The sequence below is a fragment of the Lemur catta genome, chromosome 1 (assembly GCF_020740605.2).
Source record: "Lemur catta isolate mLemCat1 chromosome 1, mLemCat1.pri, whole genome shotgun sequence".
NCBI lineage: Eukaryota > Metazoa > Chordata > Mammalia > Primates > Lemuridae > Lemur > Lemur catta.
In genome coordinates this window covers 223617880-223837118 of record NC_059128.1, presented here as the reverse complement: position 1 = coordinate 223837118, position 219239 = coordinate 223617880, and the positions used below count along the sequence as shown (strand labels likewise).

Sequence of the window (219239 nt, the reverse complement as noted above, 5' to 3'; positions counted from 1 at the left end):
TTTACATGTGAAACAATAAGACTTCAGAAGGTTAAATAATTTACACAAGGTCACATGATGAGGGGCAGAGCCAGGATTTGAAGTAGCTATCCAGTGTCAAAACTGTAGCACTTCTATAATACATTATATTTTCATTTCTCTTGTTGTACCCACCCAGCCAAAGCCCTAAGCCTGGATCAGTCCAACCACTGGTCTTCTCTCCTCCTAACTTTGGAGTGCAAAATGTTGCTGGAGACATCAGGACTGTGAGTGTCATCAGTGTCGTGACTACTATACATTCAGTTCCAGCTGCACTACATCCTCAGCACACTCCCAAATCCTTGGTGTCTTCAGCTTCCTCTCCCATTTCCCACAATTACTCAAATGTTTAACACCTTTGTCAAGTCCCAACCCCATACCTACTCCTTACATTCACAGCCGATGAACTTGCTTTTCTACCTTAGATAAAACAGAAACCATCACCTGAGAGCCCTATTGAGTACTCCTTACACAAACTTTACCCTTCTACGTACTTACCTGTTTCCACATTCAGCCTTAGAATTTATTTTTCAGTTTAAGAGAATAAAACTTTCTCATAGGGGGGAGAAGATATTAGAAGTTGCCTGTCTAGTAGGTCTTCTTATGGACCTACTTTCTATTCTTGTGTGAGCACAGACTGGTCATTCAGTGAGAATTACAGTGAACACTAAGGGAATGAAAGAAGAAAATAGAGTGGAGAGGTTAAAGGGCTAAACTGATCTTTTTTTCAAAGGGCACTGAAGGACTTGAAATAATTTAAAATGCAACTTAATAGAAGCAATTTAGGCTCTGAGAGGGTGATCAAGATGATAAAGATAATTAGGAGTTGACCCAGCAAATAAGAAGGTAAAGAGTAGTAGAGGTAGATGGAGCAGCATGTGGATAGGACTGTTTGGGAAACTTGAGTGATGTGACTGAACAGATAGGCAAAGAGTAGGTCATAAAATGGTGCATGCCATTTTATGCTAAGGGGTTTGGATATTCTGAGCTCCAGAGCAGTTAGAGACTACGGGAATCACAGAAGTCTGCAGTCACTCAGGTGTCCCTTAGAGAGTGACCTTTCCCCTAATTAAAAGTACAGTGAGGAAAGGTTGGGGGATAAGAAATGTCACATCCTCTCTTATTACTATTGCCCAATTCCTTCTCCCCTTTTTCAGTTCTTTCCTCATCATCCTCTCTTACCTTCCCCTTTACCAAATGTAAACTTATCCCAAAAGTTTCATGCAGCCTCATTTGTTAATACATTCTTCATACCTAATGTGATATCTTCCACAGTGTATGCCCAATAAATGTTTGTTAAACTTTAAAAAATTATAAGTGCATTATATAAACTCTCTACAAATAAAAAATAGAGAAGAAAATTTTTTAAAAATATAACTTCAGAATATATAAATTATACGTAAAAATATAAAATCACGTCAATCACTGATCATTGCAGAAAAAAATTTCACAAAATTCAACACCCATTCACGATTTAAAAAAAAAACTCAGAGAACTAGGAATAGAAGGAAACTTACTCAATGAAGGACATCTAGCAAAAAAACTATAGCTAACATTCTTAATGGTGAGAAACTAGATTCTTTTCCCCTAAGATCAGGAACAAGGCAAAGGTGTCCTCTCTTACCAATCCTAGTCAATATTGTACCAAAATTCCTTCCTAATGTAAGACAAGAAAGAGAAATAAAATATATACATATTGGGAAGGAATAAATAAAACTGTCATAATGACATGATTGTTTATGTAGAAAAATACTTAAGAATAAACAAAAATCAAAACCTAGAACTAATAAGCAATTTTAGCAAGGTTGCAGGATAAAAGGTTAATATATGAAAGTTAATTACTGTCCTACATACCAGCAATGAAAAATTGGAATTTGAAATTTAAAACACAATACCATTTACATTAGCACCAAAAAATAAAGAAAAAAGTGCTTAGGCATAAATATAACAGAATATGTGCAGGATCTATATGGAGGAATCTAGCAAATATCTGATGAAAGAAATTAAAAATCTAAATAAATGGAGACATATTCTGTACTCATGGATAGAAAGATTCAATATTGGCCGGGCGTGGTGGCTCACGCCTGTAATCCTAGCACTCTGGGAGGCCGAGGCGGGCGGATGTCTCGAGGTCAGGAGTTCGAGACCAGCCTGAGCAAGAGTGAGACCCCTGTCTCTACTAAAAATAGAAAGAAATTATCTGGCCAACTAAAATATATACATAGAAAAAACTAGCCGGGCATGGTGGCTCATGCCTGTAGTCCCAGCTACTCAGGAGGCTGAGGCAGTAGGATCTCTTGAGCCCAGGAGTTTGGCTGATGCCACGGCACTCACTCTAGCCTGGGCAACACAGTGAGACTCTGTCAAGAAAGAAAGAAAGAAAGAAAGAAAGAAAAAGAAAGAAAGAAAGAAAGAAAGAAAGAAAGAAAGAAAGAAAGAAGAAAGAAAGAAAGAAAGAAAGAAAGAAAGAAAGAAAGAAAGAAAGAAAGAAAGAAAGAAAGAAAGAAAGAGAGAGAGAGAGAGAGAGAGAGAGGGAGAGGGAGAGAGGGAGAGAGAGAGAAAGAGGGAGGGAGGGAGGGGGGAGAGAGAGAGAAAGAAGAAGAAAGAAAGGAAGAAAGAAAGAAAGAAAGAAAGAAAGAAAAGAAAGAGAGAAAGAAAGAGAGAAAGAAAGAGAGAAAGAAAGAGAAAGAAGAAATTTAAAAAAAAGAAAAGAAAAAAAGAAAGATTCAATATTATTAAGATGTCAGTTTTTCCCAACTTGATCTGTATATTCAAAATGACCCCAATCAAAATCCCAGTAAGTTATTTTGTGGATATGGACAAACTAATCCTGAATTTTATATGAAAATAACCCAGAATAACCAAAAGAAGACTGAAGAAAAACAAAATTGAAGGACTGACATCACCCAATTTCAAGACTTACTCTAAAGCTTCAGTAATCAAGACAGCATGGTATTGGCAAAAGTATAGACAAATAGATAAATGGAACAGAATAGAAAGCCCAAAAATAGACTCAGGTAAGTATAGCCAACTAATCTTTGACAAAGGAGCAAAGGCAATTTGATGAAGAAAAGATAGTCTTTTCAAGAAATGGTGCTGGAACAACTGAACATTCATGTGCAAAAATGACACACACCTTACACCTTTTACAAAAATTACCTTAAAATGGATCTTAAGACCAAAATGTAAAATGCAAAACTATAAAATGTCTAGAAGATCATATGTGAGAAAATCTAGATAACCTTGGTTTGACAATGACTTTTCAGATATAACACCAAAAGCATGATCCATGGGGAGTGGGGGGAAACCTGATAAGTTAGACTTAATTAAAATGAAAAGCTTCTTCTCTGCAACAGGCACTGTTAAGAGGACAAACAGCAAGGCACAGACTGGGAGAAATTGCAAAACATCTACTTGATAAAGGACTGATATCCAAAATATACAAAGAACTCGTAGAACTCAAAAATTTAAATTAAAAATATTCATAAGTGGGCAAAAGATCTGAACTAAAGATACAAAGATGGCAAATAAACATGTAAAAAGATGCTCAACATATGTTACTAGGGAATTGCAAATTAAAGGAACCATGACATATCACTACATATTTATTAGAATGGCAAAAATCAACTGACATCAACTTCTGGCAAGGATATGGAGCAACGGGAACTCATATTTATTGCTAGTAGGAATGCAAAATGGTAAAACCACTTTGGAAGAAAGTTTGGCAATTTCTAACAAAGCTAAACACAAATTTACCATATGATTCAGCAATCATGCTCCTAGATATTTACCCAAATCAGTGAAAACTTATGCCTACACAAAAATTTGCACATGAATGTTTATAGCAGCATTCATAATTAGCAAAACTTGGAAGCACGAAAATGTCTTTCAATAAGTGAATGGCTAAAGTATGGTACATTTCATACAATGGGACATCATTCAGTGATAAAAAGAATGGAGCTATCAAGTCATGAAAAGACCAAGGGGAACCTTAAATGCATATTGCTAAGTGAAAGAAACCAATCTGAAAAGGCTACATACTATATGATCCAACAATATGACATTCTGAAAGAGGCAAAACTATGGAAACAGTAAAAAGATCAGTGGTTGACATGGTGAGGTTGAGAGATGTAGTTTAATTATGATTACTTTTGTCATTACTATTAATACTTTTCTTTCTCCATGTTTACTCTAGCCAAAACTCTTCCTTACAAAAGTAAAAGTATTGCATGACAGATTATTTTCCAGGGAGCTTGATGGGGTCTGTGAAGAGAAGGAGGGCAAAGCCACGGTGAGCAATCAAGTGGTGATGCCATGTTAGGGCAACTGAAACTAATAGCCCAGTTAGAGCCACAGAGCCAGGGCAGCCCTTCTAGAGCTGGGCATGAGCCAGAGTTTGGAACATCTTCAGCAGACTCTCCAAGACTTCTGGTTGAAGTCAAATAACAACAGAATGTTGCTGCATATCAACTGCAGCTGTTCAGAACTGAGGCACCCAGCAGACTGCATTAATAGCTGACACTGCTCCCTAATGATGTGCAGATCTCCCGAGTAGCTGGTCTCCATGAATTACTTTTTAATACAGTCATTAAGTAAAAATCCTCATTAATCAGGATTCTTTAGGGGTGAAGAAGAGCCTTAATTATGAGATGTGGATTTTGTATAAAAATATCTCTGTAAACTTGCCCTGCTCTGAATCCTTATCTGTTGTATTCCCCTACATCAGCAAAAAATCTCAGAAGATCCAGAGTATACCAAATACCACATAATCAAAACATTAAAAAATGATTATTCTTTTGAAATCCCTGGCCTTCATAAGCAGGACAACCAAAAAGCTGGCAGGCTACTAGCATTTAAGCCCCACTCCCATGCTTGTGCTATAAACTATCCACTAGAGTTGGGGCTGGTACTGAACAGGAAGCAATAGTAAAGGCCAGAGATGATCGCTATCTGCAATACAGAAGAAATGCACACTCAGCAAGGGGACAGGGAGGGGATGACTGGAAGAGCAAATAACTGGATCTCCTCTGATCTGGACTTCTGATGTGCTGGGGCACAGATGTAGCAGTCTTCAGCTGCATTTTTCCTTCCTGGCTGGCTTCCATCCTGGCTGGCTTTCCTTCCTACTGAGCCCTGCCAATAAGGCTGAATCTGACATCTCTCTAAAGTGCCAGAGCAGTAGGGACAAAAAAACAGGGCTGGGTTGCTGGTCACAGCAGGTCCCATGATCTATAAAAGATAGCAGAGACATCACAGGGTATAGGAAAGGAAAACTAGTAGCAAGGAGAAGAAATTTTGGGGAGGAAATTTGAACCATGATAGAGCATAATTACAAGGTAATTAAGGAAGAAAAGGAAGGGGGTCATGGATCTTACCTAGAGGGCTCTGGAGCCCAGGGCTAAAGCAAGGGGAATTCAAAGTGGAAGGAAAGGACCTTTGGTGAGAAAATCAACCATAATCTCTTGAGAACAGAACCTGAATTGTCATACATACTTAGACCACCTCCATGCCCCCTTATGTTATCTCTGCATCTCCCTAACCTTCCATGTATCCTTAAACTCATCTCTATTTTTTTTCAATTTCCTGCAGTAGAATTCAGTAGTTTTGTTCTTGTGATGGTCAAATAGTTGTCATCAAATAGTGGGTTCATCATGACTGCCTTGGAACAGAAAATTCCACTGCCTTACTAGGGACAACACAGTTCTATCAGTGAGGGCCACAGAGAGATTTACTTATCAAGCTGCACCTCGCTTATGTTAGCTACCTCCAGCCAGAGCAGCATGTCTCTATTCCTGCCCCCACGGAAGCACCTGAAAAATGGATCATGGATGACCACCACTCCCATACTACTTCCTCTGATTCAACTCAAATGCTCAGACTCATATCAGACATCATATTAGATATTGCCATTTGGCTGCTTTCCCAGAAACATTATGAGAGTTATAGACATTTTAGGAATGTTAAGCTCATGCTGCTAGGCACTGTGTCATTCACGTATATGTAGATTATGCACTTTGCCCTTATTAGCAAGAGGTGGAGCCAGGATTCACATTTAGACATTCTGACATGTAAACACTACACTGCACTGCCTCATGTTCTGCTCACTGCCCATCCGGCTCACTCTCCAGCCTCTGTGATCTCTTCCTTTTCTCTTTCTCATGTGCAGTGAAACTCTCCAGAAAGAGGTTACTATTGTACAGGGCAGCAAGCTCAGCATTTTGGGAGTTAGATAGTCCTGAGGACACTTGGTAGCAGCCTTAGGACTGTAGCTACAGGATGCAGTGGTATAACTAGCTCCACAATAAATTATCTCTGAAAACTGGGGGAAAGGAGTTGTCAGCCATTGTTGGAGGACCTTCTGGGTACCTGACATATAACTAGCACTCTATTGGACATAGTAAAGTAAAAAATTTTTTCTTTATCTTTATGATGTTTGCAATACAATTATAGATATACTACTTATATAGAGAAAATATCTTAAAATGATTACTATGTAGCATGTGGGTAAGTTCAAAGGAATAACATACATTGTACATAGGCTCAAAGTTGAACACTGAAGGATTGATCAGTGTGTTATGTGCCTAAAAGAAATGCCTCTTAGAAATTACTTTAAAGTTTTAGAAGAGGGGGAATGTATGAGTGGGAAAATCAGGCTGGAAGGGTGCCAAATGTAGTAGAATGTCTTATGCAAAGGAACTGGGATGTTTGCCCCTCTTTCCATAACTTTCAGGTCCATTTTGATGGTTTAGCCATGTCTGAAGGCAACATATTTCCAGATTAGATACTTCCTCACCTACCTTTAATTGGAACTGGTTAGAGGTGACTTAGCTTCAGTGTCATGGTTCTAAGCTGGCTCAGACCTGGGAGGTTTACTGAATGCTGACACAGCCCCAGCTCAGAAGTCCCCATGGAGCTCATGGAACCAGGCATGAAATGCTGAAAGCGTTGGCAGGCAAAGTGCTGGGGAAGGCTCAGACAGGTGGCCTGGGTCTCTATGCTCGGATCCCTATACTATCTTCATTTTTCAAAAGGGATGGAACCATTACTGATGTAACTGATAAATTTGGAGATTTGCATGTAAAGCAGATATTGTGAGAAAGTCTATAGAATCCCTAATGTTGCTTGTCCTAGCTGTGTCCTGCTCAATAAACTTTTCTTGATCTTTATCAGATCATTTCTTTAACAATTAAGAGATTTTTCTCCATTTACTATTTTAGAGTGCTAAGCATGTTGTTTAGGAAGGTGTATTCAACTTAGAGTCAAAACAAAGTTGTTAATCAGTTTTGTATAACTAGCACTTTACAGCCTCCCTTCTGATCCCAGAGGCAAATGCAGCCTGAATCTCTGTCTCCTGCCTTATTCCTTTTTCTGTCCAGTTACTAACCTTCTCATTCCCCTTCTTCACACAGATTTTAGTTGAGCTGACAGGCACAAGAAATACGGGCTGATTAGATACCTTATAAGAGTTCTGTAGGAAACAGGTATTGAATCTCCCAACCCTGGGAAACTCTTTCCCATTAAGATATGTGATTTCGTTTTTATGCCTGTGTAGTACTGAGAGGTGTATACTCTAGACATGGCCATCTAGGCCATCAACTCTCTTGTCTACTGTATGTCACATAAGAGCATTTTATGAAGCCAATTTATTCCTTCCATATTTAGTAATTGAATTTATTTTATTAGTCTTTTATTCTTCTTATTGTTCATTCTTATGAGTCTATTATATGACAATTCAGAGCTCTTAAAATTGTTTGGATCTCTTAATGGCATGGCAAGTACACTTTTGCATATGTGCTAGCCAAATCCACACTCAACAAATAGTTACTGAATGTCTCTTCATGATAAACTGGGTGAACAGAGACAGTATTTTTTCTTTCTCTCTGCCTGGAGCACTCCCCTTCTACTCCTTCAACTGGTCAGATCGTCCTTCAGTTCACTTCTTGGAGGGGCTTCCGCTGACCATCTCCAGGGCTAAGTTAGTGACTCTCATGTACATATCACTCCCTGCAAAATAACAGTCAGCACACTTTACATCATTTATTTGTTTAATGTTTATCTCTTCCACTGGAATGAAAGCTCCATTAGCAGAGACTCTTATCTGTTTCCTGCATCTGGCACAGTGTCTTTTACAGTATAAATGTTTACTGGTATTCACTGAATGAATAGATTTATCTCAGAGTTTAACATCTCTGACACAATAGGCACTTGGTCAAATACTGAGAACTCAGTCATTTAGCAATTATTAACTGAGCATCTCAGAGTGCATAATGAGAGGATTTTAAAAAGTTATAGGACACCATTCCAGCCCTCAGGAGGGCTTCCATAAAGTGGATGACCCATTTGCGTACAAACAAATACTGACACAAATCCCAAGTACCAAAAGAGTGAGTGGGTAAATAAATGAATGATCAAATGAAATGAATAGGTGGTTTATTTTAGACTTATATAGACTGGGGTTTAACCTTGGACAAGTTAATGTCCCTCAGCTTTAATTTTTACATCTGTTCTATTTTGAAATTCCCTAAATGATTCTTTCATTTCTCTAAGTTCTGTTATATACTTTCTTATGTTGTCTATCTCCTTAGCGACTTTTTCATTTTTTTCAGTCATGCCTTAAAACATTTTTTGGTTTGTTTGTGTTGGTTTTCAAATTTCTCTTCAATCTCTTTCATCTTATTTGCCATCCATATTCCGAATTCCATTTCTGACATTTTGACAATTTTCTTTTGGTTGGGGTTCCTTACTGTGGATCTATTGTGATCCTTTGGGGGTCAAACTAGCTTGTGTTTTCATGTTGCCAGAGTTGTTTTGCTAGTTTTTTCCCATCTGAAATCTATTCTCTCAGCTCAGGGCAGACAGGTTTGTGGGACACCTGTTCTTTGCTGGGAACTCTCCTAGTTAGTGAAAAGAAGGAGGGGTCCCTACATGGCACTTTTGTGTCCTACTGTGGAGGATTGAGCTGGCAAGAGAAGGACAGATGCACTGCGAGCCTGTAATGCAGCTGTTCTGTGCTGTCCTGTTCTCCTGTGATTGTCACAGCCAAGTCGGTGCTGGATAACCTTCGTGCATAGTGGTGGGTTGTTCCCCAGGCTGCTGTTGGAATCTCTGGCCGGTGGGAGGCTGACTGGCATTGTGAGGAGATTGCTCTGCCCTGGTGTCCCTGCGGGGGAGGCAACTGGGCAAGGCTATCCAGGTGGTGGTTGGGTGTCAGGGCTGTGGGCATTAGCTCCACCAGGGTGCTGGTGCAATGGCAGCACGTGGCTAGCGGTCTGTGGTAGAGCATTAGACTGCATGGGTGGGTCCTGGTAGGTGGTGTGGATGGGAGCCTCCAGGTGGGGCTGCTGGACCAGGCAACAGCACTGGAGCCCCAGTGAGCCTCAAGGAAGTGGCTGCAGGGCTTAATGGCTGGGGCTCTCTCCCAGCATAGGTCCCACTGAGGCAGTTGCCATGGGGTTTCTCAGGTGGCCTCAGCAGCAGTAGCGCCTGTTCGCCTGTTCCGTTTGAATCCCCTGTGGGAAGGAGGGGCCCTGGGCTCCCAGGCACTGGGGTGCAGGGGAGCATCTGCTCTCCCTGCTCCCTCCCTGGCCTGGCAGAGGTGGTTGCAGTGAAGCCGAGCCCTGTGTAGGCCAGGTGCTCTGGACCCCGGAGCTCAGAATGGCATCCGTTGCAGCGACCTGAACAGAAGCCACTGGGTCCCTGCTGTGCCTGCTGTCTGGTGCAATGTCACTGCAGTCTCCAACCAGGTGGCAGTGTCTGCAGGGGGAGCTCTGGGGTTCTCGCCTCCTATCCTTTTCCACTGTGGCTGCCTCCCCCAGGTACTTTCCATCTTGCTGAGTGGATCACCCCATTTCCCTCTCCTTTACTCTGAATGTCTCTGATGATTTACAATGCTCTCTCCAAGAAGATCTATCCGTAGCTGGGTATATACTTGCATCTTTTGATCCTCTCCTTGAGAGCAGGCTGTTTCTAGTCTGCCATCTTGGCCTGATCCTACATCTGTAAAATGGAAATTATAAATGTTCCCATCTAATAGGATTACTGTTAGGGTTAAAGGAGATGACCATACAATTCTTAGCACAGAATATGGCACATATCTCATAATAAATGTTAACTATTATCTATTAGGATAGTAGTATTATTATTATCATTAGGTTCCTGGGAAGGGTCAAGGTGGGATGATTTGGCGAACTTTCTATGAATAGCATACCCTTCTCAATAGGCTAGGCAGGGGACCAGTAAAAGACTAATGCTGAAATGATTATCTTTGATGGGCAGTTCTCAAACGTGTGGTTTTCAGGATGCTCTTATGCACTTAAATATTAATGGAGAACCCCATAGAATTTTTGTTTAAGTGAGTTATACCCAGTGATATGATAAAAACTGTTTAACAACTAGGAGAAATATTTCTCCAGGGGAAAATTTTGGATTTGTAGCATTTACTGATTTCTGTGATATAACCATTCCCACCATGCCTGATTTCAACTTATCAATATGCTGTCATTGAATGCGGAGAGATGTATGGGAACACACACACACACACACACACACACACACACACACACAATTTCCCTACAGATACAATAGACATATTACTTTTGTTTTAAATATGATTTATTTAATTATAAGCTTATATTTTTTAATTAACCAAAGTCCATCCTTTATTCAAATTTCCTTAGTTTTTACCTAATGTCCTTTTTTTCTGTCCCAGGATTCCAACCATGATATCATATTACATTTAGTCATCATGTCTCCTGTTACATAAAATCTCTGGGAGATCACCGATTTGGACTAGGCTCCTGCACTAAGCCTAACAGGCCAAACCAATATAAAGTAGAGTAGTTGAGCTTTAGTTAATTGCAGGAGGCTCTGTAACCAATTAACCAATTAACCAATTAAGCTGTAACCAATTAAGTTGTCTCTGCACCACACTTCTGTTTCATATAAACGTTGTCAGATCATGTTATTGGTGGGAGTTCTTTGAACCTGCTCTGGTTTAGAAGGCTGATTAATTCATGAATCACTTTTTTATTTTGCTTTGCTTTGTTTTGTTTTTCTTTGCTCAAAGAATAAACTCAGTTAAAATTTAAACTTGTCTAAGGTTTTTTCCATTTAATACTCCTTAGGTTCCTCTTAGCTGTGACAGTTTCTCTGACTTTCTTTGTTTTGGATGACCTTGACAGTTTTGAGGAGTACTACTAGTCAGGCATGTGTAGAATGACCCTTAATTAGGTACATTAATTATCTGATATTTTCCTCGTGATTAGACTAAGGTTATAGGTTTTTGGGAGGAAGACTATAAATGTAAAGAGACATTGCTTTCATATCCTGTCAAGTGTACCCTCTTTTTGCTGATGAGGAAACAGGCTCAGAGAGGGGCAGTGACCTGCCCAAGTCTCTAGAAGGAGCTGGTGCACATTTTATTCTGGCTCTGCCTAGTCCCCAAGTCCCTGTTCGTTTATATATAATTTATTTTTAATGAACAACTAGCTTGTAATAGTTCTGAAAATTTTAACAATCAGTTTTAGTAAAAACCAGTATAAAAAGACTCCAGCATGCCACTATTTATATCTCTTGGTATTTATCATAGTAGAATTAAAACAAAAATATTAGAAATATTTATTGCTTGATAAGAAAGTAATTACATATTAACATAGAGAAACATTTTTAATGAAAAACAATTATATTTTCCAAAACAAGTTTTAAAGGAAAGAGTGTCACTGTTTTACATCTTTGCAAAGCTTTTTAGTAGCTGGCTTAGGGGAAGATAGCTAGATTCTCATGTCTGCATCTGCATTCATTCTGTTGTGCGAGGTTGTTTTGTTTAAGGCATATGAAGAAAATACAGCTTCACACAAGTAATTGGAAAAGAGAGGAACATTAGCCTTTTCAGATAATTGTGGATATTCTTTCCAACCCAAAATTCAACAAGTAGTAGTTTCTCAACCCTAACTGCAAATTAAAATCACCTGAGGGGCTTTAAAAATGCATTGATCCTGGTACCCACCCTAAAATAATTAAATTAGATGTCATAGCAATCATAATTTTAAAAGTACCCTAGGTCAGTTCTTCTTAAAATTTAATGTAAATATGAATCACTTAAGGATCTTATTCAAGTGCAGATTCTGATTTAGTATACCTGGAGTAGCACCTGAGATTTTTGCCTTTCTAACAGCTTCCAGGTGATGCCAGTATTGCTGGCCCAAGGCCCATACTTAGACTAGCAAGACTCTGGTGATTCTTAGAGGCAAAGACTGAGAACCCAAGCGAAGAAGAGCTTGCTAAGGGTTAATTATTGTTGGGTTCAGGTTTGCAGTAGGAAAGTGCAAAACAGTCAAGAAGAGAAAACTAGAGACTTAAGACACTTTGGAGCTGTCAGTAGGTGGGTGGAGTCTATTTTATAATTAACAGTGAGTTAATAACCGGAGGAGGTTCTTTCCAAAATTTTTTACATAATAACTTTGAATCTCTGTCTACATCACTGTGTTGGATGATTATCTATGACATATGAGGTCAGATCCAGACTTTTGAAGTCAGTGGACCACGCTGAATATAAGGCAGTTTTAGAGGGTATAAAAAAGATAGTGGGTGTGTTAACTAGAATTTGACATTCCAAATGAGAAGATAGCTTTTTGTCATATTCAGAATTAGTTAAACACTATTAAGTATTCCAAAATTTTTTCACCCATTGAATTTTCAACTCTGAGTAACTTCTCCTCATCATACTCTTGCTAGTTCTGCAAACTTTAACCCAGTCCAAACTTGCTCTTTCTACACCAAACCACTATTCACTTTCTTAGGCCCAGCCCCCAATTTTCTGGCCTCTATACTTACAGAAAGTTAATCATCCCATCTCTCGGTTTTCCCTGAATCCTGTCACACCCCTTTTATACTAGCAGGCTGTGTCATCATCATCTCCTCTTATATCTCGCTCTGCCTCTAGACAAATTGCTTACTGAGAGACCTTTGTTACTTTCTTTGAATTTCCAGCACCTGGCACAGTCACTGGGACAAGATAGGTACTCAAAAATATTTGACGAATGATAGTGAGATTAACAAATATTGGAGAATCTAACGAGAACAGCCAATAAAAATTAAAACAGTGTTCACAAGGAAATAAAAAGAAGAGTGGGCATTGTTTAGCCTGAAGAAAATAATGAGGCATTTACCAGTCTTCAAATAGAGTTTGTAATGAATTATAAGCAAAAAGATGCTGATCCTGAAGGAGTCACTTTTACGTATGTAAAAATTCACCAAACTGTACACTATAAGAGCATTTTATGCATGATATCCCTTAATCTGAAAGAACAAGAAAGAAAGAGAGAAAGAAAGAAAGAAGAAAGGAAGGAAAGGAGAAAGAAAGGAAGGAAAGGAGAAAGAAAGGAAGGAAAGAAGAATGGAAGGAAGGAAGGAGAAAGAGAAAGGAAAAAAGAAAGAGAAAAACTAAACTACTCTAGTTTACATACAGACTTTTCCATAGCATCATTCAACGATAGAAAATAGTGGTGTGATGTCTACACAATTCTGAGGAAAAGAATGACCCTAAAGTGTGAGTCTAAACTGTTTAGTTGTCCTTTAACCATAAAAGCCAGATAGCCATTTTTAAATATATAAAAATTCAAGAAATACAATATTCATGAACCTTCTTGATAAAATCTTGACCACAAAATCCAGCCAACTAAGAGGTGAATCAAAATACTTAGAAATTGAGAAGAAATGATAAAAGACTGGTAGTGAGCACTGAATTCTATTTCAATATAAAATGGAGACTGAATAACTGTAGAGGTTAATAGAACAGAATATAAATGTTTTTACAATTTTGAAAATAAATAAAACAAAAGTCTAAAGGTAGGAGAAGGAAGGTTAGAAACCATGAGTGTGCTAATTTCCTTAATCTTACAGCAGTCAATAGATACTATTTAAAGTTGAAACATTTAATTAAAAAATGCTTCCAGGGGGAAAAAGTTGCTGTCCAGTTCTTTCCCTGTCTCCACAGAGAATTAAACCAGAGGATGGACTTTGAATACCTTTGAGTTCCATTAGATATTAAGAACTATCTTCTTGAAGTCAAAGTTGATTGAGGATTATTCTTTCTCTAGAATTAAGATAGGCAACAATATCTGCATTAGACGTTCCAAAGGTTAGGTAAGCATCTGTCTGCAGTTTAGAAATGAGACCAGAGGAATATTAAGGCCCCTATAAACTGTATATTCCTGATGTGTGTCAGAAAGGAGAAGAGGAGTAACAAATCCTCTCAGTGCCTCTGCAGCCCACCCAGTAGCCCTGGGCTCTGGTGTTTACCCCACCATCATCAAATCACCGCTGAGAGCAAACTAAAATGGAAGAAAATGGAACCAGCCAGCTGGCATAGCCCCAATGCTTAGGCAAGGGAATGCAGGAGAGAGCAAGACAATGAGCCCAAACCCATCTCCAGACCCTCAGGGTTAAGATTGAGGTGGGGGAGGTGAGAAGGAGAAAGAAAAGCAAGAAAGAAAAAGAAAGACAAGAAAGAAAGAAAAGCAAGAAAGCAAGAAAAAGAAAGAAAGGAAGGAACGAGAGAAAGAAAGAAAAGAGAAAGAGAGAGAAAGAGAGAGAGAAAGAAAAGAAAGAAAGAAAGAAAGAAGAAAAAGAAAGACAGAAAGAAAGACAGAAAGAAAGAAAGAAAGAAAGAAAGAAAGAAAGAAAGAAAGAAAGAAAGAAAGAAAGAAGAAAGAAAGAAGAAAAGAAAAGAGAGAAGAAAGAGGGAGAGCATGTGCAAGGGAGAGAGACTTTGGGTAAAGGAGATAATAGTCTTTATAGATAGTAGCCATACTGGTCAGAGAAAAAAGGCACAAGGATCTGAACATAAATTCATAAATTCCTGGGCCTAGTTCCAAGTCTGGCAGCAATACGGCACAGTGAATGAGACTTAGAGGAAGAAAATGATAGCACACTCTTATCACATTTACACATGCAGTCTCTTTGTGCACTTGAAGCCTCTCACACAGATGCCTTGAGTATCCCATGCCCTCTGCCCACACAATCAGAGACCACCCCTTACCTCCCTACCATCTCTTGTCCTTCTTCCCTGTTTCTGGTTCTATTACTCCAGTGTCTCTCCCCTGAACAACAGCAAAATCCCTCCATCTCTGTCTCTTGGTGTCAACAGGCAATCCCTAGCTTTGCCATTACCATGGAAGCTTTGGGGCCTCAGGAATAAGGAAGAGGAGGAGGGGTGGAGCAGGCTGTGGCTGTCAAACCTTGGTGCTAAAAAGGCCTCAGTTGGGAAAAGAGGAGGCAGAAAGGACACAAAACAGGAAACAAAATGGAAACTTTCTGGGCATGTTGCTTTGGCTGGAGAACGCATCAGAAAGAGAGGGGAAATCTCAATTTGTCATTGTCAGCACCCTGCTGCTAGAATGTTGAGTCCTAGGCCAAGTCTCTGAACACTTCACTCAGCGTCTTCCCATTCAAACATTAAAGTGACTTTAATGACAAGCAAAATCACTATGTCTCAGTGTCCCAGTTTCTTCATCAGTACAAAGGGGATAATTATAGCTGGAAGGAGGATATATGAAATGATAGATGAGAAAGCTTTTAAAAACATTCTGGAGAGATGCAGGGGATCACAGTTTTATATGTGAAGCCCCTTGCTTCTCTGAACAGATAAAATTTTTCTGTGCTAAGAATATGAAATAAATATGAGGTGGAGGATACCTATAGAGTGACTGTAGAAAATGAGGGGGAAAGCAGAAGTTGGGAAAGATGCACCATGACCTAGATATTTTCTCATGGTGTTAAGCTGTGACAATCATTGGGTTCACCTCATTTATTTCCTGTAGAGATGTTTCTTCATTGTTTTATGTTCACTCTCTTTAAAGCTGCTGTTTCCTGTATTATTTTTGTGTTTTCCAGCTGGAAGGATAAATATGGTCCCTGTTACTCTATCTTGGATGAAATGGTTGTTGTCTTAAACTACTAAGTTTTAGGGTGGTTTGTGACACAGCAATAACTAACTGATAGTGAAATTGATAGCTAGATATGGGATGTTTCTATGAAAAAAAGTCTACAATTGTGCCACTAGCTTTGTGATCAGGTAGCAGGCATAGGCTGCAAGAATTTTCAAGGAAATTAGAAAACTGACAACTCATATTATACACCTATCCCCTGCAGAAACTTGGCACAGTGAAAATTTATCTAGTGAACTTTAAAATATAAGCAATGAGACTTTCAGGAAAAAGTATCTTACTAAATGAGTAATAAGGAACCATAAGCAAATGATGAGCTAATGAGAGAAAAGGCCAGTTTGCAAGCAAAATTTAAAGAGAGTATAGAGGAGCCAGGACAAGTTTAGAAAACATAACATTGCTTGTCTCCCATCCAACTTGGTAAAAGATTCTCAAGGTCAAAATCAAGATTATTTACATTTAATGTATTATTGATATAATTGGATTTAAATCTATCTTTTTTCTAGTTGTTTTATGATTCCATTTTATCTTCATTATCTCTTTTATTTTTTATTTTTATTTTTTTAGAGACAGGGTCTTGCTCTGCTGCCCAGGCTGGAGTGCAGTATGTGATCATAGCTCACTGCAGCCTCGAACTCCTGGGCTCAAGTGATCCTCACCTCAGCCTCCCAAGTAGCTGGGACTACAGGCATGTGCTACCATGCCCAGTTAATTTTTAATTCTTTGTAGAGACACTATCTCACTATGTTGCTCAGGCTGGTCTTGAACTTCTGGCCTCAAGTGATCCCTCTGCCTTGGCCTCTCAAAATGCTGGAATTATAGACATGAGCCACTGTGCTCCACCTTCACAATCATCTTATACCTCTTTTATTTTTATTGTTTTAGTGGTTGCTCTATGGTTTGCAATACACATACACAACTCATCATAGTCTACCCCAAAGTATTATACTTCTTCACTTATAGTTTAAAAATCGTAACAACTCCATTTCCTTTCTTCCATTTTTTTGGCCTGGTGCTATCATACAATTTTCTTCTACATATAGTATATCATTACTAATTTGTCAACTATTAATAACTTTTAAATTTATTAAAAATAAGAAAAAACTTTTATATTTACTTTCATTTTTTATCACTTCTTCACTCTGTCTTTGTAAAGATCTAATTTCCATCATGTATCCTATTCCTTTCGTCTGAGGAGATTCCTTTAGCATTTCTTATAGTGCAGATCTGCTGCCAATGAATATGATCAGCTTTGTTTTTCTGGAAAAATATTTTGCCTTCATTTTCTGAAAGACATTCTTGCTGTAAATGAAATTCTGGGTTGATAATTTTTTTTCTCCAGCATTCATTCTAAAGATATCTTCCATTATCTTCTGGCTTGTATAGTTTCTGATGAAAAGCCTACCAAAATTCTTATCTTTGTTCTTGCATATGTAATTTTTATTTTTTCTCTGCTTTCATGATTTTTTGATTCAAACCAGTATGAACATTATGTATTTGGGTGTTCTTAAAATTTTTATATTTTTTTCTGTTATTCATCCTGCTCAGGGTTCTGTGAGATTCTTGGATCTGTGGTTTAATTTTCAAAAATCATTGGCCATTTTTACTATACTTATTTCTGCTTCATTTCTCTTTCTTCTGTTTCTGGGACTCCAGTTAAATACATGTTATACCATTTGATATTGTCTCATGGCTCTTGGAGACTCTATTCTTCTCCCCTCAAGCCTTTTAATTCTTTTTTGCTTACCTCTTGGTATTTCTGTTTGGAAAATTTCTATTGATCTTTTGTCAAGTTTACCTATTCTTTACTCAATTATGTCTTGTTTGCTAATTAACTCATCAAAGGAATCCTTAACCTCCAATATTATGGCTTTTATTTCTAGCATTTCCAGTTATCTTTTTAAAAAATAGTTTCTATGTCTGTAAAATTCCTCATCCATTCATGCATGTTATTAACTTTCACATATCTCTACATTATATCAGTATCAGATTAACATATTAAATAAGTTAATGTCCTTTCTGTGAGTTCCAATATCTGAGTCTTCTCTGAATCTTGTTGTTTTTCTCTTGACAAAAGGTTCCTTTTCTTCTCCGGCATTTTTATGTCTCAATTTTTTTACTAAATATCAGACATCATGTATAGAAGAACATAAAAAGACTGAGGTAGATACTACTTATGCCATATGGGCATGTCTTTTTTAATATCTGGCAGTGTGGGGGTGTTATATGATAATTTGGGTTTTGTCCCAGTTTCCTGGTACAGAGCTTCTAAACTTTTGAAATAGGATTCTTAATAGGAGTGTCTTTGTTCTTCATAATGGGTCCTTGGACCATACCTGAGTTTATGCCAAGGAGATGACTTAGGAGGGGGGCTGAGTCATGCCAGAAAGGCCAATCATGTAATTAGAGAGTTGGAATTTTGAGCCACATGGTATCAGTCTGATCTCCAGGCAGGGGAGTGCAGCTGGAGATGTAAGTTCAATTACATGATCAATGATTCAATCAATCATACCTATGAAATGAAACTCCACTAAAACCCTGAATACCAATGCTCACTTGAGCTTCCTGGTTGGCGAGCACACTGAGGTACTAGGAGCATGATGTGTGCTGATTCCACAGGGAATGGGCACAGAACTCCACATTGAGGATCTTCCCAGATCTTGCCCTAAATGTTCTTTATATGGCTGGTGCTGATTTGTATCCTTCACAATAAAACAGTAATCATAGGGGTAGTGCTTTCCTGAGTTTTGTCAGTCTTTTAGTGAATTATCAAACCTGATGGGGTTGTGGGAACTCCCAAATTTGTAGCCAGTTGGTCAGAAGTGTATGGTCCTGAACTTGTGGCTAGCATGTGAAGTGAGGGCATTTTTGTTGGAGACTGTGCTCTTTCTTAATTTGTGGAGTCTGCATGAACTCTAGGTCGATATTATCATAATTGCATTGTAGTATCACAGGGGAGTCAAACTTGTCCACTTAGCTAGGTTGGATTTTCTTTTCATCTTTAGCGCACCATGGGCTTCAAATTCCTTTACTTTTTAGCTATTACCTTGTGCTTAGAGTGGGATCTGGAAGCTTGGTTTTCTGTGTTCTTGCCCCTCACTTTCAGCTATTTTCTGCATGCTTTTGTCACAGAGGTCTCTCTCCATCCACTTTTCCCTAACCCAGAGGTAAACGGCTATTATTCATTACTTGGTGCTAGGATCATTGTTGGGACGGTGGTGTTCTGTTGTCCTGATCCACCCTAAGTCTTAGGACAAGTCTTTTCTGCTTCTGGTTGGGGTTGGTGGTTTCTCAGGCTCCCTATTCCTGTACCCCATGGCAGCCAAACTGCCTTGTATCTGTGTTTGGTCATGGGTAGGAATTTCCTCTCCAGCATTAGCAGACCTCTGCTTTGTATTGGCACAGGATTTTTGGGCCCAACATCATTTCTTGTCCTTCACCCAGAGGTGAAGGTATTTTGTTTCTATCCCTCCCTCAGCAACATTGGATTTCTGTTTGTATCTAGGGCTAGTGTTTCCTATCCTTCCCTCATTCCTTCCTTACATGCAGTGGAAGTTTACTCAAGGCTTGCTGGTAAGAGAGCTTGCTGCCCTTGCTGTAGCAGCTTAACACCTTTAAAAGGCTTGGGGAAGCAGTTGGGGCACTGGGCGTGACACCCTGTACCAACCTATCACTTCATGTTTGTCTGTGCCACTAAGTGGGTCTCTTCAGGACTCCTGTCTTGTTCTCAGCCTTTTTTGTGAGCATTTGGTAGAGGTCCAAATTCTTCTTCTGTCTAGGGCTCCTAGATATTCTTAATGGACATGCTAACCCACACTTGGCCTTTAAGAATTTGTTAAAATTTTAGTTGATTCTTCTTACCTACCCATCTCTTTCCCCTGTGCTCTACTAGAGATGAAATACTTCTTTTCACAGAGACTGAGTTCCATCTCCGTTTATGTGGTTGGCTTGAGGCCTCAGCTACTTGATGGGCTCAAGAAAAATTATTGTTGTAGATTATCTGGCATTTTTGTTAATGTGGCAGAAAACTCTCATGTAGCTTTCTTACATTCTAAGTGAGACCAGAATTCTCATCTGCTTATCCTTACAAGTAAATTTTCTACATTTTTTTTCCAATTGTGAATGAAAGTTATATTTGGACTTTGACTAGGATTTTACTAATATTAACCTTGGGAGACTGGACATTACACTACTTGGTCTTTCCATACAGAAACATGGGTGTTTCCATTCATTTATACAAAGAGCACTCTCTAGGTTCCTTATAATATGGAGTCATGATCTGTTAATGATTTCAACTTAAAATCCATATTGTTAGAAACACAAATTGAGATGGCTTCTGGTATTAAAACATAATTAAATATAGGGAAATCAGAAACTATTAGGCCAGAAGCAAATAATCATATAGGTACCTAGGATCATAACAAAAATTAAACATTATATTTAGCTCTAAGATTCCTAGGAGCAAAGACAAAAAGGGGAGCAGTGAGTTATATAGTCCTCATAGTTTAATAGAAAGAATGTAATTTTATCTGGAGAAATTTTTGTTGCATTGAATCCTAGTTGGATTTTTTTGTGTGTAGTTCCTTTTAGAAATAACAAAATAGAAAATGAGTTCAACCATTGTTTTATAGAAAATAGTAAAATGTCCTTCAACTGACTATTTCTTTCCTCACCTTATTAAAGGCCAAGAAAACACCTCCTATATTAATAGGAAAATAGAAATTCTAGAACAAATGTAAAAAGTTGAATAATCCTGACAAGTTTTTCAAATCAATCTGTTGAAAATATTTATTTACATAAAACCTTTAGTTGGAAAACAAAAATGAAAGAAATATCACACCTCATATAAATAACAGAATACCATGCTGAGTTTAGTTACACAATAAAAGCCACACAAATCTGTGTGTATGGCCAGGGACTGGGGTATGGAGAAAAGAAAAAGAGAATTGAGAAGGAGGTAGAAGATAATTCTTTGCTTACTGCAAATCTTGTTTGGAGAGGAACCTCTGGAAAATCATGAATTTGGATAGCACTATGAGCATGCCAGAGGCTGAACCAATGTAAGCTCCTAAAATATAAGATTTGAATCATTTCTTAGGGTAACTTGCTAAGGTGGTTTGGTTCCACCAATGAATAAAGTTCCTAATTCTAAATTAAGCTCATCCTTTGGAACATTAATCTCATCTCCTGGTTCTTCCCCAAGCTTCTTCCACCAGGGTGCCTGCATGTGTTTCAGGGTGGTGAGATGGGCCTCCTTGGCCTTGGCTGCCACAGGCCTGGATCTACTCAAGAAGAGCTCAGGATCTTTCCCTTCTGCCTCTTTCAGACTTGGTGCCTCTGTAGTAAACAGAAAATAAATAGGTGAGTGGTAGAATCCTGTGCCAAGCAAGTAGGAACTTGGAAGCTAAAGTGCTGGAACTCTGCTACAATAGGCAGGGACAGGATTCCAACTCTGGATTTATTATCATTCCTAACTGTGGATGGTATGGGACTATTCAAAAGTTGCAGCTGTGGCTGGTAGCAACATTCTCACCCTCTGGCCACTCTATGTTTAAAAGAACGAAAAAAGATGTAGATTTTTGTTAGATGGTTTATTTAAAGAACAGGAACTTTAAAAATACCAGTAGAACCTCATCCTATAAGTGAGAGGCTCAGTTTCAGTCACTTATCCAATTCAAAAATACAAAATTCACAAGTACTGACCATTAAATAGAGAACTCTGGCCCTTTCTGACCACACATACTAATGGAAATCCCAGAGCCTGACTAAAACATTGTTTGTGGCTTCATGGATGAGATCTCTCATTAAATGAATCAGTGGTTGTGAGGCACCAATGAATTAATTTTACTTTAGCACTTTAGCTATTATCATCATCTACTTCTAAAATATTACCAAAAGCTTTAGAATCTGGCTAGAAGGGCTCAGCATCTTTGAAATTGATAACTTTGTTTGTGCTGATACATATGAATCATGGCAAGGCTGGAGGAAGCACGCAAGAAGGAAATTATAAAATCTGCATCATTTGAAAACACTGTGTCTGGTATGCTTTGGATTAAGAAATTTCCTGAGGATAGGGGACGGGCTAAAAGACCCTTAATAGTGCTTTCTTTCTGAAGATTTTAGATGTCATAGACCTTGGATAGGTTGTTCCCTTTAGGGAACTAAAATGGAATGAGCACATACTCATTAGCTGTTCAATATTGGTGCTGATTTGAGCCATCAGAGCCTCTCTGTGCTGCTGGGCTCTCTCTTCTAAGGCCCTGCTCATAAAGTAGTGTTGCAGTCGTTCTTGAGCATGGGCATGGAGCTCCCTGCTGGCCACATCTGACATCTGAGAGCCCTGGGAACACAGGACAGAAAAACTTGTTACAGGAATGACATATATATCAAAGTCTTGTTTTACCCAACCACTTAGCAGAGGTTCTAGAATGCTTAGCTGTCTCTCATTTTATCAATTGAATCTTATAACTGATGTCTCTACCTTGTACTTTTGTGCAAATATTAGTCTTTTAAAAACAGCTTTAGATAAAAACACAGGTAGGTAAGTTTCTTTTTGGTATGCTCCCATACCTCATTTTCTCAGACAACACGGTATTAAGGGAGAAGAGAGAAGATTGAGAGATCACAGTGAAAATTACAAATGGTTTGGTAATGACACTGGCCTGGAAGAGGTGTAACATGGCCAGCCCCTTTGTTCTGGATCCCATCTGAAAGACTACCTTCTTATCCCATCCCCACTCTCAAACTTATCTAAGCCATAATGTTAGAACTGCTTCTGGTTTCATAAAACAAAGGACAAAATCAGCCAAAGGACCATGTTCTTTTGCCTAGTCAGCTAATTTAAGGGGAACTTAAATGAATAGTTTGGACAAGGATAAAATAATCTTAACTTTGGAGCTGATAAAGATTCTGACACCACAGCCTTCTCAAATATTCCAGTTCCTGGACCTTGGATGTGATCCTGTTCCACTTGTTCCAGCTAATACCTTACTTTTCAGCCATAGAATCTTTTTTTTTCTTTTTGGCCTAAGTGTTCAAGTGAAACAGCCATAGAATCTTAAAGAGTTGTACCAGAGTGTGGATAAAGCAACAGTTTAAAAAAAAAAACAGGAGTATACATCAGAATTTTATATAGTGTATTAAAAAAAAAGAGAGATCAAAGACCTAAACATAAGAGCTAAAGCTATAAAATCTCTTAAGCGAAAACACAGGGGAAGCATCATGACATTGGTTTTGGAAATGATTTCTTGGATATGACACCAAAGGCATAAGAATCAAAAGAAAAAATAGATAAAATGGACTTCATTGAAATTAGAAATTTTTGTGCATGAAAAGACACTATCAACAAAGTAAAAACGCAGCCCACGGGATGGCATAAAATATTTTCAAATCATATATCTGATAAGAGATTCATATTTAGAACACAAGAACTACTAAAACTCAACAACAAAACAACCAGATTAAAAAATGGACAAAAGACTAGATTAGACATTTCTGCAAAAAATGGCATGCAAACGGCCATTAAACACATGAAAGGACACTCAAAATCTCTAATTAGAGAAATGAAAGTCCAATCCACAAAGAGATACCACTTCACATCCATTAGCTACTATCAAAAAAAACCCCGGAAAATAACAAGTGTTGATGAATATGTGGATAAACTGGAACCCTGTGCCCTATTGGTAAAAATGTCAAATGGTGCAGCTACTATGGAAAACAGTATGGCAGTTCCTCAAAAAATTTAAAATAAGAATTACCATATGATCTAGCAATTCCATTTCCAGGCACATCCCCAGAAGAATTGAAAGCAGGAACACAAACAGACATTTGTAAACCCATGTTCACAGTGGCACTATTCACAATAGCAAAAAGGTAGAAGCAACCCAAATATCCATCAAAGGATGAATGGATAAACAAAATATAGTATGTGTGTGTGCATATATATATATATATATATATAAAAATGTGCAAATATGTATATATATACACACACACACATATATATACACACACACACACACCATGGAATATTATTCAGCCTTTAAAAGAAGAAAATTCTGACACGTTAAAACATGAACTTTGAAGACATTATGACAAGTAAAATAAGTATGATTCCACTCATATGAGGTATTCAGAGTAGTCAAATTCATAGAGATAGAAAGCAGAATGGTGGTTGCCAGGAGCTGGGTGGAGGGGGAATGGGGATTTAGTGTTTAATGGATACAACTTTACAAGATGAAAAATGTTGTGAAGATGGATGGTGGTGATGGTTACACAACAATGTGAATGTACTTAATGCCACTGAACTGTATATTTAAACATGGTTAAAATGGTAATTTTTACATTTTGTATATTTTACCACATTTAAAATAAATAAATGAAAATATAGATATATGAGGTCACACAAAACTTACTGAACTAGAATTTCTTGGGGTGTGTGTTGCTTAAATTCATGCTTAAATTTGTAAATGATTAAAACTGCTAAAAGCAATATAGTCCTCTCTACAGAGCTCCAGAGAGGAGGTATGCTTCTGTCTTTCTCCATTTGATTTCTGCTCACAGGAAAGAACTTCCAGCTGTGCTTCTGCCCTCTCTCTAATTCAGTTCTGGTTCTGGGCTAAGGGGAGAGTTGCTAATATGATTGATCAGAACCTAAGAGATTCATTGGTCATTTTATTCGTGGCCAGGTTGATAAGCTCAGGACCCCTAACTTTTTTTTTGCATTTGGGTTAAAAAAAAGTTTTAAAAAATATGCAGCTTTATTGAGGCAAAAATGACATGCAATGAAGTACAAATATTGAAAAGGTACAATTTGCTACACTTTGACATATGTATACATCTATAAAACCATCAGCACAATCAGGATAATGAACATTCATCACTATCAAGTTTCCTTATGTCCTTTTGTAAATCCTTATTCTCACCCTTTTCATCCTTTCATCCCCCTCCCTCCCAACCACTGATTTACTTTCTGTTACTATAGATTAGTTTGCATTTTTAGAGTTTATATAAATGGAATCATACAGAATATATTCTACCTTGTCTAGCCTCTTTTATTTAGCATAATTATTTTGAGATTTATACACGCTGTTTAGAGTATCAACAATACAAGTGTTTGTATGCACATATATTTCCTTTTCTCTGGGGTAAATACCCAGGAGTGGCTGAATCGTATGAGAGATGTATGCTTGATTTTATAAGAAACTGCCAAACTGTTTTCCAAAGTGGCTGTACTATTTTAAATTCCCATGAACAGTGTATCAATCATAATTCTTCCATGTGCTTGTTAACCTTTTGTATGTCCACACTTCTAAATTTTAACAGGTGTGGAGTATCTTACTGTGGTTTTAATTTGCACATCCCTTAATGACTAATGATGTATCTTTTCATGTGTTTGCTATCTATCTTCTCTGGGTGAAGTGTCTGTTCAAATCTTTTGTCCATTTAAAAAAAATGGTTCATAAATTTTCTTACTGTTGACTTTCAAGAGTTCTCTCTATATGCTCAACACAAGACCTTTTTTTCAAATATATGCTTGGCAAAGATCTTCTCCCAAGTTGTGGCTTCTCTTTTTATTCTCTTAATAATATCTTCTGAAGAGCAAAAGTTTTAAATTTTGATAAATTTATCAATTTTTTCCTTTTTGGATCATGCTTCTGGTATTGTATTTAAGAACCCTTTGCCAAACTCAAGGTCATGATTTTTCTCCAATGTTTTCTTCTAGAAGTTTTATAGTTTTAGGTTTTGCATTTAGGTCTATGATCCATTTTGAGTTAAATTTTGTATATGAAGTTGTGTATGGATTCAGTTTTTTTACATATAGATATCAAACTGCTCTAGTCTCTCTACTGCATTAACTGTGCACTTCTATCAATAAGTTGGTCATATATGTAGGTTTATTTATGGATTTGATTCTGCTCCATTGATCTATTTTTGTATCTTTATATCAATATCACTGTTTTGATTATGTAGCTTTAATAATTCTTGAAACAAGGTAATGTTAACCCTCCAACTTTGTTCTTCTTTGCAGTTATTTTAGCTATTCTAGTTCCTTTGCATTTGCATATGAATTTTAGAATCAGTTAAATTTCTACAAAAAAAGCCTGATGGAACTTTGTGCTAAACAACATCTTGTTGCTGATACTAGGAGAGAAGTATTCAGTCTTTGCAATTAAATATGATATCAGTTGTATATTTCATAGATACCTTTCATCAGGTTAAGAAAGTTTCCTCCCATTCCTAGTTTCTTGAGATTTTTGCTGGGGGGTGATGTCAGGACTAGGTGTTGTATTTTGTCAAATTATGTTTCTGCATCTATTGATATAATAATATGGTTTTTCTTAGTCTGTTAATATGGTAAATTACACAGATTGATATTTGAAGGTTAAACTTGTTTATGATGTATTAACCTTTCAATATATTGTTGGATTAAATTTGATAAAATTATGTTTAGAATTTTTAAATATATGTTCATGAGGAATATTGTTCTGAAATTTTTTGCTTGTAATGTCTCTGGTTTTGGTGCCAACTTTTCTCTATTGCTATTGTTTTCTATTTTATTGATTTCCCTTTGATCTTTATTTTCTCTCTTCTGCTTACTTTGAGTTTAAATTGCTCCTTTTCTAGTTTCTTGAGAACACTGGTAAATGTTCTACACGCATTTGAGAAGATTGTTAGTAAGTTAAGGTCTTTTTTTTTTTCTTAAAGAGACAGGGGTCTCACTTTGTTGCCAGGCTGGAGTATAATGGCTGCCATGCATTTGCAGCAATAACATAAAAAGTTGCCATTTTTAGTATGTTATAAACTGTATATCACTATTATTTTTGTTTAAAACCAGGGCCAGCAAACTAAAACCAACTGCCTGTTTTTGAAAATAAAGTTTTATTGTAATACAGCCACATCCATTCATTTACATATTATCTATGGCTGCTTTAGTCTTATAACAGCAGAGATTAATAGTTGTGATACAGGCTGTATGGCCTGCAAAACTGAAAATATTTACTATGTGGTACGAGTTACAAGAATCAATTATATTTTATAAAGATTTAAATGATGATGAAAAAGTCTTATACAGCAGTCTCTCCTTATCCATGGTTTTGTTTTCCATGGTTTCAGTTACCTGTGGTACAGTACAGCAAAATATTTTGAAAGAGAGAAAGAAAACATATTCACATAACTTTTATTACAGTATATTGTTATAATTTTTTATTATTAGTTATTGTTAATCTCTTACTGAGTATAATTTATAAGTTAAACTTTATCATAGGTATATATATATATAGGAAAAACACAGTACATATAGGGTTTGGTACTACCCACAGTTTCAGGCATCCAGTAGGGGTCTTGGGATACATTCCCTGAGGTTAAGGAAGGACTACTGTATATTTACCCATGTACAGCCATGCACTGCTTAACGACAGAGATACTTTCTGAGAAATGTGTCATTATGTGACTTATTGTATTTACACAAACCTAGATGGTATAGCCTACTACATACCTATGCTATATGGTATAGCTTATTGTTCCTATGCTACAAACCTAGACAGCATATGACTACACTAAATACTGCAGGCAATTCTAATGCAATGGTATTGTTTATCTAAACATACAAAAGGTACAGTAAAAATAAGGTTTTATAATCTTATGGGACCACTGTTGAATATGTGGTCCAACATTAACTGAAAGGTCATTATGTGGCACATGGCTGTAGTTACCATTTCCAGTGCTTTTAAGCTATGTACAGCCAGATTTTCTCTTTTCATTTTTAACAGAAGTGTTAAATCCTTTACAACTTAAAAAGGATTCAACATTTTTGGTAGTGTTTGTATGCTGGTGATCAAGTCTTTCAGCTTTTGTACCTCTGAAAAAGTCTTTATTCTGCCTTTGTTTTTTTAATGACATTTTTGCCAAGTATAGAATTCTAGGTTAACAATTTTTTTTTCTCCTTTCAGTACTTTTAAAAGCAAGATGTCTTCTTGCTTGCATTGTTCCTACTGAGAAATATGTCATTTTTATCTTTGTCCTTATATGATACATTTTTATTTTTTGTTTTTAAGATTTTCACTGTATCACTGGTCTGAAAATTTTGATTATGATATTCCTTGGCATAGTTTTTCCATGTGCCTGTGTCTTCACTGGGCTTGGGTGAGGGTTATCGTTTTAAGTTTATAAAGTTTTTTTTTGTTTGTTTTCATATATATATATTTCAAAATATTATAGGGGTACAAATGTTTTTCGTTACGTGGATCACTTAAATGTTTTTGGTTACGTGGATCACTTTTGTAATGCCTGAGTCATGGCTATAAATGTTCCCATCATCAAGATAGTGTTTGTTGTACCTGTTAGGTAGGTTTTCACCCATCCCCTTTTCCTCCTCCCCTCTGCTTGATTTCCACTGAGTTTTACTTCCCTCTGTGCACATGTGTGCTCATTGGTTAATTCCAATTTAATAGTGAGTACATATGGTGTTTGTTTTTCCATTCTTTAGATACTTCACTTAGGATAATGGTCTCTAGTTCCATCCAAATTATTGCAAAAGGCATTAATTCATCCTTTTTTATGGTTGAGTAGTATTCCATGGTATATATATACCACATTTTGTTAATCCACTCATGAATTGATGGGCACTTGGGTTTATTCTACATCTTTGCAGTTTAGAGAGTTTTTGGTCATTATTTTTCTTCCACATCTCCTTCAGAGACTCCAATTATCCATTTATTGGGCTACTTAAGTCCCATGGCTCAGTAATGTTCTTTTCAATTTTTTTTTCCTTTCCCCCTGCCATCTGTGACTTATTTTGTATGGTATCTACTACTCTGACTTCAACTTTATTGACCTTTTATCCAGCAATGTCTAATCTGCTACTAATTTGATCCAGTATATTTTTCATATCACATTTTAAAGTTTTCATCCCTAGAGGTTTGATTTAGGATTTTTTATTTTCCACATTTCTACTTTTTGAAATACAGTTAAAATAACTGTTTTAATACCCTTCTCTGCTAATATTAACATCTGTATAAATTGCTGGGTTGGTTTGATTGAGTATCCTCATTACTAGTAATGTTTTCCTGCCTCTATGCATGCCTGTTAACCTTTGATTGCCTGCAAGATACTATAACTTTTATCTTGTTGGGTGCTAGATATTTTGGTATTTCTAAAAATCTTGAGCCTTTTTCTAGGATGCTGTTAAATTACATGAAAACATTTTGATCTTTTTGGCTCTTGATTTTATGATTTGTTCGGCAGAATGGAGCAGTATAGGCTAATTATATTCCACTATTAAGGAAAGATCTTCCTCAGTACTCATCCCAATACCCTATGAATTATAAGTTTCTCCAGTGTATTTGATGGGAACAAGCACTATTCCTGGACCTGTGTAAGTTCCTGGCACTCTTCCATTTTATCTTTTCAGACGACTATTTCCTTGGCCTTGGGTAGTTTCCTAACATGCACATGCTGATCAGTATTTTGAAGAATATTCAAGGGGTTCTCCCTCTTTGCAGTACTCTTCACCCTGGTACTCTTGTCCCATGAAGTCTAGCTGCCTTGGTCTCCTCAGACTCTTAATTCCAACTCTCAGTTGAGATAACTAAGGGATTCCAAAAGCTCCTCTGCTGTTCCTCTTCCTTGGGCTATAGCCTAGAAACTCTTTCAAGGCAGTAAGCTGGGGCAATTATAGGGCTCACTTTGTTCTCTCTCAGATATTATTGTTTTGTATTATTTGATGTTCAGGGTGTTGAAAACCATTGTTTCATATATTTTATCTTTTTTTGTTTGTTTGTTTTTCTGGTTGTTTTAGGTACAAAGTAAGTCCAGTTCCTGTCACTCCATCTTGGCTGGAAACAGATGTCAGAACATTTTTTACTGTCTACTTCTATGTGATAATCACAAAGGGTCTGAGACACAAGGGTTGTCTTTCCCTCCTTTCTTTCTCCACAGACTCACTTTAGTGTATGGGTTCCTAAATTCAGATTAGTAGTAGGAGAAAGTAGGAGGCCTAATTTATATCTTTTGGATTGACCCTTGCTATCTAATTCAGTTTTACCATTGCTCTGCTCTGGTGGTTACCAAATACATGCTCAGCAATTATAATATTTGTACTCTGCTTTCCATTTGCATGGGGTTTTTTTTGAACTTATACAAATGGAAAGCAACCACAATCACAACAAAACAGATGTGAAAAGTTCAAAATAGCCCAAGTTTTACTGTACTATTGCAAAAGAAGCAATAACTAAGACTTGTTGCTGTAGGTATGGGAAATAACTGATTTAAAGCAAAGTCCCCTTCAATGACTGTACCTCTATGACATGCAACTATAAAAAGACTCTGAATCCATTAAATCTATGGTAAAGCTACTCCACTACCCTGTACCAACAATAAACGTACATATATATGAGATACTGCTTTGTTGGTAAATATCATGCAGTGGAATAATGTAACACTGATATTATGGCACAGAGGCCTACATACTGGATGTCTTTTGAGATAGTCATCCACTTGGTGCTTCAGTTCAACTCGGCGTGCATCAGTGAGTTCTTGGAGTCCTTGCCAAGGAGCAAACAGTTTCTTTTTCTTACGACACTTTGCTAGGAATTTAAGAGCCTGGAGGGAAAAAACAGGAGGTCTGTGATTTTTCTCCCCTAATAGAACTATTTCCTCCCAACAACATATGGTAGTGACAACATTGCAACAGTAGTTAATTCTGAGTGTGAATGAGGAGAGGGATGCGATTGTGACAGGGTGAGGGAGGTAAGTGATTTTTTTTAACTATGTATTCTTCTGTAGAGCTTTAATTTTTTGTAGGACACATTCACAGATTATTTGTACAGTAAGCAATGAAGAGGGGAAATAAAAGGAAATAAGCATTGAGCTGTAGTCTCAATTCTAGTCCCTTATCATTGTGGGCAAGTCACTTGATCTCTATAGCACAGGTTCTATGTCTATAGAAAACAGGGACCTTAATTTTATGTAGCCTATAGGACTATAAATATCAATGAGATAGTATATAAGGAAAATCTTGATAAATGATAAAATATTACAAAATTATAAAGTATGGGGCTATGACAAAAGCACTTTCTGAATGTTCTTTCCTCATGTCCTTCAGAATGGACTCCTGGTAAAAATAAGAAATCTTTTAGCAGGCATGATTTGGGAAAAATTTGAAATTATTTCTCCCAATTTTTTCATTCTTTTTCCTCCTTTGTAGTTTTTATTTTCATCAAAGTTACATATTTACATTGTTTAAAACAGGGGTTGCCAAATCATGGCCCACAGGCCAAATTCAGGCTGCTGCCTGCTTTTGTATGGCTTGAGATCAAAAGTGGCTTTTGTTTTGTTATACATTTTATATAGTTAGAAAATTCAAAAGGAAAAGGATAGTGACAAAATTATATGAAATTCAAAATTTGGTATCTATAAATAACATTTAATTGGCACAGTCATGTTCATTTTTTACTATTGTCTTTGTGGTATAACTGAATAGTTTCAAGAGACTACATGATCCGCAAAGCCTAATATTTTACTATCTATCCCTTTCCAGAAAAAATTTGCTGATGTAATTCTACTATTTAAAGTGTCAATTTTATAAGAATTATTTCCAACACAACTATAGTGCTCTACCTACTTACCCTGCTCCCCAACCCCAAAGGCAACAACTTTTAACTCTTTCAGGTTTTTCTTTTTATATTTAGCTCCACCTACTATTTATTGTGATTTTTTTTCAGATATAGGTATTATCTATCAATCTTCTTATACGGAAGATAAGAATTTTCTTGTTCACTGTTTACACTCCCACATACCTTCTGTGGTTTTTAGTTAAATCAAAGATAAGAATTTTCTTGTTCACTGCTTATACTCCCACATACCTTCTGTGGTTCTTAGTTAAATCAATGTTCAGTGTTTACATAATTATGACTACGTAAAGGCTATTCACTTTTGAACAATATAGTATACTATGATCACTTTTCCTTCCCTGTACATTTTTTATTTTCTCTGGGATTAATACTTCTCTTTTTTTCCTACACTTAGTTTTCTAGATACTTATTACTGATTATGTTTTACAAACTCTCGCCCTAATTATCAACACATTGGGCATTCTATCGAATTCATTTTCTTGGACACACATTTTCTGGAACTTCCTGACCTGCTGCAATCTGGATTGACCACTCTCTATACCTGGGGCACAGCTTTCATGCTGTGGTCTCCATTCACCATCATCTTGGTAACTGCTTTTCATCTTTTCCTTGTGTTTCCTGGATTCCACGTTGTCTTCTTTCTTGGGTTACGCTTGTTTTAGATGCCTAAAAATGTGTTAGTCTACCCTTACCTTTAATTGATTGTTTAGTTGTGTGTAGAATTTTAGTTAGAAATCATTTTCTCTCAAACATGTGATAGTCTTACTTCAATACTTTTTAGCTTCCAATGTTCTGGTGGAGAAGTCTTTTGTTCCCAGTGTATTTCACAATATTGTGAAATAAATGTGAGTATGTTTCTGTCATTGTATTAGACATTTAAGTTGGTCCTTTTAATCTAAAATTAATAACATTCAGTTCTGGGAAATCTTGAATTATTTGATTTCATCTCCTCTGTTTTTCCTGCTCTTGATTTCAAATGTTTGGACATTTGACCTCCTGGACTGGCAATCTTTTCTTTTTGCCTTGCTTTCTATGAGATTTCCTTAACTTTTTTCCCCAACCTTTTTATTATATCTTTCAGTTTTTCTGTCAAATTTCATTCTATTTTGTCCCTTTTGTTTCATGTATTATTTTCTCTCATCTAAGGAGACAAAATTTCTTTTTCTTATACCTGCTATGTTTCTATTTCTATCAAGTAGTTTTATTCTGTTTGTTTTGGCTTTGGCTTTCCTCAGATGTTCAGTGATACTTATCTTTGAGCTGATATTTAAGGGTGGCCCTAAAAAGCTGTTTAGAAAATTACCCTAATGCCCGTTTTTAGTATGGTACTCAAGCCTTCAACTATGCTTACATCCTCCTGTTGAGAGACCCTCTCCTTTCCTTTTATTCTTTTCTTTCCTTGATTTTTCTATTTTGCTTCTTTTTTGGCAAGTTTACATAGGGTTTTCTCAATTTTTAGCTACTGGAGAAACAATGTTTCTGCTTTTACATAAAGTAAGGGAGGAAAAGAAGGTAGAGAACAGTTCTGGCCTTTCTTTTCCTGCCAAGAACACTAATAACCAGTATGGGACATGTTCATTGAAAAATATTCCTATTCCTTTCTATTACTTTCAGTGAAGCTGATGAATTATTTCCCTTTCTTTCTTACCAACATCAATTGCAGTGTTAACAGAAATATAATGCAAATTACATAGGTAATTTTAAATTTTCTAGTAGCTATGTTAAAAAAATAAAAAGTAAGTGAAATATTTTGCATGAGTTATGTAAAACACATTCTAGCTCAATATACACAAAATATTAGTGTTTTACCAGGTAATCAAGATAAAAAATATTAATGAGATACTTTACACTCCTTTTTTAATACATTTTCAAAATCTGGTGGGTACTTTATGCTTATAGCGCATTTCAATTTGGACTAGCTATATGTCAAGTACTCCATAGCCACATGTGCTTAATGACTACGGTATACTGTAATATACTGTATACTGTAATAGTGTAGGTCCACAGTGTGTGTTAGAAAAGGATGCTTTAAAAACATGGCAAAATGTGTCCTTTACTGACCACTGCCCTATTCTAATTTTCTCTACTACTTTCATTTTCTTCCCTCTGTGTACTTTCCCATTTTTCTTTCTCTTTTACCTTTTTGAAAGTAATAATTTTATTTCGTTTTCCATTTTGGCTAACTCTGCTTTGATCTCACTGTTATTTTTAGTAATGAGATGCAAAGACCATAAACATGACCTTGATTCATCTCTCTTTGCTCTTACTTAAACAGAGACTCATATTCCCTTTTTGGATATAGCAGACCTGAGGCAAATGCGACTAATCTTTTTCTTCTTGTGCCAGTGGAAAGTATAAAAGCCAAAACAACTTTGCCTTTATAGCCCTCAGACACTCTCCTATTATGATCCCTACTTCTCTCTCTAAGGAATAGTAGACAAAGTGGGGTATCTCGTTTTATTGTAGAGGACCCCTTTACAAAGTATTGAATTCATCTAAATCAGGCAAGGTAGCAAGTTAACTTAAATAAGGGCCCAGTTAATTTTATGGCAGGGAAGACTAAAAAGGAGGTAGCCATGAGGTAAAAGTATTATATTAGGAAGGAGACAAAGGTTCCTCCAAAGGAAGTATTTTCAACCACAATGTCAATGGGTTAATTCCTAGATGGCCTTGTTTAGCAGAGGATAATATCAGGAGTGTGTGTGATTCAGTGAAGGTGCAAGACTGGTTTGTTGTAGATACATCCTGAGATCCCCAGATGAGCCTGGAGAAGGAAGAGGCAGACATTCTTTCCTATTTCCCTCATATCTATTCTACTGTGTTTTTTGGATGATTAAAAAAAAAATCTTCGTAAAAAGTTAGTAACAGAGACTGTTCAAAATCTATCACCATGAAAAATTTAAATTGACCTAAAATTTCAATAATAAGGGATTAAGTTAAATGCTACAGGGCCTGAAATCCTAATATGAAAGCTAACCACATATAAGAGAATAACTGGATATTATAAAAACTAGTCATTAAATTAAAAAAAAAAAACAGCCTTGCGCTATCCTTTTCAAAGGCAATAAAATAATACCATGCTCCAGATAAATCCCAGGAAAATTATCATTTAAGAACACCATTCCACAATTCCAAAGTTATAATGATCTAATTATACCTAATACTTCATCTATACATTAAAAAAAGTCAAATATGACAAGCTGAACTTGCATAGGACTTTGTAATTTACAAAATACATTCCCATAAACTTGATCATTTGATCCACATAACAACTGAGTAAAAAAGGTAGGGTAAACATCCATTCCTATCAAGCACATGCTGAGAGCTGACAACAATAAATAAGACTTAGTTCTTTATTCTTGAGGAAGTTGCAGCCCAAGTAAAGAAAGAAAAAATAGTTAATAATAACAACATTACAGTTTGGTAAACAATGTACAAGGTTCTATGGCAGTGCCTGGCCAGAGGTAAGGTTTTATTTTATAAAGGAAGAAACTAAGGCTCAGGAAAGCTAAGTGACTTGACTAAGGCTTTATAGCAGGTAGTTAGTAAAGTCAGTTTTGAACCCATGTTTTTGCCTCTTTTTACTACATCAGACTCACTGCTCTTTGAAGTGTGACAGCTGCTTTATACTCCAAGAGAGATGGTCTCTGTTGGTGAAAATTTTTCCTTTCCCTGTACCCTCTCCAATGTTTCTGGATAATCAATGCTGATTTCTCTTCTATTTCCCGATTGTGTTTCTCCACCTGACCTAAAGAGATGACAGACACTATCACAACATACTCACCGCCATGCTTCCTCCAATTCTGGAATCAGGACAATGGTAATAATAATAATCTTGTCTTTTTATTTTCTCAATATTATTCACTAATTTTTCCAATTCTATTATTTTATAATGGTTCTAAGATTTTAGAAATAAAAGCTTTCCCAGATTATGCAGCTTCTTTAGAGAAAAGACTCATAACATTTTTGTAGCAGAGTAATGAGCAAATAGCTGAAAATATAACAGCAGGGACATTTTGGAAAAATAATAAGTATGTGATTAAGAAGCACCCAGTACCAACAGAGGGAAAGGGCAAAATGTGTGTATGTGTTATCTACTTTACTCTATGTGCTTTCAAATTTTTCTTAAGTCAGTCAGTTATACAGATGACTTTCTTTTTACCTTCTTGGAGTTTGTCAGCACATAGCCAAGGGTTCAGAATAGATAAGTGATAGACTAAGGCAGTAGAAGGTAGTTGCAGTGAAAAAAAAGGGGGGGTATACTTCAGTATTAAAAAAACTGATGGATTTAATGATTAACTGGATGTGGGGCTCAGGGGGAAAGAACTCTAGGATGTCTCAAATAGGAAACTGAGGAGACTGTTGATGTCATTACCTGAGATGGGGAATAAAGGAAGAGGAAATCTAGGGGGTAAGATAATGACTTTAGTTTTTGGGATACCTGTGGATATTTAAATAAAGCTATCCAGTAGGCAGCTGGCTACAGAGTTGTGCTGTCTAACATAGTAGGCACTAGCTATAAGTGGCTACTTAAATAAAAGTAAAATTAAAATTCAGGTCTTTGAGTACACTAACCACATTTCAAATACTCAATAGCCACCTGTAGCCATTGTCTTTCATATTGGATGGTACAGATATAAAACATTTCATTTTTGTAAAAAGTGCTATTGGGCAGTGGTGCCCTAGAGCTTAGGAGAGGAGGTGAGGATGGAGATCAGATTTGAGACTACTTAGCACTCAGCTGATAGTTGAAGCTATAGTTATGAATAGGATAGATACCTCAGGAAGAGCAACATGAGAATTATGGGGTGAGGATGGGACCCTCGGAAATATCTATATTTAAGGGAAAGGAAGAGAAACAAGGAGCTAGTAAAGGACCCTGGGAATAAATAGTAGGAGGGGAAGTAAAAGAATGAGAAAAGAATCTTGAAAATTCTCAGACCTCCCATATCATACTTTATTAACTTCAGTTTAGTCTGTCAAAGGAGGTAAGATGTCACAAGGTTAGTACTAGGGGATGAGTAAAGTTCTAATGGCAGAATACAGCAATACTCTAACTCCTTACTTTGTGTCTCTGACAGCTATCTTTATACATAAATTTTCATGTTTCATTAATTTATCTAAAAGGTAAGAAAAGAAAAACTGGAGGGGAGATTGCTCATCATCAATAGGTCTGAAACAGAAAAAAACAGTAACTTTTTTTAACTCAAGAGATTTAATAAGCTTTATTTGGAAAACAGAGAAAAAGGGCAAAGGTCCAAAAAAAAAAAAAAAAAAAGAAATCATCAGGTGGCTAAAAAAATTTGGTTTGTTAAAAGATACTCTATACATTGTCATATTTATGAAGTTGATACTGCCACCTACCTGGATGAACTATTTCAAGCATACTTAGCCGTAATTCTCGGGAAAGTCTCATGGCTCTCTGTCTTTGAAGCTGTAATTGTAATCTGAGGTCCTCTTCTTCCTTCTGCCTATTTATCTTCAGCAATATCTTTGTTCGTTTAGATCTGTGATGGAAACAGTAAGTGCCTTATACACAATTTTCATAAATCATATATCCATTCAAGAAATATGTGGAAAAAATGTTTGATCTCACTAGTAAAATAAAATAAATACAGACAGAATCTTTTTTTTCTTTTGAGACAGGGTCTCACTCTGTCACCCAGGCTGGAGTACAGTAGCATGATCATAGCTCTCTATAGCCTCGTACTCTTGGGCTGAAGCGATCCTCCTACCTCAGCCCCCAGAGTAGCTGGGACTAAGGACATACACCACCATGCCTAGCAACTTCTTTTAGTTTTTGTAGAGATGGGGTCTTGCTATGTTGCCCAGGTTGGAGAAAAAAAATTTTAAGATAATTCCTAGTGTTATTATGAAATAAATTGTCATGTGCTACTGCTCTACAACTCTTCTAGAGAAATATTTGGATGTATGCATCGGAAGTCTGGAAAAATATTTGAAATATGTACATCAAAAGTTTTAAAAATGTTGACCAATTAATTCCATTTCAAATAATTTTCTTAATGAAATAATCAGATATGTATGTAAAGATTTATGTTCAAGGATGTTCTCCACAGTATTACAACAGTAACAAGTTGAAAAAAAACTGTATGTCCCACAATAGGGAGTTGGATAAATAAATAATGGTTCACTTACCTGATGGGATTCTATGAACTATGAAAAAATAAAATGTTCAAAGAATATTTAGTGACATGAAAACATACTCACAGTCTAATGTCAGGTGAAAATAAAATCAAGATAAAGAAGAATGAGATCCAAATTGTGTTAAAAAAGTTTATATTTACTTACATACGGAAATAAATGATTAAAAAACATTAAAATTTCAACAGCAATTTTTACTGCATAGAATGATTATGGCTGATTTTTATTTTCTTCTTATGTTTACCTTTTCTCAATTATTGACTAATAAACATTATTTTTACAACTGGCTATGAAAATTTTTATGTGGCTACATTTTAATTATCATTTCTGTATTATCTGCTTTTATTCACCAACATTTCTCCCATAGCCACTCCTACCCAGTTTTTGTTGCTTCCTGTATCATTATATAAGGAGACCATAATTATTACTTTATAGTACATATACTCAAAATGCCTTCAGATACCCATAGAAAGAGAAAACAAGAAGGATAAAAAGAAAAGAGAAGCAAAATACACTATTTTACCTCTATAGACTTAATTTGCAAGTATGCTTTCTCTTAGATCCTTTTACTAGAATTAAACTGCCAAAAAATGTGGTCCCTTAGCTGTAGCTTTGTACTTTTAATAGCCAGATTTCATAATGGTATAGTTACAGAGGGTTACTATGATTTTCTACTCACTTTTCTTTGAAAAAGCAAAACCAATTAAGCGTAAGACAACTTTAAAAAGAAACTGTTCAGAGAAGGAAGACTGACAAAATTATTTTGATCAAATTTTGTACGTGTGTGATTGTTTGTTTTCCCACAATTTCTTAACTTCCATCAATCATAATTTAAGTTTTCTTTGTTCTCCTCTTCGGTCAAAGTTGAGGGTTTATTTGTTTTGAAATTCTTTTCTTATCTCTATTATCAAAGGTAGAAAAGACCTCAAAAGTGTAGATGTGTGCCAAAAGGAGATGGGGTTCTAAAGAGGATGTAGAGCTAGTTGAATAGTTTCTAAGTGTTTCTTGCTTTTCCTGAAAGTTGACAATTAAGTAGTTAAGGGCCTCTCCCTTTCCAAATAGTAGTAACTTGCCTGTCCTAAAGAACTCCCACTCCAAAAACTTCTGGGTTGTATAGCATGTAAAGAATAATGTTTTGCCCTTTACCACTTATGGAATATGAAAAAGAACAGGCTCTAAGCAGTGTCTCCTATCAAACTTATTTTAAAAACTCAATCTCTGTTTCTAACTTCTAATTGGTTATTGATTATAACATCTAATACTGCATTATCAATATTTTAGACTATTAGTATGAGAAACATGGTAATCATTAAAATTGCATTGGTAGAACACTTAATCTGTCATAAATTTGGGTGTGGGAAACAATTTAGGCATACAGGCTATGAAATATGGCAAAATGTAAAGACTATGGAGCATGAAGGTAGAAGTAAAATATGAACCAGAAAGAAAGTAGAGGCTATAGAGAGGTTCAGTGATTGAAATAATGATTGTAAGTTATAAATAATGTGTGCTTCTTGGATTTATATGCTTTAATTTCAAGTTTGAAAACATTTATTAGGGACTGATGTGATTTTGAACATTATTTCCGCAACTTAGTAATAGGTTAGTTATTTTGTTAAGAGTTTCTATAATCACTCAAAAATTAAAGATTATTCATCCAACTGGTTTCTTTGTAAGAAGTAGTAGGCATTTGACCATCTGGCATATGTATTGCACTTCTGAGAAGGAAATGACTGATTGGATATCACATTCTCAATTTATATAAGTGCTTAATAGAAAATAAAGTTTCTGATCAAGATAAATGATTAAATAAAAAAGAAAGAGCCTTAAGAAGGGTGTGACTATAAAAGAGTGCCTCTTGCTAAATCTAAAGAACATTGATCAGTCTGGACCCATAAATGTGACTTGTGGGCAGTCCCTCTCCCAAAAAGCATGGGAGGGGGAAATTACTCTGAGATAATGACCTGACCACAAAGAGACAGAAATAATCTTTGCAGAAAGCCCAGCTACAAAGGAAGCAAGATACATTTGCATAAACTGTGCAACTGACAGTAGAGGAAAGATGCTGAAGCCTGGAACAAACTTGAGGTTAAAAAATTAAATAGAACCCAAAAGTTAAAACTGTAGTTTAATGTGCTCTAGAAGCTCAAACTCAAAATATTGGAAAGGAAACAAACACATAATGTGAGATTTAAATCATTTTAGCTTCACAGCTTATCTTTTTTAATGGAAATATTTATAACTAGTCTGGTTTTGTTTCATAAAGATAATAATGGAATTTCTATTTTAAAATAGTGGAATATTAATTAGATTCCATAGGTATAATTCTAAGTGGACAAAATATATAATTTTGGGATACTTTTAAATAAATATTTTAATTCTGAAAGATAAAGTAAATGGGCAAATCCGGCAACTAAACCTTAAAGGTCTGAATCCATGGCATGGGGTATCTTTAAATGTTAAGAGGCTAGATAGCTGAGGATGACAGCAGGTAAAATCCAAAAGTAATAACTACTCTAACAGAGTTTACCACAGAGGCCAATATCAAGAACACCTCAGACTCTTTTGAACAGAAGAATGTATATTGTGACTCAAAAAGTACTCGGTATTTCCCCAATTTACCACAGAAATGCTTAAAAAAAATTTTTTTTTAAGAAACAGCTTGTAGGATAGCCAAAAAACTAAGAACAATGCTAGATGGATAATACATGCCTTGCCTCTCATGAGTACTATTTATTTAATACATCTGCTTGTCTGGCTAGATCTATAAATTTCTAAGGGCAGAAAATGTTCCATTTATATTTCTTTCCTCCTACCATTTTCTAAGTGCCAGGCAATATGCTAAAAAACTTTGTCATCTCAATATTTTGTGGTATGTAAACTATTATTCCCATTTTACAGATTGGAAGTTTGAGTCTAAGAGGTGGGAAACTTGTCCAAGGTCACTTAGTTAAGTTGCTAAAGTGCGATACAAACTCAATCCATCCCCTGACATATACTAGGCACTTGATACTGTTTAAAAAATTAATACTTTACTTTGCTACCAATAATATTCATGCCCAATAATATTTATAATCTATCTTTAAGTCTTCCCTAAAGAAAAATTTCATCAATGAATAGAAAATCCATTAAGGGACACAGTTAGCCAGAGTGACTTCACTGTCTTTCTTCAACCCTGTGACAACACAGTATTAATATTTTGAACCCCAGAGCTATTTTAAAATGCTTTTATAACTGAGAAACACAGCTGCAGTTATTAAAAGAATAGTTTCAGTTTTCTTTAAAAAATTGACTTCTGTAAAATGACAGTTTCATTTTAGTGAACTAAAACTTGGCTTTAAGTTAAACTGAATGAAAAATTATCTCTGAGATGGCTCTACTTTATCAAAACAACTTAGAAGCTAAGTCATTTTTTTTTTTTTTTTTTTTTGAGGCAGAGTGTCACTTTGTTGCCCTGGCTAGAGTGAGTGCCGTGGCTCCAGCCTAGCTCATAGCAACCTCACACTCCTGGGCTTAAGCAATCCTACTGCCTCAGCCTCCCGAGTAGCTGGGACTACAGGCATGTGCCACCACGCCCGGCTAATTTTTTTTTTTTATATATATATATTTTAGTTGGCCAGATAATTTTTTTCCATTTTTTAGTAGAGATGGGGTCTCGCTCTTGCTCAGGCTGGTCTCGAACTCCTGACCTTGAGCGATCCACCTGCCTCGGCCTCCCAGAGTGCTAGGATTACAGGCGTGAGCCACTGCGCCTGGCCTGAAGCTAAGTCATTTTTTTTGTTGTTCTTTCTGTCAGTTCTAAGACTCTGGATGGGTCAGTCATATCAGAAAGTGGACCATGTCTTCAGTATTTTATTTTCCATCCACTTGAAATAGAGGTAATAAAAAACTATGTTCTCCTTTTTTTTTTTTTTTTTGAGACAGACTCTTGCTCTGTCATCCTGGGTAAAGTGCAGTGACATTATTGTAGCTCACTGCAACCTCAAACTCCTGGGCTCAAGTGATCCTCCTGCCTCAGCCTCCTGAGTAGCTGGGACTAAAGTGTGCATTATAATGCTTAGCTAAATTTCTATTTTGAGTAGAGACGGGGTCTTGCTCTTGCTCAGGCTGGTCTCAAACACTTGGGCTCAAGCAATCCTCCATCTCAGCCTCCCAGAGTTCTAGGATTACAGGCATGACCATGCCCAGATACTATGTGCTATCTCAATGATCATACCCATCCATGCCATATTTGCTCAGGAAAATCAGGTTAACATACTTTAATCTTTATATACTCATACATGCTTTCATCATAATCATATATAAACAATTATGACAGCTGTTGGTTTTGAGGGTTCAATAATATAATTATCACTGGCTCCCTCTGTAGGGTTGGTCCACATAAAATCTTAAGTAGATAAGATTATGTATTTGACACATGAGATTCCTGACTTATATGCTTTGTTTTGAAAGCACATTTCGTTACTGGAGTGTTGGTACTTAGAAACATATGGAACAAGAATGAAAACTAAAAAAAAGGAAACATGTTAGAAAATTGAAAAAAAACAATCACCTAAGTTTCAATTCAACTGTACTCTAGTAAGATTCAGACTATAATACCCCTCATAAAATTTTCTGTTTTTTTTTTACCTGAAACTCCTTTGTAAAGCAATCACAGCAGATGGAAGCTTCTTTAATCTCTTTCTAGTCTGAAAACCCTTCCAATATGCTTGAATCAAGCAAGCTGCTTGATGTAGTTTCTGAAATTAAAAGCCAGAAATAATTTAGAGACATCTCTAAGAAAGTCTTTTTTAAAAGTTTGTCTCTAAAAATATTAGGCCAGGGAAAGTATTAATCGCTGTTTCTAACAAGATGGGTAGGTGGCAACATTAAGTTCACAAGTCCAAGACAGGAAAGGCCTAAGAATACTAAACCTCACTTCCCAAAGGAGGTATGCTAGGCTCAGGTAGACAATATTTAGAACATATTCAAGTTATAGTCTAGTTGGCTCCAAATTCTCCCTGACTCATCTCACTTCCATTTCCTTTTCAAAGATTTCATAGTTTGGCCTAACTTTTCATAACCTATTTTGAGCTAATATGTTAATGTTTTTATTTAATAGGCAATCAGTCTACAGGTTCAGACTATGAGCTCTGTAGACCTTTTGTAGGTGGTTGTTCAAATCTGGTTAGTTCCGTAAACTTTTGATATGCTATTTTCTGCCTATCCAGCATATGCATAGTTTTGAGATTAGTCTGAGACTCATGAAGGTTCATACACAAAAGTAGGGAATTCCCTTTTCCTCTGCTTTCTTCCTTTCCCTCATTCTACTGCCTAACTGATTTCTTTTCATGGTTCCTGCTTGTATTTTTATTTTTATTGCCTTTTTGGTTTTGGATTTTGGATATACAATGTACTCATTGCCTTTTAAATTAAAAAATACCTTTAGTTATTTTAGATTTAAATCTGTTTTCCATATTTAAGTCTTCATCTGCAAATCAAAAAGCTATACACCTCTTTCTATTGGAATGGGCTATCTACAGTCACCATTTTGAGTATACTAGAGGAAGTATGATAATCTGTAACTTGCTACCTCAAACTTTTAAATAATTGTTATTAATAGCATTTCTTACATAGAGGAAAAAGCATTATTGTTATATCTCAAAGAATAAGAAGGCTAGCCTAGCCATAAGTGACCATAAATACAGTTTGCTACAATTAGAAATCTTTTTGGAAAAAATAAATGAAAAAAGTTTAAATAGCCTATAAATAAAAGATAAACATCAGAGATGCGAATTTCATGAGAAATTCTGAAAAAAAAGTTGATGTGGTAGTATCTATAAACAGGTCTAAATGGGAGATTGAAATTATTTTTGTGGGTGGGCTGAATGGCAGAGAGATAGAAAAATCTTTAAATATATTTCTATTTTTACGTGAAGCATTTTGCTTGAAGTTTAACAGAAAGAAAGCAAGGAACATTTAAGAATACTGAGGTTTAACACAGTTAGCAAATATCATGCAAATTATTTTTGTAATTTAATACCTGCTCTTCTACTTCCTCATAGACCTCAGGGCTTAAAAGGCCAATGAGCTGTTTAAGTTCTTGACTAAATTCTGTCTCAGTTTCCTGTTTACTTAGTAGACTTCTGAGTCCTGAAATGAATAACAAAGGGTACAACCATTAATATAAAATATGATTTTGTTACCTAAACAGTATTAATTTGATGTTAAAAAGTCCGCTTTAGAAACAAATGAACACAACAAGATTAATCACATGATTTTTCTTTGTCCTTTCCTCAAAGACTTCTAAGGTTGAAGTCTTTAAGATTTTTCTACTCCTGAGAATTCTTGCTTACTCACTTATGAGATCTGATACAAAAATTTATCTAGACATTCTCTTTATTTAAAAAACATGGGGAGTAGAATCACTGTGGTAAGTCAAAGAGCAGTGATAATTTTTTTTGTTTGAACATAAATACCTTAAATTGAAACATTTTAAAGATAAATTATTATAAGCATATACTCAGTAAATATCTACTGTGTGGAAGCACTTAAGCAGTAGTCATTAGTAGTCATTATTAATAGTAGTCATTATTAATATATTAATATAACATATTAATATATTAATATAATTAGTAGTCATTATTAATAGAGGGATATTATTATTAAATATAAACATACAGTAACGTACGTAATTTTGGGCAAATCATTATGTTCCTGAGCAAGTATTATAGGAGAAGTGCTATTACACTAGGATAGTCATTTTCATCCCCAAATAATACATAGTAGTAGTCAAAAATGCAAAATAATACTATTTCCAAGGCATGTTGGAATGATGTATTGTAATGTACACATTCAATATAAATACAAAAAGGTAAGGTAAAGTAAGGCAAAATTGCTTGTAGTGTACAATTGGGGAAGCCACTATTTGGATCTTTCCATGCCTCCTACTCTCTTCAACACCCAATTTCTCACCAGTATTAATAACTGTAAAACATTTTGAGGAACCTGAGTAAGTTCTGCTATTGAGATAGAAGTCAAAGAAAGGGAGAAGGATTAAGGTAAAATTCCTTTATAATGAATTCTGTTGGATATTCACATTTCTGTAGGAATCCTATTACAGAACTGAAAAATGTATATCTGGTACAATGTCAACTAAAGAGTTCTATTACTAGCACTTTCTCTCCCTCTCTATTCCTGCAATACATATTAATAAAGTAATTATAATGTCTGCAGTAATGACTAATGCAAGGTAAGTTTACTATAGTGTCTTCCAAATCATCATGAATGATAAAGTCCATCCTAATTGTTCAGGTATTAAATGTATCATATTACATTCTAATCTTTTAAAAATCCCAGATAGTATAACCATATATTAATAAGAAACCCATTTCTTGACCATGTTGAATAAGAAAAATAGATTAAAATTAATACATGGCTCTGATTAGCAAAGAAATAAAACAAAGTTAACATATAACTTTGCTTGGCAATTAAAAAAATATATACTACCTGTGGGATCTTGGGTAAATATACCTAATTTTTCCATGCCTCTGTTTCCATATCTATAAAATGAAGATAAGAGTATCTATCCCATAATGTTGTTATTATATAAAGATTAAATACTTTAATGAATGTAAAGTATGTAGAACAGTGTCTGACATAGGGTAATTGCTCAATTAAATGAAAGCTATTATATGAGAATGGTAATACACTGAGTAGTCCTTTCATCCTCTGACTTTTTATTCACCTATGTGTTTGATTTTGGATGTAAGGCAATTTTTTTGTTTTGTTTTGTTTTATTTTTGAGGAAAGGCAGTGAAGGAGTTGGACAGTGATTATTCATTGATATAAAGACCAAAAGAGCTACCAACCTCTCACATACAGCTCTATTTTTTCCACTAAAGCTAGTCTTGATAAAGCCACTGCTCTTTTTGGTCATTTTTTATTTATTACACTATATGGTATATTCAATGGACAACCTTTTTGTCAGAGAGAGAGAGTAAATATTTATTATAACCTCATCAAAGTACCTACACCACATGCCATCTGTTAAGATATGAAGATAGCTTGATTACATAAAGACATTGTTCTGAATTGGTATTTGTTGTGATAGGGTTTTATCTGCACAGTTCAGTTATTAACTTTTCAAAATATAATAATTTTGTTTTTCATAAACCATCAATAAAAATTTTCTATTTGAGAATCCCAAGAAAAGAAAGAATGCACACACTACCTTTGTAGCAGGCACTTAGTCTCAGTAAAATCAAAATTTCTTGATGGGATTCGATCATCAACAGTAGGAGTTTTGCAGCAGTACTTCTTATGACTGGACTAGTTGACAAAAGCTTGAAAACAACTTCATTTAAAATTGAATGCAGGGTTTTTCTTTCTATTTTGAGTAAATCACCACTAATAGAATAAAATTTCAAAAAAAAGTACCATTACTAATTGATGTATATGTATCATAACAAATTGAAAATAAAAGATTTAATACCTTCATGCCTGTGGCTTGATCCAAGAAGATAACCACTTTTAAAAAACATTTAGCTTGGTTCCAAGAATATATCATATTAAGTCACTTAATATTTATTTAATTCCTACTGTGTGCAAGGTACCATGCTAGGTACAATAGAGAATACAAAGTAGCTGAAGGCCCTTTCCTCACAGAAGCCTTCAATCAAATCAAGGAGAAAAGATAAATGTGCAATATATTAATTAACAGATGATTGAAAAGCTTCAAGGCAACAATAAAAGTAAAATCACATGACAAGTACATGATTAATTGTTAAATGATGCATGAAGACAAAAATGCTATAGAAATTCAATCATCATGTGCTTAATATAGGAAGAACTTTATCTTTCCTTTAATATCTCCTTCATTATACTAATAACTTCATCTTGCATTACTGATGTCATGAAAAACTATCTAAAACTTAGAAATAGTCAAAAGGCATTACCTAGTGTCCTTTTACTCATCCCCTTAGGGAGTATATGATTTTCTAGGGTGTGTACCTCTGTTTGACTTTCTACTTACTATTATTTTACAATTCTGTAAAAATAGAGGTTGGCTGGTAGAAAACTGGTAATACCAATTGATACTTATCCGAGAGCAATGCAAATACTCTTATTCAGCAGCAATGCAAATGATTCCTATTTGGTAGAAAAGGTCATTTTAAGGGCTATTACATACTGCTTTATAATAAAGTCTTTTTTTCTATTAACAATTTTTTAATCTATTAGCAAATTCATTTCTGTATTCTTTGAGAAACCAGCTCTATAAATCCACGTTCCCTGAATTCTCCTTTGAACCTATATAAACATCTTAACTGGTTCCCTCATTAATTAATGAGTTGAATAAAATTTTTGACCAGTTAAATTTCATATTCACACAAGACTCATGTTTTAGTTTTTGAAAACTACACGTTAGCAGTGACCAAAATACTTTGCTAAGATAAAAAGATATCAGCACCCTATTCTACATTTTAAAATCTCAGGGTTAAGACTCTAAAGGTCATCCAATCAAAATAGGAGGGAATCTTTGTGACACCAATTTCTGTGCCACCTTGGCTCTTACGCTATTCCCTATGCCTAGGATGCTCACTCCTTTCCTCTGCATCATTCAATGTTACCACACCATTCAAAATCAGGTCAAAACTATGCTCATTTCAGAAAGCCTTCCATAGATATCCCTATCCCAATCTAATTACTTCTTTACTCTGTATCCTACCAAGAGTTTATGCTATACTGTAATACACTAATTCAAATACTTTTAAATGCTCTGTATTTTCCTAATTCTAAAAACATCCTCTACATACCACTAACTACCATCTTACTTTTCTGCCTCTCTTCTAATCCAAACTTCCCTGTCTCTACTTACCACCCATCCATTTCTCAAACCATTGCATCTGGTTTTTTTTCTCACTACTTCAATATATAGCCCTTAATAAGCTCATTTCATCAATATAACTTCCCAAACGTCAAGTCACATATGTATCACTAAATGCTTACTTTCCTATACCTATTTGTACCTGATACTCTTTACCTACCCTGCTTCTGTGATAAAAAGTTCTTCTGGTCTCCGCTTCACCCATACTTTTCTGCCCATTCTTTCTCAGTCTTCTTCATAGGCTCCCTTCCCCAGTATATCCCTAAAACTTTATTCCCCAGGACTCCATTTTCAAGGCCTTTCTTTTCTCTTTCTATTCATATTTCCTACTGATCTCATCTTCACTCATGTTTTCCACTACCACTTATAAGCTGATCTGTAAATCTCTAACTGTAGTCCATAGTCTCTTCCAGAAGTCAGTTTATTCATTTGATGGACATTTGAGTCATTTCTGGTCCTTGGTTATTACAAATAAAACTTCTATGAACATTTCTGTATAAGTCTTTGTAAGGACACATTTTACTGCCTGTTGAACTACCTATGCTCAACATGACATTTAATTCATTATGTCTTACAAAACCAAATCTTTATATATTCCACATACCACCAATATAGAAAACTTACTGTCGCTATAAACATTCAGGTACAGGTGTCCTTGTCATAGAACGACTTTTGTTCCTTTGGGTAGATGCCCAATAATGGGATTGCTGGATCAAATGGTAGTTCTACTTGAATCTGTTTAAGGTATCTCCATAATGCTTTCCACAGGGGTTGCACTAGTTTGCAGTCCCACCAGCAGTATATGAGTGTTCCTGTCTCTCCGCATCCACGCCAACATGTGTTGTTTTGGGACTTTTTGATAAAGGCCATTCTCACTGGAGTTAAGTGATATCTCATTGTGGTTTTGATTTGCATTTCCCTGATGATTAGGGATGTTGAGCATTTTTTCATATGTTTGTTAGCCATTCTTATATTTTCTTTGGAAAAATTTCTATTCGTGTCGTTTGCCCACTTTTTGATAGGGTTGTTTGATTTTTTCTTGCTGATTTTCTTGAGTTCTAAATAGATTCTTGTTATCAGTCCTTTATCTGATGTGTAGTATGCAAAAATTTTTTCCCATTCTGTAGGTTGTCTGTTTATTCTTGTGACTGTTTCTTTGGCTGTGCAGAAGCTTTTTAATTTAATCAGGTCCCATTCATTTATTTTTGTTGTTGCTGTGATTGCCTTAGGGGTCTTCTTCATAAATTCTTTGCCTAGGCCAATGTCTGTAAGAGTCTTTCCTACATTTTCTTCTAGAATTCTAATCGTTTCCCGCCTAAGGTTTAAGTCTGTTATCCACCGTGATTTGATTTTTGTGAGAGGTGAAATCTGTGGGTCCTGTTTCAGTCTTCTACATGTGGCTATCCAATTTTCCCAGCACCATTTATTGAACAGGGATTCTTGTCCCCAGAGTATGTTTTTGTCTGCTTTGTCAAAGATTAGATGGCTATATGAGGATGGTCTTCTATTTGAATTTTCTGTTCTGTTCCACTGGTCTGTGTCCCTGCACTTGTGCCAATACCAGGCAGTTTTAAGAACCACTTGTACCTGAATGTTTATAGCAGCACAATTCACAATTGCAAAGATGTGGAAACAACCCAAATGCCCATCAATTCACGAATGGATTAGTAAGTTGTGGTACATGTATACCATGGAGTATTACTCAGCTATAAGAAATAACGGTGATATGACATCTCTTTGGTTCTCCTGGAGAGAGTTGGAACCCATTATATTAAGTGAAGTATCCCAAGAATGGAAAAACAAGCATCACATGTACTCACCAGAAAATTGGTTTCCCTGATCATCACCTAAATGCACATTTGGGAATGATACCAATTGGATATCAGACTGAGGCGGGGGGTGGGAGGAGGGGATGGGTGTATGCCTACATGATGAGTGCGTTGCGCACCCTCTGGGGAATGGTCATGCTTGAAGGTGCTGACTCACGGAGGTGTGGAGTTGGGGGAGGGGATGGAGGTATAACTACATGGTGAGTACCAGGCGCACTGTCTGGGGAATTGACACGCTTGAAGCTCTGACTCAGGGGGATGGGCGGGACATGGGCAATATATATAACCTGAACTTTTGTACCCCCATAATAAGCTGAAATAAAAAAAAAAAGAGCATCTTTCTGACCAAACAAGCCCATTTGTTCTCCTCCAGCAAGTGTTTCTCATTAAAAATGTCATCTCCCTAATAAATTGCCTTATTGCCCCTGCAAAAAAAAAAAAACTTAGTGTCATACCTGACTGTACCTTTTATCCCATTTCAAAACACTAAGTCCTGATTTTTACTTTTAATAGCTTTTTAAAAGTATAATTGGTATATAAGTGTACATATTTAAAGCATACAATTTGATTAGTTTGACATATTTCACCAACACAAAACAAGAAAATGAATATATCCATCATCCCCCAAAGTTTCTTTGTACTTCACTGTAGTTCCTCCCTCCTTTCCCTTCCTGTCTCTCTACTCCCAGGCCACCAGTGATCTTTCTGCCACTATAAATTAGTTTGTATTTTCTAGAATTTTATATAAATAGAATCATATAGTATGTACTCTTTTTTTGCCTGGCTTCTTTCACTCTGCACAATTATGTTTATATTCATTTGTGTTGTCATGTGTATGAACAGTTCATTACTGGTTATTGCTGAGTAGTATATTATTAATATTAATATTATATGGATTTACCAGTTTATTCACCTGTGAATGGACATTAGAGTTGTTTCTAGTTTTCAACTATTACAAATAAAGTTGCTATGAACATTAGTGGACACAGCTTTGTATGGATATTTTCATTTCCATATACAGAATAGACTGGATAGATAATATGGTAGACGTGGAGTGGAATGGATGGATAATATGGTATATATTTAGCTTGTTAAGAAATTTCCAAACTATTTTCCAGCGTGATTGTACTATTTTACATTTCACCAGCAGTGTATGAGAGATCCAGTTCCTTCATATCCTTGTCAATACTTGAGTCAGTGTTTTAAATTTTAGCCATTTATCAGGTGTGTAGTGGTATCTTCCTACTGATTAATGTTGCTGAACATCTTTTCATGTGCTTATTTCCCATCCATTTATCTTCTTTCATGAAATGTCCAAATCTTCTGCCTATTTTTTGAATTTTTTTATCGTTAAAATTTGACAGTTCTGGCTGGGCGTGGTGGCTCTCGCCTGTAATCCTAGCACTCTGGAAGACCGAGGCAGGTGGATTGCTCGAGGTCAGGAGTTCGAGACCAGCCTGAACAAGAGCAATACCCCATCTCTACTAAAAATGGAAAGAAATTATCTGGACAACTAAAAACATATCTAGAAAAACTTAGCCGGGCATGGTGGCACATGCCTGTAGTCCCAGCTACTCGGGAGGCTGAGGCAGAAGGATTGCTTAAGCCCAGGAGTTTGAGGTTGCTGTGAGCTAGGCTGATGCCACGGCACTCTAGCCAGGGCAACAGAGCAAGACTCTGTCTCAAAAAAAAAAAAAAAAAAAAATTCACAGTTTTTTATATATGCTAGATAGAAGTACTTACTAAGATATTAATATATGCTTTGAAAACATTTTCATCCAGCCTGTGTTTTTTCTTTTTTACTTCACTGAAAGCATCTTTTGAAGAACAGACTTTAAAAATTTTAATAAAGTCTATTTTTTTTATTCTTTTTTGATGAAGTCTAATTTAAGTCTAAACAATTTCTTACTTTAATAGATTTTCTTTGGTTGTCCTATGTAAGAATCTAAGGAATTTTTGCTCTACTCAAGATCACAGAGTTTTCTACTGTTTTCCTTTTCTTCTTTTTTTTCTTTTCTAAGGAACAGGATCTCGCTCTGTCACCCAGGCTGGAATGCAGTGGTGCGATCTCGAACTCCTGGGCTCAGGTGATCCTCCCGCCTCAGTCTCCTGAGTAGCTGGGACTACAGGTGCACCACCACACCTGGTTAATTCTTTTTATTTTTTGTAGAGTCAAGGTCTCATTATGTTGCCCAAGCTAGTCTTGAACTCCTGGCCTCAAGTGATCCTCCCGCCTTGGCCTCACAAAATGCTGGGATTGCAGGCATGAGCCATGACACCCAGCCTATTTTTCTTCAAAAAGTTTTATACTCTAAGTTTTACATTTAGATCTATTATTTATTTTCAGTTAATTTTTGTATATGTTGAGAGGTACAGATAAAAAATTCTTTTATTTGCATATTGATATAGCCAATTGTCCCATTATCATTTAAAAAGATTATCCTTTTTCCACTGAATGACCTTTATACCTCTGCTGAAAATTAATTATCCATATATATGTGAATATATTTCTGAATGAATTCTGTTACACTGATATATTTGTATATCTTTTTATTGATACCATACTGTTTTAATTACTGTAGCTTTATAAATAAGTCTTCACATTAGGTATACTTCTCCAACTTTGTTCTTCATTTTCAAAGTTGGCTAGGTTATTTTAATCCTTTGATTTTCATATGAATTATAGAATCAGCTTATCAATTTCTACGAAAACAGGATTTTGACTGGGATTGTGTTTAAGGTATATGACAGGGTATATCTTTCCATTTATTTATATATTCTTTAATTATCAGCAATGTCTTATAGTTTTCAGTGAACAGGCCTTTTTTATCTTTTGTCAGATTTAATCCTATACATTTTATATTGCTTATGCTATTGGTAATTGCAATTTTTAAAAATTTCAATTTCTGAATGTTAATTGATAGATATAAAAATTTAATTTATATTTTTATACTGATTTTGTGTCCTACTACCCTTGCTAAAGTCACTTATTAGTTTTTGAAGCTGCTTTGTACATTCCATTGGGTTTTCCACATAGATTACATTGTCATCTCTGAATACAGAAAGTTTTATTTCTTCCTTTCTTTTATGAATAATTTTTCTTTCTCATGTTTCTTTCTCTAGCACTGGCTAGAACCTCTAGTACAATGTTGAAGAGAAGTGGTCAGAATGGACATCCTTGTCTTCTTCATGATCTTATAAGGAAACACACAGTATTTTACCATTTACTATGATAATTAGCTGCAGTTTTTTTCTAGATGCCCTTTACCAGGCTAGGGAGGTTCCCTTCTATTACTCCTTTACTAAGAGGTTTTTTATTATTATTAAAATCAGTAGTGAATGGTGGATTTTGTCAAAAGCTTTTTCTGTATCTATTGATATGGTAATATGGTTTTTCATTTTCAGTTTGTTAAAACAATGAGTTACATTAATTGACTTTAGCATATTAAACAATCTCTGAATCCTGGGATAAACCAGACTTAATTCAAGATGTATTAACTTTTTAATATATTGTTGGATTTGACTTGCTAAACTTTTGCTTAGAATGTCGGCATCTATGTTAATAAGCATATTGATGAGTAGTTTCTTTTCTCAAAATTTCTTTGGTTTGGCTACCAAGGTAATGCTGACCTCATAAATTGAGTTGGGAAAAGTATTTCCTCCTCTCAATTTTCCAGAAGAATTTGCTTAGGAGTATTATTTCTTCCTTAAATGTTTAGTAGAATTTACCAGTGAAGAATCCATCCAGACCTAGACTTTTCTTTGTGGGAAGGTTTTTAGCTACAAATTCATGGTTTATAGCTATGTAGGATACACTAGGGTTATCTATTGCTTCTTGAACGAATTTTGGTAGTTTGTGTCTTTCATAGAACTTGTCCATTTCATTTAAGCTGTTAAATTTATAAGCAAGTTGTTCATATTATTCCCTTGTGATATCTTTAATATCTGTAGACTGTGTTGTGATGTTACCTCTCTAATTCCTGATATTGGTCACTTGTATTCTTTCTTTTCCTTTCCTGATCATTCTTGCTTCATGTTTCTTCTTCTCAAAGAATCAGTTTATTTTTAATTTATGTTCTCTCTTGTTTTTGCTTATTATTTTACTGATTTATGTTTTGATCTTTATCATTTTCTTTCTTCTGCTTAGAGTTTATTTCCCCTTCTTTTCCTAGTTTCTTAAAGTGGAAGCTGAGGTCAAAGATTAGAGATTTTTCTTCTTTTCTAAAATAGGTGTTAGTAATATAAATTTTCCCCTAAGTACTGCCTTAATTAAGATCCATCCCAGAAATTCTCTTACGTTATGTTTTTGTTTCCATTCATTTAAAAATAATTTCTGATTTCACTTTTGATTTCTTATTTGTCTTGTGAGTTATTTAAAAATGTGTTATTATTTACCACATACTTAGGGACTTTTGAGAGGTCTTGGTATCGATTTCTAACTTAATTCCATTGAGGCCAGAGAATATACTTTGTAGGACTGAAATCCTTTTAAGTTTCTTGAGATTTTTTTTATGGCCCAGAATATGGTCCATCTTTATAAATGTTCCATTTGCATTTGAAAACAATGTACATTTTGTTGTTTCTTGGTAGAACGTTCTAAAAATGTAAATCAGGTCAAGTTAGTTGATGTTGTTCACCGTAATTGAGGATTTATTTCTCCTCATAGTTCTTGTCAACTTTTGCTTACATATTTTGTTATTAGGTCAATAAGCGTGTCCCCTTGATGAACTGACTTCTCTATGACTTTGAAATAACTTTTTTTATCACTGGTAATATTCTCAGCTTTGAAATTTTCTTTATCTCATATTAATATAGGTACTCCAACTTTGTTTTGACTAGTATTAGCATAGTATATCTTTTTTTCTTCCTTTTACTTTTAATTATTTGTGTTTTTATATTTGAGGTGCATTTCTGGTAGGTAGCATATTGTTGGCTCTCACCTTTTTTAAATCCAATCTGTCAATCTGTCTTTTAATTTGGGTTTTTCAATCATTTAATCTAACAGATAGGTTTAAGTGTACCACTTGGTTTTATTTGTCCTTTATTCAGTTTCTCCTTTTTTTAACTGCCTTCTTTTTTTATGATTCGTTTTTATTGCCTTTATTGGTTTATTAACTATAATTTTTTGTTATTTTATTGGTTGCTTAAAGGTTCACAGTATGTATTTCAAGTTATTACAGTCTTATTCACTTGTCACAGTGATATTATACCACTTCATGTATAGTGTATGAGTCTTATAACAGTATATTTCCATTTCTCTTCCTCCAGCCTTTATGCTATTGTTGGAATATATTCTACTTATACATATGTTATATCCCCAAATACATTATTGTTTTCATATAGGCAAATATATTATAGATAATATTATAACAAAATAGGAAATATAATCTGATATATTTACCTATGTAATCACCACTTCTGATATTCTTCATTCCTTTATGCAGATTCACTTTCCTTCTGGCTGAAGGACTTCCTAAAACTATTATTGTAGTGTAGGTCTGCTGATTTCTGAACAAGCAGTTCACCTTTGTTTTCAAAAATATACATCTGCTGGGTATAAAATTCTAGTTTGACAGTATTTTTTCTTTTAGTACTTTAAATATGTTGCTCAATTGTCTTTTTACTTGTGTTGTTTCTGATAAAGTTGCTGTCATCCTTAGTATCATTTCTCTATATACTGTTTTTTCCCCTCTGGTTGGGTTTTCTCTTTAAGATTTTCTCTTTATTCACTGTGTTGAGCACTTTCATTATGAGGTGGCTTGATGTGGAATTTTCTTCATATTTATTGTCTTTGGGGTTTGAGCTTTTTGAATCTGCAAGTTTATAGTTTTCATCAAATTTGGAAAATTTCAGCCATTATTTCTTCAAATTTTTTTTATGACCCTACTACCTCCTTTAGGTATGCTGATTACAACTTATATAAGGCTGCTTGAAGTTGTCCCAGAGTTCACTGATATGCTTTTCTTTCCTCTTTTTTTTTTTGATTTGTTTTTCTATTTCACGTAGGATAGTTTCTGATATGCCTTAAAGTTCACTAATCTTCTGCAATGTTAATCTGTCATTAATCCCATCCAGTGTATTTTTCATCTCAGATATTATAGTTTTCATCTCTAGAAGCTCAGTTTGGTTCTTATATCATACATGTCTCTATTCAGCTTTTTGAATATATGGAATATAGTCATAATAACTGTCCTAATGTCCTTGTCTGTTAATTCTAATTTGTATATGTATATGTATGTGTGTGTATGTGTGTGTATATATATGTATATAAATGATATATATATACACATATATCAGTCTTGATCAACTAATTCTTCTCATTTTGGGTTCTGTTTTCTTGGTTATTTGCATGCAAGATGCTGTGAATTTTGTCTTATTGGGGCTGATCCAAAATTAAAAAATCAGTACCATTTTGTAAAACCAAATCATCTGATGAGCAGTAGTATATTCTATAACATAGTCATGACTGTAGATTCTATCTGAACATCATCAGTTTGAAGTAAATGCAAGAAGTGATCACTTTGTAGTACTAAAGGAACAGAAAAGAAAAAGAGTGATCAAAGCAAATATTCTATGATGGCATAAGTGGGATTTTTCTTATCCTTTTAAAAGACAAATCAAAGCATGATCATTTCTGCAAAACTTCCTGCCTTTGTATATCCTACAATAAAAACAGATTTTAAGATGTAGGCAAGTTCAATAACCATATGCAGTTAAATTACTTGGAAACAGTTTGACCCTTTTAGGTTTTGCCTTTATGATTTGTTTGGAATGTCCAGAATAAAATTCTAGTGCTAATTATTACCCACTGCTGAGGTAAAACCTTCCTGAATACTCTACCCAATGACACATTGTTTATAAGGTTTTCCAGTTTGGCTCTTGGAAACAGGCACTACTCTGGCCCTGTGTGAGCTTCTGGCACTATTCCTTTTGGATTATTGTTTTCCCTGACATTGGGTAGTTTCCTCACACATATATGCTGATCAGTACTCTACTGAATACTCAGGAAATCCTCTATAGATCTCTGAGGTTCTCTGTGTGTGTAACTCTCTCTTCTCTGGTATTCTGTCTTGTGTGCTCTATAGCCTTTTTTTCTCCCCAGACTCTGAGCTCTATCTTTTCAACTCAACCTGGCTGGGATACCTCTCCCAATATCACAACCTGGGAACTCTTTAAATACTATAAATCAGGGCAATTGTAAGGTTCATCTTGCTTATTCCTTTTTCTCTGGCTCACTTTCTTTCACTGACTGATATCTAGTTTCTCAAAAACTGATGTTTCATGGTTTTGTCCTTTTTCTTCAGGTGGGTGAGTAAATCCATCCCTATTACTCAATCTTGATCAGAAATAGAAGTAATGTCCTGATGATTTTAATTCATTATTTTAAAAAATCCATTCCCCAGGTAATGCCCAAAGCCAAGATTTCATTATTTCACTTGGTTTACTACAGTTGTTTCTAATTGCCTTTTTTGTCCAGACTTTTGTCCGCTTTAAGTCTTTCCTCTACATAGTCACCAGAGTGATAAAACTGAAATGTAATCTGACCATTTTCATCTACCTTAAAAATTTTCAATGGTGGCTGTTGCCCACAAGACTTAGTTCCTTAACATAGCATGTAAGTTCTCTGCAGAACTTGCTAGCCACCTCCCTATACCAAATTTTAAATCCCAGCAACAATGAATTATATCTACTTTTCACGCTCAGCAAGTTGTTTTGTATCTCTGTGATTTTGCTTATGTTATTATGTCTATTTGGAAATAACTGCTTTCTCCTCCTCCCTGGCCAATTTATCATCCTTAAAGTTTCACCTAAGGTATTACCTTCTCTAGGAAGTATCACCCCTCAGTTTGGGTTAGAAGTTCCTCTAACATTTGTATATACCTTTAATATTGTAACTTAATATAATAATGTGTGTCTGTTCTACTCTACTGTAAACTCTTGGAAGACAAGTTTTGTATCATAATCAACTTTGTAAATGCAATGACAGACATGGTATCTGCTTAATAAATCCATACTGAACTGAAAGAATGAACTATTTCAATTGTGTATACTCTGCCTTTCTATTTTAACCAGAGAAATTGTCTGTTGCTTATTTCATATCCTTCTTTAAGCACCTATCACAATACTGAGTTTGAAGTTTATTTAAAAAAATATGTGATTAAGCATTTTTCATTGTGACCCCAATATTTTTCTTCAGCTATACCATTAATTCTCTTCTCTAAGCCTGAGATATGGGATAAACTCTTCTTAAGCTCTGAGATAAGATACCAATTTGATAATAAATTTCTAGTCTTTTACAGTATTTTATATTAATTTCTTCTGAAAGACAATGGTAATAGAGCTTAAGTGTTATATAAAAGTCATATGCAATCAATTTTTAGCAAAACTAGAATAAAATAGGTAATGCTTCTGATCAAAAATAAAAAAAAATCAGTAACATTCTGTAAAACCAAGTCACCTGTTGATCTGCAGTATATTCTGAAGCATAGTCATGACTGTAGATCCTATCTGGACACTGTCAGCTTGAAGTAAATGTAATAAATGATCACTTTGTAGTACTAAAGGAAGAAGAACAAAAGAAAGATTAAAGCAAAGATTCTATGATATCACAAGTGGGATTTTGTCCTTTTAAAACCAAATCAAAGCATAACCATTTCTGTTAAACTTTCTGACTTTATTTATCCTACAAAAAGAAGATCTTAATGTAGCCATAAATAATAGTCATTCCATTTTTATGAATAGTTATAGTCAGAGAGCATTCATAAATACCAAGCTAAGAATCTGTTGTTCTTTCTTTAGATTAAAAATAAAATTACATATCATAAATCTGAATCCCTTTTTCTAGCAATGAATTTCAGTGAATAAAAACAAATTTTCTGCAAAGAAGACAGAGTATAAGGGAATGAAAATGGCATAGATGACTATAATCTGTTGCTTATGTCCTTAAAAAATTTAATTTTGTTATATAATGCCTTAAATAATAATGAAAACATTAACTACAAAAAATTGTTTTCATTGGTTTATAATTTTTGGGCACTGAGCAGCCAGTTATAAAGACTTAGCATTGGCTGACGCCACGACACTCACTCTAGCCGGGGCAACAAAGCGAGACTCTGTCTCAAAAAAAAAAAAGACTTAGCATTGGATGCTTATACAAATTGCTTAACCTCTCAGAACCTCTATTTCTTAATTGCTTCATCTGTAAAACTAGAAATAATAGTTCCAATATGGTCTAATGTATAATGTCCTAGACCAGAAAACATTTCCAATAAATGTCAGTTTCCATTCCTTTCTCCACTAACTGAATAAAATTTTATGTAAAGATTAGTAAACTGGCAAGCTGGCCCTGTGAACACTACCCTAACTTCTACAAAACAACTTTATTCTTTTTCTCTTTTTATCTCTGGAAGGAATAGACTTTATTTCTTTCCCATATTAACTTTTGTTCTTCATTTCTATTTGCATAGTCCAATGTTCCACTAGATAACATTTTTAAACATGTTTAACAACTTAGATAACAATCCTCCTACTATTAAATATTTCTATGGGTTTTCATTTTCTGTTATTTTAGTAGTAAAAAAATTCTTCTCTGTAGCTAAAATAAGTATATTTTCCATTTTTGTCTGCTTAAAAATGTTTAATAACTCTTTAACTTTGAAGTCACTGAAATCATATGACATGTAGTATATTTATAAGTTTATCTTGTTTTCTATATAGGAAAAAATATGCTAAAATATTTATTAAACAGTCATTCCGTTTTATTTTTTATATTGTTTGTCTTATAATGCATTATCATATAACTTATCTTTGAAGCCACTTTTCTGTTTTACAACTGTAGTTAGATAACTACCTGGTAGAATAAGTCTTACCTTACTGCCACTACTCCTCCAAACAAAAACTGACACTTTGCCTATCTATCTATCTACTTATTAATTAAAGTTTTTATAATGAAAATTTCAAACATCCATAAGAGCAGACAGAATAGCATAATGAACTCCCACGTGCCACCCTACCTTAACAATGATAATTTATGCCCAATTTTGTTTTACCTATCCCATCCACTCCCATTTTATTTTGGAGCAAATCTAAGACATCAAATTATTTTATCCATAAATATTTCAATATATATTCCCACAAGATATGAATTGCTAAATAATAAAACAGTCATTATCTCACCTAATAATTAATGGTGACCCTTTAATTTCATCAAATAGCCAGTTAAGTGTTCTTATTGTTTCCAATAAGTTTTGTGGATTTTTAGAAGTTTGTGAGAATCAATATCCAAATAATACCCATGCATTGTGATTGGCTGATATCTTTCAAATTTCTTTTAATTTATAGATTTTTCTTCTATCTTTTTTTTCTTTGCAGTTTATTTCTTGAAGAAACTGTTTCAATTGTCCTGTGAGCTTTTCACAGTCTAGTTTTGCTAATCTTTGTGTAATCTTTTTCTCTGACCATCTATAGGTTGGTAGTTAGAGCTACAAAATTGAAATGATTTAAGTCTGAATCTCTGGCATAGACACTTCATATGTGATGCTCTGATAAGCCATTAGGAGGCACTTAATGTCTGATTAAGAGAGCTTTTTGAGATGTTGACAGCCATAGATTATCAATTCCTAAATTTGTTAATTTACTAACTGTTGCAAAATGGGCGCTATTCAATCATACCTTTTTCACTTATTAGTTGGAATACTTTTATAAGAGAAAATTCTCATCTATATGTAAGAAAAGGCAGTACAAATGCTAGATTCTTTATTTACCAGTTTTTAAAATGAATTGGTTCCCTATATGACTCCAATGGTGATTTATTTTAGTCTCACTATACTTGGTGTATTTCAGTCCACTGCAGTTATTATCCTTATTACTATACAAATTTTCCAGATTTGGCTAGTAGAAGCCTCCTTATGTTGGCTCCTGAGTACTTTTCACATAATCCTAATAAACTCTGATTGCTTCCCTTATATCTGGTATTCAAGATACTTTAGGTTCACTTATATACTGTCTACACCAGGCCTACAGTCAGCCATTTCTCCAAGGAAGTGATTCCTTTTAGAGAGAAAAGTTGTACCTATTTATTTTTGCATATGAATTTCACAATCATTTAATTTAGTTTTAATACGTACTTTATGAATATTTTAAATCTATATATTAACTAAAGTCACCTTATCACTTTTGTTACAGCTATTACTTTCAAAAAGGGATATGGTATATTTTAAAAATTATTTTTCTCTCTCTTTTTACTAGGTCTTTTATATCCACAGTTCTAAGTACTTTATATTTTTTGTTAAATAGTTCTTTAGGAAATATAACAATATTTGTCCCATAATGGGAAATTAATAGATAATGCTTTTTACAAAATGGAAGCTTTTAGATATGTTACTTAGCTATATGGATACAACTGCCAAAAGTATTAGTTATACTAATTGCAAGTAGTTGCCTTTGGAAAATGTGAAATGGAGTGAATGTGAGGGCTAGGGATTGTGTTTTTTTTTTAAACAATTTTATAGAAGTATCTTTAAATTATGTGTATGCATGATTCTGAAGGAAAAAAATTAAAATAAAAATTCAGCTCAAGTATTACCATTAAGGATTATTTTTTCAGTTGTAAGTAACCAGAATATAAAACTAAGATATCTTTATATTTCTCAATGCAAACAGAAGTATCCTATAAAATAACTCAAGTTCACTAAAAGGTCATTAAATAAAAGCTCACTCTTACTTGGATAGTTAAATAAGTTATTCTGCAGATAGGGATTTCTCTTACAGTAGGTCTAAAACACTTACTATAATCTACTAAACAATTATTTTTCCTAGACTAAACTATTCAAATTACCATTAATCCTTATCTTGGATTTGTGAAATAGAAAAAGCTAAGGCAAAAGTTATATTTTAGCAATATTCTCCTTAATATAATATTCATATTATCAATGTTAGCTACTTAAAGCTGGAATATCCAAATAGGTTTTTTTTTTAATTGCACAGTTATTTCAGAATGGTTTCATTTCACTGTGTTTATCTGTTTGGTTAATAAGGCATTTATTTTTAGAAAAAAATATCAAACTGTTAGCAGTTGACTCTACAATGACCATCTGTTACATTAAAATCTTTTCTCTTACCATTCTGTATTAGTTGAACATGGCCTCCCAATAGCCAGAAGAGAGAATCAGTCACAATTTGGAAAAAGTGTAGTAATTCATCTTTTTCTTCAGCCTTAACATAAAAGATAAACTCAATTTACTTTTCTGTAATTTGTTTTATTAAAAAAAAAGACTTCTCTCTGAGGAGTGAGAGGACCTGGTTTCTAGATCTAACTTAGCTATTTATGAGGTAAATGATCTTGTTGGTTACAGGATAGTAATACCTACTCTACCTCCTAGAAAAGGTTATTATTCAGATAAAATAATATAAATCATACAAGAACGACAAGTTGATAAGCTAGTATTTCTCAATACTTGCCAGGTATCAGTATCAGCTGTGGAGTTTTTTAAATACACCCATGCACAGGCTTAGTTCAAACATACTGATCTGAATCTCCAAAAGTAAGGTCTAGACATCTGTATTTGCACAAAGTTAGGTGGGTGATTTGGTTATGCAGCCAGGGTTGAAAATCACGGCAATATGCAAATGTAGACGCCACCATGTAAGGCATCATTAATAGCGCATTTCATTTCTGGTGTCTACTCTATGACTTTAGGAGGGCAGTGATCATGTTATTTAGCTCATCATTATTAACTCAGTGTTTAGGACAGTTCTGACACATAGTAAATGTTCAATCACTATTCATTCAATAAAAAAAAATGATAATATTTTTCTAGTTCTTTCTTTCTGCAAAGTAGGGTAAGAAATTATTCTACAATAGGGTGCCACAATGGAAAATGAGTAATACAGGTTCCATTTACAATTTTGTTATATACCGGCTGTATAACTTTAGTGGAAAGTTGTATAAAGACCAATAATATTACCTATCCTGAATGTTTGTACTGCACCACAAAAGTAATGATGAGAACAGCAAAAATATTATGATTACCATGATTATTCTTGATAGTAATGAAAGTATTTTCTTCCTAATATTCTAGCACAAGGTTAGATAGATAGTTAGTAAACAGACATGTGCTGACTTAAATTAAATATAACCAAAATACAAAACAAAATAACCCATTAAAAAAAGTTCCATTAGATCAAGAATCCCTTTAGTCCAGTAAACTGCCTTTGCCAGTTTCACCCAAAGACACATCAGAAAGGGCATGGTAATTTTCATTGTTGTCAATCCCAAAGAATAGTGCTATACTCCTAGATTTCCCACTTTCCTTAAAATGCCTATTAGATAATTTTACCCATGAATTCATGGCCCAAACAGACTAATACAATGACTGAGTAATCTTTCTCCATAATTCACAAAAATGGTGAATCTGCTCAAGCTGTGACGGTAGGCTCAAATGTATATAAAGCCAAGAACTCTTCAAAAATAAAGCTGTTTCAGCCTTGTAGACTTATAATTTCTTATAAATTCTAAGATGAGCCTCTGCTGTCTTCAGAATTAAGACATTTGCTATCATATACAATGTAAAAATAGTTTGCACATTGTTATGACGTATTCATTAATGCCAAGTTCCACTCTCCTCAGTACTTATTTTTTGATTCATACTTGAGGTGTTTAATGAGAAAATATCATTTAAAAAATTAACTGACAAAAAGATCAGAGCAAAATAATCCTGCTAGATTTCTCCAAGTGGAGCTAAGAAACTGGCTTTAAACTGGAAACCCAAAAGAAGAGAGAAGCATGTGGGTAAACTGGACTTGGGGGAAGGCCCAGAAGCTAGGAGTCAAAGTAGGACTAAAGACATTTGAGCTTGTAGCTACTACACAACTTGAAGATAGAACCCAAAGGAGATGGTAAACAGCTTTTAGAAAGAACAAAACCAAAAAAACCAAATAAGATATTGATGATTGATAAGTGTTACAAAGAAAAGCCAAACAGATTTTTAAAGAGAGATCACAACATCTATGTACCAAATGCATGTAGATAATAAAGGTCAGAAGATGACCACTAGTAAAAACCAGACAGAAAGCTAGAATCAGTATGTAAATGAAGAAAAGGCATCAAGTTAAGAAACTAGTCAGAAGCTAGATATTCAGACAAAGGTTAAGAGGACCCAAATCTGATGACAAGTAACTAAACTGGGAATTTCTGGAGGGTGGAGGCAAACAGCAACTTTCGTTAAGAAGCATCTTCCAATGAGTAAAATCAACTTAAAGTTAGAGAATTGTGTGTAAAACTAGATAAAGAATAATGTAATAAGTACCTAAAAGTATCTAGTTATTTATATTTTTAATATCTTATGTTCAATTGTCCTTATTAAATACAGTAATTAATAATTGATAATTATGCTTTTCTATTTTATTTATTGTTCTAAGAGAAAGAGCACAACTGAAGGGAGTATCATGCTAAATTTTCAATTATCATTTACTTATGAGTAATCTAACTCTATAGTTTAGTTTATCCAAAAGAAATATAATGCCAGCCATCTAGATAATTTTAAATTTTCTAGTAGGAACATTTTTAAAAGGCAAAAAGAAACAGGTGCAACAAGTAATAATATATTTTATAATAGCATTTTAACATGAAATAAATGTACAAAATGTTTTTGATATGAAGTGTTTGAAATCTGGTGGGTATTTTACACTTACAGCAGATCTCAACGGTAAATTTTCATTAGAAATACTTGATGTGTATTTAGATTTCACAAAATTTACAGTTGAAAAAGTAGATTTACATACTCAAGTTTTCCAAACACACTTAAAAGTGTCCTAATAACTGAACTGATCAATTTTTAAAGTTAAAATAATTAAAATAAAATAAAAAATTCAGTTCTTCAGTTACAAAGGTGCATTTCAAGTGTTTACTTGCTACATAGGGTTAATGGCTACCAAATTGTACTATACAGGGATAGACCATGAGGCTATAAACTAGATGCCATTACTTAAATTATTTAAACTGCAGGTACAGTACCTAGCAAATTCATCTCTTTAAGATGACAAATATTATATGAAAAAATAAAATATGGCCTTCTCAACATCTGACCCTGCAGTTTTCTTTACCAATCTAGCATGTTGAGCCACAATTTGTCAATTTGCCCAGATACATTGCATCTATCGCATATACTTCTAAGGTTCTGGACATAGCCTTTGGATATTACCTCTATACTACATCCCTAAGAAAGCTCATACTCTATCACTTTCCTCTTCAAAGTTTTAACTAGCACTCATATTAGAGGGCTTTCCAACCTATAGCCATAGTCCTGTCCTCTCAATCAAACTTCAATTCCATATTTCTAACTTAGACATTACCATTTGAAAATTCAACCAACTTCAGAGAGATTGCATCATTTTTCCCACTCAGTTTCTACCTCTGAATTACCACTTCTATTAAACATCTATGAGGATTTGAACCTTAGAGTCAGTCAGCTTAGACTCACCCTTACACTGTTATGCATTAGCTGTACAAAAGTGGTGTCTTATACATTTTATATTCTTTCAATTTTTTCTTTATAATATTTCATTTGACTCTCTTTTTCCAAAGTTGTAGTCAAGTCAAGACCCTTATCACCTCAGTTGTAGCTTACAGCAATAATTTGAAATGGTCTCTTCTTCTGCACTATCCAGCATACTCTTATGTCTTCTCAAAAGCCTCTCCACTATTTGTAGAATCAAGTTCAAACTCCTCTCTGAAGTTCTCTACCCTTTACAGTCTTTCCCAACTTTATCTTTCAATCTTTTTCAATGAGAATACTATATCTAAGTCTGGTAAGTATCTGCACTGGAATTTAAGTATGCCATACTTATTTCTCTTTCCTGGTCTTGGGCATTTACCCTACCTATAATACCCTCATATTTCTAAATCTCACCTATTTTCTAGAGATAGACCAATTACCATTGGCTCCATAAAGGTTTACTAATCACTCTTGTTCATATTGGTTACTCCTTCCTCTTCCCCTTTATGGAACTGACTTTTTCATCAGTTATGGGCCAGATAATATTTTCGGCATTGCAGTCTCTAGCAACTCCTGAACTCTACTGCTGTAGGGTGAAAGTAGCCAGGAACAAAATAAACAAATGGATGTGGCTATGTTCCAGTACAACTTAATTTACAAAAACAGGCTGGATGTAGCCCATAGGTCATAGTTTAATTGACTCATGCTTTTGGTGAGCAAAATTATAAACTCTGAAGTGTGTTTTTGGATGAGTATAACATTTAAATCTTTAGACAAGTAAAGCAGATTGCTCTCCCTAATGTGGGTAGGCCTCATTCAATCAGTTGAAGGCTTGAATAGAACAAAAAAGCTGACCCTCAGTCAAATAAAAGGAAATTCCTTTTGCCGGGTTTCCTTTGAGCTGGAATATCATTTTTTTCCTGACTTCAGCCTCAAACTGAGACACTGGTTCTTCCTGGGTCTCAAGCCTGCTGGCCTTTAGATTGGCACTATGCCATTGGCTCTCCTGGTTCTCAGGCCTTTAAACTCAGACTACACCTTTGGCTCTTCTGGGTTTCCAGCTTGTCAAATGTAAATCTTGGGACCTGTGAGCTTCCATAATGGCTAATTCTTTATAATCAATCAATCAATGAATCTCTCTCTACATATTATTTGGTTTGTTTTTCTGGAGAACACTAATACATCTGGCTTTTCCCAGTGTGTATTTAACACAGAGAAAGTTCAAACAAAAACTTGCAGTCTAACTATGCTGAGGAGTCAGAAGTTGGGAGTTTGGGGCTGCCAGATAACAGCTTGGAAAGAAGTGAGCCACAAAGTAGGGAGCTCCAAAATCTTTGTACAAACTTCTGCTGAATTATTGACTCCTATAATGTGTACATGTGGAAAGAAGCTCTAAGGAGCCCCAGAGATCTATAGCTAGAAGGCTGAAAGAAATTAGCAGCAATTTCATCATTTGCCCAGTGTTGGGCATATAGAGTTTGGAGTTCAAGCTCTTCTAAGTCAGAAGGTCTGGGTTAGCATCTTGAGCTTCTACCTAAACCACAAAAGGATCATACCTTGACCATGAACCAGGACAAAGGGCAATACTCCACAGCAAAACAAAGATTTATAAGTAAATCTACTCTGAGAAAGGCTAAAACCAAGCCACCACAGGATCAGTTGATCTGCCAGAATATAGCTGTTCTCAACAGTCTTCAGAGGAAGATTAAGAGTGTTCCTCTGAAGGACTGTTCTTCTGTTTCTATAATGTGCCATTCACAGTGTCCACTCTAAAACAAAAAATTAATAGACATGAAGAAGTGGAAAAATTCAATCCAGTGTTAAAAAGAAAAAAGTTAATAGAAATAGACTATCAAATGATCCAGGTATTGGATTTATACATAAGAACTTCACAGTAACTATAACAAATATGGTAAAGAATCTATAGGAAAAGATGGATATGAGAGGTAAAAAAGAGACTTCCAGAAGAATTAAGAGAAGTAAATAGAAATCATAGAATTAAAATGAAGAATTAATATAATACATGAAATAAATCCACTAGATGGGATTATTAGCACATTAGACACTGCAGAAGACAGGGTCAGTAAATTTAAACACAGACCAATAGAAATTATCCAAACTAAAGTAAACAAAAAAAGGATGGACAAAGCTTCAACAACCTCGAGGCCTAGAGGGAAAGTAGATAAAATACAGCAGAAAAAAATATTAGAAGAAATACTGGTTGAAATTTTCTTACTGTGAATACATTAACTCAGATACATGACACTAAGCAAACGCCAAGCAAGATATATATAAAGAAACCCACACCAGGGCTCATTCAAGTAAAACTGCTGAAAGCAAACAAAAAAGGGAATATTGGCTGGGAGCAGTGGCTCATGCCTGTAATCCTAGCACTATGGGAGGCTGAGGTGGGAGGATCAGTTGAGGTCAGGAGTTTAAGACCAGCCTGAGCAAGAGCAAGACCCCATCTCTACAAAAAAATTTAAAAACATTAGCTGGGTGTGGTGGCATGCACCTGTAGTTCCAGCTACTCAGAAGGCTGAGGCAGGAGGATTGTTTGAGCCCAGGAGTTTCAGGTTGTAGTAAGCTATGATGATGCCACTGCACTCTACCCAGGGAGGCAGAGTGAGAACCTGTCTTAAAAAAAAAGGAATGTTTTAAAGGAAGCCAGAGATAAAGAGGAGCATTATATAGAGGAGAATGACAAGAATGAAAGCTAAATTTATATCAGAAACAATAGAGATTTTTTTGTTGTAACCTTCAAAATGTTTAAATCCACTACTCTAATGTACTTTCAGCCAAATATTGCACATTTGAAAAATAATGTGGAACATCTTCTCAAAAATTAAACTGATTTCACTAAAAAACATGAAACACTAAATAAAAACATACCTTAGCTGCATTGATGAAACATGTTTGCAATCTTCTCCCCAAAACTAAAAAATTTTCTGCAGCTGATGGAAGTAATTCATTGTAAAATTCCTCTGCATCTTCTCCTGGCTCCAAGCCCACACAGCAATGGCTGAAATAAGAACACCAGTTTATGTTAATTATAAGTTTCAGTTGAATGCTCAAGCTTCTACAGACACTATGCTTTATTGAGAATTTTTAGTATCCTTATTTTGTTTTGTTGTCAAGCCAATAAAGAATTTCTTACATTGGAAAATTAGCCTATCAACTTTCTAGAAAAGCAAATAGTGGTATGGACCTTGCTTACATTTAGGTCCAGGATGCATACATCCTAAAAACCTACATGTTAACCCTTGAAGAAATAAAAGACACTTGGCTCACAATAAAGAGCAACAAGCCAAGTTTTCAGTATAATTACTCTAAAAGCCATAGGATACCTTGAGAGTTTAATTCACAAATACCACTTGTGTTAACTGATCCATTTTAGACATCTGATAGCTGAAAAATACCCAGGTAGGATTAGTCTGCAAGGAACAGATAAGGAAATCAAACACTAATTTTACACCAATTCTACTTTCTGCAAAATATTTGCCTGCATATTCCTTATATAGAAGGGAAATTAGCAAAAACCTAACTTTAGTAGGAATACTTTACAATATACATTAAAAAAGAGAAAGTCATTTAGAGAAATGTATCCTCTTGAAACTGCACATAAAAGTCACTCCCCGGATATGAGCTGAATATATTCAGAAGTCTCAATAAAAAGTATTTTTGTAGACTAATACCAAAAAGAGCCCCAAACCCAAGAATCGTCTCTATGTGTGTACTCTAATGAATAAGTACTGCTGTTTGAGTCTTTTCAACAAAATCTGCAGACACTAATAAACAATAACAACTGCATATTATGCATGCTAAAAAACCTAAGTGGCTAATGTTCATGTTGATAAGTTTTATTTTTCTTTTGTTTGTTTGTATTTTGAGTCCTAAAATTAACGGGCTAACGCTCACATGTATCAGCTTTTCTTTTCTCCTTGGTTTCTAACATTAAGAGTATCTATTTTGATTGAGAGAGAGCATTAATAAATGGAATTATGTTTATTTGTGTGTCCACAAACATAGGAATTTCTTAAGTCTTGGATTCCACCCCTGAGAGCCTGGCTCAATCAATATTGTCATCAGGGCCGGGCACGGTGGCTCACGCCTGTAATCCTAGCACTCTGGGAGGCCAAGGCGAGAGGATCACTCGAGGTCAGGAGTTCAAGACCAGCCTGAGCAAGAGCGAGACCCCGTCTCTACTAAAAAAAAAAAATAGAAAGAAATGATCTGGACAACTAAAAATATATAGAAAAAATTAGCTGAGCATGGTGGCACATGCCTGTAGTCCCAGCTATTCGGGAGGCTGAGGCAGAAGGATTGCTTGAGCCCAGGGGTTTGAGGTTGCTGTGAGCTAGGCTGACATCACGGCACTTTAACCTGGGCAACAGAGCAAGACTCTGTCTCAAAAAAAAAAAAAAAAAATATTGTCATCAGCTAGCATATCTAATCAAATGGCTTTATTTACTTAAGGATATCATTAATATTGAAAGTTAAAGTATAAAAAAGATTATTATATACATTTGTTAACTGTTCTTTCTAACTGTATACTTTAAATTTGGCCTTTACCTAGTAACAAAGTAGGAATGATCAGTTTAGAAAGCTAGAATCAGAGGCGGAGGCGGGAAGATCGCTCGAGGTCAGGAGTTCAAGACCGGCCTGAGCAAGAGCGAGACCCCATCTCTACTGAAAAATAGAAAGAAATTAGTTGGACAACTAAAAATATATAGAAAAAATTAGCCGGGCATGGTGGCGCATGCCTGTAGTCCCAGCTACTCGGGAGGCTGAGGCAGAAGGATTGCTTAAGCCCAGGAGTTTGAGGTTGCTGTGAGTTAGGCTGATGCCATGGCACTCTAGCCAGGGCAAAAGAGCAAGACTCTGTCTCCAGAAAAAAAAAAAAAAAGAAAGCTAGAATCAAGACATGGTATAAACAGGACAAAAGCCCTTTAATCGGGATAGTTCGTTAAAATCAAGTGGCTTGTCTAAAAAACAAAAAAAAGAAAGCTGGGATCCAGTTAGTAAATGTACACTTCCAATTACTTAATCAGGAAGTGGTTTAGGTGCTGAGAACATGTGGTGGTTTATTTTACTGCCTCCTTTTAAAAAATGATTTTGATCTCTTTTCTATGAACTTCTAGCATGGCAGTCTATCAGTAAATGCTGCTTTTAAATTTGGCTGGCAGGATGTAGGCAACTGAATAAAATAGAAGGTAGCCAAACCAATACAAACTAAAATGACTAGTTTTTATATCTGTTCTCCTATAGTACTTTGGTTGCATACTTTCATTTTAGCACCTATTTCATTCTGCCTTGTATCATACATTTACATGACTATCATCCAATCTCTATTTTAAGTTTCTCAATTATAGAGCCAGTGCCTTAATGCTTTTATTTCTTCAAATATTCCTTAGGCAATAAAGAGTATATTAAGTAGGCACTTGGGATTCAGTAGTGAGCAAAAAAAATGATTACCATCTTCATGAAGGTTACGGAGGAAAATTTTAGACAATCAAATAATTGCAAATAGAGTTATAAACAATAACATACAGTATGAAGGAAAAGTACAACCAAAACCTATCACAGGCAGTTGCCAATGCTTGTTAGGCAGATGAATAGAAAAGAAGCAAATGTTGAATATTGGAATCAACTACTACATCCCTGAAGAACAAACTGACTTAGTGCTTCAGTTTACCTTAATATCTGTGTAAGCTGGGATATTGTATTCCAACCACCCTGAATTCGAGAACAGTCTTGACTGAGGACCAAGAGGCAATATTGAATGAGGTCATAGCAATATATATCTTGTTTGATTTTCTTCAACTCTGAGCTTCCTAAAGGTGTGTTGTTTATTATTTCTAAGGCAAAAGGAAATAAGATATACTTATTTTTGCTCAGTACATCCAAGGACTATTTGTATGTTTATATGTTAAATAACATTAAAAATATATTTTAAGGAAAAATCACTGCTCTATCATAGTGTTATAATTTCTCTGAACAAATTAGAAACAAATTCTAAAATTGTGCCAATGATGAAATACTGTTTTTTACTTAAACAGTGTTACCAATCACAAGAAGATTTTCTTACCTTTTAACTTCAACAGTATAACAGGGACATTCTGGTCAGGACTTTTTGCAACTTCAGCAGCTAAAGCTAAGATCCTTGGGTCTGTACCTGTTGGCTTCATTTCTCTTATCACCTATATTTTAGCAGAATCAAAGAATAAAGGTCAAATGCCCTAAAATATTCACTACCTAAATACTATTTGAAATACAATTTCAATATAAATGAAACTTAGCTTTTCTTGCCTTGTTTAAGAAATGAAGCGTAGATTTTTTTCATTTCTTCCTTATAATAAACTCTTGTTTTTCTAAAACTCTACAAAAGCTCTAGATTCCTGCACTCACATGTAACAGCTATAGTAGGTATTGTTTATTGTGCACTCACTAAGAGGAACTGTGCTAGAAGCTTCACATTCTCTCTAATCTGCACAACAATCTAGCATAGGAATTATCATACAAGAAAAACTGCAAAAATAGCTAACATGGCAGGTTTAAGACTGCTTGTTATCTTTTCTAAGGTCTGCTTACAAGGTTGGCCCTTGGCTTACATCCAGAAATTGGATTTCAGGAGGGTTTCTACCATTCTCTGACAAGAGTGGCTCACTGTGCCTAAACTATTTACAAAAACAATGTGGTTTACGCTGAACACCTGCTTTCCTTCCAGGAGTCTTGGAATTTTGGTATATACCAACAGAGGGTGCCTACATGACCATCCTCCAGTAAAAATCCTGGTCACTGAGTGTCTAGTGACCTTCCTTGGTCTTAGATAACACTTCATAGGTATTGTCACAACTGGTTGCTGGAGGAATTAAGCATGTCCTATGCAACTCAACTAGAAGACTCTTGTAACTCTGTACCTGGTTTCCTCTGGATTTCATCCTATATGCTTTTTCCCTTTGCTGATTTTGGTTTATATCCCTTTACTATAATAAATCAATACTACTGTATCTTGAGTCCTGTGAGCCCTCCTAGTGAAGCACTGAACCTGGGGGTTGTCTTGAGGATCCTTAACACACTAAGACTCAGAAATATTATGTAATTATAAGATAACCAAAGATTGTTCATAAATAGTATAGTGAATAAAATTAACTGTCCTAAAATTTTAGAAGTCCACATACCAATTTGTTGTAAAAATTTTCTATATAAAGTTTTAAAGCATTTGAAGCTCAAAGATATTATCATTTAATAAAAAGCATTTTTCATTACTTATAATTAATAAAAGCTAACATATAGTATTTACTATGAGCTAAGTAACATACTAAATGCTTTTATATGCATTATCTTAGTTAATCCTCACAACAGGACTATGAGGTAGAGCCTGTGATCATCTCCATTTCAGATATATGTGTATGTATGTGTGTGTGTATATCTGTTTTTGTCCATGGTTCCTGGCTCATAACTTCCATAGCCTTTGTTACAGTCATTTGTTATAATATTGGAGTACTTTAGGCCTCAGAAAACAGAATCCACCCTTTCACCTGCTCCTTTTTCTCCCCAAGGAAGGGCTTTAATCTTTCCTGCCTTTCTTTGATCTATCTTATCTGATTGTAGGTCATAAGACCCACATTTCAGAAAAGGTCTTGCCCTACACCCTGGGAGCAGAGGTTCCCAACCTTTTTGGCACCAGGGACCGGTTTCATGGATGACAATTTTTCCATGGACGGGGGGGGGGGCAGAGCAGAGAGTTGGGAGGGGTACAGAGCTCAGGCAGTGATATGAGCAATAGGGAGCAGCTGTAAACACAGATGAAGCTTTGCTTGCTTGCCTGCCACTCACCTCCTGCTCTATGCCACCCCCCCACATTTCCTAAGTTTCATGGAAAACAATGTTTCCATGGATGGGGGCAGGGGACAGCGGAGCTCTGCAGCCTGGTCCCTAACAGGCCATGGATGGGTACCAGTCCACAGCCCAGAGGCTGGGGACTGCAGCCTGGAAGGAATGCTGCACAGAAAGACAAAGAAGAATCTAAACAGACAGACCTTGCTGGGTTTCCCCACTCAGTCTATTAGTATTATATTGTCCAATCACATTTCCACACGGTTGTCCTTGCTTCAATCATGCCTATCCAATAAAGTCTCCATAAAAGGCCCAAGAGGATGGGGTACAAGGAGCTTCTGGATAGCTGAACACATGGAAGTTCCTAGAGGGTGGTCCATCAAAGGAGGGCATGCAAGCTCTGCACCCCTTCCCATACCTCACCCTATGCATTTCTTCTTCTGTATCCTTCATAATATCCTTTACAATAAACAACAAAAAAGTGTTTCCTAAAGTTCTGTGAGACACTCTAGCAAATTACTTGAGCCCAAGGAGGGGGTTGTGAGATTGCCAATGTGTATAGCTGGTCAGTCAGAAGGACAGGTAAAACAACCTGGTCTTGTGATTGGCGTCAGAAGTAGCGAGCAGTCTTGTGGGACTGAGCCCTCAATGTATAGGATAGTGTAGAACTGAATAGGAAGACACCCCATTGGTGTCTGCTAAGAACTGATTGCTTGCTTATTGGTGGGGAGAAATCCCCTCACATTTGGTCACGTAAGTCTTCTGTGTTGACTGTTGTGGTGTGAGAGCAAAGAAAAAACCGGTTTTTATTTTTCCACTCATACATCCCTTATATGTACAATAAATCATTAAAAGATAAGTTTGCTGAATATACTTTAAAGAAAGGCCAAGACAACTCCCGGCACATAGTAGGCAAAAACTTTCCGAGAGTGAATATAGTTATCTCATTCTTTCCAACAGCTACATTATGCTATGCTTCCTTGTAAGAATGCATCAAAATATATTTAAACCTTTCTACTGGAGGTCATTCAGGCTGTAAGCCATTATAAGCAACACTGCAATGAATATTAATGTACACATCTTTATGCATTTATTCTAGTATTTCTGTAGGATGAATTTCCTTTGATGATGAATGGCTGGGTCACAGGGTGCACATACTTCAAATTTTGATTAGATTATACCAATTTTTCTCCAAAGTGAGTGTTCCAGTTTATGCTTCCACCAACATTATATAAGGGTGCTCATTTTACTATACCTTCATTAATACATAATGTTATCTTTTATATTTTTGCCAATCTGCTAGATGAAAAATGGTATAATCTTGTTTTAATTTGTATTTCTTTGATTATTAGGGAAGTCAGGCACATTTCATCTTCCTGGCTATTTCTTCCTTTATATATTTCCATTCACATCGTTTGACCATATTTTTATTGGCTTGTCTTATTCTTTTAGAGAAGATTTTCATACATGGATATAAATCTTATTTTTTATATTGGCTGTAAAAATTTCTCCCTGACTGCCATTTATTTTTTAAGTTTGATTATGGTGTCTTTATCATAGTTTTACAATTTTTATGTAGTCAAATATAACAATCTTTTTCTCTATGGGTTCTGCTTTTTGTGTCATGTTTAGAAAGGTCCTTTCTACCCCAAGAGCCAAAAAATTCTCCTAATCTTTTTTAGTGTTTTTATAGTTTTGTTTTCCTCATATTTTTATCTTAAATTAAGGTGCTTTTTTGTGAATGGTGTGATACAGTAATCTAACTAATTTTTTTAAGTTAGATGAGGTTATAGATTGGTGAAAAAAGAACAAATGCACATAGCTGTCATAAATTCCTGAGGTAACTGGCCATAAACAGACATAACAGAAACAGTCTGAAATGTCACATTTTCATACACTAAGTATACACACACATACACACATAGGGTATATTTTTGGACCCTATTTAGTTTCGCTAATCTATTTGTTTATTCTTGAGCTAGTACAACATAGTTCATTTTAATATATGTTTGGAGAAAATTCATACCAGAAGGTAAGCCTCATGAGAGTAAATCCATACCATCCTTGGTAGCTTCCTTCTTATCTCTCTGGTTAACTACCATATCCTTAGTGGGTAGACTAGAGCCTGGCATGTGGTAGGTACTTCATGAATACATGTTGACAGAATGAATAAATGCACAAACTGTGTATTCTGAGACTCAATTTCTTGACCTTCTGTTTTTCTTCTTGTAACAATATGGAAAGCTCATATTTCTGGTTGAAAACCTTTCTAAAGTAAAATAGGCTGAAAATAATTCATGCCGTCCAAGCTACCATAATAAAACATCACTAAAACATTATCATCACCAAATGTATGTAAAACAGTATGGCAGATATAAGGTTCAGTATAGGCCACATTCCCTGCTAATGTTCTGGTATTTATGTGTACATATATACACACACACACATAAAATACTTAGGTATATAAAATATGTATGTTAAGTGCTGAATTAGATGACACAGATGATAAGAATACAGACCATAAAGTCAGAGGACTGGGCTTCTCTGAACCAGTTTTCTTATCTGTAAACAAAATAGCAATTCCTAATTCTCAGAATAATTCAAGATTCAGAAGAAAAGGCAGCCACCAATGATGGCCTTAAAATGTAGTATGACAGTAGAAACTGCACCTTTAGAGAGCTCTTATTATGTCCCATGAATTGTTTTAATTATTTTCATACATTAACTCATTTAATCACCTCAACAACTCTAAGGGATAGAGTTTTCCCCAAGTTTAACGATAAGCATACTTAACTTTGGAGAATTCAATTAGTTTCCATAATGTCACATTGTGAAGTATGAAGCTGGGGTTCAAACTAGAGCTGGATTCTGGCTCCAGAAACTGAACATTTATCTATGATATGAAACAATGTCAGTACACCTTAAAAGGGTAGAATACAAACAGGTTGAGGGAGACACATTCACCTCCCCACCTGGAACAATAAATTGACAAATCTGCCTAAGGTAGAAGGTAAGTAAGAAAGTATAGTTTGATTACATAATTACTCTGAAAAACAACCACCTGTTATGGAAACTATTCCTAAACTTTCTCCTGAGTTCTTCTCCTCCAATACAACACTTCTCCCATCTTTACATTAAATTCATGAACTCTGACAGAAAAACAATGACAGTTTGTCAATCATTAATGTTATTACCCTGTTGCCAAAGCACCAGCTCCAGCCTCAGCCTTGAGGAGAATCACGTCTCCCTGGCAGTGTCTGTTACTGCCTCCACGGATCACAGTGATAGAAATAAAAGAAGGAAATCCAATGCAATCTAGCTGGAACTGATCCTAAACCGTCTGCAGTTCCTAACTCCGAATCCTTTTTCCCTCCCTACACCTCCCCTTCTCCAGTCCTAAGACCACCGGGAACTTTCTCTGGAACAGAAAGGCCAGAAACGATTGCCTAAGTAACGGCGTCGCTTCCAGTCAGATCCAAGGACCCAGACTACGGGGCCGCGGGCTCCTTTACTCCGGATTCTGAACCCGGCTTTGACATTAACAGGCCTTGTGCCCAGACACTAACCCTCCCTGGGCCTCAGTTTCCACACCAGATCTCCGCAGAAAGGGCGTGGAGCAGGCCGAGTCTCCCGTTAAGAGCTCCTACTTGCCGGTTCGCTTGGTCCAGGAGCTTGGGATCCGGGCCTTCGGGTACCCTTGAGCCCACTCTTTCTCCAGCCGCTACCTCAGCTCCGTTACCTCATCCTCGCTTCGCGTCCCTCCACCAAAGGACGCTGCGCCCACCCGGCCCCACAGCCTTGAGGCCTTCCCAGGACAGCGTGCGTCGCAACGCGGGAAGGGGCCTGGAGGCGGGACCAGGAGCCTCAGAGCCAAGGGGCGGGACGACCTTTGCCAGGAAGCCAATCAGAACGCGAGAGGCGCCCGGCGGGTCGGCGCACGGGGTGCGGGGCGGAGTCCGAGGTGACGGCGCCGGCTGCAACTAGTGCAGCTGCTTCAGGCTGAGGTGGCAGATGGTGGTGAGCTCCAGCGGCGGAGGGGAAGTTGGAGCCGAAGGATAATGATGAGTGGCGCGGCAGGACTCTCGCACGTTGACGGTCGCGAACGGGTTCTCAAATTAGGCGAGAGTTTCGAGAAGCGGCCGCGCTGCGCCTTTCACACTGTGCGCTGTGAGTGAGGACTGCCTGGGGAATAAAGTGGGGTTGGAGGGAGGCTAACGGAATGGGGATGTGAAGGCACACTCTTCTGAGTTGTGATCCCACAGTCTCCCTTACTCTGCTGGAGATTGCACGCGGAGCGCGAGCTTCTCCCCTGCCTGGAGCCCTCGGGGGTCGGTGGAAGGAGTCCCGAGTCCAGCAGGTGTGGGTAAACCCTGGGCAGAGGGCGGAAAGTGAGATCGGCAGACAGGAAGGGAAACTTTGTGGAGATCTGCAGGAATAAGTGTGGAGACAGACGTGACAGGTGGATGAGGCAAAATGGAAAGGAAAATAATAAAGTGTCAAATGGAAGGGACAAAGGACCGAATACAGGGGGAAGGGAATGCCTTGGGGCTGGTGGGACAATATTCTCTTCATTTTTCTCACCTTTGGGTGATGAGGGTTCTTATTTAGTGTGTTCTTGGGGAGAAACTCTCAACCATTCCAATAATCTGTATCTCTTTGGACCCCAGATTTCAGTCAGTTATCAAATACTGATTATCAAAGTCTTGGAAGCTGTTAATAATTTCTTTATTTGGAAGCTAATTAACCTCCCTATGATTTCTACTCTTTGAGTTTTCCTTATGTTCTCTGGAACCAGTTTTAATAAATTATTCTCTTTTATATTAAGGTAGAAAAGGGAGCTCTTTTGCTTTAGTAATTGAATGATGTAGATTCCAGGAAGGAAAACATAGCATATATGATTTCATGTTTATATGTAAAACATTCATTCTTTGCATAATAGCCTTCATAGAATTCTAGAGCAGGAAGGAAACTCTGAGGTCATTGAATCATAACCTCTCATTTTTCTGTGGCAAAATTATAAAGTAGGTATTTTTTTACTTCCTTTTCTCAGCCTTGCCCTTCCTTAGTATCTTATCATTCTGACTTTCTCAGTCATTCTGTCCTCAGGCCATTTAGAGACCTTTATGATTTTTACTCTGAACTGTTCCATGATTCAAACAAAACACCCAATTAGACACTGCCAAAGTTTCATAGAGCAATAAACTCAGTCTTTAGCCAAAAAAACCAAAACCAAAACCAAACAAACAAAAAGCCCACCCAATTAAAACACACATTGTCCAAAAGTTTACTTAAGTTGTAGGTTCCAGTAACTCAGCATAAAAGTATGAGAAACTAATTGTTTTAACCCTCCAAGGATATATTTGCATTTTGTAAAAGGATTTTATTAAGCAAAATTAGTATCCAATTGGTAGAATAAATTGAGGAGATATTTGTGAAGAGATCTTCAACAGTGTCCCTTGTTTATTCTTCTTTACCATACTCTGTCATCCAAACCTCCCACAGAGAAGCAGCTAGTGCTGTCCTAGCTCTGCAGTTTCTCTCTCTCTTCAGTTCCATTTTCCAGAAGTATGATACCATTATTTGGGTTCTCCATGCCTTTTTTCAAATAGTATAGCTTCTCTCCTTTCCACTTCCTTCTCAGGTATGCAGTAGTCTTAGTAGTAATTTTTCAAGTTGCAAGCTTTAAGATTATAAGAATTTCCTCAAGAATATATTTTTATATAATTTGGGTATGTATATTCTCTTTTTAAGGTCGCAAACCCCAAATTAAGTGAATAAAAAATAGCCTTTGGGCCAGGCGCGGTGGCTCACGCCTGTAATCCTAGCCCTCTGGGAGGCCGAGGCGGGTGGATCGCTCGAGGTCAGGAGTTCGAGACCAGCCTGAGCGAGACCACGTCTCTACTAAAAATAGAAATAAATTATCTGGACAACTAAAAATATATATAGAAAAAATTAGCCGGGCATGGTGGTGCATGCCTGTAGTCCCAGCTACTCGGGAGGCTGAGGCAGCTAGGATTGCTTAAGCCCAGGAGTTTGAGGTTGCTGTGAGCTAGGCTGGACGCCACAGCACTCACTCTAGCCCGGGCAACACAGCGAGACTCTGTCTCAAAAAAAAAAAAAAAAAAATAGCCTTTGAAAATCACCTTGCAAGTGCTTTCAAAGCCTTTCACTTATAAAGGTTCTTAAAATGCTGGAATTGTATCTTCAAAATCAGAGAATCAAATAATCCAGCTACGAGAATGAAAATAAACAAAAATAAAACTGATAATAATAACCACAATAATGAATAAATAAATACAGATACTGGAATACACATTTAATCCTGTGGAAGACATTAGAAAGGTTTTCAGCCCTTATTATTTTCTTGTTGCAACAAGCATAGTAATGGCACAGAATCATTTTGGATTTATTTAAATAAAAACAGTCCTTATCCTTGAGTACGGGTTCATTTTCAATGTGATCCTCACTCCTGAGGACTCAGAGTGAGGGATGGAAACTATTGAATAGTGTGACTCTGTTGTTCGTACATTGCAGGTGGATCTAATTTATAACAGACACTCAAGCCAATGTAATCTGGGAGAAAGTAGTATCTTCTATCTTTATGTACAGGGGCAATTATGCCTTTCTGATATGCTGAGGCTTCAGACAAACCTGAATGTGAATCCTGGCCTCCACCATCTATATATGTAATATGACTTTGGGAACATTAGCTAAGCTCTCAGCCTCAGTTTTCTTATGTGCAAAATGATAATAATAATTTCCATATTTCATGGTTTTTGTAAGGATTAAATAAAATAGCATAAATGACTTAGCACAGTATTTGGCACAGGGTAGAGAATATATAGCAGTCACTGCTATTTTTGAAGAGTTATGTTCATATGTCTATGAGAAGTGCCAATGGTAACTTACTTAGACTTTGAAAAGGCATTTACCAGGGCTTGGCAATAAAACCTATCAAAAAGAAAGTCTGGCAAGTGGTAGGAAGGGCATAAGATGTTCTATCAATGATAAGCTAAATGGTAGCAATAGATGCTTCATTGCATAAAAGAGTTTGAATAACAGGACTCATTAGAACCAATTTTGGATTTGGGCTAGTACTAGTTTTACAATTCATCCAGATAAGGGAACAAATTGTGAAATCCTAAGTTTGTAAATGATATTACTTTTTGCTGTCATGAAATAATGAGCTGATGAGCAATGACTACAGAAAGATTGTCTGAGACTTTAAGTGGACTCACCCCGCAAATAGTAGTAGGTAGTTAAGCTTTGATGTGAGCAAATATCAGAAAGTACACTAAGGAAAAATAAAATTAAAATCATATTTACAGCTAAGGTTTTCTGAGCAGTGTGGTATAGTAGAAACAGTGTGGGTTTGGGGGTTAGTTGAATTCTCAAATCCCAGGAAATAAATAGTAATTGTGGATTCTTTTTTGAAGATACTGACTTTATGTAATGCTACAGCCAAAATGATCAGAAACGTGATAAAAATTGACAGGAAAAGTATTAAATACAAAATAGAAAATGTCTAACTCTTCATGAAGTATAATAAGCAATTATATTGTAAACCTGAAGAAAATAACATAGATGAGAGAAATCTAGAGAGAATAAACAAATGGTAAAATTGGTGGGGGGGTTTCCAAACCAAGGAGAACTGAAAAACAAACTATATATCCTGGAATTGTAACAACTTAGAAGAAAATACATTTGATATTTGGAAGCATATGGAAAGCATGAACATGAGATTGTTCAACACATTCTATATTTCTAGAACTATACTTAACCTCTTGAAATTCAAAAGTTGTATACTTTAAAAAACTTGTTTAAAAGCAAATAAAAGATGACACTACTTGATATAACAAGTACTAAAAAGTAGAATTTATTAATCCTAACAGTAGAATAATTAGAAATGTAAGTAGATTCAGAATGGTTTTGGTAGACCTATTGATTATAAATTCATGGTGATATTATCATTAAGTAAAACTGAAGATATTCTGAGTATATTTCTGTTTCTTGCAGCTAATCTCATGTACTCTAGGCATCTATATAGGATTCAGGCACTTATATAGCTTATATAGTTTTCAGCGCTTTAGGAACCCCTTGAAATTATACAGTATTTGATATGTACGTTCAGATATGCATTTTTCTGTGGAGAGGCTCTATAACTAGGCTATGATTTTCATCAGTTTCTCATAGGTACTTATGACTGTCTCTCATCTCCTAATACTGCCCCCCTGCACCATACAAAAGTTAAAAACCGTGGATATATGACAAAGAAATTGTATTATATCAGTGGTTAGATTTGTAGCTTGAGTTCCTAACTTCAGCACTTACTGACTTTATTACTTAGAGAAGTTCCCCATTGGTAAAATGTGGGTGAGATTAACCCAAAAGTTTGTTGTAAAGATTAGAAGTGGTAACATAAAGAAAAAGATCACTCTGGAAACGCTAAAACAGAGGGTATAGATTAACAGTTTATAGGCTGAGGTTGATTTTAGAGTTGCTTTGTTTTGTACATGCCATTGTTGTTTTATCTTGAATTAGGTGAAAATGCCTAAAAATCAGGACCTTTTATATAAAAATCTGGATTTCCAGCTTCTCTTTAAAAATCAGAAGGTAAGCTGGCAACACTGAGCCCATATCTCTTCTTTGCAGCAGTTGGCTGGAGCAGTTGTGAAATTGGATTTATTCATTCTCTCTCCCTTTTTTTGCTTTTTAATGTTCACAGGAGCTTTGAAAGGGTTTATTCATTCTCTAGGTTACAGTGGTTCCCACTGGTCTGTTTCACTGCCTCGACTCTAAAGCATCATTTACCTGTAGTTAAATGACAACCATATCTCACAGCATTGCCCTTTGTTTCACTATTAGAAAAATATTGGAGGTCAGAGGGCCATGATTTTACTCTAGGATGTCATTTCTAATGTTTTGCGTATTTCTCATAGAGAATTTTTTCTTGTCAAACATTAAGTAATGGGTACATTCTGTAAGAACAGAAGTGTACTTAGTTAAAAGTACAAAGGGAAAATGACAATGTTTACCCTAAAGAGATTGAGAGTCTTGAAGTAGAGGTGACTCTGATTCACAGAAAATAATTAGAAAACAAGCATTTTACATATAATTTTTAGCACCTTATATATATTAATACTTAAAATAAGTTTGCAGGTGATTCAGAGAAGGGCGAACTATATGAACCCAACTCAACTACTAATCTCTTATATATTTGTTAAAAGCACTGTGCTAGAGCCACAGTTCTGGAGGAATTAAAGTATGAGGCATTGTGCTTTAAAAAATTACAGTATGGTAGGACATGTCTATAAATAGGTAAATAACATCAGGTAGTTTATGTTAGGTTTAGATGAATGGTATAGTAAATGTTACAGGAATGGAGAAGAAATTGAGATTCTGCAGAGTAGGGAGAGGGCTACACCCAAAAATAGCCTCAGGGAAAAGGGAACTTTGACATAGGATTCAAATGCTAAGTGAGCAAAAGGACTGAGACAAGCAGAAAGGTAGGCTGTAGGTATTCTGATAGTTTAGCCTTTAGTTTATTGAAAACTAGTTTGTGTTTGGCAAGAATGGTATGGTATGGCTTTGAAAGATATTATGAAAGAAGATACAGTGACTAGATGTGAGTGATGAAGGAAATAGAGGAATATTTAGAGGAATACTTAGATTGATGAGCAGAGCCTTGAAGGATAGTTAATATTAGAAAGTCGAGGACTAAGAAAATCCACTACTGTGTGGCACCCACATAGGGCATGATGATAACCTGTTTATAGATAATGAAAGATTTTAAGTGGAAGTTACTTCATTTCTACTATATACATCCTAATAAAATGACTTTGATTCTCACTTTAGGTTAAGAAATGGTATTTGCTAGCTCAAATTGAAGTTCTATTCTTCCCCAATTGACATTGATATATCTTGGCCAACCTCCCGTCTTTTTATTCTAACTGGGTTTTGTAGTTCCTTATTCTGGATTTAGAAAATAGTAGTTACGTGATCTGGGGCGAGGGACTTGATTTCTTCCACCCTTACTTCCCTTATCTGTAAGATAGGGATATTCATTACCTTAAGGGATTACTGTGAGGCTTCAAGATAAAAGTAACTAGGAAAGACTTTTTAAATTTATTAGCATGTAAGTAATTATTATTGTTACTTTGTTTTATATTTGTGTTCATTGTTTTAGATTTTATAGCTTCTCTTTTACTTTCTACTGTCTCTTTTTTTAATTCTTTTTTAAAGTTTATTCTTTTTTAAATTCTTTTTTCTTTTTTGTCCTATGCAGGTGAGGAGAATTTCTCTTTATCTCTGTCATATGCAAGTTCAGTTCTAATTTTTTTCTTCAATATCACTATCTTTTTATCAATTGACATTAACATTTATTTCCTTTAGTCCAAACCCTCTTTCAAACATCTAAAACTTAACACCTTAATTATATATCTTTCATCTTTCTCACTTGCTGTACTAGTGACTCCCCAATTTATTTTCAGTCTAACCTTTATCCTTTGATTCTTTAGTTGTGCTTCCTAGGGATACATTGTAAATCAAAACTATTTCACACTTTTCATACTACTTATGTTATTTGTATATCTATTTCTTAAAATCTAGGAATAACTATTAAGATTTTAAGAGATGCATGTGTTCACTTTTGAATTAAAGCAGCACAAAGAACAAACTATATTATAAAGAATACTTTTTGTAAATTGTGTATATTCATTTGCATTTATGTTTCTTTAAGGAATAAGAAATGGATTGTATTTATTTTCATAGGGTTGTTATTAGAACACCTATTAAATATGAGGTGTTATGCATGATTCCTGGCACATAGTAAATATTCCATAAATGTTAGCTATTACAATTGTCGTTGTGAAGCAAGGCCAGCCTTACTGACAGAGTAATAATTTGAGGAAAATTGGGAGATTCTGCTAAGATCTGCCCATTATAATTCCTTAAGTTCCACTAATAAATATCCATTACTTTGGATTTAGACGTTTTGCCTATGAAGCTTTTTTGTTAATATGAAGATGAATCTCTTGGGGTAGGGGTAATTCCCCTCAGGGAAGGACCTCTGAGGGGGATGATAATGTTCCATTTCTTGATCTGGTTGTTAGTTATACATACATCACTTTGTGAAAGTTTTTAAACTTATGATTTATGTTCTATTTTGCATGTATGCCATATTTTAATGAAGAGTTAAGTAAATATAACATGAATTATATATCAGAATTATTAGTCATTGATGTATATTGATATGAATTATTTTAATGTCTTTCATATCTTACATGTTTTTAAGCTTATTTAACATGTGAAATATCTTAGTACCCTAAATTCCTGCTAGGTGATAGCTTTTAATGGCATCATTTGAACTATGATTTAACTTAAAATTTAATTTAGGTTCTTCCAAAGTGACAGATTTGGTTAAATTTATACATCCATTAGTGGTATTCATGAAAAACTCAAACTGTTAAACTGAAAAGATTCCTTTTTCATAATTTTCCTCATTAATATGCACTGAATTTTCACTATATTCATTTGTTTTGTTCTTCTGGGATAGCAGACAAGTGGCAGCAGGCACCATAGGTGGTTTAAGGAAACATTATGGGAGAAAAGGACTGATGTTAAAAATGGTCTACCTATATCAGTTTTTCATCAAATTGTGAAAACACTGACATTATTTAGCAGTAGAATATGTTATTCAAGTTATCTTGGTCTAAACAGGATTCTAAGGGAGCCTGAGTTTGAGGAATACTTTTTATGACTATGGCTATTTCTCTGTTCTTAGAATTATCCATACAGAAATAACCTGGATTGTATTTTGTTTATTCATTTGTAATATGAAGAACTCTTCTAAACCATTTTAATTACTGGCTTTTGAAAAATGATTTATCACTCATATTTTTTATATCCAGGTGTTCTATTTTATAAAAATCAGTATTTGTATCTACTTTTAGATGATTTCAAACCTGCTTCTATTGATACTTCTTGTGAAGGAGACCTTGAAGTCGGCAAAGGTGAACAGGTGACGATAACTCTGCCAAATATAGAAGTGAGTATTTCTATATTTAGACTAAAGTGATCTTTTTTACAGGATTCTCACTAAGTTTAGATAAAAATAATTGCACAATTCATATAGCAATGGCTAGTTAAAGTAATTAATAAGCATAGCAAAGCAAATAACCATATTTTGAACTATTTTAGGAAAAAAACTTAAAATACTTTAATCCATTTAGTAGTTCCAAAAACTATCATAGCAAATGATTTGAAAAAATTAGAGGTCTAAAAAAGTATTAATTAGATTCTTATTATGAACCAGCTTTTATACTCTGACATAGGGATTATAACATATTCTTTGCCTTCTAGTCCTAATCTGTGATAGCTGACAAACACATAAACATCTAATGTCAGAGCATATACAAAATTCTGTGCAAGTACATGAGTGAAATTAAATGCTCTGCCTGGTGGAATCTTGAAAGACTTCACAAAGCCAGCAATATTTGAGCTGGTCCTTAGAGGAAAAGTGAGACTTTATCAGGTAGACAGAGAGTAGACTATTCTATCTAGACATACAGAACAGTATGTGAAAGGCTCTGATGTTAAAGAACAAGGAGTCTGTGGAATAAATGACTTTATGTAGTAAATCACAGTATAACGAAAAAGATTGACAGGAATAGAGACTGGAAAGGTAGGTTGGGATCAGATCATGAAGGACATTTTATGTTGTAATACAGAATTTAGACTTTATCTCATAGGCATCAGAAAACCATTAGAAGTTTGTAAGCAGAGAAGTAACATGATTAGATTTGTGTTTTTGGAAGGATTTCAGCAGTAGTTTGGGGAATAGGTTGAAAAAGAATGAGACTTGGTCAGGAAGGCCCTAACCAAAAGTTTTGTCTGTTTTTTAAATTTCCAGATGTATCCAAGTAACACGACCAAATACTATTTGCATAGAAATACAAGTTCTTTTTTGTATGCTCTACTTTTCTCAGTCCTTCAGTTAGAAATTTCTTAGTATTCAGCTTGTTTCTTTTCCTTTACTTTTGTATTGACTTTGTCTATTCTCAGAGAAAACCAAGACTGCAACTTTATACTTTAATATATAAAGAAAACCTTGGAATTTTTAAAGATGTTTTTCATTTTGTTTAATTTTTATAATAGTAATTTTGTGCTGGTCCATCCACATTCTTTCTTATACATTGACGAGATGGCTCATCATGGTTAGAGATAAAGCAAGTAAGCTCTCTGTCCTCTCATCTATCTTTTTTATTATTTTTATCAGTCAACAGCATTTATTGAGACCCCACTCTTATGTGACTGTATCAGTTGCTGCCTCTGAATAGTTTTCTAAGGCTAATTAAATTTGGGGGGACTTTTTATTGAATAGTTCTCATTTGCTCCCTTAGGAACTGAAGGAAATGAAAAATCAGTTTATTACAAAGTATTATAGATAAGTTAGTTATTGTAGTACACTGTTAGAAAAATTGTTCAGATTGTCTCCAGTAACCTAAGGCTTCTTTGCTTTATGATATCTATTGAAGAAAAACTTGAACCAGCCACTTAATTTTAAAAGTTGTTGAAAAGCTTTAAGTTGATAACAGGAGCCACAAGCCTGTTGTCTCAGTCTATAGTATTATTGATAAGTGATGGTTGGTTTGTAGATTTTTAGTTGAATTCTTCTTTGCCATATCGAATATTGTTTTCTCAAATTGCCATCCTCCCATCATCATTGCTCTTCTACTCCAAACAAATAAGGATTCTTACATTTATTAGTAAACCTGTTTCCTCACTCATATGTCCTGCTTTTATCAAGAGTTATCATCTACCATGTGTTTGGTTATGGTCTCAATTGAAATACCTCTTAAAGGAATGACAACTAAAGAAGGCCTGTATTTTCAAGTCTGCAAATTGTAAATTTCTGAAATTATAAAGAAATCATTTGGGCAAAAGCAACCACCAGCAATACCATCCCACCCCTGAAGCCCCCCAGAGATGTGTACAAAAAAGAATATGCCTCAGTATATGTGTGTGTGTAAGTGTGTGCTCAAGAAAGAGTGAAAAAGAGAAAGAGACTTGTTGTGTATACATGTATCTTCTTTGTGGTAAATCCTATGCTGGGTGGCTACTGGGAATACAGAAGTAGATTAGACATGGTCAGTGTCCTAAAACATTTTGCCATTTAATGGGAAACACAGGAAATAACTAATTAAAATATAGAAATGTAAGGACTATCATAAAGATATACATAGAGTCTTATAGAAGCACAAAAGAGTGGTATCCTAGCCAGAGGAAAGGGAGGAGATATCAGAATACACCAAGTCTTGAAGATGAGTCAAAGTTATGCAGGTGAAGAAGAGAGGGAAGAAAAATTTTGGGAGGAAAATAAAAAGACATGGACTAAGATACAGGAGCAAAAGAATGTTAAATGTTTGAAGAACTACATGTATGCCCTTATGGCTAGGTCAAAAGGGTGCATGTGGGTACAGGGTAGGAGATGGAAAGATATTTAGGAATCAGATTAATAAAGTGCCTAATATATAATACAAATTAATTTTAACTTTATTCTATAATTCATTTAGACAGCTGAAATGAAAAAGAGTTGTTTAAATTATCACCTTTCAAGAGCAAATATTTTTTCTCCTAGGTATATTGTCCTTGAACAATTGTGATAAGAATGGAAATTACATTCTCAAATAAACTTTGTAGGGTTTTTTTTCCCCCTTCATTTAAAGAACTTCTTTAAACAGGTATGAGGTTTAATTTTCTTCAAGGTTCTTAATTCTGTGAGTATTTTATGGAAATGTAATGATTATTAGTTCAAGTCATTTAGATTTTCATATTTTCTTTATGAACTTGCTTTCATCATCCTGGTAAATGCCTAGGAAGCTTAGAGTCAGACCATAAAATAGAGCTTTTATGATATTAAACTTTTAAGATTACCTTCAGGTTCAGGTGGTTCTTTGATAAGGTAGACTTTCTAATTCCATTCCTTATGGGTTTCTTTGGTATTACCAAATAGAAGAAACTAATAAAAATGAATGAAGACTGTTAAGCTGATTAAAAACTGGGCATTTACACATCTTTCTTTACAAACACTTCTCTATGGTTGGCTGCTATAAAGTTTAGAGAAAGTTTTTACTTAACTTGACTGTTACAATTTGTCATTGGTGCTGTCTGAGACTGGCGTATTTTTAGTGCTGACTCTATCTTGTGGAGTACTTTTGTGGGCTTCTATGAAATAGCCCTCTGGAAACTTCCAACTACCCTTCCTGTTATACAGGCAGCGCGTTTCTACTGGTTACTTATAAATTTAACCCTCAAGCCTTGGACTTCTGAGGGCTCTATATGTGTGAGGGCTACTATGCTACTCTAGATGACCTTCTTCGTCAAAGTCCCTTCCAACAAGATCCTGTTCTGGGCCAGGCGCGGTGGCTCACACCTGTAATCCTAGCTCTCTGGGAGGCCGAGGCGGGTGGATTGCTCGAGGTCAGGAGTTCGAGACTAGCCTGAGCGAGACCCCGTCTCTACTAAAAAAAAAAAAATAGAAATAAATTATCTGGACAACTAAAAATATATATAAAGAGAAAAAATTAGCCAGGCATGGTGGCGCATGCCTGTAGTCCCAGCTACTTGGGAGGCTGAGGTAGTAGGATCGCTTGAGCCCAGGAGTTTGAGGTTGCTGTGAGCTAGGACCTGTTCTGGTTCCCCCCACTGGGTTCACTTAGCCCATATGGGAAAATAATCCACCGTATTCTTGGGACCTCAGCCTATTTTAGGACCAGAGTCCTATTTTAATATTCTGTTACAGTTATATATATTTTTTTTTCTTTTTTTTTTCTTTTGAGACAGAGTCTCACTCTGTTGCCCAGGCTAGAGTGCCATGGCGTCAGCCTAGCTCACAGCAACCTCAAACTCCTGGGCTCAAGCAATCCTACTGCCTCTGCCTCCCGAGTAGCTGGGACTATAGGCATGTGCCACCATGCCCAGCTAATTTTTTCTCTATATATTTTTAGTTGTCCATATAATTTCTTTCTCTTTGTAGTAGAGATGGGGGGTCTTACTCTTACTCAGGCCAGTCTCGAACTCCTGAGCTCAAACGATCCATCCGCCTTGGCCTCCCAGAGTGCTAGGATTACAGGTGTGAGCCACTGCGCCCGGCCTACAGTTATATTTTTAATGAATTGTATTTTTTATCATTATAAAACATTTTTATCCTGTTTTTGTGGTTTTAAGCTTAAATACCAACTTGTCTGTTATTAATATTGCCACCTGTGCTTCCTTTTTATTTGCATGTTCATAGAATCTTAGTGTCTTTTCCTTTTACTTAGCTGACATTTTAAGTATATATTTTGTGGACAGAATATACTGTGTTTTATTTTTAAACCCAGTTTAACACTTTCTATTTTTATTAGGAGAATTGTATCTATTCAGTCTATCTACATTTAGTTCAAGTTTGATATACCTGATTTTTATTTCTATCATCTTATAATATCTTTACTAGTTATTTTAATTTGTTGTTTCCTCTTTTTATTCTTTATTAGCTTCACCAAGCATCTCTTATTTCTATTTTCTTTCTTTGTTTTCTCCTTTTTTTTTTTAACTCTTGCTACTTTGGGACTACTATTGTACTTTTCCATTCCATTACTGATTCTTTTCCTTTCCTGGTTTTCATAATTCTCAGTTATTATATGAAAACTGAGTTCTTCCACTCTTACCCTACCCCTATCAAATGAGATTTTTGGAATACTTTGTCATCCCTTAATAATAAGACTTTTTTCCTCCTCCCTTCCACTTCTCTTCCTTTCCACCTCAGCCGAACAACTACATTTTTCTAAGATAGTGTATTATGTTGCAAAATATCTTTATGTCAAGAATACTTATTTAGCTCTTACATTATACATTCTCAGTCTATCCTTATCCATTTATAGTTAAATATATATAAATACCCAGGTTCCTTTGCTCACTACTGTTTTCTCTTCATTCCCCTGTATTGAGATTTTTGTTTTGATTCATTTGTTTTATGGTTGAATCCTTTCTTGACTCTTTTTTGTTCTCAAATAAGGTGTGCACTCATGTATTTTATATTTTGTTTTGTAGTGTTTCCTTTGGTTGACCATCCTAAGTTAGTCATTCATACAAACCAACTATAATCAGTTCTGTATGGTTTGTAAAGAGTGGCAGGTTGAGAATGTAGGAGTGTAGATGAGAAGATCACAGAGGTGCCCATGGACAGGTTTATGGAATATGGCTTTTATCCTGAATACACAAAACTTTTATAGTACATAAATATTTTTAAGTATGGGAACAAAATGATTAGATTTGCCTGTCAGCAGAATGGGGAACAAAATTGGAAAGAGAGTTGGGAGGAGGATAACAGTAATCCGGGTGAAATGATGTTGGGTACTGAAGTTGGGTAATAGCAGTGAACATGGAGATAATAGGAAGTATTCAGTAGTTATTTAGAGGCAAGGATAGTTCATATGCTTAATAGTTGTCTGGTACTTTAATAGTTGCCTTTCTTGGAGTATGGAATGGGGAATGGACAGAAATTAAAGTTTAAAAGTTAGGAACGGTGCTCAATTTAATAAAGGAAAAAGTTTAATTTTATGTAACTTGTTCAAAGTATAGAAGGCAGGTATAGAGATTATGAAAGGCTTATTGAATTTGTTACCTGTGATCAGAAATTGTTTATATTGTTCATATTCAACATTCATTCACTATCTGTAAAGGTCTTGGTACTTTTTGCAGTAGGAAAAATTAAAAAAAATAATGATCCAGTTATTATTCTTTAGGAGCTCAGAGAACAATAATACATTGTAATTTTAAGATGTATTCCATTCTAAGTAAGAATATAAATGTCTTCAAGAAGAATATATTATACACATTTCTTATCAACTGTAATTTGGAGTCTTTAGGTTACTATTTTGGGGTACCTTACTTGTTTTCAGCCAAGACATCTGAAAAACAAGCCAAGTAAACCCAGTATGTTTTGTCATGATCATGCTCCTGGCTCTCCAGCTTACTAGTGGTTCAACTAAGTGCTCCACATATAACCCTTCTAGAACTAGCCCAGATATGTCCTCATCTATGTGCTGTATATTATTGATTTTCTGTAGATCACTTAAATCCCTAGAGAGGTTAAAACAAACAAACAAAAAAAGCCCTGTTCCTTTCTTTCATTTTTTTCATTTTCTGTCCATACCTCTCAGAAGTCTCTAACCTACCCCAATTTTGGTGATTTCAATCACCAAATTTATCTCATACTCCTCCTAGTGGTCATTTAGTGAATAGATAATAATTTTTAACTAATATTATTAATATATACTCTTTAGTCTTTTTATTTTTTTAATTTTTTTAAATTTATTTTTTCTTTATTTTTTAAACTTATTTTTAATTGTTTATGGATATATATTATTAATAATTATACATATTTATAAGATACAGGTGATATTTTTGATACAAATATATCCTTTTCTAACCTGATCTAACAGTACTATTGTATGTGATAATAATAAATCCTTTAAAAATTTAATATACTATTATAAAGTTCAAAAACAAGCAAATACAAACAATATATTATTTAGATATATGTGCATTTGGGATAAAGCAAAAGATTGGTAAACATAAAATTCCTTCAGGTTTGAGAGTGGCAGCAACAAAGGGTAAGGGAAGAGCATGTAAATAGATGTATGTTATTAGTAATGATCTAGGTTTCTTTACCTTTTTATTATGGAAAATAGAATAGTAGAATGAACTCCATGTACCCCATTACTGAGCGTCAACAATTATCAACATTTTACTTTTCTCTTTTATGTATTTCCCTACTGTTTTTTTTCCTGACGTATTTTAAAGCAAATCCCAGACCTTATGCCATTTCATAAATGCTTATTTATGTATCTTTACCTGATAAGGACATTTCTATTTTTATCTACATACTATGGTATTATTATACCTAATAGAATTATAATAACACTTGGTCCAAGTCACATTTTCATGCTTACCTCAAAAATGTCTTTTTACAGACATTGTAAAATATCCTAACCAGAATTCAAATAAGATTCTCACATTGTATTTGAATATTATATTTCTTGTCTATTTTATTCCATAAAAGTCCCTTCCCTTTTTTATGCCATTGGTTTGTTGGAGAAACCAGGTTATGTGTCCTAGAGAATATACCAATATTCTGGATTTCAAATTACTTCCATCTGGTATTATTTAACTTGTTCATCTATTCCCCATATTTCCTAGAGACTAGTAGCTATATATGTAAAGGAAGCCTTGCTGACAGATTATATGGGGTTTGATGAGAGTTAAATTCTTTGGGGTTTTTGTGTGTTTGCTTTTTGGCAAGGCTATTTTATGGGTGATGCTGTATATTTTTATATCACATCATGAAGCACATAATGTCTGGTTGCCTTACTTTTAATGATGCTAAAACTAATCAGCAGTATAACAGGCATTTCTTGATTACATTCATTTTCCTTAATCTGAATAGGGAGGTAACACTTTAAGAAAATATCAGATTTTAAAAAGTAAGCTTACAAAGCAATAAGGAAGAAGAGAAGAGGTAGGAAATATGATTCAAGGCTTGTTTCTTTATCCATAAAATATATTGATTGTATTAGAATTGAATCCCAATTGCCCATTATAGGCCAGTGAAACAAATCTTTACTGGCTCAGGTAAGTACCTCCTTTTTTCTTTTTCCTCAGTTACAGGAGCTTTGAGATCTCAGCCTCTCGTCATCTCTGTCTTTGTTATCACATTCTTTGGATACAGGCTAGTAAATTTAGGTAGTTTATAGGTTACTTGAAGTATAATATGGAACAAGAAACACAATATCAGAAGATCTCAGAGGCCTTCCCAACTAAATTTATATGATAAATTTCAAATAATGATAATTAACTTCTTAAACAGGGTTCAACTCCACCAATAACTGTTTTCAAAGGTTCAAAGAAACCTTACTTAAGAGAATGCATTTTGATTATTAATCATGATACTGGAGAATGTCGACTAGAAAAACTCAGCAGCAACATCACTGTAAAAAAAACAAGGTATGTGGTTTAATGAAATAAATTATATTATCAACACATAAATTTTTAAGGAACTGTCAGGGGGAAAAGTTAGTGGATTAAGTCACATTATTATATAAGGATTATTTATGTCAGGTACAAAAATGTTTTAATCTTTTTCCAAGTTTAAATTTTAGTGGAGATCCTAAGCCAAAAGCTTTTACCACATCACCCTGTAACATATAAAAGCCTATTTTGCTTCTAAATGCTTTCTATAGGTATAGATATATTTTTTATTCCATTATAGATACTTCCATAGCACTGGACTAAAAGGAACCATTATACACTCCCCAAAATAATTTCATCTTCATTAGTAAAAATGTATTGAGCACCTAGAATATGTAAGGCACTAGAAAAAGGAAAGTTTACTATACAAACACTAACCTCAAAACTTCTGCATTTTAATTGGATTAACAGACCATTCCATTAAAGCCAATAGGAGAATATAGCCATCTCCAATTCTTTTTGGAAATAAGTGATACATAACTTACCATGTAATACAAAGGCACTTTCTCTAAAAGCTATACCAATAGTATAGGCAAAATTGCTCTAAGAATTAAGAGAAAGGAGAGGTCATGGTAGATTGGAACATTCAGGGAGGCCATATTGATATACCTTAAGGGGAGGTTACAAAAGGGAGGCCATATTGATATACCTTAAGGGGAGGTTACAAAAGAAGATAGACAAATGACCAATAAACATATGAAAAAATGCTCAATGTCAATAATCATCAGGGAAATGCAAATTAAAATCACAATTATATATAACCTTACTCCAGTCAGAATGGCCTTTTTAAAAAAGTATAAAGATAATAAATGCTGGCATGGATGCAGAGAGAAAGGAACACTTATACACTGTTGGTGGAACTGCAAATTAGTACAACCTCTATGGAAAACAGTATGGAGATTCCTCAAAGAACTAAAAGTCAACCTACCATTTGATCCAGCAATCCCACTACTGGGCATTTACCCAAAGGAAAAGAAGTCATTTTATCAAGAAGACACCTGCACTCAAATGTTTATTGCAGCATAATTCACAATTGCAAAGATGCGGGATCAACCCATGTGCCCATCAATTCATGAGTGGATTAATAAAATGTGGTATATGTATACCATTGGAGTACTACTAAGGCATAAAAAAGAATGAATTAATGCCTTTTGCAGCAATTTGGATGGAACTGGAGACTATTTTCCAAAGTGAAGTATCTAAAGAATGGAAAAATAAGCACCACATGCTCTCACTACTAAATTGGAACTAACTGATGGGCACACATGTGCATAGAAGGAAGTAAAACTCAGTGGAAATGAACTGGGGCGGGCGGGGGTGGGTAGGAAGGATGGGTGAAAACCTACCTAATGTGTACCATATCTGGGTGACAGGCACTCTTACAACCACAACTTAAGCATTATAAAAGTGATTCATGTAACCAAAATTATTTGTACCTGTAATACTTTGAAATTAGAAAACAAACAAACAAGAATTACCTTGGGTGCCTGTTAAAAATATGAGTTCCCAAATCCAGCCTCAGATCAGAGAAGGAGCCTGGGAACTCTATTTTTTAATATCCCTTCACCTCCGTCCTCCATGCCCTCCATGATTCTTACTAGTAGAAAAGTTTGGGAAATACTGATTTTGTTGATCAGAGAGGATATGAGGATGTAAACAGGGTTTCAAAGCAGTAATATATATGACTTATTCAGGGCTACTGAATAAGACCTTGTTTGAACAGAGCAGAAATTTGTCTCTATACCTGTCTATAAGTTTCAGAAAGTAGAGGGTAATATTGATATTGAGTTAGAGGTAAGGCTGTAAAGGGAGGTTGAGGTTAATGCCTTCAATATTAACTAAGAAATTAGGACATTATCTTGCTGGCAGTGGTTACATATTAAAGTCTTTTTAACTAGGGATTGGCATGTCTACAGTTTTATTTTGAAACATTAATCCAGCAAAGAAACTCAGTAAAATGAAAAAAATTTAGGAAACAGAAAAATGTATAAACCAGGATTTTTGAGAGTAAGAATGATGAGAAAAATGAGGTTCTAAATACTTTTTGAAGGAAGGACTGGCAGGATTCAGTGACCAGAAATGGGAAAGGCAAAAGTCAAACATAATTTTGTTATATACTCTTTTCTTAAAGATGTTGAGAGAAAAGCATATGAATTTCCTTTATGAACATGTCTGTCTTAAAGTTACGAATGCAAAGTGTTGAAGTGATTTAGTTTTAACAGAAATAATAATTTTAGAACTTAGGGAATATATTGAACCTGTTGTATACTTATGTTTTTCCTTTTACTTTAGTCATTTGTGTGTCTTATCTGTTAAACTTGAGCAGCGCTTTTGTTTTTGTTCACATTTGTATACCCCATCGTACCTGTGTGTATGCCGCTCACATAGTAGTCACTTGGTAAACATTAATATTTGTTAAATAATGAATTAAATTGATGTTTTAATCTTGAATATCATTTTAAAGATATGTAGGGAAAATAAGTGGTCAATTTTAGTAACGTTATAAGTTGAAATTGTTGTTACATGGCTGTCATACCTGTTTCAATCTTTGATATTCTTAATTGCAGAGTTGAAGGAAGCAGTAAAATTCAGTATCGTAGAGAACAGCAGCAACAAATGTGGAATTCAACTAGGACTCCGAATGTTGTAAAACATTCTCCATGTGAAGACAAGATGTTCCCAGCATCTCCAATGGATGATATTGAAAGAGGTAAAATCTAAATGTTTATGTCTCTTATTAAGAGATAATAAATGTTAAGTAAAATTTTTCATTTTAATTAACAGTAGGTACTAACTATAAACTTTTACTGAGAGCTAATATTTTTTGTAATTATACCTTTTTCTGGGGCAAAGACATGGCTTATGATTTAGAGTAGTATGTAAGTAAGACCATAGCCATACAAGACAATTTGTATTTTTTTAAATTATTATTCAGGACAAAAAAATGAATGTTTAGATGTGTGTAACTGGAGTTTTCTTCTTTTTGGCAATTGTGATGACTCAAATTCAATTTTCACAGCTTCTTCTTGTCAAAGTTATTTATGTATAGCCAGACTGTAGACGTCTAAGATGTTACCAATTCAATAGGAAAATGAGGAGTAAATAGGAGTGGGCAAGTTCTTCTGAATTACTGCTTACTTCTCAGCAGGAAGGTATTTCTAAGGAGATACAGTCCTTTTGAAAGTAAGAAAACTTAAATCTCCATTTTTTTTCAAGCCACAGTTTGGGTGTTGATGTTATAATACTTATGGCAGCAGTAAGACCCTGATCACCAAAGCATATTTGCTTCTGCTATGTGTTCATAATTTTCACATAGCTCCCCAATTCCACTTGCCCCTTTCTAGGTATAGTACAATATTAATTCCCTAATGGGTTAGTAGTCCCTATACAAAAAGTAAGGAAAATACAAGCTCAGAGCCCTTTCTTGGTACAAGGAATCTTGAATTTTATTTTTACATCATACCTGCTTCCAAAATGAATTTGAATCATGATGTCATTATATACCTAAAACAATAAAGTACTGGAGCAGAAAATCAAGATATTGGAGGGAAAGAGGAAGGAAACTTGCTGATTATTAAAACATTAAATTTAGCTCTAAGCTTCCTAGCCATCAAGACAAAAATGAAGTCACAAGTAGCATATTTTGTATTACCTGATAGACTGGTTCCAAAGAATCAGATTGTTCCCTGTTACTAAATTCTAAAAGGAATTCATCATGTGGAACCTGTTCTAGGGAACATTAAGCTATATATTATCCTCAACAATAATTTTACAGTACAAGGGGAAGTGACAGTTTTTTAGCAGAGACCTTAATAAAACCATTGTATCAAAGCATAACTCAGGGAAAAGAGAGTTGTAGATGATAAGTTAACATGATCCAAGCATAAAGCTTTCTTGTTTTAACTTTGTATAAGAATGGAACTTCATTTACCTTGATTGTATAGCATGTACCTTAAATTGTATTCTATAAAGTCTTTTCTTGGTCCTACTGTGCCACTGACTACTGACTGTTATGATGGTTGAATTATCTTTTCAAATTTATGTCAGGCAGTTGTACTAGTATTTTTGTCACTTAATTTTTACATTTACATCTTTGAGCTATCTGGAATTTGAGTTTAAGAAATAAGGTAGGGCCCAAGATTCCCCTCCCCTACCCAAAAACACACAGCTGGGAGTACCAACAAAGGGGCTCCTGCCACAATGAATGGTTGCAGTCCTGGAAGTGCTCTCCTTCTATGCCTGGCCTGAGAGTCCTCTCCCTCATCAGAGATACTGCATGCCAGAAGGCACCTACAAGTAGAATAACACAATAACAAGAGCTCAGCCTAGAAAGACAGTTCATACCCCTCTAGCTCCCAGACCCCCTCCCTGACCTGTCACCCTGAGATTCCTCTTTCTTATCTAAAGACATCTTGAGACTGAGTGGCACTGACAAGGGAGATCCTGCCACAACAAGTACTTCACTGGGAAGTACTTTACATTCTCCCTCCAAGCAGGGGAGCCAGCAATATAAAAATTGTCTGGCCCAGGAACCACTCTTCATCCTATTAGGCCAGAGACTCCCTTTCCTTACTTGTAGGCACCACACTTCCCTGCCTGGTAAAGTTCTTTCTTTCCTTCAAGAAGAACTAGCAGGGATCAGTGGGGACCCCAGCTGCTAGAGATTTACTGAGAAGAACAAGACAGTACTATAAAAGCTCTGAAAATTAGATTGCTATTTAAACCATAGCCCACAAAAGTAGGCCCTTAGCTATATATGCTAAACCTAAACAGGGTGACTGTCTACTAAAATAAAAAATTTAAATAGGATGTAGATCTCCCCCAGCATAAAAACCCAAATGTCCAGGATACAATAGAAAATTACCTACCAAGGCCTGGTGCAGTGGCTCACGCCTGTAATCCTAGCACTTTGAGAGGCTGAGGTGGGAAGATCACTTGAGGTCAGGAGTTCAAGACCAGCCTGAACAAAAACGAGACCTCTATCTCTATAAAAAATAGAAAAAATAGCTGGGTGCGGTGGTATGTGCCTGTAGTCCCAGCTACTAGGGAGGCTGAGGCAGGACGATCGCTTGAGCCCAGGAGTATGAGGTTGCAGTGAGCTATGATGATGCCACTGCACTCTAGCCTAGGCAATAAAGTGAGACCCTGTCTCAAACAAAACACCCATAACAACAAAAAAGAAAATTATCTATCATACTATAAACCAGGAAAATCACAACTTGGATGAGAAAAGGCAATCAACAGACGCTAACACTAAGATGACTTAGATGTTAAAATTATCTGGCAACGATCTTAAAACAACTATCACAAATATGATTCAGTGATAAATTGTCTTGAAACAAATGAAAAAATCACATCAAAGAAGTAGAAGTTTTAAATAAGAATCAAATGAAAATTATAGAACTAACAAATACAATAACCACAAAAAACACACTGGATGGGCTCAATGCTAGAGAATGGATAGAATCATTAAACTTTAGTATTTATAGAATTTACTCAATCTAAAAATAGAAAATAGACTGAAACATAATGAAGTAGAGCTCTAGGAATCTGTGAAAGAATGACAAGAATGACAAAAGATCCGATATTTGTATCATTGGAGTCTCAAAGATGAGGGAGAGTAGGGCTAGAAGAGTATTTAAAGAAATAATGCCTGAAAACTTCCCAAGTTTGATGAGAGACATAAACCTACAGGTGTAAGCTGAACAAATCCCAAATAGGATAAACTCAAAGAAATCTATGACAAGTACATTGTAATTCAACGTCTGAAAACTAGAAGCAAAGAAACAAGTGTTGAAAGCTAGAGAGAAACGACACATTATCTATAAAATAATACCATTCAAATAACATCAGATTTCTCATCTGAGACCATGGAGGCCAGAAGGAAGTGGCACAATATTTTTCAAGTGCTATTAATAAAAGAAAAAAATGTGAACTGCAAATTCTTTATCTGCCAATATGATTCTTCAGTAATGAGAGAGAAATAGCCTTCCTCAGAAAGGAAAAATGAAAGAATTTGTTGCTGGAATAATATGCTTAAATATTGGCTATAGAAAGTTATTTGAATAGAAAAGAAATGATAAAAGAAGGACTCTTGGAGTATCAGGAAGGGAGAAAGAACATCAGAAAGAGGAGACATATAAATAAATACAATAAATTATAGTTTTCCTCATGACTTTTCTAAGTCATATGTGATGGCTGAAACAAATACTGTAACACTTCTGATACTCAAGAAAATGATACCTTTAAGTGGAGGGGGGAAAAGACTTAAATGAGAGTGAGGTTTTCACACCTTACTTGCAATGGCAAGTCATATACATATTATGAAAAACCCAAAACAACCCCTAAGAAAAATATTTAAAAAATGACACCTTTTAAAACACTATAAATTAATTGACATGGAATTCCAAAATAGTTCAAGTAACTCACAGAAAGGCAAGAAAAGAAATTAGAGGAATGAAATACAGAGGAAACAAACAGAAAGCAATATTAATAATAAAATGATATACTTAAGCCCTAACATATATCAATAATTACCTTAAATATAAATGGTCTAAACAAACCAATTAAAAGGCAGAAATTAGCAGAATGTGTAAAAAAAACACACTCAACTATATGCTGTTTATAAGAAACTAATGAAATAGGTAGCTTAAAAGTAAAAGGATGAAAAACATATACCATGCAAACATTAATTTAAAAAAGCACATGTGAGCTGGGCATGGTGGCTCATGCCTATAATCCTAGTACTTTGGGAGGCCAACGTGGGAGGATCACTTGAGGCCCGAGTTAGAATTAAGAGCAAAATAAATTACTACAAACAGAGGTACATTAATGATGATTAAAGGATTAATTTACTAGGAAGACTTAAATGTGTACATTTCCAACAATAGAATTGCAAAATGCGTGAAGCAAAAGCTAATAGATCTGAAAGGGGATATATACCAATCCACAGTTATGCCTGGGTACTTCAACACTCTGCTCTCAGCAATTGAACTGGAAGTACTAGACAGAAAATCAACAGGAATATAGAAAATGTGAGCAACACAATCAACCAACAAGATCACTCCACACAGTAGCAGAATATACCTTTTTTTCCAAGTGCCCATAAAATATTTACCAAGATAAACCATATCCTGAGCCATTAACAAATCTCAATAAATTTATAAAAATTGAAATCATACAGACTATGTCCTCTCACCATATTGAAATCAAACTAAAAATCAGTAACAGACAACAGGAAAAATCTCTAAACACTTAGAAATTAAACAACATACTTCTAAATAATCCATGGATTAAAGAAGAATCCAAGGAAATTAAAAATACATGCAACTAAATGTATAAATACAGCATGCGAAAATATGTGGGATGTAGCTAAAGAAGTGCTGAACAGGAAATTTATGACATTAAATGCTTACATTAGAAATGAGAGGGCCAGGCGTGGTGGCTCACACCTGTAATCCTAGCACTCTGGGAGGCCAAGGCGGGAAGATCGCTTAAGATCAGGAGTTCAAGACCAGCCTAAGCAAGAGCAAGACTCTGTCTCTACTAAAAAAATAGAGAGAAATTAGCCGGACAACTAAAAATATATATAGAAAAAATTAGCCGGGCATGGTGGCACATGCCTGTAGTCCCAGCTACTTGGGAGGCTGAGGCAGAAGGATCGCTTGAGCCCAGGAGTTTGAGGTTGCTGTGAGTTAGGCTGACACCACAGCACTCTAGCCTGGGCAACAGAGTGAGACTCTGTCTCAAAAAAAAAAAAGAAAAGAAAAGAAAAGAAATGAGAAAAGGTACCATATCAACAATTTAAGTTCCTACCTCAGGAAACCAGAAAAAAGTAAAGCAGGTTAAATCTACAAGAAAAAAAAAGGAGGAAAATTATAAAAATAAGTGAAATCAATGAAATTGAAAACCTGAAAACTATAGAGAATCAATGAAACAAAAAGACGATTTGTCAAAAAATTAATAGTATTGATAAACTTCTAATAAAACTGGTAAAAAGACAGAAAACAAATCATTAACATCAGAAATGTAAAATTCCCTTCTGTAATCAGGAAAGTAATGAGCTTACTACAGATTCAGTAGCGATTGAAAGTATTATAAAGAAATTTTATAATGTTATGCTCATAAATTTGACAATTTAGAAGAAATGGAACAATTCCTTAAGAGCTCAAAACTGCTACAACTCAAGCAATTTGAAGTAGACAATCTGAATAGTTCTATAAACATTAAAGAAATTAAATTAGTAAGTAAAAAGTACCAAAAAAAGGAATATCTGTAACCAGAAGTGTATGAAAAATTTAAAAGAACATTAACACCAACATTACACATTCTTTTCTAGGAAACGGAAAAAGAAGGACCATTTCTAAGCTCATTTTATGAGGCCAATATTATCCCAATACCCAGACCAGATAAAGACAGTACAAGAAAAAGAAAACTATAGACCAATATCTCTCATAAACTTAAATTAAAAAATTCTCAGTGAAATATCAACAAATCAAATCCCAAATTGTATTAAAAGAATTACACAACATGAACAAGACAACATTTCTATTCTCACATTATATTTGGGAGTGTGGATAAGGGTGGGGAGAGATGAGCAATAAACAAGCAATAAGTATCCAAATGAATTTCAGAAGTGTCTTGAAGAAAATGAAACAGGCAGTGAGGGTTGGAAAGGAAATAACCCTTTGAAAAGGTTACATTTAAACTCGTTTAAGAAGGAGCCTTTCAGAGATCTAGAATCTCATCAAAAGACACCATTAATAAAGTGAAATGGCTAGCTGCAGACTTGGAGGAAATATTCACAATGCATATATCTAACAAAGGACTCATTACCTACAGGACTCATAGAACTAGCAAAAGTCAGTAAGAAAAAGATAATCAAATACAAAAATTGGCAAAAGATTTGGACAGGCATTTCATAAAAGAATATATTCAAATGACCCATAAGCATATGAAAAAGTGCTTTATGTCACCACTTACCAGAGAAATGAAAATTAAAACTACAGTGAGATACCATTGTACACCCATCAGACTCACTATATTAAGTGTGTATGCCAAAATCGGGAAAGTTATAAAGCATCTGTGATTCTTACACATTGCTGGTAGGGGTGTAAAACCACTTTGAAAACTGGCAGTTTTTAATGAAATTAAACCTGTACCTCTCTTATAACTCAGTGATTTAACTTTATACCCAAGAGAAATGTATGCATATATTCCCAAAAAGACTTGTAGAAGAATTTTCATAAAAACTTTATTGATAATGGCCAAGAATTAAAAACTCAAATGCTCAGAAATCCGTAACCAACTTATGGTATATTTATACAATGGGACATCATCGTATCAGTAGAGAAGAATGAGCTACAAATTCATTCAATATGTAAAGTAGTAAAACCACAGTTAAAAACAGTATGGAGATTTCTCAAGAAACTAAAATAAAACTATCATATGATCCAGCAATCTCACTACTGGGTATCTATCCAAAGAAAAAAAATCAATACATCAAAGAGATACCTGCACTCACATGTTTAGCACAGCACTATTCACAGTAGTAGCAAGGATATGGAATCAACCTAAGTGTTCATCAGCCGACAAATGGATAAAGAAAATGTGGTATGTATGTACAATGGGATACTATTCAGCCATAAAAAAGAATGAAATCATTTCATTTGCAGTAAGATGGATGAAACTGGAGGTCATTATGTTAAGTGAAATAAGCCAGGCACAGAAAGACAAATACCACATGCCTTCACTCATATATGTGGGAGCTAGAAAACTTGATCTGGTGGACATAGAGAATAGAACGATAGCAGAGACTGAAAAGGGAGGGAGGGGGAGATTAAAAGAGGTTGATTATGGGTACAAGCAGGGCTTTAGAATAAATAAGTTCTAATGTTTGATAGCAGACTAGAGTGACTATAGTTAGCAACAATATTATGTATATTTCAAAATAACTAGAAGAGAGGACTTGAAATTATATCAACACATAAAAATGATAAACACTCAAGGTGATAGATACCCAAAATACTCTGACTTGATCGTTATACATTCTATATATATAACAAACACATGTATTCCATAAATATGTAAATTATTATAAATCAATAAAGTAAAAAAGGAAAAGATTTAAAAATTAAATATAACATGAATGAATATAAAAAAACGTGTAAAAAAGGCAGACATAAAAAAGTACATGCTGAGTGAATCCATTTATATTAAGTTCAAGAACAGACAAAAATCTTTGGTAATACAAGTCAAAATGGTGTGTGCATTGACTGGAAAAGAGCACAGTAGAACATTTATGAGAATGGAAATGTTCTATATCTTGATCTCAGTGGTGGTTTTATATATTCTAAAACTTAGAGCTATGCATTTTGCTGTGTGGAAATTATGTATTAAAACAAACAAACAAAAAAGATCTGAGTGAAGAATATGCCATGCAGAAGAAACAGCTAGTGCAAAGAACTTAAGATGGAAATGGATTTAATGTGATCGAATAATAGGAAGAAAGCTAATGTGTCTTTAATAAGGAGGATGAGAAAGTGAGCTAGAAATTACCAGTTAATTTAATATAGTAATGTATTAAAATGATATCAAATGGCAGTGTGTCAACTGGATATATTATTCACTTAGAATTTTTATTTTAAAAAATTTTGTTCAATTATTTGACAAGTTTTATAATTCAGTAGAAAAATATTGACTTGAGTGTTAGTAGACTTGGCTCTACCCCTAAATAGCTGACAAATTTTGGCCTTTCTGGCCCTCCATTCTCTCATTTTTATTAATAAAATTATGAGGTCGATCTAAATAATAGCTGAAGACCTTTCCAACCATAAACTTTTTGTTTCTTAAAAGAAATTAAAAAAACACTAAACCAAGGAAGACATCAACATTGTTGCTGTGGTTGCTTTTTAGAGATGAAGTCTTGTTCTGTCACTCAGGCTCTAATGCAGTGCACAGTCATAGCTCACTACCTCCTCCAACTCCTGAGCTCAAGCAGTCCTTCTGCCTCAGTCTTCCGAGTAGCTGGGACTGTAGCAGTGCACCACCATTCCTGGCTAATTTTTATTTTTTATTTTTTTTTTAGAGACAAAGTCTCACTATGTTGCCCAGGCTGGTCTCAAACTCCTGGACTCAAGCAGTCCTCCTCCTTTAGCCTTCTGAGTTGCTGGGATTACAGGTGTGAGCCACCATGCCCAGCTATTATTATTCTTTTTATCTACAGAAATATTTACAACCAAAGTTATAATGGGAACTAGCTTTTCAAAAATACTTAGAATATTTTAAATCCCCACTAAGGGGGCAGGGGAGAATCCTAAATAATGATGCTTCATCAGAATGTTCTCTAGGACAACCAGGCTATTATATTATCACACTGTATTGTATGTATTAAGAAAATAAAAAAGAATTAAAAGACAGTTTCTGTCAAAATGAAGTTTAATTTTTATAGTTTTAGTTTTTTATATCATTTATTTTATATTTGAGTTACCTATATATTTAAGTACAGTGGTATAAATAAATGTGGAATTTAGATTTAGACATTGTCTATATCTTTTAGTGTTCATAATCCCATCATTGAAGTATGGTTTGATGGTAGAGGATTTTTTTTAAATAAAGTACTCTAAGTGCTATAAATGTATGTTTCATTTTATTTATTCCTCAACAGTTTCTTAGAAACTAATACATTCACATTTTATTATTTATTTAACATTATTTAATCTATTCATTTCTGCTTTATTTTCAGAATTGAAGGCAGAAGCTAGTCTAATGGACCAGATGAGTAGTTGTGATAGTTCATCAGATTCTACAAGTTCATCATCTTCAAGTAGTGAGGATAGTTCTAGTGATTCAGAAAATGAAGAGTGCAAATCCTCTCCTTCTGATGCAGGGAATTATATCTCAGGACATCCTACCATGTCTGCCATGCCACAATCTAGGATTCCAGACACAGATGCCAGTCATAACAGATTTCATGACAACAGTGGCCTTCTGATGAATACTTTAAGTAAGTATACATAAACACAAAAAATTGGAAAAGTGAGAATTCACAGTAGAGCCATATTGATTATGATATAACATTTGGATAAAGAAGATTCCTATTTTATGTATTTGACATTGTTAACCATTACTTTTTTATTGAATTATGCATTTTCTGTTGACTTGTATGACATAATGCCTTCTTGGTTTTTCTCCTATCACATTGTAGCCATATTGGCTTTTTCACAATTCAAATACAGTGTCACCTCTCCTGCTTTACACTTTTTAATAGCTTGTAATTTCTTTTGAGATAGAGACTAGATTCCTTAACATAATGGTCTTACTTTTTCTTTTCTAGCAACAGTTACCTTCTTTTTGCTACTACACTCAAATACTTTTACCTACCTCAGGGCTTTTATGCATAGTGTCCATTTTTCCAGAAACCTTTCTTCTTTTCATGTAGTTAACTTTTTCTCCTTTAGATTACAGTTCAAAGCTACTTTCTCAAGGAAGTCTTTCTTCACCTTTCTGATGAAATCATATCTTCCTTTTCTTTCATGTTTACTTTGGCCAGCCTAATAGCAACGTGAAATGGTGATTGCCTTTTCACATTGAGTCTCCCAGGAGTTCTGTGTGCTTCTTGTATCAGGATATCTAGGTTTCTGGCCAGGCCATGCATATTTTCCTCCAGTATTCCAAGAAATAGATTATCCGGCTCTCGTGTATCCTCTTCTCTCTCTGGGGTGCCTGTAATTCTTATATTTGGTTTCTTCACATAATCCCACATTTCTTGTATATTTTGTTCTTGTCTCTTGCTTCTGTGTTCTTTTTCTTCCTGATTTTTAGCACATAGGCATTATATTCAAGCTCTGACATTCTTTCCTCTGCATGATCCATTCTATTCTGAAGGCTTTCCACTGTATTTTGTAGTTCCTTAAATGCTTCTTTCATTTCCAGAATTTCTGTTTGGTTTTTTTCATATTTCAATTTCTTTAGAGAATTTTTCATTCATTTCCTATATTGTTCTTGTGGCTTCTTTGTGTTGAGTTTCTATTTTCTCTTCAATTCCATTAAGTTTTCTTATAATCCATGTTCAGAATTCTTCCTCCATCATTTTAATCATTTTGTGTATGCTGGTATCCATTGTTGAAGATCTAATGATTTCTTTTGGGGGTGACTTTTCTCTCTGATCTTTCATGTTTCCGGCATTCTTTTGCTGATTCTTTCTCATCAGGCTACTTTGTCAAGAACTGGGGGTGCTAGGACTGGTTTATGGCCTTATCTCCAAAGGGACATTCCTTGACAGAGCTGGGAAGAGACGTGTTGGTCCAGTATTGCCTTAGAGGTGTTTTAGCAAGTTCGGTTACCGCTGACCTATTATCTTCACCTCTTGCCAATGGAGATTAGTGAGTTTGGTCCCCCAGCTTAAGCTCCCAGGTGATGAATCACACTTGTGTGTATGACTTCACTGCCCTCTCATAGCTTGAGATGAAAGGCACTGTGTTGAGCTACGGAGTTACCCTCTCTGTTGTTGATTGAGGTTTGCGTGGAGGAGCCAGTTATCAAGATAATCTGATGCCTCTGTGTTGGATTCTGGTCCCCTAAATGGGGTATATGAATGCCCCGATCTTTGGGAAGTGTCTTGCCATTCCCGAGGGTTACTTGAACCCTGTTCCCCCTTTAGGTGAGGTAAGAGCAACTGATGCCTGTAAGCCTGAGTGTGTATACTTCTATGGTTGCTTGATCTGCCGCTAGGGGGAGCCACTAATATGTTATTCGGGGCTCTTTCACCACACTTGGGAGGCTGCTTCTGTTGGGAGAGGTGGGGAGGGGCATCAGTTGGTGCAATTGCTGAGGACTCTGGCGAGGATTTTCCTTCCCAGTCCACAGACCCCAAAGCTGGAAGCCACCCAGACACGAAAACCAAGCCCTAGAGTTATGTTCTTATCAGATGATCTAAGGCTGTCTGGCAGACCAAATCAACAGGTGCCCCCTATTGCTTAGGACCAGGGCCCCGCAGACTCACGGCAGTGGCACAGAGAAAGCGGCTTTTCTGCTTCTCCCTGCCTCTAAGGGCGGAGCCCGCCACTTGGGCCTGAAAGTCGCTGGGCTGGGGAAGGGGTGTTGCCCGAAACTGCCATCCTCCCCAGCGTCTGGGGATCCCACAGCTGGTGGCCTCCCCACCAGAGCACCAGTGCTAGGGGGATGCGCTCAAGCTTTGCCCGCTGATGCTGGCCCGACTAGCCAAAGCAACAGTTTGTGGACTACTTTTTAGTACCAAAGTCCAGTGGATTCGCGGCAGCTGCACAGAGAAAGTGTCTCTTCTGGCTTCTCCCCATCTCCTAGGATGGATGGAGCCCACCATGCCCGGTGTGAAAGATACCTGGGCTGGGGGAGGGGTGCTGCTGAAAACCGCAGCATGCCACAGCGTCTCAGGGGGCCAGCCACCCACGGAGAACCAGTGCTGGGGGCGACCACTTGGGGGTGGGCAGATGCTGGTTTGGCAGGCTGAATCAACAAGCCGCCAGCTGTCCCCAGTCTCACATCTGTCCAGTAGAGGGCCCTGCTCTCTGTCTTGCCCTGAGCCAGCCAAATCTTCAGCGGTTTCCAAGGGCAGAGTCCCCCTTTCAGCATTCACCTCCTTTATTCTGCTCCCGATGACCGCCAGAGGCGAAGTGCCTGTCTCCAAACTCCGTGGCAGGGTTGTGGGAAGTGTCCACTCAGACCAGTTCCTCCCCCGCCCAGTGCGGTCCTAGCACAGAGCACTGGGGAGTTCAAAATATTTCCCGCTATTCTCTCTTCTCTACAAAGCCTGTCAGCGTGTGCCACAACTTTGCACTGACTTCAGGCGCTTCCCTGAGTGGGTGCCAGGTCGGTGGAGGAACCAGGCATCCTCCTGTGGGTCAGATCACACTGCCTTGCCTGGCCGCGCATCCCACGCTCTATTCCGTATTGTATATCTCGCATTCTGCAGTTTTTCTGATTTTATCTCCCATTCGCTTCTTTTTTTTTTTTTTCCCCCGTGCTGCTTGTCCTGCGCTGCTTCTCTGCAGATTCACAACACTGTTCTTGGGGGGGCAGTGATCCATTCATGTGTAGCCATCCAAGTTCTTCATCTCCTACTCTGGGAGCAGAGAGCCAGGAGATCACCGCTAATCCGCCATTTTTGCTTCCCCCTCTTTCCAAAACTATTCTTAAAAAACCTTGGCTGGGCACCAGCCTGGCACATGCCTGTAGTCCCAGCTACTTAGGAGGCTGAGGCAGGAGGATCTCCTGAACCCAGGAGTTTGAGGCTGCAGTGAGCTATGCTCATACAACTGCACTCCAGCCTGGGTGACAGAGTGAGAGCCTGTCTCTTAAAACAAAAAACAAAAAACAAACAAAAAAAAAGGAAATAAAATCTTGGTAAAGTTCTCAAGAAAACAAAGTTGTCTTTTAGTTTACATGATAGTTGCATCCTTGTCAATTTCAGTTATATCTGGGCAAAAGAATACTTGGAATTATGAAAATGCAATTAGGTTCTGGCCTTAAAATTATAAACAGATTTTCCATGATTATCCCACTGGACTTGCAGAAGTTTCATAGAATGTATAAAATCGAAGACTTCTTTATTTTGCAAGTCTGGTCTGTACATTGCAAGACCTTTAGCGTTCCTGAATTCCCCTTCTGCTAATTGCTACTAGCAATCTGCAATCGTTAGGACAAGCAGCCCCTCATATAAATTTCTGTAGCATCTCCTGGTGGCAGTACCACTCTAATTGAGAACCATTGGTTTAAATGTCTGAATACATTTGCTACATATTACTCTCCTTTTTCGAAGTCATAATTACTGTTTTGATTGAAAACACATTTCCTTTATTAAGCATTTCATATTCAAAGGCTTATCTTATGTCTTCAAAACTTGACTGAACATTTCAACAAGCAGCATATCGATGCTGAGCATATAACCTTAATAGCATAAAGTCTATAAAGGCAAATGGAACTCTGAGGATATTTGAGTTTATGTCACTTGAGAAACTCATGTTACAGGCATTATGTCAAGTTGAACATTCTTATGCCATACAATAGTTGTATAATAAGTGGAAACTTAAGCCTTGAAAATGATAAAATGGTCATGGGAACCAGATGCACAAAAGAAGCTTTAGCAGATTTTTTTCATCAAATGGTGTATTCAGTTCTGGAGTTCATGTGAAGGACTGAGATATTTTACAATGACTTTTATATGGCCTAAGAAAACTACTCCTCCTAAATTAGATATTGACTTCAAAATATTTCACCTTTTGTTGATTGTGGAGTAGCTAAAAAGAAAACCTTTTTTAATCGTTGTAATTTACTACCCAAGTGATTTCATTCAATTCTATAGCTTCAATTAAACCCATATAATCAATTACTCCCAAATTCTTATTTCCAAATCCAATCTCTACCTTGAGCTCTTTGTATATCTAATTGCCTATAACATATATACTTGAATATTTACTAGATATCTCAAATGTACCACAATAAAAATTGAACATGTGATTCTTCTCCCACAACCTTGTTCCTCTGGTGTTTCTCATCTCAGTAAATGATGAAACCATTTATGTAGTTGTTCAGACCAGAAACCTTGGGGTCATTCTTCATTTCTGTCTTTCTCTTATGCCTTAAATCCAATATTTTAAATAGTCCTTTAAGCTCTATCTTCAAAGTATATTATCAATGTGACCACTTAGCACCACCTCCACTGGACCACCTGAGCGAAACCCCACATTTTTTTCTTACATGAGAGACTACAATAAACTTATAACTGTTCTCCCTGCTTCCATGTTTCTTCTACACTGTTATAGTGTATTCACTGATATGCAGCCAGGTTCAAGTCAGTTGCCTGCTTAAAATTTTCCTATGAGTTCTCATTATGACTTAAACAAAATCCAAAGTTTTTACCATGACCTTCTGGATATCTTTCTGACCACATTTACTACTGTTCTCTTCCTAGTTCATTCCACTCCAGCCACAGTGACCTTGTAAGTCAGAGAACACAATAAGCATGCTCCTGCCTTGGGGTATTTGTACTTGCTATTTCTTTAACCTGAACAGTCTGCTTTCCCTCCATTTTTTTATGACTTTCTTTATACATTTGGATCTCTATTCAAATATTACCCCCAAGAAGGCCTTCCCAACTACCATATCTAAATTAGCAACTCCCACCACTATCTCCATACCCATGTTCCTTTTTTCATAGCACTTGGCATTATGTTATACATTTTTTTGTTCACTGCCCCAGTGGAGTGTAAGTTCCATGACTATAAGCAGATGGATGAATTGCAAAGGAATCAGTGATGAGTTACTCTTGACATGTATTACTTAATGATTTCTACTGCATTTTAAGTAAAAAATACTATAACGTTTTTTCACTCTTAAAAAAAAGAAATAAAATCTTGGTAAACGTCTCAAGAAAACAAAGTTATCTTTCAGTTTACATGATAGTTGCATCATATAACTGTCTTCTAAACCATACTGTCTCTCATTTCCTGATAAAATTAAGTCAGTGATATTTAAAAAAGGGTAATGTTGGTGTTTGAAAGAAGACTAAAATAGATGCCAGGTAATATTAAAACTGTGGTATTTTTTGTTTATAGGTAGTATTAATTATTTGAGTTACTAATTATATGCCTGGATTACAGAATAAGCAATCTGATTATTAATTACAAAATGCTAGCTAAACAGTATCACTCTTGGAGTTGTATTTTGCATAAAAGTTATGTAATATAAAAATAAATATTAATTATTTAATTACTATGGTTTTGTTGTTTCTTTTTTAGGAAATGATTTGCAGCTGAGTGAATCAGGAAGTGACAGTGATGACTGAAGAAATATTCAGCTATAAATATAAAATTTATATGACATGTGATAAATCATTTTGTATTAAGAATAAAAATTTCTAAGACTGAGGAAAATGTGTCTTAACTTTTGATGATAAAAGAAATTAAATTTGGCCAGGCATGGTGGCTCACACCTGTAATCCTAGCACTTTGGGAGGCCAAGGTAGGAGGATTGCTTGAGGTCAGGAGTCCGAGACCAGCCTGAGCAAGAGCAAGACCCCATCTCTACAAAAAATAGAAAAATTAGCTGGTCGTGGTGGCATGCACCTATAGTCCCAACTACTCGAGAGGCTGAAGCAGGAGGATTGCTTGTGCCCAGGAGTTTGAGGTTGCTATGAGCTATGATGATGCCATTGCGCTCTAGCCCAGGCAACAGAGTGAGACCCTGTCTCAAAAAAAATTAAATTTGATTCAGAAATTTCAGTTGATGTTATATTTTTAACCTTTTATTGAGGCATTTTCATGTGTTCTCTTCATTTAATCTTAAAACCTTTATGAAGTTTGACAGATGAGAAAACATACTCAGAAGTTAGGTAACTTGCTTCATGTATTGTTAGTTGATAAGTGGCAGATTAAGTGTTCTGGAGTCTGTTTAGTGCTCTATTTTATCACACTATTGTCTCTGGTTGTGAAATGTCAAAACTATTGATTTATAATAAATTTCCATGGTTTTAATTATATCTCTATCTGATATCCCTTAAATTATGGCTGAAAATAATTTAATTCTTGACAAAATTAAGGTATAATTTAGGGTAAAGGTAAAGTTATATGATTATTTTAATGATTCAACTATTTATCTCTTGCAGTATTTTTCATCAATTTATTTTGCTTTTGAGAGAAAAATAAGCAAGTGTTAAGAATGTGAATAATACTTGTATTTATAATATCTTTTAATTTGGGGGAAATGATAAATATTAGATTATAGTTGAAAGCCACTGACCAGCAGTTTCATTCTTTTTTTTTAATAAACTATATTTTAGAGCAGTTTGGGGTTCACAGCAAAATTGAGCAGGAAGTACAGACAGTTGCTACTTCTTCTGTCCTCACTATCGATATCCACATCAGAGTGGTGTATTTGCTAAATAGATGAACCTACATTGATAGATCATTATTATCCAAAGTCCATAGTTTACATTAGGGTTCAGTCTTAATGTTGTATATTCTATGGATTTTTGACAAATACATAACAACATATCTCTCATTGTAGTAACATTCAAAATAGTTTCACTGCCCTAAAAATCCTCTGTGCTTTGCCTGTTCATTTAACCCCTCTAACCCCTGACAACCACTAATCTTCTTACTGTCCCCATAGTTTTGCCTTTTCCAGAATGCCATACAGTTGGAATCATGCAGTATGTAGCTTTTCATATTAGTTTATTTCACTTAATAATATGCATTTAAGTTTCCTCCATGTCTTTCATGGCTTGATAGCTCACTTTTTTTAAAGACTGAATAATATTATATTGTCTGGATGTACCAGTTTATTTATCCACTTCACTGCTAAAGGACATCTTGGTTGCTTCCAAGTTTTGCCAATTATGAATTTTTTTTTATTCAACTTCACCTCTTACCATTAGAATTTCTATAGTTATGTCTTTTAAAAATCCATAAGTTTTGGTTTTAATCTCTCCTGCCTTCTCTTTTCTTTTCTCTCTCTAGCTTACCTTCAGTTAATCTGTCTTCATTTTTATTTTTCCTTTATTTATCCATACTTAGCTGAGAACTACAACTATGTCATTTATTACTTATCTGAAGCAAGCTCATAATTCAAAGTAGCTAGTAAAACATGTTTATCATTTTAATGTAGTAGTACAAACTGTGATGGTTTTTACTGACAGTTGTTATGCTTATATTTCTTTTATTAGTTGTTAACTCTACCAGAAATGAATACGTGGTGATCTGAGCTGGTAATACTGGCTACATAATGTGCATTATGTTCTCAGACTTTACTTCCTGCAATCCAAACAGCTCACATTTCCCCCTCTTTATTATTTCCCCCATAAATGAAACATTCTTAATAATCTTTTTTTATTGATTGAATACCTAGTATATCATTCTTTATACCACTCAAGGGTATATATAAGTAGCTTAGAGAGGAATGAAATAATTTCTCCTATGTTTCTGTATCTCCTTATTTGATGTATTTTCAGTCACTGAAATGTAGGGAGCCTGTAGATTAGACAAGTTCTCAGATGTAAAGATCTCTGCCAGAAACATCTGATGATCCTGCCATGATTCTAAGCACATACCCTTTTGGTTTGATCTGTTCTGAATGGTTTGATTAAACTGATGATAATATAAGCATGCAAGCGGGAAAAGTTGGCTACAAAGGAACAAAAATCAAAGGGCTTTCAACTATTCCACAACACTGCACTCTAAAGGTAATAAAGCTGTATCTGCACAAGGGGATGAATGTGACGTGTGAATTGTGCATTCATCAAATGCCATCCATAGTTTGGTAAGAAGGTATTCTTAGACATATCAGAATTCAGGAATTATATCATTCACAAACCATTCCTATAATAATTATTTTAGTAATTTCCAATTAAGAGATGAATCAAAATTAAGAACTGAAGAATGGAAAAATTAAAAATGCAATTAAAAAGATTGATAACTTTCCAATATTTTGAGGACTTGGCACCTTTTTTGTCCCCTGAAGGAGACTCACTGTTTGAAGGAGTAGGTGACACTCATGCCCAGAAGAAACATTTTAAGTGGAAGTAACTTCTCAGATGCTAGCCAGAGAGGGAAGGCCAAGAGTTTATTGGCCCTCCTAGCCTGAACTTACAATCCTAGTTGGGGCAACCATATTTCAGGTTAAGGCTGTGTGCACATGCAGCAGAAACCAGAGTTGCTCCAAGCTATTCACACACTTGTGACCAACCCTGAAGCATGTGCCTAGTATACTCAAAAATGCCTGATGAAAAATGAAACCTGGGAAGACTTGAAAATAGCCTGAACTTTGAATTCCCTTACACATACAGATCCATCAGTAAAGGACAAAGCCTTAACTGGCTCAAGGTGTTTGAGCACAATCTCTGTCCAGTCTTTGGCTGACCACTCAGAGTAACACCTGCTACTTTACAGAATAGTGCTTATCTTGGGAAGTGGGTCAAGTTCAACAAGGAGGCAGTAGGAAAGCAGAGTATTATTGCTAAAGGACATTCAACACTGAGGTGCTAGAAATTTTTTTTTTTAAATTTTAGCTGGGTTGTGGTTTATGTGAGTTACACATGTATAAAAATTAATGGGGTTGTACACTTAAGATTTGTGCACATTACTGCAAGTTAAATTTAATTTTAAAAGTCCAATAAACAAAATTAATAGGAAAAATATTTGGAATGTAGAGGGTGGCAGAGCATCACTATTAATAGTATACAGATAGAGCCTACAAATTTACAGAAAGAAGAAAAACAACTCAATCGAAAAATGGGCAAAGAAAGTGAATAGGCAGTTCTAAAAATTATGGGATTTTTTTATATACTTAATTTATATGCAATGTGCAGTATTATTTATAATATCAAAAGACTAAACCTGAATGTGCATTAATTGAGGACTAGTTAAATCAACTATATTTACATCTATACAGTTGATGACCTATTCACAGATTTATTGACTATTTCGGTATCCTTTTTGTGAAATATCTGTTCAAATCTTTTAAACATTTTTCCATTTACTTATCTATCTTTTTGTTACTAATTTTTGGAGTTATTTATATAGTCTGGACACAAATCCTTTGACAGATTTATGTAATACAGATATTTTCTCCCACTCTGAGAGTTGTCTTTTTGTTTTTAATGGTGTCTTTGGTGAACAAAAGTTCTTAATTTTGATATTGTCCAACATATCAAATTTTTTCTTTAATGGTTATCATATTTTATGTCTTATTTAAGAAAATTTAGCTTACTTCACAGTCATAAAGATGTTCTTATAAAGCTTTAGTTTTTGTGGGGTTTTTTACTTTAACATTTAAATCTGTAATCTCTATGGAATTGACTTTTGTATGTAGTATAAAATAAGGGTCAAAATAATTTTTGTTGGTATGGTTATCCAAATGGTGTTTGTTTATTGAAAATACCATCATTTTTCCCACTACACTGCAATATCACCTTTGTCCTAAACATTATATATGGGAATCTTTTTCTGAACTTTGTTCTAGCCCACTGGTTGACTTATCTATCCTTGTATCAATTCCACTCTGTTATAATTACTGTAGCTTTAAAATAAGTCTAAGATTGGATAGCATAAGTCCTCCACCATTATTCTTATTTAATATTGACTTTGCTCTCGGTTTTTTCACTTCCATAGGAATTTTAAAAGTCAATTTGTCATTTTCTACACTCACAAAACCTGCTGGGATTTTGTACTGAAACTATAGATTGATAAGGAATATTGATATCTTAACACTATGAGTCTTCCAAATCGTGAGTGTGGTATGACTTCATTTATTTTCATCTTCTTCAATTTCTTTGAGTAACATTTTTCATTGTTAGTATTGCAGTTTAGAAGATATTTTATTAGATTTATTCCTAGGTGTTTTATGCTCTTATAGCTGGTATCATTTTTAAATTCCCTTTTCTAATTTTTTATTGCTGATATTTGAATTCAGTTTATTTTTGTGTGCTGATTTTATATTCAGGGGCCTTGTTAAATATGTGTTCTCTTTTAATTTCATATTTGCCTCTTCTATATTAGATTCTCTCACTTTAGAGCTTCTGTCTCCTTTGTATAACTGTAAAACATTATCATAAGTCATATTAAACATTATCTGATGTCATAATCAGTAAGAGCACAAATATTCTTTATTCTTATCACTGATACTTAAATTTTTTCACTTTTATTGTCTTTTTGTGATTTTTTTTATTTCAGAATATTATGGTGGCACAAATGTTTTGGTTACATAGATTGCTTTCATACTGCTTGAATCAAAGTTATAAGTGTGCCCCTCACCAAGATAGTATACATTGTACCTATTAGGTATGATTTCACCCATCCTGTCCTCCCCCCTCCCACCTGCAGGATTTCCATTGAGTTTTACTTCCATCCGTGCACGAGTGCTGTTCGGTTAGTTTAATAGGCAGTACATGCGGTGTTTGTTTTTCCATTCTTGCAATACTTCACTTAGGAGAATGGTCTCCAGTTCCATTCAGATTGTTGTAAAAGGTATTAATTCATTTCTTGTATGGCTGAGTAGTACTCCATGGTATACATGTACCACATTTGATTAATCTACTCATGAGTTGATGGGCACTTGGGTTGATTCCACATGTTTGCGATTGTGAATTGTGCTTCAGTAGACATTTGAATGCAAGTGTCTTTTTGATAAAATGACATTTTTTCCTTTGGGTAAATACCCAGTAGTGGGGTTGCTGGATCAAATGGTAGGTCTACTTTTAGTTCCTTGAAAAATCTCCGTACTATTTTCCATAGTGGTTGTACTAATTTGCAATGCCACCAAGAGTGTATGTGTTCCTTTCTCTCCACATCCACACCAGCATCTATTGTTTTGGGACTTTTTGATAAAAGCCACTCTCACTGCGGTTAGGTGATATCTCACTGTGGTTTTGATTTGCATTTCCCTGATGATTAGTGACAAGCATTTTTATTGACTATTAGTCTATTTTCTTTTGAAAAGCTTCTGTTCATGTCTTTCGCCCATTTTTTAATAGGGTTGTTTGATTTTTTTTTCTTCTGATTTGCTTGAGTTCTTTGTAGATTCTGGTTATTAGCCCTTCATTGGATGTACAGCATGCAAATATTCTCTCTCATTCTGTAGGTTGTCTATTTGTTCTGTTGATTGTTTCCTTGGATATGCAGAAGCATCTTAATTTAATCAAGTACCATTTCTTTATTTTTGTTATTTCTGTGATTGCCCTTGGGACCCTTTTCATAAATTCTTTGCCTAGGCTGATATTTAGAAGAGCTTTCCAACATTTTTTTTCTAGAATTCTTATGGTTTCATGTCTTAGATTTAATCCATCTTGGATTACTTTTAGTGAGTGGTGAGAGATATGGATCCTGTTTCAATCTTCTACATGTGGCTATCCAATTTTTCCAGCACCATCTTTTGTGTCTCTGAAGAGTTTGTGCACATTTCTTAGAGGTGCTTTCTCTGATCTTTTCCCTTTTGTCCTATCTGATGTCAACTTAGGAAAAATAATAGGGTATAGAAGGCACCTTGATATTATGTAAAGGGCTCTAGAGTATGACTAGGGTTCTAGTCCTTGCTTTATGCCTTCTGAACTCCTCTGAAATATCTTTCAGGCTAGAATAGGAGAAGGATTTAAAACCAGTGTTTCCCAAATTTCTGGCATAAGAATCACTAGAGGTGCTTATTAAAAACGCAGGTTCTTAGGTCCCTAGTGAGATCTACTGAATCAAAATTTTCAAAGGAAAATGATTCTTATCATCAGGGAAGTTTAGTTTACATAGGAAATAATTAAGATTCCTTCCATCTCTGATATTATTTGATTCTATGAATACTGTCATTATTTTATCTAAACAAAAAGAATTTTATCTAAACAAAGGAGTGTCAGAAAACCAGTGCCAATGTTCTAAAGTTTGGTATGTGGGGTACCTATGAGCACAAGTGAATTGGTGCATGGAATACAGGTGCTATTTCATCTGCTCTGCCAGATCAAATGCCATTCTAGAGGTACAAGGCCAGAGCAGGCAAAGTCACTGACATAATTAGATCTTCCAGGCATCTGTGCCTCTACTAGTTAACTTGACTAGTAACTTATAACTGTTTATTTGTTTTGCATCCAGAGTCATTAACCAAACTAGGTCAGAAAAGGCAATACTTCCTGAAAGAGTAACTACAGCTTAATCATTAATGCCACACTCAGACAGGTAGCTGGACTCTTCTTTGGGTAAACGTTGGTGGGAGAGAATGAAAATGAAAAGTATAATAGAAGCTATGGTCAAAGTCTGAGTTAAAGTTTAGAGAAGAAAAAGTAGAGTTTATCTTGGCCTTGTTTGTCAATAAATTATTCAAAGAGTTAATGTAAGAATTTTGTGGGGGATGAGTCATTGGTTTTCTCTCTTGTATTCTCAAATCAAATAATTCATTCTGTTGTTGCCTGACCTCATTGGTTTAGTCCTCATTTTTTCTTATTTTAGAGCTCTCTGGCCATTCTTTTTCCTTTTCTTTTGACTGACAGCTAGCAGGGTATCATTTTCTTTTGTTCTTCTTTTACCTCTTTGACTTAGCAAAAATAATACAGCATAAAATGCATCTATCATCATCCCATTTGTTCTTGTTCATCCTCTGATAAAGACTAAATATAATATTCTGGAGTCAAGGAGTTCAATACTGGAAATTAAGGAAAATAATGTTTGCAGCAATACCTAGAAATTAACTAGTTCACAATTTTTGCTCAAATTAAATTTTTTTAAATGAAAGGATGTATTCATCTTGAAGTGAGAAAATGAAAATGCAAGGAATGACTTTAGCAAAGGAGAAGAATGATTCCCACATGTACATCACCAACCCTTTTCTCTCATATCTTTAGCCCCACCTCTTTAATTGCTTATAGGATATTTCTAGCTGAACTTTACAACACTGAAAACCAAAATCATCATCATTCTTGTCTCTCAAATTCAGTTTTATGGTGACTTTCCCTCTTCAACACATTTCAATTCCCCTACATTCCATTTACATAACCTCCATACCTGGATAATGACCTGAGTCATTACTGATACTAATCTCTACCTTTCCCAGCTATCATGGCATAGTGAAAATTCCAGATCTGCACTTACTGGCCATGTAACTTTGAACAAATTATTTAACCTCTTGGAACATTAGTTTCTGTAAAAGGAGGACAGTAATAAGAATTAGAATAAATATAAATGTTATATACACATACATATGTAATTCATATATATATCAACCTTATACATCATAGATGTTCAATAAATGACAGCTATTGTTACCTTGAAATCAGTCTTTTAATCTATGCTCGAGGCATGGTATTCTTAACTATCTTGTGCTTGTTATTTTCAAAGATAATCTTTCCTAAATAGATTTTCTTATCAATTCTCTAGCATTGTCTCATTCTATCTTTGATATGTTCGCATTTCCCTATGCTCTCCCTTTTGCACATTCTTTCGAACTATAGCTTCCTGCTTTGCTCTGGATCAGGCAGCTATTGAAGCTGACATGCACAGGGTTAAACCCAGTTGCTGAATTCACCCCCCTCCCCCTCCCAGTCCCCCTTTTCACAGTAGCCTGGCAGCTGTCCTAACTGCCTACTGAAGCCAAATGCTTGAGGAGAGAGAGAGTAAGAAGCCAGCCATGAATCCCTTCCAGAAAAATGAGTCCAAGGAAACTCTTTTTTCACCTGTCTCCACTGAAGAGGTACCACCTCGACCTCCCAGTCCTCCAAAGAAGCCACCTCCGGTGAGTCCTCAGATTCAGTTCTGCCTCTGACAAGAATAGTTTTGCTCTTTTGGCTTTCTTCCTTGGCCCCTAGAGCTTCAGGCTGAGCTGTTTTAGGATATAAAAACTATTCTCTTTTGGAGTTAGAATTCACCTGAAACCCAAATGTAAACAAAAGCTTCCTTTACTTAAGAGAAAAAGCAGTAGGAAGAGGTAGTCAAAGTTTTTTTAGCTGAGATCCAGGGCTTTGCTGTATTTCATTGCATATTCTGAGTTTCCCTGGGGGGGGGAAAAGCAATTTGAATGTCCAGGGAAACTTGGCAAGCATTTCTGTCTGGAGAACTGTGTGTGATTGTTCTTTCTTTACCAATATAAAAACTCAACCCTTAGTTCCCCCTGTGTGCAGAGCCTTCAGCTGGACACAAGCGGAGGTTTCAGAATAGATTCAATCTTTTACTATGTGCTCCCAACTTACAGTGGGACGTAGGACAAAGAAACTAGAAGTAATAATGTTTTGCATTATATACTTGTTAAAGTACTTCTTCTATATTTATTATCTCATTCAGTCCTCATATTGAAATCCTGTAAGTGGAGAGGATATAGTAATAATAGCCAATATTTACTGAGTTCTTACTATGGACCAAAAGGTAGTATTAGTCTCATTTCTTTGGAATAACAGAACTGTGGCATAGAGACAAGAGTAGTGACATGGCCAGTGTCAGTATGTTAACACAGCCAGTGACAGTGTTGCATAGCTAGTGACAGTGTGTTAACTAAACTCCAGATTGCGTAATTCCCAAGCTGTGAACTGAGAAGGTAAGAAGCCCAGTTTATTGTGTCTTCGAAGCAAGTTATTGTCATATATTAGCATATATTAATATTTATGAGGGTTTATATATATCCATATGAGTAAAAGAATATGTTAATTTATTATTTTATCTATTTAGTTAGTTATATCTCTTCTGATCCCAAAAAATTTAAGGCTGCTTACTTATCAAATAAGAGACAATATAAATCTCATGGTAAGATTTGACCATACCAAGGACAGATATCTCCATCCCCACTCATGTTAGTTAAGCTATTGTAATGTGTAGGGATTTGAAATAACCCATAACATTCCTTATATTTTGACTGATGCAGTGCATGAAATAGCATAGTCCTTTTAATGTCCAGTAGTATTATCATGAAAATGTTATAGAATCTCTTTACTAGGAAGAATGGACATTTAATTTTACAAGATTTAAGAACTCTCTGCCCAGAGTCAAGGTGATCAGTTAGTTCACCTTTAAGAGTCTCTACCCTACATACTAGGCTGTGTACTTGGCTCCAGTTGCCTCTGAAGGGAAAGCCATTATATTTCCTGGATTCTTCCTAGCATGGCAAATAGGGAAGGTAGGGACAAAAGGGGCCAGTCCCCATGGTGGAGCTAAGCAGATATTGACATCTGAATCTAAACTGCTTGGATATCAGGTACTCCATAGGGTACCTCTTCATTCTGTTCCTAGAAAGTATGATTATCCTTTCATCCAGAGCCCCAGGCTTTTCATTTAGTAGTTGTGGGAAGATGAGCAAGTCCTGGTATCTAGGATCAAGGAATGTCCGAACAGTCTCATGATAAATAAATGAGAAACAAAGCAACATTCAGATTAGCTTCTATTAATCCTAAATGAGCAATGTAAGCACTTTTAGTGTGATAATAGCTGTTTCATGAACAGTAGAGACTATTGCTCCATATTACCTACCATGGCATTTTAAAATAAATGAATTTTTCAATTGTGAAGCAATCTAGTGGTTGAAATAGGGAAAAACAGCTCATGCTTAAATTATTGCCTTTTTGTTGCATAGAAAATCTGTGGCTCCAACTATCCACTGAGCATTGCCTTCATTGTGGTGAATGAATTCTGCGAGCGCTTTTCCTATTATGGCATGAAAGGTAATTTTGTGTCCCAGAGTCCTACTTTTCTTCGCTCATGCTGACCCCATATTTGTAACAGCCTGTTCTCTTCACAGGTACTTATTTCCCTTATCCATTCTTTCTGCCCTTGTCCAAATTGACCTTTCATTTGGCCAGGACTTCCAAAAAATGTTTCATAGGATTTCACCTAATAGCTCATATAGGCCAAGACCAGAAAGGCCTGACAGAAACCAGAACACAGCCTGTGAGAATATAAGAGCAAGAGTGGTGGTACACACCTGTAGTCCCAGCTACTTGGGAGGCTGAGGTGGGAGGATCCCTTGAGCCCAGGAGTTTGAAGGTGTAATGTGCTTATGATCGCACTGGTAAATAGCCACTGCACTCCAGCCTGGTCAACATGGTGATATCCTATCTCTAAGAAAAAAAAAAGAATGGAAGTGGGAAATCTCTCATTATCTGAGTCCCATTTTTGTACCTGTTCCTTAGGTCTATGAACTATATTGTCACTGGGAAGGAGAGGAGAGGGAAGGGATATTGGAAGCACCATGCTATCTTCATGGTTGCCCCAAGTGATGCTATGGTTGCACATATACCAATGAGAAGAGTATTATATTTGTACATTCAACATAGCCCATTTACTCCCATAACTCCCATGGACCCTGCTTCTACTGCCTGGCAGTCACCTCTCAGTCACTTTACTGATGGTAGTGCTGAAGGCCAGATCACCTTCAAATACAAGAGATTAAATATATTTTTCCATAAGTCACTTTAATGTATCTACCTTGTTTTGTCTCCCCCCTTCCTTTTTTTTTTTTTTTTTTTTCAACTTCAGCTGTGCTGACCCTGTATTTCCTGTATTTCCTGCACTGGAATGAAGATACCTCCACATCTATATACCACGCCTTCAGCAGCCTCTGTTATTTCACTCCCATTCTGGGAGCAGCCATTGCTGACTCATGGTTGGGAAAATTCAAGTAAGGAAGATGAGAGGTCATATCTCCACAAATTTCACAGATTAATTATACAGAAGGTTATTACTTCTAGCTTCTTGCCTTCAAGCAAAAACATACTTATGTCATCCATGGCAAATGAGGATCTAAGACTGAAAACAAAGAAAGTCTACTTCTTTTCATTATTAGTTTTTCCAATGTTTTTACATCTTTTTCAGTCAAAAGGTATTTTCTGCTTAAATCTAATTTTAATCTTCCATTGTATAGTTTAAGATCAAATCTTGTTCTGATCTCAGAGTGCTACCCACCAGCAAGTTTATAATTTTAGAGACATTTATGTAGCTTTTTGACACTTTCTCCATCTCTTTTCTAAATGAATCATCCCAACTCTTTCCGTATCTTCTTATGAGTCCCTCTTTTCAGCTCTTTTACCATCTATTTCTGTTCTCTAACCGCTTTTTGCTTTCATTCCTAAGAATATAATATATATTATCATGGGTTAGACTAATGGTCCATTCAATTCAGTATCTTTTAAGTCCCTAAAAATAGCACCAAGAGACATATTATAGTATAACGTTATAGTTGTCTCCTATAACATTATCCTTATAGGCTAGAGATGGATCTTGGATATCCATTGCCCAGTTATTTTTCTATGGACTTTTCATCCATGGATTTGTCTAAATTAGAATTTCCTTAATGTTTTCTTACTGCATGACTTCTTATAGCCTTTAACATGCTAATATGTAAAATCTTCAAGAGAAGATTCTATTATGTAGTGTTTCCCAAACTGGTTTGACCATTTTGTGGACCTACTGTTTTAAGGAGGCTTCTTTAATAAACTCTGGTTTATATCTTACTTTGTCCTATAAATATGTTCATTGTCCTAAAAGTGTTTAATAAGCACCTATATCTATAGACACAACACAGTACTGAACAGTGTCTTGACTTGGGACAGGAATAGTGGATGGGTGGCTGAGATCTGCATTCACCACATATACGGTAATACTCACCAATTCATCCAGATGTGGTTGGCAGTATGTGCAGAATAGAAAGTATAAGCCATGATCTATTTATTCATTTATAGAATAAAGACTCACATACATGGAATAACATCTTTATTTATTTTTAAAATAACTTCCTTTAAGATTGAAGAAATATAGATTCAGAATTTGATGAGCAATAGCTTCCTGCCTAATTCAGAGGAAATATAACAACCACCTCCACTTGTGCCCTTGACTTAATCCTTGAGGTATTTTTGTTTTATAACATTTATTTTTATTGAGGTATAACTTACCTAAAGTACACAAGACCAAAAGTCTTAACTGTTGAGCATGGTGAATTTTTATATATGGTCACCATCACCTAGATAGCTCTCCCTAGGGTTTTTGTGCCCTCGATATTCCCTTCTTGCCTTCAAAGTCTCCCTCAGAGCCGGAGTCTTTCCTGCACCTAGAAGCAGATGCAAATCTCTAATAGCTTTAAACAAACAAGCGAAACTCTTCTTGATCCTCTTTTTCTGTCTTCTTTCTCATATTACCATTACCACAAAATTTTAAAAAGAATCACCTATGTGTTTTGCCTTTCTTTGTCTTCATTATCACTTCTTATGGTACAGTAATCTAATGCAATGCAATAGAGTCCAATTTAATTAATTATATCCAATTTAATTCAATAATGTTTGTTTAGTACCTTCATCTATCTAAAGAAGCATGGAGGATAAAGAGGTGAATTACACAAAATACCTGCTTTACATGATTTATATTCAAATAGCTTTAACACAGAACATAGTATAGTAAGTTCAAGAAGATATAGTATAAATCATCTTTTTTTCCTACTGAAATTACTCCCTAAGACTATTGATAATGATTTCTTTGCTAACAAATTCCAATGGTCTTTTATAAATTCTTATTCCTTTTGAACTTGTTTTTAACATTTCAGTCTGTTTATTACTCTTGTGTTCTTAAAACTTCCTGGCCTTCTCTAACACTATTTTCTCACTCTCTTCATCTTACATTTTTGTGTTTTTATCTGGCTCTTCTTCTGTCTCTTGTTTACTTCACTCTTTCCTGAGTGTAAACATTTCCTCCAGGTTATAACTTTCACCCTCTTCTCTTTCTCCAAATTCTCCCTTAGCAAGTTCTGTGGTTTCGATATTAACTATATGCAGATAGCTCCTCGAACTCTGTCATAACCTCTCACTCAAACTTCAGTGTCCTGCGTATTGGCGGTCACCTTCTAGATGTTCCACCATGTCCTTACTCCCCAAACCTGTTCTTTTCCTGGATTTTCTACATTCCCACATCCATTCAGATATCAAATTCTACCAATTCTGTTTCTACATCTCACATTTATCTTTTTTCAACACTAAATCCACTGCCATTAATTGCCACCACCCTAGTTTTAGTGTTCATTGCCTCTAAATTGAGATATTGAAATGGACACCTAAAATGTTTTTTGCCGCTTCTCACATCTTTTTCCTACAAATGAGCATATACAGTACTGCCAGATTAATCTTCCTAAAAGAAATTTCTATTCACATTACTATTCTGCCCCAAAATTTCTAGTGACTAAATCACTGTCTACTAATCTTACTACAACTTCCCTTTCTGTGCTATTGTCATAGTCACTCTCTTTCAAGAATAGCCACTGGAGAATATTAATATTTCCCTAACAATGTCCAGTGACATCTCTTTTCCATGTCTGCTTGCACTGTTGCTACTTCCTGGAATCCCCTACCTCCCCATCCCTTGCCCAAACCCTTAAAAGTGCAGCTCAAATACCACCTATGCTATAAAATATTCTGTGCTCCCTCACCTTTTACTACTGGCCAGGAGTAATCTAGGGTTCTCTGAACTCTTTATTTTCTTCTCTCATATGACATTTACCAAACTCTATCTTATTACAATTATTTGTATGTGAATCTGATATCTTCTTCCAAACACTTAGAAGACAAAGTCATTTATATTTTTATCCATAGTACCTAGAACATTGCCTGGTACATAGCAGGCCTACAATAAATGTTTGAATTAATGCATTTATTCACTCTCAGACACTCAAATGGAGGCACAAGACTAAAGATGGATATAGACAGGCATGAAGATGACTTTTACTTTTTTGTAGGTATTTTAGTTGCTTTTTAAATAACGAAACTCTTGTGGGAGATTGGCATCTCTTTCAGAAAGGAAATGAGTTAGAGAAAAGATGGATAACTTATTCTCCCATAGACATGTGTGTTTGTGTGTGTGTGTGCGTGTTCATATATATAAATAGAATGATAAAAGCAACCAAATGAAACAAGTACTTAAAACTACTCACCCACCATACTTTATTCCTCATTTCCTTAAACTGGAAAATCAGAAAATGAGCAGGCTCCTCCTTCACTATCTTCTCTAAGTTGAATCTACAGCCTTCTTTTCTTCATTAATTAGAAGAAAATAAGATGGATTTATGTTTCAAACTGTAAGTTCTGCCCCATCTTTCATGTGTCAATGTGTCATGTGTTCCTCTGCCTTAGTCAGTCCCTCTATCTGTGTGTGTGTGTATGTATGTGTGTGTATGTGTGTGTGTGTGCGTGTGTGTGTGTGTGTGGTTTTCCTTCATATGTGGTCTTGGGGGTGAAAAACCTTTTATAGCATTAGAAAGATTGTTCAAACCTTGAAGGGACAATATTCTGAATTTAATAAACAGTTTCTATTAAAAATCCTTCCCAGGATTATATAATAGCTTTATTAAAAGGAAATGAGCACCAAGGTCCCTGGCTCCTGTGTAAGGAACTCCCTATTCCAGGACAGAAGTGAGGCTTCGTTCAAGGCTACACACAGGAAAGACCAACCAATAGGTGCACAGTAGAAAACAAAAATTATTAAACATGTATGTTGGCTTTTCATGCTTTGTATAAACATTTACTGAGAGGGTTAACTACATGCTAGGATGCTATTTTTAGTGCCAAGTTGCTATTAAGAGAGAAAAACATTTTTAGTCATAGTTCCTAGTTTCTATACCCTAGGACACCTGCCTATCCATTTCAAATTTTGACCTTGGCAATCACTTAGAACCACTCTCTTAAATGTGTTTATTATACTTTTGGGTATCCTCGGTACACATCTCCTTTCTCTTTCTCTGAGTGGGTAGGTATGTCCTTTCTCTCTCTTATCTTTTTTTTTTTTTTTCTGGTCAGAGCTGACCTTCTTTTCTTCATGCAAGATCTCTTTCTCTGCCATCACTGCACATTCTCTGTCTCTGTAAATCCTCCTTCTCAGTTCCTAAGCTCTTTTCCTTTTCCCTTTCCTTTTTCCACATTAACTTATTCATGATAAAACCAAAGGAATGCTGGTCTATAAGTTGGAAAGTAGAAGTTGTAAGCCTAACCCTGATATCAATTAAAATATAACTTTTTAGAAATGTCATTTGACCTTTCTGGATCTTAGTTTCTTGATTTGTAAAATTGGGAGATTGGTCAAGTCAACCTAAACCAGTTCCATGTCCTGTGGTTGAGATAACCATGATACTAATGACCCAGAGTGTTCAAGTCTCTCTTGACTTCTTTCTCCTGTTGAAGTTTCTTGCCATTAGATTTCTCTCTTACATCCTTCGTATCTGGACTGTTTCCTATGAGTCTTTCATTTAGAAATTCACCTATTTTCCTGCTAAACTACTTAAACTTCTCTCATTCATTCAGTCCAACAACTAGCTGCTGATCTATCTTACAACCTAGACTGTATCATTCCAGCTCAGAATCATTTTGTTGTTTTCTTCTTTCTAAGGATCTAACATAGATAATCTCTTTTAGGTTCATGTTAGCTAGCCTTTTTTCTGTTCCCTTTTATTACCTTTCTGTCTATTTATTCTTTTTATTATAACAAAGAGAACTTTCTGTAGAAGATACTATTATACAAGGCTTTTTGGGAAAGCTTGGCCCCTTCCCTGATGTCCATTAGTCCTGGATTAGTCACTGAACTTCTTGTCCCTTACTTGTCATTATATACCCTTTAAAGCCAACCTAGGAAGATTAGGCATTTAGAATTAGAAATCCAAGTTCTGAGATGATTTTTGGCATCTGGTCACTTTTATTCCATTCTGTTCTTTATATTCTTTAGCATTTAACACTTCAAAGTCATGGATGTAAACTATATAATTTCCAGGGTTCATTGTAGTGCTAACATTCTACTTATATTTCAAGAGAATGCTGGTATGGTAATACACATAGGAGGTATATGTCATAGTGTGCCATATTTCAATGTATCTGCTGTATATTCTTACTGGAATTCCTTGCTCTTCAACCTTCTATTTGCTGTTCAATTCCTTGGGAAAACACAACAGGAAGTTCCTACCAACTGCATGATTTTTATCACTGGACAGTCTACTATAAGTCCCTGGCTCCTTTCTTAATGCTGGTAACTTGTCTGTGAGGAAACTGTGGTGGGGATTACAATTAACCCAAGTGTCCAAGTTACACAGGCTGAACCTGAGAGGTAATTTTTTTGTCTCTATATATCCTAGTGCTTCTTCTTCTTCCTTTTTGTTTTTTTGTTTTTAGGAAACCGAACTGTATGAATCCCAGTCCTTCTTGGGTTTAGAGAAAGTCTTTTGTGTTAGCCATTCCTGTTTACTTAGAGTTTGTCCTCAACCCCTCTTGCTTTCTACAGCAAAAGACATTTTCAGAGAAAAGCACCTCAGGTCAAAGTATACTGTTCTACTGGTTCTCCTAATTTAAAACATTGTCACTTTTGCTACAAATCCACACCATTCCTATCATATCTGTACAAAAGTAGGGTTACTCTGTGTATGTGTGGAGTGGGGGGTTGGGAAAAGAAGAGGGTACACATAAGATGGGAACTTAAAGGGAATGTCTATTACCTCTAGCACTACAGGGTGAAGAATTGCACTCCCTTTTCCTAGTCTGTTTGCTTCATTCACCATTATTGTTTCTATTTGCATTTCTCAGGTAATTCTTTCCTCCTCCACCCCTTCCTCCTCCTCCTCCATTTATCCCCACACTGAGAACAGTATGAACCCTGAGTTTGTATTACTCAAGTCTCTGAATTCTGTTATCAGCCTGACTAATTTAACTCTCTCAACAGGACAATCATCTATCTCTCCCTGGTGTATGTGCTTGGCCATGTGATCAAGTCCTTGGGTGCCTTACCAATACTGGGGGGACCAGTGGTACACACGTGAGTAAAAATCATGGAATCAACTCAACTACTTTTTTCCCATTAGACAGGTACATGTTGCAGGCATTCATTACAAATGACTTTCTATTTTCTAACCAGAGATGTTCCTTTATTTTCCAGTCTACAATGTTATTATCAAACCGGTTAAGAAAAAAAGTTTTTTAAACAGTTGAACTCTTTCCTACTTTATCTGAGCTCATTTGTTTTGCAGACTTGTAGAATGCCTAGTTAGTATCCTCTTAATGTGCTTGAAAATAATTATAATCTTCACGCCCTCTGTATTCCCTTACCTATTCATTCATCCATGCATGTATACTTCACCAAGGTTAAAAAATGTCTGTAATATTTCCTTATAAAACATTGCAGAGATCAAATTCAAACATTGGAGTATTTCCATTTATGTGTAGCTCCATATACTCCAGTTGCTATTTATATTTATGGCTCTAGAGGCATTTGATAAATTCTGATATCTGCTGGTTCAGTAGATAGAGAGGATTATAGGTGTTTAGGAAGAAGGTCATATATATTTATGTTATAATGTGCCTATACCTGTGTTTATTCTATGAGTTAGGAATTTTATTTGAAAATTTAATAAATATTAGATACCTTCTTATTGATGTACCATTAAAAAACTTTGACACTGCTCCTATTAATTATGATGAATTTGAACATTTTACTTTTTGATTAGTAAGCATATGTGGGATCAGGGTCCTACATAAGGTCTTTCTATTGATGTGTCCCTTTGACTAAAACATGCTGGTTTGTGTTAGCTCTGAAGTTCCTTCAATATCTGCTTCTATCTGATGCACACAAGGGTTAAATGGAACTATCAGGAATAATATCTCCCTGTGCAATGTATACTTTCTAGCAGAGTCTCAAGGGTCATAAATATGGTAAGTGCCCGTAAATATTTCCTAGGAGTGAAGGCAAATGGAAAGTTCCTACAAGGTAGAAATGTGAAGGGGATCTTTGCCCTTGTATACATTTTTTTCCCCTCTGCAATAATATAGTTCATCTCTACAGTTGTATTTAGTATCAACATGGTTAGTATCCTCACCTCTCCATTTCAGAGTCCTATCATTGGTTGGCCTGAGTCTAATAGCTTTGGGGACAGGAGGTATCAAACCCTGCGTGGCAGCTTTTGGTGGAGACCAGTTTGAAGAAAAACATGTAAGAATCCTGTAATTTCTGTATTTCCAAGAATGCAGAGCCAGCATTAAAAGGGGTCCCTGGCAGGTACACATTGGCCAAGATTGAAGGAATCCACTGGTCAGTTGCTATCTGAGGAGTTGTGTTCAATGCTAGATACTGGTCATTAATAGAGAGAAAAACTGACATACATTCAAAGGAAAGTGACCAGCGTGGTGGTGGTGGAGGAACTAAAAGATATGTCTTATGAGGAAAGGTTGAAGAAAATTGGGATATTTAGCCTGTATGAGAATCAAGGAGAACATTATAGCTGCTTATAGATATTGAAAGGAAGTCAAAGATTAACTCTGAGACCAGTGAGTGAAAGCTACAGGAAATCAACAATTTGTTTGATGGAAGAAAAAACTGCAGAGTTGGAAGTAGTGAGTTTACTCTTACTTGAGATATTTAACAAGAAATGTGGTAAGCACTTGGGGAATGGGAGATAATGAGTAGTGTAGAGATGATTTAAGCACCTCTAGCTCTGAAATTCTAAGCAAGGGGGAAAATGACCAATTGGAATGAAACAGAATGCATTTACATAGATGAACTTGCCTGGCTGATCATTCCATATTTTCCTAAACACTTTCCATTGTCAGTGGGGGAAAAATAAAACAATATAGGTAAGGTAAAAATGGGCCTGTATGAGGAAGCAGTGACAAATGGTCAAAGGAATAGTCTATTCTTAGATCAGTCTGCATTCCTGGCTTCCTCTCTTTTGCTCTCAGTTTTCTTTCTGTATGTCTTCATGTACCTATTCCCTCTTCTATAGGTGTTTATCATTTTTCTGGTCTCTGTCTCCCCTAGCCACCACCCCACCCCGACCCTGGTCTCTCTGTCTCTCTCCCTCCACTTCCCTCCTCTACCCTCTCTGACATAGAGCCTGCTATCTCTTTCTGACTCTGTTCTCTCTCTGTCCTGTCCTGTCTTCCTGTGTTTCTCCTACCTTTCAGACCATTTGGGTTATTTTATACTTTTTACCTGTCCAAGGGTCCATAGATCCTAATTGACTTTGGAGAAATAACTGACTTTTGGCAAGTGGGATTTTGAGCATACGAATTATGCAAATTAGATGACTGGACTAAGGTTTAAATGGAAAACAGAAGAGGAAGCAAAACACACTGTAAATAGAAAATGGGGAAGGACTGATTGTTCTAATGTGTAAGGAAAAGATCCGAGGTGTCAGAATGAAGCACGGCAATACACAATAAATGTAACATCAGCAACTTTATTTAAAAGTTGCTTCTGTTGGTAACAGCACCACAAAGATATTTCAATTAATAGGAAAAAAAACACCTCCAAGTTAGTGCCAGCCACTTCTAAGCCCACTGATCTCCTTTTATACTCTCAGGCAGATACCCCTTAAGCACTAGGTGAACCATCTGCTTGATAAACAATTTACTCCGCTGTCCTATGTTCTTGTCCTATTCCTACCACACACTCCTACCACAAAATCTATTATCTAACTCAATCATTCACTTAAATAATACAGTCAATAAACATTTATTGAGTCCCTAATATATGTCAGGTGCTGTGCTAGGTACTGGGGATAACAGAAATGAGTAAGGTACAATTTCTACCCTAAAGAAACAACCTGCTGAAAGAAACACACATTTAATGCAAAGACATTAATATTAATAGTAAAATAGATATGTATAGGACACAGTAGTGGCACTGAGGACAGGATGATCATTTTTGCCCAGGTAAAGGGGGTAAAAAAATGTAAAAGCTGCTTGTACTGGAGTTTGAAAGCTGAGTAAATGTTTGTCTGGGGTCATCCATCCATGTTTTTAAATATTTAATATGATGTTCAGATACCATGGAGGCAGTATCTGAATCCCTTTGTATGCACCTCCAGCTCTGAATCTAAACATGACGGGGGCGGGGGCGGGTAGTTGGAGCTAGGAGGCACATTGCACTCATGATTTATCCTGTTTGTTACAGGCAGACGAACGGACTAGATACTTCTCAGTCTTCTACCTCTCCATCAATGCAGGGAGCTTGATTTCTACATTTGTCACACCCATGCTGAGAGGTTAGGATCATTTCTGAGGGGTGCTGTATAAGGCTTTACTCTGGCCAGCCAAAAAGCCGTTCAAGGCTTCCTGCTGTCCACCTTCTCCTTTGACAAGAGCTTGAAAATCTGTGAGAATTTCTTTTAGTTTTTATTTGTCTGGTTCAAAAGAAGGATTATGGATTTGGTGATGGGAGGAAAGAAGATGACTATGTCTATGATCTCAAGAACCTGGGCTTGTAAAATAAAGCATCAAAGATTCAAGATTCAGAGCTACTCTTTCTCCCCTCCCCCCCTGCCATTTTCCTTAGGAGACGTGCAGTGTTTTGGAGAAGACTGTTATGCATTGGCTTTTGGAGTTCCAGGATTGCTCATGGTGATAGCACTTGGTAAGTGTAGTGGAGCAAAGAAAACTGATAATCACTGATGCCTGCCACATGTAAAGTACAATGTAGGCACTTTGCACAAACTATTTCATTCAATCCTCATGCCAACCCAATTAGATAAGTGTTATTATAGGGGATTTCCCTTGACTCTGGAGATATTTTTAGAGACAGGGTCTTGCTCTGTCACCCAGGCTGGAGTACAGTGGAGCGATCATAGCTCACTGTAGCCTCAAACTCCTGGGCTTAAGCAATCCTCCTGCCTCAGCTAGGACCAAGGAGTGCATGCCTGACTAATTGTTTTAGTTTTTTGTAGAGATGGGTCTCATTATGTTATAGCTCAGGCTGGTCTCAAACTCCTCTCCTCAAGCGATCCTCCTGCCTCAGCTTTCCAAAGTTCTGGGATTATAGGTGTGAGCTACCACACCCAGCCGACTTTGCAGATAGATTCTAAATGAAGTCCAGAAAGTTTTTTAAAAAGTGTCCAGGGTTACATAACTAAGATATCGCCTGTGGAGCCTTTAAAAAGACCAAATTCTGGGCCCCATGGAGGACCAATTAGGGGCCTGGGTATCTATAATTGTTTTAGTATCTCAGGTGATTCTAATGTGTAGTCAAGGTTGTGATCCACTGCTCTACTCTACAATATGTAAGGAAGCAAGGAAGATAATTAATTCTCTCTCAAATTAGTTTACTCCATCTGTTTTTATTTCTCTAGGCATTTTAAAGCAGCTTCTAGGTTTAGCTATTTTGGCCCTGCTCGGCAATGCTCCCAAAGAATTTGCCCTGGAGCAAAGAGAGTAAGAAGAGGTGGATAAGTAGATGGAAACTAAGGCAACTTAGATCAAGTGACATTCTCTTTACCACTGAGAACCCAGTTCTGGAGAAGAAGAATGTGGCGTTCCTTAGTTTATTCAGCCTAAGGGGAAACTTGGGCATGATTGTCTCTAATCACTGACCTGGAAACCTGTTCTCACTCTGAGCCTCAGGGTGACGCCCCCCTGGAAGATATCCAGTCCAAACACATAGAGAGCTCACTAGAGGAAAAAGAGCACAGAGCCTCAATGTTCAGTCTGATTATTTTCTACCAGGGAGGCTGATAGTAATACTCAGAGTTCCCAATGCCAAGGAAATTTATTCCAGGAGAGCTGTGATAATATATTTTCTGCTTCCTTCTCCATTCAAACCAAAGTATTTTCCAAAATATTTTTATGGTTTTCCACTGATTAGTACTGTCTTCTCCTTTGGATCATTGCATGACAATAATATTTACATATCACAGTAATTATGAAGATCAACAAAGATTCTGTAAGTGAAATGTATTATAAATTATAAGATGTTAAACAAGTGCTAGGTGTCATTATTAGTCAATGGCTTCAGGTTTCTGGGTGTTAATAAAGAACTTAATTCTCTGACCCTTCACTGTAATTTAGTTAATTAATTTCATTTATTCAACATTTAGTTAATGAACCTATTGTGTGCCAGATTCTGTGCTAGGTATTGGGGTCGCATTGGTGAATTAGACAGCTACAGAGTTCATGCTCTCAAAGAATTTATACAGTTTAGTATGGAGAGGAAGACAGACAAGTATATAGGAATGTACATATAGTGTGATTGATATAACAATGGGGAAAGTACAGAGAGAGCTTTAGGAACACATAGAAGGAATGTCTGATTAAGGGCCATAAAAAGTTTGCCAAAAGATATGACAGCTAAGGTGAGACCTAAGGGATGAAAAGCAATTAATCAAAGAAGAAATTGTAAGTTGTACAGAAAGAGGATATGGTATCTGTAAGATCAGGAGGTGAGAGATAGCATGACATGTTTAAAGATCTTGAAGTAATTCAGATTACCTACAGCATAAATGAGAAAGATAAAGAGGAGAAATAGGCAGAAACCAGGACCTTTTAAATCATTAATTAGAACTTTATCATGAGAGACAGTGGGGGGGGCCCAAAAAGGTTTTGAATAGAGGCATGATTGTTAGATATTTATTTGTCAATGATGATTCTATAACGTGGAGAAAGGATTGTGTTAAGGGTGAAGCAAGGATAATATTTATCTTGACTACTGATTTTTTGGCACTCCCTTAAATTTTGTGTTTGAGATGAGTACCTCACTTAGCTCACCCTAGTCCTGGCCCTGGTATAATTAGCAAACCTTTGTATGATTAGATATGTGAAGAGAGAAGATAAGTCAAAATTAAGTATAGGGTTCTGACTTGAGTCACTGGGTAGATAGTGGAGTCATTAACTGAGATAGATAATGAGGGAGAGGAGGTTTGGGGCAATGTTGATGAATTTAGTTTTCAGCATGTATTTTAGATGTTCTTGGAACGTCTAATTGGAGTTACCAAACAGTCATTGGGAAATACAGGTTTTAGAGCTCAGAAGAAATATTTGGCCTGTAGATATATATCTAGAGTCATTCATTATGGGGAGTAATAAACTGTGAAGATAGATAACTAAGTGCTAATAAGAGTAAGGTAGAAAGAGGGCCAAACCCCAAGGAACACCAGGATTTAAAAGATAGGGAAAGAAGAAAAGCTTGCAAATGCTACTAAGAAGGAATGGCCAAAGTGGTAACAGTGCTATCTTGGCTACTAAGAGGATTTCTAGAAGGGACTCATTCAGAGTGACAGATGTTACTGAGTGGGAAATTGAGATAAGGGTAAAAAAAAGTCTATTAAATCTAGCAACAAGGAGTTCATTGATATGGTGATATCAGTTATGGTATATTGATGGAAGCTAAAGAGTGATTGGAGTAGTTTGGGAAGTAAATAAAAGGTAAGAAAGTGAAAACAGTAAGTATTTATAGCTGGAAGGTGACATGGATTCAAGAGAGAATATGAAGCATGCTTAAATATTATTAGGAAGAATCCAACAGAGAAAGAGGTTGAACATCTAGATAAAGACAGTATAATGAGTATGAAAACACACATGAAAGAATTAGCTTTGGACAGGAGGAGAAGCATCATCCTCACCTAAATGGAGTGAGTAGAAAATGAATGTGGATACAGGTATTATTAGATTTAGTGGCAGGAAGTTGAGGAAGTTTCATTTGAAGGCTTCTATTTTCTTTGTCAAGTAAGAGGCAACATCATGTATTAGAGGCAGTAGATAGTAGAGAATTTCAAACTTCCTACTCATCTTCTTTAGTTAAGTGGCCTTGAAATTTAAGTGTGACCTTAGTGGATTATATAGTCTTCCTTTTATCACTCTGCTGTCACTATTGCAGCCAGCATTCCGGAGGTGTCTAGTCTCTTGCTAGGATCATTCTTAGTTTCAGGATTAGTTTATTTCCCATCCAAAATTTTCCTCTTGTCTAGGTACCTCTTTATCCGCCCACTTGACTCGCAGGATTAGCATTCTTCCCCTGAACTATTATTTTGGTCATCGATGAGAAGGCTATTGTAAGTAAAGTGTGCTATCTGGAGAACTTTGGAGAAACTGGGAGGATGCGTAAAGAAAAGTGGTAGAGTGAATGTGACTGAGAGGAATGGAGAGATATTAGAAAGTTAAGGGAGAGAAAATTAAGGTGATTCATGCCCTCTGATGTGTGAGGATACTGGAAAATGCTACTGGTCACTGAGAAAGGCATCTTTAGCAGAAGATTTATTAGAGAAACATCTCGCAGGAGCTAGGAAATCTGTTAAGGAGGAAAGTACTTCTGGGAGGGTACCAATGTAGAGTCTTCTCATTGATTTTTCTTTAATAATACTTAAAAAACACAACACTTACTATTTTATAGTTATAAAAGTAATACCAGCTCATTGTTAATCTGGAGAATAAAAGGAAAAATAACAAAATAAAATTCACCTAAAATTAGCAGTGGAGATGTGATTAAAGGATAAAGATGCAGGTTAAAGGAAATGGAATGAACTCAAGAACAGAAATCGTATAGGATAGAATTTTTTGTAGGAATTATGAATAGTGGTTAGAGCATGGGGTACCTAAAGAAGAATAATAAAACATAAAGTGGGAAATGATAGGTCGAAGTGTGCTCCTTTGAGAATAGGGGCCTTGTATTTTTTACTTGTATTCCCTTGTACAGTGTATCATGCAAAAATTAGTGAATGAGATGTTTTATAGTGACTAAAAGCATAGATTTTTGAGTAAGGTTTCAGGTCAAAAATGCAGTTTCTGGCAACTTCCAACTGTGTAACCTTGTATAAGTTGCTTAATTTCTTTAGTTTTCAGTTTCTTCATGTGTAAAATGGGGGTAGGAGTACATATTTTGTCAGGTTAAATCAGTTAACATATTAATATGTAAAATGATTAAGAACTTATAATAATAAACCTTCAATAGATGGTAGTGATAGCAATAACCATCAGGATAACAATGACTTTGGGAAGGCCTTTCATGCCAGGAGTTTGAGTTTATTAAGTAGATCCTGGAAAGAAACATTTGATATCAGATTAGCGAAGGAAGAGATTAGGGAATGAGAAACTAGTTGGTGTCCATTTTAATAATCTAGGATAGAAGCTGTGAAGTCCTGATCAAGAGTGCTAGCAGTGGTATGTAAAGGAGGGGCAAAGGGGCAATGCATTGAAGAAAGAGGATCAGTGACAGATGGTAACATTTCAGATATGGAGATGGAGAAAGAAGAGTGAGAAGTCAAAGATGACTACCATTTCTGTGATTACATGAAAGTCTTAACACATATGTCTCTTAACAATTGACTGTTTTATCTTCTCTTGGCACCTGTAATTTTTATAACCCCGAAGTCAGGAAATGTAAGTCAGTTATCTCTTTATGAGATTTGCCAGTCACTCCCACAGTTTAGCAGTCTGCCCTTTGCACTGACATGCTGAATGAGAAGCTAAGAACCTTGTTTGTGTATCAACTGCAGTTGTGTTTGCAATGGGAAGCAAAATGTACAAAAAACCACCTCCTGAAGGAAACATAGTGGCTCAAGTTTTCAAATGTGTCTGGGTAAGTCCATGAATTGTTTACCTGCCTTTTTGAATCAAAAGAAAAAGATGCTAGGCTGAGAATATGGGTCTTCAAACATCGGTATACATTTTTCCCAGTGACCTCTGTTCTATTTCCATGCCTTTTGAAAGCTGAGATTAATTTGCCTTCCTCTGTGCCTCTACCTAACCATTAAGTAAAAAAAAAAAGGTAATCATTTTTAAAAATTGGCAATAAGATTCTGAAGTATAGCTATATGTGATACTGACAGGAAATAAGGATAGATAAGGTTATATCTGAAATATTTTGAAATTCAATTCCTAATGATGTCAAAGAGTTGGAGTAGGTCACTAAAAGTATATGTGTTTGAGGAAAGGGATAATAAATTGGAAAAGGTAGGGGATGGTTTCTCTATGTATCCCCCCTGATGTCTGTGCTCTGCCCTAGTTTGCTCTTTCCAACCGTTTCAAGAACCGTTCTGAAGACATTCCAAAGCGGCAGCACTGGCTAGACTGGGCAGCTGAGAAATATCCAGTAAGTTGGAACTGCAGAAACATCTTATGGCTCAGTGGAGTCTTTCTTGATGTTCAAACTGATTCTCTCCTACTGCATTCAACCTCTTCTCTTACTTTCTTGGGGGAACTTCTACTTTATGCAAGAAAACCATGTGTAGAACTTCTGGCAATTCTGCCTGTTCTTCTTCCTTCTTGTAGAAGCAGCTCATTGCGGATGTGAAAGCACTGACCAGGGTACTATTCCTTTATATCCCATTGCCCATGTTCTGGGCTCTTTTGGATCAGCAGGTAAGAATAGTTCTTTTGAAAGCTACTTCTTACAGCCACTTCTCTTTCATAGGAAAGGAATTTCTCATAATACTATCTGTTTTCCCTAGGGTTCACGATGGACTTTGCAAGCCACCAAGATGAATGGGAATTTGGTGAGTAGAAGAGATTTTACAGAGAAATCTACTATTTCTGTCATCATTCATATTGAGGAAAAATTAATTTCTTTGTGTTTTTGCCTGAAAACTGACTTAATGTCATTAGAAAGGTGTATTTAGCCTGAACGCACAGTGTAGGCAAAGATAAAGAAAGCTAGTCTAGGCACAAAAACCAGAATCTTGTCTTCAGAAATCAGGAACAAACTGATGGGAAAGGTTTTAATGTATATGAAGAAGTATTGAGAAGATAACAAATGAAGTGATACAGATCTAGGATAGTGATTTTCTTCTATCTAAGCAGAGCAGAGACAGGTTTGATTGGTGCCACTACACAATTGTTCCATCTCTCAGTAGGGGTCACAGCAGGGGACCTGTAGGAAATGGAATATTTTGTACATGGATATGAAAGGAATGAGAAGGTCGTAAATATTATTTTTTCTTTGTCTAATCTCCATTCTTTGACCTACTCAAATAAGATCCCATCTCTGCTCCCAACTGTTCACTTCCTAGATTATTGTATTATTTTTCTACCTTCTCAGTTCTGAAGAAGACAGGGTGGAATGATACCAGAGTCATATTAACCAGTGTATTTGCAGCCTGCAAAATATAATTTTACCTTTTCCCTCCTTCTGGTTGTCCAGAATTTACTATGGTGGTCCTCTTGTTGACCCACTGGAGAACAACTTTGGAAGCACTATGTGTCAGAGGGAGTCTTCGCCCTAACCATGATGTCTTGCCCTTCACGTTATTTCCACCTACAACTGCAGTTGCTGAGATTAGTAAAAACACACCAACTCTATTCTCTCTCAAGTTAAGGAAAGCATAGGTCATAGAAAAGAACATTCTTCCTTAGGCCCATCTACCTTCAGCAAAAAACAGACAAAAGCCATCCCAAGTCTGTTCCCATCTCCAAATACTCTTACAAGCAAGATAGTGGTCCTGAACCAAACACCTGGTGAATTTTCTCTAATATGCTTCTCACCTGCTAATTAGCAAAATTGTTGATCTAGGTTTTTCTTATCTTTGGCCACCATCTAAATATAATTTATTATAATGTTTCAGGGGTTTTTTGTGCTTCAGCCGGACCAGATGCAGGTAGGAGACTTCTCTATAGCCATGGGGACTTAGTTCTTTCCTCATCTATGCCTTTTCTCCTTATATGCTGAGAAGGGCCAAGCTTAGAGATGAAAACATTCTCTTTAAGCTCTGTACTTCCCCTTCACATTCCCTGTTAAGTGAGTAGCTCCTGCCCAACTCCAGGGAGAGTGAGTTTTGAGCCACAGGTTAAGAATAAGCCTTGGATTTTTTTTTTCCATGTCAAGGTAGTATAATGGAAATATTGTCAAAGAAAGTGTAAGGATTTGTTGTGTGAGTAATGAAGTCAGAATCTCTGTTTACTGGTAATTCCCAGTTCTTTTTTTAACCTGTTGTTCTACAATCCCAGTTCTTCCTTCTTTCCTTCCTTCCCTCTGGCCCTGACATTTTCCCCTTAGGCTGTGGAACTGGAGACTATGGGTGAAAATGGGAAGGAAGAGCTCCTAATGTGATTGGCAGGAAAACAGGCTCAGAGTGAAACTGGTCCCTTGGGATGTTTGTAAGCTAAGCTGCTGTGCAAGGGAAATAAAGTCTTGGGTGTAAAGGTATTGGGAAATGTGGAATCATTTTGTACTTATAATGATAAAAGTGTGTGTGGATGTGAGAGAGAGTGTACACAAGCAAATGAGACCAGTGCTCACACTCACAGTGGGAGAATTCTTGTAGCTAATCCTCTTTACCATGGTGTTACAGGTACTAAATCCCTTTCTGGTTCTTGTCTTCATCCCGTTGTTTGACCTTGTCATTTATCGTCTGATCTCCAAGTGTGGAATTAACTTCTCGTAAGTGCTCACTGTGCCTGTATTACTCCAAACTGACTCAATCTTTGCCCAGTTTGATAATGATTCAATGTCAATATTTTTCTCCTTAGTGATAATTTGTTTTGGCTTATCATTTATCTGCTTCTATTTTTCCATGTTAGATTAAGTGCCTATTAACACTGAAAAATGGGAATTAGATCTAATTAATGAGAGTCAAAGTCATTACTATGGACTTAATTGTGTGATGTTGATGTTCATGGAAAGTCAAAAATATGTGAGATTAGGCTCTTAAACCAAATTGCTCCTTGTTCTTGAACGTTGTCTCTTCAAAGAAGCCCAAAACCTTTGATGACTACTAATCCCTTTAAATCTCCTGTTGTCCTTGTAAAACAAATGGGAGACTGGGTAGGACTGGGGATACAGTTGTTCCTAATTACTGTTTTTTCCTTATTCTAAATAGAAGTGTTATTCTCTGTAAAGTTTGGCAGAAGAGGGTTTCAAGCCTCCTTTCATTCCTGATTTAATAGTGATTTCATTTTGATGACCATTTTACCAAATTCAAATGGCCTTTGGTCATTTACTCATTCATTGAGCAGATATATCAGGGAGTTTAGGACCAAGTGTCATACAAATGTAAATCAAGCAAAAATCTTTCCCTCAAGGAGTATTATATAGTAAGGGAGCTAGAGCAGATGCAAGTTATATATGTAATATGACTATTACACAGGTAAAATATGTTAAGTGCCCTACGAAGGGAAAATCAAAATGCCAGGGGAGTATAGAGAAGGAAGAGAGCCCTTCTTGCTGCCAGGGTCAGCAGACTTCTGAGGAGGAAAATGAAGTAAAGCATGTACAGCACCTGACATTTGGCAAATGTTCAATAAATCTGGTTATATTGCTATTATTTTTGGTATTATAACATAATGAATAAAAAAACATCATAAGCAAAAGTAGAGGTGAGAAAAGGTGGTGTATTACAGAGAAGAGCAGTTCAAAGTGACTCAAGTAAAAGGAGAAAGAGGGATGTGTGAAGGGTAGTTCTAGGAAGTACTTTGAAAAGTAATTGGGACCAAATCAGGAAAAGTCTTTAAGAATAGGCTATGGAGGGTGGATTTTATACTCAAGAGTCTAAAGTTTAGATGTAATTGTCTCTCCCTTTCCTCTGCAGATCACTTAGGAAAATGGCTGTTGGTATGATCCTAGCATGCCTGGCATTTGCAGTTGCAGCAGCTGTAGAGATAAAAATAAATGTGAGTTCAATAAATCTTAAGCTCCATGAGGGCAGGACAATACCTGTATTATTCACTCTTCTGACTTGTTCAATCTTGATACCCTGGGATCTAGCACAGTACTTGTTTTATAGGAGGTGCATAGTAAGTATTTGTGATAAATGAGCAGATACGGGGGTAGAGCAGCCATGCAAAATGAGGCCCACCTCGGCCTGAGTGATTCAGAGTGTATTTTCAGGGAATTCCTAAAAACTAATATCCAGGATATCTAGCCATCACTTTAGGGAACATATGATGCCTTTCTAGGTACTCAAGCAAATACCTTTCGGCAGATTGAGTAGCCACTATTGGGGAATGAAGGATACGGCCACGGCCAAGTCAAGAATCATGGATTTTGTTACCTGGCATTTGTGCTTGCTGCACTGACCTCGTGTTTCCCCCTCCAAACTGCCTTCAGAGTTTTCTAAACCAAATACTCTTCAGAAGGAAAAAACCATGTTCTCTTGGTTAGATGGGCTAGGCTATCAGAAACAGGAATGAGATATGTGTTCCCATTGTATCTGAAGGATTATTTGTTGGTGATTCTGACATGTGTTCTCTGTCTCAAGGGAATGGCTCCACCCCAGCCAGGTCCCCAAGAGATTTTCCTACAAGTCCTGAATCTGGCAAATGATGAAGTGAAGGTGACAGTATTGGGAAATGAAAACAATTCTCTGTTGGTAGAGTCCATCAGATCCTTTCAGGTGAGGTATGGGCCTGAATTAATTAGAAACTCTATATGCTGTCTTGACCTTGATTTTTTTTTCTTTATATTAATTATATCATAAGCACCTTCCGAGGTCTTTAGATAATCTTTGAGAACATGTTTTTAATGGGCACATAATATTCCATCCTATAGATATATCATAGTTTATTCAGATATTTCCTTAGAGGTATTCAAATTTTTTATTATTATGCATAATCCCATAATGAATATTCTTATTCATAAGTCTTTACACATGCCTCTAATTATTTGGTAGATTACTAGAAATAAAATTACTAAATTAAAGAAAGGAATTACTAGGGTCTGAAAGTATCTGATGAGGTCACCCACCCTGAGAGATTATGAGATTGTGATGTCCAAGATGAGGTAGAATGTAAGTGTGACAGATACTTCATTCCACAGAAAACACCACATTATTCCAAACTGCACCTGAAAACAAAAAGTCAGGATTTCCACTTCCACCTGAAATATTACAATTTGTCTGTCTATGCTGAGCATTCTGTGGAGGAGAAGAACTGGTATAGTCTGATCATTCGTGAGGATGGGAAAAGCATCTCCAGCATGATGGTAAGTTGAAGAATTGCCCAGGTTCAAAGTTGTCATCTCAAAGTAAGCTGACTGGCTCATCAATGTCTTACCAAGATCTGCCTGATGATCAAATTTTCTGATTATAGTTTCTTTTTTGTCAGCTGTTACTGATTTTTACTTTTCTCCATTGTAGGTAAAGGATGTAGAAGGCAAAACAACCAATGGGATGACAGCTGTGAGGTTTGAATGTCAAGGAGATACCAAGCCACCCTGTTCTCTTGAATGTTGGATCACTCCTGATCCTTGGGTTTCAGATTAAGAGGCCTCTCATTCTACTTGTTTCAAACAGGAATTCTCTCTCTCCTAGAATATCAGGGGCACTGGTGTCAGAAGGCATTTTCCAGGCAGTGAGAGGCAGATAGGCTTGTTTTCTCATGTGGGATCATAGATGACCCTGCATCTGTGTATGCTCTCTGTGCTCTGCTGTGTGAATTCTTTCTGCTGAATTTTATCCATCATCTTGCTCTCAGGAAAATAACTGAGTACTTCCCTCTCTGTGATCACCAGAGAGAAATTTAGAAGTGAGCAAATAATCTTCCCTTCATTGTTGGTAGTTGAATATCTATCTTTTAAAGTATAGTATAGAAGTATCATGGTATATTACACATTTGAAGTCAAAAGATTTGGTTTTGAATCCAGATAAGGCTGATGTCAGACAGACAAGAGATAGAGATGGAGCACAAACGAGGTAACCTGCTCTCTGTGGCAGGTATCAGACTTGAAACAGACAGATACACATGCCTATGGCCACCAAGATCATGAGGCTGCTGTTGAGAATAGCATTTTAGAAGAGAATTTTTACTGAAAAGTCTGAATTTCACTAACGGGTAGGACAGTCATAATAACTTGCTTTTGAATATGCTTTAGAAAAAGAAAACAGCTCAAAATAAGACAACACTGGGGCCAGAAAGCCAGAGAGCCATAGGCCTCAAGAAAGGGTGTTTTCTAGGTCACTGCAGGATGATCTGAAGTGCAGGAATTAGCATTCAGGACTCTAGAGGGAATTCCATTCTTATCCCTTAGGCCAGAGACCAGTCAAAAGTTATCAAAACAGAAATGTACCAAAAACCCATCCTGAGGGGAAAATCTAGGTACTCAGGTTCAGAAAACTGAAAAGATGGTTCTGGAAGAGTCAAAAGTTTCTGCATACACCAGAACACTGATAACAACCTACTATGGGCTGATAGTCTGAATTTTGAATAAGTCAAATTGGATTTCATTTATAAAAGGATAAGATATCAGCTTATTTTATTTTATTTTTTTATTTCAGCATATATTATAGGGGTACAAAAGTTTAGGTTATGTATATTGCCCTTGCCCCCACCCCCACTCCGAGTCAGAGCTTCAAGCATGTCCATCCCCTAGACATGCGTATCGCACTCATTATGTATGTATACACCCATCCCCTCCCCACTCACATCTGCAAAAATGCTCAACATCTCTAATCATCAGGGAAATGCAAATCAAAACCACTATGAGATATCACTTATCTCCAGTGAGAATGGCCTTTATCAAAAGTTTTATATAAATATCATTATACATAATTATATGTATAATTATATATACATAATTATTTTTCTTAGTAAAGTCTCAGTTGATGAATTCCACCATTATAAGGGAAAGAAATTTGATGCACCTAAACTGGATTAGTAAGGAAACTCAGATTGACATGAGTGATCATAATAGTGTCCATCTAGCTAGAGATCTGGTGAAGATGTGACAGATGAAATTTTCATACTTCAAGAAGTTAGGGATAGCTAAGACTTCATATTACTTCTTACATGTGAGTTTACTCATTTGTCCAGTTAACAATATACATCATGTACCTTTTATGTACCATCCACTATTCTAGGCACTGGGAATATAGTGATAAACAAAACAGAACAGGCCCCTACCCTTTGTTATCAGATGTCCTGTTTGGGTGTGTTTGTCCGATGTGTAAATAATGTCTCTACCCTCAGGTTTATTAACACTTTGCATAAAGATGTCAACATCTCCGTGGGTACAGATATCTCCCTCAATGTTGCTGAAGACTATGGTGTGTCTGCTTACAGAACTGTGCAAAGAGGAGAGTAAGAGCATTGCCCCTGTGGACATTTTACTTTTATCAACAATTGTATTTTACATGCTATCTTTGTATAAAGGTGGGGGACATCTTTTGAGTATAGAGAGACTCCTGCTCTTTTTCAACTCTTGCCTCCTTCCTTCAGTCTCACTTTTTTCTACATAGATATATTGAGATCATGATTACTGTGAAGGCCATACTGTATAGTTAACCCAGCCCATCTCTGTGAATTTTGCAAAGCTTATTATTGGTTCCCTCCTACCCAAGGAAGTATCCTTAGGTTCCTCCCAATGGCACCTCATTACTTAGAGTTTATCCTCTCCAGTTCACTGTTTTATGCTGTTTCACTAAGTCATAAGATTTGTATGAGAATAGTTCAACTGGACCTGAAGTCCACAAAAGAAGATGATTTGTACCTTCTTTATTCAGGTTTAAGATTTAAAAAAAATATCTAACAAGCAAGCAATCAAGAACTCAAACTAGGATCAGAAACCTGGAATGGTAACTCACTCCTAGAAACATCTCTCTTCAAAGACAAATGGTGACTTCACTGCTTTCTTCACCATCAGTAGAGAGATGAGATCACTTTCCCTAGAGATGAGAATGCTTTTCTAACTTGTGATGTTTATTCTAACCCGAATTCATCCTGTTACAGATACCCTGCAGTGCATTGTAAAACAGAAGATAAGGACTTTTCTCTGAATTTGGGTCTACTAGACTTTGGTGCAGCATATCTGTTTGTTATCACTAATGTAAGTAGCTCACAGCACCCCCTCCCCACCACCTCCATCTTCTGTCCTCTTAGCAGGGACAAAGGATAAAGAAGACTCTGTGGCCAGACACGAACACATACTTATTTCTAGTGTAAGGTGAAAAGTTCTATAATGACTTTAGAAAGCCCATTGTCTCCATAGGGGATGTTAAAAGTGATAACATCAGCATTTAATTCATTTTGAATTAATTTTTGTATATGGTATAAGGTAAGAAGTCCAACTTTATTCTTTTGTATGTGTATATCCAGTTGTCCCAGCACAATTTGTTCAAAACACTATTCTTCCCCCATTAAATGGTCTTGGCACTCATGTCGAAAGCCAATTGAGCATATAAATAAGGGCTTATATCTGCATTCTCAAATCTATTTCATTAATCTGTGTGTCTATCATTGTTCCAGTACCACACTGTCTTGATTACTGTTGCATTGTAGTAAATTTTGAATTCAGAAAGTGTGAGTCTCCAACCTTGTTCTTTTTCAGGATTGGTTTGTCTATTCTGGGTCCCAAGAATTTCCATATGAATTTTAGGATCAGTTTAGGATCAGAAGCCAACTGGGATTTTGATAGGGATTACATTAAATCTGAAGATCATTTGGGGGAGTAGTATTATCATCTTAATAATATTAAGTCTTCTGACCAGTGAACATGAGATGTCTTTTCATTTATTCAGGTCTTCTTTAATTTTTTCAACCATATTTTGTAGTTTTCAGAGTAGAAATTTTATATTTGTTTTGTTAAATTTATTCCTAAGTATTTTATTCTTTTTAAAGCTCTTGTTAATGGAATCATTTTCTTAATTCCATTTTCAGGTTTTTCATTGCAAGTTATAGAAATATAATTTCTTTTTATATATTGATCTTGTATCCTGCGACCTTACTAAACTCATTTATTAGTTCTAATAGTTTTTTAGAGAATCCCTTAGACTTTCTACATACAAGATTATATCATCTGAAAATGGAGATAGCTTTACTTCTTTTCAATTTGGATGCCTTTTATTTATTTTCCTTGCCTAATTGCTCTGGCTTGAACCTCTAGAAGTTATGATAGCAGATATCCTCTTAGGGGGTAAGCATTCAGTCTTTTATTATTAAGTAGGTTACCTGTGGGTTTTTCATAGGTACCCTTTATCATATTGAGGAAGTTGCTTTCTATTCCTAGTTTGTTGAGGGTATTTTTGTTTGTTCGTTTTACCACAAATAGGTGTTAAATTTTATCGAATACTTTTTCTGCATTTATTGAGATGATAATATGTTTTTGCCCTTTATTTTATTTGATATGATATATTACATTAATTGATTTTCAGATATTAAACCAACCTAACCCTATTAATTTTCTAGGGCTGCTGTAACAAAGCACTACAACCTGAATGGTTTACAGAACATAAATTTGTTGTTTCACAATTATGGAGGCTAGAAGTCTGAGATCAAGGTGCTGGTAGGGTTGGTTCCTTCCAAGGGCCGTGAGGAAGAATCTGTTCCATGCCTCTCACATAGCTTCTGGTGGTTTGCTGGAAATATTTGGTATTGCTTGGTGTGTAGCAGAATCACTCTTAATATCTGCCTTCACATCATGTTTTTCCTGTGTGCCTGTCCAAATTCCCCCCTCCCTTTTAATAAAGATACCTATCATATTGGATTAGGCCCACCCTAATGACCTCATTTTAACTTGACTAATTATATACACAACAACCCTGTTTCCAAATAAGTTCACATTCTGAGAGTACTGAGTATTAGGACTTCAGCATATGAGTTTTGGGGGATACAATTTAGCCCGTAACGCTTGTATTTCTGGTGTTATTCTGTTTTGTTGTTGTTGTTCTGTCTCTCATCTGCTGCTCAAGATAAAAGCCATACATGATGTTTCTGAATACTAGGATCAAATAAACATCTAGAGTAGAGGTCATAAATTGGGAGTCTGGGGGCCCTACCTTCCATTGTCCTGTCTTGTATGGCCTGCACAATGTTGACAAAAATAACAAAAGATTTAATTGTCAATATTTAAAATTCAAGAGCTTTCACCTGAGAAGTTGGATTTTTGACATTTCGTGGGGAAAAAATCAGACTATTTCATGACAGGTAGTCCTGTGTCAATTGGTTGGTGCCATAGGGGCTGTGCACTTTCAATGGAGCCTGTGATGCCCAGTTCACCATAGTCTCCATCTGACCTATGGCCATTTAAGTATCTGACTTTCATTTAGAAGCTCTGGTCATGGTCTTCTCTTATGCCAAGAAAACACAAACAGATGCCTAGGTATTGTTTGCACTTTCAGCTAAAGTAAAACAGAACTCCTTCATCTTCCTCTTTTGAACCTAATGGCCTTTTGACTCAGAGAATCAAAGGCATTTAGATGCCAAAGAGTTTTAATCTCAAAGACTTTGACCTTAATGTTTTAACTCTGCTATTTTTAACTTATTGTATATCCAGATATTACACCTACTACCTAATAATGGTTTTAATTCAAGAAATATATGTAGTTTTTAAAATAAAAAGTATTAGTAGATATAATCTACATAAAACAAACCATAACTAAAAATGTGCATATAGTAAAATTACTTTTAGACAAAAAAACTGATTGTAAAATCACATATATTTGATAATATTAATAACAAAAAAGACCCTGAAAAAATTTCTTTTTGACCAAATTTTACAGAAAAATTATATCTTTTTGACAAAATTTGGATATATAAAATTTGAGTTAAAATATAACTGGCAGTAAATAGAATGCAAAATAGTAGGTGGTATTTGATATGTATTAAAAATTGATCAATAAAATCTTTAATGTAAGAATTATCAAGAAAATAATTCATTCTGATAAAAGTAATTTCAGTAAAATAAAAATGAAAATAGAAAATGTTAAAAGCAATTTAATTGTACTTACATAGAAAATGGAATAAGGAATTAAATTGTTCTCAAGAAAATGTTTCTGAAAATTTATTTTGTTTGTATAATTCAAATGCCATTTTATGTTAAAATGTTGTCCAGGATCAAAATGCCCAGTAGGTCCAAATGGTGACAATCCAAACTGCAATATCAAAATATTATGCCATTTAAGGTCTCTGTCAATAATGGTATCTGATTGACTAAAGCCAGGTGAGTGAGCATAGTGATACCAAAAGAAATTTCAAAAAGCTGGAATTGTGCAGAAATGGTCAATCTCCTGAAGGTAGCAGAAGGATGAAAATATAACACAAAGAGAGAATGAATATAAGATCATAGAATGCTACAGTTAGGAATATTTACTTGACACTACTGATAAGCTCATTTTTTCTTTCTTCCACCAAGAGTACCAGTCAGGGTCTTCAGGCCTGGAAGATGGAAGACATTCCAGCCAACAAAATGTCCATTGCATGGCAGCTACCACAATATGCCCTGGTTACAGCCGGGGAGGTCATGTTCTCTGTCACAGGACTTGAGTTTTCTTATTCACAGGTAAGTTTTTGCAAATAGAAAGTAGAAATGGAGATATTGCTTGAAGGATGGTGAGTTTTAATTCTAGCACTGCCTTAAATAGGTATACGGTCCTGGCCAAGACCTCCATTTCTTTTGGTGTTGGGTTCCTTGTATATGAATCTGAACATCTATTACCTTTATATCTTGACTCCCCAGATCATGACTGTGCAGCATAGCATAGGAGTCTGTGCTGTCTGGTCTCTAGGAAAGAGCAGTTTTAAAGATTAAAACTGAGGACTGTGGAGTCAGATTGCCCATGTTCAAATTTTGGCTGCATGACCTAGTATGTAACCTTGAGCAAGTGAATTGTCATCTCAGTAATGCTATTTTTTCTTTACATGTAAAATAAAAATCTAATAGAACTTATCTCTTAGGGTTGTAGTAAAGATTATATAATATAATTAATTAAACTATTCAATTAAGACCTCCATTTTATTACTATTAACATTACTGTTAACATTATTACCACCCCTGAATCAATGTGATAGATGAACATAGGGGGGAAGTTTGAATCTAGAAGCTTTTATAGGAGAGGTTTCCGGGATAGATACATGGGGCATGAGGGTGGTGTAAGGAGTTTATTTACTTTCAAACTATGTATTCCCTAGGCTCCCTCTAGCATGAAATCTGTACTTCAGGCAGCTTGGTTGTTGACAGTTGCAGTTGGGAATATCATCGTGCTTGTTGTGGCACAGTTCAGTGGCCTGGTACAGGTAGGTATCTGAGGGAAGTAGGAGCTCATGTCTACCCAAAGTTTTCCATCCAACTTTCTCTTCTCCCTTTCCCTCTATTTCTCTGTCTCCCATATCCCTCACTCAGTGCTGTGACATGAGATTGGTTAGATACACAGACTTTGTCAGGAAAATATAATGGATATATGAGAGTGGCAATAATGACCACCATATACCTATGTGAGGAAATTCCAGTGAACCCAGTCTTCTTCCAGCAAAAGTCTGCCTAAACTGGTGATTTTGGGTCAATCTGCTCCCTAATCCTGACTCTGTAAATATCCTTTTACGTTTAGGTTTCGGCATAATCTTTTTTTTCCCACTCAAACCCACTTTATTTCCATAATCTTGTCATATTTATTTCTCCTTGCAGTGGGCTGAATTCATTTTGTTTTCTTGCCTGCTCCTGGTTGTCTGCCTGATCTTCTCCATCATGGGCTACTACTATGTTCCTGTAAAGCCAGAGGATATACAGGGTCCAGCAGATAAGCAGATTCCTCACATCCAAGGGGACATGATCAACCTAGAGACCAAGAAGACAAAGCTTTGATGACTCCCTGGACTCTGTCCTGACCCCAATTCCCCAATTCCTTGTCCTGTTCAAGCATTTTTTTCTCCTAGTAGATTAGGCAAGAGAGGTAGCATTGTAATTGAGCTGATCTTCCACCTTTCTCCCATGATAGGATAGAGACAGTTTAAAGACTGGGTTTTTCAGTACATCTTTAAATGAGGCCCCTGAGATTCTATCTATGTCTTCTGATCTATCCATAAACTCAGTAAATCTTGTGCAGTGTTGCTAAAGCTGGCCTGGTGTCTCCTAATGGCCGTGAAAATACAACTGTATAATTAAGATCAGTCTCTGAGGATATGCAAAGTTATGTGGGAATTCCTTTACAGGTACCTGCCATTTAGAACTGATAACACTGCTTTTTGAGGTGCTTGCTGATTTAGGGGCAAAATTGCAGAATAATAGAAATGGTATTTCAACTTTCTTTAGAAGCAAGGTAATTGTGCTATTAACAAGGACCTCAAGAATTGGTATGTATGGTGTGATCTGGTCCAGCCAGGGGCTGCCTTGTTGGTTATCCAGGTTTGATAAGACATTAGTAAAGTTTTCAATACAGATGATAGGAGACAACATGCCATTTTATTAACACACAGTTAATACAGTGATTATTATAGTATTTTATCTTTTCATCCAAATACTTTTTGTTCAGTACTGATAGATCCTAGCACCCAGATTAAAGAAAATAAACACTCATAAACATGGTTCTGGAGAATAGGAATAGGTATAAATTGTAGAAATTCTGATGAGCCCATTCATCCTTTTACAGTACACATTCCTCTTAGGAACTGTGATGTTTTATCCCTGGACTATGTTGATCTGTGGATAGTTATATAGACAGTTATTATAATTTTGCAACCTTGTTTTATCAATGGTGCTGGACCAGCTTTTTCTTATTATTATATCTTGTCTTGCCTATAGCAACAAATTTTCAATAATAACGTTTTTACAAGTGCAACTTTTGTTTTGTAATTATTCCATTTAGCCTCAAAGTTGTGGTTCCATTTTGATAATTTTTCCTGACTTGCTTTTCCCATAATTTTAAAATATTATTTCTTCCTTTAGGTCTGAAAATTCCCTTCTTATTTAAAAAATGTTGTATTAATGCTCTAGGTTTGAGGTCATACAATGGCAATGCTCAATAGAGAGGCATAGACCCACATAAGGAGCCTGTTAAAATTTGTGGGTTGGGGGCTGGTAGAGCATGCAAGCTTTTTGTTTGTATGTGTACGTGTGTTAATGAAAAGAGTTGGAAAACATTACCTTGCATACAATAAATGAATCCAGGCATAGGCATGGGAATACAATGACTGTGCAATGTGTTGCTAGGAAAAAAAGTTTAGAACCACTAAACTAGAGAGCCTCATTTCCACTGGTTTTACATTATTCTCATCTGGAAGAGTGTTGGGTCTCACATTGTTAATGTAACAGGTAAGAGAATTTACTTTCCCAAGTTTTATATACTTCAGTTTTAATGACTATCATTTCACAAGTACAGAAGTGGCAGCAATGCCAACCCAGTTTTCTGATCTCTTGATGTGAACCTGACCCTACTCCTTTAGAAGACAGCCTGTTCACTTTAAAGCAGCTTTAACCTAAACTGTTCTAGAAATATTGTTTCAAGAGATGTTAATGCTTTTCTGTGAATAAAAGTGTCTATGGACAAATAAGTTTGGGAAATGAGGCATACTATGTCCTCTTGTTAACATTTGCATATTAAAGACTCTGAGATATCCTGTAGTAAAGACACAAGACAGTTTGTCTAAGCTAACATGGTATTGTATTCTGTAGAACACTGGTTTGGGAAAAACTGTTAGGCAATTCTTCCTTATGCTGAACCTTAGTTCCTCTCTGAAACCTCCTACCATTGGTTCTTTCCTTTCTAACCAACAAGAATATGCATAACCCCCTTTTTCATGTGGTAGATGTTTCACTGTTTGAGGAAAACTTTCATGGCTCTTCCCCAATCATCAAGTATTCAAGGTAAAGAGGTAAAGATTCTCACTTCCTGTAATGGTTCCTCACAAGGCATATTTCTGTCCTTTTACCATCCTGGTTTCCCTCTTCTGAAAAATATCCTTTACCTGAAAGACAACAATTAAGATTAAAATATCTTAATATGTGATACCTGTAGCCAAATACAACATTCCAGAAGTGGTCTAACTGGAAGAACTAGCATCTGCCTTTCTCCAAACAATGCACTTCTGTTAATGCAGTGTAAGGTAACATTAGATGTTTTTGGAAACTACACCACAATGTTGGCTTATATTCTGTTGTGTGTCACTTTGTGACACGGATGTGTTCTGAGAAATGCATCATTAGGTGATTTCATCATTGTGAAATATCACAGAGTGTACTTACACAGACCTAGGTGGTATAGCCTACTACACACCTAGACTATACGATATACCCTATTTCTCCTAAGCCATAAACATACATAGCATGTTACTGTACTGAATACTGTAGGCAATTGTAACATGTTTTTTTGTGTATCTAAACTTAGAAAAGATATAGTAAATTTTACACATTAGATGAATGTATCAAATTATCATATTTACCCTGAAAATATTTTTAAAAAGAGTGTGATTGCAATCCATTTGGAAAAATTTGGACACATAAATGAAAAAGAAGGTACAGTAAAAATACAGTATTATAATCTAATGGGACCACCATCATATATGTTGTTGGTTGTTGACTGAAACATCAATATACAGCCCATGACTATGTGTTTGACTAAAAACCTCAAAGTTTTTTAAGAAAGCTATTGTTTATCCACATACATTTTTGAGTTCCGCTATATACCATTCACTGAGTTAGCTGTTGGAGTATAATCTACTATACCTGTCCTCAAAGTTACCTTGCTTATCCAGACAGACTGTCAAGATCCTGGAGAGTGCAAAGGCCTGGAGGAAGTAATGGTATGATGAGGAAGAGTGAAAACAGTTTGGCAAAGAGGTAGAAGATACATTCAGAAGAAGCTAAGGATCAGATCATGAGGGCCTTGTGACCATTGTAAGACATTTTGATGTTATTCTAAGTGAGATGTGAAACCATTGGAGGTTTAGAACATGGGAATGACATAATCTGATTCTCTGAGATCACTTTGGCTGCTGAGTGAATTTTCTATAGTCAAGAAGGAATAGAAACAGAGAGCCCGGTTAGGAGGCTTTTGCAACAGTTCAGGCAAAAAATGATTGTACTTAGGCAATGTGGTAGCAGTGGAGGTGGACAGAAATAGTTTGACTTGGAATTAAACTTTAAGATGGAACTGATATGATTTGAGTGTGGTTTGGACATGTGGTTTGAAAACAAAAATCAATGCTCACTCCTAGATTTTGGCCTGAATAATGTAGATAAATCATGATGGAATTTTCTGGAAGTAGAGAAGACTAGGGTAAGAACAGGTTTGGGGTATACAGTAACTAAGTTTTATTTGCAGAATGTTGAGCTTCAGATGTTAACTGGTGTCCAGTTGGAGATATTAAGCTGGCAGGTTCATATAAGTCTAAAGTTCAGGTAAAAGATAGGGGCTAGAAATATAAACTTGACAATCATCAGCACATAAATGTCATTCAAAGCTGTGAAACTGGATGAAATTTCCTAGGAAGTGAATATAGAGAGAGAAATGGTGAAGGACTGAGTCCTCAGATCTGCCAACATTAGAGTTCTAGGAGAAGAGAAGGATGCAGCAAAGGCAATGAGATGGGTGACCTATGAAATAAAAGGAAATCCAGGAGAATGTGATTTACTATAAATGACACATTCTTTATTGTAATTAGATAAAACCAACATGAAAAAATAATCTTTGACCTAAAAGAAGCACTTGTTCCTGCTAGCAAACCTAGTTCTGTTAATTTCTTTCCTTCCTTCCTTCCTTTCTTTCCCTCCCTTTCTTCTCTCTCTTCCTTCCTTCCTTCCTCCTTCCCTCTTTCTTTCTTTCTCTCTCTCTTTCTTTCTTTCTTATTTCTTTCTCCTTCCCTTCTTCCTTCCTTCCTTCCTTCCTATGTTTGTTCGTTCTTTCTTGCTTTTTTTCTTTCCTTTCTTTTTCCTTCCTTCCTTCCTTCCTTCCTTCCTTCCTTCCTTCCTTCCTTCCTTCCTTCCTTCCTTTCTTCCTCCCTTTCTTTTTCTTTCTCTCTTTTTTCTACAAGGTCTCATTATGTCACCCAAGCTAGACTCAAACTCCTGGCCTCAGGAGATTATCTCCCCTCAGCCTCTTGAATAAGTGGGATTACAGGTGTGTCCCACTACACTGGCCAGGTTCTGGTAATTTCTGTGTAAGTTTGCCTGAATCCTTTTTCCTCCACAGTTTAATTCAAGTTGATGGACCTTTCTTCCTTCTTTTCTTCTTTCCTTCCTTCTTTCTTTCCTTCCTCTCTTTTTGTCTTTCTTTCTTTCTCTTTCTTTTTGTTCTTTATTCCTACAAGACATTGTATCAGGAACTGTGGGAGAAATAAAGAGGTATAAGTAAAGAGTCCTTGTTCTCAAGGAGTTTCTAGTCTGCATAATGAAGGTAAGACACGTATATAAATAACTATCATCTAAATAAATAGTAATATAATAATTTTCATTTGCTCAGCATCTTACTTTTCACATGCATTATTATCTCAATCCTGTGTAATGAATAGAGAATGTGACTGACATCAAGGAATTTACAAAATGTTGTGGAAGTTAATAGAAAGGAGATATTATTTCTGGCTGTGGCAATTTATGAAAGGATTCATGAAGTAGGAATGGAGTAGGTGGCATTTTAGGCTTCACCATGAAGGTGACTAGAATTTGGACATGAGGCAAGGGACAAGAGAGCATTCCAGGTAGAAAGTCCATCACAAGCAAAGATAAGGAGATAGACAGGAAAACATGACTATTATTGGGGAAATGATAAGTAGACTGATTCATGTGGAATAAATAATATATGCACAGTAATAGTGGGAGATAAGGCTGGAGAAGAAGATGAAGTATAATATATTAATGCAGTAGATCAGAGTAAACAGATCTAACCACCCTCTATGAATTCTCATCCCAATTATAATAAAATCCAAGCTACTTGATCTACAAGGCCCCAGATGATTTGGCCTTTGCTTAACCTTATCTTTATCATTTTTTGCTCCCATGATCACTAAGTTACAACTACACTAGCAATCTTTGCTTCTCAAGCATGCCAAGCTTCTTCCTGACAGGATCTTTGCACTATCTGGAATGTTCTTTCTCCCAGTCTTCTTCACTGACTCTTCTTATCACTCAGTGCTTAGGTTACCTCTTCATCACCTGATCTCTGAATTTGAAATAGCTATCTAGCATATCATGTATAAATAAGAATTTCTGAGGAGAGAAAGGCAATGGAGTCAGTTTAATCAGCAAATATTTATTGAGCACTTGCTATGTTAAAAATATGCCACATACAAAAAAGACAAAGATGAATGAAACACAGTTTTTGCCATCAATGAGCTCAAAATTTTTCAATTTTCAAAACTTTTCTTCAAAAATCTTGTGTTTTCCTAACTATATAGTACCTGACTCTCAATCTTTTTCTGTCTTATCTTCTTCAGGCACTTTTGGAGTCTTCCATATACATAGACAAAAACCATTAACACCCAGGACTCACAAGTCTTTAACACCTTTTTAAATTCCAATGACCTCCATTTTACCTAGGGTAACTCAGTCATCCTCAAACTAAGCTATATCTCAACATTAAATATCCCCTGAAAAATGTTACCTACAAAATCTCCACTTTTGAAATCTCCAATCTTAATCTTCTGCACTTTTACAACCTTTCCTCTTCCTCTCCATTGAATTTACTGTTAATCTTTATTGTAATCTCCAATCAATACATCTCAGTTCTCTCAGATTACATTTTAGTCTGGCTTCATTTGCCTTGAAACTAGCCTGGACCCCCCGGTCAATTATTTTAGCTATTCACTTGCTACCGCATCAGAATTTTTGGCCTTCTTGACCTTCCATCATTTCTGCCAATCTGTACCACTGTACAAATTTATACAATTACTTCTGTTCATGTTACTGGACTGCCAGTAACTACAGGAGAAAGTCACAAGACTATGATTATATGGTTCAAAATTCAATGCCATCTACTAGTTTTCTAAATTAGGAACAATGGCATTATCCATCACTCTTCCATCTACCAGATTGCACATATTTGATCTATCAACAAATCTTGTAGATTCTACTTATTCAGTAGGTTTCAAATCTTTCCACTCTGGAATTGAAAAGTATAGTAACAAAACAAAAATTTAATAGAGGGGCTCAACAGAAAATTTGGACTGAAAGAAGGAATCAGTGAACTTAAAGATAGGTCCATAGAAATTATGCAATCTAAGGAACCAAAAGAAAAAATAATTTAAAAAAATGAACAGAGCCTCAAAGACCTATGAGAAACAATTAGGATACCAACATATGCAAAATAAAAGTTCCAAAAGGAGAGAAAAGAGAAAAGGGAAGAAAAGAAATGAAGATATAGTGGCTGAAAAAGTCCCAAATTGCTGGAAAAAATTAATCTTCATATCAAAAAAGTTTAAAGAACTCCAAGTAGTACAAAAATAAAGAGATCCACACCTAAATATATTATAGTCAAGCTATCAAAAGTCAAAGAAAAGTAGAAAGTCTTGAAAGCAGCAAGAAAAAAAATGATTCATCACATACAAGGGTTACTCAGTAAGATTGACAGCTTACTTCTTATGAGAAACAATGGAGGCCAGAAGTTAGTGAGATGACATATTCAAAGCGATGAAAGAAAAAAGAAACTGCCAACTATGAATTATCCAGAAAAACTAGCCTTCAAAAATCAAGGCAAAGTAAAGACAGTACCATATAAACAAAGACTAATAGAATTTGTCACTAGCATACCTAACACACAAGAAATTCTAAAGAAAGTCATTTAGGCTGAAAAGAAATGACAGTAGATGGTATTAACTTGAATCTCTCTGAAGAAATATTGTCAATAAAAGTAATTCCATAGGTAAATGAAGAGATAGTATAAATGTACTTTTTACCCTTTTCTTCTCTAAATGAATTTAAAAGACAACTGCATAAAATAATAATCACAAAAGCTTATTTTGGGATTATGACATATAAAAATAGGAATTCTAGAACAATAATAATACAAAGGAGGGGAGAGAAAAAGAAGCTATCCATATTGGAGCAAAGTTTCTATATTCTGCTGAAATTAAATTAGTATTAACCAGAACTAAAATGTTTTCAATTAACATGCATATTGTAACCCCCAGAGCCACCACTAAGAAAATTACTCAAAAAAGTACAGCTAAAACACCAATAAAGGAAGTAAAATGGTACACTATAAAATATATATTTAACACAAAAGAAGGCAGTAAGAAGGAATAGAGCAACCAAAAACATTAGACATCTAGAAAACAATAGTAAAATAACAAATATAAATCCAACCATTAATAATTATGTTAAATATAAATAGATTAGACCCTTCAATCAAAGGGTGGTTGCTCTGATAGAGTTTTTTGGTGGTTACTATGATAAAGAGCAAGTATCATGCAAAAATCCTGTGGAACAGGAAATGAGGGTGGCATTAACTTACAGATTACAGGGTTGGAGAAGTTGTGCAGTGCCCAGCAGGCACATACATCTCATTAGTAAGTAACTGCAGTTTTTTAAGAATGAAATTATAATTTTGTTTTGGCTTTTGGTTTATATGTATTTACTTTTCCAAATGGCTACCAAATTGTTAGCACATTTAGTACTTGTTTGGACCTACCTAAATAAATAGAACAGTTGAGTATTTCTTCTGGCTCAGAGCACAATATAGTTACTGAGACACTAAGAGACACATGAAAGTATAGGAACCTCTGGTTTAGTCTCATGAATGGCCAAAAGTTTGGATAGAAAAGAAGCTTTCCATTCAACATTGTAGGCCAGATATTTGTTTTTGGAAAATGCAGTATAATGGAAGAAAAAGAGCAAGAACAAGAAGGAAGAAGAGGAGCTGGAGGGGAGGAGGAAGTAGGAGAGTAATGATGGCCATTAATTGAATGCTTACCAAATGCCAGGCTTTGTGCTGAGCACTTTACCTACAACAATAATTTTCAATACTAAGGCCTGTACCATCATGTATGCTCTGGTACATAGTGAATTTTCTCTGTTCTTATTGGTAAACAGCCATTACTCAAAGCTGCAAGTGCTCCCTCACTACCCTGGCAGCCCTGTGCCCCCTCCTGCCGACACCCGCATGGACTTCCATACAAAACAGCAATTTAATGGTCCAAGCAAGGGGCTCCAGGACCTTGCTCTAGCACCATAACCTGTGTTTGTTATGTTTGATCATTGCCTGGCTTTCTTAATGTTAAATATTCGGCATTGTATTCTTGTTCAATCCTCACAGGAACTCCTTTGGGAGGGTAGATTCCAATGGCATAAAATGCCTTGATCTTGCAGCCAGTTCACACTTCTCTTGATTTGAGGGCCAATGCTAAATATGAGGAGCTCTTTCACTAAAGCTTGATCAGCTGACATAAATTTCCTAATTTGTAAGGGTACTATCTAATATTCTATTAAGAATTTTAAAAATCAACAACTATTATGTATTCCCCAAGAGGCAAATCACTCTGTGTGTGTGTGTGTGTGTGTGTGTGTGTGTGTGTGTGTAATATAATATCCAGAACAATGACTAAAGCTATGTAAAGAGATACACTCAAAAACACTATAGATAAATCAAAATAGAATTCTAAAAAAAATGTCCAAGTAACCCACAGGAAGGCAGAAAAAGAAAAGCAGAGAGAACTCAGAAAATGAAAGTTAAAATGGTATACATGATCCCTAACATGTCAGAATTACATTAAAAGTCAATGAGCTAAATACACCACTATATTAACAGGCTAAAGAAGAAAAATTGATAATCATATCAATTAATGCAGAAAAATCACTTGACAAAATTAAACACCCATTATGACAAAAATTCTCACAAAAATAGGAATATCCTCATATTGATAAAGAGCAGCTACAAAAATACTACAGCTAATAATAAATGTAATGTTGAAAGACTGACTACTTTTCCCCTCAGATTGGGAACAAAACAAGTATATCCACTCTCACTACTCTTGTTTTCACACAGTGCTGCAAGTTCTAGCCAGTGTGAAAAAGACTCCCTCCTTGACTAAACTTTAGGCAGGATCCTGAGCCCTTCTTTTTACCAGGCCTTGTGTTTGGGTCCTGTTTTCATCATGCCTACCATAGTTTTAGCAAGAATCCTGATAAATCAGTTTAGAGAGAATTCTCCACTGTGAATGTAAATTGGCATAACCTCTATGGAAAACAGTATGGAGATTTCTCAAAGAACTGAAAGTACATCTACAATTTGATCCAGCAGTCCCACTACTGGGTATCTACTCAAAGGAAAAGAAATTACATCAAAAAGACACCTGCAATCACGTTTATCACGGCACAATATGTGAATTTCCATATCGCAATGATTTGGAATCAACCTAAGTACTCATCAACGAAGGAGTGATAAAGATGATATTGGTATATATATACATTATGGAATGCTACTCAGCCATAAAAAAAGATAAAAGAATGTCTTTTGCAGCAATTTGGATGGAACTGGAGGCCATTATCCTAAGTAAAGTAACACAGGAATGGAAAACCAAATACCACATGTTCTCACTTATAAGTGGGAGCTAAGCTATGGGTATTTAGGGGCATACAGAGTAGTACAATGGACATTGGAGGCTTAGAAGGGGGAAGGATGAGAAGATTAGGGAAGAAAAACTATCAGATGCAGTGTACACTATTCAGGTGAAAGGTACACTAAAAACCCAGACATCACCACTATACAATTCATTCATGTAACCAAAAACCACTTGCACCCCTAAATCTATTGAAATATAAATTGAAAAAATACCAAAAAACAAAAAAAGAATTCCCCACACTGGCCTGCCTTCAGTGAAAATCCTATTAAGTGAATTTAGCAAGAATCTCCCACTCATGTCTTCTCTTAGTAATTTTCCATCCACTGACCCCCTTCCCTCTGCTCTTTGGCTATAAATACTCAGCTATTTTTGCTATATTCAGAGTTGAACCCACTTTCTCTCCCCTATTGCAATAGTCTTGACACCTATCACAATAGTTATGAGTAAAGTCTTTCTTACTGTTTTAACAAGTGTCAGAATAATTTTTGTTAAGGCAAGAATATGAAATAAAAGGCAGACAAATTGGAAAGGAAGACATTAAACTGTCTCTGTTTGCAAATTACATGCTTATCTATGTAGAAAATCTCAAAAAAGCTACAAAAATAAACTTTTAGAACTAATAAGTGAGTTCGGCAAGGTCTTAGGATACAAAGTAAACATACAAAATTCAATTATATTTCTATATACTAGCAATGAAATTAAAATTAAATTTATAATTAAAATTACAATACCATTTACAATCCCTTGAAGAAAAACAAAGAGATACTTAGGTGTAAATCTAATAAACATGTATAGGACTTGCATGCTGAAAACTACAAAACACTGGTGAAAGAAATCAAAAATTAAATAAATGGAGAGACACATTGTTCATGGATTACAAGATTCAACATAGTAAATATATCAATTGTCCTTCAAATTGAAATATAGGTTTAACACAATTCCAGTAAAAACCTCAGCAAAATTTTTTATAGACAGACAAGCTTATTCTAAAAGGAATAAGGAAACTTGCTGCTAAAAGGAAATATAATAGCTAAAACAATCTTGAAAAAGAACAACTGGGAGAAGTCAGTCTACCTGATTTCAAGACTTATAGTATGGTTACGGTAATCAATACTATGTGGTTTTGGCAGGGGGATGGGCACATAGATCAATGGAACAGAAAAGATATCCCAGAAATAGAGCCATGTAAATATGCCCAACTGTTTTTTCCCTTAATAGACTTTATTATTTTTAGAGCAGTTTTGATTTTATAGACAGTAGAATTTTAATAACCCCCATTCTATCCCTGCCCCACCCCCAGTTTCTCCTATTATTAACATCTTACATTAGGGTTGTACATTTGTTACAATTAGTGAGCCAATATTGACACATAATTATTAACTAAAATCCATCATGCACATTAGTGTTTACTCTGCATTGTTCTATGGGTTTTGACAAATGTGGAATATCACATATCCACTGTTACAGTATCATACAGAAGAGTTTCACTGCCTTAACAATGCCCTTTGCTGTACCTAGTCATCCCTCCTCCTACCCTAAAAGCTTGGCAACCACTGAATTTTTACAGTCTCTACAGTTTTGCCTTTCCTAGAATGTCATATAGTTGGGATCACACAGTATGTAGCTTTTTCAGACAGGCATTTTCCACTTAGTATTATAATATACATTTATGGTCCCTCCATGTCTTTCCATAGATTGAGATTTCATTTCTTTTTATCACTGAAAATACTCCATCATATAGATACACCCCAGTGTGTTTATACATTCACCTACTGATGAACATCTTAGTTGTTTCCAACTTTTGATAATTATGAATAAAGCTGCTATAAACATTCTTATGAAGATTTTTGTGTGGAGATAAGTTTTCAACTCATTTGGGTAAATATCTAGGAGCAGGATTTCTGGATCATATGGTAAGCCTATGTTTATCTTTGTAAGAAACTGCCAGAATATCTTACAAAATGCTGTAAAATTTTACATTCTCAGCAATGAATGAGGGCTCCAGTTGTTCCACATCCCCACCAGCATTTGATGTTCTCAGTGTTTTGGATTTTAGCTATTCTTGTAAGTGTGTAGTGGCATCTTATTTTAATTTGCAATTCTTTAATGACATAGGATGTTGAACATGCTTTTTTTCATAGGCTTATTTGCCTATCTTATACCTTATTTGCCATCTGTATATCTTCTTTGGTGAATTTGCCATCCCAACCCTTTGTCCATTTTAAAATTGGGTTGTTTCTGGCCGGGCGCGGTGGCTCACGCCTGTAATCCTAGCTCTGGGAGGCCGAGGCGGGTGGATTGCTCGAGGTCAGGAGTTCGAGACCAGCCTGAGCAAGAGTGAGACCCCCGTCTCTACCAAAAATAGAAAGAAATTATCTGGCCAACTAAAAATATATATACAAAAAAAAAATTAGCTGGGCATGGTGGCTCATGCCTGTAGTCCCAGCTACTCGGGAGGCTGAGGCAGTAGGATCGCTTAAGCCCAGGAGTCTGAGGTTGCTGTGAGCTAGGCTGATGCCACGGCACTCACTCTAGCCGGGGCAACAAAGTGAGACTCTGTCTCAAAAAAAAAAAAAAAAAAAAAAAAATTGGGTTGTTTCTTTTCTTATTGTGAGTTTAAAGAGTTCTTTGTATATTTTTGATACACGCCCTGTAGTAATTGGGGTTATCCAGAGGGACAGAACCAATAGCATATATATGAAAGGGAGTTTATTAGGGAGAATTGGCTCACATGATTGCAAAGGTGAAGTTCCATGATAGACCATCTACAAGGTGGGTAATGAGAAAATCTAGTATCATGGCTCAGGCCAAGTCCAAAAGCCTCAAAACCAGGAAAGCTGACAGTGCAGCCCCCAGTATGGCTTGAAGTCCTGAGAGCCCCCGGGAGGCCACTAGTGCAAGTTTCCAGGGTCAGCGTGCAGGAGAAGAATGGGGAGATAGAGGTCAAAGGATACAAAATAGTAGATATGCAGAATGAACAAGTTTAAAGATCAAATGTACAACATGAGGACTATAATTGATAATAATGTATTCAGGATTTTTGCTAAACTAGTAGATTATAGCTTCTCTTACCACAAGTAGAACAAAATGGGTAACTATGTGAATTGATGGATATATTAATTTGTTTTACTATAGTAACCATTTTACTATATATACATATCTCATAATATCATGTTGTATGCTGTAAACATATACAATAAAATTTAATTTTTAAAAACACAAAAAATAAATAAATAAAAGGTCATCACCAAACTCAAAGTCACCCAGATTTTTGCCTGCATTAACTTCTAGGAGTTTTACAGTTTTGCATTTTACTTTTAGATCTATGATCCATTTTGAGTTAATTTTTATGAAGGGTGTAAAGTTTGTGTCTAGATTCAGTTTTTTCAGATTTCCTGTTGTTCTAGCACCATGTATTGGAAAGATTCTTTTTGCTCCATTGTATTGCATTTGCTCCTTTGTCAAAAATCAGTTGACTATATTTGTGTGGATCTATTTCTGGGCTCTCTATTCTGTTCCATTGATCTATTTGTCTATGCTTTCACTAATGCCATACTTGGTTACTGTAGCTTTATTGTAAGTCTTGAAATTGGGTAGTGTCAGTCCTCCAACTTTGTTCTTTTTCATTATTGTGTTGGTTACCACACTGATTTTTGATAGAGGTGCAAAAGTAATTCAATGGAGGAAGGCCAGGCTTTTCAATAAAAGGTGCTAGAACTATTGGACATCCATAGGCAAAAAAAGGAAAACAAACAACCCAGCTCTGCCACACAAAAATAACCAAAACCCAAACCAAACGAATAAAAAACAAAAACAAAATACCTCAACAAAACTTCAATTTAAACCTCACACCTTATATAAAATTTAACTCAAAATACACCCTAGACTTAAATGTAAAGTATAAAACTATAAATTCTTTATGAAAAAATATAGGAAAAAATCTTGGGGATCTAGAGTTAGGTTTTAGAATTGACAAAGCACGACCCATAAAAGGGAAAATTGGTAAGTTTGACTCCATAAAAATTTGCTTTGTGAAAGCCCCTGTGAAGAGGGTAAAAGGACAAATTATACACTGGTAAAAAACATTTGCAAACCACATATTCAGTACAGTACTAGTATCTGTAACATATTAAGCATTCTGAAAACTCAACACTAATAAAATAGATAATTTAATTAGAAAATAGGCAAAAGACATGAAGAGAAATTTCAAAGAGGATATACAGATAATAAGTAAGCACATGAAAAGATGTTTTTTCATTAGCCACTAGGGAAATGCAAATTAAAACCACAATAAGATGTCACTACACACCTATCAAAATAGCTAAAATAAAAAATAGTGGCAACATTAAATTCTGGTGAGGATGCAGAGAAATTGAATCACTTATACACTGATCGTGGAATGTAAAATGATATAGCCACACTGTAAAACTGTTTGGCAATTTCTGACAAAACTAAACATTCAACCATATGACCCAGCATTCCTGGGCATTCATCCCAGAGCCCGAGGGCCAATCACAAAGTCAAACTTGGAAGCAAGAGGCCTGCATGGCAAAGAACTTACAAAATTGCACTAGCAATTTACTGGCAAAAACCTGGGTGAATATATGTGAAGTAGAATTATTAATATAACGCTTACTACCCCAGTCATAAAGGAACACAAATTTAAGTTAGGCTGAAATTCTTATATAGGTGAACTTACCAGAGATTCTGCATTCAATGTCTAACATACACAGTAGAGTTCTAACTACCATTTTCCGTTTTTGTTGTTGGTAGACTGAAAATTGGATTCACTTTTGGCCTGTGCTGAGTTGAGATTTCAGAAATACCTTCCAGAGAAAGAAATACAAAGATTTAGGGAGATGATAATGTTAAAGTGGATTTGTTATGTGTTATCCACTCAGCTATCCCAGCCCCAAAAACATACTAGTCATAAGAGAATTGAGAAAAGCCTTAATGAAGGTAGTACCAACATATTTGAAAAGCATGATTATCACTGACTTTTATATGCCAGTGATAAAGCTGGAAAATATGGAGATTGAAATAAACTCTACAATTTCAATAAGGATGACGACATCTCAGGGTGGTGGAGACTAATGAATAGTACCAGAGACAACTCGGGCTGGTGATTTTGATAGGCAGAAGGACTGGTGGGTAATTATAATGGTTCAACCCACAGGAATCTTTGCCATTGAATATTTGATCACAGGGTCCCTGGTGTGGAAATCGGAGAGTTGTCATGTTTACCTGGGTAAATGAAGTTTTCTCTCCAATAAAAGTCATTTGGTGAGCAATTACATAGGACACAAATATTCTCACATTCTAAATTCATTCTGAGAGAGCCATTCACATAACTCTTTCTCCAGACCAATTTGTTATCAATCTTCATATCTTATTCCTTTCATGTGCCCGACCTGCCAAATCATTAGCCCCTATCTATGTATTACTATAGAGTAACTTCTCAGGCCATCTCTCCTTTGGACAAAATGGCAATAGATATCCTGCTTAAAATTCTACCCAGTGGAAGGAATCCCCCCTACACTTACTGCAGGGCTGCCCCTTGGTGGAGCTGCTGCATTGGAGAGGTCCATCTCCAGCTTTTGTGCAGAACCATCTATAAACTAGCTGATACTTTTTCCTTTTTGGTCAATTGGTCATAGAGGACACTCCGTGTGGCTTAAGCATAAATGATAGTAAGATGGCAGTGTGGTGGCAGCAGGCACACCGGAAGCAATAGCCATCTGCTCATCCAGTTTACACTTGTTTTTAGGACCTGCTCAAGCCCAATCCCAAATACACCACATGATGAAGGAGTGTTCTGGCATGCTGGACTCTATGGCTTGATAGATCAGACACCAAATTCATGTGAGCAACTGATGTCCTACAGTCAGCAGATGTTCAGTCTCTACTATGGTCCAAAAGCAATCCAAGAGCTCTCTCTCAAAAGGAGGATAAGTAATTTTCAAAACAGCCATGATTTTGCTCCAAAACCCTATGGGCCTCTACCCTGATTTTCCTATCAGGGCTTCCACTGAGTCCATACAGCACCTTGATCAGCTATAGATATTTTGAAAACCATTGGACTCATTGGTCATAAGTAGTGTGACAATCTATCACCCAAACTAGGACAATCTTGAAAGTGAAAGAAAGCACTAGTAATAAATATGCCAGGACAACATATGGTCATCTAGTCCTAAGAGTAAGGAAATGTATTTGTTTGCTTTGCACCCTCAACCAGCCTGAGTACACATTGAAAGATGAATCTAGAAAATTTTGATAAAGAGCTCTCAATTTTTTCCTGGATTAGGGTGTTGAATTTCAAGCAAGACATCTTTAAGCACTCAGGCAAAAAAAAGTAAATATTTAATCAGTTATAAAACGAGTGTGCATGAGAAGCACCTGGATGGTTTGTTAAAACAAATTACTACACTCTATACTGAGAATTCCTAATTAAGTAGCTATAAAATGGGAGTCTGAGAATTTGCATTTTAACAAACTACAGGTGATACTGATGCTGTTGATCCAGGGACTATACTTTAAGAACCATTGCTCTACAGAGAAAAGAAAAAAAAAAAAAACGATAGACTACCCTCAGTTTTTTCCACAGCAACATTCAAAACCAAAAGATAATTGAGCAGTTGCTATAATATTCTAAAGGAAAAATTATACCAAGATGTAGTTTAAGTTTTAGGGCTACTTACAGTTTTCATTAACATGAACAACTCAAGGACCATTGCCTTTATGAGAATCTTTTGCAAAAGCTATATTGTCGCGCCGCACTTGCCTGCAAGGACGACGCAACAAACTGGAGTTCTTCCAACAGCAGTTTAATGAGGCATCTAGTCTAGTTACATGGCGAGAGACCCCGAACAGGAAGGACAGTGGGCTTATATACCATTGCAGGTAGTCGTGGCGGGAAGTGATTGGTAGAGGGCCCTGACAAGGCTCCCAGCAATGATTCTATTGGCTATGTGCTCACCCGTAATCAGAGACCGCTCCCAACACTATATGATGATGAAGTCACTACGTTGTAAATTTTTTTGTGTGACAATAGGATCTAGGGGCTACAGTACATTTATGACCTGGCTGTATAAAGAAAGGTTGTATTTACTAACCTCAGGTTCAGATGAGGTTTCCAATAATACAAAACTTGACTATGATCTTTAACTACTACACTATTTCTCTGCTTACTTCCCTTCCATTCAAGCTAAAGAAGTTAAGACTCTAGTGCTGTCAAACTGTCTAATGACTCATCTGAAATGTAAACCTTTATGTTTGTCAAAAATTGTGAAATATGTTTGAGATAATTAAAAGAAACCTGAAGCCTTGACTAGTTCATGTATTAATGTACCTGAACTTCAAATGAACTCTATAAACTCTGTCTTCCTTAAAACTCCCACAAGAAAAGACCAGCTTTTTCCTACAGAATTATAAAAGACCAGAATAGCTTTTGATTTTTAAGATGGCCATCAGAATTCTTTCCTGTCTGTGGAAGTTGAAAAAGCCTTGAATAAAAATGATCTTTTTCAGGTTTTCTAAAATAAAAATAACTGGTTTTGTTTAACAAGTTGGGAATTGAGGGGCTGTAATATTAGAAGTATGAGAGTACTAGCAATCTCATTTTTATGCCAGGAAGTCCATTTGAAACCTAAGGTTTTAAAGCACAATTATTCTAACTGCTGCACGTTTTTCTTTGTCTTCTTTCATAATCTAGGAGGATTTCTTTAAGAAGTAAAATCTCTTAAAAATGAAATATTTGAAGTTTAATAATTCCTCCAGTTTCACTTCAATTTTCTTTTCTTCTGTTAAAGTTGAGCAAAAAAGTTTATTTTTTAAATTAAAAGTGGTAGCATTCATATGAACACATTGTAAAAGAGTATCTATTGCTCAGAGTAAAAAAAAACTTGGAATAATGTTCATCTACTATGCTTAAAATCTTTAATGAAGTATAATATACAATTCAGAAAATTCACTCATTATGAGCTTACAAGTTAAAAATTTTTAGTAAATTTACAAAGTTGTTCAACCATTGCAAAAATCCAATTTTAGAACACTTCCATCACCCCAAAAAGAACCCTCGCATCCATTTACAATTTCTGTTTCCACCCTGGTCCCAGGCAACCACAGATCTACCTTCTGACTCTACAGAAATGTAAGCCTTTGTTTTTGGACAGTCCATATAAATAGAATCATACCACACGTGGTCTTTGCATCTGGCTTCTTTCCTTTCACATACTGTTTTTGAAGTTCATCCATGTTGCAGCATATGTCAGTAATTTATTCCCTTCTATTGCTGAATAGAATTCCATGGATATGCCACATTACGGACTGAATTGTGTCCTGTCCCCCCACTGTCCCCCACCAAATTCATATGCTGAAGCACTAACCCCTAGTACCTCAGAATATGACTATATTTGGAGATAGGGCCTTTAAAGAGGGAATTAAGTTAAAATGAGGCTACTTAGGATATGTCCTAATCCTATTTGACAGGTGTCTTTATAAGAAGAGATTAGGACATGTGAGAGATATGTGAAAAGGCCACTATCTGCAAGCCAAGGACAGAGGCTTCAGGAGAAAACAAATCTGCTGACACCTTGATCTTGTTCTTTTAACCTCCAGAACTGGGAGAAATAAATTTCTGTTAAGTCACCCAGTCTGTGGCATTTTGTTATGGCAGATTAAACACACCATTCCAATGATTATGAAGTGATATCTCAATGCAGTCTTAATTTGCATTTCCCTAATGATGTAGATCATCTTTTCATGTGATTATCAGAAATTTTTATATCTTTTTTGCTGAAGTCTCTATTCAAATCTTGCCCATTAAAAAAAATTGGGTTGTCTTGTTATTGAATTGTAAGCTTTCTTTATATATTCTGGTTAGAAGTACTTTATTAGAATATGATTTCCAAATATATTCTCTAAGGTTGTGGCTTGTATTTCCATGTTTAATGGTATTCTTTGAAGTACAAAAGTTTCCAATTTTGATAAAGTCCAATTTATATATTTTTTTCTCTGAAGGATTATGCTCTTGGTGTCATATCTAAGAACTCTTTGCCTTGCCCAAAGACACAAAGAATTTCTTGTATCTTTTTTGTCTAAATATTTTACAGTTTTAGCTCTTATATTTAGGTCTATTATCATTGTGAGTTAATTTTTTGTGTGTTAAAAGTATAAATTCATCTTTTTGCATATGACTAAACAAATGGTCCACACCATTTGTAGTAAAGACTATCTTCCTCTTATTGAATTGTCTTACCAGCTGTGTAAAAAATCAACTTACCCATAAATATAAGAGTTTATTTCTGAATTTTCAATTCTGTCACATTAATAGGTCTAATCTTATGTCAGTACCACACTGTCTTGATTATTGATGCTTTATAGTACATTTTAAAATTTAAAAGTGTTTTAAGTCTTCCAATTTTATTTTTCAAGACTTTTCAAGATTTTTTTTAATGTATTCTGGGAACCAAGCTTGCTTACCTGGAATAAATCCCATTTGTTCATGGTGTGTAATTATATTTATTTATTAAAAGGTTTGCTAATACCTTGTTAAGGATTTTTACATCTAAGTTCAGGAGAGATGTCTGTTTATAGTTTTCTTTTCTTGTAATGTCTTTGTCAGGCTTTGTATTGGCCTTCTAAATGAGTTTGGAAATATTTCCTCCTCTTCTATTTTCTAGAAGAGATTATATAAACTTGGTGTCAATTCCCCTTTAAGGGTTTAGTAGAAATTCTTTAGTGAGACCATCTGGGCCTGGAGATTTTATTTTGGAGAGCTTTTTAATTAAAAATTCAATCTCCTTAGTAGTAATAGCACTATTCAGATTGTCTATTTCATCTTAGTTTTGGTAGTTTGTGGTTCTCATGGAATTGTTTCATTTCTTCTAAACTGTCAAATTTATGAGGATAAAGTTGTATGTCGTACTCCTTTATCGTCTTTTTTAATGGTTGCAGTATTTGGAATAATACCTCTTATTTTATTCCTCATATTAGTGATTTGTTTTCTATTTTGTCAATCTTGCTAGAGGTTTATCAATTTTATTATAACTTTTTAAAGAACCAGATTTTTGTTTCATTGTTCTTTTTGGTAATATTTTTCTATTTTCAATTTTTAATTTTATTGGCTTCTGCTCTTTATTATTTCATTCCTTCTGCTTGCTGTGGGTTTATTTTGCTCTTCAAGTTCCTTGAGGTAGGAACTTATAGATATATCTTTCTTCATTTTTGGGGGGAAGTGGACAGGGTCTCTCTCTCTCTTTGTTGCTCAGTCTAGAGTGCAGTGGTGTCATCATAACTCACTGCAACCTCAAACTCCTGGACTCAAGTGATCCTCCTGCCTCAACCTCCCAAGTAGCTCGGACTACAGGTGCACAATACCACACCTGGCTAATTTTATTTATTTTTGTAGAGACTGGGGTCTCACTGAGTTGCTCAGGATGGTCTCAAACTCCTGGCCTCAAGTGATCCTCCTGCCTCAGCCTCCCAAAGTGCTGGGATTACAGGTGTGAGCCACCAGTTCTGGCCTTTCCTCATTTTTAATGTATTTAGTGCTATGAATTACAGTACTGCTTTATCTGTATCCCACATAGTTTGATATGTGTTTTCATTTATATTTAGTTCTATATCACCTTTTAATTTCCTTTGAGATTCTCTCTTTGATCCATAGATTGTTTAGAAGTGTCTTGCTTAGTTTTCAAGTGTTTCAAGAATTTCCTGTTGTCTTTGTTAGAGATTTTTAGTTTAATTCCATTATGGTCAGAGTATGTGCTCCATATGATTTTAATGCTTTTACCTTTGTTGAGGTTTGTTTACCTTTGTTGAGGTTTGTTTTATGGTATATATATATATATATATATATATATATATATATATATATATATATATATATATATTCTTTTCTATTGGGTGAATATTCCATGGGCAGTTCAGAAAAATATATTCTGTTAGGTCTATTAGATGGCATGTTTTATGAATGTTAATTAGATCTTATTGATTGTGTTGTATGGGTATTCCCTATCCTTGTGATTTTTTTTTTTTTTTGCCTCATAGTTCTATAAATTGCCAGGGAGGGTATGGGTGGGGGTGTTGAAGTTCCTGACTATAATCATAGAGTCTACTATATCTCATTTCAGCTTTATCAGTTTTTGCTTCATGTATTTGAGACTCTGTGGTTTAGTTTGCACATGTGTAGTATATCATGTCTTTCCTGATGAATTTATCATTATATAATATCCCTCTTTGTCTCCGGTAATTTTCTTTGCTTTGGAGTCTATTTTATCCAAACATTACTATTGATACTTTTTAAAAAATATATTATTAATGTGTACCTGGTATATCTTTTTCCACCCTTTTTTACTTTCAACTTACCTGTGGTTGAATTTGAAGTGATTTCCCTTTATGTAGCATATAGTTGGATTATGGTTAGGTTTTTTAAATCTACTCTGCCAATCTCTGTCTTTTGATTCATGTATTTAGACCATTTACATTTAAGGTAATTATTGATATGTTAGTACTTTAGTCTGTTATTTTATTATTTATTTTCTATTTCTTTCCTCTGGTTCTCATTTCTCTTTCTTGTCTTTCTGCAATTTACTTGAATATGTTTCAGATTCCATCTTGATTTATTTATAGTACTTCTGAGTTTGTCTCTTTGTATAGTTTTCATAGTAGTTGCTCTGGGTGTTACACATGCTACTTATAACAATGTACTGGTATCAACATTTACCACTTCGAATAATCCCTTTGGTTTCCTTTAAGCATCATTGTTCTGAGTATCAGATGCTGTTATCATTTTTGTTTCAGTCATCAAACACGATTTATAAAACTCATAAGGAAAAAGATTGTCTATTATATGAACCAATATTTCTGCTTTTTCTGTTGTTTATTCCTGCCTGATGCTCTAAGTTTCCTTCTTTTATAATTTCCTTTCTGTTTGAGGAACTTCCTTTATTAGCCAGTCTTTTAAGGGTTGGTCTGCTAGTCACAAAATCTTTTAGTTTTCATTCATCTGTGAATGTTTTTCTCTTCCCTTGATTCCTGATAGTTTTTCCAGATATAGAATTATGGATTGACAGTTCTTTTCTTTCAGCACTTAAAAAAATATTTGGCCACTTCCTCATTTATGGTTTCAGATGAGAAATCCATTCAAATTAATGTTCCCCTACAGGTAATGCACTATTTCTCTCTGGCTGCTTTCAGGCTTTTTTTGTCTTCAGTTTTCAAAAGTTTAATTATGATGTGTCTTCGCATGGATTTATTTGGATTTTTCCTCTTTGGAATTAATTCAGCTTCTTGGATCTCTAGGTTGGTGTCTTCCATCAAATTTGGGACCTTTTCAGCCATTATTTCTTCAATTATTCATTCATCCCTACCCTTTTTCTCCTCTACTTTAATTCCAATGATATAAATAAAATAGATATTTTGTTATTGTCTCATAGGTCCCTGAGATCTATTCATTTTTTCCAGTTTATTTTCTATTGTTCAAATTGGGTAAATTCTATTGTTCTGTCCTCAAGTTCACGGATTTTATCCTCCATCATCTCTACTGTACTACTGAGCCTATCTGGTGAGTTTTCAGTTTTGGTTATTGTATTTTTCAGTTCTATAATTTCCATTAATTTCTTTTAAAATATAATTTTTATTTCTTTGGGATTTTTTTCATTTGTTTCAAAAGAATTTATAATTATTGTAGCATTTATATGATGTCTGCTTTCAAATTCTTACCAGATAGTTTCAACATCTGATTCATCTCAGTGTTGGCATCAGTTGATTTCCTTTTTCATTTCAGTTGTTATTTTCTCAGTTCTTGGTTTGTATTTTGGACATTTTGTCTATTATGTTAGGAGACTCTGAGTTCTATATAAATATTTTAGTTTACAGGGAGTCATTCTTTAGGTTTAGCATATAGGTCTTAGCCTACTTTTGTGGGTTGTGATTCTAATGGCAGTTTAATTTTCAGAGCCCTGTAGTGTTATTTTGGTCTGCTTGGTTTATTTGGTGTTCCTGGAGCCCCCACTAGTCTCTAGTAGGTACTGCCTGAGGGAGGCAGGAGGAATTTCCCCTGCTCCAGTTGCCAAATATCTCTTGGTGAGGGAGGGGTGTGAGGAATCCTCCTGCTGGTGTCCCCCAGCTGATCAGGTTTCTCTGGGCCCAGGACAGTCTCAGTTCCACAAAGTGGCTTCCGTGATGAAGCTGCTAGCTGCAGGGCTGCTGGCTGTGACAGGGACCTTTTGTGTTTCTACAAGGAAAAGGGCAAGGGAGAAAAGTCTCAGGCCTGCACAAAGAGGCTTCCCCAACTGGACCACTTGTTTTTCCTGGGTTTCTCTTACTAATTCTTATTGCCCACCTCAGTATCCCTCCTCAGAAAAAGAGGAGTCTCTGGCCCAGCAGGGAGGAAAGTACTTCCCTTGGTCACTTGTTTTTTGCAGGACTCCCAATCAGTATCCTTGCCTCAGGTTGGCGGCGGGATTCCATTAGATCCAGCAGGATGAGTTCCCAAACCAGATTGCCACCTTCTTAACATCCTTCATAGTTGTCCTTTGGTTGTCTCTTGTGCCATTTCCAAGATGTATAAAGTTGTGCTTAGTAGGGAAGAGCAGGCAGTGATATCTTGTTCAGACCAGAAGTCCCTCACCTACTGAATTTTTATGTCTACATTATCTGTTAAAATCTTTTTTTTTTTCTGTTTTGCTACTTTCAATCCAGTTACACATGGATATCAAAAAAGAAACCTTTGCCCAATGCAGGAATTTAACCTATTTTCTCCACATGTAATTAAGTGAATGAGACTGGGAAAAATGGATGTGTTAATAGTGTACAAATTGAGCACACATGAATACCGTTGAAGAACACACACATCCCTCCTCCACTCAGGCTACCTCCTCCCAATATGCTCAGGGCGGGTCTCCACATCAAGCATAAATCGATTGATGAAGCCTCCAAAGGGGCTGCAGAAAATGAAAGAGGGTAGTGAAGGTTATTATAGAGAGGGCACACACAGCCCTTTCCTCCTGGGGCTCTCTGAGTGGCAAGACCTGCCTGGATGCTTCTGCTTGAGAAATCTCAGCTCTGAAAGACTGAGTAGCAGCACAAGAACGATGGCCCCAGAACTAACCAGGTTGGCCTGGCTTTTCTCTGAGCATTAGTGGGGAAGGCGGCTTAATCCCATCAAGTGCACCAAAGTAGAAAAGCAGATATTTATTTGGGGTAGAATCCTCAGCCCGGTACGTTTTATTTCTTATTCATTTATACACTTTGTTGTTCCCAAGAAGCATTTAAAGTGATTTTAATGGATACATAATATATAAGAAACTATAAATTAAGAGTAAGAAGAAAACAAGGCACAGGAATAAGTCTGTAAAAACTGCTTACCTGTGAGTTTTTACATTTAAAATAAATAGCCCATGAGAGGGCACAAGGTTGGAGTATTTCCTGTGACATCTCTTGCTAGAACCTTAGGATGGCTCAGGACTGAGCGTGGGGGCAGCAGGATAAACTCCAAACATGGAGGGACCCTCAAGATATGCAATAGAGAGAGACAAGTTTCCACAGGAATTCCCTATAATATTCCATAGATTTCCAACATGTTTAATTTCTTCTTAAAAATTCCTGAGTCCTCACTTTGAAAATGGCCACAGTCCTGGGCAGTGCAGCCTAGTTTAAAGACTCAGGCTACTTAAGTTCCTGAGGGATCACATCCCAGTTAGGGTCCATTACTAGTCAGAGACTATATAAATATGCAGAGTGTGTGAACCAAAGCTAAAATGACAGTCATTAATTCCTTAAATTCTTATTTTTAAAATTCTTCTATTTGATTCTCAGAATCTAAGCCAAAACCCTTATATACAGACTTGCAGGTCTCGCCCAAGTCAGCTGGAAATCTACGTGATGCTGAGGACACGCGGGAGCCAAGAAGTAGCCACAGAATCTGTGCTGTGCCTGGTGACTAAATGACAACACTCCTTCCGCTACGGGAGCTGCCTCTCTCCTGGGGAATAGAAGAGCACAAAAAAATCCAGTCAGCCAGAATCTTCTGTCTATGTATACAATACACAAGGCATGCTTGATTCACAAATCCTGGGTGAGTGGTAGCTGCTGGGACAGCAGATCTGAACCTAAAGAATATTTCTTAACTCTACATGAATCAAGTCTCTCCCCCCAGGCTTAGGTTTCTCTTCCTGCCTACCTCTCTAGAGTCTCCCTCAAACACCTTTAATTTTGAAAAAATTCTTACAGTCTTAGCCACTCTGCCACTTGGTCTGTTTTTTAACATCTTCAAGTCTCCTTTAGACTGAAAAAAAAAAAAATCTGATGAATGGAACAGGTACCTGTTGCATTCATCAGTCCATCTCTCTACCATTTATCCATGAAGACAGGGCCCAGTTCTCTTTTTCCATTTATAGTCTCCAGAATCATTCATTCCCAGCCTTTTTCTAAAAATTTTAGCTTAATACTTTAGTATTTCTCTGAAGTTATTTTTCAAAGATCACTAATTACCTCTTCCTGACTAAACTCAGCGTCTTTTCGTCAGAAATTATTCTGCTTGGTCTTTGGGCTTTTTCCACTTGCTTGATGAGGGTAAGAACTATGGTTTACATTTCTCATATTTCTCTAACTATGTACTATGGGGGATCATTTTAAGTTTTGAAGATCTATACTTGTAGTTCATGAATGTGACCTTCCTCATCCTACTTGATGTAGGAAGATAAGGCATCTGTCCTAAAATATACTGTTCAAAAGGTGTCATATATGTATGTACATTCATGTTGCTGTAAAAAATCCAATTTATCAGGAAAGTGAGTTTTAGAAGTCATGGTTTCTAACCAAAATGCTGTGGGATTAATGTTATCTGACACAAAGGAAAACAATGAAATGGGATAAAAGGAGTTTGTGCACAGCTTGCTAAAGGAAAACCTAGACATGACCAAGGAGTAGACATTTTGTTGAAAGCAGAAGATCAAGAATCCTGATATAAAAGTTTTTTATTAAATAACAAAGTCAAGAAAAAAAGGGAAAAGCTAGGATTCTCTATTGAAAATTTGAATTTAACTTGGTGAGAATAGAACACAGTGGTTTTCTCTTGTAGTAGAATAAGTGTGTACAGGCCAAGTTTGGAACAAGTCAGAAATGCCTTGGCAAGATTGGAAAGAAAGATAACTGATTTGAAAGAGGCTGGGAACACAGGGGCCGCTCAGTCTGTAATCACTGAAGTTCAAAGCTTGAAGTTTCTGTTCCTTATATTTCTGAGGTTGTGGCTCTGGCTGAGCGAAAAGACCACCAGACCTGAATTGGGAAGATCTCAGCTGGAGTCCTGGTTCTCGAGTTGGAGGGGAGATCCCTCAACGTAACTTCCATTTCCTCATGGACACTGTGCAAAAAATAGTTCTTACCTATTTCAGGGTCCTATGAGATCATCTACATGGAAACGCTTGTTTATTAGTATCTATTTGTTACACATTACGCTTGAGAGTAAAGGTTCCATGTGAACCAAAAACTTTTTTTTAACTCATATTTTTCTAAATACTAAATAAAGTATTTTTAATAAGTATCTTATAGTTACGGTTAAGCTATAACTGCTAAAAGGCTGCTTTTCAAAAAACAAAACAGTGATACATCTTATCAACTCTAGGAACAAACAGAAACTTCAAGTGTCCATGATCAAAGATCACCCTCTAGGGGCCCAATCGTATTATGGTATCTGAATTCTGCTGCAAGTTCCAATGACTTCAGAGGCTAGGAAGGTAACCTGTGTGGGAAGCATCCAGTCCAGAGGTGGGGAACCTGTGGCCTTAAGGCTAAATGTGGCCTTCTAGATCCTTAAGTGCAGCCTTTTGACTGAATCCAAATTTTACAGATAAAAGGCAGCACTTAAGGCCGCAGGTTCCCCACCCCTGATCCACCCTCACCAAGGAGAGGAGGGAAGAGCCAGACTTTGGCCCTGGAGACGTTTTTTTGCCTCAATAAAGGCATTCAAAATTCAAGTTGCAAACAAATCAAACAAAACACTCTGCCCTTCAAACTAACCAATCTGCCAAATCAATTTTTGGTCCTGGGCCTCTGGTCATGGTAAGAAAATGAGGGGAAAGTTGAATGTGATAATGTAAAATGATAACTCCTTGGGAGATAAGCTCAGAGACCCAAAACAATGGAGGCTTTTAAAATTGTCTTGAACAAAATCTCTGCCTCTGGGGAGCAACTTTACAATTGAAAATTTGGTTTGCTTAGGGTAGAATTATTGTTGTGTACATTTTGATGCTAACGGAAGCTGTATTACTCTCAGAAAATGAGGAAGAAATAAAGTTATCAGAAAATATCATTAACCCCTGATGATACTCCTCTGTCTTTCTAAGGAGTCAGCATGAGTTATTGAAAAGGGCACAGGCTTGGGGGGCGAAGGGCTATGTTCAAACTTTGGCTTCATTCCCTATTGACTGTGTGGCTTTGGGCATGTTACTCAATCTCTCTGAGCCTCACATGGTGGTTGTGAGGATTAACTAAGGCTTGGAAAAGGCTAACTCTAGTGTCTGGAACATAACTTATGTTCCTTTTCCACCTCTCTTATAAGAAGCCACATAATTTAAACTTAAAGAAAATCAAGAAAACAATTTAACTTAGAAGAAAATAGGGTTTAGATTTTTGGCCCCAAACTGGTTTTTAAATTATATTTTTTCTGTTAAAATGAAGAGACATGGTTTAGTCACTATATGATAAAGTAATTGTTGTCAGTTGTCTGACCTTTGACTGTGTTTTCTTTCAGGATGTAATTTTCTTACTGGTAACATAGAAAAAATAGTTGTATCATGCGCAAATGAGGATAATAGTATAAATCTCACAGGATTATTGTGAGGATTAAATGAGATGTTACATGTCTATAACTCAGTACCACTTAGCAAGGGGTAGCTATTTTCACTATTGCTGATCTTTGTCTCTCATGGGACATCTGTGATAAAATGACATAGCTGCCATTGACTATTTCAGATACACCTGCTGGTCTTTACTACCTTCCTCTTAAGTTGCTCTCTCACCAAGGTTCTGCTTTAGAAGGAGCAGCACTGTGGCTCTCCCAAGAGGCCTGTTCCTTTGCACACACCATGTGTGTGACTGATTTTTTAATAAAAGCATAGCAGAACACGTACAGTTATATCCTTCAAAGCCTGTGAGAGACTGCAATTCTTCTTTTTATAATATCCCTCTACTCTGGGAACTTCCCTTAGAACTGCTTCATGTCTCTTTGACTTTCTCAACAGAGCAAAAGAGAAAAGGATTTTTGTTAAATAGAAGATTTTGGTGGGTAGCTTGTAAGTTGGCTCTGAGGCAGTTCATTAATGTTTTTGAGCAATGGAAGCATTCTTTTTCAAAGTGGCAACATTAAATGAATACCATCATTTGAGTGTATTAATTATAAATGATTTTTTAAAGTCACTTCTTGAAAAAATATCTGTATCCAGAGGCCCAAAAGACCTAAATCCTGGCCAGATGCAGTGGCTGACACATGCAAACCTAGCACTCTGGGAGGCTGAGGTGGGAGGATCTCTTGAGGTCAGGAGGGCCAGACCAGCCTGAACAAGACCCCATCTCTACCAAAAAAAGAAAGAAAAACAGAAAGCACCTACATCCTCCTTTTAGCCTGATAAGCTATGTCTAGCACCCACTGACATCTTGCCTAATAATCCCAAAGTTCTGATCCATATTTGGGATATCAGGGTTTTGTTTTTTTAAAAAATCAGTTTAAACGATCCTTTCCAGGGGATGCCTCAGAGGGCCTCATCCTCACATACACTAGGACCTTGTGTGCTGACTTGACAAATGTTTTCTGTCAGGCCGCCCATTCTAATTTGGGGTATGGAAATGCACGGCTAAATAAAGCAGGGCAGCTGTGAAAGGAGGTAAAGCCTCAGCCACGAAGGCCTGCATTCAAGTCCTAGCTCCACTACTCGCAAGGTGCTTAATCATTCTGAACCTCATTTCCTCATCCGTGAAATGGGGACACTGCTTGACCTGCTCACGGGACTGTGATGAGAGCTACAGTGACACTGAGGACAAGAAGGCCCTTCGTAAGCTTTGAGCCCCTCCCCTGCACTCTACTCTGACTGGCACCCTGTACTCATTAGGTCCCATTAGCTCTAAGGAGGGGTGGCTCACCCAGCCGACCGGGGTAATTTGTGCAAAGCAGGGAGGACGTGCCCTCAGCAGGGGCACACGAGGCAGCCTGTGTCAGCTGTGGCCAAGCCTGGCCGGAGAGTCCTCTTTGCCCTTGCCCGACCCTCAGTGGGATGCCCCAGGCTCACCGAGCGCCTCTCCACACTCCCTTTTTTCCTGCCATTCTTGCCTGGAATGACATCCAGCGAGCTGTAGCTGGGCGGCTTCTCCTCAGGCCAGTCTGGGGAGTGGGAGCGCTGGCGGCGGGCCCTCCGGCTCTGGGGCTGCCTCTCCCTCTCCTCCTCAGAGCTCCAAGAGCTGAGGCCCGAGGGCAGGGGCGGGGAGTGGCTGCGGTGCCTGCGTCTCCCTCGCCTCTGGGCGCTCTCCCGGGGGCGGGGCCTGCGGGGCCTCTGCTGATAGTGGCTCCTCAGGGGGGGTCGGCTGGGATGCCAGCGCGCCACGCTGGAGGAGGGGCCATCGCTGAGGCTGTCCCTGTCTGACCAGGGCATGGGTGACCCATGGAGCCTGGAGCTGCGGTGCCTTCCACTCCACAGGTGGTCCAGCTCCCTTCTCTCCAATGCCCAGGGCTTTGGCCCCCCGTCCTGGAACTGCTGCTGGAAATCAGAGTAATGATGCTGCCTTCTCCCCTCCCTCAGATCCCAGGGTCTGGAGGGAACTGGAGCGAGCCACTGCTGGTGCATGGAGTCGCTGGTCCTCCTTGAGGATGGCAGGTCTCTGATCAGCGGGGGCAGGTGGATTATTCTGCGTTCCACAACCTCAGAGCCCAGGGAAGACAGCATGCTGCAGGGATGGCCCAATCTGGTTTTGAGGTCAGGGGGCAGAGGCTGAGCGGGGTTGAGGTTCCGCAGCTCTTTTTCCAAATACTCCAGGACACCGTTGGTGATGGGAGGGTGAGCCGTGGTCTGGGTCACTGGCATCTGTGGAAGACTGGACCGCGAGGACAAATCTGAATGGAAACAAGGACAGAATATGCAGATCTGCTGGCCCAAACCATACTCCTCAGAATCAGGACATCAGAATGTTACCTTATTTAGCTTGTTTTTACTCCCTCCCACCCACAGTCATGAAGACACACACCCTATTGGTCATGGGGCCCCAATGCAGTCCATGTTCCTACCCTTGCCCTCTGCCCTCCCCAACCCCAAATCTCGGGCAAGGTTTACCTCGCTGCAGCAGCGGGTTCATTGCATAAGATGAAACCTGGGAGCTCCTGTCCGCCCCCCAGTACAGGGGTTTTTCCATCATTTGAGAACCTAGGGCCTGAGCCTGCTTCATGTAGCGGTGGCGGGCCAGGGCTGCAGGGGAAGAAGGAGAAATGCAGACCCTCAGCCAGGGCAAGCCCCAAACCTCCCACTTCACCTCTCTCCACCTTGTGGTCTTGCAAGAGGCCAGCTTCTCTCCTCTAAGTCCATTCTTACCTATCTTGCATGGGAATAAGGGTGAAGGAAGTAGTACATCAACTGTACCCCTGGCAAGCAGCTGGGAATAAATTCTCTATATGCAAGACTGTAACTTCTGTACCCCATTTCACCATCCTGCCCACTCCTAACATCACCTAAAATGCACAGGTAGATGGATTGATACTGGCAGACAAGGAAATCTCAGGCCATGAGCCAACAAAACCAGAAGCCAAGGCCACAAATAGGAGGAGCAGATGCAAAATTCTTAGAGAAAGTTGTGAGTCAGGGGTGGGGGTGTCTGCTAGATGAGCTCAAGGCTGTCTGCTCGGAGTGAAAGAAACAAGGAAGGGGCCGGGCGCGGTGGCTCACGCCTGTAATCCTAGCTCTGGGAGGCCGAGGCGGGCGGATCGCTCGAGGTCAGGAGCTCGAGACCAGCCTGAGCAAGAGTGAGACCCCGTCTCTACTAAAAATAGAAACAAATTATCTGGCCAACTAAAAATATATATAGAAAAAAATTAGCCGGGCATGGTGGCTCATGCCTGTAGTCCCAGCTACTTGGGAGGCTGAGGCAGTAGGATTGCTTAAGCCCAGAAGTTTGAGGTTGCTGTGAGCTAGGCTGACGCCACGGCACTCTAGCCTGGGCAACAGAGCGAGACTCTGTCTCAAAAAAAAAAAAAAAAAAAGAAACAAGGAAGGATATGATGCTGAAGTCAATGGGCAGAATTACGTGGTCATTACACTGAAGAGTGTTTCTAGCTGGTAAACCAACCCTGGGTGGGAGAAAATCTCTGGGACAAAGGCAAGGAAGTGCAAAATGCTCAAGTGGACTCAAGTGGATCGTTTCTACTTTTCTCATCAAGTGTTGGGATTTTCCCGAAGTGTGGGGAGTGTCAAAAGAGTGGGGTACAGGCAGGAAGAGGAAAGGGAAATACCATTTCCTTTATGGGCAAAGAAAACAGAATATAAAAAGCAGCACAAGGGGTCCACAGCAATATGGCTCCAGTCAGCTAGGCGTGGCTGGTCTGAGGCACAAAACCCACAGTGAGTGCAAATTAAAAATGAAAGCGTTTAGTTGTTTTTGTTCATGAAATTCTATTTTGAGGCAATTATGGTTGAATACGTCTCCCAAGGTCTCTGACTATCCATGCATGTAAGGCATGTACTTTCATGTTTAAGTGCAGGAAATGCCTGCCACATGCTGTGAACACTGGCAGACCCCTAACCTGGCTGTTTCCCCACTTCCTCCTCTGTTCTCCAGACCCCGTGGCCACCCCTAAAACAGTAGGGCGCTGCCTGAGGCTTCCCCCTGGCATAGCAGAAGGGGGCAGAAAACAAGCACTCTGGACCCAGCTACAGAGGGTGAGAGATTTGCTGAGGCCAATGGCAAAGGGGTCATCTGGTGGGCTACCCAGCGGCTCCAGTTTGAAACAAACTTCCAGCACAACAGGAAGTACTCACAGCGGAACCCCCAGAAGCCCTAATGGCGAGTCACAGCACAACCTGGAAGAAATCAGATGGAAACTTGCGGCAGCTCACCCAGCTGCCACACCATCACGCCAACCGATAGCCTCCCAGCCTGCCTGAAGACAAGTCCACCGGCTCACCACTTTCCCTTTCCTCTTGCTAACACATGCCTCTCCCTAGCTCCCTCTACCGGCCACCAACACACGTACTGGAATGTCCTGCCTAGTACCTGCCAGTTATTTTACATAAGCTAACTAGTCCTCTGAGAAATTTCTTAATGTGGGAATCAGATGAGGAAGTTCATCTCAGAGAGGTCACCTTCCCAGCCCAAGGTCCCACAGCCAGTGACTGGCAGAGCCAGGGTGTGAACCCATGTCTGTCTGACATTCAAGCCTATGCTCCTTGTGCTACACCACCGAGTCCCCATACTCCTTTATTTCTATGATGAAGTAAAAAACCTTCCCCAGGGGTACCTCCTCAGTTTACTTCTCTCTAACTCAGCTCCACACTTTTCAAAATCCACTCTAGGCTAGTCTCTCCCTCCAAGACCTGGGTATGCCTGATTCCACTGGGAACAACCCTACCAGTCGCCACCCCTTTAACTGAATCCTGGTTTTTTCCAGATGGTACCATTCCCCTGTTTGGCCACTTCCTTCTTTTCTACTCTCCAATTCAATAGGGGAGAAAGGAAGAGTTGTGCTTCCTCCTTGCTTCTCAGATGATTTTTTTTCCATTAATGGGACTCCCAGAACAGATAACTCCCTAATGACCCCTCCAGATCCTGCATTAGCTTTCCTGCCATTTCCCTGAATTTTTTCACACAGTCCAGAGATTAACCTGCCTGCTTCCTTGTTAACTGCCACAACTTTTTTCCAGGGCCCTTCCCTTCCTTATTGCACTAGAACTCATGAAACAACACGGAAGACACAACCTCTGAGCTCCTCTCTTGCCCTCCACCCCCATCCCCGGAAACAGCCTCTCAGGGATGCCTAGACCATCGGGGTATCTGTTGCTCACTTAATGGGGAATCAGACCAGCAATAAAAATAAGAAACAGACAAACTAATGAAGCTTCAAAAGACTCCCAATAAGTTCTCTCTTAACTTCAGGGGAGTAAAGTCCACCTTAGTCAACTTTAACGAGCTTGCTAAAAATACAGATTTCTGGGTCTCACTCCCAGAGACTTTCCTTCAGTTGCCTTTCAATGCAAGGCAAGAAAATTTGTATTTTCAACAAGCTCCCTGTTCTAATGCAGAAGGTCACCTTGGAGTTGAAAATGAGGATTCTCAACAAATGGTCCTTAGGGAGAGGTCTCCTTAAATATGGACTCTGAAGGTCAGACAAACTTCAATTTGAATTCCAGGATGTATTAGCTATGTGATTTTTTTTTTTTTTTTTTTTTTGAGACAGAGTCTCACTTTGTTGCCCGGGCTAGAGTGAGTGCTGTGGTGTCAGCCTAGCTCACAGCAACCTCAAACTCCTGGGCTTAAGCGATCCTACTGCCTCAGCCTCCCAAGTAACTGGGATTACAGGCATGTGCCACCATGCCCGGCTAATTTTTTTTTCTATATATATTTTTAGTTGTCCAGATAATTCTTATTTCTATTTTTAGTAGAGACGGGGTCTCGCTCAGGCTGGTCTCGAACTCCTGACCTAGAGCGATCCACCCGCCTCGGCCTCCCAGAGGGCTAGGATTACAGGCGTGAGCCACCACGCCTGGCCTAGCTATGTGATTTTGAATGAGTTTCCAGAGTCTCTGAGACTAGTCTCCTTATCTGAGAGCTGGGGATAATAATAGCTTTTTTTACAAGGTTGTTGAGGTTAAATGAGATAATGCACATGAAATGCCTAATGTATGTCAGATAGTCAATAAACAGTTGCTCTCATTGCTGTGAATTGCTTTTTTTGCCCATGATCTCAAAGAAGGAGACAAAACAAATATTGGGAGACTAAACCACCAAAGGTATATTAATCTTCATCTCTGAAGAAAACCCAGAGCATATTCTTTAAGATGTCCCCTTCATGACAGAAATGACACTCAACACCTCACCCTCCTGCAGAGACATGTACCTCTCCTGCCCTGAAGCCGGCATCATCTGTGTGCATCACCACACAGAACTGGTGCACCTGAGGGTCTCCAATTCCACTTGCCTGTGACAGGTTGCCGTTCCTTACCATCCCCTCTCCACTCTCACAGAACCCATTCTTGCCCTCCTTTTAACCACAGTCACATAGTTCTTTTGCTTTTTCTGAAACTACCAGTTCCCCTGACTTGATTGCCCAGTCATTTCAGTGACATCCTCAAGGAGCTTCTTAGAATTCCATGCCCCTTTGAACTCTTGTAATTTCAGCTTTAGGAAACTACCTACAGAAGCTTCTGGGCCCCAGGCAAGCAGCTGACCTTCAATAGGGCTCATCCCAAGAGGGCTTTCCTTGATTGATCTACTAAACATGTGTTCCCTCCTCTACGGCAGCAGGTTAAACATTCCCTATTTCTCAGGTCTTCCCCTCCCCATGAACTTACATGACTTCATCTTTGTTGAGGAAGAGGAATTAGCCTTGGACGTAGAATTAAGAAACCTAGGTTTAGTCCAGGGCACACTGCTAACAGGCTATGTGTAATTGTGTAAAAGTCTCTCCAAGCCTCACTTCCCTCAGCCGGTGGGGAGGCGGGGGCAGTTAAGGAAGGGTCAGGATAGATTAGGGATCCTCAGTGTGGCCTGTGCCCACTGCAGGGTATGCCTAGAGGTTCTCTGGGAAGGAGGGCCAGTAACCACCCTAGGGATGAAAGCCGTTTCTCCAGTTCTCATGGAAAAACTAATATTCAATTTCAAAAAACTTTCATCTTTAAGTCCTACTGACGGTTGTTTACCAATAGTAAGTGAATTCTCAAGGCTTACTAAAATGTGGTGTCGTTTTCATTTTTCTCCTCTCTAATCCTCTTTTAACTCTAGTTGGAAAGTGGGAGCAGGTTAAGGAGGTGGGCTGTGGTCAAAGAAGTTCAAGAATCACTGACATCTTTCTTGAAGCTCCCTTTTGTGTCTAGAATTTTGATTTTCTGAAATCGAGTCAGGCAGCTGTGAGCTGCCTCAGCCTCCTCCCTTATGTGTTAATCATCCTCCACATTTTAATGACTTCCTCTCTGTCTTCGGAGGTCAGGCTGCCTCCCTTTCCTTTCCCTTCCCTTGCTAAGGCTAATTCTTTCTGCTGTAGGCCTGAGGCCACTCCCACTGGCTTCATCACTCATCAGTGATCACCTCACTTCTTAATGCTTCACTTTACTCCCTTGTCATTGATCTTGGTTCTTTGCGTACAAATAGGCTTAGGATTACCTTATTCTACAAAACCAACAATCACCCCCCTTCCCCCAAGCAAAGGACTCTCCTTAACCACGTGTGCCCCTCCATGCAATTCTTCTTGTCAACAAACTTCTTAGGACAGTCTGCCCTATCGATGTAGCTTTGACAGTGATCTCATTTGCTCAAGGTCAGGGATCTTTATGGCCTCCATTTCTTTATTTCACCAGTTCTTTTAAATAAACTTTAACCACTTAGGAGAAAGCACTCTCCCCTAGAAGTTCTGTTTATTAGCTTACCCACAAGGAATTCATTTATCACTTGTGCTAGTCTTGTCCCCAGTCTTGCCTGTTTTAGTGTCCCACAGACCTCTGGATTCTAAGACACCATCCTGGGAGGGTTTTTCTTATCTCATTCTGCCTATTACTACTCCAGGGATAGTGGCTTCTCCATGGCCTCTCTCCCTGAGGTCCCTGAAGGGTAGGGAGCCCCATGACCCAACATTGCATCTTCTGCTATTTTCCCTCTTTAAGGAGTTCACAATATCTTAGCCAATCTCATAGTGATCTGCCTACAGAGGCTGTGGCAGTCTCTGCTGTGGGAAATGCAGACATTCACAAGTCAGATGAACATGGATTCCACACTGCACCACCACTGCTACTTACTAGCTGGGGACTTCTCTGGACTTCAGTCTCCTGTCTGTTAAATACAGATGACATCCGCCTTCTAGGGTTGTTGTGAGATTCAATGAGGAAATATATGCAAAGGGCCTACACGTAGTAAACATCCAATAAAAGTTAGTTCTGTTTTCCTGTAAGACAGCAACTCGGAGCACACGCCTGAAACCAGACTCAGACCGTTGACCTTCTTAAATTAACATTGTAGATTGAGTTTTGTTTCTATCTTAATGGGCAATTCCTTATTTTTCCTTTAAAATTTTTTTTTCAAATTGACTAAAATGATGAGTGATTATCTTTGGGTAATTAGATTAGTCTTTACATTTTCCTGAATTTCTCAACTTTCCTACAATGTAGTACTTTACTTTTATCATCAGGAAAAGGAAATGTTATTTAAAACAAACAAAAAAAAAAAAACTTCCACTTAAAGTACTTGATGCTATTCCATCTATTTACTAAGAAAAGATCTTTATAGGATAATTTTTTATTCTTTTGCCTTTACTGTATATTCTGTAGCCAAATTTTTTAGGGCACAATTCTGTTATAATTCTGTTTTGAAGGATCAAATTTTAGTCCAAAAAAGATTATATTAAGGGCAAGATCTTCCGCTCCCTCTTCCCTTCCCCTAACTCATAGGTGGTGTAATGATGTTGGTGCCCAGACCAACAGCATTACATCCCCTGGGAACTTTTGAGAAATACACATTTTGAGGCCCTATCTCAGACCAACTGAGTCAGAAACCTTGGAAGTGAATGCCAGCAATTAAGTTTGAACAAGCCCTCCATGTAATCCTAATGCAAGCTTCAGTTTGAGAACCACTGCTCTAATACCTTTCTCATCTGTTCTGTTCTGTTCATCTCTAAAGAGTGGTACACCATTGTGCTAGAATAAGAAATATATATTTGGTCTTGTGATCTAAGAGACCAAAATAGATGCTCCTTTATCAACTCAGACAGACTCTAAGGTTAAGGAAACAAAAGTTACCCACAAATCAAGGGTTCAGGGCCCAGCTGGCATGGCAAATTTCTAAATGCTACAAGAAAAACCACACTCTTGCTAAACCCACTAACAATCGCAGCTATCAGGCAAGTTATCAGAGCCCTTCTAACTCTGATTTGCAAACCAGACCACTACAACTGGTTGGACAGAGGACCAGCCTTACATTCTTTTCTGATAAGCATCTACATACCTTAAGCCAGTTCCAGTCAGCTTATAGAGACTATACACAAACTATCCTTGTGTCCTACAGTTTACTTTTTGCATAAGGAGCCAAATTCCACTTCATTTTAATGCTAAAACCCCACCCCCAAGGTGAACATGGGATGTATTAATATGTTACATACATGTTTACCTATTGCGCATGTGCTCAGCTCTCCTCACAACTATATCAATATATAACTTTCCCCCTACACCTACTGAGTATGTATGACTCCATTGTGCAATACAGACCCTGTGAGGTATGAAACCCAACTTGATCTCTCCCTTTTCAAAGAGAGAGCACCTTTGGTCCACGCTGGAGACTGTCTTTTCCTAGTTTGCAAATTGATATCACCAATAAAACTCTCCTTTCTACTATTTAGCCGTCCTTATACTCTTTTGGATGAGTCTCTGCCCCTGGTTCCTGGTATACAGCTCCTATAACCCTTGGAATCTCCAGAATGATGAGTTCCTTTTGTATGCTAATGGGATAACTAGTGGCTGGTCACCAGAAAGATAAAGTAATGATTAGAGGGTTAGGACTTTCATTTCCATTCTCCTGACAACCAGTGAGGGAAGAAGGGCTGAAGGTTGAGTTGATCATCAATGGCCGATGATTTAGTCTATGATTCCTATGTAATGAAGTCTCCATAAAAACCCAAAAGGACTGGGTTCAAGGAGCTTCCTTGTTATTGAACACACGGAAGTGCTAGGAGGATGGCACACCTAGAGAGGGCGTGGAAGCTCCTCGCCCCTTTCCACATACCGTCCCCTATGTATCTCCTTCTTCTGTCTGTTCATTTGCATTCTTTAAAACATCCTTTGTAATAAATGGGTAAACATAAGTAAGTAAAGCATTTCCCTGAATTCTGTGAGTCACTCTAGCAAATTAATTGAACCCAAGGAGAGGGTCATGGGAACTCTCAATTTATAGCCAGTTGGTCAGCAGTATAGGTGACAGCCTACTACTTGCAATTGTGATTTACAACTAAAGTTAGGGGAGAGTCTTGTGGCACTGAGCCCTCATCCTGTGGGATGTGATGATACCTCCAGATAGACAGTGTCAGAACTGAGTTAAATTATAGGACACTCAGTTGGTGTCCACTGGAGAATTCTTGGTGTGTGGGGAAAACCCCCACATAGCTGGTATCAGAAATGTTGAGTAGTGTGTGAGAATAGGAAAAAGGTTTGTTTTTTCCTTTACAAGTGGTATTCTTTCTGTTTCTTTTAAACAACTTCCTCCAGCCACCTATGTCCAAACAAGGGCAGTGCTAGGAGCAAAGACTGAAGCACAGGCTATCAGGGACACTGAGGAAATGCCATCAGTAAGCTGAGCTATCTGATAGAGGCTTTAGGCAGCCTAGAAAGTGCACACCTTCCATATGGCTCTATACAGCCTCCCCAAGCATCATTCTCAGGGCTGAGGCAAATGTCCTCTGAGCCTGCAATGAGAGAAGGGCATGGAGGAGAACCTGGAAGAACTTTTGGCCTGGGCAGGTGAAGCTGATGAGCTTGGGGTCTTGGGCACCAGTCCACCCTATCCCACCACTTGCCTATCCCCTCTCACCTTCCTCAGGGCAGCAGCAGCGGGTGGGACAGCAGGGGCAGCGGACGTAGCAGCAGCAATACTGAGGACAGCACTGACACCAGCACACACCAACCAGCAGCAGGAGGAGGAGGGCTCCCAGAATGATGAAGATCACCGTCAGCCAGTCTGCAGAGGGGAAGCCGAGCAGGGGTCAGACCAAACACTCAGGGGGGATGCTTCCAGTCCTTATACTCTAGGCATCTAATAAATACAGTGCTTGACCTACAGGTTAAGGTTGAGCAATATACTGGAAAAAAAAAGTTTAGCTTTGATAAGGGAACTTCAGAGGCTGACAATGTAATAACAATAACCTAGGTTTGCTTATGTCCGTTTTGTTTTTTTCCTGTAAGTAAGTGTTACGATGGTGAGGTGGCTGAACAGAAAGCTCCAGCAGCACTTACGCAGGACGATGAGCTTCACCTCCTTATCTGGGTCTCCTGAGGTGTCCCCTGGAGCCTCAATGGTGCAATAATACACTCCATGATCCCACCACATCACTTCATTAATCACCAGATCTGCTCCTACATAGGAGGGAGGGAGAAAGCGCTAGTCGTTAGAGGAGAGGGCACTGATTTTGACATGATTAACCATGTCAGCTTCAAGACCCCAGCATTATTATTCCACAACCTACAAGGGAGGGCCCCTGGCAGTTCAGAGAAATGTCTCAATTCCTCTTTCTCCAAACAATATAATGATGGTAGAACTGACTAATCACTGAGCCCCACCAAGGACTTGGCAAGGATTTTGGATACACCGCCTCATTTAATTTCCACCACAGCCCTATAAGCGGGTGTGGTATAGATTACCAATTGTCTCCCATTGTTCATTCTCTCCTTCTCCCATGGTCATAGAATATTGACCATGTACATGACTACTGTGATTTGCATGTTTGTACCCTGCAAAACTCATGCTGAAATTTAATTGCCATCATAACAATATTAAGAGGTGGGGCCTTTAAAAGGTGATTGGGCCATGAGGGCTTCACCCTAATGGGTGGGATTTGGGCTGTTACAAAGGAGTGAGTTTGACTCCGCCTTGATTTCTCGCCTTCTGCCACATGATGATGCAGCAAGAAGACCCTCACCAAATGTTGGCACCTTGATATTGGACTTCTCAGCCTCCAGAACTGTGAGCCAATAAATTTTTGTTCTTTATAAACTACCCAGTCTCAGGTATTCTGTTAGAACAGAAAAAAAATGGACTAGGACAGGGCCATCCAGAATAAAATCAATGTTTCCCATCCTCTCTTACAGGTGGACATGGACAAGTGACTCAGTTCTGGCCAATAGAACGTAAGCAGCAGTTGGGAGTGGAGGTTGTGGAAGGTATATACCTTCGTGTTTTTAGGGGAAAAAAAAAAAAAACAAAACAGAGAACATAATGGTTCCCACAAACTTTCTTAAAAACAGCTTGTGAACATCTTTGCCCTTTTCTTCTCTCTCTCTTCTACTGTGTTACCAGGCAAGCAAATGTAACAGCTGCCACTGTGAACCATGAGGAAGAAGATGACATTTTTGGTGAGAACCCAATGGAACACTGCTACCACACTAACTCTAATTTTATATGTGAGAGAGAAATAAACTTCTTTAAGTCATTAATATTTTGGGCTTTTGCTTACTCGCAATCAAACCTAATCCTAACTGATACAGTGGGCATTATTATTTAACTTCATTTCAGATGAGGAATATCAGGACTTAAAAAGGCTAAAGGAACTGGCCTATTAATATAGACACAGTGCTCAGCAGAGGGAGGTTCAGGCTCATATCTCTCTGCCTCAAAGCTCTTATCTACTAAGCTCTGCTGTCCTCTCCCATCTGGATGGAAAACTCTGCAGCCTTCAGCCTTTACTAGCCTAAAATGATCAAATACCTCTAGATCCAAAAGGGACAGGTATGAGATGAACCTGAATAAGTGAGGATGAAATGCCAATATGTTAAGAGTAAATGTAACTCAAGAAAAGATCGGGTTCTTGTGAGCGCTGAGTGCTATGTTATCCCATTAAGACAGATGAACGGTTAACATGTTTGTTCAAGTTTAGCAAAGTCAACCAATATTCACCAAAGACCTTTTGTGGGTCCAGCACAACATCAGGCAGTGTGTGGGAGATCTGAAAGGAACAAGACCCTTCTCTGTCCTGAAATGGTTTAAAACCCAGTCAGAGGCACCGGGGCAGCCTCCACGTCTGGGCGCATTGGCTGTCCCTGCTCTCTCACCCGTGGTAACAGCCAGGCGACCTTAGCTTTATAGACTTGCTCCTGTTTAGTTGGTGGTCATATCTGCAGTTCTTTATTATGTGTTCGTCAAGAAATATTTATTGAGGAAATGAAACGAAAACTCGAGGTCATGCAACACTGGACCTAACTTTGACTTCTGTTTCCTTCTCTTTCTATTTCGTAAGTCAATCCCCACAATTTTTTCCTATGCGCTATTTTCCAAACCCACTACCTTTCCAAGAAACAGGCTTACTCCAGACTTGGAAGAATGGTGAAAATGCTTTAAAGGAAATTCCCCCTTACTGCTTGATATGTATTATAAACCTGCCCCAATTTTTATTGGAGACATAAAGTGTATTTTAGGGATGTCAGAGTAATGAGAGTATTCAGATATGTGAATATTTTAAAGGATCCAAGAACTGATTTGACAGGGTTGTCTCAAATGTTCACAGGCACAAAAGTGTCAGAAAACAAGGGCTCCAGGAAGTCACAGCGAGTCTGGAAGTGGAAATAAAAACCACAAGGAAATAGTACTGCTTTCCGTGGGAGTAAGAAAGAGGTAAGGTTTGATCCAAAGGTTGTTGGGAGTGGAGGTTGTGGAAGGTATATACCTTCATGTTTTTAGGGAAAAAAAAAAAAAGACAGAAGAACAGGAACTAGCACCTATGGGGATTTTCAGCCTTCAGAAACTGTGAAGGTGACTTGCTTTGGAGTCAGATCAGAAGTAATTCTGCTGTCTTGGAAAAAGTACAACCACCTTGAATCTTTGAAGATGTCCCTGGAGACTAGAAAAGAAGGACAGATGTTTCCTAAGGCTGAGGGATCTGGGCTGGCTTAGAGAAATCAGAGGTTGAATGTAAAAGGATCAGACTTAAGTATTACAAAGTTGGAAACAATTATTAATATTAAACTGGTTCCCTTTAAATGAACTACCTTTAAATAGTCATAGAATATGCCCTGATTTCCTCAAATCATAGATATGGCACCATGAGTAGCCTGCTGAGTTCTCCCCATTTTTCTCTTTTAACTGGCAAATATTTATTTAACACAGCACATAAGGCTCATTGAAATAGGCTCCAAATTCTGTGCTGATAACCTGCTGCAGGAACCCTGGATTATAAGATAGGAATGTGGCAAGCTAACCCATTTATCCAAAAGTGTACTGAGTCATAACTAACACTGTACACTAATAAATGCTTTATACACGTTATCTCAGTCCCCACAAATCTCCATGAGATAGGTACTATGTCAATTTCCACTTTATAGAAATTGAGGCTGAAGAAATTGAAGGTGCTTGTCCAAGTTCACACACCCTCTCAATGCAGAATAGGGACACACAACTGAGTCTGACTCCAGAGCCAAGGATCTAACCGCTACTCCCGGCGCCAAGCACAAATAGATAGGCTTTAGACACAGCTCTTGGATATTACATTTGCTATTCACTTTGGTGTAGCAAATACCATTGTGTCTGTCTTTTAGATGAGGAAACAGAAGCCAGAGAAAATAACTACACTGAGCTAGTGAGAGGGAGCACCAGGACTCTCACCTGGGGCTTTTTAATCCAAGCCCAATGCTCTCTCCTCTATCAATGAAGGGCAGTGGTCTCAAGATGACCATCTACTCAGAAGTCCCTATTTCCTTCCAAATGGACGACAGGAATGGCCAGAGGGGAACTCAGAAACCTGGGGTTTGAGTTGGCCCTGAGAGCAATCTGTGGGAAAAAAATCAAAGGAACCTGATCCATACCTTAACCCTAAATCTCAGGAGAGCAAAGGAAATCACCCAGCCACAGACTTTTAGCCAAAGCTTAGCCTTTGGTCCAGAGGCCAGCTTCCAGGGAAGTAAGTTCAGATGGTGTAGCACATTCAATGAATATGGCATTTTTCTCAGACAATGACAGTGACCAAGTAGACCAACAGGCAGAAGAAAAAAAAAAAAGGGAAATCCCATACTGACACAGCCTGCTGGGCCTGGTGTCTCCTCCCTCTACCCCTAGTTCCTCTGCCGCCTCCCCCACACTCACGGTTCTGGATGGTGATCTTACGCTGCCGGTAATCCACCCCCAGCACAGGCTCATTCTGTCCCCGCCGCTGGGCCACGATGCGAACTTCCCGCTGGTTGTCGTTGCAGTCATTTGATGGGTCCTGGCCCAGGGACAACGCTGCCTGGTATGCTGAGGAGAGGGGACACACCTGAGTCACAAAGCAGTAGGGGATTCCCACGAAGGAAGGTGCCCTTCCTGGTCACTGTGTCAGACACATTGAAGTGTCTTAATTTTTCCTGAGCCTATGCATCCCCTGGGAATCCTGTTAAACATGAAGATTGTGATTCTGTAGGTCTTAAGTGGGATCTGAGATTCTGATTTCCAAAAGGCTCCCAGGTGATGCCAGAAACCACACTTTGAGCAGCAAGACTCCAGATCCCCCACAATAGGTCATCATTTCCAAATCCCAGCTGTATCCTGTGTCTCCTATCCCAGCTTCCCTTGTCTCATTTTCAAAGTCATCCCAGCCTCTACTCCATGGGGTTCATCCACCTGCTCTTACAACATAAGGTTTGAGAGCTATGCCTACCACCTAAGTCTCCCTTCTCACTTAACCCAGGCATTTTAAGAGTAACCCTCAGAAAACCATACCTCAATTTAGAAAGGAGTCTTTTGGGGACAATATCAGGTTCAGTGGGTGGCTCAGCAGTTAGCTTTTGTGGTTTTACTCAAATCATAGTGGGAGATATTAGCCCCAGGGCTAAAACAAAAGTAAAGCTGATGCCTCCCTCTCCCTTTGCCTTGTCTTAGGAAGCTCCCTTGTTATGAACAGGGTATCTGTTTCTATTCTCCAAATTTCTAAAAGGTTAATTGTTCTGGGCTGGCAGTGGGATTCTGAGTTCCCTTGCTCCTTGGGAGAGGGAACAAATGGGCAGCCAGGGAAGAGCTCTGGTCCAGACGCAGAAGTGACTCGAATGGGAAATTGTTACTGAGACGCAGGACTGGCTGAGCCTCATGGGGAGTTGTGCGGCACTGAGAGATGTCCCACAACACATGGGCTGCCTGGGGGGCTCTGAAAGTGCTCAGTCAGCAGAGGAACGGCCTGCCCCAGGAGGGCTGTCTGTAAAGCGAATGTGAGGCACGGAGGAGTCCTCCTGCCTGTGTGCTAAGGCAGTGGGGGTGATAAGGGGCAGGTCGGCCTCTTTGGCTCAGCGTGCTGGCGTGAAGTCAGGAGTGCCCGAGGAGGCAGGACTGGCTCTGCCTTTTACTTCATGTCTGAGCTGTCTGAAATCTTTTTAGTACAAAGTGGGAGCAAAAAAAAAAAATTAAAATAAACTAGTATATGACCTTGAATAAGTTATTTCATCTGCCTGGGCTCAGTGTGTTTACCTATAAAATGAGGGGATTGCATTAGGTGATTTTTGTGGCTTTTCCTCACTATAAGGATTTGTGATCCTAAATAATTCCCAAGCCCTAACGGCAGTACATCACGGAGGTGACTGGGACCCAGAGAAGCAAGAAGGGGGAGGGCACTCACATGCAGAGTAGTAGTCAAAGATGGGGTCCTTGCAGAAGGACTTGAAGCGCCAGGTCACCACCACGTCCTGGAGCTGGGCAGAGGTGGTGTAGTCACATTTGAGGATGACGGAGGCAAACAGGGTGACATAACGCTCTGTGTGCTGGACCGTCACCAGCAAGGACAGGCACCCTAAAGCCAAGACAGGAGACAATGCTGAAGGTGACCTACTTTCTGTTCGTGGGGCAATAAAAGCAATGCAAATGAGCAAAACACACTGCCTGCCCTCCTGCCTGCCGCTGGTCGGGAGCTCCCAGGAGGAGCCAGGTTCTTACCGGGCCTGGGCAGGGCATGGGGTGGGGTGGAGAAGGCCCCGGCAACCTGGGGGAAGCGTTGGACAAAAGGAGTAAGGATAACTCTCAAGAATTGACCGTCCATTCACAGTGACAGCACATTCAGTGACAACAAAAAAACTGTATCAAAGTAAGGCCATATTTCTGCTGGACTGACATTGCTAATACACTTTTTCCCACATCACAACTCTTCTTAAAATGGTTTCCCATCTCCCTAGGGATAAGTTCAAACTCCACGACCAGGCCAGTGAGGCCAAGGGTCTACCTCCTGCCTTACTCCGCTGCCTCCTCTCCCTTCACCCCCACCTCCCACTCGAGGCTTCAGCCACTCTGAACTCGCTGCAGCCCTTCCCACGTTAAGATATTACTCTTCTCCAAATATTCACACGTGTGGCACTCTCAGCCCAGAGCACAGGCTCTGGCCCCCAGAAATGACCCAACCCATCTGCAGGATTGGGCTGCAATGAAGATGGCTCCCCACCACATGTGCTGGAGAGCAGCTCTGCAGCAGTGCAGGGGAGACCACCTGCGAGCAGGAAGACTTCACAAAAGGAAGAGATTTAAACTAGATCCTAAGGCTCAGGTGGGATTAGGATTACACGTGAGAGGTAGGGAGAGGGCAGAGAAACTCATTTCAGTAAGGAAGAAAGGAGGGAGCGAAGACCTTTATCAGCAAGGGGCAGTTACTTGGGCAGCCTGAAGGAAACCAATGTAGCTGGCCTCTCTGGTTTCATGGAAGACAGAGCGCATAAGTAAGGCAGGGCTGGTGGTGGTGAGCGGGAGGTGGGGAGACCGGGTAGAGTCTAAATTGCAATCCAGCATCAATTTCTAGTCCATGGACAATCACTGAAGGCTTTTCTGCAGAAGAGAATAGGGTGAAAGTGGTGTTTTTAAGAAGATGGATGGCTTCCCCATGTGGCTGTGAATGGAAAAGAACATCATTTTGAGAACAAACTTTATGTAGTTTGGGGAAAAATAGTTGCTGTCTCTACCAGCTGTAGGAGTCCCCAAAATCAGGCCAATCGGAATAGAAGGGCCAGTGACCAACAGACCAACATCTCAAGTCTAACGTGAATTATTTCTCAATCTGATTTTTTTATTCTTGTTCCTCCTCTCCAACCACTACTTTTTTTTTCCAGAACTGACCCGAAATAGACCTTAGAGCTTTTGCCCACCAGTTTGAACTGAACAGTAGAAGTAGCTACAGATAAGATTGTCACAATGAATGAGGAGCCACTGTCAACACTGGCTTATTTTGTTACAGAGCAAAACACTGATTTGTGGTCTAAAAATCATCTTAGGCTCACACAACACCTTCCAATATTTTCTTTTACATACTAAATGTGATCCCTGGGAGGAGGTAGGCTGTGCCCACTTCATACACAACAAATCTGAGGCTTGCAAATTGAAGTGACTTGTCTGTGGTCATGCATTTTCTAAGGGGGTCAGAGTCAAGATTCTGCCCCTGGGCAGTGCTCTTGTCTCTAGGCCTGGCTATTCTTTAAATAAAGGAAGATGATTGGTATTTATAAGTCTGCAAATAATTGGAGCTTGGAGTCAAGCTATGTAAACAATAATTAAAATACAACTGGCAGCAGTAGCTCTGACACAGCGATTACTAACCCACACATCTTTTATTTGGCTGAATGGTAATTGGACATAAATAGTTTGTTCAAAAACTCTAGTCAACATTACTTGTATAGAGGGAGAGCATTTGGGAGAGGGAGGGTAGGTGTGCTGGGGGTCAGAAAAGGGAATTTGATTGGAGTCAGAAGTTTCTTGGGTGGCTTTGAAGATTGCAGAATCTGATACCCTTAAGGGAGGAGAATGGGGACAAGGGTGATCCCTCAGCTCCCCTTACATGAATGCCCTTATTATGGGCAAACCACAGCAGGGGTGACACGACTGACCTTTACCAACGTCAGCACTGGCTTTCCTGCTCAGGTACTCGTTTATCCTCTATTTTATTCGTTAAGTGAATTTCAAGCCTTAAAATACGTCAGGTTTCCACAGGTTCTGACGGTATTGAGCTCACTCACACTCCCTCCAGGGTTCTGCCAACCCCACAGCATCCTGCCCAGGTCTCACCACCCCTCACCCTGCCACACACACACAGGGAGGGTGGGGAAGAGTCCCAGGAGAAGAGGTGCTAAACAACCCAGCCAACTCCCTCCTTCTCAGTCGTTGCTGCCAGTCCTCAGCATCTATTTTGTACCAGGTGATATGCGTTCTTTCTCTCTAATCCTCACAAAACCCCATGGGTAGCAGCCCTGCTCACATATGTGGGCAAAAGTTCACAGAGCATAAGCCAAGCCCCCATGCGTCAACATCACATACCTAAAAAGTATCAGCATCAGGATTTGAACTTGGGTCTTTCTGATGCCCAAACCCAGTATTTCCCAAGCAGGCGAGCTTGATCTTCCAAAGAGGAAGTCAGGTGCCAGATTCTCAAAAAGTGGTAGGATTTTCCAGATTGGGAGGGAAAGAAAGGAGGTAATAAGACAGCTCAATTCAAAGGCACAAACCGCCCAAAGTTCTTTTCCTAGAGCCTCTAACTTCTCTGTAAAATGAAACACACTGGGCCTGCACAGCGCTAAGCAGGGGAAGTTTTCAAGAAGAGACCAAAAGCAGCAGAATATAGGCTGAAAACACGAACAATCTCAAAAATATAAATGCCCTGATCATACATATCCTGGTTGCATCTTTGCTCTTTAAAACTTAGTACTACAAGTTTCTGAATTCTTAAATTTTCTTTCTGAAATTTCCTTCATCCTGTGGCATTTCCTCCTCCCCAGTCCATTGCCTCCTAATTTCCTAGCTGTCTCTATCATTTTCTATTGAAAACTTTAATTCTGGAGCCTGATGCCCTGAGTTCAGATTCTACCTCCACCCTCCCCCACCAACTAAAGACCTAGCAAGTCATCTCCAAACTTCCATTTTTCTTTATATGCAAAATTGGGATGATGATAAAACTTGCTTCATAGGGTCATGGTGAGGGTAATAAATGTCTCCTATTTAGCAAAGAGCCTGGCACATAGTAGATACTCAATAAACATTTGTCTCATTTGCACTTATCTTGACAACTTTAGGAGATTGAGATCCACTGAGATCAGTGTGCAAAAACATCACAGTGATACAAATGTAAACTATCATTACTGTCTTCTCTTTGCAAAATGAGTTAGTATATTAAAAGCTTTGAAAGTTTCGTACCCCAGCAAACCCATTCACAGTTTGCCCTCCCTATGAAAGGGGAAGGGAGGGAGACCTGTCACTTAAGGGCAGAAAGGAAACTTCAGATGAGATGTTAGAGATCATGGGAAGGCGGGAGGGGGAAGGGGATTTGCTATTTCCCGCCATGAGGTACTTTCCAAGACTACAGGGCAGTGGGGACTGCCATCCTATGCTAAAATAGAAGGAAATGCACCCAGGAAAGCAGAGTATTTTTGCAACTAAATGCTCCATGTTCCTATATACAGGCACATCCGTGTACATTTTTTAATTAAGTCTGTCTTCCCTGTAGTATCAGATCAGGCAAGATGTTTTAGTTTCTACAAGATATCCACACAGCATAGGAATATATTTTTAAAAATTGTTAATGAAGAAACTGTTTTTTGAGGACTAGATAGCATTTGCCTTCCTTCCAGTGAGAAAGGCCCTGCCTGGAAGTGAATGGTAGGCAGGGAAGGGGAGCCAGGTCTTTGCTGAGTAGGGGCGGCAGTCTGGTGCTGACCTTGATGGGCACTAGGGATTCCTGAGTGGTTTTCAGGTAAAAAGGCACCTTGACTCTATGCAGCAGGTTAACAAAAAGTACACAGGTCAATCCTATCAGAGTTTATGTCTGAGCAAGCTATCTCAGCAAGCATGTTTGCCATCAGTACTCGTTACATTTCCTTAGATAACAGTGCAAATACTAGAGGAACTAAGGGGAGGAGGGACTGGCAATGAGTAATGGACAAGAAGTAAGGGTGAGGGAGAGTTGGAGAGGAGGAAAGGGGACCAGGAACGCGAATGAATGGGTGGGGGAGGAATTATGCCTAGGTATCGTACATTTAACAGAGCACCCTGCCCTGAAGAGGAGACATGCTGAGCACCTACTATATTGTTAGACATGGTATTGGGTGCTTTATCATACATTATCTCATTTAACCTTTGCAGAAAACCCATGAGATTGGCTTTACTTTCTCTCAATTTCATTGATGAGGAAAATTCTCAGTGAGATTAAGTAACCTGCTTAAGCCCACCCAGCTAGTAAGCACCAAAGCTAGATTTCATCTTAGACCTCTAAAATTCCAAAGCCCATACTGTTTCCACTATACTACCCTGCCTTCTGGATAAGTTTTCTAAGTGGTTGAGACTTAATCCTTTGAGGAATATTTATAAATTTAAAGGACATTCACAGATTTACTGTAATCATTCCGTATGAAAATTTTTTGTTTAATGCAAAATAAATAAGAAACTTCAAACAATAGAGAAGAGTATAAATTTCCTCCTTGCTCACCATGAATTCCACTCTCCAGAATTACAACTGTTGATAGTTTGGTGTACATCCCTTCACATCTTTTCCTATGCTGTTTTTTTTTTTTAATTAATCATGTTATGTACATTGATTTGCAACTTTTTTCTTCAAACTAATGACATATCATTATATTCTATATCATTATATACAGAGATGATTTTTTTAGTGGCTGCATGAAAATTCCCTCCATAGATGAGCCATAGTTTATTTATATATTTTCCTGATGATGGGTATTTAGGTTGTTTCTGATTCACTTTTATAAATTATGCTGACATAAACTGCTAAAATGAATATTTTTATATAAGTAGCTCTTTGTATGTATACTTTTATTCAAGTAGGATATATTTCTCAAAGTGAATCTGCTGAGTCAAAGTATCTATTAGACAGAATAGTCTGCTGGTTCAAAGTATCTATTAGATATCTATTAGATACTTCAGGTAAGAAATTTATACTCTGATGACCACTGAGGGACAGCCCCATGCTTCACCACAATCTTTTCAAAAGGGAAAATATCAATCTTTAAAAAACATTTATAAACTACTAAGTGAAAAAAACACTCAAGTGGTTTGAAGTTGGCATTCCTTTGGTTACTAGGGGGAGGACAAGACCTGAGTAAAGGGCAGATACTAGGAGTTTCCCAAAGTCATTCACCCCAGGTTAGTGACTCATGTCTCCACACACTAATTTCAGAGCACATGCAAATTGGTCCCAGCAGAATGCACACTCATTCATTTATTATCTACTTTGAGCCAGGCACTGTTCGAGATGATGGTGGTACAGTAGCAAATAAGAGAGACAAGGTCCCTCCACTCTTGGAACTTAGGCTCTTGGTGGGAGAGTCAACAATAAACAAATAAACACATAAAGTACTTCTGCTTTGAATATTAAATCCTAGTACAAGAAGGGACTGGACAGACACTTGTATCCATATGCTCCTGATAGCTCTTCTTGGTTGTTTCAAATTCTAAATCAAACCCGAATTGAAATCATCATCCTTCCATATAAACCTCAGTCTCTTCCATGTTTCCCGTCTCAGTCAATGGGCAAGAACAAAAACTAGGAATCATCCTCTTGTCTCTTTTTCCCTCACACTCCACCAAATTGGATTTGTTTCTCTCCTAAATATTTCTGGAATTTCCCTGTCTTCACTACCATCCCAGTACAGGCTACTATCACTTCCAGCCCACATACTGCCTCAGTTTAACTAGTACCATACAGGCACACCCTCTGGTTCCTACCCATGTGGGTTCCACACTGCTGTTAGTCTCCCAACTCCTCCTCCTTATAAACCTCCAACAGCTGTCCATTGCTTTCAAGATGAACACAAAACCTCCTACCATGACCTGTGAAGCCATACATATCTGGTCCTACCCACCCCTCTGGCCTCCTCTCTGCCACACTCCCCATGGCTTCCTCCATTCAGTCACAATGACATTCTTCCCATCTCTCACACTCACTGGGCTCCTATGCAGTGAGTCTTGCACATGCTATTTCCTTGGTTTTGAATGATTATTTCTCAGTGCTCAACTCAAGCATCACTTCTTCAGGGAGGGCCACCCGATTGAGCAAGCTCCATCTATTATGTGCACTTCTAGGACCTTGTGTGTCTCTCTCATGACCCCTGTCACAGTTGTATTTATTTGCTTGTATCCCCTTTAGACCACAAGCACCATGAGGTCAGAGCCACGACTGCTTTTGTTTGCCAGTCTCATGCCTGGCACATGGCACACAATAAACATTTGCCAAATGAGTGAACAAATAAATTCATGCAAGATAGGCTAAATTGCTTGGAACAAATTTTAAATGCCCTAAAAGTTCAGAAAATAAATGGTTAATCATATGTAGTATGGCCAGACAAAAAGCAAGAAAGAAGGGTGTGTGTTGAGGGGGGAGGGGGTACAATAAGACCATGCCCATATCAGTGGGGACAAGACTGCCCCAAGTAGTGAGTGCAGAATTAGTTAGGCTGGAATTCCAAACAAAGGGCTTTAACCCACTCTTATAAGCTATGGGGATCTAATGGAAGTTCTTGGATGGAGAATTAAAGTGAAGGTGAGAAAGATTAATTTGGGTAGGTTAACCTGTCATCTGGGTAGAGGCAGATATTGGAAGTAGACCTAGAGGGAAGGAGATGGCTAAGATGCTTAATGTAGGCTAGTATGAATACTGTTCTAGAAAAGAAAAGAAAAGAAAAGAAAGGACAGATCCTGGGACTAAGTAACATAACTTGAGGATTAACTGGGTATGGGAAATAAAAAAAGTGTCAAAACTGCTTTCCTCTGACCCTACCTTTTCCCAAGATTTGCCGATTTGAACATCTAGAAAGAACTGGAGAAAGATAAGGCATGGCCAGAGTCTTCCCAATTCTTTTTTTTTTTTTTTTTTTGAGACAGAGTCTCACTTTGTTGCCCGGGCTAGAGTGAGAGCCGTGGCGTCAGCCTAGCTCACAGCAACCTCAAACTCCTGGGCTTAAGCGATCCTACTGCCTCAGCCTCCCGAGTAGCTGGGACTACAGGCATGCGCCACCATGCCTGGCTAATTTTTTCTATATATATTTTTAGTTGTCCAGATAATTTTTATTTCTATTTTTAGTAGAGCCAGGGTCTCGCTCAGCCTGGTCTCGAACTCCTGACCTCGAGCGATCCACCCACCTCGGCCTCCCAGAGGGCTAGGATTACAGGCGTGAGCTACCACGCCCGGCCTTCCCAATTCTTAAAACACACAATTTCCACCCAAGGATTTCAAATGATGAAATAAATTATTATGGTAAAAGAAACCCAGTTTGACTGTACACTACTTACCCAACATTTCATTTCACAGCATTGCTGTTAGGGCAAGATGTTTAATAATTACCATTTAGTTAGACATCCAGGAAGAAGTCACGTATTTCTATTTCTGTATACCAGAATTAAATCAAACAAAAGAAACCTGCTCCATGGTATGAAATAGGGGAAAGAGCAATGGGCAAAATGTAAGGACACCAGGGTTCTGGTCCCAGCTCTCAAACTAACTCCATTGTGTCAACCCAAGACACATGACTTCCCTGAATCAAGATTTCCTTATCTGTAAAACTGACTGGGAGGGGAAACAGGGCTGGGAGTGATTTCTACCTGTATTTACAGAGCACTGGGAGGTACTTCAGGGCCCCCCCAAGGGGGTAAAGGAGCAGCTAAGTGGGCAACCCTCCATCCACCACTCATACCCACCTCACCTGGAGAAGCTCTACTTTATTATCCACTATTATCAGAGAAATTTATAAGATTTCATTAGGTCTACAGGATAACCCACAACTTCACCCCCACCACCCAGGGAAAATTACTGGTCTAGATGCTCTCTCTTTAAGGATCTTATCCCTTAGGGGTCGACTGTCTGATTTCCCAAAGAATGATAATACAAGTTGATAGCAGTGTGGATCTGTAAGCTAATACCATTCTACGATGTTAAAGAAAAATTCACAAAAGCACAAATGACACACATCCTTTTAGAATTTCAGGGGAAAACTAAACTTTCATTCTAAGAATAAACATTGAGCTTGGATGAAGGCAACCAGAGCTCTTAGCCAATAATGCAAACAGCTACAGGTACTTATTTTAGCTTCATCTTAATGTTTTAAGGAGCAAATATTCACATATCATGTGTATGATAAAAATTTCTTTCTTTCTGAAAGAAAAAACTTCAGGAAATTACAAACATACACACACACCCCTCTGACAACTGATCTCTGTATAGCTCAGAGCACAGGGACTGCAATGATTTCACAAGAGTCCCTGACTTCAGAAGCTTCATCAGTGGCCCCAAGCCACACTGACCAAACTGACCAACGAGTACCTAAATCTGACACAATTTCACTGCTGCCTCATACTTTACAATGTGGGAACTCAGATGCTAATCAAAGAATTGGGTTGACTCTTCTTTAAAGACTGGAAAACAAGGTGATGGACCAAAATAATAAACCACACTGTAGTATATAGGGTTTTCCAAAGTGCATATCACAGTTTGCGATGTGTCTTGAGAAAATCAACTCACTGGATGTTTCTATTTAATATCGTTAAAGTCAAGATCATTTTCTATGAGTTTAAATATCGATAAGATAATATTTGATGTCAATTTTTATTATTTTATCCAACAAAGTAACAGAATTTTTTGGGTGAACCTTTTGTTTCTATTTTATAAACCTTATACATGGGCAGACATGTCACAATGTAAACTATTTCTCACTGGGAGCTGTGAAAAAAATTGAAAAGCATTGCTTTGGTAGGTACTGAGAACAAGAGAAGAAGCTAGGTCTTCACTTTGATCTTAACAGACATTTGGGGAAGTTTGGCTTAAAAATAAAGAAAAAGTGGGGGTAGTACAAGGGACTGTTCCCCAGTATTTCCTGAGTGATGACTGTCATAGACACTGTGCTTGACCTTAACCCACCCAACAAGAGTGTGTGAAGAATTTCACCTGTTTTCTGGATGAAGGGAATTCAAATAATTTGTTCAAAATCACAGCTAAAAAGAGGCAAATTTTGAATTCCAACATGATAGTCATCTATTAGTTCAAAGTTTTTTAGCCATGGGTGAAGGAGTATGGAAACTTAATTTCTCTCTTTAAAGTTAGCTTTAAACAATCCTACCTGGGTCTAAGTCATGACTACCATCATCATCATGGCTAATATTTATTAAGCCCTCCCTCACTTTGTTCAAGCACTGTATTAAGCACTTTAAAAACTTCACTTTATTTACCCCACACAAAATCCTTATGAGACCTGTACTATAATCATCCCTATTTACTGGAGGCTTTGAACAGTTCAGTAACTTGCCCAGAGTCACGCAAACATCATCAATGCAAACCCACATTAAATAGCTGAATGTAGTTTTATTTACATTCCTACACATATTCAGGGAAAATACCTGCTAAAATAGCTATTTCCCTCAAAGTATTGGAGTCAAACAGCTGAAATCTCAATCTCTCATCTACAAAAGTGAATTGAAATGCTCACTTCGGACTTTTTTTGCTTTCAGTGCTCCCTGGTTCTAAAATGTGTCATTCACTTAAAGAATGCCAGGCAAATACCACAGCCTGTATAACTGCACTACTTCAGTGTCCTGGCTACTAATACTATGTGGCTGGTTCACAAAGACTTGGAACTCTGCTTTCTAAAGTAACCAAAATGTTTGTACCCCCATAATATCCTGAATTAAAAAACAGACATTGAGAAAATAAAAAAATAAATAAAGTCCCCATCCATTTAGCAATTTGCTTTCTACAGGTTGAGTATCCCTTATCCAAAATGCTTGGGACCAGAAGTGTTTCTGATTTTGGATTTTTTGGGGGGAGAGGGGCAGATTTTGGAATATCTTGGGGGGTGGGACCCAAGTGTAAACATGAAATTCATTTTTGTTTCATATATACCTTATACACATAGTCTGAAGGTAATTTTATACAATATGTTTAATCATTTTGTGCATGAAACAAAGTTTGTGTTAAGTACTTAATGTGTGGAATTTTCCACTTGGGGATAATATCAGCATTCAAAAAGTTTCAGATTTTGGAGCATTTTGGATTTCAGATTTTCAGATTAGGGATATTCAAACTATATAAGAATTCACTCTTTGGTTATAATCACTGTATTTGAAACATGTTCAGTGTTCAATATTCTTAATAAAAGCTGGATAGCTTTTTAAACATCATGCTGGTGACTTAAGTATTAGGGTTTATACCCTAATGGGATTTTTGTTTGTAAGGCTTATTTTCTTACTCTCTTGACCTGTATGACTATTGTCTATGAATTCTTAATTCTGGGGATGGGGTATCCAGGGCAGAGGTGGGAGCAGATCTCTATTTTCCTAAAAAGGCAGCTCAAGCAGCTTCAGAAACCCCCAGCTGCTGCAGAGTTTGAGATGAGCATGTGAGGTGCAGGAGAGAAGACCTTGCAAAGCTGCGGGATTTTTATAAATTTGCATTCAGTCTAATCTGGTGACTGCTGTGGTGGAATTTTAGACACTTAAATTTAGGTGAGGTTTAGTTCATTTTCTTGTGCATCGTGAGTGTCCAACATCTAGTCTTGTCAGCTTCAATATATAGTATGTATATCTTGCAGAAAACCTTGCAAGCCAGAAGAGCTTGGGGATACCAAGCTTTTCTACCCTTTTGCCTTCCTCTCCCCCTTTTATTCTCAGCATTAAGCTTAAGTTATTGTAGAATCCTGTCTGAATGAAATTAGATTACACTTGAGCAATTATCATGTCCTACCCAGCTTGTAAAAAGGAGGCAATTATGCCAACATCTTCATATTACATCTTTTCTCTCTAAAAAATACAACACTCAAATTGGTCTGTGAACAAACTCTGAGCTGACCTTCCAGTGACAACTTAGAAGTAAAAGGGCAGCCATTTCTAAAGGGGGTGGGGGAGTGAAAACATAACAGGGTGGAACTTCCAAGGGAATTTATAAGTCCTTGTTTGTTTGCAAGATCACACCTACATCCTAATTTGAAAAGGGCTGAAAGTGTCTGCACTTTCTGTTTCTCGGCTATCCTTTCCTGCTTGGTTTCACTCATGCAGATACACACTTCTGTCATATTTCCAAGAGATACATAGAGACACACAAAACCATGCTTTCCAAAATAGAGAGCGGACTGGTGGGGAGGTTGAGTATGAAGCTAAGAAGGTAGGTCGTTGGGCAACTGATAAGGAGATAATGAGGAAGGGGTAAAGTTAGAGAACTGGGTGGATACAAAGTAGAAAAGCAACACTGAATGTGGTCAGCAAAGAGAAACATGTCTGGGCCCATACAATACATTTGGAATCATGGCGAACATTCCTTTATATACTGAGGACACGTTATAACCTTCCAGGAATGAAATAAATGCAATTCTAGGTCAATATGATTGTCACCATATCTAAAACCTAAAAGCAAGTGTCAGATGAAAGGAAAAAGTAAGAATTTTAAGAATGGTGCTTGGCCCCTATCAATTCAGCTTCTGAGATCAAGAAGTGCTTAGTGACTTGCAGGAGGGGAAGCCCAAAGGCTCTAGGTTTCTTTCTTAGTTGCACCTGTTTCAGGAGCGCCTGGGCTAATAAACGAGGAAAACAACAGGTTCCCACAGGCAGAAACTCGATCCCGCCCAGCACCTCCTGGCACCCATGCCAAGAGCCACCGGAGCGCGGCCCAGGCCTCCCCTGCCCACGTCCCTGCCCGTGGACAGCTCTGCAAGGCCAACAACAATGGCTTCCTGTCTCCTTGGGCCCAGGATGGGTCCTATTTTTTCACGGCTCACCTGCGGGGAGCCAGGTGAAGAGCAGCAGCCAAGGTGTGGGCACTTCGCCGCCCATGCTGGCCCCTCTGCGATCCCCTTCTACTCAGAGGCTTCGGGGCACCGGGTCCTTTCTTCATCAGCGGCCGCCCCAGGACGCACCCCTTCTCCCGAGAATCCCTCAGGTCTCCCCTCGCGGGGCGCAGCGCGGAGGGAGGGTCCGCCCGGCTGCCCGGCAGGTACAGCGGATCCTCCGCACCTGCGGCGCCCCCAGCGGCCCCCAGCGGCCCCGCCCGGCCCGCTGCGCTGCGGCTTCCTGCCCCGCCCCCGGCTCCCCGGAGCGCCGCGGCCGCCGCGCCTCCCTGCCACCGCCTCCGGTGCCGGCCGCCACAGGTGATTCTCCCCTCGAGAAAAGCCCTCGCCTGCGAATCACCCCGCCCGCCAAATGGGAATGTCACCCTTGTCTTCCAGAAGTTCCCGGGAAACATCACCCCTGGCGAATTATCCCCTTCTCTTTCTAGAATGATAAGGGTATAACTTTCTAGAGTGTATTTCCTGCGTCACATTTCCATTTACTCGAAAGTGCTTGGAAAACTTTTTATTTGCCCACTAAAGACACAGTAATATGAAGTTTACACGTAATGTCTGTTCAGGTTTTCTAAAAAGTAAAGATGAGTCTGTTTCTCATAGACTTAACTTTCCACAATCACAAAAGTAACAGATGATCATAGAAAATTAGAAAAATAAAAAGTAATAGCAATTTTTTTAAAAAATCTTGCTCTCACCTTCCATAGGTAGGCATTGCTAATGTTGGTATCTTTCTATTTTTTTGCCCATCTTGCATTGTCAGTGAGCAGCCCCCCAAACAGACCTCAGCCCTCCTAAGGTTTTCACCTGTGACTTCGCAAAGACCAGCATGTAATCTCCGTCTCTCCTTCCATGGCAGGGACCCCACCAGCCGTCGTTTTTCTTCGAGAAAAGAAATATAAAGATGCAGTTTCAGGGAGCTCCCATCCTGTGAACCGTTCTCAGAAGTCCACGTTACTTCTAAGCGCATCTCCTCGTTGCCATCCAACCAGGTTCGTTTGCCACTGCCCAAGAGGAAGCCAATACGCTGAGACAGCAGGGTTTGTGGCAGAGAAAGGGTTTATTCCACACAGCGCTAGGTGGGGGCAAACTTCTCAAATCCGCCTCCCTGAGAGTTTGGGAGATGGGGATTTTAAAGACAGTTTGACGTCGGCAATTGAATCTGCTAATTGGCTGGGTTCCAGAGCGGAACCATAGGGTTGTAGAAATTGTCTTCTTGCTGACCAGGCTCTTGGGTGGGGGTCACGAGACCAGCTGAGTCAGTTCCTCTGGGTTGCTGTTCCAGGTGGGGGTGGGTCGGCCATTCCGCTGGAATGTGGGACCTGGAAGATATCTGAGAAACTGTTCCTAGGTTTCAAAAAGGTGATATTGTCTACGGAGAAAGCTGAGAATCTTTATAACCACCAGCTGTGTAGCTCCAGAGTGGCAAATATAGAGAAGCAAACAGGTGGACAGTGGCTAATTACAATCATTATTTTCAGCTAGGCCTGTGCCTTATTTTTAGCTAGGCCCTTACCATAGTTCTCGCCTTGCACCCCATTTTTGATTTGTGTAAAGGGCAGTTTCCTGCTGTCCTGCTCTGCTGTGACGGTGTCCTGCTGGTGTCAGTCATCTCACCTCCACCCAGAGAAGCGACCTTGCCCTGGGTCTGATTTGAGGCCTCAACGTGGTCTCTTCTCCATCTCTTCTCTCCTCCCCATTCACTCCTGGGTCTGGCCTGTAGTTCCCTGATGGGCTTCTTCACTTTAAATGTTTTCTTATAGCCTCTTCTCTTCCAGAAAGTAGGAAGTAAATTCAGGAAGTGTGTGGCCAAAGGCAGGTGGTAAAATAGGTTTAGGAGTCTTTAGGTTTTCCACAGCAGGATCCCAGCACAGTAGCAACAGGAGGAGGCTGCAGTGCGGGGCAGGGACACCCTCAACCCCCTCCAGAGACCCTGTGCGTGCTCCCAGCAACACTGTGGGGGTTTGGGTGTCTGTGACCCTGAAGTATTTGTATGGTTTCTGACTTTCTGAATTGTCTTCAGCAAATTTTCAATCCTAATTTGAAAAATGTGAGCTCTCTCCTTCCTGCCCATACTCTTCCATACTTTGGTATAAAGGCCATTTTAATATTCATCTAAGCCAGCATTTCTCTGTTCCATGGAACAGTAGTTCCATGGAATGTTAATAAGTAGTATATGAAAAAAAAAAAGGTCTCTATGATTAAATCAATTCAAGAAATGCTGGATTAAATTAAATGAAACATTTTCCTGGACTTTAGTTTTTTACTTGAACCCCCTTTCAAGAAATCCAGGACTTATTAAGCCCTTAGGGTGCTAGTACACATTTGAATCTCCAAAGGAATGTGGCATGCAGCATTACCCAAAGTTATTCAACCATAAAATCCTTGTTTTCATACATAGGGCAGATGTTCCATGGACCACATTTTAGGAAATCTTGGTGGTCTAAACCAAACATAATTGGGGGGATGAGTTAGAGACCTCTATAGAAACAACAACACAAAATGACTTTAACAAAGGTTAAATACAAGGTTTAATAAAAGTTCAAGTGCAATAGAATTAGAATTTACTTATTTTCTCTTGGAAATCACTCATCCAGTTGAATATTTACCTCCATTGCTTCTCTTAGAGTAAACACTTAGGTTAATTTTATTTCTATTTGTTTCTCTGTCTGCTATGCACAATTTTTTTCTTCACTATTATGTACTGTATACCAAGCAGGGTTCTTAGTGCTGCACATGCATTATCTCATTAAATTCCTACAATAACTGTGAAATAGGGGCTGTTATTGTCAATCCTATTTTGTAGTTGTGGAAACTGAGATACAAAGAGATAGCTTGCCCAGGGTCCCAATGCTAGTAAGTGGTGGAACAATGAGTGTAAGTGAGGCAATGACTCCACAGCTTGTGCTCTTAGCTATTATACATAGACCCTCACCTAGCTGCATTTCGATCTGTATTTACAGCTAGCTGACTGTATCAGTGTGTGCTAATGCAGTTTCTTTCCACATATGTCATTTAGCTCTAGGTAAAGGAAAACTCAACTCCGAAGCTCTGGGAAATCCTGGGCTAGTCATTCTTCCAACATGTGCCATTGGTTCAATAAAGGTTAGATAAGAGGATATATTTGGCTCAGAACAGCAAATAGTTCTTTTATTGCTGGATATAAGGTGAAAATCATTTGACCTACTATTAGTGACCAAGATAACTGTCCTTATGTACAAAATAATAATAATATTATTTGTTAACCATTTATTAAACATTTACATTGTGCTAGGCAGTACTCTAAGCAATTTTTTTTCCTCCCCCCCCCCCCCCCCCGTAATGGGTCCCAAGAGAGGGGCCCGAGAACTTGCCTCTAAGCAATTTTTGTATTAACTTCAATAACTCTGTCAACAACACTATGAGGCAGGGACTATCATTGTCCTCATATTATAGATGAGGTGCAAACTTTCAGTAACTTACCCAGGGTAACCCAGCTTGTAAGTGGCAGAGCTGAGATGTAAACTCAGTCAATCTGTCTTCAGAGCACAGACCCTTAATCACTACCCTAGCCATACTGTGCTTCTGTGTGTTAACTGAGCCAGGGTCTGACGACAAAGTACTAAGCTGTGATTTTGCCATTTATGATCATATTTCCTAGTTGAAATTGTTATCCATGAATGTTTCTGAATACCATGTGTTTTCTGAATACTGTATATGTACATCTATATTTGAGAATAGTGTAATGTTTATACATTTACATGTGTACAGTATTTATCAAGAATGGAAAAGATTTTGGGGGCCCACAAGAAAGAAAATGAAGAACCACAAAGGTAAAAATCATGCACCAGGCACTTAGAGCTAAAGGGAGGCAAGAAATGAAAGTAGCTAATTGATGCTAGAAGATCTGGACCAGGAGTGGGGAACCTTTTCATGCTGGAAGGCTGCATTAATTTAGTTGTAATCAAATAAAACCACATTCAAGAAACTTCAATTAGATATACTTAAAAATGTCCATTATTTTGTAAAAATTTAATTACTGTGTACTTAATAATTTCAAAAAATGAAAACTATTTGTTAACTTTAAAGTTAACTAACCTTTTAATGACCTTGTGTCTGCTTTTTGTTGGAAAGCATTTGAATATTTGGTTGCAGCATGGAGGTCCACAGTTTCAGTTGATCCCTAGATGGGTATCAGTCATTTGTGACCTTAAGGGTGTCTTGATTTGGGTTAGGTAGGAGAATGTAGATTCGCAGGAATAAGTGGTTGAAAAGCAAGAAAGCATTTTTCGGGTATGTTGCCAAAAGCATGGGTATTCTACTGCATTTTTCCATATTTCAGCTGGATCTTTCTTAGCGTTAAACAATGACTTTAAAATGTCATCTGCTGTGAGAGCTCAATCAATTCCATCTGTGGTTCTTTAGGTGCCTTGATATCAACTAGGTGAGGCTGAAATGCTAATTTGAGTGTGATGTCATGATTCTCACAGTCAGTGAACCTTTCCTTGTAGTCTCCAATTAATAGGTCTATAACAGTTGTGTATTCTTCAAATGATTTGCATACATCATCCTGCTCATCAATGACTTTTGCTGACTGGGGAAAATGTTTATCCAAAATTTCCTTTTGAAAATGAAGTGTTTTGAAAAAAGATAGCTTTTTTCAAAATGCTTGGTTTTTTTTTGGGTTTTTTTGCCACATATCATATATGGACTTAGTTTACCTTACAAAGAAATATTCAAGTCGTTTTGATTTGACATGATATCACACAGAAATGCTGCATTCCTATAGAAATCTTCTTTCAATAATTCATATTGCTGATTCTGTTATTCATAAAATTTAACTATCTGTTCTTGCAGAGATAAAATTTTGGCTAACACCTGTCCCTGCCATAGCCAAAGCACTTTAGAATGATATGATGAGATGAGAATTTAGATGAGATGAATATCTCATCTGGATATCTCATCATTCAGTTTTAGCATGTTACAAAACTAACCATGCCCTGTTGCATTTGCAGGAATATAGTTAACAATACTTATAACTTGTTGCAATAGTAGCTTTTGCTGAAGCTACTATTTTATTCAAAGGTACAATGAAAAGAAATGAGAGTCTCTGGATCTGTTAGTACCTTTTTTTATCTGTGCAATAAACCCTTCTTGCTTTCCTGTCATGGAAGATGTACCATCTGTACATACACTCACCGAATTTACCAAATTCAGTCCAATTTCATGACATTTATCTTGAAAGTTGTTGAAGGTATCTATTCCTTGTGTTCTGTTTGCCAGAGTGCCCAAAGTGAGTAATACTTTGTAGCAAAGAAAATCTTGTTATGACCCAAATGAAGTATAAAACTTGCACCAAGTCAGTAGCATGAGTTGATTCATCCAAAGTGATTGAATAATATATATTTTCCTTTTGAGGTATTTCATGAAGTTGTTCTAAGTCGAAGGCTTATTCATGCTGTTGATCATTATGGTTCTCCCTGAAAGAGGCAGTTGCTTGTATTTTGAAACATTACTGGCATCTAAGTATCCTACAACTTTGACAATGCATTCTTTCACAATTTCTACAACACTGAATGGCTTCCCTTTTTTCCCAAGTATATAAGCTACTTTATAAGTTGCTTCAGTGGCATTACTTCCAGGTCTTATTGCTACTTGAAAGAAGTGTCTTTGCTTTTACTTTTCATCTTTTGATTTCTGCAATACAACCTTTTGTGCCTCTCCCTCTAATTTAAAATATTTGTGGTCCTTATGAGTGTTATAATGCTGATGAGCATTGAATTTCTTTAGTGTTGATATTGCAGTATCACAAAGCAAGCAAATCATCTTATCTTTAGCAGAAACAAGATAATATTGCAATTCCCAATCCTTATTAAAAAATTTGTTTTCTTCCTTCAGTGTTCTCTTGGTCTTTTTTGACACGATGAGTTGTTAAGCAGACAAAATTAAAAAATACTGTTGAGCTGTGCAACTATTCACAAATTCCACTTCAAAGAGAAATGCAGTGCATTGATGTCAAAAGCTGATAACAGACTGGAGTACTGGACTCCCATAAACTCTCGCCAACCAGCCTTGTGCCATAGTGGCGCCAGTCAGTTGGGGAAGGTTAGAACTAAATCATGAGTGTAGCAGCCATCAATTTAGCCTTATGGCTTACTAATGTTCTAATTGTGCCAGTCAATCTGGGAGGATTATTTTGTTGAAACTTATTTTATTCTTTGGTATTTTAAATATGTTCATTTTAAAAAATAAAATAAAAATATAAAAGAAGAACAAAAAATGTATTAATAAAAATAAAAGGATTTGTTCTATAAAATTTGGACTCAGTCAAAAAGCCATGCTTAAGGACCTTTGGCCACAGGTTCCCCACCCCTGATTTGGACCATGTCTTATGGATTTTTGTATGCCTAACATCTAGCATAGTACCTGGAATAAAGATAGATAAATATTTGTTGAGCTCTTTATTAATAATTCCTGGAGGAAGTGACATTTGATCTGGGTTTGAAAATGAATAAGACTTTGCCAGAGCAATCCAAGCAGAGAGACCAGCATATACAAAAATCACAGCACCAGAAAACGGTATAGCTGAACAATAACCTCTTTAGTTTTGCTAGGCTAGTATGTCAGAGAGCTAGCCAAGATAAATAGAGACTTGTATGACCAGCTGGAGGACTAAGACTTCATACAGTAGACAATGAAATGTTTTAAGCTGAGCAAGGCATAATGAGCAATTTCGAAAGATAAACTTGGTAGCAGTGAGAATTAATTGTAGGTGGAAATTGAGACAAAAGGCAGGAAGACCAGTTAGGAAACTTACTATAATTATGGTGGGAGATACTGAGGGCCCAAGGCAATCACTGGTGTTGGAAATGGAGAAGAGAGAATACTTTGGCAAATATTTAGAATGTAGAATTGAGAAGATTGATGATCAATCAGTGTGGGGATTGAGAATACAATACAGGTTTCTGAGTATTGACCCTGCATGGAGGATGATGCCTTTAAAGAACGTAGATGTATAGAAAGAACAACAGGTTTTGAATAACTTCAGACACGTTGCACCAGAGAGAATAGTGGACAAGGAGCATCCGCATAAACCTCGTGTGGATGGTTGGACACATTTACTAAATGCGCAGTTGGCTGAATGATGCTGGTAGGAGCTGCATGCCTATACAAGCAGGTCTGGGTCAGTAGGCGTGGGACACCCACTTCTTACTTAATGAGCTATAACAAAACAATTCATCTTGGAGTAAAGCTAAAAGCAGGAGGTGGTAGAATCTAATGAAAAGAGTTCGAGATAAGTATGGTCATTATTACCACTCCTATTTAATATTATACTAGATATTTTTGCTTATTTCCTTAAAAATGACATTTGTATCAAGAGTCTTATACCAGATATTCTAACCAACACAATAGGAAAATAAAATTAAGAGGCTGAAAATGAAGAATAAAGATGTTATTATTCCCAATATTATGATTATACAAAATATTAAGGAAAATCTATACATTAAATGTAAGGACTACAAGAGAGGTTGCTGGAAACAAGGTCAATATATTCATGTCACTGACATTTGTATATACCAACTATATACCAAAATACACATTTGCAATAACAATAAATCTATAAAGTAACTAAAAATAAATGTTATAAAATATGTGGGATAATTTGATGAAGAAAATTTAAAGAGTGGGAACATTTTTTTAAAGACCTAAATAAATTCAAAGATACAGCATATTCTTAGATAAGAACCATTGGTATCACTAAGAATGATAATCTTTCCCAAATTAATCAATTCTATATATTTCTAATAAGAATCTGAAAATTTTTTCTAGAATTTCACAAACTGTTTCTAAAATTAAATGGAAATTATAGGATGGTCAATAACAAAGACAGTTTTGAAGAAGTAGGGAGAGGAAGAATTTACCCTATCATACTGCAAAATTAGTTAGAACAATGGAAACAGTGTAGCATTGACACATGGATAGACAAACAAGTGGAACATAAAAGGGATTTAGGTGGGGACTTGCTACATAACAAAGATGGCATCATAATTCAGTAGGACAACCATAAACTATTGAATAAGTAGTGCTGGGATAATTGGCTTATGTTCAAATATAAAGTGTATCCTTTCTTCATACCACATACAAAATAAATTCCAAACGAATTAAAATCCAAATGTTAAATGCAAAAATTTCAAGCTTTAAAAAACAATGTGTGGTAGAATATCCACGTGATGTTGAAGAAAAAAATGAATTTTAAACAGAAAAGAAGTCATTAGAGAAGACCAATACGTATAAGACTGTTGTGACATAATAAGAAATAAATATTTAGTCTCCACCACCCCTTTCCTGGCACACAGCTCCTGAAAACCTTGGAATTTCTGAAGTGATGGGTATGTTTTTGCATTCTAATGAGATGACTGGTGTCTGGGAGCTACTGGATAGCTTCTGGATGGGGGCTGGTTGCCAGGGAAACCAAACGTGATTTGAGGATTGGAACTTTAAGCTCCACCTGTCCAACCTCCCAGAAGGGGAATAATTTAATCAACCACGCCTATGTAATGGAGCCTCCATAAAACCCCAGCTTCCAGGTTGCTGAGCACGTGGAAGTGCTGAGAGGATGATGCACCTGAAGAGGGCATGGAAGCTTCACACCCCTTCCTCCGTACTTTGCCCTCTGCATCTCTTCCATCTGGCCGTTCCTCAGTTGTATTCTTTATAATAAACTAGTAATCTAGTACGTGAACTGTTTTCCTGCGTTCTGTGAACCATTCTAGCAAATTATTGAATCCAAGGAGGGGGTTGTGAGATTTATAGCCACATGGTCAGAAGCACAGGTAACAACCTCAACTGGCAATTGGCGTATGAAGTTGGGAGGGGCAGTCTTGTGGGACTGAGCCCTTAACCTGTGGGTTATGATGCTATCTCCAAGTAGACAGTGTCAGAATTGAGTTAAATTGTAGGATGTCCACTCAGTGTCCTCCAAGAAGTTGAGAATTGCTTGCTGTGGGGGGAAAAACCACTTATCTAGTGTCACAGGTATTGTGTGAGAGTATAGAGAAAGAAAAACAGTTTGTATAAAAAGAAAAAAGTTCTGCAAACAAAAGAAAGTACAAACAAAATTTTAAAATCACTAGGAATTATATTTGCTGTGCATTAAAAATAGAAAAAATTATATAATTAGAATGTATAAAGAACTCCTTAAAAATCAGTGAAGAAAAATAACCGAATTGTAAGGCAGATGAACAGCGATTCACATAAGAGGCAATCTGATTCAGCATATTAAACAATTCTCAACTTGGACCAGTAACAAAGATAATAGAAACTAAAACAATAAATGCTATTTCACATCCATCAAATTAATTAAAATGTGAAAGTCTGAGTCTATCAAGTGTTGGTAAAGATGTGAGAAGTGTAAATTGACTCAACCACTTTGGAGAATAATTTGACAATACCATGTAAAACTGAAGGTGCACAAATCCTAGGACCTTGTGATTTCCCTTCTAGGGCTCCACTCTATAGAAACTGTCATTCATGCACACAGATAAATGTGCAAGGATGTTCATTGCTAAGAAATTTGTACAAAATTTGAAAACAACTTTCTATCTGAAGGATAACAAAAAAATAGGGTGATGTTTATTCACAGATGAGATAATATGCAGCTGTTAAAATAAATTGACTAGATCTACAACATGGATGAATATTGAAAATATAATTTCATATGAATAAAGAAGCTGTAGAAGGCTACAGTATTATGTCAATTGTTAAGACACAAAACCAGCCGGGTGTGGTGGCCAAGGTGGGAGAATCACTTGAGCCCAGAAGTTTGAGATTGCAGTTGAAGTATGATGATGCTACTGTACTCTAGCCAGGGCAACAGAATGAGACCCTGTCTCAAAAGACACAAAACAATATCATATAACATATGGAAGGTATATATATATGTAGAAGAAAGTGTAAAAATATTCAGAGATATGGGACTCACTAATCTTAAGTGTTGTTACTCCTGAGGGGGAAGGGAGGAAAGAGATGAGTTGGTATGATTTTAGCTAAATCTTTAACATTTTATTTAAAATATATATATGAAACATAATCTCTAAATATGTAAAATTAAATTTAGGTAGTATATGCTAGATGGTGCCTATTATATTATTTTATGTACTTCTATGTATCTTTGGCATATTTTGTTATTATAAATACTTTTAAGACAAAAAAGAGTGAGCTCTGGGTATAGAATCAGACATGTATGTGTGTCCCGTGACATTTCCACTGACATATGTGTGGCTTTGCATACATTTACTTTTGTCCAAGAATGTTTTTAATCTATAAAATAGAGAACTAGATGAGATAACCTTTTTGGTCCTTTTCACCCTTGGCATTCTACAGTTCAAAGGGGATAAGAACCCAGGTTAGGAAGGTGTCAGGCTCCCATGGGTGGACAGAATAATGCAGAACTAAAGTATCTCTAAGGGCCCAGTTTGAACTTCAGACTCTGAGCTCATCTGATATGATGTGCTCAGTCCACACACATCTCAGTAACACTCGAGAAGAGTCACAATATCCTGTCCTTTCCAGCCCACTCAAGAAAGTCTGATTCAGTTAGTCTATGGCGAGGCCCAGGAAACAGTATTTTTTAAAAGTTCCCAGGTGGTTCTAATGTGCAACTAGAGCTGAGAAGCTAGTTAAAAGGTGAGCTGAACGAGAGAATGCCCCGAATCTTTGTGATCAAATAGGGCATTCCCCAGGGCAGTCCCTGGAATGCTTTTCAACACATTTCCTATCTCAGCTTCTCTTTGGTAACTTTGCCACCACCTAGAGTGACAGACTAGGACAACTCTTATTCCAAAAATCATGCTCCTGAGATGTGTAACTTTTCCCTTTCTTGCTTCCCCTCCCCCTAGAAAAGCATAACATACTCATGGTACATTCATATCGGAATGAATTTTAGGACATTACTACAAGTAGTTCCATAACCCTAAAGAAGTAACACAGCCTGTCTAAACCTCAGTTCCTTTATTTGTAACACCAGGAAGTTGGCTAGATCAGTGGTTTTTAGACTGTGTTCTGAGAAGTTCTGACCTTCTCTGGTGTGGAGTACCTAAGGGGTTGCCTCTGCCAGGGAGGTCCTTTTTGAAAAATCACGGAACCAATGATCCAGAAGGTCTTTTCCAGAACTAACATGCCATTTTTCTAAATTCTACAGGAATAAATTGATGCTACCATCAAAATCTATCATAACTCATATGTTTTGAGGCCTGCAGAAAATTGTATTTACCAGCTGCTATAGACTAAATATTTATGTCTCTTCCAAATGCATATGTTGAAACCTAATCCCCAATGTGACGGTTTTTGGAGAGGGGATGTTTGGGGGGTGATTAGGTCATGAGGTTGGAGCCCTCATGAGTGGGTTTAGTGCCCTTAAAAGAGAAACCCCAGAGAGCTCCCTTGCCCTTTCTGCCATATAAGGACTCATCAAGAAGATGGCCACCTATGAAGCAGGAAACGGGCCCTCATCAGATATCAATCTGCCAGAAGCTTGATCTTGGATTTCTCAGCCTTCAGAACTGTGAAAAATAAATTTCTGTGGTTTGTAAGCCACCCAGTCTATAGCAGTTTGTTACTGCAGCCCAACTGAACTAACACATCGACCTTGGTCTAAAGCAGATATTACAAACTGACTACTTGCAAGCCAAATCCAGCACACATACCTGTTTTGTTCTTGCCAGAAGAGTGCTTTTTAATTTCCTTGATAGCTTTAAAAAATTTTTAAATTGAAGTATAAGACAATTCTAATATATGCACACAGAGTTGTATGGTTCAATGAACTATCACACTGTAAATATACGTTTGCAACTACCACTTTGAGCAAGATATAGAACAGTCCAACCATTTTGGAAGCTCCCCCTTGTGACTCTTAGTCATTCCCTGCTTTCTCCTTCCCAAAGGTAACCACCATCTTGGATTCTTACATTATACATTGACTTTGCTTCCATTTAACATTTATATAAAAGAAATAATATAGTATACATTTTTTATTTCAAAATATTAAGGGGGTACAAATGTTTTTGTTACATGGCTACCTTGTATAATGCTTAAGTTGGGGTTTTAGTGTGCCCATCACTATAATAGTGTTCATTGTATCTGATAGGTAAGTTTTTACCCCTCACCCCTTTCTCACCCTCCCCCCTTCTTGGTTTCCAGTGTCCTTTACATCTCTTTGTGCCTGTGTGCTCCCATTGTTTAGCTCCCAATTATTAGTGAGTACATGTGGTGTTTGTTTTATTATTCCTGAGATACTTCACTTAGGATAATGTTCTCCAGTTCCATCCAAGTTGCTGCAAAAGGCAATATTTCATTCCTTTTTATCGCTGAGTAGTATTCCATGGCATATATATATATATATATATATATAAAACACATTTTCTTTATCTATTCATGAATTAACTTAGGTTAATTTCACATCTTTCCAATTGTGTGTTGTGCTGCAATAAACATTTGAGTGCTGGTGTCTTTTTGATAAAATGACTTCTTTTACTTTGGGTAGGTATCCAGCAGTGGGATTGTTGGATCAAATGGCAAATCTACATTTATTCCTTTGAGGAATCTCCATACTGTTTTCCATAGAGGTTGTACTAATTTGCAGTCCCACCAACAGTGTAAAAGCATTCCTTTCTCTTTGCATCCATGCCAACATCTATTGTTTTTTTTTTACTTTTTAATAATGACCATTCTGACAGGTGTAAGATGGTATCTCATTGTGGTTTTAATTTGCATTTCCCTGATGATTAGTGATGTTGAACATTTTTCATGTTTGTTGGCCAGTTGTCTGTCTTCCTTTGAAAAACCTCTGTTAATGTCTTTTGTCCACTTTTTAATGGAATTGTTTGGTTTTTTCTTGCTGATTTGTTTGAGTTATTTGTAGATTCTGATATTTGCCCTTTATTGCATGTATAGTTTGCAAACATTTCTTTCCCATTCTGTAGGTTGTTTATATACCCTGTTGATTATTTCCTTTGCTGTGTATAAGCTTTTAAATTTAATTAAGTCCCATTTATTTATTTTTGTTATGGCTGTATTTGGGGTCTTAGTCATAAATTCTTTGCCTAGGTCAATGTCTAGAAGAGCTTTCCCTACTTTTTCTTCTAGAATTTTTTATGGTTTCATGTCTTACATTTAAGTATTTTATCCATCTGGAATTAATTTTTGTAAATGGCAAGAGATGGAGTCCTGCTTCATTCTTCTGCATGTGGCTATCCAATTTCCCAGCACCATTTATTGAATGGGCTTCCTTTCCCCAGTGTATGTTGTTAGCTTTGTCAAAGATCAGTTGGTTGTACATACAT

The 219239-nt window shown here is 37.1% G+C and overlaps 4 protein-coding genes and 1 long non-coding RNA gene across 11 annotated transcripts; 2 read left to right on the top strand and 3 right to left on the bottom strand.

Annotated features, from left to right (window-relative positions):
• Positions 1 to 20723: 20723 nt before the first annotated feature.
• IQCB1 (IQ motif containing B1) lies at positions 20724 to 76623 on the bottom strand. Of its 2 annotated transcripts, none has more exons than XM_045540169.1 (14): positions 76435 to 76623; positions 71033 to 71144; positions 70640 to 70802; positions 67837 to 67966; positions 61570 to 61663; positions 57909 to 58008; positions 45969 to 46144; positions 43779 to 43888; positions 42386 to 42495; positions 36959 to 37101; positions 35194 to 35342; positions 30432 to 30563; positions 22146 to 22302; positions 20724 to 21299 (listed from the first exon to the last, which is right to left on the bottom strand). In XM_045540169.1, exons 2-14 carry the CDS (start codon positions 71130 to 71132, stop codon positions 21070 to 21072), a joined length of 1794 nt encoding a protein of 597 aa, XP_045396125.1. In that variant the 5' UTR covers positions 71133 to 71144; positions 76435 to 76623; the 3' UTR covers positions 20724 to 21069. The 2 variants fall into 2 exon arrangements, with proteins under 2 accessions (XP_045396125.1, XP_045396126.1); XM_045540170.1 differs by having other exon boundaries at positions 76523 to 76623.
• A 111-nt stretch (positions 76624 to 76734) lies between these two features.
• EAF2 (ELL associated factor 2) lies at positions 76735 to 110756 on the top strand. Of its 3 annotated transcripts, XM_045540165.1 has the most exons (6): positions 76735 to 76950; positions 84735 to 84829; positions 92693 to 92829; positions 95421 to 95563; positions 104597 to 104857; positions 110628 to 110756. In XM_045540165.1, exons 1-6 carry the CDS (start codon positions 76842 to 76844, stop codon positions 110672 to 110674), a joined length of 792 nt encoding a protein of 263 aa, XP_045396121.1. In that variant the 5' UTR covers positions 76735 to 76841; the 3' UTR covers positions 110675 to 110756. The 3 variants fall into 3 exon arrangements, with proteins under 3 accessions (XP_045396121.1, XP_045396123.1, XP_045396122.1); XM_045540167.1 differs by lacking the exons at positions 84735 to 84829; positions 92693 to 92829 and having other exon boundaries at positions 76887 to 76950; XM_045540166.1 differs by lacking the exons at positions 76735 to 76950; positions 92693 to 92829 and having other exon boundaries at positions 84740 to 84829.
• Positions 110757 to 118832: 8076 nt separating this feature from the next.
• Positions 118833 to 151231, top strand: SLC15A2 (solute carrier family 15 member 2). Of its 2 annotated transcripts, none has more exons than XM_045540163.1 (22): positions 118833 to 119088; positions 120913 to 121000; positions 121815 to 121956; positions 128013 to 128105; positions 129176 to 129275; positions 131238 to 131328; positions 131619 to 131696; positions 136543 to 136625; positions 137052 to 137138; positions 137318 to 137407; positions 137497 to 137541; positions 138607 to 138639; positions 139333 to 139421; positions 140569 to 140650; positions 141238 to 141372; positions 141795 to 141959; positions 142114 to 142160; positions 143942 to 144052; positions 144701 to 144797; positions 148101 to 148247; positions 148877 to 148981; positions 149370 to 151231. In XM_045540163.1, exons 1-22 carry the CDS (start codon positions 118951 to 118953, stop codon positions 149544 to 149546), a joined length of 2223 nt encoding a protein of 740 aa, XP_045396119.1. In that variant the 5' UTR covers positions 118833 to 118950; the 3' UTR covers positions 149547 to 151231. The 2 variants fall into 2 exon arrangements, with proteins under 2 accessions (XP_045396119.1, XP_045396120.1); XM_045540164.1 differs by having other exon boundaries at positions 118933 to 119088; positions 137076 to 137138.
• A 330-nt stretch (positions 151232 to 151561) lies between these two features.
• Positions 151562 to 166078, bottom strand: LOC123642000. Its single transcript, XR_006736381.1, has 3 exons — positions 165928 to 166078; positions 163929 to 164055; positions 151562 to 151645 (listed from the first exon to the last, which is right to left on the bottom strand). It is a non-coding gene; the product is annotated as an uncharacterized LOC123642000 (long non-coding RNA).
• Positions 166079 to 173429: 7351 nt separating this feature from the next.
• Positions 173430 to 206121, bottom strand: ILDR1 (immunoglobulin like domain containing receptor 1). 3 transcript variants are annotated; one of them, XM_045540160.1, is made up of 8 exons: positions 205858 to 206121; positions 193743 to 193913; positions 192245 to 192394; positions 188410 to 188529; positions 187988 to 188134; positions 179551 to 179682; positions 178516 to 179333; positions 173430 to 174215 (listed from the first exon to the last, which is right to left on the bottom strand). In XM_045540160.1, the coding sequence occupies exons 1-8, from the start codon at positions 205910 to 205912 to the stop codon at positions 174174 to 174176; spliced, it is 1635 nt and encodes a 544-aa protein (XP_045396116.1). In that variant the 5' UTR covers positions 205913 to 206121; the 3' UTR covers positions 173430 to 174173. The 3 variants fall into 3 exon arrangements, with proteins under 3 accessions (XP_045396116.1, XP_045396117.1, XP_045396118.1); XM_045540161.1 differs by having other exon boundaries at positions 178557 to 179333; XM_045540162.1 differs by lacking the exon at positions 179551 to 179682.
• Positions 206122 to 219239: the final 13118 nt, after the last annotated feature.

Excerpts from the sequence above, each read along its gene's own strand:
- IQCB1 (XM_045540169.1), bottom strand. The coding sequence starts at position 71,132 with ATGAAGCCAACAGGTACAGACCCAAGGATCTTAGCTTTAGCTGCTGAA. Across the intron at positions 37,102-42,385 it reads GCTTTACAAAGGAGTTTCAG|ATCTAAACGAACAAAGATAT; the intron begins GTAAAAAAAAAA and ends TTTCCATCACAG. Across the intron at positions 21,300-22,145 it reads CAATATTGAACAGCTAATGA|AGGCACCAAGTCTGAAAGAG; the intron begins GTATGTGCTCAT and ends TGTTTACTACAG.
- EAF2 (XM_045540165.1), top strand. The coding sequence starts at position 76,842 with ATGATGAGTGGCGCGGCAGGACTCTCGCACGTTGACGGTCGCGAACGG. Across the intron at positions 84,830-92,692 it reads TAACTCTGCCAAATATAGAA|GGTTCAACTCCACCAATAAC; the intron begins GTGAGTATTTCT and ends CTTCTTAAACAG. Across the intron at positions 92,830-95,420 it reads ATCACTGTAAAAAAAACAAG|AGTTGAAGGAAGCAGTAAAA; the intron begins GTATGTGGTTTA and ends TCTTAATTGCAG.
- SLC15A2 (XM_045540163.1), top strand. The coding sequence starts at position 118,951 with ATGCTTGAGGAGAGAGAGAGTAAGAAGCCAGCCATGAATCCCTTCCAG. Across the intron at positions 121,957-128,012 it reads TCATGGTTGGGAAAATTCAA|GACAATCATCTATCTCTCCC; the intron begins GTAAGGAAGATG and ends CTCTCTCAACAG. Across the intron at positions 141,960-142,113 it reads AAAGCATCTCCAGCATGATG|GTAAAGGATGTAGAAGGCAA; the intron begins GTAAGTTGAAGA and ends TCTCCATTGTAG.
- ILDR1 (XM_045540160.1), bottom strand. The coding sequence starts at position 205,912 with ATGGGCGGCGAAGTGCCCACACCTTGGCTGCTGCTCTTCACCTGGCTC. Across the intron at positions 179,334-179,550 it reads GAACCCGCTGCTGCAGCGAG|ATTTGTCCTCGCGGTCCAGT; the intron begins GTAAACCTTGCC and ends GTTTCCATTCAG. Across the intron at positions 174,216-178,515 it reads GGAGTGTGGAGAGGCGCTCG|GAGAGAGGCAGCTCCCGTAG; the intron begins GTGAGCCTGGGG and ends TCTATTCCCCAG.